The 282366-nt window shown below is 38.1% G+C and overlaps 10 protein-coding genes across 24 annotated transcripts; 5 read left to right on the top strand and 5 right to left on the bottom strand.

The window, feature by feature from the left end:
- Nucleotides 1-7267: 7267 nt before the first annotated feature.
- slc14a2 (solute carrier family 14 member 2) lies at nt 7268-27655 on the bottom strand. Of its 5 annotated transcripts, XM_081365164.1 has the most exons (13): nt 27553-27655; nt 27281-27344; nt 22938-23010; nt 20602-20969; nt 12351-12410; nt 12035-12203; nt 11432-11621; nt 11207-11335; nt 9324-9516; nt 8562-8709; nt 8325-8459; nt 8176-8225; nt 7268-8095 (listed from the first exon to the last, which is right to left on the bottom strand). In XM_081365164.1, exons 4-13 carry the CDS (start codon nt 20611-20613, stop codon nt 7730-7732), a joined length of 1452 nt encoding a protein of 483 aa, XP_081221290.1. In that variant the 5' UTR covers nt 20614-20969; nt 22938-23010; nt 27281-27344; nt 27553-27655; the 3' UTR covers nt 7268-7729. The 5 variants fall into 5 exon arrangements, with proteins under 5 accessions (XP_081221290.1, XP_081221288.1, XP_081221289.1 ...); XM_081365162.1 differs by lacking the exon at nt 20602-20969 and having other exon boundaries at nt 27133-27344; XM_081365163.1 differs by lacking the exon at nt 20602-20969.
- Nucleotides 27656-37223: 9568 nt separating this feature from the next.
- Nucleotides 37224-118575, bottom strand: setbp1 (SET binding protein 1). The gene is made up of 4 exons (XM_081365440.1): nt 118004-118575; nt 92058-92691; nt 44764-48097; nt 37224-40872 (listed from the first exon to the last, which is right to left on the bottom strand). Exons 2-4 carry the CDS (start codon nt 92526-92528, stop codon nt 40364-40366), a joined length of 4314 nt encoding a protein of 1437 aa, XP_081221566.1. The 5' UTR covers nt 92529-92691; nt 118004-118575; the 3' UTR covers nt 37224-40363.
- A 6295-nt stretch (nt 118576-124870) lies between these two features.
- Nucleotides 124871-129685, top strand: cdk7 (cyclin-dependent kinase 7). Its single transcript, XM_081365420.1, has 12 exons — nt 124871-125006; nt 125152-125211; nt 125640-125673; nt 125829-125896; nt 125988-126056; nt 126260-126370; nt 127306-127424; nt 127535-127634; nt 128131-128217; nt 128851-129000; nt 129098-129242; nt 129530-129685. The coding sequence occupies exons 1-12, from the start codon at nt 124941-124943 to the stop codon at nt 129556-129558; spliced, it is 1038 nt and encodes a 345-aa protein (XP_081221546.1). The 5' UTR covers nt 124871-124940; the 3' UTR covers nt 129559-129685.
- A 7962-nt stretch (nt 129686-137647) lies between these two features.
- Nucleotides 137648-162449, top strand: serinc5 (serine incorporator 5). The gene is made up of 12 exons (XM_081366971.1): nt 137648-138014; nt 144828-144995; nt 148171-148349; nt 149330-149412; nt 150136-150229; nt 153421-153632; nt 155003-155095; nt 155244-155370; nt 158455-158524; nt 158631-158667; nt 158851-158995; nt 160260-162449. Exons 1-12 carry the CDS (start codon nt 137988-137990, stop codon nt 160402-160404), a joined length of 1380 nt encoding a protein of 459 aa, XP_081223097.1. The 5' UTR covers nt 137648-137987; the 3' UTR covers nt 160405-162449.
- A 1069-nt stretch (nt 162450-163518) lies between these two features.
- Nucleotides 163519-178246, bottom strand: thbs4a (thrombospondin 4a). Its single transcript, XM_081366970.1, has 21 exons — nt 178010-178246; nt 176430-176627; nt 176092-176339; nt 175886-175985; nt 174505-174587; nt 174076-174130; nt 173743-173909; nt 172249-172386; nt 171412-171486; nt 171134-171316; nt 170919-171023; nt 169746-169853; nt 169498-169657; nt 168601-168719; nt 166029-166081; nt 165776-165957; nt 165309-165536; nt 164451-164647; nt 164032-164204; nt 163794-163933; nt 163519-163712 (listed from the first exon to the last, which is right to left on the bottom strand). The coding sequence occupies exons 1-21, from the start codon at nt 178086-178088 to the stop codon at nt 163669-163671; spliced, it is 2835 nt and encodes a 944-aa protein (XP_081223096.1). The 5' UTR covers nt 178089-178246; the 3' UTR covers nt 163519-163668.
- A 7248-nt stretch (nt 178247-185494) lies between these two features.
- Nucleotides 185495-195909, top strand: mtx3 (metaxin 3). 2 transcript variants are annotated; one of them, XM_081365827.1, is made up of 9 exons: nt 185495-185628; nt 186204-186273; nt 186459-186535; nt 188777-188869; nt 188966-189148; nt 189447-189523; nt 191720-191892; nt 192270-192358; nt 194416-195424. In XM_081365827.1, the coding sequence occupies exons 1-9, from the start codon at nt 185542-185544 to the stop codon at nt 194506-194508; spliced, it is 942 nt and encodes a 313-aa protein (XP_081221953.1). In that variant the 5' UTR covers nt 185495-185541; the 3' UTR covers nt 194509-195424. The 2 variants fall into 2 exon arrangements, with proteins under 2 accessions (XP_081221953.1, XP_081221952.1); XM_081365826.1 differs by lacking the exon at nt 192270-192358 and having other exon boundaries at nt 194416-195909.
- Nucleotides 195910-196600: 691 nt separating this feature from the next.
- Nucleotides 196601-215901, bottom strand: cmya5 (cardiomyopathy associated 5). Its single transcript, XM_081365816.1, has 13 exons — nt 215164-215901; nt 210746-214370; nt 210111-210206; nt 208590-208823; nt 208026-208048; nt 207608-207729; nt 207395-207529; nt 204571-204717; nt 204153-204300; nt 202230-202363; nt 201859-201973; nt 201472-201648; nt 196601-197725 (listed from the first exon to the last, which is right to left on the bottom strand). The coding sequence occupies exons 1-13, from the start codon at nt 215283-215285 to the stop codon at nt 197473-197475; spliced, it is 5331 nt and encodes a 1776-aa protein (XP_081221942.1). The 5' UTR covers nt 215286-215901; the 3' UTR covers nt 196601-197472.
- A 189-nt stretch (nt 215902-216090) lies between these two features.
- tent2 (terminal nucleotidyltransferase 2) lies at nt 216091-221828 on the bottom strand. 6 transcript variants are annotated; one of them, XM_081365821.1, is made up of 16 exons: nt 221740-221828; nt 221185-221341; nt 220971-221084; nt 220583-220841; nt 220123-220237; nt 219924-220015; nt 219745-219808; nt 219581-219647; nt 218550-218626; nt 218347-218475; nt 218174-218217; nt 217943-218079; nt 217360-217451; nt 217160-217239; nt 216688-216788; nt 216092-216598 (listed from the first exon to the last, which is right to left on the bottom strand). In XM_081365821.1, exons 2-15 carry the CDS (start codon nt 221307-221309, stop codon nt 216714-216716), a joined length of 1470 nt encoding a protein of 489 aa, XP_081221947.1. In that variant the 5' UTR covers nt 221310-221341; nt 221740-221828; the 3' UTR covers nt 216092-216598; nt 216688-216713. The 6 variants fall into 6 exon arrangements, with proteins under 6 accessions (XP_081221946.1, XP_081221943.1, XP_081221944.1 ...); XM_081365819.1 differs by having other exon boundaries at nt 221167-221341; nt 221740-221827; XM_081365822.1 differs by having other exon boundaries at nt 221185-221346; nt 221740-221817.
- Nucleotides 221829-223503: 1675 nt separating this feature from the next.
- homer1b (homer scaffold protein 1b) lies at nt 223504-259929 on the top strand. Of its 3 annotated transcripts, none has more exons than XM_081365814.1 (9): nt 223504-223853; nt 233928-234084; nt 242393-242524; nt 247256-247348; nt 247729-247886; nt 256272-256428; nt 257672-257782; nt 257903-257983; nt 258689-259929. In XM_081365814.1, exons 1-9 carry the CDS (start codon nt 223849-223851, stop codon nt 258875-258877), a joined length of 1083 nt encoding a protein of 360 aa, XP_081221940.1. In that variant the 5' UTR covers nt 223504-223848; the 3' UTR covers nt 258878-259929. The 3 variants fall into 3 exon arrangements, with proteins under 3 accessions (XP_081221940.1, XP_081221941.1, XP_081221939.1); XM_081365815.1 differs by having other exon boundaries at nt 223815-223916; XM_081365813.1 differs by lacking the exon at nt 223504-223853 and having other exon boundaries at nt 233670-234084.
- A 5679-nt stretch (nt 259930-265608) lies between these two features.
- On the top strand, nt 265609-281497 carry lhfpl2b (LHFPL tetraspan subfamily member 2b). Of its 3 annotated transcripts, none has more exons than XM_081365475.1 (4): nt 265609-265721; nt 265817-265966; nt 270286-270884; nt 279941-281497. In XM_081365475.1, exons 3-4 carry the CDS (start codon nt 270476-270478, stop codon nt 280195-280197), a joined length of 666 nt encoding a protein of 221 aa, XP_081221601.1. In that variant the 5' UTR covers nt 265609-265721; nt 265817-265966; nt 270286-270475; the 3' UTR covers nt 280198-281497. The 3 variants fall into 3 exon arrangements, with proteins under 3 accessions (XP_081221601.1, XP_081221600.1, XP_081221602.1); XM_081365476.1 differs by having other exon boundaries at nt 265687-265966; nt 279941-280035; nt 280118-280665; XM_081365474.1 differs by having other exon boundaries at nt 265653-265966.
- Nucleotides 281498-282366: the final 869 nt, after the last annotated feature.

The following is a 282366-nucleotide window of genomic DNA, read 5'->3' as shown; positions in this document are numbered from 1 at the left end:
GAATCATTTATAAAGTTGGCCAGATGAGTATCTAAAATGTTTGGCATGCCATAATTAAGTGTTTGACATATTATTTACAGGAAATAAATCATCATTTGAGGTCACGAGGAACAATTTATCACTAGAGGCAGTGTTGGCATGCTTGCTTAGTTACTTGCTTAGTTTGCTTTTAATAAAGTTGCTTATAAATATGCAATTTTGGAGGCCTTGTTTCCAGAATACATTAGTGTATTGGGGCTTATTTTGGTTAGGCTATAGTGGCTTAACTAGTTCACTTTTTGTTATATGCTGGCCACAAGGTCAAATGCAACTTCATTGATGAGCCAGACTGGCTCTTTCCCCTGAAGATGACACTCCATTTGTGTTTTTTTTGTGATTTAAACATCCACTAGTAAACCACAGTTCTCTTCTGGCCTCAACTAACCTTTAACAATAATACAATGTATAATATATAGCCCTCTGTCTGTAGTGAATACCAATATGGCTGCCCGAACACTTTCGGCGGCTTCACCATCTGCTGGCAGTAAACAATTTTGGGTAACGCTTTAGATGACAGCCCGGAAAGTGCATAATTAAGACAAATTTACAGCTCAACTTTCGGTAATTATAGTGTTTCTATAAAGTACTTATATGTAAGTATAAGGGAACAATATATAACGTTGTGGGAATAAAGGGGTGACAACCTGGAGAATTAAGAAATTATTTATGCTGTAAGTATTTTAGAACTATAGGGTATTCTACTATTATGATACAGCAATCTTACATTTGGGAGAATTAGGTGAGCACATACACTGCGTACATTTTGTAATAATAGTGTACCAATACATATTGTATAGGCTTTTTAAAAATTATGTATCTGTGCATTTATACAGTAATTTTTTTTTTAACAAAAGTGCACTGGAAACTAAAACTATTGCAACTTTTGCTTACATACTGAGGAAATATACTCTTGTCGTTGTCCCATGTTACAGGGTAAGTACGATGAAAATACATTATATACACACAATCTAATATCACGGACTCTGAAATTTAAGGAAGGAAGGAAGGAGTTATGGTGACAGAATGACAGAGAGAGCAGAGATGAGGTAAGGAATTAAAGGTAAGTAGGCAGGCCTATAAGTAACACTTTATTTTGATGGTCCCTTTTGAACTTTCTGTGGACTATAAGTAACGTTGCACCTATGTGTCAACTAACTCTCATTAGAGTATTAGTAGACTCTGCTTAATTTCTGCTAACTCTTTATTTTGTTGGTCCCCCAACAGACATTACTAACCATAAGTAACTTTGCAAGTACATGTGAATTCTTCTAACCCTATCTACTACTCTACTAACACTCTAACGAGAGTTAGGGCCCTTTCACACCTACCTTGTTTGGTCCGGACTTTCGGACTTTTCAGTTTGGTCCGAATCCAAATTACAGGTGTGAAACCTCCCCCGGACCTAACAGATGAAATTTGGTCCGACGAAAAGGGGTAGTCTCGGTCCGGATCAAACTGGCGCGCGCGCACACACACACACACACATTTGTCCTGCGTCCTGCCGGCGACGATAAAATGTTCGCACAACGAGGACGTTCATTTGGCGAATTTGAACTAGCCTCAAGTAGCTGGTGCTGCAGGGAGTAATGCCGTAATAATAACAGTAGCCTATAGTGGCAACGCTATGCGTCTGTTCATTCATTCTTGTCAAAGTTACCCACCGAATTGACAACACGCTGACGTCAGAGGCACGTCCGTTTACAAACCAACCAATGTCAAGACGCAGCCCATATAGATGATGACGACAGAACGCAAGTAGCCTACGTCATGAAAAGTTATTTAGTGCGCTCGCATAATTGCAATGTGAAACCAAACCAAAACTAACCTAATGTATACAATGTACCAAAACATGAACTTTGGTTCGGACCTTGGTGCGGACTTTCAGGTGTGAAAGGGCCCTTAGTGGACATGTAGGTCTAACGTTACTTATAGTCAACAGAATGTGTTAAAGGGACTATCAAAATAAAGTGCAACCAGCCTATGTAGTTTCTTCATTCACTGTGACCTATACCTGCACTGGATGGCCAATTTCACATCTATCTTGTGTATTTTCAAAATACTTTATTTGTATTTAAATACATTTTTCCACAATTTTTTTTTTTATTATTTTAAATACATTTCCATGTATTTATGCCCATCTCTGGACACGGTCTCTGCTGACATTCAGGGCTTTGTTGTGGTCGTGTCTAGGTGCAGGTCCACCATCTGATCTGGATACAGACCAGGGGCCTCATTTATAAAGCTTGCGTACGCACAAAATGGGGCTGAAAACATGCGTACGCCAGTTCCTGCGCAAAAGGTGGGATTTATAAAGAAAAACTTGACGTGAAAATATGCGCACCTAAACGCAAACTCTGACCCATGCGTACGCACATTTTGGAGACGGAGCAGTTTGGCGACACCGATGGTGAGTTGGAGTTAAATGTCTTTTTGGTCACTTTTAGAATTTAGAATTAAAATTAAACATAATACAGAAAGATAATACAAATATAATTTCACTCACCAAGCCTGTCACTTGAAGCAAATATCCATTCCTTCTTAAATGTCCGCGCCAGCGAGCGCGTTGGGCCGTTTAGTGAAACTGACGCAGTTTAAATAAATAAAATAATGATTTAAACTATGTTTTACTTCTGATATAAACATTTAGATTAAATATGCTATTCAAATTATGGAGTTAAACACTTAAACATGAAATCATACTGAAAAGTTACAACATTTTTTTTATATTCAATCAATAGAAATATTTGTTGTGGATGCGATTGTTTTTGAACACTTTTTCTGTGGCGTGCTTTAATGTTTTAACCACAGAGATAATTGCTTATCATGATAATACCAGATTGTCTGAGAAAATAGTTTCGTGCAAATAATGCCCAAGGCCTATCTGTTTTCATTAAAAATATAAATCAATTAAAAATACAATTCGGCAAGTGGAAAAGACTTTCTCTGAAATGTATTTTACACTATTTGATTTATGTAGGCTATTCAAAAACAAGGCAAGGATAGACAACCACTTGATTTGTATTAATGTAATGTTTCTTGTACCGTTTATATCATTTGCATATGATTATTCATCATCCACGTGATAACGTTTAAGTTATCACGTGGATGAATAATCATATGCAAATGATATGTAGATGAGGATCTGCATAGTAAAACTAGGCGTTGTAAGCTCCACATATGGTTATTTCGGGTGGAGACGCATGTACGCACAATCTTCCGCTGACTGGGATTTATAAAGTGAATTCTGCGCAGGTTCTGGCGTACGCACGGTTTTATAAGTCTGAATATTTTTTTGCGTACGCCATTTTTGGCTTTTGTGCGTACGTACACTTTTAGTAACGTTCCTACGCACAGTTTTATAAATGAGGCCCCAGATCCGGCTGACTAACCTCGGGATAAGGATGAGACGGACAGACTAATATTATCGTAGATGCCATTCTTCTTACGATGTAACAAGTACATCAATGGTTCTAGAAAGCGTTCCCGTTTCTGATTGACCTAATTTATGCAGCCTAACAATCATTTAACTGATTTGAATAATATAAATTGATAGTGTTATGTGTATGCCAGGTTAAAGAGATGTGTTTTAGTGTAGATTTAATCGGCCAGAGTGTGTCTGTTTCCCGAACAAGGCTGGGAAGACTATTCCAGAGTTTGGGTGCCACCACCTGCAGTTGATTTTGATATTCTAGGTTTTATCCACTGACCAGGATGTTGAGATGGCAATAGATGTGTGGATGACTATAAGTTAAGAGCTCACTCAAGCACTGAGGTGCTAATCCATTTAGTGCTTTGTAAGTAATTAGCAAGATTTTAAAATGTGTGCGATGTTAGGGCTATAAGACTTTAAAATGGATGCGAGGGAGCCAATGCAGTGTTGACAGCAAGCGGGAAGGAAGTCGACCGGAAGTTGAAGTCGGCCGGGTGCCGCCATCTTGAGCGGAACTTCACTTGCGTTAGCAATCCCATTGACTTCCATTCATTTTGGCGTCACTTTGACAGCGAATAACTTTACATCTGAGGCGTTTGAAGACTCCATTTGTCCATTTTTTATTTCTAAAGAAACACGACAATGTATAAAATGCTCCATTACCTTGTAGCTTATGTAATGGCCCCGTAGAAGCAGTTTTTGTAAAAGTATGCTAACGACTGCGTCATAATCACGCGACTCTCTGTCGCACACTAGAGAGATTACCGTATGGACGGGAGGAGAAGCTCGCGGGCAATCGGGGAGACGTGGAGGCACAATGACATGACAATATAATTAATCAGAATACCTAGCAAAAGTTGCTCCTGCTCCAAGCTCATGGACAGCTCCTAATCACACTCTCCGTCTCTGCAAGATTCGGAAGGGAATGATTCCGATTTCTCTTGGCACAGCTACTAGAAGACAGACGGGTTGCTCACGTGGTCCGTGTAACGCTTTGCTCGGTTTGAGTCTGCGCGTCAGGAAAGGAAGTGCTAAGAAATCGCTGAAAACGGGCTTCACCTGTCTCAATTGAGTTCCAATGGGGTCGCTGTGTCCATTTCTTTTACTGTCTATGGTTGACAGAACAGGGCTATGGTCATACTTCCTGGTTCTAGTAAGAGCTGCTGCATTTTGTACCAAAAAATTTTCTTAAAATAAGTTTGGTTTTAGTTAGTTATTTGATGTTATAAAAACAGGGATGTGTCGTCATGATTGATTTTGGGGAGGAGATTGGAGCTTTAACTTTAATTTCTACATTTCGCGGGGTCTTGATACTGCGGTTCCACTTCACGCTCACTACTGCGCAGACTCAGGTCCCGAATCAGCGTAAGATGTCAGCGCTATATTGGGACATTGGTGCCTCCACTTTTTTACAATGGAAGAGAGTGAGGGTGCATCGCCAATCTTTTTTTACAGTCTATGGGTCTAACATACATGTTGTTGATTTTGTTAATTTAAGTTTAATAGACAATTTTTTTCATCTTCTATTGCAAAGAATAAATGTAATTGTTGAATGAAAAAGTGCCCTAGTGGCCAGTACAAAATGTCAAATGGAATTTAACTAGATAGCATTACATAAAGCTATCTTTAGGGGAGTAGACTCATTTAAAGTAATGTAATTATCTGGTTTTAGCCAGGTTTCTGTCAAACACAGCACATCTAGGTTAAGATCTGTGATCATATAATTTACAATAAGTGCTTTTGTAGAAAGGGATCTGATATGCAGCAAACTGAGCTTTATCATTTGTTCATCTGTATTATGTCTGTTTTTTATTTGTTGAACATCAATACAATTTTTACCCTAAAATGGGTTTGGGAGTTTTTTTGAATTTATAAGTTAAGGGAACAGACACGGTCTCCATATGATGATATCTAGGTGAAAGAGTCTTTATGTTTTGTGATTTCTCAGACTTCTGTGACGTGAGGCGGCTAGCAGACGGTCGGTTTAGCCAGTCTGTCTGCTTACTAATCTGGGCCCCAGTTAGTCAAATTTCAACTCTAAGACTGTGCCATTTTACTAGCGAGAAGAGCGATACAGGTCAAGTTTGCCCTAAAAACTTTTCCAATTCTATAAACCTATTAATGCCACTTAATGTATTAATGCATATTCGCCCTTTGTAATCATAGTTTGTGTGAAAAGGAACAAAAGTTGTTGGTATTTTAATGCCTCTAGTGTTCATTTCAACTGGAAATGGCAACGTTTTGCAGAAATGGCATGGGTTAACAAAATTTCACATGACAGACCATATATAGTCACTCATCATTACTGTTTATGAAAAAGCAAATGTGATCACAGAAATTTCTAGGTTGTATCTTTATCTGATGGAATGCAGAACAGATTGTCTCATTGGCCATTATCTCATCAAAAGTGAGAACTCAAGCAAAGATAATATCAAGAACAGCCACGTTTCCTCAAGTACAGCTATTGTGCTTTAAAAAGTATAAACTACATATAGAAATATCAATTGCATACACTAATACACAATACTAATATACATTGCCATTTTTTGTTTATGTTATGCAAAAGAGAGGTTTTGGAACTGTTCCATGCAATGGCCTTTTTTTAGGGTCAAATAAGTGTGCATGTTGCATAAGAGCTTTGTATCTGAGATCTTTGGTAACTCATTCTGGAGATTTTAATCTTCAGATATGTACTGTAAAAGCTTTTTTTGATCGTGCTGCTGCTGTTGGCGCCACACAATGAATATCACATGATAGATTGTTAGTGCGGTTTGCAGGTTGGGAGTTCAGCATCAGGACATGAGCTCTAGGCTACTGTGATTGTGATTGAGACTTTGAAGGGCACTAGAAATAATAGACTAAAAATAAAAAAAGACTTGAAAGACTAAATGAATTATATATCTACCCTTTTTATCATCTGCAGCAATGCGATCAGCTTCAGACCTCACATCTCCTCTACACTAAAGTTCGGTAACACTTTATTTTAAGGTGACTTAGTTACACGTTACTATATGTTCTTACTATAGTAATAATAGTAAATTATGCATAATTACAAGTAACCAACCCAAAACCAAACCCATAACTATATAGTAAAATGTAGTTAACTACTACTCGGTACGCTACTTATTTGAGTAATGTAGCTACGTCACCTTAAAATAAAGTGTAACTTAAAGTTCTATTTATAACAACCAGGCATGCTGATTAGGGGAACATTAAGTAATGTATAATGTAAGTAATGTATAACAGAAATTATGATGATCTATAGGAAATTATTGGGATTTTTTTAAAGTATTTTTAATGTATTATGTACATTAAAACATGTTGTTTCTATTGTATTTTATGTACAATGTACACATAACTGTGTAATATAAACATATTTGTTAACTGAAATCAAAGTTCACTTATTCATTTACATTCAAGTATAAATGAAAATTTATGAATCAGTTTCCTGACATTTTTAACTTTAAATATATATTACCTAAATATCTGTTAAAACATGATCTAATAATATTTTTATTAAAGTTATTATGAAGTGTTCCATCATTTTTATTTAAATAAATCTATAATAAAGTTGGGTAAATGTCTATATTCCAAAAGAGACAGACTGAAAACTTTCATGTAAAAATATATATATTTATTAAAATGTATAAAAGTCATTTTTAAAATGAGACAAAGCTGTTACAGATTATGAAAACATTAGAATAGTGCAGGCTATCTCATAATACATTCTCATTTATCTTCGTTTCCCCCTTGATGCTTATGAACAGATACAAATTTGTTAAATCTGGAAAATAAAAAGTAAACTGTACCAGCAAATAATTTTATGCCATGACTGAAAACAAGTATGTTTCATACTTGTAATCTGCCTCCCTGCCTGGAAGCTAAAACTTTACTAGCTCATATATTAGAATCTTGACGCATTGTTGAAACATTTTGACAGCAGTACATCACAATGAAATATTTTTGCATTCTTAATTGTGTATGTCCTTCCTGTTGTTTTGACATTTCTACAAACTAGATCATGTCTTGTGTATATGAGTACATATATTTTTTTTTTAATGAATAACATGTGCTTCTGCTGAGGGAAAAGTATTTGTCACTCTTTTTTTAACCTGGCAAATGTTAAAAAAGAAAAGAAAAAGAAAAGTAAAAAGGTGCTCATTACCCTCAATGTTTAAAAATAGAACAATGTACCTTAGCTATTTCTGTGTGGCATTTTCTTTGAGCAAATAAACATCATGTGAACCATTTAAGGGAAATTTATAATTGAGTTAAATTAAGTTCAATTGCCTCTGAATTCTTATTTGTTCCACTCTGTGTGGTTTCCTCTTGCTGAACTTCTACGGTGCAAGCATCCAGAGGCTCTTGATCTTTCTTTTTCACTGCAACTATTATTTCCTCTTTCTTCAGCTGTGATTCTACATCTTTCACTTGCATCTGCTCTTGTTTTTTCCTTTGTTTGTCGATTCTCTCCTCTTTCTTCATCTTCCAGAAGTATATCAGGTTTTTCTCAGGATATGTGACTTTAGCAAGAGGCAGTTTATGAATGGTTTTTGTCTCCGTAGTGATCAAAAGGAAAGTGAGGGCAGAAAGACAGAAGGGCCAGGTGCATGCTGGGAGTCCAAACTGTTGAAATACCATATACATCCATTTAAAATCACACACATTTTTGTACAAATTTTATGTTTTGGGTTTATAATACTTACAGTGGACATCACATTTGCAATTGCCGAGCCGAGATATGCACAGAAGAATGCTACAGGAAAACAACTGTAATTTCAGTGATTTGCCCATTATTATAGGAAATTGTCGTTACATAATCAGGAAGGAAAGGGAATATCTGATATGAACCTACCACAGGCCACAGCCAGAAGATGTGTCTGCCATGTGAGAGCGTAGAACATCCCACCAATGGCAATGCAGGCCAAAACACAGTTATAACCCCACAAGCCAAAGTAGATGTTCTGGAACGGTGCAGCAAGAGCAAGACCTGAAAGTTACGTTAAAGTTACCCCTTAATCGTCAATCTTAAAATGTCTTAATGCTGATTAGATTTATTATTAAACATTCTAATACACTTGTGATCTCTTACCTGACAGCATACCAACTGCTGATCCAATAGTTGCATGCGCTAATGTTATGGGTGAGGAGATGAACAAGGCTATCATAAATATCCCACCCGTCCAAGCATTGTCACACCCATATACCTGTCCAATACCCACAGGGATTGAGCTGAAAAGCTGTAAAAAAAAAGAAAAAAAATGTGATTATATTTAATATATCATATTTTACTGCAGCAACAGCTATTTTCAACATTGATATGAATAAGAACCACTATCAATAGTTGAACACCAAATGTGCATATTAGAGTAATTGCTGAAAATCCAGCTTTGCTATCACAGAAATAAATTACATTTTAAAATATATTCAAATAGAAAACAGTTATTTTAAATTGTAATAATATTTCACAATATTACTGTTTACTGTATTTTTCATCAAATAAATTCAGCCTTTGTAAGCATAAGAGACTTCTTTCAAAAACATTTCAAAATTCTTTATTATTATGTATTACATAAGATTTGCCTTTTAGAAGATAATCCTGCCTTAGAGCTTTAAACTTGACATTAAATTTGAGCAGAAAATCTGGAATTTCCTGCTAGATTGAATTCCACAATGTCAGTTACAATGTCTCATGATTAACCTGCTTTCTTTAGTGTCATGTGATATCAATCTAGAAGATTCCTAAACAGAACTGTTGCTCGATCGCCCTTTCTTGTTTCCGGGGGAGTTATGCAACTTTGGGACAGCTTTCACTTCTTTGATTTTGGCCTCATTTCAACTTGTTAGCTCTTACCTTCGCATAATCCAGCTCAGACCATGTCATGTTATGCAAGGATGTGCGTGGCTGGATGAGAATCTGCGGGAAGTGATGATTGTAGTGGCCTGTAGCCACCATATGGAGGCACACTAGTATGTTAAAAGGAAGGGTAAAAACTGGCAGATCCCACCGGCTGTTGATGGAAGCCAAGGCACTGGACACTATGGGACTGGAGAAAACAACACTGCTAGAATTTCATAATTCAGCACGAGTCTAAACTGGTGGTTCTCAACTGTTGGGTTGTGGCCCAAATATCGGTCACTGGTTAAAAATTCGATTAATATCTTCTATTAATAAAAGGCATTGTGTATAGTTTGTAAAACCAATGCACTTTTAATAGAGAGGAAAAATGCTTCCAATGTCTTGGAGATGTGTAAGGGTGTGTGTCCAATCAGATTCATGCGTCACTTGGAAGCTATGCCGATAGATCATTTGCATGACACTTTCTGTGCCATGCCGTCATCCTCAAAATTGAAGAAAACTATGCAGAGTAAAAGAGATTTTGCTTGTGTTTGTTTACTGTTGTATGATAAATCATTTTGGTATTGTGTTGGATCACCACTAGATATCTAAAATAAAAAGCACAACTGGGTACCTTACAATACGGTTCATTAGTTAACATTAGTTAATGTATTAACTAACACAAACTAACAATGATCAATACATTTGTTACAGTATTAGTCAATCTGTTTGTTCATGTTAGTGCACAGTGCATTAACAAATACAACCTTTGATTTTAATAATGTATTAGTAAATTGAAATTAATATTAACTAAGATTAAAAAATGCTGTAGAAGTGTTGTTCATTCTTAGTTCATGTTAACTGAGTTAGTTACTGTAACTAATGTTAACTAATGAACCTTACTGTAAAGTGTTACCCAAAATTGGCTGAGAACCACTGGTCTAGACTAGCAAAAAAATATAAACAAAAATATATGATCCCCTGTGTAAAATGTCATGAATATTTATATTTGAACTAATAAACTAATATTTATATAAATACAATCAGATAAGTCGACTAAGACTTTGTTCTAACATAACCCTGTTCAGGAAATGTTAACATTTTCGAACATTCTGTTACCATGTGATAACTTCAGTACCTCAATCATATGACACACTTCGACTGATGGAACATTCCATTTGCGTGTGTCGCAGTTATCTGCTTTTGAAGGATCTAAATTCCTTGCATTTTAGGCCCTGTCCCAAATGGCACCCTAAGCACTCCCGGTCTTCCCACGTGCCTGCACATTTGTGACATAACGCCACTTTGATTGTCAGGTAGAAGTCTGTTGCGGTACCACTGCAGAAACCACTGTTGTCTGCACACTAAATGACTGAGGGTCACAGACTACCAGACATTCAAGTTATTCTGGACACAACAAAATTGTTGCAAGGAGATGCATGACAAATTAAATCAATATGTGTTCTAAAAATGTTTTGATATCCACCGACTGGATGTATTCATAGTCAGAAGCTAAAAAAATCTGTACCCATCATACAGTACATCAGGGATGTCCAATCCTGTTCCTGGAGGGCCACTTTCTTGCAGAGTTTAGCTCCAACCCTAATTAAACACACCTGAACCAGATAATCAAGGTCTTACTAGACATTCTAGAAACTTCCAGGTACTGTAGGTGTGTTGAGGCAGAGCTAAACTCTGCAGGATAGTGGCCCTCCAGGACTGAGTTTGGACACCCCTGCACTACATGATTTTTGCTAACCAAATTTCTGCAGACTGGATCTGATTGCAAATCGAGTGTGCAATATTTGTGTGGTGTATTCCAGCCTTTAGTTATTTCCTTTTTTGATACAAGTCTAAATTAGCCGTAAATGAACTGGAGAACAAAGAGATGAACTCACCATGCCATTGACATGAAGATATTGGGAAGAAGCAGCCACCAGTACCAATCTCCTGCATTTGAGAAAACCGCCATCAGAAGACCAACCAAGATGCCGTTATATCCATACAGGCCGGCTGCGATAGCTCCTCTTAGGGAGATATAAAACATTGATTATAATTTGAAACCACGCTCAAACATTTAGAGCATCAGAATGTAAATGCACTATAAGTCATCGCCTAAATACCTGTTCTGACAGAGGATGAGTGCAGAAATTGTAGCGAACAGAGTGCCAACAAAACCATTGAGTGCCCACCATCTGTTCTGAAGGATCAGTCCAGCAAAGATGACCAGTCCACTGAGAGGGTTGTTCACAAACATCACCTGAGCTGCTCCACGCAGCACCCAGTCCACAATCTGGAGCAAGATAAATTGCCCTGCACAGGGTAAACATGTGAGAGTACAAGTGGGTATAAAGAAACTCGCCATAGAGGTTTGCATAGATGGAATACAAAACTGTATTTACATTGTCCTTAAGTAATAAAATAATGACTTTTCTAGTATAACTTGCTAATAATATTTATATCTGTGTAATATGCATATTTGTAGTTAGGTATTAAAGGTCAAATTGTAAACGCATGTTTGTTTGTCTCTTGCTTAGTAATTGTGCATTGTTTTTCAGTTGGGTGTGGATCACTCATTATACAACTCCCTAAAGATCAATTTATCATTTTCTAAATTACTTTTGTGCAAACAATCTCCTACTAACTATTCACTAGCAGAATTAATGTTGTTGTTTTTCCTTCTTTCTAAATTTGGCTCCTTATTGAGATCTAGCTTACTCTTGTACCTTTCATCCATTCACCAAACGCAGCCATGTCTCCAGTAATGTAAGAGAGCCATTGGGTGAGCTTTGCTTTAAACTTCTGATGTGAAATTGGCATCTCGGGTCCCTGCGGCTGCTGTTTCTTCTCCTCTGTAGTTTCATGGAGTGGATTTGCCATGAGTGGTTGCAGCTCCTGTAAATATCAACGGATTTCATTGTTATAATAATGATGCTGATGAAAAAAAAAGGATTAGGATATTCTTTGCAGGGGTTTTTTACATTCTGGCTCGAGCATGACCGGATTTTCCTTTACAAAAGACAAAGACAGGAAACATCTCACCTTTGTGTTTTGAGCACTGGAACAATGTGAAGTAGAAGTTCTGCAGAGATGTTGGCCAGCCTTCAAATAAAGAATGAAATATTATTAATGTATTTATTATTTCATAATTCTATAGGTACCATCATACTAATTTAGAGAGAGAGAGAGAGAGAGAGAGAGAGAGAGAGAGAGAGAGAGAGAGAGAGAAGAAAGAAGAAAGAAGATCTACCTTAGTTAGTTGTGTTTCAGGCATATATGAAGCCAGTTATAGAAGCAATGAAGTCAACGCTCTGATGGTCCATAAAGCCACTACTCTGATGGTTTTATAGTGCTGGGCTGCATGCGCTGCTCCACCTCTATTCATGTAGCGCTGATGCAAATGAGTGATAGAGCCTCCTCTCATTCCTTCTAAATTCTCTCTGCGTTCCTTTAGCAGGTTACTTGAGCACAGTTCACTACTTGAGCAGTGTCACCAATTTAGCTTTGTCACTCTCTCAGTCTGATTGGCTGCTAAAAGCCATAAAAATAACACTTTATGGCTTATGAGAAATGCATTGGGTATGATTGATATAAATTGTTGATCATTGTTTTTACTATGGAGTTACTGAATAACTAAAACAAACACAAATTTGTCTCAGTATTTAATAAGCAGATCACATAGAACAAATATGGATTAACACATACTTGAGGCAAATCGCAGCTTGATAATCAGCTTAGTTGGGATAAAACAAAAGGACCTCTGTCGTTCAGGCCACTGGCTGTTATATTTATTAGCTGTTCAAAAGCATTTGTGAGACATAACTGTCAAACAGGAGATCAGCAGCTCATCTCTCTTCATGTTGGAGTTATATTACTACTACCATTCAAAAGTTTGGAGTTGGTAAGTTTTTTTATGGTTTTTAAAAGATGTCCTTTATTTTCACCAAGGCTGCATATATTTGATTAAAAAATACAGTAAAAATAGTTTTAATATATTTCAAAATGTAATTTATTCCTGTGATGGCAAAGCTGAATTGTCTCAAATGATCCTTCAGAAATCTTTCCAATATGCTGATTTGTTGTTCAAGAAACATTTCTTACTATTATTAATTAAAATGGTTGTGCTGTTTTTTTGTAGAAGCCATGAAACATTTTTTCGGATTCTTTGATCATTAAATCTCTGAAAGAATATAAATTATTTATAATTTTGATTAATTTACTGCATCCTTGCTAATAAAAAGTAATTTTCAGAAAGGATGCATTACTAAACCCAAACTTTTGTTATCTGATTAACACCTTCTCCAGCGGTCATAAATGAAATACCCAAAATAGTCTCAGATACTGTTGTAACCTCGGTTCTCTGATGGAAGGAACGAGACATTGTGTTGAGACTGACACTGCAGGGCCGCTCTTGGGAGCCCAAACACCTCTGATGAAACTCCTGCCTGTAGAAACACAAGCTCCAAACAAGGGTTGAAAGTGCAAAGACAAATCGACATGGTGGCCACACGATATGTGTCGTGGCACCATGTCCATCTCAGGACTCGAACTGAAGCCAGTGCTGAGGCGGTCTAATATGCATCATCCAAGCAGCATCACCATGGCCGAGGATGTCATATGCCCCAGGAGCCTCTAAAAATATTTCAGTGGTACCACTGTCTTTCGTTTGAAGAGGTTCAAGCAGTTCTGCATTAACTGAGTACGGTCTTGTGAAAGACGTGTTGTCATGGCAATCAAGTCCAACTCCACACCGAGAAAAGAGATGCTCTGCACAGAGGAGAGCTTGCTCATTTCCCAGTTCACCAGTCCCAACCAGGCTAAGTGCTTGAGGACCAAGCCCTGTGCACACAAAACAACTCTTGAGTGTGGGCTAGGATTAGCCACGTCGAGGTAGATGAGGATATGAATGCCCACTTCCCTCAATGCCTCTGTGACTTTCGTGAAGACGCGGGGAAACAAGGACAACCCGAAAGGTAGGACCTTTTACTGATACCCGTCCTTCTAAAGCAAACAGCAGGAACGGCCTGTGCTGATGAAGGATCGAGACGTGAAAGTATGCATCCTTCAGGTCTATCACCACGAATCAATCTTGGTGTCGGACATTTGTCAGCATGTGTCTCTGTGTGAGCATCTTGAACAGGAGTCTGTATAGAGCACGATCGCAGCTACTCGCAGATCTAGGATTGGTCTCAACCCGCCTCCTTTTTGTTGGGTACGATGAAGTAAGAGCTGTAGAACCCTTTCTTTATCTCGGCTGGAGGGACAGGCTCTATCGCGTCTTTCACTAGAAGAACTGCAATCTCTGCCCGTTCTCGCCTCTTACTGAGGTGAAAAGCAGACCGCTGTGTACCTGGCGACAGGGGGCACCTCGAGTAATTGTCCTCTAAATCATCAGGAATCAGCGGTGAGAAGAAGAAAGCAATAGCCTACACACGTGACAATGTTTATTTTAGTACACCACCACCAATACCACACTGCAAAAAGAATTGTGTAAAACCCAGTAAACCCTGAGATTATTACTCATGACAATAAAACAAAATATATGGATATGAGAATGTGTATAACTAAATTAACAATCTCTTACATTTTTTTCTAATTTCACTAAACATTTCATTAAGTTTTGTGAACATTTTTATTAAACATGGACCTTTATGTTAATTAAAAATACGTTTTATGCTTTTGTATGCTCATATTTTAAATGTAAGCAACTAATTTAGACGTGCAAACTCTGGTGAGAAGTTCGAGCTCGGCCAGATTTGGCTCGAAGTTGTTCATCTTCGGATGCGGAGCAGAGCGCGCTATTCCAAAAAAAAGCCGCGCACACCGCCAAGCGAAATGGGGTCTTGCACACCCAACGCACACGACCGCCCCCACACCGCAATGACTTCATTTTTGCCGCGCGCATCTTCACGCTCATGCGGACGCGTCGAGTATAAACCTAGCTTGGCTGTATAGGGTCTAACATACATGTTTGTCGATTTAGATGGTTTTACGAGTTTAGAAAATTCTTCCTCTCCTATAGCAATGAATAAATAGAAATTTTCCTCAAGGAAACTACAATACACTGCTTGATGCGATACTGTAGTAGACGGCTGCATAGTTATAATTTTCTCCCTGATATTATCAATCTTGTTAGTAAAGAAGTTCATAAGTCATCACTGCTGTGCTGCTTGGAAACATCTGAGGTTTATTTTCTTCTAATAGGGTTGAAAAATAAGCAGATCTGGCAGCTTTAAGGCCTCTCTGTACGCAATCGTGCTCTCTTTCCATGAAATGCGAAAAAAACTCTAGTTTTTATTTTCTTCCAGTTGCGCTCCATTTTTCTGGCTGCTCTCTTAAGGGCCTGAAAACTCTTAAATGAGAGAATGTGTAAAACTCTTAAAGTCAAACATTTCTGTCGCAATATCGAGTTCTTCTAAGCTATCTGGGATGCTGACGAGATAAAACTGATCAGGAAGATTATTTATAAAGCAATCTTTAGTGGCCGGTGTGATAGGTCTAACATATTTGTAACATGGAGTAGACTTTGCAGCCTTGGCTAAATTAATATACATAAATAGATAATAATCTGAGATGTCATCATTCTGCTGTAGAATTTCAACAGCATCAACATTGATACTATGTGATAATATTAGATCTAGAATATGATAACGACAATGAGTAGGTCTTGACACGTGTTGTCTAACTCCAATAGAGTTCAGAATGTATTTAAATGCCAATTCCAATGCATCTTTTTCATTATCTACATGTATGTTAAAATCACCAACAATCAGGACTTTATCTCCAGCCAGTACTAACTCTGATAGAAAATCAGCAAATTTTTTGATAAAGTCTGTATGGTGCCCTGGTGGCCTGTATACCGAAGCCAGCACAAATCTCAAACGTGACTTTTCATTTACACTAGATAGTGTTACATTTCAAAAGAATTATATTTAAAACAAGACTTCCCAGTAATTCTGAAGATATTACTATTCAGACAAGGCTCATGTTTATAACAGTAATCTTGGGGGGTGGACTCATTTATGTAAATGTCTGGTTGTAGCAAGGTTTCTGTCAAACACAGCACATCTAGGTTATAATCTGTAATCATTTTTTTAACAATAAGTGCTTTTGAAGTAAGGGATCGAATATTCAGCAACCCGAGCTTTATCATTTGAACATCAATTACATTTTCACATTTAAATGGGTTTAGGATTCTCAGTGGGTGCTTCACTGAGTGGAGAGAATCTGTTTAATGTTGTAATCGGAACGGAAGAGCGGTGTTTTGTCCCTTGACTACAGCATCTCACGGTCACCCAGTTGCCCTGCTGCACGAGCTCTACAGCCGGAACCGAACAATGTACAGAGTTCACTAAGCTAGTCGCATCCAAAGCAGTATCTAAAGCCCTTGCATTCTTACTATCCTCGATTAAAGTTTGGACACGTGTCTCTAGTTCTGAAATCTTCTCCGTCAGCCTGACTGTCTCCCTCCATGTATCACATGTATATCCTTCATTGCTGACAGAGAATGCTGTGACATATAGTGCAAGTGACAATAACAGGAGAAGACATTACGGTTGACGGGTAATCTATCGGTAAGCACACTCTGGTGACCAATTTCTCAGGGGGGCGAGGAGATTATGTCCTTCATCTGTGCCGCTGTGGGATCTAGCTCTAGTTTTGAGGGCTCTCTCTCTACCGCCGTTCGAGCCCCTGGATCAGTGCAGCCTTCGCTTTCATTGCATTTGGATATGCAAATATGGATAGGGTCGAGCTGATGTCTCATTGGTCTAGTTCCGCCTATCAGATGCGAGCACTATTGGCTGACTGTCTGTCCCTTCCGTGGCTGGTGTAGCTTGACCTCGTTTCTCCAGGCTTATCTTCACTACTTTCACGGTGGGATTTAATACAGTTCCCGCAGTGTTGCTACGCAATGTAGAGTTACAGCTCTCAAAAGGAAACGTCTCCGGTTACTATCGTAACCTCGGTTCCCTGAGAGGCGGGGGAGAGACATTGCGTTAGTCGCCATGTTCAGAGTTTGATCAGCTGTGCAAGCGTTCAGTCGTGATTCTAACCCCGGTTTTCCACCAACTGCGGAACGGCTGCGGTGTCGGCTCCGTGCTCCGTCGTCCTTCAGTACCCACCAGGTCTGGATTTGTTGCGGAACGGCTGCGGCCATGACTGACAGCTGAAGTCACGAGGACCCACGAGATCTCGCAAATTGACGTATGACCGTGCGATATAAGTGCTCTCCGGCATCCGGCAAAAATAGAAGCTCTGCGTATCTGCTCCGGAGGGCTGTTCAGATTATGTTTTAACAATGTCATAGATAAGATTTTTATGTTTAGGAGAACATTCTGAGAGCAAAGATAAAACTTTTTGAGAATGTTAAGGTAGACAACTTACTTAAGCTGGACTATGATGCTATTTTCTTCTAGATCTTCTGTACAGCCGAAACAAACTTTGTTGCATTATTTTCCTGTTATCACTGTAAAGCTGCTTTGAAACAATCTGTATTGTAAAAAGCGCTATATAAATGTAGGTGACAACTTGACTTGACAATGTTCTAACAATGTTATCACTAAACATATAGAATGTTTTAGAGAATGCTATCCTATCTTTTAAGAGAACATTCTGTGAACAAAAATAAAACTTCCTGCTAAAAACTTTAAAAGAATGCATGGGGAGATAATGTTCTAACAATGTTATCACTAGAATGTTTTTAAGAGAATGTTCTCCTATCTTTTAGAAGAACATTCTAGGAACAAAAGTAAAACTTCATGCTAAAATGTTTATGAGAACGTTAGTGAATAATGTTCTAACAATGTTATCACTAAACCTATAGAAAATTTTAGAGAATGTTATCCTACCTTTCAGGAGAACATTCTGGGAACAACAATAAAACTTCCCACTGAAAACATTACTATAATACTGCAGGGAAATGTTCTTAGATATTTTTGGAGCAAAAAAAATCTAGCTGGGTTGCATACTCTTTCTGTGTGAGTTTGTGTGTTTTGGAGGAGGCGTGGCTTTGGAGACACTCTGAAGGGAGGGTGGGATCTTATGCTTTCAAAGCTAGCTTGCTATTGCTAGCCTCTCTGAAATTGCCTACCCTATCCCTTTAAATACTACAAGTGTCTCAGGAACTTGCAATCAATAGTGGACTGTTCTCTATTCTCTGATATCTGTGGAATGTGAAAACATTAAGTCAAACAATAGACAGGTTTTTTTTTTAATGGCCCAATAGGTTTAATACCAATCCCAGTTGTTAGCCTATGTTTAAAATGAGAGATAGCTTAGCTTCATGTAGTATTAATTCTCATGACAAACATCTTCTTTCCTACTAGCAATTGTATTATATTATTTTCCATTCAATTGGATCCAACAGTTAACTTCAAAGTTGATCAACAAGCCAAGATATTTTTTAACCATATTATATAAGATATTTTAGCACAGATTAAGTGTGTTTATATTATATTGTATGCCAAGTCTATTTATACTGCAAAAAAATAGAATTTATGATATTGGATACACTTGAGCAAAACATAGTGTATTGCTTTTCTGAATAATTTAATTTTAATGTTTCTTTGCCTGCATGAAAAATAGCAAAAGGTATGTTGTATGTTGCATGCTGGGACGAGCATGGGATGCTGGTTGCTGGTCCCGCATGAGAAGCAGGAGTGCTGCTGGTGGTTGAGCAGCTCATCTTTGCTTGTGAATGGCATGACTTTTCTGCTCCACCAACTATCAGCACTACTGGAATGCATGCTGGTTTATTCTGGGGTTTTCAGCAGTCTTATATTTAAAACCATTATATAGGGTGAATGGTAGCTGAATCATCTTTATCATGAGTAAAAATCACTACAGAGTAAAAATCAGCATTAGGTTAAAGTGATATTTTATTCAAGAGGTGTCCCCACTGTCACAGTACAGGTGATTGACAGAAACACCTGCAAAATTGTTATTTGGGGATGTGTTATATTTTCTATTTAGTGTAGTAGATCTTTAGCTTTTGAAAAATGTACCTATTTATTCTGTGCTCTCTGATAACCATTTACATTAAACAACACTTTAGACCATTATTTAAAACAAAATGAAGAATCGTACACAGGCCACTTCCTTTTGGGTGGCTTCATAACTATACATGCAGTAAAGATATGATAATGTTATGTCATTGTCTGTTAATGGTGTTTATGTAAGAACTAAAAATGACAATCATAAATGCCTTTGATGGACAACTATCACACGCTAAACAATTCTACTCATGCACTCATGTGACTCATGAATGCTGTCATTTAACTTGGTGATTAAACTGACTAAATTTAGCTTGACTGAACTGACATGTTTTATATATATAGTATAAACTGTTCAGCCACCACAACATTAAAAGCACTGAGAGGTTAAGTGAATAACATATAGGCTATTGTTATTTGTTATATTGTGACAATTAGTCTACCTGTCATTAAGGGCTGTTACTGTATATATGTGGTAGCAAGACAACAGTCAGTTCTAGATTTTCATGTTTTGGAAGCAGTAAAAATTGAAAAGTGAAAAATCTAAATGACTTTGACAAGGGCCAAATAGTGATGGCTAGATGACTGGGTCAGAGCATCTCCAAAACAGTAAGTCTTGTGGGGTGTACCCGGTATGCAGTGGTACCAAGAGGTGCAAGGAAGGACATCCAGTGCTCTGGGCAATGTCTGCTGGGAAACCTAGATTTGTACCACCTAAAGATTGGTGCAGACCATGTTACCCATTCATGGTAATGGTGTTCCATGATGGCAGTGGCCTCTTTCAGCAGGACATATTGCATTCTGCCACAGTGCAAAACATTTTCACGAATGGTTTGAGGAACATTGTCAAGGAACATTGAGAAACAAGTTCAAGGTGTTGCCTTTGCTTCAAAATCCCCCACATATCAATCCAATTGAGTATCTATGGGATGTGCTGGAACAACAAATCTGATCCATGGAAACCCCACCTTGCAACTTGCAGGGCTTAAAGAATCTGCGGCTAATGTCTTTGTGCCAGACACCACAGGTCACTTTCAGAACCTTGCGCATCACAACTGTTTTGGCCGAACAAGGGGGACCACAATATTAGGCAGGTGCTTTTAATGTTGTGGATGAAAAAATTAAATAAAATAGAAGAAGAGGGCCATATCTTATGAAAGCAGGCCTAGAATGATTTTTATTTTATTTTTTACTTTTTTTTTAATCTTTCGATTTTTTTTTTTTTTTTTTTTGGTTTCCTGTTATTAGGACTGCACAGTGGTGATGGTATACAAATAAATGGCCACAAACAAATTACTCACATGATGAGACATCCTCAAGTGCCCTTGGCAATGTTCTTTCTCTCTGGTATCACAACTGTAATAAAAAACAATTCACTGCAATTACCGTTGATTCTTGTACCTGTGGGAATGAGGACTGCCAGTAGGCTATCCTATTTAAAAAGCAGTCTGTACACTGACTAGGTTTGCACATCAGTTTTAAGTGCCAAATATTTGGTTGAATTAATGATAAAGTTGCGTTCATTTCCTCTTTAAAACAAGATGCACAGCTCCACCTCCAGGCAGGACAGATGATGACCAATGCAATCCCATTGAACACAAGAGGGCAGAAGAGTTCCACTTTTTTAAATGCTGTCATCATGCTCGTGGAGTAAGTTGTGTTTTCATGTCTAAAGCAGAAGAACACAAAATGTTGTTTAAGAAAAGAACACTCATTTTATTACAATACTATTTGGAAGGAAATTAAGAAAGATTGCACTTTGCTTTAACTTTCTACACTGACGGTTAATGCATTTCTTAAATTTAAACCAAGAGTATTAAAATTAATTATAGACTGTCCTGATTACAACTATCTATTCAGTGAGTTACAAATTAACTGACCTGTAGTGCCAAATCAAGAAATATAAGACCATTCATCTCTCCATCTGTGTATTATTTTAATCCAACTAACGTCAATTGAACTTGAAACATCATGACACTCAATAACAGGAATGCAAGTTTTCTTTTTGTAAGAGAGGGTTTGGCAGGCAATGTGATGAGATTTCCATATGGAAGACCAGCTTTAAGAGCAAATGCAATATTGTCCAAACAATTTTGCAAACAATGGAAGATTGTGGTTAATTCATAATAAACTTAACTTACTCGTCATTTACATTTATCATGCGCTGGACTTCAACCAATCAAATCTTTCTCATGTCTGACTTATGCTGAAAATCAATTAATTGAAGAAAATGCCTGAATCCAGATTTGTGTGTGTGTGTGTGTGTGTGTGTGCGCTCAAACCCATTACAGTTAACTGAATTGAAAACACATGTGGGGTAAACTGCTCTGTCTAATTTCGAGGCAATTTAAGTATCACAAAATGAGGAAAACATTTGCTTCTTCCTAGTAATATAGTCTATAATACTAAAGAGAATTTTGCCAACTGTCTTAAAATAACCAATAATTATTTTTGAGTAGGAAATGAGGTTATAAATTCTGCAGCTTTTTTGTCATGTCTGCAAAATGGAGCTGCACATCAAAATGTGAATTCCTCGAGTGTGAGTGCCAGCGCTACATTGCAGACAGTCAGACCACGTGCCCAAACAATTACGTATTGCCCGAAAGTAGTAGCCTAGTTGAGCTGCAGGCCTACCAGAGAATGAATAATCCTGACTGGCTTTATTTGCACGTGCGTCACACTGAAATTACAAGTGACAACGGTTCCATCTTTATGGTTTCTTGAAGGTACTACACAACCGGTGCAGTGCAGGCGAGTATGAACTCACGAGAAGATAAAAATGAAACAGACCTGAGGGAGAAATTCTGACGGAGCATGATGTTCTCATTTTGTTTTATTATAAAAGAACCTGGTCGAATATTCCTTGTAAAAAACAAGTGAGAGTCATGTAAAGTGATTCCTGAACTATAAAACGCTTTTATCAAAAGTCTAGAGCTAAATCATCTAGATTTAGTGATAGGATAGTGAGACTAAAGTTCTTTCAGGTCAGGTCCCGAAGACTACATAAACCACAGGTGACAGTTCACAAATCCCTGTAATTCATGCTATGGTCCTTCATACTATCACTGAAGGATCTGTCAAGTCATCGGTCAATGTCAAGCGAGAGTGCAGCGACATCTACGCTCTCCCGCCTACAGCACTGTCCCTACATTCCATATACAATAGGTTGGCTATATATGGCCAACTACCTTACTCACACTATACAGACAGCCAAAGGAGCAGAAGTGGTTTCCAGATGTTGACACAGACAGACAGTAATTGGAGTTTGTGATGGCTTCCAGCTGCCATGGAACACAGCCAGTGAATTCTCCAAAGGGAGTGAATGTTCTGTGCCATAACTCACACAGCAAGGTTTACAATAATAATAATAATAACATACTTTGCCATCTTGTGCGGAAAAAATTACATAGTGATTGCAATATTTTATTTTATTTATTTTTTTTAAAACAAAAGCTCAGGTGAGATGCTCAGACAAGAGCTGATAGTACTGACCAGAACAACACCTTTATCAATAATACTTTTCCAGTCAAATTTAGAACAGCACTAAAAATGTTGCTCCATCGGCATGTGATCTTGCAAATTACGTTTTATTTTACACTTGTGAATTTGGCATGCACTTTTATTTAAAGCAACTTACATTGCATTTTTTCAGTTCCATTGAAGTCGAAGCCACGACCTTGGCGCTGCTAGTGTCATCCTCTACAGAAATGCTTATACAGGAATGCAAACATATATTACCGGTTGATCTTTTACAATATTTTTCACATTTAACATAATATATAACATGCAATCACACATTTATACAAGTAAATGCTGAAATGCTTCTCCAGATGCTAGGCTATATTCAAATAATTCATGTCATATATTTTGCCTATTAGTCCAGTATTTGAAGGATTTTCTCTCCAGTGGTTTCTAAAAAGCATCTAGCATGACGCCTCTAAAAACACATCTGCTGTTTACTTGTCAAAGTCACTATAAGAGACAGTGACCATTTGTTTAAGATCCCCCAATGGTTGCAGTGCCGAGAATTCTCTTCTCAACATCTACTGATAAACAAAAGACAACCACAAGGCATGAAAGTTGTATAGAGTTTATGGCAATGGGCATGTTTAATGCTGTTCATCTGCAATATTTTGCCATAACTCTAAGACTGATGGGCTACACAATACTTTGTTCTTAAAGACATCCAAGGGTCACCGTAATTTTGCCAAGTAAGACATGTTCCTGGATCAACATATTTTGTTGATCCTGGAATAACATTCCTGTCCCAAAATGTAGTCCTTTCCCTATCCCTACCCCTAAACCTAACCACATAATGTTTCCCTAAAATCAGAGGGAAGTGATAGGTGAATAACACTGATGTTGAAGCACCTCACCCTGGTTCTAAGCCTGGTTTTAAACTTGACATAAACTTTAAACTTGTCCGTCAAATCTGATTGGTTGATTGGAAAGTTGTTCCAGGATCAACAAAGATGTTGATCCAGAAACATGCGGTACTTGGTGAAATCACGTTCACCAGTTACTGACCTGTCTGTAAGATCTGATGGGTTTCAAACATCACCTGGCCTGCTGCAATTTATGATGCTGTAATCAGATTCTGATTTTGCACAGTTAGACATGTTCCTGTGTCAACATATTTTGTTGATCCTGGAACAACATATATCTGAAATATCTCAATCCCTAAACCTAACACTACTCATAACATTATCTCTAAATTCAGAGGGAGATGATAGGTGAATAACACTGATGTAGAAGCAGCACTGTAAAAAAATATTGTTGGTTTAACTTAAAAAAGTAAGTTACCTGGTTGCCTTAAAATGTTGAGTTGATTGAAAATAAAAATTGTAGTTAATGCAATGAAGGAGATTGATTTAACCAATAGAAACTCAAAATAGTATGTAATCTGAACCACATTAATTATCTAAATTGATTTGACAAAAGATAAAAAGTTGTGATAATGAAAATATTTTTTTTTACCGTGCAGCTTACCCTGGTTGTAGTGCAGTGCATTACATAAAAATAAATGCTTCACATTCTTAAAATGTAACAAAAGAAGCATAACTAAATTTGAAATAAAGGGCAAATAAAATGCCTCACAGCATAAAGTCTAACCAGATGTGTTATATTTTGTCATATTTAGTAATTTGACTCAATGTAACATGTAAACCTGAAATGAATAAACACTTACAGTGCCTCTACACCTTCTAATCTGGCCTACTTTACTTTGCACTGAACATAGTGCCTTCACGATTACCGCGGTGCCTCTGATTAATCACAAAACCCTGCGTTGTATCCTCACACATGGCAGTTTGAGGGGCAAATGGTTGAAAACCCTTAACATTGACACAGACCAGATGTTGGCAACATCCCCAGTTTGACTCTAAATGAAATGGCGGCAAAAAGCCAACAACCTGAGCTGCTTTCACTATGAAATTATATGTTTACAATAATGTGCTATTGCTGGGGCACAGGAGTGCAGTTTCTCAAGGAGCGGGAAAATGAAACCAGCTGTGAATAGTCAGGAACAGTTTGGGTATGGATAAAAAAAAAAAAAATCTGACGGGTAGACAGAAGACTCTTTTCATTAATGTGTCAAGTTTTAGATCTTTAGGGTTTTCAGGTTACATATTTTATTCGTTTGTTTGATTCAGCCCTTATTATTTTCCTTATGCACTTTCATGCAGCATTAACGTTACTTAATAAAAAATTTGCAAAAACCGGGGTGAATTTGGCCAGTTATTGGAGTATTAAAAAACGGTTGTAAAATTTGGATATAAAGTTGTAAAATTTGCTATAACTTTACACATTAAAGGTTAGTAAGGATTTTTTCACACTAAAATGATTGGTTATACTTTATTTCGATAGTCCAATTTAGACATTCTAACAACATGTCAATTAAAGCAACACCAAAGACTCTTTTGTAGCCTGCCTTAAAATAATGTTTCCAAAATTGTTTCAGTGGTTCATCAACTCGTAACAGGGTGAACGGCACTTCTGCATTCCCTTTGCGACCCTCTATCGGTTATAACCACACTTTGCAAGTTTGCCAGATCGGGTAGCGGATCTGTAGTTTGAATGAGACATAAGAAACTACAAATTTGACTTGCTTTACGGCAAGCGTTACTATAGCCGATAGGTGGAGCCTATATAAAAAATTGCCGTTTCTGATACTTTCATAAAATCATGCAACATACTCTGCCTTGTCTGTGGACATCGTTATTTCCAAAGCCGGTGCTGGATAAACAAATATCGTGCGAGCGACGGTAGGCTAAATTATTTACGACAGCGGTAATGGACAATTCCACTTCCAACCTGTAGGGGGATCGAAGAGGAGAAGTGCTTTGGTGTTGCTTTAACTCTCATTAATTTGCAACTACATGTCAACTAACTCTCACTAGAGTAATAGTAGACTATGGAAGCTTGTTTCCGCCACAAAATGAAACATTTTAAAAGATAATTGCGACTTTTTATCTCACAATTGCGAGTTTACATCTCGCAATTCTGACTTTATTTCTCAGAATTGCGAGATATAAAGTCAGAATTGCGTGAAATAAAGTCGCAATTGCGTGTTATAAAGTCAGAATTGCGAGATATAAAGTCAGAATTGCGTGAAATAAAGTCACAATTGCGTGTTATAAAGTCAGAATTGCGAGATATAAAGTCAGAATTCTGACTTTTTTTCTCGCAATTGCGACTTTATAATCACGCAATTCTGACATATTTTCTCAGAATTGTGAGATATAAACTCACAATTGTGAGATATAAAGTCCAATTCTAAGGGAAAAAAGACAGATTTTTTTTTTTTACCTCAGAATAGTTTATATCTCACAATTCTGACTTTATAACATGCAATTGCGACTTTATATCATGCAATTCTGACTTTATATCTCCCAATTGCGACTTCATTTCTCAGAATTGCGACTTTATATCTCGCAATTGCAACTTTATTTCTCAGAATTGCGACTTTATATCTCGCAATTGCGACTTTATTTCTCAGAATTGCGACTTTATTTCTCAGAATTGTGACTTTATTTCTCACAATTCTGACTTCATATCTCGCAATTCTGAGAAAAATAGTCACAATTCTGACTTGATATATCGCAATTGTGAGAAAAAAAGTCAGAATTGTGAGATAAAAAGTCGCAATTATTATTATTTATTTATTATTCAGTGGCGGAAACAAGCTTCCATAGTAGACAGTTAGGTTAGGTTTAGGGTTAGCAGAATAAGTTGACGTACTTGTTTCTTATGTCTGGACCATCAAAATAAAGTGTTAGCAGATATTAAGCAGATAGTCTACTAATACTCTAATGACTGGTAGTTGACATGTAGTTGCAAAGTTACGTATAGTTAGTAGAATGTCTAAAGTGGACTATCGAAAAAAAGTGATACCTAATCATCTTAACGTGTATTTATTTGTGGCTATACTAAAATGGCAAGTATTACAGTTCACTTAGGTATTGGACTCATTCATTTCCATTACAGGTGCCTCGCTGTAACCCATATTTTTGTTTTTCTTACAAAACGATGGAAAGGTTCAATTATATTTTTGTGGTAATCAACATTATTCCACAAATTCTGCCGATTGAGCTTAACTTGTAATGGTCCCAGGATATTCCTTTAATAGTGTTTCTGGTACCAAGTAAAAAAGAAAAGAAAAAAAAGTACATGGAAAAAACCTAGAGGGTTATATAATGTATTTGCTCAAAGAGCACTTGAATCCAAAACAATAAAGAGAAGAAGAAAACACTGCCCTGAAGTGAAGAGAACAAAATAAAATCAACACTCATCACTGTGATGGAACCTAAGCAACATAAACAGTAACATATTACCTTCTTCCATTTCTGACTTCAGTGGCGTTACATAATGTCACAGTCATCCACCGTTTCAGATTCAATTAATTCTCCAGAGCGACTAAGGGTCAGTTTGCCTCTAGCAATCGGGTGTTAAGTGCCTTGCTCAGTGCTAGTGAACTCTCACCAGCTCTGCCGTGGTATCAGCCACTTCTTCCTAGCATCGATCCCACATCTTTAGTGCTTGAATCCTGTATATTGACACATGGTTATTATCATTTGATATGTGAGATCATATGGAGTGGCCACTGCATAGTCATCCTAAAAACAAGTGAGTCCCATGCAAACGTATGAAAAGCTTGGAGAGTGAAGTGTTTCCAAAACAAAACAGACACGGACACTAACATAACAGTGTAGTTCTAATGTTTTAAGAGCTGTGCCGTAGGAAAAATGTCTCACCTCGGCGTCTGAGGACCTAACCTTTCAGATCCTCTCTGTATGTTTGGAAAGAGAGCGCCGGAGAAGGAGACTTGCGTGCTTTGCTCCGAGCCTTGAGTTAGCCTCACTAATTACTGCGAATAAAAGCGCCTTTTTACTAAACAGTAACCTGAGTGCTCTGCTGGGAGAGTTTTCCTGTAAGTAGCTCTCAGGAAGAGCAATCAAAGACTTGGAGAAACAAGGGGGGGGGGGGGGAGTTACAAGAAAGTAAATCTCAAGTTCAAGTCACTGCGTCTTGCAGGAAAAATAGCACAAGGAAAAGAGTGAAAGTATGATTGATGGTTCCTTACATAAGCAGAGTGCAAAAGGGATGAGGGATTTCTGAACAGTTTTAAAGGAGGAATATTTGAAAATCCTCACGCTTTTATATTTATAACTCAAATCACCTGGGGGCCACTTAGGTTTTCCATTAGGGAACCAGAGGAACACTTGTTACACATACAAATGGTTTTACAAATCAGATTTAACAATACTCAGTTATCAGCACAGTTACATGTAGTGCATTCAAACATTTTTTTTTAAATATTAATATAAAATTATACTATTATGACATACTGAATTTTAAGCTAACTGTAAAAAATGATGGTAATTTTAACGGTAAAAGACTGTAAAAATGCTACAGTGAAAAACTGTTAATTGGTTAGCAGAAAGTTTCCGTACTATATACGGTAAATAACTGTGATAGATCGGTATCATCAGAACGGTACATTTAATGTAATTTTACTGTAACATAGTAAATTAGTAATAGTAATTTACAGTGAAAAAACATAAATTGACATTCCCACAATTCCCTGTGACACTTCACATTTGATGTATTTTTGTTGAAATAACTATGTATGTTTCTTCATAGTTTTCTTCGTTTTTTCTAATCAGTTATGTACATTAGGGGTTTATGTTACATTTAATGTTGTTAAATTAATGTTTATTGCATTTTTAAAATTTCACGTGTTACACTGATAACCACCGTGTTAGTGATAATGTTTGTGTGAATGACACTGTGCAGCTTCAATATATATTAGTATTAACTTTCTTGTGGAAGAACTGCTTGTGTTGAGCTTTGATTGATCATGTGACTCTCATCACTGCTGTGATTGGTGGTTATCAGTGTACAAAACAGATATTAATACTTCAATAGGACGGTAAAGTAACATTATATCATATTACTGAAAGCCAATGTTAAATATACAGTTTTTTTCCGTAAAAACAACGGGAAGAAATTAAGAAAATAATAAGCTTGAATTTCTGCTTTTATATATATATATTTTTTGAGTATATATATATATATATATATATATATATATATATATACTCAAAACAATTGGCCCCACTCACCTCGATTGTTTTATTTTTATTATTATTAAAGATAGAAAATTATGGGGTACCAAAATGATAGGATATTACTTTAAAAATAGCTGGGCATTAAATTGCATAAAGAAAATAATAAGGAATGAAACAAACAAACAAATAAAAAATGTAACCTCAAACCCTAATAATAAATTATTTAATATCCCAAATGGTATATTTTTACATACTAATATTTTATAATTGTATGTTATTAATTAACAAACTAAAAATACTAATAAACTGATAATATACAGTTACCAAACTATAGGACTAACATTAAATGTGGGTCAGACAGTGTAAACTTTTTATCATTACATTATTTTTGGTTACATTACTTTATTTTACAGTGTCCTTGTGTTACATGTACTCACCATAGTAATAACAGTAAATTATGCATAATTACTGTACATGCAACTAACCCTCAACCAAATCCTAATCCTAACCCTAACAATGACACCTTAAAATAAAGTGTAACCTTATTGTTTTATTAAAACAATGACTAGATTTAAGTATAAAATATTATGGCGGGCCTTATGAAACTATGTGTTGGGTCTAATTTGGTAGTTTGAGACTCAATCTGATAAGATTTACGCTATCAAACACACCTAATCTCATGTCTTTCATGAACATGAGCCTTTTGATTTCATCCATCTTCGCACATTACCTGTGGTATGAAACGGTCTTCATTGAAATTTTAAGCATTCATCCCCATAAATCAAGATTTCTCATTCAGGGGATAGAAAGACAGTATCATATTCTGACTCTGCTCTGACATGTAAATCAAAAATCCTGAGTGAGGGGGCTGCTGACGGGTTCTGGGGCGAATGTGTTTTAAAACCCTCGTCACGTAGTCCTCAAAACACTAACAGCTTCATTCGCTATCCAAATTGCTGCAAGTCAGGCTGTCACCGTAGCAACTGCAGCTGCTACCCTGCCAGTTGCCAATCATAAAAAATAGCATCCTTTGCGTCCTGCGACATATATGCACATTGTGAAGCGTAACCCAAATAGTAAGTGGTGCTTTGAGGAATAATAGTAGATGGGAGGGAGTCAAGAGGGAGGGGTGGCTACATTCAAGCTGAGGTAATTACAGGCAGATGGAGAGGAAGTGATTTGCTATAGAATATTTCTTCTTTCTTCAGGGATTTTCAATCGGTTTGATGCAATATGTGAATGCAGGAAGACCTTTTCTGTCCAAAGTCTCGAATCTAAAGAAATGCATGCATTTCAAACTAGTAAAAAAAATGGGTCACATGGCAATGGGTCACATTTAACAGTTTTGACCATCTGCAGTGAAGAAGGATTATATACAAAGCCACAATTTACTTTAATTACACCATTATTTACAGATACTTACTGACTGTTTATTGCATACATTATATGTTGTAAACATGCGTATCTTAAGGAAATACGGTATATTTTGCAAATTGAAATTGTTTAAACCTTGAAATGCCAAAATGTTATAATATTACAAAATGCAAAAGGCGCTTCAAAATACTGTACATTTTCAACCCTAAATTAATTTAATGTAAATGCAAAATGTAAATATATATTGCCCAATACAATGCAATTAATAATTAGGGAATCCAAATAACAAAAATGTATATAGCAATATACTTTTGGACATTAGAATATATTTACATGTGAAAATATTCCAATATGGGATTAATCATCTTTGAAATCAAGGTGAAAATGAATTATTTTCAAAAACACTCGCTATGTTTTATTATGCAAGAAGATCAGTTGGAACAAATCCTGAAGTCTAATTCCTAATAGCATATTAGGCTAGCTGACATTTTGCAGCATGTCAATGTCAAGATGTTGACAGCAAGCACATCCAGTGAAGTACAGTTAGGGGACAAGACGATGACATTGGCTTGTTTATTTTCTCTTTTTATAGGTATGTCAAGCCCTAACTCACATAATTAGGGGTAACATGGCTGCGCTGTGAGCGACGCATAGCAGTAGTGCCACAGATGAGTCACGCCAACATGATTCACACAAACAACTCGTTATCATCTGCACCCCATTACCTCTAATAGCCAGACCCCTGTCATCTGTTTTCGATTTCAAAGCACAATTATGACTTTTCAACAGAATTTACAGTCTCAAAATTTCCGCACTGCACATAATATTGACGAAATGTTGCGGCGTTGTAGACGTACGCATTCACCAGCCTGACTTGAGACATTTTATTCTAGCCAAGTGGAGCCCTGTAATATTTGGGCAGTTCACCCAGCTGCCATGGCAACAGGAATTTTTTACAGAGGCACAGGCCTATGGTTAGATGCTTTTCACTTTGCCTTCACCAACCAACGGCTGGGATTTGGGCCAATCCGTTTATCTCTACTATGCAGAGTTGTAATAATGCAGTGAGAGGGAATGAGGTGTAGAGCTTGATGAGCAGGGATTCCCTCTCCTAAACTGAACACTGACACCAATTACATGTATAGAAGACAACCTTGTTAGATTTGAAAGGTAAAAAGAACAAACATTAAGGGAAAATAGATTTTGTGAAGTGAAAACAACAACCACCATTTCGAAATCAATGCAGTTACACTACAGTTCAAAAGTTTGGGGTTATTAATATTTTTTTATGTTTTTAAAACAAGGGCTATTCACACATCTTACTTCACGTTTCATATTGCTCATCATTTACCCGGGGTTAACAATTAATCGTGGGTAATTATAAGATGGCATTTAAGCAAGTCAAGTCGAGTCCTGCAAAGGATCAAGTCAAGTCAAGTCACAGTAACGAGTAGAGTTTGGCCTCAACTTTATTTTTCCCTCAGAAATTATGAACTTTCTTAATTATACATTTATACCATAATATTAATAGTAATAATAATATCATTTATTATCGTTCGTATTTATAATTATTAAAATTCTGAATTATTGTTATAATAATTCTAAGAAAATGTTGACGATAAAACAGTTGAAGATAAATTCACAATTGTAATGCATTAATTATACTGGTTTTATAGTAAACTTTGCTTATATATATTTATATATATTTTTTAATGAAATATCACCTACAGGGACAAGTGACAGATATTAACTTTCCAATTACGGGCCAACATCTGACCCTTTAAATTTATACCTAATATCTAACCTTCTAATGTATATGTAATCTTAAGGGTGAATGCATTTAAACTGCAATTATTTTTAAAACTTTAAAACTAAAATTGTTTTTAACAATTAAAACTATAAGTTTTAAATATAGAATTCTGAATCTTGAAATATTAGGTGGGAGGTGTGTGTGGGGGGGGGGGGGGGGGGCACTAAACAGCCTAGTGGCATTAAAACAGCCACTAGGTGGCGGCAAATCACTGTCTTGATGAATGAGTCATTGAAGCATTCATTCAACTGATTCATACAAAATGTTGAGTTATGCATATACCTACTGTTTCAAGAAGGAGGGAAAAGAGGTACAACACATGAATATCGCGCTCTTGCGCCATTTGCTGAAGAAAACGTTTATTCGTGCCTGAAAGGCCAATGACGCATGACAACGTGGGCAGCGTTACTTGCCTACAGCATTTAAATGCAGTCACATGCATCATCCCCTTTGTACAGTCCAGCTCTAAACCAAGCCTCCGACTGCACAGGGCTCAGAGGTGTTGTACCTCGTTTCCCTCCTTCTGGGAACAATAGTTATACAGTATGCATAACTCATAAGCCCAACTGGCAGCCTCACGAAAGTCTTTAACCATGCGCATTACGTTTCCATTCCCCTCGTAGAGTGTGCACACCCCTGCAGGCAGAACCAACTCCGTTTATGCTATAGACATAGATTTCGACAATCCAATGCGAAAGATGTCGCTTAGATAGCAGCTTCCCACTGGAGTTTCCACTTCTCGAGTAGGAGAACATGATTAAAAGCTGGTCAGACGAGTGCATAGCCTGCGTACAACTCGCACAGGGCACAAATCAAGTCTCCTGTCTTTTCAGGAGATTTTACAGGGTGCACTTCCGACATGACTCCCGACATGACGTATAGACATGACTTGTATACGATGCGACGGTAGCCACATTACAACGGTGCCAGTACACTCACCACACACCAGCTATAGTTGGAGAGGAGAGAGAGCACTTGAAAACAAAACCCACTAGATAAAGCACACGCACCAAATGCTTCTTTACACAAACGTGGCCAAAGGAGTATACTTTGAAAGGCTCGCACTCTCGACTGTGGGCGAGACGGAGAGGAACGTGGAAAATGAAGTATACCCGGGCCTTTAAGGAACCGAAAGGCAAGCATGTGCTTGCTTTGGCGCAGCACAATTAATGCCTTCACGACATTAAATTGGACACGGAATTAATTTCCAGAGTGGAATGGGAGTGACTTTCCTTTAAAAAAGAAAAAGAAATCAGTATCCCCTCAATCAGGCATTGATACAGCGAAAAAGACCTTTGTCCGCACCAAGCGCTATGTATTGTAGTTATAATCAGATTCTCCCTCTCTACGGGTAGGCCCCTAGAGACCAAAGTTGCAGAGGTGCAGAATCTGCCTCCTGCCTGGGACATCAGGTCCCTACATAGGGAAAGACGCCATGGAGTCCTTAACAACAACATCATGTTGCTTGAGTACCATGTCTTCGCTGGCCAGCAAGACGCCACCAAAATCAGAGACAGAGCCTTCTGCGTACAGCGAGTACAGAGTCCTGAGCGATACATGTGACAGGGCATCCACCCCCTGCGGGGCGCTCCTGTCCATAATCAAGAAAAGAGCAGGCGCCGTGTGTTTTCTGCAGACGCAAAAAGGTCCATATCAGCCCTGCCGAAACCGATCCCAGCTCTGCGCCACTATTCAAGGGTGCACACGCTTACAGAGTTCCTCGTCCGTGTTGTGATGCATTTGTCGTCACTTACTACACATCGTAACCCTGCCCAGGGGGATTCCTTCGGGCAACAGATTCAGGTTTCACAGGAGATCAGGGCCTGAACGCACAATGGCACTTTCGACGCATGCTTAAATGTCGTGTGGCTTACAGCATGCTACCGAACGCTGAGCGCAGAGCGCCGGAACCCACGCACAAAGGTGACCCAGCCATACTACCGCTATTGAGGCAATGAGCCCAGCAGTCTCAATACTGTAAGAATAAAACATGTGCGCCTCCCCAGTCGAAACTGAGCCAGACAGCTGTGAAAATCCTCTGCCCTCTGTTCGGCTCTGAATCCATCTCCAGACCGAGATATAACATCCGCTGACTCCGGGCCAGCGAGCCTCTTTTGAGATTAATCAGGAATCCCTGAGTTCATAAATTTAAAACAAGTACATGTGTTTGTAACTGCTTGTTCCCTGCTGTCTGCACCCAGGAGCAGTTCGCCTGAGCAGACCCCTGCATCCTTTTGCAAACATTGCTGTATATTGCACATCACTGCTTTTCCTCCTCTGTCGGCACACTGCCTGACTGTGAGGTTAGCAGTTCTAATGCATTTCGATTGTTTTGACAAATCAACAACTTTATGCCTTGTATGCTGAAGACTGACAACATACTTAAACTTACTTGCACCCGCTATCTTGCAGGGTCACTTCTACCAAATCTGGATAGATCGACAGGCGAGTTCTCACCACTGTTTTTACAGGAGTCAAAAAGTATTCCTCGCTCAAATCCAGCGAGACAGAATCATCACCCCTGACAGTCAAAGTTTAGCTCAGACTCAGAGCAGCCAGAGGAACCTTGTCTTGAACAATACACCAACATTCCTCGGCCACCAAACGATCGTCCCAACTCTCCGTAGCCTCCAAAAATGGCGATTGCCGCTTCTGGATTAGCACCCGAAGACAGGAGCGGACCACTGCCCCGCCGAACACACACACTACACGACGCTTGAGTGCGGAACGATGGAGCTGCCGAGAGTGCACACATGCATCGGCGTTGAAGAGATCCAGCCTAAGGTGGACAATTCCAATTCCAGTGCTTGTGAGCACTATCCAGGTATCAAAGCTAAATATGTGCTAAAAACTTTCCCTTAGTTTTCGAAAAGAATCACTAAAGTGCGCTAACGTGAGTCGCTTATATTCTTCCTGCGAAAATGTGACATGATGGTGTTCTAGCAACACGGTGAAGAGCTGAAGAACTAGGGGAATGACGCATACGACTGCATTTAAATGCGGATTTATTGTAGCGAAGTTGTACAAGTTAATTACAAAACATGCCATTAATCATTAAGAATCATTTTATTCTATTGACAGCATTAAGCTACAATTGAAAACAATTTTGTATAAAGAGGCATGCTGTTTTGACCATTATTCTCCCTAGATTGTCAATTTAACAGGTATTGAACAGGTTAGCTTACATGGCTTTGCTTTTTTGAAGTGGTGAATGAAGTTCAAGGTTGTGATGGTCAATTATTATGCATATGGCAAATCTCCTTTTATAAATATGGTCAATTTCAAAGCGTTTATATCCAAAAGGAACGATCTTGGGAGATTTACTTTTAGGGATGCACGATATATCGGCCACCATATCGGTATCAGCCGATATATGTTTATAATGTTATCGTTATCTGATAAGAAAATTTGGCGGATAAATTAAAGTGGATTATTAAATAATGGATTATTTCAATTAATAATAAAAAATTCAATAATGGATTATTTCATCTGAGACACTTCAGATCACCATGATGGTTTTGAATTGCTTGAAATATTATTGGAATCACTTTAAAAACGTACAGTGCAATAGACTGCATAAAATTATGCGCGATCACCACATTATATTTTTTCTGTGCTTGCGCAGCGTCATGCAATCGCCCTGACTCTGACTCAGTCCTTTAATTTGGAACTTGAGTCAGGCATCTAGAAAAGCAAACTGGTTACTTGGAAAAGGCATAAGAATACAGACAAAGCAACATAATACATTTGATGTCATACCTGCAATTAGGGAGGGAAATAAAAAGCTTACCCCTGACAAAGAAATTAAAAGGGTATTTGATCAGTTTTATTCCAAATTATATAGGCTACATCAGAATCTAGTTTTAGTTAGAATGAGCTGAAATGCTTATTATAGTACCCATTTTATCCAAGAGTAAAATAAACTTATTGGTTGCACTAATAACTCAAGAATCAGAGCTGATATTGTCTATTGGAAATCTGGAAAATCACCTGGCTCTTATGGTTTTTCAGAAATATTTAGTTCAGAATTTTTTTGGAGGTATCACTTCACATTGGACAAAGAAACAATGTTTTTGTAGAGTTTTACAAATTATACGTCCTCCTCAGAAGGAATCTCATTTTTAATCAAAGGTGTATAAGGATATAGAACAGGAACTGTGAGAATCTGAGACTGATTTGGCAAAGAGATCTTAATAGTGACACATGTAATAGAGTTCGGTCACACAATTTGAGGTATATGAGGGAAGCAAGAGGTAAACCGATCCAGTATAAGGTTTTAGATCAGTATTACTATACACCAGTAAAGCTTTATTTTTTTTTTACAATAAGAAATGCTGGAAGTGTAAACAAGAATCTGACACATTCTTGTCCATGCTCTGGGAATTAACAAAGGATTGTTCCTTCTGGGAAATGATGTTGAAATATCTTTGTGAGAGATCTCCTACATTCACCAAGGGTGTGTGTCTTAAGAAATAAAAGAATCTTCAGGTTAATAACAGGACTTCTTCCTGGTTTACTGTAGGTTACTGTAAGCCTCATCAGCATGACAGACACTTAGATTATGGAAAGATATACAATATCCTACAATGTAATTTGAATCAAGGATTGAGAGTGCCTCATATTAGGAAAAATATTAGCAGGACTAAATGTATAAATCACACAAATTTCACTCAAAAATATGCAGTAAAATATATTAAAATGTAATAGTAAAGCTGAATTTTTAGCATCATTACTCCAGTCTTCAGTGTCACATGATCCTTCAGAAATCATTCTAACATGATGATTTGCTGCTCAAGAAACATTTCTTATTATTATCAGTGTTGAAAACAGTTGTGCTGGTTAATATTTTTGTGAAAACAGTGATTTTTTTTTTCAGGATTCTTTAATGGATAGAAGGTTAAAAAGAACAGCATTTAATTGAAATATATATATTTGTAACAATGTAAAAGTCTTTACTGTCACTTTTGATCAATGTATTGCATCCTTGTTGAATACAAGTATTATTTTGTTAACTGCACCAAACTTTTGAATGGTTTTGAACTTTTTACATTAGTGTACATTCTGTTTGAAGGTGCAAAATATTCCTTAATAAATACAAACGGTCATGGCTGGAATGTCAAGAACTATGCAAAAAAAAAAAAAAAAAAAAAAAAGGGCAAAGAATCGGAAGTGAGCTCTCGATAAATTCATTTATTTAATTTTTTTGCACAATGAATGACATGAACAAGATCAACTGTATTTTAAGTGCTCAATACTGCTCGCCGGAGATGGCTGCACAAAATGAGCTTTACAGTAAGAAAAAGAAATAAAAAAATAAAACTACAAGATCATGAACGGCAAAACATGACCAAACACATGCAAGCTTATATGTATGTACATATGTACAGGGTAGTACTTGTATTTATAAACATGTCTGTATACACAGTTACACAAAACATGAATGTGTATACATACATTCTATGTACAATGCATATGTTCGTGTATATCAGTATTTATTCTTCTCTATATACGTCCATTATTTGCTGTTTTTAATATCCATACAATGTACAAAATGCTTTATGAATTTAAAATCCATTACAAAAAACATATCAAACAATGTATAAGACCATCTTCTTGACTTTTGCAAAATTGATATGCATACAATGAAATAGAGCATGCAGAGAGAGAAATCAAATGATCAAAATGGTCATAACACCATATGTATGAATTCAAATTTAGACAGCGATAAGAGCTTCTGTTGTGTCCTCGTTAGGAATATTACTTTCGATTAACACTTCATTTGTATTATAACTTCATTAATAGCAATACAAACTAAAAATACAATAGTACATTTGAGTGGATGACATTCTCTCGGCGACCTCAGAAACATTTACTCGACACAAAGTCGCTATTGACGCTTAGGGAGCAGGAACATAAAAAAATACACTTCACTTCACAAGGCACCAATTATCAGCTGGTGGAGAAAATATATCTGGCATTTTAAAACCGAAGCCGAGCATATTTGAGCTGCCAGGCCTTGTTACCAAAGCCACGTTTGATTAACCTATTATAATCATCTATAATGTTTCAGAAAACTGCTACGGTGTACATTTTGTTTTAAAACATAGCTTTCGGTGCTTAAAGCACTAATAAATGGTCAACATTTTTGGCAATGTTCGCAGGTGTTCAGCGGAACCAGCGCAAATGGACACATCCTACAAAAGGTCCAGTACAACTGGCTGAGGCAAATAGCTGCCGGCATATATTACTTCTTTGAGCTTTAATGCACTGCAAGTTCTCACGAGGACAGAATGGTTCATAACACCGCCAACTACGTGTCCTGCTTTGGACAACTGTGAGTGCAACATATTGACATGATTCTTAGGCATGATTCACGCAGCTATACAGCAACCTACAGAAGGTAGACTATTTACAGGGGACAATTTGTAGAATTTAATTTTTGATTAAGGCTGCACTGCTTAGAGGCTGATTTTCCTCCTCTAGACAATGACTAGAATTGCAAAAGAAATGATAGTCAGTTTTAGCACTATTCTTTTGAGCGGTTGAGATTTCAAATTTTTCAGTAAGACCACTTCATTAAACAGAAAGCTTACAAAAGATTAAATGCTAAAAGTTATGTCAGTGGATTCACAGCAATAACCTGATGCATAGTAAATAAGCATGTATTCATTTAAAAAACCCTGCGTGGGTTTGGTTATAGAGATATTTTGAGTTTCTTTAGGTGAACTAGATGTGCTGCCTGGTCACTGAACTGTATATATGTATATAAATGTATGTATATAGACAGAATGAAGCCTATTATTCTGTAGCAAGACCTGCGAAAATGATCACATCGAAATGAACACATTACAACCAGGGCAGCAAACTCTATTATGTACATTCTAGACTGATATCTTGCCATTAATTGTTCCCAGTACCTGAACATGTTATGGATTTATAGACAAACATAAGGCACATATGTAAAAACTAAGAAATCAATAACAAATGGAAAGCTATTCAAATTAGGACCACATTCAAATCTATTCTGTCGCTTACTACATTATCAGTGTAATTTGTTTCTAAAATTTGATTCATTTGTGATGTCCTGTGTTCAAGACGATCACCTGTATAGTCTTCAGTGTACATTCCGTTATGTATTTTTCCAATCCAAATGACAGACTAATCGAAAAATGAGCACACCACCACACCATTCAGAGGAACATACAAAAAAAACGCAGCTAAACTGAAACCAATCTATCCTATGATGCACGACTACACTGAAACTTTGGTCATGGAGATATCTAATACTGACAGGTATATAGACATACTATTGTTTAGTTAACAAGAGCAGGCACATTCTCAAAGAGTCTCTGGAGAAGGCCATTCGAATAAGAACTTGTTTTCCAGTCAGATCATGAAAATATCACCCAGGTGCTCACTATTATTTAAAGCGAAAACCCAACGCTGACACTAAAACTTCAGCCCACTCAAAGTTGTTCTACAAAACAGAAAGAAAAGAAATAAGTGCTTTGTTGGTTTTAAATGCAACCGTAGCATTTTTCCATCGAGCCTGTTGTGAACTACTGGGATGTGTTTTGATGTCCTGTGTCGTCAACAAGCCTTCGATCTGCAGTGATTCCACTTCGTTAAGATTACACGACTAAATAGGTTTCTCCATTTGAACAAGCTTTCTACTTCTATTTGGTTAAAAACGGAACAAAAACATTTCAAACTTTATATGGTTTTTGATTTGATATGCTGACAGTATAGGTAGATCTAAAATACTTTGAATTTGAAATGTTAGTAGAATATGATGCTATGTACAGTGAAAACGATAGCCATCAAAACATCACTGAAAAGGGTTTCATCCGAAAGTATTGCCATTAGTTCATGCCTGAAACACACCTGAGCGCAGGCAAGCGTATGTAAGCGTGTGTTAGCGGTGAGTTACCAGTGAAATCAACCTCTGCCAGAAGATCTGAGCTTTGTGCTTGAGCGAAATAAAAAACAAGAAAGGAAAAAGTGCACAGTACTGTCATTTAAGTTCATTTACATGTGCTGGTAGATTATGGCTAAAGCCATATTTTCAACATCCTCATGGTTATGGGCTTTGGGAGAGTAAAAGTTCAGTTTGTCTCCTTGAGACCAATAATAAAGTATGAGACAGAATTGTACATACTGAAAGCGGAGCTCTTTAGACCACAACCATGATCCAAATTCTCAGCGAATGCCCATTAAAATGTGTCAGTAGAATTCAGATCAAAACAAACCGAAGAAACGATACAAAGACCCAAGCACAAGGCTAACTCACAGTGCACTGTCATAACCTCGCTAATGAGAGGTGAGAGTAGCTGCTTCTTTCCTGTACCCTCTTCCTCTGCGGTTTGGACGCTCCATTTGGAGCTCCGGCTGAACTTTGTGCCAGTGCTTGCCTCCCTGCATGGATTGCGGGTTGGTTTGGGATCTGGCCATGTGTACCACTGACTCGATGGCGTCTGTGATGGAGTCATGATTGGAGAACTCAAGCTGAGCAGGCACCAGACCGGTGTGAAGGTTCCTCTTCCCAGGAAGGTCCACACACTTTTCAAGAACTGGCATCTGACCCAGCAATCCCTCCTCGAGAGAGAGCGGCTGCTTCCTTGGCCTCCCTCGGCGTCTCTTCACCATGTTGTTCCCTGTCTTGGCCTGCCTCTGAAGTCTCTTGACTTTTAGAATCTTGTTGACGTGATCCAGGTTTTTCTTGGTGGTGAGGATCTTGGAGAAGGCACACATTTTTCGCATGTCGCACTGGATATCTTCCACTTCGTTGCCCTTGTACCTCCTCTTGTATGAACTGTGGTCTGGAGATGAAAGGACAAGAAACAAAGCAAATCAATGAAAAGGACAAGCAACAGCTTATTCACAACCAGTTCCAAAAGTATCAGAATTAAATGACGTTTGTTAATGGTTCTCGCTTCTGGAACGAGTGCTAAAATACTATGGCCGAGTTTCCTGCACTACCTTAAGCCTGTTTTATACTTCTGCGTCGAACTGCCGCCGTAGCTACGTCGTAGGCTGTGTGTAGCGCGCGTACCCTACGGCGTACCCTGACGTGCACCTCTCCAAAAATGTAACAACGCGTCAATTCTACGCGGACACAAGCGCGGTGATTGGTCTGCCAGAACCCCTCCCTCGGGGTTTCACATGCTCCCTAGGTGCGCGTCAACGCTGACAACGACACGGAAGTATAAATTAAAACCAACACGTTGCCTACGGCGTATAGGCTCCGGCGTAGGTCTAACGCAGAAGTATAATGAGGCCTTAACTCAGTTGCACAGCAACAACGCTTCTGAATCAACTAAACAATATACAGCACAACCAGTTTGATTTTAATTAGTGTAGCAGCGATTGGTTTTTCATTTGACAATGTGTAGTTAAACCTACACCATGTTTTGGCAGTATTTTTTAATATAAGATACCACTTTTTTTTCTTTTTTTTTTGTATTTGATTTAATATAAAGTTAAGGCCAATTATGGGTTTGCATTTACACCTCCTGTCTTTTAAAAAAGACATTATAAATGCCATTGAAAGACCTTTTGCAAGAATGGTTTTAAAATAATTTATTATTGAAATTATCTCATCATTTGGCAATAGAATTGCATTTATTTAATCTAAATACTTAGTCCCTAAAAGTAATAAAATAATCATTAATGGAACTATCAAGGAACTGGAATCAATAAGAGGAATCAGAACTGGAATCATTACATTCTTCACGGTTCCCATCCCTAGCTATGAGACACTGATTGTGAAAAATGTGCTAGGCCAGTCTGGTAAACATTTGGCCAGTCATTTGTTATAATATAATTGAATTGCACATCATCTCGCTAGCTGAAGCAGTGATATTTATAAAGTAAACTTAAGACCCCCTGAGTGAGTCATGACGTATGCAGTCAGACTGAGAAAGATAAACTTTCTTCTGTGCTTAATGATGTGACAATCCAATGTGTCAACATTCTAATTTGTATTAGCTGGTGTATAAATATTCCTGCATATACAGATCTGATAGCAATTGATACAGCCAAGCTTGTTGAGTCATGCAGTTTATCATTATCAGCTGTCAGTCTAACAGACTGAAGCGTTAATAAGCGAACACGTGAAAAATGCCCCATGAGAGGAGAGGACTGTGAAGCAACAGCTCACTTAACACTTGACATGTGGATAACTGCATCCATGCACATAACAAGGAAACATCAGGAACCTCCTACTTATCAGACAATCAGTGAATATAGCCAGTGTTCACATTCACAATGAATAGATATGTCTGTAAATGTGAGTAATAAACTAAGAGGCCTCAGATACATTTGTGATTAATTTACTGCCTCTACACTTCACGTTGGAGCTTTGGAAGGAAGCCCAGACCAGAGGAAATGCTGGGTTTCTGGCAGCCTTGTTTGAAATGAGTTCAGACAGCCTAAAGCTGCCTAAAATGTGTGTTCCACATCTAAGATCTCTCCTGCACTCTTTTCATATCTCTGGAGAGGTCTCTTTTTCTCTTTTCTTGTTGATTGCCACTCCATCTGGTAGGTTTCCATGAAAACAAACAAGAGCTGTAATTCTGGAAGATGTTCGAGATCAGGGCGCTCTATGCCTATGCATTTCCAGGTTTCTCTTAAGACTCACTTAAGAGTGCACCTGTGCAAACCCAAAAACGGGATACACTCCTTCTTAATTCTCCTTCTCCTTCTTGGAATCTTCTCATTATAGCATTAAAATGCAATGTTAAATCAAATGGCAACCACACTTTCTAAACAATCAACAGGGCTATTTTGGATGCGAGTTAGAACAAAACAAAACTGGAAAAAAATGTGCATGGGTCACTAGCCAGCTGTGCATGGGCTCCTTCAGCCCATTTGGTTTCAATAAAGTAAAATGTGTGCCTGACTAAACATGAGCCCTTCCTTCTCTGGCCTCAGTTTATCACTGGGAAACTTGCAGAGTCTTCCCAAGTGCCAACAAATCATTGGACAGAGACATTCATTTTCAAAGGGAGTGTCACAACTCATTTATTCCCTGAAATCTCTACCTGCATCCTGTGCACAATGTTTTCATTAGTGGCAGCAATTTATGGACTTGCCTCGCCGCTGTCCCCACAGCTCCGCTCTACACGGTAGTGGAGGCCTACTTCCTGTTGCCATGGCAACCGAATTCCACAGTTCAAAGGTAAATGATTTCAAAAAATACAGTGGTGCAAGATCACATTTTTGCCCCTGCAAATCCTCTAGTCGATTGTCAAGGCAAGCTCATTTAACTCATTTAATACACAAAATCCTTGTTAAGCAAATGTGGGTGTAGACCTGCTTGAAAACTCATCATGCACTGGCATCAGTAAGGGTTTTAATAGGGGTTTTCTTGCTTGCAGTGTAAAGAAAGATGAAACTAAACCAGTACGATCAAATGGAAATCCTTGGTGTAATTCCTGTGCTAGCAAATTAGTGGCAGTAGGTTTTACGTTAAAGAGGGTTTAGAGAGCTGAAAGATCTGTACATTGAGAGCTCCATCAGAATTTCAATCCATACCATATGTGCTCACTGATGTATGATAAATTACCTTCAAGAGCCTGTGAAAGGGTGATATTTCTAATGGATACATTTATTTAACCCTGTATATAATCTTATTCTTTGTGAGATAGATAGATAGATAGATAGATAGATAGATAGATAGATAGATAGATAGATAGATAGATAGATAGATAGATAGATAGATAGATAGATAGATAGATAGATAGATAGATAGATAGATAGATAGATAGATAGATTTAATTGGGACATAGTAAAGTTAGGCAACACGATATATTCCTTATACGTTTAAAATATGGAAGAACATCTCCAAACTAGACACTCCCATCACAATGATTAATAGCCTTATTATCAAAGAGGTGCTGTCGTCATGCCATGATTCCATAGCAAATATAACTAATTAATCGTAAATGAGATGTGACCTTAAATGCAAATTTGAGCATATTTAAAGCCTCATTTTGCTGCTTTTATTGCATGATAGCCATAATGCCACTGGCAAAAAATGTGACTGCCATAAAAAGGCAATTCTGTCAAAACATGCTTATCGTAATCTGCGCTTTGAAATCAACACAGATGTACACTTAGGTGGGATGTATGTCATATTTCTCTGTTTAAGTACAACAAACTAGCTCTTTGAAGCATCGAGTAAATTCATGGAGGTGGGTGGTAGCAGGCAGAATGTGAGTCATCCTCATAGTTCCCCTAGGGGAGTGAAAATGTAATCTAACTGTGCCTTGGGCTTGCAATTCCCCTTCAGTGGAGTAGACTGGATTCATTAAACCTCTGGCTTCTCTCCAGCTCTTTTAACAAGAGGCAAGGTTTTTTATTGCATGTCTGTAGAATATAAATCAAAACGTGTGAATAATATATCTCTAAGAAAAAAACATTGGCAGGCAGGGGCGAAAAGGGAGGAAAGAGAAATTTGTGAATTATAGTTGTCTCCATCCATGCATTACACTTTGCTTGCCAGATGTACTGAGAATAGAATACAAAGTGTTCAGAAAGCACATTTGTTTCTCTAGATTTTGTACTTAATAGCAGAACATGATTTGACTTGTATTCAACTAATCACAAGCAAAATAATATTCATTTATAAAAATAAATAAGTGAATCAATATTTTGTATGGATCTTGCATTTGTCTGAATGCATTTCATAGAGACAGATATATTTTTACCTGCTACAGCTGTGTTGGACTGGTACATCTGCTCGACACTCTCTTCTCTACCTCCTTGGAAAGACGCCATGCTTCCTCCTCTGTATGCAGCAAAGTTCTCCAAGCTATGCCTCCTGATGTGAACGCTAGAATCATCATCCTCTAAGTGCTGCCCCTTGAAGGAGTCCAGCGTCTGGTCCTGGCTGGCTCGCAGGCGCTCATGTGGTTGTCTAGTGCAGATGTTAAGGAAGTTGTTTAGTGTCTCTCCTCGAGTGCGTTTACAATGCTGAGAGTCAGATAAGGATAATGATGAGAGCGTGTCTACTTCAAAGTAGTTCCTGGAAGCTTTTGGCGAAGCATCTGTGCTTTGCTTGCCTCTTTGCTTGTCCTTCAGTTTGGACAGAGAGTTATTCTCGAGTCTCTCATTCAAGAGGCTGAGAAAGGCTGGACTCTGGGTTCCACTGAAGAGCCCCCCGAGATCCTCCCTCTGTGGGATGTACTGATCCTCTTTATGTTTGTACTTGTGCTTGTGCTTGCGTTTGTGGAGACAGACACTTCCCAAACAGCTGCTCGAAGGGTGATGGGAGTCGCTCATTCTAGATGAAGGCATCTCATGTGGCATATTCTTTGCTCGATGTCTGCTAGGAGCAGTGAGACTGGAGGACGCACCAGGGTGGAACTTTGGTGGAGGAACTGGTGGCCTCATGAGAGGAGAGGCTGAAGGTCCAAGTGCATGAGATAAGTAAAAGGGAGAAGGGTACTGACCATAATAGCCCATGTTTATCATACTTGTGGCAAGAGGCATGGATGTGTAAGGCATCGCGTAGGGTGCATAGTAATTGCCACCAGGCACTGGGCAGCCAAACCCTTGAATAAAAGGCATCTTTGATATTGGCTCGTTTGACTTGGCTGGCCGACCACGCCTCCTCTTTGACTTATCAGAGCTCCTGCGAAGATAGTGCACAGGGTCGTAAGGATAGTATGGCATAGGATAATAGTGGTCAAAGTTGAGACGGAAGATGCTGGGATAGGAATTCTCATGGTAGAATTTGTAGCTGCGGTGAGAGATTCGGAAGACCTGGAATTTGCTAACCAGCTCCTCGAGGTCAGCCATAAACTGCAGGTCGTCCTGGCTCTGGAGGGCCTTGCGTTTCCTCCTATGCTTCTGCTTCTTCAGGCTCTCTTGAGCGAAGAAATTTTCCACAGCGACCGCAGTGACACGCTTCTGGTAGTGCCCCCTCACTGCTTTGCTCTTTGCCTCTATAACAGCTGCCTCAGTGGCATCAAAACTGCAAAGATCAAATGAGTATCTCCGACGGGATGCCGGGCCTTTCTCGGTCTGGTCAGATGTACTGTTGTTGTCGGTGCCAATTCCACTATCACTAGGGATTGTCTCTTCACTGTGGGACTCGCTAACTGGAGACAGGGTGACTTCTTTGATGGAAGCCACTTCAGACAGGTGGGATGGTGAGTTGGCCATTAGTCTTGGGGGAGACAGCTTCCAGTTACTACTGAGCAAGCCCTTATGCGTTTTCGTGGGCAATGCACTGATAGGCTGTAGATTTGGCATTGTCTTCAGGTCATGCTGGCTGGTATCTGTGGTGGCAGGGTGAGCTGTCCCACCTGCTGCAGAGTGAGAAGAGAGGGGCTGCATGACCCTGGGAGAAGGCATTCCGGTTGTGGATGATGTATTAGAAGGCACTAGAGGGTTCTCGAAGGGACTTGAAATAGGCAACGAGTGCTTATCACTGGCTTTGTGCTCATTTTGCTGGGCTTGAAGATCAATTCTGGGCTTCCTACCCCGTTTTTTGCCTATGTAAATAGTCCCACGCTTGCTGACATTGATTTGCTTGCCAAAACGGGCCTCGATTGTCGATGCCACGGTCGTCATGGCATTTGAAACCGGAACATTGGACTTCAAGGCAAGATTGCCAGGATTAGAAGTGGACAAAAGTTCATTCAAAATGCTCTGCATCTTGACCAGTTTCATTTTCTTAGTTGCCCTCTTTTTAAGGACACCTTCTTGACCTGATTTCTTGAGTTTTAACTGTTGTGCAGGAGGGGATTTGTTGAAGGCCAACTGCACTAATTTTGACATATTATGCTTCCTCCTCCTTTTTGAAGTGCTGGATGAATTTTGAGTGATAGGGCTAACTGGGCTTGTTGCGGTTCCTTCGTGAATTGTCTCCACAGTAAGTAACGGCTGTTTCTTGGGCCGTCCACGTTTCTTTTTCACTGGAGTAATGACTGTCAAACTGTTTGTGTTTGTGTAGAGTGGGCTGGATGGGGTAATAGGGAAGGCAGAGGGTGGGTCTTCAATGGACAGAGATTGATTCACGTCTTTATGAGGAGAGGAGTTCTGGGACTTTAAATAAGACCACCTGTCCTTGACCTTTGATAGCCTACCCTCTGTTTGCTTGTCGGCATCAATCATTGATCTTGGTCTCCCAGCTGGTGTTTTCCTCTGTCTATTCTGAAACATCTCAACATCATCAGTCATTGTCCCAGCACTGTCTTCCTCACTCTCTCGTAAATTCACACCGAATTGGTTTGGTGTAATGAAATCTATTTTCTTTGTCATTTTAGGTTTTGTGCTCCCTTGGTCTGTTTTATCAGTCTTCTCAACTTGCTGTGTGATTTGTGAATCAGATAAGTTATCTTCAACTAGTTTTCTATTTCTTCGCTTTTTACTCATAGATTCATCTGCGTGAAGGGTGCCACAGCTTGATGTTGTCTTACTCTCATCTGTCCTACTGCTTGACTTCTCAGGCTCCTCAGTCTCAAATTCATTTTTATCAGTTTTGTATGGTTGTCTTTCCTTAGTACTTCCTTGGTTTTCAGTATCTCTGTCCATCTTTTTGACCCACTGAAGGCCTAAATTATGCGTGGTTGGGGCCTTCATTGGGTCTTTCCTACCATATTTACGTTTGATGTTCCCAAAAACCTGCTCAGTGACTATCTGCAAGCCTCTGTCTTTGCTAAAAGAGAAAAGACTTGAGTCAGCTGGAGTACTCAATGTATCAACTGGAGATGATGCTAGTGTGTCAGTGCTTTGGGAAGACATGGCAGATGCAAAGAGACCTCCAGATGAACTGCCTGTGCCCTTTTTAACTTGCGTTTTCGAGAATGATGTGTTGGGTTCTGACAAAGGGTTCTTGTTAGTGCATGCTGATTCTCTTTTTGATTCTGGTTCTGTCCTGTGTTGCTCTTGGTACACTACATCTCCAACAGTATCCAACGGCTTTGTCCAGTCAAGGTGGTGAATGTCGTTGCTTTTAGACTCATGCTTTGGTTTTGTGCTCTCCATCATCACGTTGTCAGTTTTATTCACAAGTTTATAAGGCCTCTCATAGGTCTGAAATTGAAAAACAAAAGGAAGAATTTAGAAAACAGACAAACGTTATGTCAAGATAATATTATTAAACACATGCTTTTCATTCTCTTACACAAGGTAGATTAACAGAGAAACATTCACACCTCATATAAAAAAAAACTAAAAAAAAAAAAACTAACTAGGAACCTACATGTTGTTACTGATAACAACTACTGTTTTGCTGCCAAGTTCTCAGCTTGTGGGCCACACCTACTGAAAGCATATAATACTGTGTACAATTGTGCAAGCCTTTGAGACTTGTGGTTTGGTCTGTTAGAAATAACGTATTGCAAGATCAGCACTTGATACTAGGATATGTTCTGTAAAGCCATCCTGTTTTCAAAGCCAACAGCTACAGGCGGTAATGAAGTTTAACCACAGTTTTGTTTTTCAGCAGGTCAACTTCCATTTCAGTGCTCTGCAGCTGAGGCTAAGACAGTCTATGCTGCGGTTTCAGATTAGTTTACATCTGGGGTCCCAGTGTTTTCAACAGGCTCACAACAGGAAAGACACCAAAAAGACTAAATGCAAAATGTAACTTCAGAAAATACAAATTGTACCTACTAGAGGTACTGCATAAAATAAATGAAGAAAAAATAACAACAAAAGAACCAATTGAGAATCATTGTACAAAGAGTCTTTAATTGTTTAAAGCTTAAAGAGCTTTAAAGAAAGTGGTAGGAATAAGTTATGTTACTTTGGCACTGACAAGTCTGATTACATCAGTAAAAGAAGATTTAGTCTCCTGGAGTCTGGTTTGTTTGGGTCACAGAATTTCTGACATAAACCAAAGAAATGCATGGAAAGACAAATGTGGTAAAAGAGTTTAGAAAAGCATAAGTAAGTTCCCTTGGAAGATGACATCCTGGAGTTATGAAAGGCCTGTCTTAAAACAACAGTGAAAGTGAGCTGAACTGAGCTGAACTATGAAGAAACCAAAGAAAAAGCACTTTGTAAAAGTTCACAAACTGCATCTCTTATTTGACGCAAAATCTTAGTCACTTTAAGTATAACCGACTAATGACTACAATTTTTTTTACTAATTAGCTAGATTTTTTCATTTTCTGAAGAAAATGTGAGGGTACCTGCCTCTGAAAAACTCGCTACCACGGTGCAAGGTTTTGTGGGTCGTTTTCTAAGCCGTTTCTAAAGGTGTTCTGATGTACTACTAATTGTTTAGGTTAGTTAGTGCCAACCCATTGAGTCTGGCGATGGGAGCTACAACCTGGCTTGCACCATTTCCCAATCCAGTTTCTCTCTCTTTACCCCCTCATTTTCCCGTTCTCCACTCTTTTATGAATAGTTGTTCCAAAAATGACCAAAATAAAACCCAAATCTTTAAAAGTACAGATAGATAAGGAGGAGGGAGAACAGCAGTTTGGTTGTCCTTTAAATTTATTTCCCTTAAAACCAATCCGAGAACAACAGGAGCTACCTTTGACAGGTTAAATGACCACAGACAATTATGGAGTCCACTGGCAAACTTTATAATGGTAACCAGCCAACCTTTCACACTATTTGGAAGAGCTTTTTTTTGTTCCTCCTCTAATCAGCCAAGAGTAATGCATCACTTAACTCCTAACCAGCTCCTGAAAGAGCCCAGGCAGAAAAGACTTTTATCTGCCGTGCACAGCCCTCACCTAAAATATCCTAGGATGCTTCTGACTTGCATGTGTGCGTGTGTGTTTCAGGAGTCATCCCTCAGCCTAATCCTCTCCAATATCATTCAATCAGTAGTTTTTAATTAGAGGGAAGCAGACATTAATGAGGGATCACTCCTCTGCCAGCCTTGTCCTTTTTATTTCCCCCATCTGTGAGAAACTGCATCACCTTTCAGATTCCTAATCCTGTAATCCTATGAGGAATTTGCGGTCTCCCCCGGCCCACAGGATACAGTCTCCGCTGCTGCATGCCAAGTCTCCTGGCCGCCCTTTAATTTGCCTAAATGGCATTATAAAAAAAAAAAAAAAAAAGAAAAACAATATCTAAGGGATATGGTGTAACCTCACCATTGAGGATGCCACTGCTATTCTAAATACTCACTGGGAATCTCAATATCTGTCATCTTTATCGTTTGCCTGTCATATTCCATTTCTTTCACCAGAATAAAACACTCACAGTTTGTATTCTGACATGAATATGACACGTAAATAGAGTTCCCTTTCAAATAACAAGTGTCAAACCCACAATTCAAGTGAATTAAAATTCAGAAAAAGAAAATAATGAAACTGGCGATGGTGTTCAGCAGTCATACGTTACAAATATGCCATTGCTCAGTGTAAATACACCATACCATATTGTGTCAATGTGTTGACAAGTGAGTCCCTCACCAGATAATAAAAATCTCTGCAGTCATAAATGACTTATGAGCCCTCTAATGAGCACTTCCTATCTGTTGTAAACAGAGCAGCAGTTCTGGCAGGGCCACTGGGCAGTCTGGCGCAGTAGGCACCAAATCCTGGCGGACACCATTGCACTCAAAGCCCAGAACTGCAGGAGACGAGTCAGTCTCAGACCAGATAAACAGACAGGGAGAAGGCAGCCGAGATTACAGAGTCTCTTGCATAATAATAAGCTAGGTTTGGCATCCTCGTGGAGCCCTCGATACCCCCTTTTTCCCTCTTCCATTTCTTGCTTGCTCTTGTTGTTCTCTTCATTTTTTCCCCCTCCATCACCGCCATGGTAATTGGCCAGCCAAAACCTCATTGGCCTCTTATGTGTTTGGTAACCATGGGATACTGTGAGTCAGAGCCACTGAAAATAGACAGAAATGCAGCGAGCCAAACATGCAACTTTGCCCGACTGATACCCGGCCAAACTTGCTCTACCCTCCACTAAATCCTGCCTGTCCTGATGCAAGAGCTCACTGTTTGCCTTTCAGACTGACAGATGAGCAGTCCACAAGTCTGATGCTGGATCAACACAGCTTGGCGTGACTCTGGAAGTTTGGACACATCCAAACTTTGACAAACGATGCAATAACAGCTTGTAGAAGCAGCACTGCTACACAAATTGCAACCGGCACACCACAAATGCAATATTGTGAAGGGGTCATTTCTTTCGTTCATGTCATCCCTGCAATCCCACAAGCTTTTATAGTTCGATTAACATGACAGCAGGTCAGCTTTGTTTTCTGACCAAACAGCAGTGTGCTAGCCACAGGGCTAATTGGTCAAATTACAGCCTTTGTAACACGGTCTCAGTAACACTTTCTGAATTGGTTAGTGAAAGCCAGCGCGGAGTTGTTAGACATCCCTCATGCCATGGTGGCCATGGGTAATGTGACACCCGATTGATGACAACATAAACCTGGATAGAGTGTCAATCACCTGATCTGGAAAATCTAGCTCTAGTTACAGGACTTGAGGCATCTTTAAATCCATCCTGGGACAGTCAAAATGCCCACTAGTTTGACACAGTGGATTACAACGTACAAAGGTCTAATATAGAGTAAATGCTGTGAGGAAACTTCTGATGATGCTACATTTTGAAATTATGCCATGTATTTGACTGAAGTACATGCATGTCACAAATCTAAAAGCTTTAATGATGTTATCAAGAGTGTTTTAAGTGCCTCATAAAAGCTTTGTAATTGTAATAGCAATTTTAATTAAGTCTCATGATGTATCAATAGACATAATTCAATATATAATCAATTATATATCAATATCAATAAAATTTTGACATAATGCACTTAATACAAGCAGCCTGTATAGGTTTACAGTGGTTTTTCCCTCATTGTCTCCATATGGGCACATAATGTAGTAGTGAAGTATAATTTGCTGTTTCTTAGGCTTGAATGTGTTAAAGATCACCAAGTAACATGTGAAATTTTAGTGCTTAGGCTAAGCATAAAATTAATATCAATGCAAAATGACCTTTAATATGCAACCTATTCTACTTTCAATGATACATTTCTGAATTAAATAGGATATTGCTGTGGTGTCCAAACCTGCTCCTGGAGGGCCACTGTCCTGCAGAGTTTAACTCCAACCCTTATTAAACACACATGAAACCAGCTAATCAAGGTCTTCAGACTTACTAGAAACAAAGCCACCTGAAGGCAAGCCTGCAACCTTAGCCGGAAAAAGCGTAATGCTAGCTAACGCTGCGGTAAGCAGGGAAGGAGACAAGAGGCCTTTTTTAAAAAAAATGAATGGATGTCAATGGAGGAGAGGCTTCACTATGCTGAATAAACCGCTTTTGTGAGGAAATCGCTTATTTAATTAATCATCATCCTGTCCGCTGATCTTCAACATATTTACTCTTTAACATTCATTTTAAATGTATCTAGAGTTTAATCCGAAAAAATGCAGTTTTATAAGAGAAGTCACGGACAATTGTGCAACAGGTATGATTCAGTTTATGGCACTTCTCATTCGTTTCTATAGTATCCGCAAACAGTGATTGACTGTCCCACAACTCTGAACGAAATTCAATGACGTCAAGGCTGTAATGTGATTGGTTATCAAGGCACACGTGGTCCAAGTTAGCGGTGAGGCTTTTTCCAATGGTAAGGATCCTCGTATCTCTCAATAATAAGACCATCTCTGCTAGAAACTTCCAGACAAGTGTGTTGGTGTGTGTGCTTGGTTATTAAATGAGAAAAAAAAGGTGATTTCCATCATTACATACTAGAGTTTGCTAAAAATAAATGGCCAAACAGCTATTTGGCTATTGGCATAATCCTTTAGACCACACTATCTGTGACATCATGAGAAAAGAGTACTTTTATAAGTGATAATGTTTTTGAAAACAAATTGCAAAAGACACACATTTTTCATGAATCATTCACAAAACAACCAGGAACATGCATTAAGAAAATAAATAGGGTAAATTATGATTTCATGTTGACTTAACATTTCACATAACATTTAAAAAACAAGAAAACTTAAGGATCTACTTCTTTAAAAAAAAAAAAAAGAATCTTAATATTGCACCCTCAATGAATGTCTAGTTAGGGAATGGTTTACGTTTAACTTTTGGTTTACGCCACCATCACTCTTTGGTAATCCTCAGAATTAGCATGAAAATGAGCTGTTTGACAAGAGAAACAATTAGCAGCCATTTCAATTTCGCACTCTCTCAGTCTAAAACTTTTAATGATGAATTAGATTGATTGGTGGAGAGAGGCAAACACAAACGAGCCCTTCTCTCTCTCATTGGCTACACTGCTGTACTCTCTCATCTCTTAATTTGGCTTTTAATACTATTAGCCTCCGTAATCATGGCAATTGGCTTTAAAGTTCCAGTCACGCTGTGTGTTTGTTGATGTGGGGAATAATTAATTATGAGCAGTCCCACCAGGCCCTCTGAACTCATCCGCCCTGACTGATTAACAGACCGTAGGCAGCAACGGCAGAGCGTTCAATCTGCCGCTAACATATAAGAGATAAAACTGCCACCATCTTCGGAGATATGATAAAAAAAGGTATCCCGACCACCCTCCTCCCCGAGCGTGTCTATTGGTTGCCACAATATCAACTATTGTTTTTTTTTTTTTTTGACTCGTCACAATATGAGCAAGTTCCTCTATCTTCAGAGAAGACCCATCTGGATGATGAAGAATGAAGAGGAAAAGATGGGCTCATTCTGAGACCCATTATAAAACGTCAACGGATACGTTATGCCGCGGCTTTAACAATGCATCTGGCACAAACTAAATAGACTGCCCAGTTTGTAGCAGAGATGCAGCATGAATACGTGAATTGATACTGAAACATTTGTGGCGGTTCAGAGGCTGAATAGAATATAATAGGACGTACTAGCATTTTGATGCCATCCTGCCATGTGCCAGACGCCAACAACTGAAGAAGCTCAGATTCAAGGAACATCTGTGTCGTTTAATGGTTGCTTTCGAAGCCAATCCGCTATGAACTTCAGCTCAAGTGATAATAAGAAATCCATTGAGTGCTACTTTACTGGTTTATGGACATTTTGTGGAGAGGAGCAGAGTCACAATGACATAGATAGACTGACAATAAACAGACATTTACCAATGGATTTATTAAGTAGCAGAGTGTGCCAGCTCTTAAGGTCTAGTTGCTTTATTGCTAGACACCTTCCATCACCTGCAAGAAATGTGCAGATTCACTAGTCCTGCATGAATGCTATAAAGAAACTGCTAATTTAAATCTAAATATTTACAGAGAGAAAGGGGGTTTTAGTCCCTTCTTAAAAAAATGAAGCAACATGGCGAGCAAGACATCAGTAAAATGAAGTATCCTCCACCTGCACTAATGAGAACAGTCAGCAGGGGTCATTAGCAGGAATCATATAGCTCCGTGACTAATGTCTTTCCACAGCTGCGTTCAGTCTGCAACTCGACTCTATGGTTTATGACTAACCTCCATATGTGGCATAAATGAGGTTTGTTTACTGCTAAAGTTTAAGAAATATGCTTTACAATACCAAGGCAAATGAATTAATCTAAGCTTTAATGCTTGACATTTTATATATATATATATAATACACATTTTATACAAGTATTCTAACTTTTTAGACTTGCTTTAGCGTGATGCATTTACTGCAAATCTGCAAAGATTTTTTATCCTTTCCAGTAGAAATGGGAGTGGTGCTTGTCTGTACAAAACACTATCATGATGCTAGTGTCATGATGCAGGTGAGGCAAAGACAAGGAAAAGTGGATCTTGCCTCGGAAAGAATTTTATTGCAAACAAAAACATAAACCGTAACACACAACCGTGAAAATCAACGTATTATGCATTATGCCAGGCAGTTGCCAGGGTGTTTTGGGTAGCTGATAACGTATGAGACATTTTTCACCAGTTTTATTGTCCGATACTGTAAGTGAAAATCACATTATCGCTTACGAAAGTACACTACCATTCCAAAGGTTGGGATCGGTAAGATTTGGTCATTTTTATGAAAGACGTCTCTTGTGATCATCAATGCAGCATTTATTTGTTCAAAAATAAGTAATATCATGAAATATAATTACAATTTAAAATAACTATTTTCTATTTTAATATATTTTAAAATCAGAGCTGAATTTTCAGCAGTCGTTACTCAAGTCTTTATGCATTACTCAGTCAATCATTCACATATGCTGATTTGATGCTTAAGAAACATTTCTTATCAATGCTGAAAGCAGTTGTGCTGCTAAACATTTTTGTGGAAACTGTGACAGATTGTTTGATCAAAACAGAAAAGATCTTGAAAAAGATATCTGTAAAATTATAAATGTTTTTACTGTCACTTTTGATCAATTTAATGCATCCTTCCCGAATAAAAGTATTAATTTATTTTAATAACAATCATTTTAAAATATCTTACATCTTAGTGGTCCTTATCTTTTGAAATAGCACACATCTCAACCAAGTACACGATTTAAGGCATCATTCCCATTCGTAGCACAAACAGTGCAAGACTAATTATGCTCTGAAGTTTAATACTTCGGGTGAAGGGTTTTGAAAACCTCCTAAACCAAAGTATGAGCTGTAGTAATTGCACTGTGACCTTACATTTTGATGTATTTCAGCATCATGCAGTTGACACAATTTGTGGCATATAGCCAGGGGTCATTATGTCGTCACCCAGTGCTTTCAGAAAATCAATCAGTCTCAGACTGTTTACAATAGATCACCTCACTAAATCCCCTTATCCAGATGAAGAATTCCATTTGGCATTTCTCGTGTTTGTAGAATGCACCACAGGAATGAGAGAGCGGTGCGGCGGTAGAGGTCTGGGGGAGACTGAGGGGCAAAGGCCTGATGAAAACCATACCTTGCTCACGTCCATTATCAACAATGAAAAGCCAAGTCTTTTACTGTAAGTGGCCGTTTTCTGCTGGTTTGGAGTTAGCTTTTAATCTGGGAAGGTGAAAGGTTCTTGATCAGTATATAGATGGACGTCCTCTGCTTACCTGCCATATCAGATACAGCCAGACTAAACACCATTAATGAGACAGACAGTAAATCACCAACTTCAGCCATGCAGAAAGTCATGTATCACAACGCAAGAAAACTTCTAGGACTTCACACACTGAATTATCTTTTTCTCACAGTATTGCATCAATTAGGGCTGGGCGATATGGCCAAAAAAAAAATCACGATAATTTTTTTTATATCAGTCGATATCGATAATTATCACGATAAAAGTCAAATCTTTATTTCTTTCAAGTTTAAAGGCAGATTTTTGCTCCTAAGTGAAAGTTGTAGAAACCAGAGCGTTAATTGTGGTTTTAAACTACTCTTTATTGTCAGAACATATCATGACAAACACTTGCCAAACTGGTGAACATTTCACAAATCTGAGGTAGAACATTCAAACATTTATCATTTTTCCTTAACAAAATAAATATCTTTATTGGACAATTCATTTCTTAGTTTCTGCATGTGCTAATTTGTATTTGGTAAAATGTAATATTCTGACTGTTTGAGTTTTATTAAACTTAACCATTGGTCATCCAGTATCGTGCACTTAGATCATGATAACCTCACTCATGGCATAATGTAACTTTATGGTTTCTATGGTATTTGTATGAAAAACATTAGCCTAAATACATTATTAAATACTGTAATTATATTCCATCAGTCCTTTAATACATCGTCTACATTAATAATATAATACAATTCAATATGTATATCCCACATTTCATGGTGCAGTTAATATTACTAGGCTAATGTACAGTAAATTCATGGTAAATGATGGGAATTTGTAGACGGGAAAGCCTTCTGACTGTATCGTTGCGCAGTGTTTCTCCTGTTTGTCAGCGCTGTTTCATCTGCCTTTAAACTGGTTTAAATCACTGAGACATTGTGTTCCTCACTGAATTCAAGCGCTTCTCACTGGATCTCGTGACCGAGACCGATCAGAGTAAACGCATCGGCTCTAGTGAGCTCGCGCTGCGCTGCTGTTTGGACTTTGAGCCGAGCGGATAAATGGTCCGTGTGGCGCGCGGTTCAAATGAGTTTCGTTCTGCTTTTGGCGCATAAACATTTTCGAACATTTATCGACCTCTTGATATCGTTTTATCGAGAAAAATTATAAAGCGATAATTATCGTTATCGTTTTATCGCCCAGCCCTAGCATCAATACTTTAATTTTTTTTAAAACAATATTTTTCTGGTCATTATACATGATATGCATTGCTATATATTGCATTTTGCCAAATGTATTACAACAACATGCACTGTATCAGGAAGCATATGCCGATACTAGGGACGCCCCGGAATTCTGGCCAATGCTGACAAGCCAAGTTTATTGTTATGGTTAGTTTAATATGAAAATTGCATCTAAATAGGCCTACGTTAAAACTACAAATTAAACTACAAATACTACAAATTTAATCAACCATTTTAAAGGCTACAAGTGAATTTCAACATTATAATATACATGAAATTGGATATTCATTTTGAGATTTACTTAAAATTACATTTAATTGTGGAATTGGTAGTATTTTTAAAGAGTAACTAAGTTAGTATTAGATGATGGCAAAGGTCATCTAAATGCAAAAATACAGGAAATGACCAGCATATTTAAATATCCAATATCGATAGATCCCAATAAATGAAAAAAAAAAAAAATATTTTAAACAAAAAAATTATAAAAATGTATATATATTAATACAAATTAATAACCGATATGGTAATGATATGTTGTGCATATATGGTCAATACCAAAGTCCTTTTCAAGGAAAGTCAGTTCACTCGTCGGTGGCCATATTTACAACTCCTACAAACAAAACGACCCAACTCCTATCTACTTGAATGGGGAAATATTGAACTGTCAAAAACTGCTTCCCAAACTCACATTTAAATAACATATTTCGAATCAGCAATGTAACCTGACATGAACTCCCCTATAAATGTTGTTTTCACATCCTTAAATAGCAAAAAAATGTTGTAAAGTTGGTAAAGCCAATGGGCATGTACAGTCCCAAGAGCGAACTCAGGACACAGACCGTTTCTATGGCAACCGAAGCTTCTAAAAGCAGTTGCAGGGATGACTGCAATTCATAGTTTTCAGTCACGTGACCAGTGCAGAGACCTGGAGGGCAAAACATCCACAGAACCGCTGCAAATGCCTGTCAATTTTCTCTGTTTCAAGCCACAAATATTTCGATCATCTCTCAGAAGAAGAAAAACAAATATATGTGAAAAACTGCAGGTTCTGGGATCTATCACTATACTAAGATATTAAAAGATCAAATTCAGCATAAGCCTTATTGATGATGCATACTATGTGCAGGCAATAAGATGAGTCCAGAATATGAATGCAACACAAAATTTGCTTATTAAGAGCTTTCCTCATGGGAAATGCTTAACATGAAACGTATGCACTATGCATTCATATTCTGGGTTATTTTGCTTAAGTGTACATAGTGTGTTTTATTAATAAGGTTTATACAGAATTTTGTCCTCCAATATCACTGTCTTAAGGCATTAAGCCACATTAAGCAGTTTCTTTGGAATTATTTTTTATGGGAAAATGCTTAACATATTTCAGCACACTGCATTTATATTCTGAACTCAGCTTGCCTGAAAGTAGTATGCATCATCAATAAGGCATATACTGACTTTGATCTTTTAACATCAGTCTTAGAACATTAATACTTAGTACAAAACTAGTAAAAATAATTAGTGGGTAAATAACTAGTAAAAATAACTGCAACGTCTCAAAGTTTATCATTTGCACGTGTTTTTAAGAAGATTCACTTAAACTTAAAGCGCAAATGCAAGAAGACGTGAAAGAACTCAATTTGGTACTCTTGCGGTGTGTGAGAAGTTTTGTGCGCACATCCAGAACGTGCGACCATAAAGCCACGTCTCAGACAGCACACGAATGCTGAATTGGGTCGTCTTTCATGTCATCTTGCGCTCGAACGGACAAATTCACACAAAATGATGTCAAAACGCTTAGAGGGTACACTACTTTACTTTCCCTCAGTTACACAAAGCTTAAGCCTAGTCCCAGACTAAAATGCGTTTGAGCTGTTTTATCTGAAAGTAACTTACATTGACAAATCTTAAAATATGTCAGTACCATTGTTTTGTCTCAAGATTTACACCAGTAATGTATTTTTCTAAAGCACGTTTTAAAAAAAGCTACTAATCTAAGCACTGTCTGAGAAACCGGGACAAAGTTGATTATGTCTTAATTAAATCTTAACAGTTGAAAAATAAAATGCATGTGTAACAGATCCTTGCATTCGATCTTCGCCTACGTGTTTGTCGATACCACCCCCTTGAATTAAATCTTCGTAATAGATAAAACCTTTATAAAAGAACATTATACAAGCCGCATTTATGTCTGATATATTTTGTGATTTTAGAAACTGAACTTTGGGTTACAGACTAAGCTCCAATAAAGAACAAGATGCCTCCAAAAACTAATAATAAACTACCAACTCTCGAGAATAAAAGCACCCTTGACATCTCTTGCGTCTCTCTCTCTCTCTCACACACACACACACACACACACACACACACACACACACACACACATACACATACACACACACAGAGACTAGTTCTTTGCAGCCCTTTATTTGGCAAAACGCCTGGTGGCTTGAGTGTTTCATTTTTTCCTGTGTATAGGTCTGGGCAGATGTCCAGAAAGGCCTCGGCACAAAGAGGCCGAAAGAGGGAGAGAGGAGAGGGAGATATACTAAGGAAAAAGGACAGAGCAGAGACATGAACAGAGAGACGAAGCCCCCCCCCCCACCCCCAACTATCCTTTTCTTTCATAACTATTCCCTCCAAAAACTGCGAGTGATTGATATGATCCTCACATGCCTCCCTTGGCTTTGAAACAACTACACCCTCCTTTCTGCCCCAGTAAACCCCTGCCCTGCCCTCGTACCCCCTCCGCTATCACCCGTTTTCGGCGGTGGACCACCCTACCCTGTGGGAACAACGCTGGGGAAGAGATGTCCCCCTCCCATTCTCCTGAGCGGACCCCCTCGGGTTCCATTGAGAGCGGAGCAGCCCGCTCTGATCTGGCCTGCTTTGTGTGACAGGCTGACAGGTCCAGAGCAAACAAACAAAATGAATACTAACACCCCTTTGTGTTCGCTTCCCAACGAGCGGCACTTAAGGATGGGGGGTGGTGGTGGTAAGTGCAGCCTCAGGAGAGATGACAAGGGGGGGGGAAGAAACTCTGGACCCTGATACCAAATAGACAAAAATGCCCCCCTGCCACTGCTAGAATAAAGAGCTCCATTTAGCAGGCCCGTGGGCCACGGCGTCTCAAGGTGCGTCTGGCCTGATACATGTCACAGGTTGGACAGCGGTGGGCTAATATTGGGCCAGTAAGCCTGAAAGTCTGTTCCCTCCGCACATTCACAGCCCCTCCATTCATGACCTCTCGAGTGGCGCGCTCTCATTCAAGTGCTGGGAACAAGAGTAAGACATTGCACGGCTCAGAACTTCAGCTGTGTGATAAGATTATTTTGAAACTCATCTTGACAACTTCAGTTGCTCCTCAAGCACAGTCATCTCTAAATATTGCAAGAAAGGCAGAACTACAGCGAAACTGGTTGGTCGTCTGTCAGTACACAACATTTGAGCCACTGTAGTTGCCTAAAATACAAACACTTCATGGAACAAGACACATTTGCACTACACATCAAATCCCCTTTCGAAAACACCCACATGATTGGTGGAAGAAATGCATATAATGAAACGTTACATTTCTTTTGTGTGTGAAATTACCTCAATTTTCTGGCAATAATGCGGGTAATAATACGTTCGGCTGCTGCTGGCTCATTTCACCTGGGTCTTCAATGGTTTTGCATTTAAATGACTCAAGCAGATGTTCTGAGACAAGTCCTCACTGCCAAGACCATGACAGACAAATAGGCCCAATAAAATCAATGATTTTTGTAGAAAAATAAGATGAAGGCTTGGATTAATAGTGGATTTGTGCTTTGAGCTCAAGCAAGCTAAAAAATCTAGCAAAAATTATTCAGTGCAAGGTTATATTCATACATTTATATTTTTTATATACACACACACTGCCATGGTACCAACAAATTAATTGATTTAGCAGGGTACATTCATCAATTGGATCAAGGAATGATCTGGTAAAGAAATATCCTGAAATGCAATTAAAATGCTTCAAATATGAAGAATGGAGGTCAACTTAAAAAGTTTCACACAAACAAGCAGTGAATGATATACATTTCTTAAAAGTCATTTAACCAAAACCCAAAAAGCCCCGCAGGCAAAAAGGGCCAGGCAGCCATTTTAAGAAAAGGAAATGATCCAAGGTCTGTGTGATTCTGGGTTATTTCAGTTTGTGGAAGTGCTTCAGGCACCAAAATGTCAGGATGAAAAAAAAAAAAAAAAACGCACAGACTTGATGGAATGTGTTCTTCACCACAAGCCAAGCACTGTGTAATTAACACAACGTGATTGCAGAAGTATCATAGAGAGCAATTTAAAGCTACCTTCTTTTTTTTTTATGTACTGCCCCTGTGGGATCGCTCCAGTGAGACAATAATAAGAACATCAGTTTCTGGAGGTGAGATTCTTTTCAATCAAAAATGGTACTTTACAGAATCTAGTTTGAAGAAATCCAGTTATAGACTCGTGTTTTGGCACGGTTTTGATAAGCAAAAAAAAAAACAAAAAAAAAAAAAAATCCCACGGCACACCACTGAGCACTAAAATAACAAAATTGCACAAACATGCATTGCTTCAAATGGCATATTAAAACCGGATATTATATTAAAAGTAGTACTCAGATTCAATGTGAAACTTGAGCTTAAATCAGGTAGGAACACAATAAGGTCATATAGGTTGCTATATGATGTTGTTTGTGATGATAAAACAACAAATTTACATATCGTCTCAGTCGGGCGGAAACCTCGTATTTTCTCAAATAAACACTGTGTCAAAGTTTGTATTGTGGCTTTATATATGGTCAGACACTTGCACGTGTCTTTATAATATTAACATTTTATGAAAATCAATATCAAATGTAGTTGTTGACCAGCGAATGACATAGATATGCGTTTTGTCCGTCATTAGAACAGCTGCATCTGAGGCAGTAAGTGCATCGCATTACGTTTTCATCAACTTACAGGTTATAAAGTTTATTGTATCTAAATGGGCGCTCAGTTTTTCTTGTTGTTGAATACATTTGGCCAAAATCTCATTATATAAAAGATAAAGCACTATGCACAGGATATTTAAAACAGTATACAATCTAGCTACAACTAGATGGCAAATACCAGACTCTTTGCTCTTCAAATACAAAAAAACATTAGCCCATATAAACAATGTTTCTTGAGTAAAGAAAACGCTGTACTTAATCAAACATAACTTCTTTATTTATCTTTGCATTGCAAACAATCAGCGATCTATCTCCAAAGTGCGTGCACTGTGCAGCACTTCATTCTACATAGAGGAGTTACTGAGGTTTCGCCGACAGTTTGAGGAGCCAATGGAGTTACGCGGTGTAGTCACAAGCTCTTTTTGACACTTTTCATTGGTTAATTATTTGTAAAACCCACATACAGGCGTAAATTGATAATTGCACAGAGGTTGGGAAACACTGTTCTAGAGGGTTGCGTCTGATCACATGATGATTTTTTCCCCCCTGAATTTTTGCATTGTATTCAAGAGCTACAAAATTAATACACTCGCAAGACCTCACGTTCTCATAAACAGTCTTGCTTTACGGGATCAAATGACTTTTGCTTAGATTGATTAAATGTTCGACACCTGTTCTAAAAATAAAATGTCCTATAAATGTTTATGCAATCCACACCTGCTCCTTACTGGGTTTAAATTTGGCATGTACAATTGATAAAGACTAGTATGACTATGTCACACATTTCATTGGGCATCTATGACAAATCCAGACAGACACATTCCTAAGAGTAATGCTTTCAAAACTGTAGTTTGAAGAAAAAAAAAAAACACTTGGCAGTATTACTCCAGCCCAAACAGGGAGAATGGAGGAAACTGGGGCATAATAGTTTAAACCAATAAAAAGGATTGCTTAGTTTCAATCCTTAAGTTACTGAACAATGGCTGCTTTGTGACAGTGAGCACTTGGCTCCCAGGCAGCTGTTTTTCCACTAGATATCGATCTAACCCAAAAAAAGAAAACCAAAAAAAGCACCTGTGCACTGGAATACAGGACAAGAGGAAAAAATGCTAAGCAAATCGGAGCTTAAATCTGCCTCCACAAAGCACATCTATGCAGGTACAAATGATCTGAAGGGAAGGTATAACACAGTGATAAAATCAATGTCCTCAACTTCTCAAAAGCGCATTAATGTAAGAGCAGATCGATGCTAAAGCTGCACAGTCATAGTTTAAGTGCCTTCAAATGATGACCCACAGGCCAACTGCTCATCACATTTCATAATCATGTTTCCATAGAATGAATGAATGTTAGCTGACAAACAGAGGAAATAACCTTGAAAAAGCAGTAATGACAGATGACACTACACTAGACTTGACAAGATAATGCTTTTTAGACTCATGTAGCTAAACATTTAACTGAACAACAGCAAAGTCTGATCCACTTTAAGAGCTCTAGACTAAAAAAATTACTAGGGAGCCATTGACTCCTAAAATTAAATATTTAGAAGCCTAAAGACTTTTTAGTTGCCAAATTACAAATCTGCTCAATAAAAATAGTTGATTGAGTTCTTCTTCAGTTCACTGAGTGCACAGCTTACTTATAGCAATTCACTGCAATCTGTTTGTCCATCATGTAAAGCAACCAGTCACAGTTTGTTTTGTTTTTACATGCTGTTTAGGGGGTGGGGTTATGTGAAATAGTCGATACCATAACAATAGACAATAATAGAAAACACTCAAATGACTGCACAATGTCTCGCATAGTCAGACCTTCAGATTGATGGCAGTAGGTCTGGACTCCATAGCAGCTTTCATTGGCCAAGGACCACCCCGTCTAAAGCAACCAATCACAGTTTGTTTTGTTCAGGGGAATGTTTAGGGGTGTGAAAATGTGGCCGATATGAGGATATTATAGTATATTGGCAAAGTCTCGCAAAGTATCGCAATGTTGATTATAACAGTCAGTTACCAGATGATCAGACAATATTGGGAAAAATTACAAATATATTTCACATAGCCCCATAGTTACCATACACACATTTATTAACCCTCTGAGGTCGACAAACGCGCCGGCGCGTTTTGCTGGATTTTCTCCACATTGTAGCACTATAAACTTAAATTTCTCCGTCATTTATGGTCATACAGAAAAAATAAATATAAAAAAAGAATCTGTGGTATTTCTACTTTTGTATGTGTCCACTTCCAATCAAATCAAAACATTGTGCTTTTGTAAAATAAAGAAAATAAACAGTGTGTGCGTTCTGCCTCTCCGTCGCGGTGAACTTTTTTTTCTTGAGCACGTCTATAAACTGAAACAAAACTCAGCGAATACTTGTCACACATTTATGAGCCATACACCTTTATAAACATTTAAGTGTGTACTTTTAAATGATCGGATTCAAAACGAAAACAAATATTCTCTGTTTAAGTAATTTGTATAAAACCAACAAGATTTCCAGCTTCTCAAGCGCTTCCTAATTATTTTTAATTCGGCCACGCCCACTCGCGCAAAAGAGATTCACATGCAAATCTCCACATGGAACGCGATCGCCCTCATTACCTCAACAACAAAACACTTCACTTCACTTTTCGTCGAGTTTGAAAGACGTGCCTGAGCTTACATTGGATTTACATCAGAAGAAGAAGAACGATATTTGAAGACAAGAAAGATAAGGTAAGTAATTCTTACATATTAGTTTGCTATTGTTGCATAAATTTCACATTGCAGTTGAACTGTTGCTAGATATATGGTGAATATTATAATATTTAGACCCGTGTTTACTGTTACTGTGTTTGTGGATATCTGCTCAAACGTAGATAGGCTATGTATATGGTAGGCCTAACCATAATGTTTTATATTTGATCGCAATCGCGTTTTAATGTATCATATTTTTGATCGCGATCGCGTTTTAATGTATCATATTTTTGATCGTGATCGCGTTTGAATGTATCATATTTTGGAAAAGCAAAACGCTCCAAACGGCTTCATGTTTTTACTATTATCTCATTTCATATCATCATAACGAATGGAAACATTTGAAGTAACATGATAATCAATATATTTTTCTCTAGCTTAGTTGTTACTGAAATCTTTTTGAAAATATATATAGGCTGCTATATTGTTATTATTTTATGCAGCACTGCGCATAGCCTATACCTACAAGGCACAACAAACCTGGTGTTCATTATATGTTGTTGGAAACATTTGTGTGAGTGTGTGTGTGTATTCTGTGAATTTTAAAAAGCAATTTTAACAAGAAAAATCTAAAATGTATTCCCAAAATCGTGCAGGCCTTTCTCTTGATATCAGTATGTTCTTTTTTTTTTTTTTTCAGGGCCCAGATGCCACTGAGTCCTGCTGACTTAAACATTCACAGTACATGTCTCTGTACATGAACATGGTAAAGTGAAAATCAAACACCTTAGAAAATGAAAGGTATGTACAATGTTTTTAGGAATGGCACAAAGGTCTCTTTCTTCAATAAGTGCTTTTTTGTTGTGTATCTTTGGATTATGTTGTGTTGTAAATAAATCCAAACAATTTTAAAAGCCATTCTTTTTTAAATCTCCTCATTCTTTGTGCAAGGTTGGTCAGAATGATGGGCCCTGATAAGCTCCTAATAGGGCCATTAGGGAGGTTCTTTGTCTTTCTCAGGTGTGGAAAGCTTTCATATTAATGAGGTGATCCGCCCCTTCGCATATTGCTTTCTAACACAAAACACGTCGTAAAATTTTTAAATCAATATATTGTCTTCTCTGAATGAGCAGTCAGGGTGATTCTCACATAGTTTTAGAGCAAATATTCTAGGCTACGTGATACAATTTTCAAAAGTCTTGTGAAGAAATAATCAGTATGGGTTTCATGACCTTATTTCAGTGAGAATTTATTTTTGTATTTTCACAAACCACGCATAAATGTCATTATCTCAAAACTACAAACTTTTACATACATGCTGCTGATATATTATTGTAGCAGAGTTTGTGCTGAATACAGTGTAATTAGACTTTAGCCATGAAAATGTCACAAGTAACAGAAATAACCACAAATGTCAGAGCATGTCAGAACACCTCCAGGGCCCAGAAAACAGCTCAGACCTCAGAGGGTTAACATGCAACAGCATGAATTCAATATTTTCTAATTCGTTGTTAGCAGGATTGGGAATAGAAAATTGATTCCAATTCTGAAATCGGATTCTTAAGGTCAGGAATCGAATACTTTTTATAAAATAAAAAATTTGAATTTGAATGTGATTTTTAAACCATTCTTTAAGCGCAAGAAGACACGAAAAAGAACACTTCTGTACTTGCGTGCTGTTTTCAGTGCTGCACACACATCAAAAGCGTGCACAGAGAGCTGCCTCTCATATAGTGCATGGACAAATACACACATAATTATGTCAAAATATCCGCCTAACAAAGTGATATTCCAGTATTTATTTTGGTCTGCAGTATAATAAAAGTTAAACAGAAATAAATAAATAAAATGTTAGCAGCCTATGTAAATGCACCTGTTTCTGAATATTAATTTAAAGTGTACATAATGAATAATAAAAAAAAACAATCACAAACATGACCATTGTAATTAAAATTATTTTACAATTTAGTTATATTGCAAATGGTAGAAGAAATTGTGGTGCTTTCAATGTTTCATGCACGCATTCAGAGTTTCCAATGTTGGCAGCTCCGTTACAGCATTTTGGGAGAGTTATACTTTGTAGAAAAAATAAATAATTCAATAAAATACACAAATATAATTTTTAATTACTTCTGTTTCTAAATAAATAAAGAAGTATTTTTTTTATTTCGTAATAAGCAGCCTAAGGAGACCTTGGAACTCAACCAGAAATAAAAAAATAACCTTAACGCTTTTGCTCATGCAGAATGAACCACCAATTCATTTTTAATCCCTGATTTTAGACAACAAATATAAAACAAGTTTAAAAACAGAGCTGCACATTATAATTAAGGAAATTAAATTTATCATGAAATGTGTCTACTGGGGCGATAACAGCCAAAAGAAAGAGAGACACTGGACATAATAAAAAAAAAAATGTTGTCTCGGGCGAGGGCGGGGCTCGGGTAGACAATATAAACGTACATCGCAATATTTTTAAAGGCAATTATCGATAAAATATTTTCTTACATTTTGTTTTTTTTGCCCAGCCCTACCCTACAATAACAGACGGTGTGTAAAACTCTTGGACGTATTTTAAAGGATCTATGCCGCAAGTTAAGCGCTCATTGTCACAGTTGTAAACACGGTGGCTTTCTTCTTCCATTAGGGGGTTTGGCGTCACATCGGGTTTGTTTCAAGGCAGACCGTTAAAGAACGTGACACACACGTCTCCCAGAAATCCTTTAGAATTCAACCAATCAGGTGACGATTTCGAAACTCCTGAAGTGTTTCTAATTTTTAGTGCCATATACCTCAGCCAATGGTCTGTGGGTGTGACGTCTGAGGCTGAGACTAGTCCACAACTAGCTGTACAGAAAAACTAGTGCAAATAGGTGTAGACTTTAAAGGATAAGTTTGCCTATTTTCAACCAGCTTTGTATTGTTACAACATATATAGTATATGTAAATGAACAATGTGTTAACTGCACCCAGACATTCCCATTTATTTGTCAGCTAAAGTCTGCCAAATGATGCAAAATGTGTTTGACAGCTCTTTTTGTAAAAGCTACAAATCGGCCCACAGACAGATGGATCAACAGAGGGACAGCACCAAAATCAAAACTGAATTAGGCTAGTTTTCTCTAGCCATTTTGCACCATTTTCTGAATTTTTTCACCTTTAAATAAAACCTGGTTGTCTGTGCAGTATAAAGCCCAGTTTGAAAGCAGTGAATTATTCCTTTAATTGGAATCTCATAAAAGTACCAATTATTTCCAAAAAATAACACACAGAACTGCTGCAGGACATCTCATTTACTTGCTACTAATTGCCTGAAACAAAACTCAAAAGAATATCTTTCAAAGATGTGATGCCACTAACCTGGTAAACTAAGCACATCCATCCAGAGATAAGCTCTTTCTTAGCAGCATTCATAATGTTATCCTGGTATTTTAGTTACCTTAAATAGCTTCATTCCCAGGCCAACTGATTTAAAAACCCCGGAAGTTTTGCAACACCAACCAATCAGATATGAACTGGCACTTTTAGCAAACTCTTGCCAGTTTTGTATGCAACAAGGATTAGACAGTCAGTGAACGGACAGTAGGCGGTCTGTGGGTGTGCCGTCTGAGGCTGAGACTATTTTAGGCTGAACATTTGTTTAATGAGCAGGATCTTCACTTGTTTGCTGTCACTTGGATCCGAGAAAGGAATGTAGCAAATAACTCAATCCTCTTTTCAACCTAGAAACGTGTGAATTCAATTATTCAAAATAAAAAAGCATACTAGTTAAAACCCTATCAAATTCAAGCAAGTGCACTTTACGTGTTAAAGTAACTATTCGAATTCTGAAATTAAAAGTGTCTTAAAATGTGAAACTGTGTTACTTTGCACAAAGATGACCAATTTTTGCCACGCACACCATACACTAAAATTTCAGTTACTATGGTGACATCCATTCCCTTCCCAGATCCTCAAAAGATCAGCAGAACATGCTGTCGGTTTACTGTACTTTCACCTGAACACACATCAATTACGAGCCACCTTCTTCCCAGTACGCACCCACACGCACGCCTCCCCCACCACCCCAATGCATTGAGCGTGTGGGTGAAAGGTCATGGTAAAGTAGCATTCCACAGAGAGTGAGACACAGCCCTGTGAAAAGAGGAGAGGGGGGAAAGGGGTTTAGTGTCCCTAATCCCACAAGAGACTGGAGGATTTGCAAGGACACCCAAACCATTCCCGGTGAAAAGCTACGGTTAGCAGCTCGCCCACAGCTCCCACGGTGTGTGTGGTCAAACATTACCATCCACTGGGATAATATCATCTTCACACTGGTCATAAGTCCATGGGCATGTTAAACGACATGATTTGATTTGGAAACCGCAGCAAGGCTCATCAGCATGAGATACTTTGATTGCCCTGAGTCTAGGTTCACAGGCATGGCTGTAGTTTCTCATGAGCGGAGCGCGGCCTGTGGAATAAAGAGGCTCTTTCATTGCTCTGGGCTGTTTGAGAGGGCCACTGCATTGGTTTGCTCTCCCTGTTTTATCTTCACAATTAGACTGACACTGAATACTCTGAAGGGTCACTCCTGGTGTCACACTAACAAAATACCCAACACAAACAACATTCTCTTCATTTGTCCACCATGCTTTTGGCCCTTCTCAGGCCTCCACAGTAATTGTTCATCTTTGAGGACAAATCCTGCATATTAAGTACTTCAATGAGAGTATTCATTTCCCCCCCCCTGACCAAAGGAAGGGTTACACCATCTGAGAGACAGAGGCTGCATTTATAGGCCAGTTCAAAATGTCTCATGTTTTGGTGACATATTGCTGTCACTATACATTATATTTGTCTGGCATAATAAGTAACAACAACAGTTGATATCGCACTGAGGGGACAGCATGTCAGTAACAATTAGGGATGTGCAAAAGTAAATTTTCTCTTAATCAACTAGTAAGTGGGTTGGCTGAACGATTAAAGACTAATCGGTCGTAAGGGTCATGTCAGATCAGACATGTTACTTTGCGCATTCACACAAGACACATTTTGTCGAAATGGAAAAGGTGTCGCAACACATTCCTAAATAGACTAACGGATTCATACAATCTTAAAAACACTATGGAAGTAAGGGGCAACAGACAACGATATCCTCCTCCATGTGTAAACCAACATGTGAAAAATAAGTAAGACTGAATCCAAATATGTACAACCAACAATGTAAATGATTTTGAAGAAATGATCAGGTTAATTGTCCAAAATATTGCACAGAATTATAATACAGTCCAGAAACGTAATAATAATAATTAATAACATGGTACATGTCATTCAGTACCATGGTTTCAAAGTACTACCATCAGACACCATAGCTGTACAATAGTAGAATTACAGTACATTTTCATGCAGGTAACAATAAAATGTAAAAAAGAATTTGTTCTTTATATAATCCACATATCCCAGTCTGAGATGACCCTGTCTGGCTGGCACAATCAATTACTAAATTTCATGGGTCTGTCAAGCTGGGAGAGGGTAAGAGAGGAAGCGAAATGAAGAGTTGCTTTGTGATAAGGTATCTGGGTCCGCTAACATGTCAGCGGCAGGGACAGGGAGCATCTCCAGCAGACAGCTGATGGGTCTGATCGCATTTCACTGACAAACTCAATTGCACGTCGAGTGAGATCTAATGAAAGTCAATATGCCACATGGCCCCCGTGGCTATACTGTCCACTCGCCAAGACCCAATATCACTCATTTATTCAGTACATTTCCAACCGTACCCCCATGCAGTTTTAAGTTCCCTGGTGAAAACTAACTCCCATAAAAGATGTGACAGCGCTTTACAGTATTCATTTAGTAAGCACTAATTGAGAGACAATACAAAACACCATTTAATGAACGCGATAATCACATGCTAGCATGACTGAAGCACATTCCAGTTGACAACAGCATGATAACACAAAAACCTGATCAGTGACAATGCAGAATTGAAGGGAATGTTCTCCCTCTAAAATGACAAATCTGTCATCATTTGCTCACCCTCTAGTCGTACCAAACTCGTTCATCTTCAAAACACAAATGGATATACTTCTAAGTATACTACTATGAGGTTTCTGTACATCCATTGAAAGTCTATTCCATCAAAACTTTTCCATCAAAAAAGGTTCATAAAGACATTGTAAACGCAATCCATTTGGACTCTTATTCTTATTCAAACCTTCAGAAGAGACATGACTGCTTTATATAATGAAAATATTTCATTTAGGCTTATATTCACATATAAAGAATGATCAACACACATACATAAAGCTCAAACATGCTTGCTTGACAAACAAGAACCAATGAGTTTTGTTCTTCTTGCCTACGTACACAAGGGGTGCTCTAACCATTTTAACCCCCTGAGGTCGGCTATCGCGCCGGCGCGATATGTTCGTTTTTTTCCGTATGAGTGCAAAAAAAATAATAAAAAAAAATATTAATTTTTATCTTATATGCTTGTGTTATACATCAATCGATCCTGTTTAGTGTGTATTTTTTTTTGTGTATGCTCATAATAAAAACAAAGTGTTGTGCTCTTCGCCAAATAAAGAAAAATAAACATGATGCGAGTTCTGCCTACTCTCCGTCAGTGAAGTCAATTCTGAAACGCGTCCGAAAATGAACCATAACTCAGCGAATACTCAGTCAAACAGGCATACAGTCACACAGGCATGAAGCTTGAATTCTCTTCTTTTAAATGAAGTAATTTATTAATTTATAAAAAACAAATATTCACAGTTTATGTAATATGTATGCAAAGAGAGAGATGTCAGTCGTTCTCATCTCAGCTAATTAAGTTTTAATGTGCTCCGCCCACGGAGAGCGCGCGCTATTCAAACGCAAATGTGAGGCGATCCAAACAAACCTGTGAAACGCCCACATCAGCTGGATAACACACACCACGAGTTCACTTTCAGACTTATGTACTTTACGATGCTGTGAGGAATACTACTATCTTGATAATAATCCTGCAAAAATTTACCTCAGAAGTTCTGGAAGTTTCATTTCAAGGAGCAAACGGATCCCGCTGAGGAATTAGGTCAGTTCTGTTTGCTTTGTTCTAATCGGAATGAATGAACGCAAAGATGCGTGCTGTTGTGGAGCTACTACAGCTGGCAAAAATACTGTTTAAATATGAATCGCGTTTCTGTGTATGAATGAATGAACGAACGAACGCACAGATGCGTGCTGTTGTGGAGCTACTACAGCTGGCAAAAATACTGTTTAAATATTGATCGCGTTTCTGTGTATGAATGAATGAACGAACGAACGCACAGATGCGTGCTGTTGTGGAGCTACTACAGCTGGCAAAAATACTGTTTTAATATGAATTGCGCTTCTATGAATGAATGAACGCACAGATGCGCGCTGTTGTGGAGCTACTACAGCTGGCAAAATACTGCTACTGTTTTAATATGAATCGCGAATACAAAGAAAGATTACACTGGAAATATTGTTACAATTTTAAATGTTGTTGTAATTGTATAACCTTAAAAAATAAATAAATAAATAAATAAATAATAATAATTATATATAATTATATATATATATATATATATATATATATATATATATATATATATATAATTATATATATATATAAGGATAGATGTAAACAAAATCTTAAAAGGTCATTATAAGCCTTCTCTTTAAATAATTTTATTATGCTTTATTAGTGACACATTTGGGAAGAGAATATATTCCAAATCTGAAAATACAGTATGAGAACAATTAACTGCACAATTACTAGAAATGTTTACCTTGGATATTGTACAATTTGCAAGCAAAATTTGTGGAAAAAAACAACAAACCAGTTATATATTGTCCTTGTATTCTTGTGGCTCAGTCACACACCTGAATGAAAGGCTCATTACGTATGCAGCCTCATTATGCGGGCCCCATTGACTCCAGGTGTGAATCACGCCCACCCGCATATGGCCTTTCCAAACAAAAAGTGTTTTACAAGATTTAAATCAATGTATTGTGTTATGTGAATGATTAGGCAGGATGATTTTCACATCATTTTGAAGAAAAAATTCTAGGCAACGTCATCCATTAGTCAAAAGTCTTATTTACATATATTTAGAATGTGTTTTATGGCCTTATTTCAGAAACTTTAGTTTTTTGTTTTTGAGAAAACCATGCATAAACATTATTCTATCAAAAATACAAACATGTACATGCAAGTTGTTCACATATTATGGTAGCCCTGTTTGTGCTAAATAGAGAGAATTTACACCTTTGCCATTAATATGTTTATAAGCAACTGAAAAAAGCACAAATGTCAGGGCATGTCAGAACATCTCAAGGACCCCAAAAACCCCTCAGACCCCAGAGGGTTAAAGGTCTACAAAAAAAAACAGGTAAATTAAATTAATAACTAGGTACTAAAAGTAAACTATTAAAATGTAACCTCAACTGTCAGAAGATAATCTTTGTTTCTTGCGTAGGAAGTTAACATTTGCATTGTTTAAGTACAAACAGAACAAAAAGAGCACAGACAGTTAACTGCTACATTCTTGCTCACCAGACGTGAGGTTTCCCAAACCTTCATAATCCTAACCAACATACACACGAGAGGCTCTCTGAAATCACCAGGCTCACTTTATTGACCAAATCAAAGGCTCTCACAGGAGAACCTGTGGTTACCAAAGGCAGCTGCCCTGCAGGCATCAGCACAGGCAGGAAACACACTTTCACAGCATACAGGCCTCAGCTTCTTACAGGGGACCCAATTAACAAACCGCTGTTACACAGAAGAGACACCCACACATGCTCTTCTGCAAATGTTTGCTATCATATTCCCTCATTTCTTCAGGGCAGTAATGGCTTATAATGTTAGCAAATATGGTGTCATTTGTGTCATTTGGATTTGCTTGGCAAACAAAGCAGCTAAAGTACATGTACATGTAGTACAATGTAAATACATGTAATCATGCAACTGTGGAGCATGGCGTCAGCAACGACAAAGTCTATATAATACCTTATTCAAAAAGCACTTGCTTGGCTAGGGTCAAACGAATGGATTTAAATGTAAGTGTAAATGTAAATAAATAAACCTGCACATAGGTTTTATACTAACACTGAAGCTTATAAACAAAAGCTGGGAATTATTATTGCTGCACTGGCAGGACAGCCAGCTATTAGCGCACTGAGGGTCACATTCATGAGATGCCCCAGAATACTGACACAGTTTTTTTTTTTTTTCTCAGATCTATCTTGAGAGTCAGTGTGCTGAGCTTTGAGGTCAGACCTTGCCACTCACAGAGAACTGATGCAGTGAGAAGCAAACAAATCCACTGCAGGGAGTTAAAAGGGCCCTCCAAACACCAGGGGACACTATAGACATCTGTATCGATACACGGCCAACAACAGTAATCGTAAGTCATTCATTTTCAGTGCGAGAGAGTGATTTGAGGTGACGAGCAGCAGAGACCACTGGTGGTACAATAATGCTGAGCAACACGTGAGCAGCATTAAATGAGGCAAATACCAATGAAGTCAGTGAAACTCATGTGATCTGCCACCTAATAAAGTTGGACAGCGCAGCTGATCTCACATTATTAATTAGTAGTCGATTTTAGCATCAATTCCAGTCAAATTTCACAGTTCTCATTTCAGGTACCATTACTTAAAGGGTCATGAAACCCTAAACCAATTTTTCTGAGATTTTAACAGAGGTAGGTGTGTTGAACACCATAGAAGACAATGTTATAATCTGTAAAATTTAATAATAGGATATAAATGGTTAAATTTGAGTTTGTATCGGCTATTTTCGTCTTCCGGGTTTGAAATCTTCATCGAGTCCACGTCACAGGATGTGACGTTTTTCTGTACGGATCGTCCGGTGAGGACTCATCGTTCTCTCATAATTATTAATGAGGCTGAGCCTTCATATCCAATGAGAAGACACTTCACTGAATTAATCATGATACCACGTGGATCTTTCCAAAGACAGACATGTCAAACTGTGATATCGCGTAGTAGATGAGAGAGGCAATGATGGGACGCGCGTTTGTTTTCATGGTGCAAAAGTTCCAGTGCATCTTTCCCCGCGATGCTGCCAGGGCTGGACTCTAACTGCGGGCGGTTGGTTGGCCATCAACCACGGGCACATCTAAACTATGTGTGTGTAGCAACCATTCAACTGGAGAATGGTGGACTTCAGCCTTGTACACCAATGCAGGTTTCGTCTTGCTAGTGATGCGGTCCCGAGGACTTTTCTATCGCTTCAGAGGTGTGTGTGTGTGTGTGTGTGTGTGTGTGTGTGTGTGTGTGTGTGTGTGTGTGTGTGTGTGTGTGTGTGTGTGTGTGTGTGTGTGTGTGTGTGTGTGTGTGTGTGTGTGTCTAAATGTAACCCTGACAGTTTTTACTTGCCTTTTGTTAAATAATCACTCGTTATTAAAATGTAGATATTTTGATAATACATCAACGCATGCTTAGTTTGTGCAAATTTATGTCACATTCATTGTCCATCTTTAGTGGGTTTAGGGGGCGCGTAGTCTAGGCTATTTACGGAACGTTTTTTTTTTTTTTTTTTAAGCGGAAAATTTATTATTTTCAAATATATGCATTTATAGTGTTAGTGTATATAAACAAATATATATTTTATAATGGCCGATATGCATGTACATGTATATGTTTTAAATAGAATGATTACTGTAGTAGGCTAATATGTGTAGCAGGGCATTCAGTTACTTTTTAAGGTCAAAAATAAGGTGTCAGTGTATTTCATTAGACTTTAACTTTGCCAGCTATAAAAAATCTAGCATTTTCTCACGTTTTACCACTGACAGTGACGGTCGATATGCATTGGCCACTGGCTTTGACCACTCCCTTCTTCTCACAGCCACCACGCCCATTTAAGTTGCATTTTTCAAAAAGATTATGAGCTAGACTTGAGCTGAAAGAGGGGGGTTTCATGACCCTTTAAATGCCACAAAAAAGTGAAATGCAAATATTAACTAATTAAATTAAAACAATGGCATGTAGCCAAGAGTATTTCTCAATTAAGTCAATTAACATCTTAAGTAGGGGTGGGCTATATATTGGTATACACGATTAACTGGTAGAAATTAGTCAACCAGTAGAGATTTGGCTTGAATGGTTAAATATAAATACCTACGTATGCGTCAAAGTGACCATGTATTTGCAAGTAAACACAGTAATTTATGTTTTAAGTGAACGTAAACAGTTGAGAAAGAAACGGTCTTAAAGTGGTCTTAAAGTGACCAAAGTGACTCAAAGCATCCAAATTTACCTGCTGTCATTATTATTGTCCGGGTTTTTCCTGCATTGAAATTTTTTGGGCGGCCGCCAAAGTGAATTTTTGTCGCGCCAAAGACTTATTTGATCAGTTATTGTGACTTATGAGTGATGTAGATGACTGCGGCACTTGTGGCAGGGCGATGTCTGATTAATATTAACAATGAAACAGATAGCAGCAGGTCTAAATGGACAGATCTATTTTCTATCTGTTAACATCCACTTAAGATATTTCGGACCGTGTTTACAACATACTCATGCAACTGCGAGCCTTGAAAAGCAGCCGTCTGTTTTGAGTAAAAAAGAAATTCAGTATGGCCAGTACTATTGATACTGTAGGAAAACTGGTATCAAACTATTAACATTAAATTAAATTGACTTAAATATACAGAAGTAGCATACTTTTGAAATTCATCTTAACATAGCAGTCAAGTTGAAGCGGCAACTATAGCAACCAAGAGTAACTTTGCGAACTCCTGCAATCGGACTGTTGTCAGTCTGGATGCCCCTTAATGTGGAGGATGATGAGGTCCGGTTGGACTGTTTTCTCATCCAGGTGGTGTGGGTCACTTCCTGTTATTTTGAGAGCCCAATGGGCTGATATGGGATAATGGGCTACTTCATAACAAACTCAGGCAAAGTTCCCTCAGAGCAAAGTCCAATGTGGGAAGCCTTATAAGCTGGCTGACATCAGGAGATTACAGGGTTCAAGACGGGATCAGGATCAATGAAGAGGGACTTAAATCTCGAGTAACACAAAAGTGTGCACAGAGCACTCAAGTGTGGTGGCTTTAGGAGGATGGAGTGCCCTTTTACACAGTGCTTTTCTCTCACTGGTTCAAACTCAGGGGCAGGGAGGGTGTACTCATACTACTAATGGTAGTAATACCACATAAACAGGCAACATGGTCAACGTGGATCTTTGTATAGTCTAGATTCACAATCGCACCTGCACGCCACAGCTCTCAGGAGGGTTCGATTGGAGGGTTTGTGAGTTAATTTCCCTTTATACGACAGGATACAGCTAGTTTAATTTGTTAATTTAAAACCTGGAGACCATATCCACTGTTGCCTCACCGACTGAACACAAACCCCATTGAGACAGCGTGAAAAGCGGTGATCTGTGTGAAATAAATCCACTCCTCCTGAAAACACCAATAACATTACAGTCTGTAACCCTGTGCCCTCCCACATTCCTTGGGCACTTCTCTGGTCCCGAAACTGTAATTTGACATCTGGGCAATATTAACGGAAACTGCGGCTAAACAGGGTTTTTTGTTCCACGGAGCAGTGATAATAAACAGTGCTGATCTAGAGTAGGCTACTTTTAACCCTCATGCTCTATTAGTAAAGGAACAGTACGGGATATAACAGTGTGAGCACTTTGATGTTCTTCACTTTACTTTTTATTCCTTTAAAAGAATAGTTTGGTCAAACATGAAAATTATTCACAAAAAAAAGAAAAAAAAAAAAAAAAAAAAAAATCCCAAACTCATTTGGCTTTCTTCTGTGGAAAAGGACAAATTTGACACTGCTCTTTTCCATAGAATGAATGTTCTAATCTCCAAAAAGAAAAATAGTACTAAAGTACAAAAAAAAAAGTGCTGTAGTGTTCTGAAGCCATATGATAGCTTTGTGTTGGGAACAGGCTGTTCCTATACTCCAACATCTTTAGCTCTCAAATCTCATTCATACATCCGCATATTCAAACTCGATTTGACAGTTTGTTGGCATCAATGATTCCAAAACCCCCTTTTGGTCAAGTTTGATAGTTATATGTCGCTATATGTTTTCACAGCATGAAAAAGAGTAATTAGAATATTGTGTCTCTAACATCTCCTTTTGTGTTCTACAGAAGAAATAGCCATACGGGTTTGGAATAAACTGAGGGTGAATAAATGATGACAGTTTTTGGGCAAAGTATTCATTCATAACCATAACTAGTTAATTTTAGTCATTTAAAAACTTGCCAATAAAACAAACTATTAAACAGAATTATATGTATTTGTGGCCACTTAAGAACAGCAATTGGAAAGCAACTAAAATCGCGGTCCAACTCTACCATCAACAAGAAACGTTGCTTTCAGCTACTGGCCGCCAATCAGTTGCAAATTATGCTAATCAATTAACTAACAAACAACTTATCCTAAAACATTCATTTAAGGTAAACTGCTGACATGCAGCTCAGAGGTCCTGTCTGCTCCCTTCCAATCATGATAAATAGACTTCAATTTGCAACCAAGTCTAGAGGCCAAAAAAAAGAAAGCAAAAAAGATTTCACCTGATTTACAAGGCTTGAGAATGAACAAATGACACAGGGTGTGATTGTAGCTCTGAATGATCAACAGCAGTGGTCCTCAAATGGATCCAAATTTCATATTTGACGTCAAGTGGTGATTTAACAGTATCAAAATTATTTATATCACGAAAACAAAATTTTGATGGGTCCATGCTCTCAGCAACACATTCAATACACAAAACATAATGATCAGCACTAACCACATTTATCCTCAATACAAAATAACCGTATTTAAGGTAGACTAGGTCATATTTTCACAATAATAATTAATTTTCAAGTGTGTTCATGTCACACAACCTGACCATGCTAGTTAGTTAAGATTTTATAATTTGCATTTAGCATAAAGAATTTAAACCTTTCCAAATGTGAAGCAACCTAAATGACTACATTACCAACTTCGTAACATTAAAGTTGAGAAACAGGATGATACTGCAGTGTAAGGTGACGCTTGCTTACGTTTTAAGGAGAACATATGTATACAGTCCACCCACAGCACTGGCATTTGCACAACAGAGGGATTGTGAGCGTGCCATGAGATGCCTTGAAACGGAGTACCACATACAGACATGGGGGTAAATGATATTCTTTGTATGTAAGCTAGGCATAGCGCTCGTAACAGAAATATTCATGGATTAGATGTGGCTAGCAACAGTCTGTTTATAGAAACCACCAACCAAAATGTAAAGGTCTCACCAGGGGGGAGATTCCAGTTGTCTAAACCCTGACCTGCGTCTGTCTGTCAGAGTCAACCCAGCTTTACTAGTATGAATGCAAAGGGTTTCAGTATTTCTAAAGCATTTGACTACTTACACCAGGGGTTCCCAGACTTTTTTTATCAGTCGAAAACCCCTTAGATGTCAAACATTTAGCCTACTTGAAGTAATAGCAATGCTATAAACTTCTGTCCACATAATTGTTGGAAATTATCCAAATGTGAATTTAAATAAAGTGATCCTAGCACACATTGCATTCCCAAATTGCATGTTAATCTCAGCGCTTCCAGAGATGAAGATGTTTTGCAGAGATGATGATGTTTTACAGAGATGTTTACATCAAAACGATGCATCAGCATTACAGTGTACACTTGATGCAATTATTCCCAGGTCTGATGTGTCAATTAAAAGATCATTCTCCCACCAGTAGGGCTGTCACTTTACGTTCGAAAATCGATTGCACAATCGGTTGGACCAACCAACGCAAGTTTCGAAAACGAAAATAGGGAATCGATTTTAACGGTCTTTTCTCGGAGCGCGTCCAGCTCGTCACGATACGCCCACAGCGAACGCGCGTCACACAGCAACTGCAGGCTCTGACAAACACGCATAACAGCAAATTATCCTTCTGCATAATGCGTCTCTTTTTACTACAAAACTGTGAATTCTGCCGGTATGCAGACAGTCTCATGCATTCAGATACAAATTCGGGCTACGCGTCTACAATCGCCTACGTAGGCGAAATTTGTTTGACATTTCTAATCGTAAACACAGCCATGTTGAAGACTGAGGTAATGTTTTTCATTTATGCTATAGCAGTCCACTCTGCTTATTGTTTTTCGAGAATGTTGCACTCCTGTTTGTCATTGTGTACGAAACTTCACGCCAATAAATCATCAGAAATATTGCAGACTTGTGCGCGTCTCAAGCGCCCTCTTTACGTTCGTCCTGATGCCTGTTCGTTGTCCGTGGATTTGCCCATATTTTGCGTTTAAAATGGAAACGTCTTTAGACATGGAAAATCGATTTTACAATCGATTCATTGAACACTTGGGTCTCAAAAATCGAACAGGATTTTTTCACAAAAGTGACAGCCCTACCCACCAGCTGTTTTGAAAGTGGTTTGTAATGCCTGATTCAAAGTTGAATCTTGTTCAAGCTAATCAAAATAGCCTAACACCTGAAACCATTGTTAAGTACTAAAACACACAACACAATCACTCTGGGCTCCAAGTGGACTCAACTCAGTCTATTTAGACTTTTATAGATGTAGAATTTAGCTGAAATATATTGAGCAAGTAAAAGTTCAGTTTGGTGCTTGTCCAAATTGGTGTAGCTTAGTTAGCTAAATGGGCCCCAATTTTCATTTCCGCACAAGGCTGCTGACTGATTCATGCTGTCAAATAATTTGCACCAGGCTGAAATTGGTCTTTTTCTCTCCCCCTCACACACACTCAACCCATCCCCCAGAGCGGCCCACCTTCCCAACAGTTCACCCCAGGTTAAAAGAGCGCTATCTACTCAAAGTCTTGTCAAAGACACAGATTTCATTACCAAAACTGCACTCCTAATACATGAATGTCATTTGCCTGAACAGCAGTCCTGATGCTGATAGCTTTATTAAAGACCGGTAGCGATGTCCACTGCCCTCGGGTCTGGGATGAACACATGCAATGGCAGAGTGCCTGAGCTGGCTGAGGAGGAGGAGGGTTAGCTTGAACAGACACAGAGGGGCAGCTGGTCTTTCAGCTGCAGTAAATCATATAGACTCAGCCCAAACCCAACCCCCACACCTCTCCAAAGAAAAAAAGAAAAATACCCCAGTCCTTCCAACCCAGTGGGCCAAAAAAACAAAGACAGGGACCACTAGCAAGCAGCTGGTAAGAAGAGTAATCTCAAATAGTTTCACCTGGGATCAAACCGCCACAGTGAGATGTCATAAACTTAGCAAAATAAAAATACTAAAGGTGCTGTTTCATGCAAAATTTCGGCAAAATTTCACGAAAAAGGGTCAACTGATTAATGATTACGGTCCATAGTGTAGCGATGTATGAAGCACAACTCAGACAGAAGTCACTTTCAAACCAAGAAGCTTTCTGTTGGTCAACATGGCAAGTTCGCATAACCAACTGAACCTGATGCAAAATTTGTGTGTGAAATTCTTTCGCCCTCACGCAGAATTCCCGAACGAGTGGATTCCTATTGAAATGACTGGATTTTACATGCAAAAATTCACTGAACAACAGGTAAATGTGACCACATCCTTAACTCACATCAAATGTTATCAAATGACTGGGTCATTTCTCATAAAATATGAATAGAACTGCAGTAGAAGTGATCTTAAGCCATTGTGAAAAATTGCTGTCATAATGGCTAGGGTGTTCTGAGTGGTTGCTAGGGCATTGCTATGTGATTGCTGGGGTCTTGTGGGCAGTTGCTTACTGACCCAAGTAAAAATATCTGACCTCTAAGTCTCTATGATATTCTAGTCTCTAGATATGACTTAAAGGGATAGTTCACCCCAAAATTTTGCCATTACTTACCTTGCCTCAAGTTGTTCCAAATCTGTATGAGTTTCTTTCTTATGTTGAACACAAAAGAAGATATTTTAAAGAATGTGGTTAACCATAGAGTTGATGGACCCCATTGACATTTTTGGGTGAACTATTCCTTTAAGTCCCTCCTTCATTATAAGTCTGCAGGATTTTTTGGTCCGTTTTATTGTATGGCTGTGGAATTGTTTCCATACAAGTATGTTTAATACTAGGATTGATCATGTTCATGTTTAAGCAATAAAAACATTAATGTAAAATTAACACAAATTAACACTTTGTGCAGGGTGAAAATAAGGATTTTACGTACCAACAAAGTAATGTATGCTTAACATATAACCTACATACAGACCATATTTTAGCAAATTCTGGTCACACAGGACTCGTTCTTGCATTCAACAGATGGATGAAGCACAACAGAACAAAAACGGCATAGTAGAAATGTGTTGTTCAAGGTGTGAAACACCAAGAAAATGGCAAGGCATGATGCAATGGCTAAAGATGTCCATCTAACGTGTACAAAAGCAACACAAATGCTGAAAAATAGTGCAAGAATAGCCTACATTCTGTGTGAAAACAGACTGACAAACTCCACTGCAAAATGGATTGCTGTAAACTGCAGCAACCAGCTTATGTTCAATGACATGGAAATAAAACAAACAATATTTTGACTTCTAAAAGGCAGAGTAATTCAGAGTAAGTCTTTTAATTATTTTCGTTAGGGGGCTTTTCTTAGCAGATCTTGAAATATGCAATTAATTGTCACTAATTTGATTTAATGATCGACAGATCACATAATTAATTTCAATATATTTTTAATCAATTGACAGCCCTTATACTTAGGATTATGGTTTTTGAAAAGTACTTGCAATAGCAGTAGTTATTTTTGCTTTAACAAGTACCAGTAAAAACCGATGATACAAAATGATAAAAATATCAACAACTGCATCCCACTCATATTCATACACCGATTAGACAGTCCCTGAAAAGAACAATAGTAGCTAGAGTACTAAATAAAGGAAGTAAAACCACATTCAGGGACTTTTTTTCTTGTTCTGACAGTCTCCTACACACAAAGGTCAATTTTATTTGACTGTTCAACTGCCCACAATTTCCTCCCTGGTCACCATCGACACCCCCTCAATGACAAACAGCTTGTTATAAATACCTCACATCAAGAGGCTGAGGGAGTCACCTATCGACTTCAGCGAGAGATGCTGAATTAATTTTCCGGTGAATACACTGGATCGGCTCCTAATGATTACAGTCCCGTATTAAAGGATGACTCCACGGGCGCTGGGTAATGAAGCTTTCGGAGCAGGGCTTGTGTGACAGAAAGATAAGAGAGTGGCCAATGCCATTAGTACATAAAAACCAGCAGCCAACAGGAGGGCTAGGGTTTGGACACTCTTAAAAGGGGCTTCCTTATCACACCTCACAGATACTTAAATGGATTTAAACCTGAATTCAGCTCCTGCCGATGGCGAGATAGACGAACGCAGCTGAAAGGTGATGCTGGCAGTAAACCAAGGAAAAATAAACACCACGTCAGTTTATGTGAGTCTGTATTTCTTTTGATGTGATTACTGTTGACTCTACTTCACTGGCAACTATGGATGGGACACACAGGCCAAAAGAAAATATGATGCATATGTCAGTTGGATCCGTCCGTGGCAGTAGATCACTTGGGTGAGCTATGCATTTGGGAATAAAGGCCGGACTTTTGGCGGGTGGACAAGCGCTAGCTTGTATACACAGAGTTGATGGGCTGTAACGCTGAGTGATGAGCCCTTATGTGTGTGTGTGTGTGGACCAAGCGTGCTGCACAAGTCCTGAAAAGTGTCTCGATCGCCCTCCCTTTGGCTGGTCCCAGTATAGGTCATAAACCCCGCCTCTAACGAACGCGATAGAAACTAAACAATCAAATTACACTTCAAATGAATTTTTTCCAAAGATGTTTTCTGTCATTTTAGGTAGCCTAGTTTTTTTAACGCTGATGTAAATGTAAGTGTTCGTTTTTTAAAATAAGTTTGGTCTTAGTTATTTGATGCTATAAAAACGGGAATGTGACATCATGATTGGCAGCTTCTCTAAACGAAGTAGTCACCGAGGCACCAACAGACTTTTTTGGGGATTTTCGGGAGGAGATTGGAGCTTCAGCTTTAATTTCTACATGTCCATAACTGTTTATTTCACACTGACATAATGAGTTGTTCAGCAGTAAACTGTAGGCTACTAACGGTTTCTGCGAGAGTGAGGGCGGGACTTTGATATCGCGGCTTTACTTCCTGCTCACTACTGCGCAGACTCGGGTCCCGCTTTCACTACTGCACAGAAGCAGGTCCCAAATCTGCGCAAGATGTCAGAGCCACATTAGGACTTTGGCAGCTTCAGCTTTCACCAATAGAAGAGAGTGAAGGGGCGTCATCCATCTTTTTTTTTTTACAGTCAATGGTGTGGACGTTGAGGTACTGAAGTGATACATATTGAACAGAGTGAGAGGAACTCAAACAGAGGGTTTAACCCAGAGTTTAATATAGGCACACACACACACACACCCTTGAGCCTGATAAGGCTATTACTGGATCTCCAGACACTATAATTGTCCACACAAAAGTCAAACTGATTACTGAACGTACACACACTACAGGTCAAAATTTTGGAATAATTACAATATTTCTTTTTATGTTTTTGAAATAGGTCTATTATTCTAACCAAGACTGCATTTATTCAAACAAAAATACAGTAAAAACATTAATATTGTGAAATATTAGTACAATTATTTAAAATAATGGTTTTCAGCATCATAAATCCAGTTTTCAGTGTCACATGATCCTTCAGAAATCTTTCTAATATGCTGATTTGGTGCTCAAGTGATTTGGTCATCATGTTTTCCACAAAATTACCAAGCAGCATAAATGTTTTCAACATTAATAATAATAAAAAACATTATTAGTAATTAAGCCCCAATAATAACGGATACAAAAAATTGAGCAGCAAATCAGCATATCAGAATGATTTCTGAAGAATCACGTGCAATGAAGACTGGAGTAATGATGCTGAAAATTCAGCTTTGCCATCACATAAATAAATGACATTTAAAAATAAATATAGAATTTTTTTCAATTGTAATAATATTTAACAACATAACTGTTTTACTGCCTTGGACACAAGCCTTGGACACAAGACTACTTTTTAAAAAAATCGTAATCATTCCAAACTTCTGACCAGTAGTGTATATTTCGCGAATGGGCCATGCTGAAAAAATAATGAGAATATTGTGACCGTGTCAATGGACTATTATCCAAAAGACTGTAGCACCTAATGAAGGCCCAAACACAGATGTGAACGCTGAAAAAATAATCACGGCTGATTGAGCGAAATCAGTGAAATAATTTGATGTACAACAGTGTTGTCTGAGGCTGACTGCAGGTTCTCTGAAAAATATTTTGCTGCGCACAAAGGCTTAGTGGCGAAGTCAAGTCCTTCCCTTAATTACCTGCTATTGTATCACACGTCTCCAGCCCATCCCCCGCCACAGTAGGGTCCCATTTTAACCAGGCTCCCCATATGCCCCGGCTCACTTGTTGGCCTTTCCTCTTTGCCACCATCTGGCATATTAGTTCAGCCAAAATGAAAAAAAGAAAGAGCCAGACACAATGAGACAGAGAGCTAGCCCATCTGCTCCCTGCCAGACTCCCCAATCATTACTACACAAAAGCTGCATTTACCCTGCTACACAATCCACCGTTTTTAAACCTCTTATCCCCTCCGCTATCGTTGCTCCAAGAGGAAGTCATCCCTCAACCTGATTATGGATGCGTTTTTTTTTTTTTTTTCAAGCAAATGCAAACCAAATATGAACAATCAGGGGGACAATACAAGGTAGAGGCGCGAAGGAAGCGTTCGGCCCCACAAGTTCGTCTTGACAGGGAAAACGATCCTCTCGGCCCCCTTGTCAAGTCAAGGCTCGAGTGGCTCGCTCTCTCCCCTGACGAACACGCACCAATGAGCATGCCCACTCCGGCGGAAATGGCTGACAATCAAAGTGTTGTCGTCAAACATGGAGCAGTGACGGGGCAAAGATCGCTGCCGTCTGGCCCTCAGAGAGCGCACGCTCACGCATTGATCCACCTTCTATCGGGCTTGTCATCACAATGAACTCACTACTGTGTTAAACCACAGGGGTGATACTGGATACAAATATATTATAGACTTAAAGTCAACTGCGCTTCAGTGGACAACCGAACATCTACTACCACACAAAGTGCATGCTATATAAAATGTATTTAAGTTCCAGAAGTAACAATCTCCATTAAGAAATAGATTTTTATCAAAAATGTATAGACCTATCATGAGCTCAGAGCTTAGCAGGTGATGATATTTGCTTCTGTAGAAGCCAAAGGTCAGTGTGATATCAACTTCACCTTTAAAATATTCCGTGTAACTGCCAAATTCCCTGCGAAGAACTACATTATCCCCAATCCTAAAATGGGCAGCACCTTGAATCCACCAATCAGTGAAGTCACTGTTACCATAGAAACGAGAACCACACCAAACTTGCTACAATCATAAACAATTATTGTAATAGATAGATAGATATAATAGTTTAAATTATATTTGATTACACATTTTAATGTTAGTATAATTATTAATTCAAGGTTTAGAACTCTTTATTGAGGCCTTTTTTGAAATCCCAGTGAAGAAAATGAACAGGAAAAATGCAAAATACAAAAAAGCAGGCGATCACTACAATCATCCAGAAACATTTGTACTAGCCTTTTAAATTTGTTCAGAGTATTTGAACAGAAAATGTGAATTCAAACTAAATGTTTTTCTTCACAGTTTGGTAAAAAGGAAAAATAAATAATAGGTGCCATTTGCGAAACCAATGGGTTAAGTCTTAATGGAGATGCCAAACACAACGTGTCCTGACCTCTGCATATTCAGACCGCCTAATTGCACATCCAGACTCTGTGCTTTTACAATGCCAGCGAGAAGGCTGCGATCTATTTCTGGCTGTGTGGTCACACTATTGTGTGGGTGCAGAAAAATTCTGCTGCATTAAACTAATTTTCCAGCACCGCAGCCCACGACAACACTTAAAGTGCAAAACAGGTCATCAAGTGGAGTGAGTGGAAGAGGACGTCTAATCCATGTGAGGAGCTCGAGTTAATTCATCAGAGTGCCGGTTTGTCTAAACTGCCATTGCCCTGGCGTTCTGATTACACTAGCAGGGGGGGAAAGGTTGTTGCTACGAATGGAAGACGCAGCGAGCAGCTGTCGCGGTCCGAGTGGGCTGATGTAAGCCCTATTCTCAGCGAGTCCGTGGCGGTTTCAATTACGCACTAACCCCTGACCCCACGCTGCTTGTAACCGAGAGATGAGAAGAGGTGCTGGGCATGACGCCTATAAGCTCCAAACGGCAAGGACAGAATGGGCTTTGGTGGCTCTAAATGAGGAGTTTGTGGCACTGTCCCTTCTCGAATTGAATGGGATTCCATCTGTAGTGTGTGTTTGGGGGATGGGCGGTCACTTTTCTTTGCCTTTTTGGAGCGGTTTTCTATAGACACGGCTACACTTTAGACGGTGGAGTGAGGCCACCTCTTCTGTTCTTCCTTCTGCCCCTTTTGACCCTCTGTCTGTGGTCAATGTGGAGATTGCCAGAAAGAGACAGCTGCACTCCAGGCTTCCCGCCTCAGTTCGCTGTTGCTCTTTGAGCCTTTCTTGGTTTTCCATTGATTTCTCCATCAACCTCTCAGCTGTGTGTATCTGCCGCTTTAGAAAATTTCATCTCTGTGGGGTGGACGGAGGCTAAGTTTCCCAGCCCGAAAATAAGAGAAATTCGAGACCCCTTGGCTTTGGCTTTGTGGCAACAATGTCCTTCCTCTCCAGGCGAAGAGAAATCCCTGGGGAAATCAGATAACATGCAGCCACATACAAAATTCAAGGCCAATAATCAAACCATCAATTGTTGGGATCAAGTCAAATGCGTTTGGCAGACGTGGATGGGCTTTTAAATGCACATCACACGAAACAGCAGGAGCTGGTCTTCCATTACAGTACAAATAATTCATACCCTGAGAGATTACTGTAAAGATTAAAAGATATGAGTGCGTTTCAACGCCAGAGATTCCACACGAAACACAATCAATTTGAGCCTGCGGTGCGTTTGCTGAAAGATGCTGATGCTGGCAGTTCCTTCTCTGATTCAGTAAGCACAGATTTTTTTTCTCCCTAATTATGGTCAAATTACAGACTCTGGCTGTGGGATCACCAGCCTCTCCTCCCATTCTCTCCCACAATCCTTCATTCTTCTGCGAAGACGGGGAAAATGCGACATATCTGTTTTAAAAACTTGATGCAGCACGCTGTGGTGAGCTGGAAGTGTTTACTAAAAGGAGCCATTTTAGAGGCTCACATTTTCATGAACTCACACAATTTGGCAGAAACCTCTGTAGCTCTCCCTAAAACAAGTAGCAGGATCATGGTACACTGATGGTATCAAACATCTGATAAATACCATGGACCTGAATCATTTACTTAGGATAGCCAATGTCACACTGGCAACATGCTATGTTTGGCACCATTTTCTGAATGTATGCACTACAACTATACTCGTACTCCACAGACAGACTTATCGGCCAACGCAATGCTGTTTTTAGAGCATCTCGCTCCATGATTATTGAGTTCTTGTTGTATTAAATGCTTAGATCATCCAAAAATGAAAATTCAGTCAGTCATGGACTTTCAATGGAGAGACAGAAATCTCTCAGGTTTTGTTAAAATATTTTCATTTGTGGCTCAAAGATGAATGAAAGTCTTGTGGGTTTGGAGCAACATGAGAGAAATACATTTTTTTGGGTGAACTAACCCATCTTCTGTATTATAAACTCAAAACCAGCCTAATTACACGGGTCTACCTTGTGGCCTAGGGAGTCACAACTAGTTGATTTTGAAAACAGTAGTTTAGCACATTCCTAGTATTTACATGGTACTCTAAGAGACTTCAAAGAATAGCTGTGTACTACTGTTCCATGAAGCATGCTGAAAAAAAACATGAAATTACCATGGTACCATGTCGAAAAATCATTCTACTCATATAATTCTCTTATCCCAAATCTAAAACAGTCTCAAATATTCAAAAAAGGCCCTTTACACTAAAGATATCTGGATTACACATAAGTCAATGAACTCGCTGAGTCTAAATGCCACAAAAGGTTAATGACTAGCTGTTACGTTACTCTATGGCACACGCTGGACACACTTCATTTGACAAGTAGCCAAAAAGCCGAAAGCCCAGAAAATGCAATTGTATTATCTAAGCCCAGCACAAATGTGATTTTTCTTTTTTAAAGAGAAGAGCACAGACTTCAAATACCATGTGGATTGTTCAATGAAAAGGACATGTCAAAAGCAATGTTCACAAAATTGAGAATATGAGCTGTAAAGATGTAATTGGCATGATAAAATGTCTAAGTTGTTAGTTATTATAGTAGCTTGCTTAACCCTCTGGAGTCTGAGCGGTTTTCTGGGCCCTTGAGATGTTCTGACATGCTCTTACATTTGTGCTTTTTTCAGTTGCTTACAAACATATTAATGGCAAAGGTGTAAATTCACTCTATAAAGCACAAACAGGGCTACCATAATATGTGAGCCACGTGTATGTACATGTTTTAATTTTTGAGAGAATAATGTTTATGCGTGGATATTGAAAAAACTAAAAACTAAAATTTCTGAAATAAGGCCACAAAACACATAGTAAATATGTGTCAATAAGACTTTTGACCAATGGATGTCGTCGCCTATAGTTTTTTCTTCAAAATTATGTGAAAATAGTCTTGCTTTATCGTTCAAATAAAAACATACATTGATTTAAATTGATGTAAAACAGGTTTTGCTTGGAAAGCCAATATGCGAGGGGGCGTGAACGAGGAGTGGTTTACACCTGAATTACCACCCACTCTGCATAATGATGAGCCATTCACACAGGTGTGAAACTGGCTGAGCCACAATGCTTGGACAAAAGATATTTAGAAGAAGACTTATATTGACCATTTAAGATTTTGCTTACATCTATCTTGTACATATGTTGTGCTATTTTATTAAAAAGGTTACAATTACAACAATAATTACAATTTCAACAATATTTCAAGTGTACTCTTTCTTTGTAAAAAAAGAGAAAGATTATAGGCCTACATTTTATCTATGTATTCATTACTTTGAATATAGCCAACATTGGAACAGCTAACATCTTAGTTGATGACTTTATTTTTGACAAAAATATTAGGCTATTTTATATATAGAAATTGCTAAACAAAAGCTTATTTGACGAGGCAGTATATTCTACAGTAAAAACTGTACCCAAATCTACTAAACAAAATGTTGTCTTTCATATTTCGCCTGACTGTAAAGTTGTTTTCATGAAATATTAGGGCATATAAATGTTAATTTGCAGTTTACGTTGCTTATACAAATAGCCAACATTTTATTTCAACATATTTCAGTCGATTTTTACTCATCTCAGTATAGCAATACAGTTTGCTAAAACATCATCATTCGTTGACGATAGGCTTATTTACTTTAAATCCAGGAAAGTTGTTAATGAAAAAAATTATTAAAATTAAGATACAATTGATACAAAACGAAATTCGTTTTAAAGAAAGGATTTGTACTTTCTGTTTTGAGGTCTCTGTGAAAGTTTGAAAGTCTTTTAGTGTTTTTTTTTTTAGAGCTCGCGTCCATAATGGAGAAAAAACAGAGCGCATGCCGTTCATTCGTCAATAAACAGAAACCCGAGAAGGAAAAACTTACTAGTATTCCTCAGCTCGTATTCCTCGTATTCCTCATTATTCCTCACAGCGCTGCAAGACGGTGTAAGCAAGTAATGTTCTGAATAAACTTGTGTTTTGGTTTTCTCGAGCTGATGGGGGCGTTCACAGGATTGCGCGGATTACCTCAGCCATTTGCGTTTGAATAGCGCACGCTCTCCGTGGGCGGAGTCACATTACATTTGAATTAGCTCTAATTAGGTCGACTGGAATCGCTCTCTTTTAATACAGATTTCACAAGATGAGAATATTTGTTTTTTATATAAATTACTTCATTTAAAAGAAGAGATTTCAAGCTTCATAAAGACATATATCACTTGTATGTGTGAGAAGTATTCACTGAGTTATGGTTCATTTTCGGACGCGTTTCAGAATGGACTACACGGACAGAGAGAAGGCAGAACTCGCTTCGTGTTAATTTTTCTTTATTTGTCGAAAAGCACAACACTATGTTTTTATTGTGAGTATACACAAAAATAATACACATTTAACAGAATCGATTGATGTATGGAACTCCTATGGAAAATCAAAGTCAACAGAGTATTCATGAGTTTCTTTTACACTGATAAAAAAAAAGCGAGCTGGTATCGCCGGCGATACCGTCGACCTCAGGGGGTTAAGAATCTTAGTCAGATGCCATAGTTAATTTGACACAAACAAGGATGGGAGAGACGGAAAGAGAAGTAAAATTTATACAAAGGGATATGTAACGCAAAACATTTGCAAATTTACACAAGAATTTCAACTAACGAATGATTTATACAGAAATTAGTTTTTCTAATGCTTCATGAATGAGGCCCAATATGTCGTACTGTCATAGGTTGCATCTATTTTTAATAATGCATTCTTAACGAATATTTATTTTTTGGTCCACCAGAAATGTGTGGAAAGAACGGAAGCCTGTTTCTGCCATGGAATTAAAAGGTAGGCTAATTGCTGCTTTTTATCATACAATTCTGAGAAAAAAAGAATTGTGAGTATTCTTTGTCAGAATTGCGAGCTTATATTTTGCTATTTACACTTGGGATGCACCGATATGAACATTTTGGCTGATACTGATAATTCTTAAATGGATACATTTCGATAAATCGAAATCCAATTTGTTTTAAATAATTATTGAGAGCCAGATTACAAATACAAAAGTCTCACCATTAAAACCCATGTCCCAAGCACATAATTATAATGTTCTCATAATTTTATATATATATATATATATATATATATATATATATATATATATATATATATATATATATATATATATATATATATATATATATATATATATATATATATATATATATATATATATATATATATATATATATATATATATATATATATATATATATTTCTTCACAGGCTTCCATAGGAAAGACATATTTTTTATGTTTTATCAGCTGAACATGGCTCAGTTACACTGCAGTCAAATTCAATACTGCATCTAATCTGACCACGGTCCATACTAGCTATTGCTGTAATACCATATCACATCAGCACAGCAAAGTGATCACATGACACAAGAAAACAACAGCATTTCTAAAGAGTGACGGTTACACTAACCCTTTTTCTGGGTGGTCCTTTATCTTCCTCTTTCCCTCCCTTGCCACTCTTGGCTTGCTTGGCGGTCTTCTGCTCTCCTGGCTGCTTGATGGTGATGCGGATCTCAGGAGGACAGATGTAGTTCTCCAGGTTCTTTGGAGGCTTCTTGGCCCGCTTGGTCGTTTGGATCTTCAACTTCAAGCTGCCTTCGGAGAAACTGGCCTCCTTGATGGAGAATTCCTGCTCCTCCAGCCCATCTCCCTGCCCCCACCTCTCACTGTCCGCATTGGAAGTGACATCCATGTCCTTCCCCAGACCGAGGTCTTCGTCCTCTTCATGGTCCTGTTGCTCTCCAGGTAATGGGAGGCTCTTCATTGGACTGGCGAGGAGACCCACCTCACTGAGGTCTGCTCTGTTTATGGTGGTAACAGTGGAGAAGAACTCCTCGTTTCCTTTGGGCCGGGCCGTCCGATTAAGGTCTCTTTGCTCCATTGATAATCTCAAAGCTTGGTCCAAGAATCAAGAAACAGGGACCCAAAAGGACAGTTGGGCACCGGTCCGGGTGATTGAGTTCAATCAGTGAGGGATGGCTTTTGGCTCTACTGCTCCCGGAATCTTATAAATCTTGATAAGGTGGAGTTTTTCCCAGGTGAAACTGAAAGTAGAGTCAAAAAAGAGCAAATTATTAGTTGATTAAAACTATAAACATTCATATATGAGACATGCTAAATCCTATTAAACAGGTAAAAAGTCTGTATAAAATCATTTACACATCACATTCTCACTAACGTGTCGTACCATGGCTAAATCCCTTTTTTTTTTTTTTTCAGGGTTAATCAGTTTCTGCTGTTCTAACAAGTACCAAGATGTATTGTTAGCACTTTAGGTTTCTATTTCTGTTACATAGTGTAGCCCGCTCCAGACAAATCTCATAAGTCCAATTAGGCAAACATAGATGTGTATTAATAAATACCAAAAAACCTTTTAATTATTTTTAATTAGAGATGCATGATTTATCTAAATTTGGCTGATATATTAAAGCCGATAAATAATGGATTATTTCCTTCAGCTGAGACACTTCAGATGCTCACTGGTCGCCATGATGGTTTTAAATTGCTTAAAATATAATTTAAATCACTTCAAAAAGGTAAATACAGTTAAGTGCAACATGTGAACCTCAAGTGTCATATAGGCTACATAAAATTCTGATAACATTATGATTGTGTGCTTGGGACATGGCTTTTAATGGTGAGAATAGATTTTTTTAATCAGGCTCTCAAAAATTAAAGAAAAATCTGGATTTAGATTTATAGGCCAATATATCGGGTATCGGCTTTTAAATATAAAGAATTATCGGTAACAACCAAAATTTTCATATCGGTGCATCCCTAATCTGAACCATATAAGATATTGGATGATATTAAAGATTTTGTTTTATTGATCCTCTTTAATTTTAACCATGTTTTTACATGACTTTTGACATCATCTAACGCTCACTTAATCTTGAAAAACACATCGGCCCAGTTCCACAGACAGGGCTTTGATTAAGCCAGGATTAAGCTTAGTTCAATTAGGGCATTTAAGTAGCTTTTATAAACGTGCCTTAGAAAAAACATTACTGGTGTGCATCTTGAGACAAAACAATGACAATGGCATATTTTAAGATATGTCAGAGCAAGTTGCCCTAAGTTAAAACTGCTTAAACATGCATTTTAGTCTGGGACTAGTCTTAAGCCTTGTCTGTGAAACCAGGGGTTCATTTCATTCAAAAATCTTTTTCTTAATCTGTAGCAAAACTGAAAAAGAATATCCATTTTTAATATTTCACATTATAATGCTAAGATGCCAAAATTTTTATTTAAACCACTGATTTTAATTTTAACTGAAATGTTTTGATTTGACATTTATTTAGACACATTAGTAGGCTATATCATTCTGAAATCAGCCATTTATTTGCCATTACATGAAAATAATTGACAGTTTATTGATCAAATTTAAATATAAATTTTAAACACTTAAGTATGTCAGGGCTGGTATGAAGTGATGAAATACTTCCTCAGTACTGTAATTCCTATTTAAGTGGGCAAGGTGAATTACTGAACAAGACAAATCTGTCTTTGATAAACCACCAATTAATCAGGATCGGGGTTTAAGTACACAGTCTTCAACCCGAAACGGTTGTACTGCTGGCTCCAGGCAAACTCCCTGACACCATAATTACATTGCTGACCAGCTCATTTGCTTTAGTGGTCAGTTGAGTAAGCCTAGTCACGGTGTGAAAGTCAACAAATGAGGCCTCTGGCCCAGTGATAAACACTTTCCAGACATCAAACAAACCACAAACTGAGGGACCACAGACCTGGAAAAGCCCAATTAGGGTTGAATATAACACCTCCACAGCACACATCAAATTGGGCATTGAATGAATTTAGCATAATTTTGGGGGGGATACCGGCTTTCAACATATACAATTATTTCAGTCCAAACAAACCACGATTAACTAATTAAATGACACAATCTGTTGATTGCACAATTAGATCTAAAAATAACTCTAAAATGCATTCTGATTGGCTTAGACTGATGACATACGGATGTTATGTCATACCTATGTCAAGGCCCAGAGACACACACAGTTAAGCCTGACAAAACAAAGTTGACAATAGCCAGGAATGGTGGACCATGGCAAATGTAAAACTAATCCTTGAAATAAGCAGTTTCTATTTTGGAGAGGAGATCAACACAAACTCTCCATTCCCCAAGCATCAGCCGCATGATGTCAGTATTGATGTATATAGACAAAGGGTTCGGAGCATCGAGCTCAGTCTCTCATCTGCTCTTGGCTTGTTGTCAGATAGAGCTCAGTGTCATTTACCCTTTCAACTGCCAGACAGGTGACAGATGAGAGGCTACTGAAAACAACGCCAGCTATCGCAAGACAGCCTGGATCCACGCTAGACTAAACAGCTCAATCTATCCATCATATCATGACAGTCAAAATAGCATGTTTCTCATTCCAGCCCGTGCCGACTCAAACACAGCCATTCAATGAAATCCTCAATGAAACCCAGTTGTTTATCTTACTTGTCTATACCTCTGAGTAGTGTCCCGATGCATCTTGGGTGTTCTAGCTATTTGGCGAACCAACTAAAAAATGTGACGCCAATTCATAACGGCCACGTACACACTGCAACTAAAAACAGTTGTCACTCCTCTTTAAGGCCTTAATACTGTTCTGTACGAACATGGTTCAGTATGGAAGCTGACTTAAAGTAAAAATATATAAAAAGGTAATTGCGATTATTTTGACTCATGATTTCTTACAATTGTGACTTTATACAGTATTTTACAGTTGGGACTTTATGTCTTGGAATTGTAAAGAATTGCAACTTTATTTCTTACAATTTTGTATATCTCACGATTAGGGATGCACCGAATTTTCAGCTACCGAAAATATTCGGCCAAAATAGCTATTTTTAGCTTTGGGCCGAAGCAGTTTTGGAGGGTCAGGGCCCGGCTGAAATCAGCGACCGAAACAGATGTTTAATTAACGCTTCTCAGATGGCACGTTTTGACTGTGTTCAACGTATATTTCATGCACACAATGTGGATAAGCTACAACAGATAAACATGTCAGCCATGTGGATACTAGCTCTGGATTGACAATATTAATTTCTTGATTTTAATCAGTAATGATATGGTCTCTTAAATCTAAAATATTTTAGTCTGTGCTGTTTTCTGTTGATGCGCAGCGTGAACAAAATTTCACTAAACATTTGTAGCTCGCCTGCCATCCAATAATTGCAAACTTTGTGCTTTGTTACTATTAATATGAAGCAACGTTTTGAATTTCAAAATCCTTCCTCACATTGCTTGTCTTCTGATTGGACATTTCTCTGAACCCACCGCGAGTGCCAAAGAGAAAACCAGCGCATGCAAAACAGGCTATCTTCATCTAAAATGAAATTATTTTGTTTTTCGCTCCAGATATACCCTTATCAAAATAATATGTTAATTTTAAAATGTAGCATTAACATTACAAAACATTAAATGTGCAAAAAAAGGTAAACAACTAGTATTTTTCAAGTCGACTAGCAGTATCGTTTAATCGACTAGTCTCGCACATCCCTATTCTTTACTATAAGTGACAAAACACCCTAGCAACCACCTAGGAACCCGTCAGAACAGCCAAGCAATCGCCTAGCAACTATCCAAAACAAATATCCATCAACCTACAGTACAACCACTCAAAACATGTTTGTCTCAAGTCACTAGCACTACTTTTGTCAAAAAGATCTACATAATACGGATTAAACTGTTGGCATTCACTTCCGCGAGTAAATACGGTTGTTCACATAGTCAGTCAATAATCAAGGCTGGAGATTTCTTGACTCAGTGTGATTCCTGGTTGTGTAAGTCTAATCCATACACTCACAAAAATAATGACTCTTACACAATACTAATCCCCAACACCCAGTTTATGTAACAGAGAGCCCTGTCTGTTATAGTGGGTACGCTAACTGCACACTAATTGTGTAAGAAAACAGTCGGCTCATAAACAGGTTTATTATTATCACAAATACGCCCCGGGCAGACCGTGGGTAACTACAACGCATAAAGCAGTTCTGTGTCAGCAGCACTGCCTGTGGCAGACTCAAAGGGGGGCATATATTCAGACGCTCATACTCAAGGGGCTTTGCATACTGATCTGCCCTCTTTTCTGATGCATCTCAATTAAGATGATCAGAGCATCAGGGGGCAATTATCTGAACGAATTCATCTAGCTCAGCTCAACAAAATCAGCTCAACTGGGTTATGACTATAAATCAATCAAATGTGTTTCAATAGTTGCTGAAAATTACAAAAATAAACTGTAATCAGGGTTTAACCCCCTGAGGTCGACAATCACGCCGGCGTGATCTGCTCGTTTTTTTTTATATCAGTGTAAAATACTCTGTTGATTTTGATTTTACATACTTGTATTGTACAACATTCAAAACTGTTAAATGTCTTCTTTTATTTGTGTACACTCATAATAAAAATAAAATGTTGTGTTTTTCGCAAAACAAAGAAAATAAACATGATGCGCGTTCTGCCGTCTCTCTCAATTTGAAACTCATTCTGAAACGCGACAGAAAATGACCTGTAACTCAGCGAATGTTTGTCACACAGACTTGAAACGCATGTCTATACAACGCTTGGAATCTCTATTTTTAAAGTATGTAAATAATATAAAAAACAAATATTCTATTTTTAAGTAATCCATACGAAAGCAGCGGCATGTACAGTTTCTCAAACGCGTCCTCATTAAATTTAATTTGAACACGCCTACGAGCGCACGAGCGATTGACATGCAAATGATCCATGCGGAGAAACGCAGACCTGTAAACGCCCTCATCACCTCAAAACAAAGAAGCAGAGACTTCGTAACTTACTCCTTACTGTGTTTTAAAGACGCGCCTGAGCTTACATTGGATTTAGGCTACCTCAGAAGAAGAAGAACGCAATTTAAAGACAAGAAAGATTTAAGGTAAGAAATTTTTACATATTAGTTTGTTATTGTTGCATAAATGTCACATTGCAGTTGAACTGTTGCTAGATATATGGGGAATATTATAATATTTAGACCCGTGTTTACTGTTAGGCCTACTGTGTTTGTGGATATCTGGTCAAACGTAGATATGTATGTATGGTAACCATAATGTTTTATATTTGAGCGCGATCGCGTTTGAATGTATCAGATTTTTCAGCGCGATCGCGTTTGAATGTATCATTTGAAAATTTGAAAAGCAAAACGCACCAAACGGCTTCATGTTTTTACTATTACAGTATCTCATTTCATATCATCATAACGAATGGAAACATTTGAAGTAACATGATAATCAATATATTTTTCTCTAGCTTGGTTGTTACTGAAATATTTTGGAAGATTTATACTGCTATCTATTGTTATTATTATTTTACCCAGCACTGCGCATAGCTTATGCCTACAAGGCACAACAAACCTTGTGTTCATTATATTATATATTGTTGGAAACATTTGTGTGTGTGTGTGTGTGTGTGTGTGTGTGTGTGTGTGTGTGTGTGTGTGTGTGTGTGTGTGTGTGTGTGTGTGTGTGTGTTTTGTGAACTTTAAAAAGCAATTTTAACCAGAAAAATCTAATATTTATTTCCAAAATCGTGCAGGCCTTTCTCTTGATATCAGTATGTTCACTTTTTTTTTCAGGGCCCAGATGCCACTGAGGACTTCAACATTTACATGAGTCTCTGGAACATGAACATGGTAAAGTGAAAATCAAACACCTTGGAAATTAAAGGTATGTAGTATGTACAATGTTTTTAGGAATGGCACAAAGGTCTGTCTTTGAAGTGTTTTTTTTTTGGCATTTGTTGTGTATCTTTGGGTTATGTTGTGTTGTAAATAAATCCAAACAATTTAAAAGCAATTCTTTTTTAAATCTCCTCATTTACAGTTTTGTGCAAGGTTGCTCAGAATGACAGGGCTATTAGGAGCTATATTAGGATAGCTCCTAATAGGGCCGTTGGGGAGAGTCTTTGTCTTTCTCAGGTGAGAAAAACTTACATATTAATGAGGTGATCACACCTTCCGCATAAGGCTTTCTAACACAAAACACGTCGTAAAAATTTTAAATCAATATATTGTCTTCTCTGAATGAGCCGTCAGGGTGATTTTCACATAGTTTTGCAGCAAATATTCTAGGCTACGTCATACAATTTTCAAAAGTCTTGTGAAGAAATAATCAGTAGGGGTTTCATGGCCTTATTTCAGTGAGAATTTTTTTTTGTATTTTCACAAACCACGCATAAATGTCATTATCTCAAAACTACAAACTTTTACATACATGCTGTTGATATATTATTGTAGCAGAGTTTGTGCTGAATACAGTGTAATTAGACTTTAGCCATGAAAATGTCACAAGTAACAGAAATAACCAGAAATGTCAGAGCATGTCAGAACACCTCCAGGGCCCAGAAAACAGCTCAGACCTCAGAGGGTTAACAACCTAGGGGCTGGTTGAAAGGACTGCCACTCGCCCTGTCAGGTCAGTTCAGTGGTATCACTAAATCGTACTATACAACATTTGTATGCCTTAGAAACTGGTTTTGTGTGAAGGATTGAACATTTCTGTAGCAAATGTAACAATTTAAATTCAGTCTTCAAGGTAAAGTTATGTAGCTAGACTTGTGATAGTCCTGGTAATCCTGGTAATTTTGATTCAAATAAATGTTATTCTTTTTCAACAAAAGGCCATTTTCAACTACCTTTATGGAGCTGTGTATATAATTTCATTAAAGCTGTATGTGATATACAGTGTATATATATATATATATATATATATATATATATATATATATATATATGTATATATATATATATATATATATATGTATATATATATATATATATATATATATATATATATATATATATATATATATATATATATATATATATATAAGAAATTGCTTATTTTTATTTTAATATATATTTTATTTTAAATTTGTGTTCAAATAAAAATGTGCCAGTGAAGATGTTGGCAGGGCAAGCAAAATAAAACCTTACTCTTGATCCCTGATATTAATATGACAATATTGTTCACAAGTGAGATGTAACAGTATGTTCTGGGCTTCTTTAAAAGCCTGTGCTCGAAGGACTTTTTTTGAACGGACACAATCTGTAGTCGGGTGTCAAGACTGTGTGCGGTGGTGAGAGGATTCCTTTCTGTCCCCGTCCCTTTTAAGGCCATGAACAGAGAGCAGGCCTGAGGTAGACTCCCAAATAGCCTTGCCAAACAACCATGTGCTCACACTTTGTTGAGGTCTGGTGGTAAACAGAGGAAACTCTAAGTAGCTTTATCATCATCTTTTTGATCAGATACCAAAGGGATCCAGTTACAATTAAAACTCCTTTGAGATAATAAACATACTTTAATTCTCAATTGTTTACAATAATTGTTCTATTAGTTTCCTGCAGCCAATCGGTCTTCATTCTTATCCTATATCCATTGAGTATTTGTGTCCATTAAATGATCACTAATGGCTTGTTTCCACAGAGCGGTATGGCACAGTAGAGTACAGAACGGTACGCATTTATTTCCATTTCAATAGTCAGAAGTTGTGAACGGTACCAAAATACCGAACCGTCACTTTTTCGGTACCCTTCCGTTGGGGTACCTAGCACAGTAGTCCGGCACCTAAAGGGTGGAGCTAGACTCACTGCAGAGCGTTGATTGGTTAACAGAGAATCGTCACTTGCACGTGCTACAAGGGGAATGTCAACACAAGAGGTGCCATTTTTTAATATGAAACACAATGTTTTTTTTTGCAGCCACGGCCGAGAAGCAAGAACAAGATCTGCTCTATGACCTCCATTGTTGTTTACTGTGTCGCTTTCTTCTTCGTACGAGAATGGCGTTGATTGCTAGTTTCCAGCATACACCACGTCTATCAAATCAGGGTACTGGCGGTGGAAACGCAAGCCGGATCAGGGTTTACCATGCCAAATCGTACTGGGGTGCGTTTCCCGAAAGCATCGTTAGCCAACTATGGTCGCAAATTCCGTCGTTATCAGCATAGTTCAACGATTTGGTGTTTCCCGAAACCATCGTTCCAACGAACGTTCGCAAACAGCATCGCAAACTTGTGTGGTTGGAACGACAGCTCTCTAGCTGTCGTTAGAAGCATAGTTTCTAGTTCACATGAGATGTAGACTGAATAAATCCTTATCTTTAGCAAAATAAGCAAGCTGACATTCAGTACAACCCGTGTTATTTATTTAGAATACATACAAATGTAATTTACCTCTTTTAGTTTGTCAAGAGATTTAATGCACCGTTTTTGAAGACTGCGCATGTGCGCACGTGCTCTACTATGTAAGAGGGCGATTCCACAGTATCTGTCCACAAGGGGTGTAATGAACAATATAGATTGAATAATACCCAGTTGTTGTCATTTTTTTATTTTTAGTTCACTATTTTGTTAAAGATAGATGTAAGAAATAATAAAGTTACTTTTATCCCACTAGGCCTTGGCATTATCGTGTAATGAGACTTTATTTTATTTCCGTCCCCATAAATTGCGGATGTCACGGTGGGACATTCAGTGCATCTGGATTTTTCCTAAGTCATTTCTTTCATTTCCTTTAATAAAATCCTGAATTTTGGCGCAAAACATTTATTTTGGTGTGTCTTCTACAAAATACTACTACTAACACTGAAAGTAGAATTCCCTTAATCCACCACGATGCAATGGAAACATTTAGCCTACTAACGTTCGTTACACTTTCTGTCCAAGCAGTTACGCACGTTAAAATATGATTCTAAAGGAAGCGGAGATGTAATTTTTCCATGTAATTCTATCAGTAGCATAACGATAAAACCATCTTGTGTGGGTTAAATTCTCATATGCGTTGCTACATGATAAATTGTTAATAAATCGGGATAAAACAGGGGCCGAGATTTTCTGTCCAAAAATCATAACGCTCGAACATTTTATTCTGACACTGAATTTCCATCTATAATGTCTCAACGGTTCTCATCAAAGAAATAAGATTGTCTAGGTCACGGTCACTCTGCGTGTGAGAAAGTGTTAACAGGATTTCACAGATTTCGCCGAATGTGGGTAAGTTTGTGGATTCTGTCCAAAAGGTTACGAACGTTAAAATGATACGAACGTGGTAAACTTTGGTTAAGTAAACATTAAATAGGATCATTGTGGTGAGAAAGGATAACAGAGTGTGCAAGTCGGATGATTGCGAGTGGTTTCGGACCGAAAGCGTCGTTCATCGTGAAAGAGCATGCATGAATGGTGGTTTTATACATTTTGACAGATTCTGCACATCTTGTTCGTAACTTAGACGGAAATTTTCAGTCTGTCCAACTTCCAACGTTGTTTTCTGCGTATTTTTGACTCAATAAGCTGTTCATGAAAGTCAACATCGTCAATGACATTTTTCTGTTTTTTTTGTTTTGTTTTTTTGATGATTTTTTTTTTCTGTCCAATGTTCGTAAGAATATAGCTTAGGCTGACGAAGTTAACACGTTAATAGTGCGTTAACACAATCTGTATGATCTTTAAATTTGATAGTATGATGACAGGTTATTTTAATGTGTTATGAACTTGTTCTATTCTTGTTCTATTCTATGCCAGTTTTCATGAAATGGTATTATTTTGTGTTACAAAGGCAATCTTGCAGGATTGATTAATTTTTTCCGTCCACGTTACACACGTTATAACTTAGCACACTTGTAGGAGTTCCTTTGTCTTCTACATTTGGCAAATAAATTAGAAAAATATACCTGTGGTATTTGTTAGTAATTTTGCTGGCTTTCAGTTTATGAACATACCAGACTCAAAAATGCACCTTTAAGTTTATAGAACAGATAATATTAGATGGCCACCCTGCCTGCATGGAAGTCCTATTACCAGTTTTGTGAACCATACACAACGCATGACTCATAACTATACCAAATTAGGAGCAAAGTAAAACATGAACTGGGATTCAACCAGATTTTATTAAACTGAATTAGATTAAGTACACTTTCTGCTTGAACTTACATTGTTTTTCCGTCCATGTTACATACGTTAAATTTGACATCAACTCAACTTTGATCAAAGTTTACTAGTTTACCATTGCCAGATTTATCCTGCCTTTCACACAGCTGTACCCCAGGTTTTCTCAGGATGTTAACCTGAGGACAATGGCTTTCTCCATGAAGATTGATTTTTGCAGGCTGTTGTCCTTGCAGTTAGCCCTAAACTGTGGAATCGCCCAAGAACGAGCCAAATATTGAGTCTGGTAATAAAGCAAAATAACTGAGAAAAATTATACATGCCTTCAGAATGTCTTCAGATGCCATGTCTGTAACTTATATGACAAAATCTAGCGTTAATTCGATCTCAAACAGATTAATTAAAATAAGTTATTAGTCCACCACGTGCGAGACGTCATAAACCAACGTGGTTGAACGATACTTTGCGACATACGGTTTCGGGAAACAGTCGTGACTAGCTAGTTGATTTCTCCAACGATGCATCATACTATGGTAGTTAAGCAGCGAGCTATATAGTTGTACGGGAAACGCACCCCTGTCCTGTACTGTCCTGTCTTACTCGGTGGAAAGGACCCAATAGAGGCCTTCAGTTTGTGTTTTTTTATGCTCTAATCATTGGGGAGTCAGTATTAGGGCTGTGCGATAGCGCTAAGTTACATAAGCAACTAATTTATATTTTTCGTTAAAACATTTAATATATAAAACATGCCATGCTGAGACTTTTCCGGATGATGGCCTAAATTATTTGTTGAATTAGTTTTGAATCTTTTCACTGAAATAAACAGTTTGCAAAGGAACAGATTCAAACTGACTGTGTTTTTGTTACTAATCAAAGCAAAGAAGGATAATGATCAATAATGAACAATTCCATCATGCATATCTTTCTCTTTTAAGACATTTTAATCAAAATTAGAAAACGACAGACTTCTCACTGGTGACAAATGCCGTACTTCGCCAATCATTTACGCCATTAAAGTCCCAAAAGCTTGCGTTCATTTTCAATGCCCACATCTCAAAATCCAATCAACAACCAATAGATAATGTCCACACAGGTGCTTTTTGTCTACAATCCATTACACGCAGATGTATCACAATAAGGAAGAAAAGATCTAGCACTACTTTTGTTTAATTGCAACTTTAAGGAACCAATAAAACGCACATTAATCACTGCAATATTTACAATGTTGCTTAATTTTATGCAAAGCAAAATGATTGAAAATAAATATGGTAAATAATGGATATAATCCAATTCCAGCCTAATTGTTCTTGCCAAGAAACACAGTGAAGGACAGAAGTACAGTCCGTTCAATGCAGTTTCTATTGACGATTTTTTTTTGGAAAGACATATTTTTTGTGTTTTGTCAGCTTGAACGAGCGAACACCCATGCACACAGCAGCACACCATATTGAACTGACTGTACTTCTCCCTCACAGTCTGATTTTCGTTTGTGTTAAATCAAATAAGGCGTCTACTCTGGCTAACATCAATAGACCCCTCAGAAGTGGCACAGTTCTACAAACGAAGGGAAACTTCACAATCCCGGCCATATTTGTTCAAGGCAGACATCAATTGTCATGACACGGCTGAATTACACACTCTATGTGCCGTAGCTTCGGGCGGCTACACAAATATATTCTACATCAATGGTGGGACGTAAATAAACACTCACTGGTAGCTTGTGAGGTTGCCAGGATTTAAACAGAATTAAACCAAATGTGTCTGCTGTCTAAAAAAGCATGCTTTCTTTTCCAGCGCCTTGACCAGACACAGTCACACAGTGAAAGGCTGACCATGATGTTAATTTCAAGGCCAGTTAAGAAATCTAGTTTCTTGAATGGCTGGGCTGCCACAACAGACAACACTAATGGGACAAGGTGCTAAAGTGACATGAGGGGCACGGTTGAAAAGATTTTACAATCCAATGACCTCAAAAAGAACCAATACAAGTAGGCCAGCAAATTACATCACAATTGCCTTGTATAATCAAAAAAAATCTTTCATTCTTTGTTGTTAGTTACTACACAGAGTACTGTTTTTATTGGCGGCAGACTGTGGGCAAACCGTGACTCAACTGGTCGTCGCCTAACAATCCTTCATCAGCATCTGCTTCCGTTCACCATTCCCACCAGTTTGCACTTTTCTAATGTAAATCTATGAGGATCTGTGGATTGTAGTTGTGGATTCAATTTTATGGAAATTATCCAAAAATATACAATGTGAATATAATTTAAAGAACTTTTTGTTACTTAATTTACATATGTACTGAGGTCATAGTACACTACACTGTACAAAAAAAGTCTTTAATTTAACTGCTTTATTTGTCAGATTTTTCATGTATTTTGAAATTATCTGTACAATTACAGAAATATGCTGTAAATACGCATGCCCAGTGTAATATAGTGTTGTCAAAAATATCGATATTTTGATATGTAGGCTATTGATACTAAAATATCCAACATGGTTCCAATATTCCTTTTCTGCAGTATCGATACAAGCTGCACGTTGTCAGGCCATCCTTAAAAATATTCTTGTTTGCCGTAACCCGACCGACCCTGTCAATTTAGTACCGACCCAATTATTTATTTATTTCCCCTTTTAGTCCGACCGACTTGCCGGTTGTAAACTTGCCGACCAATTTTTTTTTAACTCTTCAAACAACTAATACAAATGCAATAAAATAATATTAGTTATTAAGTATTGTGAATATAAATTGCTTAGACATACATACAAACATAAGCTACGTTCTTTCTTTTAAATAAAAACTCGTGGCGCGTCATTATGTTTACACCAGGTTTACGCATGTCACACTACGGCCTGCAGGCTAAGATCGCTCCGTTTCATTCACTGTCAATGGTTCGCGCTTGGTAATGATGGCTGCGGCTTTACTCTAAAGATTATTTCATTTTTATATGTTGTTGAATATGGTTTATTAAAAAATAAACATGTGAAAGCGTGTTATATAGGCTACATGTCATGTTTTAGTCAGATATGACGACGCTACTGCAACACGCATCGCCGCAGATGAGAAGCTAAGCATCAACGTGCTATCGCAAATCAAAGTGAAAGTAAGTCGCAGACGCTTAACACACGATCATCTTTATTAAATGTAAAGAAACGAAATGATCTTACCAGGGCTGTTTCCGCTTTCTCTTATTGCTGTAATTTTAGCAATTGACCAATAAAATAATAACTGTTGCTTTCGGTGCACTGCATTAAATCTGCATATAGCGGGAATTGAAGATCGGTTATATCCGCAAAAAAACAACAACACACATCTATGTAACCAGGTGTAAATAATTGAATCGTTTTGATCAATCAGATTGCAATCCGATCTGAGAAAACGCAAAGTGGCCTGGTGTAAACAGCCCCTAGACATCGGTGAAAAATGTTCTCTCAAGACCCCCCCGACCCCGATTTTTTTTTTTATTATTAAAAAAATATACTTTTTTATATTATTTTTTATATATATAAAAAAATAAAGACCTACCTACCGACCCTTTTTTTCTTTTTTTTTGCTGTTACTGCAAACCAAAATATTTTTAAGGATGGCCTCACTCACTCTTCTCTCTGACGGCGAATTTACAGTTTGACACACCCGTCTCAGTCGTCTCATTCGCTCCGGTTGAATAGTGCTTGTATTGTGCATAATTTGACTAATTCCTGCAGGTTTCGCAAAAGCACGTGCACCACTGATCAATGTAAGTGGTAAGCACATAAAGCCGTCTCTCAAACAGCTCGCGAGTAAATAATAAAGGTATTTTTTCGTGTCAAAAAACGGTCACACAACATTACGTCTAAAAATGCCCATCTTGGCAAGTATTTAGGTGAAAAAAGTTAAATTTAAATTTAAAATAGTGAAAATTAAATAGTGAAATAAAATTCCTATCTTGATTTGCATTGTTCACTCTCCTGACTTATCTAAAGAAAAAATAAGATCACGGATGTTTTTGATCATGCGGATTTGTTCACAGTGAAGTTTAGCCGATGCTAACGTACTTGCAGTGCGTGTGTGTATGTGTTAGTGATGAGTGGATCGCGGCTATATACGCAGGTTCGACAGACCAAATAATAAAATATACTATAATATTATAATATAATGCGTTGATTTTATTAAAGACACGGAACTCTCATGTCACTGTAAAATGCAACGAAGGTGAAACAAATCAAGGAAAACATATGCATATAGCATCTCCTAGTGGACAGTATGTAAAACAAATGAAAAAAAAACTACATGAGGTATTGCTTAATAACTTAACAGTTTTACTTAAAAATATACACAATAGAGATGCGCGGTTGGCGGTTACAGCCGCGGACTCCGCGGATAATCCGCAGATCGGGCGGATGACGTGACGGAAAATTATATTTTAATTAAATTCGGACGGGTGGCGGGCCGTTGAACCAATCAAATGAAACATATATGTATACACCAATCAGCGGATGGCGGGCGGGTGCGGTTTTGAAAATTGGTCAAAAACGTTGGTGCGGATGGATGGCGGACGGATGATGAGTTTTGTGATGCGGTTGCGGATGAAATAATAGCCCATCCGCGCAGCTCTAATACACAAGCTTAACAGAAATTATTCTGATAAGAATTTTCCAACATAATTATTGGAAATATAAACGTGTCTAAAGTTTTTCTAATTTTCAGAATTTACTGAATTAAAAACTAAACAAAAGGAAGGAAAGTCAAGTACCTACGTGGGAGTTTTATTGAAGTAGTCTAACGGCACAAATCAAGAGTTGGGTATGTGATGTGTAACGGCTGTGAAGCGCTTTATGTATGTGATAATAACTTAATAAAGCCTATATCCAGCCTTTGCTTGGGCTGAATGCATTTCATTTCTTGTGTTTGGGTTCGGGAAGTTACAGTGACGGAAACAGTGTAAAGTCTGTTTAGGCTATTAAGGAAATGAAATTTTGCACTTAAATACATGTTCATTTAAAAGCAGCCTACTTAAGTGTAACATGTTACCATATCATCATGCTTAACAGTTAACTCTGAGAATTTGAATAATTGTAATGTGACGATCGGGTGCGCAGTGGAGAAAACTGCAAAAGTCACTAACACTTTTATTCGGGCAAGTTAAATTTATTTCGGATAACCAAAATCTAAAGAGTGCCTGCCCGAAGGGCTACCAGCGATTTTGAAATTTAATTAATTTAATTCATGTTCTGTCTTGGTAGGAAGGTGTAAGGTGCAATGGTAGTTACTAGTCAGTTTAATCACCATTCTAAATGAATGCACTGCCTTCATTAAAGTGCACACACACAGAAACAGGAGCACAGACACTGACAGGGTTCAATACACTTTTCTTTGGAGAAGAATGTTTCTCTCTCTCTCTGTGGATAAGTTGTTGTGAGCTGCTGATATCAAGGGCAAGGTGAAAGGGGGAGAGTTGCACCATTCAAAAGATAATAAAATATTTAATATTTGCTGGAATTGATGTTCTTTGGGTTCAGTTTGCCACAAAAAGTCACAGATCCCTTCTCTTGTGTATACTGTATGTTAAAAAGGAAGTTCTTCTTTGGCAGCAATAGTACTTTCTTATCTGTTAATAGCCACTTCACCCTCCTCAGTGTTGCTGTTGGGTTGATGTTTGCCTCCTACAACTGCCTGAACATCTCATACCCAGCAGGCCAAAAGCAACGCTGGAGATTTTGCAGAGGTAAGAAATCAGTTATCAATTTCATACATCAAATCAGTTATGAACACTCTCTATGGCTACGTCTTAGGGGTTCTCGGTAAAAAAAAAGAAAAGAAATCGAACTGTACCGGCATGCACTTGCACTACGGTTCATCTCAAAATCTGATGACGCATCTATAATATGGTTTGTTAAAAATAACAGCGCGTAAAACAGACAGTTCTGCTAATGTATGTTTCTGTCGATGGATGCACATGCTGGCTCCCCGATAATACATTACAACAGCAATGATGATCAAAAGAACGTGAACAAAACGGTCACTTTTTGTAAACTTTGTTCAATGCAAAAGCCATGTGCTCGAACATGACCATTGATTTACGCCGTCATCACTCGGATGTGGATAACGCACGTGCAAGCGCATGCGAAACCTGAACAGCACACGTGTGTTTAAACTAAAATCATTTAAGCCTTGCCAATTTAAACATTCAAGAGCAAGACGCGAAAGAGAACTCGGGTGCACTGTGAGAAGATTTGTGAGTGTGAGTGTGAGTGTGTGTGTGTGTGTGTGTGTGTGTGTGTGTGTGTGTGTGTGTGTGTGTGTGTGTGTGTGTGTGTGTACACATATCAAACAGCACGTAAATATTGAGTTCTTTTTAAAGTCTTGCGCTTGAATGGAAAAATTCACTAAGATACATGCCCATCTTGATGAGTATCCTAGTAGAAATATTCTGTTATGCCATGAGTGAACTTATACAGTCAGTAACAGTCGAGAAAGACAACGCATATGTAACAGTGTCAGTATTTTGGATCCGTGCATTAGCTACTGTATATCTCAAAGTGACAACAGCCTAATATACCTGCTGTCTGTGTCGTTAACATTAATCAAATGTTAACAAAAGACATGGAAATCCTTCAATGCTCTTTACTGAATAGCTTTTGTAACTAATAAGGATTAATCTTTAATTTATACAGTCAAATATGCAATGTTATTGTATATTTGATTACTTTATTAAATTTCTGTACCTGAAAACTAATAGCCTATAGTATTAGTATCCAGTATTCCACAGCACATACCGAACCGAACCGTACCGAAACCATGAACCTAAAACCATGATACGAACCAAACCGTGAGCAATTTGAACCGTTACACCCCTACTACATCTACACAAATCTAAACACATTTGAAAACGCTGTTTTTGTTTTTAAAATGCTCTCCGTCAACACTCGCGTTTTCAAACGTTTTCCAGAAGTTTCTCATCCACAAGATGCTGAAATCATTTTACGGCGCAACCATAAAATGTAATAAAAGCGCACAGAGATGATACTGAGAAACCAGACATAAGAAATTTGTCTCGTTATTCTTCTTGCACAATCATTTTATTAGCAACATATCTCACCACTTATTGATGCGTTCAGGTGAAACTCAATCGCCATTCATTGTATGGTCTAACACACAATCGCCCTCATTTTGCTCCAGGACAGCCATAATGAGCACATTTTCTGTCATCTTTACAGGAATGTAATTAAGATTGTACAAAGTAACGTGTATCTTTAGTAGGGTTGCAAAGGGGCGGAAAATTTCCGGTAAATTTCCGGAAAGTTTCCGGTAAATTTCCATGGGAAGTTAAGCTGGGGAATTTTGGAAATATTCATTACCACGGCAACCGCTTGCGCGTCCACTCTGAAAGTAACTGTACACATAAGAGACGGATAGATACATTATTTAAGGTTATTTCTATTCGTTAGAATATTGATATATGAACTTGTTGTCAAGTAAGCCCCGTTGCGAGCATGTGCGTCTCTCTAAACTTTCAGTGTGCTGCACTGCTCTAGTTGACTTCTGCACCTTCCCCCCCAAAAATATCACGTTAATTTTGAAAACGTAATTCCTTTTGTGGATCCTCTTGGTCTTTCTTCATGTTTCTTTGACAAATATCAGTGTCTCAGTCTCACGAAAGCTGCACATGAGTTAACAACGCCTACTTATTTACATGTTGCGGTATACACGGAATAAAAAAATCTGTTACGGCTCACATTTTCTTCCGCGGTAACAATATATACCGTCATACCGCCCAGCCCTACTTAAGTGGTAAATAAAGTTATGCTAGCTTATTTAGCATCTAACTTTTCAGCTTGCTATCTACTAGATGAATACATTTGTATGTGATATTTGCAATTTAAACATTTAATAAATATATTTCCCCATAATATCATCAAAACTTACTTCACTTTGTTTAGTCCACAGGCTCAAATGTGTGCCTTCAATAGTCTTGTGCTTTGGGCTTCTGTACATGTGATGGAGGCATGCACAGTGCCAGTAGGGGGTGTGGTCTCAATAGCCATGCAGTAAGCAGTGTGCTATCATGTGCATGTGATTGAGGAATGGCATGGATATTCAAGTGTATTTGAATGGCATCTGTTTGTTTTAGTCAAGATTATGCTAAAATATACTTTCCTCAACTATATTTAAGTTTCCTATGAAGAGCCAACCTTCAACTTTGAAAAATCCCAGTTTATTCTTGTTTATTCCCATAAATTCCTGTTAATTCCCTTAAATTCCCATTAATTCCCATGGAAAGTTTCCATCTTTGAAAATTCCCAGAATTTTGCAACCCTAATCTTTAGTAACACTGTGAAAGTTAATAGCACATAGCAGGCACATACTGGTATTTACAAAGCTCAATTTTCTCAGGACAAAAGAAAAAAGAAAAAGATGTGTTTTCAAATGCATCCAGATTAGTTTAGACGTAGCCTCTCTCTCACACACACAACATCCCCTCACTCACAAACTCCCTTATCTCTCTTGCAAACTCCCACCACAAACATGCTCTGTGCAAAATCCCACTATTCTGTTACTTTTATAGCTAGTAGCCTATATTACACAAGGTATATGTGAGTAGAGTCTACATATCATCACTGAAGTTGTTTGTTTTTCATTCAACAGATGCCTTTTCAAGATAAACCCAAGGGATCGAAAGTAGCGAAGAACACCTTTGGAGCTGGTTGGAGCTAAACTCTGCAGGACAGTGGCTCTCCAGGAGCAGTTTGACACGTGCTTTGTACTGACCACCAGCTACTTTCTTGAACACCTGCCTTAAAGTGTATAGTAATCCTGAAGACCGCCCTCATGGCAAAAGACTCCAGACTTGACTCAGACTCTGGTGATAAAGACTTCAGACTTGACTCGGACTCCAGCTTAAATACTTCAAACTTGACCCTGACTTTAGATGAAAGACATGAGTGAACATCTCTGCTTTAAACAACCAACAAGGACTTTAAATGTTTTGTAACCAAGTGCACAGAGTTGTAACCACGCACCTCACACCAACTGCAGCTCCGATGGATCTGCAGATGAACAAATCATTTATCCGTCTCTTGTGAGTAAACTAAACCTGTCGTGATTATACAGTTCAGTCACAGTGTGGTTCTCACATTATATGACGTGGTAGACATTTGTCCAGTTCGGTTCTGTTGATTCAACGCGGGTTTGTCGGGAATGCGGTTGTGAGTCCTGAAAATGTGCAGGTGTCAAACTATGAAGGCAACCGTATTAAGCAGAGATGCCATACTAGCCATAGCCAATAGCATGTGCTCTAGTGGTTTTTGTTTTGTGTGAAACATCACTGGTGATTAGGGATGAATGTAAACAGTGCGATGCATTCCATGCAAATTGAAGTATTTTCGTAATCGTTCCGCCCTTACTCATAACCAAAACTGCGGACTATGAATGGATGGGGTAAAAACATTCTTCAAAAGGGAGTCAATCTCCCTCCATTCACTTGCATAGAAATTCTTGTCAATGTAACTCATGAACTTTCATTCATTTTCTAAACACAAATGAAATCAGTTTTAATATTCTCTCATCCTTTTTGTCCCTCCATTGAAAGTCCAAACAAACAAAAGTTCCACACATTAAAATGTTTATAAAGACAAAGCAGTTTAATCCAAGTCTTCTGAAGAGACATAACCTCTTTATATGATGAACAGATTTCATTTAGGATTTTATTTATATGTAAACATTGATCAATGCACATAAATAGAGCACATACAATATGATAAACAAAAGCTTGACCATACATGATTGATGTACAAGAAAAAAAAAATCTCATTCTGCATGTTTCAGCTTCTGTTCATTATATCTGACGTTCTTTATGTGCATTGATCAGTGGTTAAATGTGAATTGAAAACTAAAAATGTGAATAAATGATCATCATATAAAGCAATTCAGAAGGCCACTTGATTACTAAACCACTTGATTCAAGTGAAACCTTTATGATCTCTATATGAACTTTTTGAAGAGACAAAGTTTTGATGGAATGGACTTTCAACTGAGGGTCAGAAACCTCTCAGATTTCAATAAATGTTTCCTTTTCGAAGATGAACATAATGTCATACATTTGTAACAACATGAGGGTAAGTAAATGATTCTCATTTTTGTGTGAAAAAACAGCAGATAAAAATCCTTAGCAATGTCGCACTTCATTCCAGCCCTCATTAGAATAATATCCATTTATTTCATGAGCATATTTGACTGAAAATCACACGTTAATGTCCTGTTTATTCCCATGGAATGCTATATAACGGCCTGTTCACACCAAGGACGATAACTATAAAGATATCGTTCTAAAAATCATTCTCAATATTAAAGAATGGCTATAATGATAATGGCACAGAGAAACGATATCGCTGGAAACGCTTTCAGAACGATTTTTATCCAGCTGATGAATGATAAAAACATTGACAGCCAATCAGAATCCATCCTGCTGTAACAAGCTCGAGCATTTAAAGCGGCAGACAATCTCAAATCATAAATATCCACCATGTTGAATATTTCCGATCATCCTGTTGTGGAGGGGGGACCCCAAAGACAAACACGCACGCACTCTGTAGATTGTCACATGAAACGAAACAATACCCAATCAGAAAGCAAGCTGACAGAAGATCGAAGCATAACACGACTTTATCCAAACCTTTTTTTTTTTTTTTTTTCGTGAATTTTCTTGAAAAGCATTCCAAGCCAGCACTACCACCATTTCTTCTTGCCTGTCGTCCGCCATGTTTGTTTACTCGCGTTTGGCCGTGAGAGATTTTGCGAGATGTTCACAGACGGGACTCTGTTAGCGTGTGGTGTGCATTCCTGGTCACGTTGCAGCACTTCACACAATAGTGGAACAAAACTGTTAAATCTATTATTTTTTTATCATCATGTTTGTGTGGTCTCACATTTTGAAAATCTGATAAGATCTTTTAGTGTGGGCCAGCCTTTCAGAAACAGCTAAATTTAGGGTTTACCTCAGTGTGGTTCAAATCACAACTGGCATAGGTATGAAACATATTCAAATAATAGTCTCCATTTCTATAGATAAGGTTTACTGTTTTTTTGTCAAATTTAAGGATTGAGCAGATTTCAAAATGGACAGATAGCCTAACTTAACATTGTGTATATCTATCTGTAAAATTCTTGCTGCTATTGCACTTGCTGATATTGCACTTCTGGTTAGACCTAAACTGCATTTCGTTGCCTTGTACCTGTACTTGTGTAATGACAATAAAGTTGAATCAAATCTAATCTAATCTAATCTAATCTAATCGATAAGGTTTACTGTTTTTTGTCAAATTAAAGGATTGAGCACATTTCAAAACGGACAGATTAACATTCGGAATTAAACTGCTGACAATTGGCTAATTCTCTGTCATCACAATCCCTGGTGCCAACCATCCAGAGTAACTGAAACATCTGAACACCATCCTTCTCCAGAAGAGTTTCCAAATGTGCAGCCAATCCCACTTGAATTCGCAGAAAACCAGCCGCCCTCGTCTTGTTTTCTGCGATGACAAAAGCAAATGGATTTCTGCCAAAACGTCAATTTTAAACTGAGGAGAGATCAGAATTTCGACCGCAGTGAAAACAAAGTGGCTGTAGTAAAAAAAAAAAAAAAGCAAAAAATGAAACGGCCCTCCTCCCCCTGTAGCTCACTGCCAAAAGGTGTTCTTGTTCTGATATTTGGTTTGGAACGGCTGCCAAAAATTAGATATGTCCTTGGATATCTCCCTCTTTCCTTTGTCTCCTGTCAGGACTTGGCTGTCCTCCAATGCAACTAGCCATAGCCAGGAACAGAGGGAGCTCCATTCACACACATAAACATCACTTTGGATTTATCCTTTGCTCAAATACTGTGGTTCTTTTGTGTAATCGTATACTCTGTATACAGATACAATAGGTTTTCTGGAATCTTTTTGTAGGCAAGCGCTCCATAAGTAGATGTGTTTGTGTTTTGATAAATGGATCGGTCTCCTCATTTGACCTGGGTTTTTCCATTGGCTTTCTATGAAACGATGAAGACTTTCAGAACAGTTTCTCTTCCATTTTGAAACAACTAGGCTATACAGTGAATATACTCATAGCCAGAACTACTGCACTCAAATCAACATTTTGTATTGTACCAAAACTCCACAACTCTGCACAACCTCCATTTCTGATTCTGACCACAGACCTTCAATTCAGTTCAACCATTTCATAAGGCCTCAGCGAGGATAAAGGTTTAACCAAAGCTTCTGACCAAACTCTGACGCAACCAAAGCACTGATTTAGGCTAAATGCCATCTTCCTCTTCAGAAGTTCAATATTCGAGCATAAATATTGAAAGCATGCATTTGAAAATTAAATGAAAATTCAGTCATCATTAACTTGTTTTAAACCTGTATGACTTTCTGCTAGAGGTCGACCGATAGTGGATTTTACCGATAACGATAGCTAGGTTGGGCCATACTTGCCGATAACCGATTAATCAACCGATAGTTTTTAAAATTGATACTGGATAAAAACAAATTGCACCTTGATCATTCATGTTACTTTGATAGTGCATTAGGCCTAACTATGGTTAACAAATAAAAAACTTAATTTAAAAACGTATTAGTACATTTTAATTAACAAACAATGAACAATCCTTATACAGCAGTTATTAACCTTAGTTAATGTTACATATGTAATTTTATTGTAAGTGTTATGATTTCATGTTAAACCCAAACAGTCATGCTTAAAGATGGCCAACTTTAAATATCTAAAACGCCAGAGAACTGAAATGACAAAAATATTACATGTATAGTCTCATACTTTTGCTTCTATTTTATAAACACTTGATGATTATCTAATCAAAATAACAAAATATGTATTAAAGTGATGATGAAAAAATAACCGAAATCTAATGCTTTTCTGATTTGTTTATATGTTTCTGTCGGCTGTATGAACATGAGTTTGCTATCTTACGTCTCTAGCTTTAAATATGCAACTTCTCTGCATATTTAATGCATAAAAGTGACCATCTGGATATAAACTAATGCAAATAGATGGTGACAATTGTGACATTAAACATTCGGGTCGGACTTACGTTTATTTTTGTCAGTGTTTTAACCGCTTGAGGTAATGTTAGGGTCCTCTCAGCCTCGAAGGCAAACAAACATACTGTTGTGCTGTTCTTTCTCTACTAATGCAGCATTTAGTCAACAAATTAATCACTTTATAATGATATGACAAAATGTACTGTATATACAGACCTTTTAGCTGTCGGTGGTTTAAACGCGCATCTGATATCAGCGCTCTCCACGCAGCGTGTGCTCTCAGTGCAGTGCAGCACGCAGCATTACGTGTCGAAATAAACACGAGGCATCAGCGATAGTTTGTATTACACCTCTAGAGGCCGCTCTTGTACTGCATGATGCCAGCAGACCCTTCTCAGCTCTCTCTTACTGTTTAATGAATGACAGCGCGCGCTTCTCAGCCGCTCCAGCAACGGACGCAACCAGGAAAAACTATCGGTATGTATTTTTGCCGATAACGATAGTTCCACCAATCAACAATCGGTGGCGATTAATCGGCAAAACCGATGAATCGGTCGACCTCTACTTTCTGCTGTGGTAAATAAAATGATGCAGTTTGAAGAATGCTGGTAACTTCTCAGTTTTGGCTACCAATGACTTCCATTGTACTGAAAAAAATATATTGAGACATCCTTTGTAAATGTAGGCAGAATTTTAATTTTAGGGCGAACTATCCCTTTAAGGTGTGATATTCAAAACATATCATTTGTCTTGCATCCTCAAATGGTATAGGTCTCATGTGAGTGACAGGTTTATGGAGGTGATGGACTATTTTCCCGCCGTCATGCTGGTCGGTGCACATGTCATCAGAGGAAGAATAGATGTCGTAGAGAGAGGAAGATAAGTCATTCTGATTAAAGGTTACAAGAGCAAAAAAACAACAATGATGATGTGCACTGATAACTAATTTATAATAAACACTGCAATATTCCACATAAAAATAAGATTTGTCCATTTTTATTTCGTGGTGACTTTAATTTCCCCTAGAGAACATTCTGGCTCTATCTAAAATCGCATACTTCCCGACTAAATAGTAGGCGAAAAACAGTAGGCTATGTGACAAAAGAAGTATGTCTGAATTCACAGTACTCATAAACGAGAAGGCAAAAAGTACCCGGATGCCATACTTCTTCTGGCGAGATGCTTAAGTATGCTTACGATGCACACTTTACTATTCCATGAGGCCATGGGGAAAGGATTCATGAATAGAGGTGAAGCGATTGGAAGGTCACATGATGATGACAACATGGTGAATGTAGTACGTCTGGATTACATTCTACACGCATACTTTTTAAGTGGTCGTTAAGTTATTCAGAATAAGTACCACCTACTAAAGATAGTATGCGATTTTGGACACAGCCCATGTTTCAAGTCAAAGATGCTGAGAAAACCCACCAAATCACCTTGCCATAGCTCCTCCCCTTTCTGCAATTAGGCAAGGATTTCAGCCAATCAAATGAGAGGCAAGATACTAATCAAAGCTCAGATAGGCTAAGTATGAAGAACATTAATACAGCAATCCCTTAAATTCAGGTTCTGAATAATATCTGATCTTGGTAAATGTCAGCAAAGGTTAATTTGCCCATGCAACCTCATGACAGATCAGATAGGAAACCAAACACTTAGATCAACAGTTTCATCATTGCTACCCATTACACTCAAAACGCTGATGTGTCTCAAAACCTAGTAGTGAGACTCCTACTTGACAGCATCTTGTGGCAGCACATGACGTTCAAATGCCCACAAACGCTGTCTGGTTAGGCAGCTCGCAAGGTTTTGAGACACATGCACGTATTTAATGAGTAAGAACACAAGTGACATGGAAAGCAAGCCTACACGGTGGCTTATAGTGGAAATTACTATAGGCGCTTGACAGTGCAAACACACGCCTACTCTCTATCAGCGGGAAACTGATGCATGGCCACGACGATTACAGTAAATTACGCTGAATAATGTCTCTTCGTTTGAATATATACCAATATATGTATAGATCAAAATCACACAGCAATGGGTATTTCTCCCTCTGTCGCAAATGCTGCTGTCCTTCAGGGTGAGTTAGATAAACATTCACCTTCTGTAACTTACTCTGTTACCCAACAATGATTTCCACAAGAACTGATGAATGTGTTGGTTACTGAGGTCAAATTAAACCAATATACTAGAGTATGCCATGTAAAGGCAGACAAGCGATAGTCCACTTTTTTCTTCAGGTTAAAATGGAGCTCTGCAGTTTTTAAGTGCGTTACCTAATTCAAAACAACCCCATCGTTTTTCAGTTCAATTATCCACACAAACGTAAATAAATGGGATTTTAATTAAAAAATACATACACACGTTGAAGTGTGGTGGTTTAAGGAGGGAAGAGGTAAACTCACCCATTTCTGAAGCTGCTGCTGCTGCTGAAGTCTACGAGAGTAAATCCATACACTAGATTATGACAAGCACTTTACAATCCCTCAAACTCAAGCAAACGGCTTTTTATCGCTTTAAAATGGCGTCAGTCGCAATCTCGGGTGAGATTTGTTTTTGAAAACAGAAAAACACACATGAAGAGTGTTGCATTCGCGGTCGATCAGTGGAGTGCGTCTGCAGATTCAGATGAAGTGTGGATTGAAGCGGGAATATGGTGTACAGTCACAGTCACAGCGCTGCATTGCTTCCCTCTCAAATCATCAGACTCGGGGGTGGATCGAGCCTTCCCACTGCGGAGAAAACAAATCTGCTCTTACGATCCTTAATAATTTCCAAAGTCCTGCTTTAGATGACACGCCGGACCCGAGCGGTCGTGCAGGGCAAATATCCAGAAATATGCAGACTCTGGCGTTTCCGTTTCTGGACGTGTTTGATCGGAGTTAAGCGAGTGTGATGTGAGTCTTGTTAGACTCCCGCAGTAGTTTTTGATAATGATCGGTGTGCTCAGCTCTCAGCAAATGCTCTGACTTGCCCTGCTGACTGCTCTACGGCGCCCTCTACTTGTAGCGCAAAGTATCTGTTTATTTATTTATTTGTTTGCCTGGCTGTAGCACAACATATTTATTTGTTTTTAATCATTTGGTTATTTGTAGCACAAACGTTTATGAATTAATGATTAATTATTATCAATTAATTATTGATTAATTTTCTGTTTGCTTGTAGCTCAAAATATGTATATACTAATTTATTTGTATTTATCTATATGCTTGTAGCACAAAATGTGGATTGATTTATTTGATCTGTTTGCGTTTAGTCCAAAATATTTATTTATTTATGTTTGCTTGTAACACCAAATATTTATTTATTTGTATTTATTTATTTATTTATTTATTTATTTATTTATTTATTTGTATTGTAAAAGTTTTTTTAATGAATTAATTAATTATTTCTTTCTGTTTGCCTGTATCTTAAAATATGTATTTTTTTGTTTGCTTGTACCATAAAACGATTAATTATTTATTTATTTATTTATTTATTTACATTTTTTTGAATTATGCCTGCTTGTAGCTCAAAATATGGATTTATTTATTTGTATCTGTTTGCTTATAGTGTAAAATATTTATTTATTTATTTATTTATTTATTTATTTATGTTTGCTTGTAGCGCAAAATGTTTATTTATTTTTATTTATTTATTTGTAGTGTAAAACAATTAATTGTATTTCTGTTTCCTTCTATCTTAAAAAAATGTATAATTTTATCTGTTTGCTTGTACCATAAAACTTTATTTATTTATTTATTTATTTATTTATTTACCTACTTACTTACTTACTTACTTACTTACTTACTTAAAGTGTAATAAGTCCTTATTTTTATGTCAATTCTTCTTCTCAGGTATTATATATATTTAGCTACTATCATATAAATCTTCATTTGTCCTTGACATTTTCATTGTTGGTTTCTTTATGTTTAAGCAAACACTAATTGATTTTCAACATCCATCCATTTAGTAGCCTATAACTTGTTCATCTTTATAATCAGTGAGCAAATTCATTATATATCATGCAATCCAAATTGTTATAGATTTAGCAGCTCACATACACCCTTTTTATTTTATTCTTTTCTCTCAAAACGACTATATTTGGCAGACCAAAATATTCGTTCACTTCACACAGCTTGCCAACTTGCATATAAAAGTAAAAAGCAGCAAATACTAAGGCTATATTTGATTTAAAGAAAGCATTTTTAGTTGTGAAGTGAACTGTCATCACTCATCCCCCACATTATTCACCTCTTTTGGCCTTTAGACAGGATGGGTGTTTACATCTGAGCTGTGTATTGATTGAGAGAGAATGTAATGACTCTCTGAGACCTCTTCAATATAGAGGTCAGCATCTGCTCCCTTGACGGCCAATCAATGTCTCGACTGTGTTAGTAAATAGTTCTCATTGGTCAACCTTGAAAATCAATGAAGCTGTCGATTATTCAAAGAGATTCAATTCAAGGTTGCCATGGATACCACATGTAAAGAGTTTAGAGGTTTGTGTGATGTGCATATGGACTACTCTGTTTTTCGGCTTTATGCCGAACGTCACATGAACAAGCAGGAAAACAGGTCTCATTGCATCCGCTTATCGGAGAAAGGGTTAAAGGGTTTGTTCACCCCAAAATCGGTTTCATAGTTAAAAATTGGACAAAATCACCCTCTCAGATTGTATTTACCACTGGGAAGCTCTGTGATTATTTTGATACCCAAGTTCCCGAGTTGGGCTTACCCTTAACTTTAAATATGGCGAAGGGGAGAACGATTGCTGCTGTGACTGGTAGCCTATTTATTAGGTTTTTCCACAACAGCTACATCGACTTGTCGTTAAAGCAGTGCATTTACATGTAATCATTTGAAGCGTATTATGTTTTACACAGCGAAAATGACCGCCTGTATTTGACCGAAATTCCAGAATCTTCAGCAAGCTGACTAGCCTATTGCGTGGTGAATATTTATGGTTGTCAATGAATGGGGTGCTAAATATAATTTTGCCTTTAATAGGATTTTCCCAATAAATAAGCAAGAATAAACCTGGTGTCCTCCATATTCCTGTTGTTTCCAACACAAAGCACTTAATGCAACAGTGGGAAGTATGACATTTCCGATAGCATGCGAAGCACCCTCATGTCTTTTAAAGTCAAGTCACCTTTATTTATATAGCCTTTATTTTTATCAAAGCAGCTTCACAGTGATAACATGAAAATAACACAACAAAGTTTGTTTCTAGAAGAAAATTGCATCACCATCCACCTTAAGTAAGGCAGATCAGTAATATTGTTGAATATTAAATGTCCTCAACTAAGCAAGCCAAAAGCCAAGGCAACAGTGGCAAGGAACCAAAACTCCATCAGGTGACAGAATGGAGATAAAAGCCTTGGGAGAAACCAGGCTCTGTCAGGCCAGTTCTCCTCTGGCCAACGAGCAAACAGTGTATGATTATGATTCAGGCAGCATTACAGGCCAGAAGTCAGATTGGATCAGAACATTCCGAATATTATCCAGTTTCATCTGGTTGGAAGTCGGAGTCACGCCAGTATGGAGACGAGTTCGCTGAGGATCAGTGCCGATGGCTGTCGTGTCGATGAGGCCTTCACAGGGCTGATGAGGCTGGCACTACAGGGATGCGTCGTGGATGGGTCCAGGACTCCAGGCGCAGGTCCACCATCTGGTCTGGATACGGCCCGGATCCGGCTGACTTCAGTAAACCTCGGAATGAACAGAAAGACTAACATTAGCGTAGATGCAATTCTTCCTATGATGTAACGAGTACATCAGGTGTTATAGGAAGTGTTCCCAGTTCCGGCTGACCCAATCTATGCAGCCTAATAATCATTTAACTGATTTGAATAATAGAAATTTATATTGTTCTATATGAATGCCAGGTAAAAGAGATGCGTTTTTAAGTTTGAACTGACAGAGTGTGTCTGCTTCCCGGACAATGTTAGAAAGACTGTTCCAAAGTTGCTAAATAGGAAAAGGATCTACCGTCACTCCGCCAGCAGTCGATTTTGATAGGTATTATCAACTGGCCAGAATTTTGAGATCGCAGTAGACGTGAAGGACTATAATTCTTTAAGAGCTCGCTCAAGTAGCTAAACCATTTAGTGCTTTGTAAGTGATCAGCAATATTTTAAAATTTATACAATGTTTAATAGGGAGCCAATGCAGTGTTGACAGAATGGGGCTAATATGGTCATACTTCCTGGTTCTGGTAAGAACTCGAGCTGCTGCGTTTTGAACTAGCTGTAGTTTGTTTATTAAGCGTGCAGGGCAACCACCCAGTAAAGCATTACAATAATCTAGCCTTGAGGTCAGGAACGCATGAACTAACTGTTCCGCATTTTTCATTGAAAGCATAGGTCGTAATTTAGATATATTTTCAAGATGGAAGAATGCGGTTTTACAGATGTTAGAAATGGCTTTCAAATGAAAGATTGGTATCAAAGAGCTATCGAAGATGAAGCTTCGTTCGTTCATCTTCAGAACACAAATGAAGATCTTTTTGATGAAATCTGAGAGCTTTCTGTCCCTTCGTTGACAGCCATGCAACTACCACTTTCAAGCCCCATAAAGGTAGAATAATTCATTAAAAGTAATAATTAATAATTAAAGTAACCGACTGCAGTGGTTTAACCTCAATTTTATGAAGCGCTCTCGTCGCATGCGTTGTGAATGTGATGCTCTCGTGAACGCGCGTTTCATTTAATTTAATCAGAAAGATCTTCATTTGTGCTCCGAAGTTGAACGAAAGTCTTATATATATATATAATTCATGTTCGTCATCTATGGACTTTTAGCTAAGGAGCGACCTGTTTTACAGAATATGGCATTCTTTTGCATATAACCCCCATTATGAATAATGAAAATTAGCCTATATTGTGACCAAGATATTGCCGGTCTCAGGCCTGAATCATAATGAATAGGCCTACTGCATGTAGTAGACCATTTCTTGTCTTAAAGACACAAAGACCGCATGTTAGTCCTCAGATCTGTGAAGAGAGCAGTAGGTGAGAGGTTTTCATTTGCAGTTTGTTTCTCACACTAATATGTGGTTTTATTGTTAGTTCTTCCGCATGCACTTGAGCAGACATGTCGCATAGTCTCAAGAAGCAATACAGCTTTTGGTTGCAGAACATGTCCAGGATTGTGTCTTTATGCTGCTAAAGTCTTGTAGTAGCTTGTAAATAGATATTTTAAAGATTGAAACCTCTATAAGACTGTGAGCAAGTTGCCATGCAGCTTATTTTATGCTTTTGAGAAATGTATATTTTTAACCTTATTAAGATGAGTTTTGACATTATAAGCAAATGTCTTGGAACAACTTGGACATAAAACAGTTTGCATAATTTCATTTTCAGTAGTGACTTGTTAACTATATGGTTAAAGGTTTCACAAACTAGATTTGGATTGTAAAAAAATAACTACAGATGGCAATATCAGCCCATGACAAAACCTTTTTAATGGCTTTAATTTGCAGTTTCACTATTATCTAACCTTGCTCACCTATTCTTCACATTGTAGTTTCTCATCATTAAATCTAGAAGATTTGAAATGAACAATCATACGCTCCGCAGAGAAGACGATGACTTAAACTTGTGGTGACAATGGACCTATATGTGTTATATCCGGTATTCATTGCTGCTTTCAATAAATGCGTGCACATACATATTCGTTTCCAATGACTTTTTTTGTTTGGTTCCAGATATTTTGCTTTATAATCAAAGCACATAAAGAAAACAAATGTGCTGCATCACTCATTTCAAATGAGGCCAGTCTGATGCAGCTGATACAAAATGAGTCTCTGATGTTTCTCAAGCAAATGAATGACTAGTTCAACATCATTTAACTATTAGATTTTATTCTCACCTATCAAAAAAACTCAGTACTTCACTGTACTGGATGCTATATTTTCATTGTAAAACAATCAGAAGTCATTCTGTAATTTGAGGACATTGGGTTTAGCTGCAGTTAAGAAAATTTATCTGATGGGGTTAGTGCACACAACCACAAATGTGTTTATCAAAGTCAAAGGAAGTGGGCGTCTTCATAAGAACAGCTTGCGCTAACCACTTCCTGTTGAGATGGGAAACTTCTGATGGAGACAGAAGGCGTAAAGTAAACAAGTCAAACAAAAAGGTATTGAGGGGATATGTTTTAGAAGAACAATTGTGTAATAATTACACTAGACAGTCTGTTAAACTGCTCTACCTAAACGCACTGGAATGATCAATATATTAAAATTCTTTGTGAAGATCCATATTGATTGTATTAATTAAAGGCTTTCACTGCTGGACTGGTTGAATATTCACTGTGAGCTAAAATCGAAATAGGCTTTGTTGTGCCTGTTGCTGACAGTGTTGAATTCTGTGTTTGTATCTGAATAGAATAGGCTAATACAAATAGAATACTGAATTAATTAGAAGAATTATAAGACCACTGAAGGCAGACCACTTCTACAAATGTACAAAAATGGAAGAACATATCCTCATTGGAATCAGCCGTTCAGACATGTAAAATTATGTGTTAAAAAATTCCCTATACATATCCTATATTGCGAGAGAAAGAAAAAAATAGCCTAATGCAAAGAAACAGGAGAAAATAATATTTCACTCGATATTCACACATAACGGGACATTATTTAGATTAGATTATGAATTATTTAAATTCTATACTAATCTATTAATATGTAGTTTCTAGTAAATAGGCCTAGGCATGTAGTGTAAATGAAAAGAGACGCTCGAGCGTGTTTTTGCTTTGACAACAGCGCCCTCTGCAGGAATGTGTCTGTTAATGTCGTAATGCGCAACATCGATTTGCGTTTAAATTATGAAAGCAACCATTTAAAATTAAATGTGTCATTAAGGCAAGCAAGGAAATTGGATTTATAATTAAGGATTTGCTTTTGAAACAATTCGTCAATAGACTCTCGCTGATAATATTTTCTAACAGAGGTCTTTATATCAGTGATTCTCTGTGAGGGTCGGCGCCCTTGATAAACTGCAAAATGGCAAAAGGGTCTTCTGTACAAACTTGAAATTAAAATACTGCCTAAAATCATTGTCCGTTTATTATATATTCTGTAATATTAGTCACAACATTTTAACCATATAAAAACGATTTTATTTGTTTTTTTATTTAATAACTAAATTATCAAAATGAATATTATGTTATTAAAATATGATGAACAAACCATGCAGCAAAAAAAATATATTGGCTATTAAACACATCCAAGCTGTTTAACATTTTAAATGTCCGTTTCCACTTGTGGGACTTTTATTTGACCCGGAAGTGTAAGGTGCTCTTTAATAGAGGACGAAGTTTGCTTTCACAAAGAACAGTTTTGCGGTTGATATCATGTCATTAGATGTAAAGTCTAGATCGAAGCGCTATGAAAAGCTGGACTTTCTGGGTGAAGGACAGGTAAACGACATAACTTTGATATTTCTGAGCTGTTGTTCGGTCGAATAGAACAGGACAGTCTGCATCTGCAGCAGCTGCATATTAATCTTCAGTTTTATCAACGTGTCCTGCAGCTCACAGATAATGTTGTACCATTATTTTGCAGTTTGCAACTGTGTACAAGGCAAGAGACAAAACCACAAACACCATTGTTGCTATTAAAAAGGTAAGACACTTCCCATTATTGCGGCAAAACCATCACTTTTGATCATATTTCGCTTGTTATTTTGCATTGGGTATTTGAATATTTTATTATAGATTGTGTTGGTAACACTTAACACTAAAGTTTCATGTGTTAACACTAGTTAACATAAACTAATAATAAACAATGCTGTATTTATAATCTTAATTAATGTTAACTGTAACATTTACTAATACATGAATGTTAATGCACTGTGAACTAACATGAACACAATGAACAATTATATTTTTATTAACAAAAAATAATAAATGTTTTAAAAAAGTGCTGCTCATTGTTAGATGGCAATTAACTAATGTTAACAAATGAGACCTTATTGTACAGAGTTTCCATTTTGTTTTGTTTTTATCATTCTTCAGTACCATCATGTCAAACAATGAACTTCTTTTTTACAGATAAAAGTGGGACACAGAACCGAGGCGAAAGATGGTGCGCTTTGGATCAATCTTAATCTTTAATATATATATATATATATATATATATATATATATATATATATATATATATATATATATACACACACACACACACACACACACACACCAGTTTAATTTGAGTCTTACATATTTTCTTCTGTTCTCCAGGCATCAACAGAACAGCTCTTCGAGAGATTAAGTTGTTGCAAGAGCTCAGTCATCCCAACATTATTGGTGTAAGTCATATCTATATGCATATAAATCTGTGATGTGCTGCTGTTAATTATGGCATAATACTGACATCAATGAACCCGTTTTTGCTTTCAGCTCCTGGATGCTTTTGGACACAAATCCAATATCAGTCTTGTCTTTGACTTCATGGAGACAGATCTCGAGGTGACGGCAGAGGAATGCACTTGGACTAATATTGTTCATTTCAGTAGTTTTAACAACAAACTTATCACAGAGCAAAACCATTCAGAATAAAAGTCAATGTCAACAAAATAACAAGCATTATGTTTTTCAGCGCTATCATTTGTTTGATCAGTGCTATTACAATGAATAATATAAATACATTGTTGTATTATGGTCTGTTTCAGGTGATCATAAAGGACACCAGTCTCGTGTTGACGCCAGCCAATATAAAGGCATACATTCTAATGACATTACAAGGTTTGGAATACATGCATGATCATTGGATCCTGCACAGGGTGAGGCGCTGAGAAATCTGCTCTGGTTTTAATTATGAACACTAGCGTTCAAAAGTTTGGGGTCTTTAAGATTTTTATTTATGTCTTTTTTTTTATAGAAAGAAATTCATACTTTTGTTAGGCAAAGATGCATTAAATTGATCAAAAGTGACACTGAAAACATTTATAAATTGATGTTGCAAAAGATTTATATTTCAAATAAATGCTGTTCTTTTAAACCTTTTGCTCGTAAACAAATCCTGGGGAAAAAAACTAAGCAGCACAACTGTTTACATAATTGATAATAATAAGAAATGTTTATTGAACAGCAAATCAGCATATTAGAATGATTTCTGAAGGATCATGTGACACTGAAGACTGGAGTAATGATGCTGAAAATTTCAGCTTTGTAATCACAGGAATAAACAAAATTTAATAATATATTCAAATAGAATTTTTTAAATAGACACAAAAAAACAGTTATTCTAAATTTTTTTTAGCAAATAAATGTCGCCTTGTTTCTAAAGGAAACTTGTTTCTACCACAGAATAAAATAAATAAAAAAGTTTTTTTGCGATCTTTCTCACACAAATTTGACTTTTGAGTTTACATCTCACAATTCTGACTTTTCTGACTACATAAACTCACTATTGTGAGAAATAAAATCGCAATCGCAAGTTACGAAGTCTGATTCTGAGAAGAAAGTTAGCTCACAATTGACATTTTCTCGCAATTTTTACATTATTTCTCAGAATTGCAAGTTCATATTTGGCAATACGGATTTTATATCTCACAGTTGTGACAAACAAAAGCCTTTTTTTTATCAGTGGTGGAAACTTTTCAAAAACATAAGAAAAACTTAACAACCCCAAACTTTTGAATGGTAGTGTTGAACTACCAAAACTAAAGTTCCTGTATAAAACTGGTGCCTTCAGTCATCATAATTTTTTTTTCAGGATTTGAAACCCAATAATTTGCTACTGGATGAGAATGGAGTCCTAAAGCTTGCGGATTTTGGCTTAGCCAAAGCATTTGGAAGCCCGAACAGAGTGTATACACATCAAGTTGTTACAAGGTTTGTAGAAATCTCTGATAATTCTGACATGTTAACATTTACTATATTACTTGGATCTTCTTTATTATGCTATTGTTAGATTTTTTTTCATGTTGTGTGGTACTTCTCAGATGGTATCGTGCCCCAGAGCTGCTCTTCGGTGCCAGGATGTACGGTGTGGGTGTGGACATGTGGGCAGTTGGCTGCATTCTTGCTGAGCTTTTACTCAGGGTGAGGATCTTTGTACAGTGTTTGTAAAGCCATTTGGCTCTTTTGAAAACCAATCAGACCATTAACATGTATTTTAAAGTCAGCATGAAATGGAAGTTGCGATAGTTCTTCTCTATTTTGACGTTACATCCGAGTAAAACGGCTTCTTAAAGAAGAAAAAATTTGGGGCGGGACTTGATTTTGTCCATCGGGAATTGATTGGATTGTTGTGGTTTGCTATTGCTGTGATGTCATGTGAGTGACAGGTTGTCCTGTCCTCGCACCAGTAAACACATCATCAGAGAACAGAAGAGATGTTGCTGCATGAGGGAGGGGAAGTTATTATGGTTAAAGATTACGAGGAACCAAATGAAAAATTATGAACATGAAATTTAAAAAAAACATAATAATGTGCAGGGATAGATCATTCATAATACTGCAATATACCATAAAAAACCAAGAATTGGTCATTTTGATTTAATGGTGACTTTAAGAATGATTTGTTCTTGTATTTTAGTTGCCATTTTTGGCTGGAGATTCAGACTTGGACCAGCTGACGAAGATATTCGAAGCTTTGGGAACACCAACAGAGGACACATGGCCTGTGAGTTGTAATGAGAGCGTTTTACTTCAGCTTCATTTCCATGTGAAAGCAAAGCATCAAGGCCTGTTCACACCTATAACGATAACTATTTTAGCATCCACACCATCTCACTCATGTTTATTTTAAGGTGCAGTTATGTTGTCAATGCTCAAGCTCTTTAAAGCAAGACAGATTCTGATTGGCTGTCAATGTTTTATCATTCATCAGGTGAAAAAAATCTGATTTTTTGTTATCATTATAGTTGTGGTCTGGACTCTGCTGTCCTTTTAAATTTAGAATGATTTTTAAAAATATACCTTGATTATTTTATGCACTTGCATGTACTTACAGTGTAGTTACCTAAGAAAGTACTGGTTAATATAAGGTAACTACTATACGGTTAGGTTTAGGGGTAGGTTCAGGGTAAGTACCTAGTTATTGTAATAACTATAAGTACATAATATGTACATGGGGAACAGGACTGTAAAATAAGGTGCTACCTATATCTTTATCGTTCTTGGTGTGACTGGGCATTTACTTGAGATACTATAAAAGGACACATCATTAATGTTTCATATGTCCAATCTTTGAGACTTTGAGAAATCTGTGTGTCTAAATGAGTTAGAATCATTGATTTGCCGGTTGTTGTTTCAGGGGATGTCCAGTCTCCCAGACTATGTGTCATTTAAACTATTTCCTGGCACGCCACTGGAGCACATTTTCAGCGCAGCTGGCGATGACCTTCTGGAGCTCCTGAAGGGGTTATTCACCTTTAACCCCTGCACACGCACTACAGCTTCACAGGTGCCAATAACCGGGTTGCAGTTTGATCAACTTAATCTTAATGCTTAGAGCTAATCTACCTTTCGAGAGAGTGAACGAATGTATACTTTCGTTTCAGGCTTTGAAGTTGAGGTATTTCAGCAATAGGCCAGGACCAACCCCGGGACCGCAGCTTCCCAGACCAAACTCCTCAACAGAAGTCCTGAAAGAAAAAGAAAACCTGATGATTGGAATCAAGAGAAAACGTGACAGTATTGAACAGGGTGAAAAAAACATGCACAAACACTTGATAAATGCATCTGATAGCGTGTTGGTTTCTTTAATGGAAATATCCGTGTTGTTTATATCAGACAGTGTTCCAAGGGAAATTCTTATTTGTTCAGAATAATCAATTCCAGTGCTGCTTAACATATAAAGATCAACAGATAAATGGAAATTGTTGCTCTGTTTAGATTACACTGAGATATAATGGATAAGGATCATGTATAATGAAAATGGTGTCCCACATGGTAATGAATGTTTTTTTTTTTTTTTCTATTCCATTTTTTAGGTACCCTTAAAAAGAAACTGGTGTTCTGAGTGATTTGGATGCTGTTTTCTTCCACCGGTCCTGCATGAATGGAAAGGAACGTATTTATGTGTCAATCAGTTTTTCAGTTATTTTTTTATGTACTATAAATATTAAATTATAGAAAAATGTAGTTTTGCCGGTTGTCTGTTTTAATTAGTTATGCACATCACCCCCATTTGTCACTAAGTATATTCAGTAATCATTTTAGCATTTACAAAAAGCATATACAATACATTTTCATTTTTTAGTAATAATTATTTTAAAAAATACAATAGTTTTATAATAAAAATTAAAACTAATTTTAATAAGCTATGCTTTTAAGGATTTAATGTCTAGTTAATGGTTTACAGATTGGTCTGTCCAGTGTTCTTTGAGGCAGTTTGGCTTGTTTTGAAACCGCATCAGTAGTCCTGAGTGAGGTGCTGTTGTGTCACAGACCTGCCTGGATCTTCTCTCTGCTCTGGAGAACTGGCTACACTTCACCAACACATTTCTATAACCAAACACCATTTAAATCCCATTAGTATTACATTAAATAATATATATATATATATATATATATATATATATATATATATATATATATATATATATATCTATATCAACCTACATGTAGTTTATTGAAACCAATCACTTACTGTTGAAAATAGATGTTGTCTGCAACTTGCATACTTTACATACGGAGTCAAACACAGTTAGGAGAGGCATTGTTTTGCTGTCACTGCCAGCCAACTGGAAAACGATTGTATGAGCAAATCCAAACCCTTATGAAAATTAACCATGGGTTTTATTGTGGTAAAAGTGTAGTAACCATGTTTTTTTTTTTTTTTTGGGCAGATTGATTATTTGTATAACGTTTCGGTTACTCGCGTAACCTCTGTTCTCTCTAGAAGAGGGAACGAGTATTGCGTAGTTGCTTACGCTACGGGGAAAGCCTTTCTTTCTCGAGATACTGAAGCCAAAAATTATCCTTAATTTTTATAATCTTGTCAACGCAGTGCGGCAGCCTGCAGACCTAGGGCAAGCTAACTAGCGTGCCCATTGGCTGCCCTGCGGCAACTGCAGCAGCCTACCGCTGAGCCCTTGGCGTGACGTCACGACCAATGAGCGCGCTTGGCGCGCTTAATGCGTCACAGCCCGCGAAAAAGGGGTGTGGCTTAGCGTATATAAACAGGGCTCGGAGGCTGCTTCTCTGGTTTCTGTCGCATGAAGCGAAATGAGCTCGTGGCGCGAGCACGGCGGGCTACGCAATACTCGTTCCCTCTTCTAGAGAGAACAGAGGTTACGTGAGTAACCGAAACGTTCTCTTACGAGAGGTTCTCTCGTATTGCGTAGTTGCTTACGCTACGGGAACGCCCTTGTCAACGCCGTGCGCGCCCAGCATCCACTGAATGAGTCCCAGGGAGAGCCCGGGGAACGTGATAGCGGAGAGCCGGGCAGCCCGAAGAGGGCTAGCGCCGTACATAAGCACACACTAGGGGGTTAGGAGCGGCACGGCCGGTCCTAACTGACAATTCCCTGCATAGTGCAGCTCAACCAGTAGAGCTAAATCACACAACGTAGCCCGCGCACAGATAGTGGGCTGGCATACGCGAGACTTAGACTGATAAGACTTTCGCCTGCAAGGCGGGAACATCCAGGTTGTAAAACCTAACAAACGTGGAGGGGGAGGCCCAGCCTGCCGCTGCACAAATGTCATGAATGGGAATCCCGCTGGACCATGCCCACGACGAGGCCATGCCTCTAGTGGAATGAGCTCGAACGCCCAATGGGCACTGCAGGTCTTTAGACGCATAAGCAGCAGCAATAGCGTCCACTATCCATCTGGACAGGCTGTGTTTCAAGGCGGCGAGACCCTTGGTGCGCCCACCAAACGAAACAAAGAGCTGATCCGAGCGCCTGAAAGCGGCGGACCGTGAAATGTTTCTCAACGCCCTGACCGGGCAGAGGAGATTACTATCGGCCTCGCTGGCGTGCGTCGGCAGGGCTGAGAGGGAAATGACCTGTGCTCTGAAGGGAGTGCCCAAAATTTTTGGAACGTACCCATGCCTCGGTCTGAGAATGACTTTGGAGTCATTAGGTCCGAACTCGAGGCACGCGGCGTTAACAGATAACGCGTGAAGGTCTCCCACTCGTTTGACTGACGACAGAGCTATCAGAAAAACGGTTTTGAGCGTGAGGTATTTCATATCCACAGTTTCCAAGGGTTCGAAGGGATGCGCTCTCAGGGCCTCCAAGACCAGAGAGAGATCCCACATAGCAACCGAGGGGGGTCGCGGGGGGTTCATCCTCCTGGCTCCCCTAAGGAAGCGGATGACGAGCTCGTTCCTTCCTAATGCGCGGCCCTGCTCAGAAACCGAGAGCGCTGAAATGGCCGCAACATAGACTTTGAGCGTGGAGGGGGACCTGCCCGCGTCCAGTAGCTCTTGAAGGAAACACAGTACTCGCGATACCCCACATGTCTGTGGATCGAGCCCCTTAGCAGTGCACCATGTGTTAAACACTGACCATTTCGACATGTAGAGCCGCCTCGTAGAGGGGGCTCTAGATTGTATGATCGTGTTCATGACCCCGTCTGGCAGATTAGCGTGTAATCGTTGAGGCTCCACGCATGCAGAGACCAGCGCTCTGGATGGGGATGCCATATCGATCTGCGTGCTTGAGAGAGAAGGTCTCTCCTCACCGGTATCGGCCAGGGGGCTGAGTCTGCCAGCTGTATTAGATCCGGGAACCAAGCTTGGTTCTCCCAGCATGGGGCTATGAGGAGCACTGAGTGGCGCGCTTCCCTGATTCTCTCGATGACCTGAGGCAGCAGAGAGACCGGGGGAAAAGTGTACAACGGGCCGCTGGGCCAGATCTGGGCCAGCGCGTCCTCGTTCTTCGAGAAGAACTCTGGGCAGTGAGCGTTGTCTTTTGACGCAAAAAGGTCGACTTTCGCTTTGCCGAACCGTCGCCACAGTGACTGGACTGTTTGGGGGTGTAGAGACCACTCCCCAGGGGGAACGTTGTCCCTGGACAGTCTGTCGGGGCCCTCGTTCAGGTGGCCAGGCACATGCGCGGCTCTCAGCGAGCGCAGAGAATGCTGAGCCCACACGAGGAGGCGTTCCGCCAGGGTGCAGAGCATCTTTGATCTGACACCGCCCTGGTGATTCACGTAGGCCACTACCGATGTATTGTCCGTGCGGACTAGAACATGGTGACCGTGGAGGAATGGGAGGAAGTGTTTGAGCGCTTTCTCGACCGCGAGCATCTCTAGACAGTTTATGTGTAGGAGATTCTCCTGGTCTGACCAGCGGCCATAGACCGGTCTGCCTTCGAAGAGCGCTCCCCAACCTAGGTTGGAAGCGTCTGTCGAGACAACTTTCCGGTGTGAAATCACTCCCATAGTCACTCCTGTGTGATACCATTCGGCTGCCAGCCAGGGCTGCAGGGCTGAAATGCATCCCTGATTCACTCTGACTCGCAAGCCGCCGGCCGCCCAGGCTCGGTGGGGCACGCGCATTTTCAGCCAGCGTTGGAGCGGGCGCATGCGCAGTAAACCCAGCTGGAGCACTGCTGCAGCTGAGGCCATATGCCCCAGGATACGCTGGAATGTCCTCAGCGGAACCCGGCTGCCTATTTGGAGGGATGCGGCGAGGAGGCGGATGCGGCGCGCGCGCTGCTCCGACAGTCTGGCCGTCATAGCCACCGAGTCCAGTTCTATTCCAAGAAAGGAAATTGACTGACGGGGTGATAGCGAGCTCTTGGTCCAGTTGACTGAGAGACCCAGCTCCTCCAGATGGCTGAGAAGCGCTGTTCTGTGAGACACAAGTTCCGTCTCTGACTGCGCTAGAATAAGCCAATCGTCCAGATAATTCAGTATTCGCATTCCCTGTTTCCTCAGGGGAGCGAGGGCCGTGTCCATGCATTTCGTAAATGTACGGGGTGCCAAAGACAGGCCGAACGGCAGGACTGTGTACTGATATACTCGACCCTCGAAGGCGAATCTCAAGAATGGCCTGTGACGGGGAGTTATCTGGATCTGAAAGTATGCGTCTTTTAGATCGAGAGAGATAAACCAGTCTCCTGGGCGAATCTGCGCGAGGATTTTTCTGGTTGTGATCATTTTGAACGGCCGTCTCATGAGGGCTTTGTTCAGATGTCTCAGATCTAAAATAGGTCTGAACGCTCCGTCCTTCTTGGGCACGAGGAAGTAGCGGCTGTAAAAGCCCGACTCGCTCAAAGAAGGATGAACCTGTTCTATAGCCCCTTTGCGCAGCAGCTTCGCTATTTCTGCTTGAAGCAAGTGCGCAGCTTCTGAACTCACTCTCGTCTCCGTCTGTGCTGTATAGCGCGGAGGGCGACGAGCGAATTGAAGCGAATAGCCGTGTTTTATAGTTTTCAGCACCCATTCTGACGCGCCCTGAATCGCTTCCCATGCTTCCGCATGCATAGCTAGGGGTCGAATGGTCTCTGGGCTCAGATCGCCGCGCTGCGCGGGATGGGGAGCCTGTATCAGAGAGAAAGGCGCGCGCCGCTGGTGCTCGAACACGGGGGCTGGTAAACAGTATTGGCCGACTGTACAGCGTTCAGTAGCTCGGTCCCATCGGATGGAGCGTGATTTGCTGTCAAACATCTCAGGCGCGAGAGAGGCGTGGGGATTATAATGTCTACAAGTGAGTGCGCGTGCTCGTGAGCGGGCGCAGGGTTTACACTTATGACACGGCCAGTGTTTGGGAGCTTTAGAGGGTCCGTGACCCAAGGTAACTGGCTGGCAGAGCGAGCAGCGGGTAGGTGTGAGCACAAGGTTGTGGGCACATTTCCTACATTTAATACTCGAGCGGCTTGCGACCGCTTCATGAGAGAGCGCTCTGTACGCGTTACCATGGGGACCCTGTTTGTGTGAAGCAGTGAGCACATGGGAGTGGGCACATTTTCTACACTTATAACACCCTCGGCTTGAGCCGCTGTTGCCCGGGGTAACCGAGTGGCAGAGCGAGTTACAGGTAGATGTGAGCACAGAGTTGTGGGCACATTTACTACACTTATTACTCGAGCGGCGTGTGACCGCTTTATGAGAGAGCGCTCTGAACGCGTTACCATGGGGACCGTGTTTGTGTGAAGCAGTGAGCACGTGGGAGTGGGCACATTTTCTACACTTACAACACCTTCGGCCGGAGCCGGAAAGCCCGAATTTACACTCTTTCTGAGATTTATTTGGGCCGCCGTAAAAACGGCGTTTGTGTGCAGGCGAGCGAGTGGTATTACTGGCTCGTTGGCTGCGGTGTAAGCTGCTGCAGTAGCCTGCACTGAGGGGACTGACAGAGCTGGGCGTTTTGATGGCGGTCCGGCCGCAGCGGGACTCAGCCATCTCTTCCTCCCTGCGGGTGCTAGGAGGACTTCGCGGGCTCAGACTTCAGCGTTATCTTGGGACGCGGACCCCGGGGGGGCGGCGGTCTGTGACGGCTGGTCGAGCGCGACCTAGGGCGGCCGCCCTGGCGTCGCTGCGAAGTGGTTGGTGGCCGAGACGAGCGCTGTGTGGAGCTGCGCGCAGGAGGCTGAGCTTGAGAGCGGCCTGCGGCTGGGCTCGAGCGGCGAGGCAGGAAGAGATTCATAGCCTGCGACGCCTTCTGCACTTCAGAGAAGCGGTCCACAATCCCGCTGACCGCAGGGCCGAAGAGGCCGGTGGGCGAGAGCGGGGCGTTGAGGAAAACAGCGCGTTCTGACTCACTCATATCCGCCAGCGTCAACCATAAGTGTCTGTCGATGACGGTGAGCGCGGCCATAGATCTGCCGATGGCTTGTGCAGCGGTCTTGGTAGCACGGAGCGAAAGGTCCGTCGCGCTGCGCAGATCTGTTAAGGCTGTATGATCCGAGCCCTTCTCGTCCAATTCGCGGAGGAGGTCGGCTTGCAGGATCTGAAGAACAGCCATCGAGTGCAGGGCAGAAGCAGCTTGGCCAGAGGCGGCGAATGCGCGGCCGGCGAGAGCTGATGTGGTCCTGCAGGCTTTAGACGGCAGGGCAGACTTTGAGCGCCATCTAGCAGACGGCGGGCAAAGGTGCGTTGCCACCGCTTCCTCAACGGAAGGGATGCCGGTATAGCCTTTCTCAGCGGCCCCGTCCACCTGGGAGAGAGCCGAGGAGACAGACGAGCGGAGTCTAGCGGAGAAGGGCGCGTTCCACGACTTCGATAGCTCCTGGTGGAGCTCAGGCAGGAAGGGTGCTGACCTAGAGGCTGGCGCTTGGCGGCGGCTAGGCAGAAAACACCCGTCGAGTCGGTTAGGCGCGGGCTCCTTGGGTGGGGACCAGTCCAATCCCAGTCGGACGACCGCTTTGGTGAGGAGGCGGATAAGCTCCGCGTCGACACTGGAGCGGGACCTGCCAGACTCAGGAGTCGAGGAGGCGGAGCGGTGAGAGCCCGACCACTCCTCGCTGTCCGAAGCAAGCAGAGAGCAGCTGTCAGCGGCGTCATCTGCTTCATCCCCTGAGGCGACGGCAGTGCGGGCAGTAGCCGGCCGCTGCGCGTCGGTGAAGGGCGGGGGAGAAGGAGAAAGCGAGGCTCGCGGGAGGGGCTCCGGCGAGCGCTCAGCTATAACCACCGGCTCGGGAGGCCTTTGAGAGCGGCGTTTCTTCTTACGCGGCCCTGAAGAGGCAGCCGGGGAAGGTGGAGGATCGTCAAACATGGCGAGTCGAGCCCGCAGGGTCGACATCGGCAAGTCCTCACACTGTTCGCAGCCACCCGAGGAGAGGGCGCGGGCTGCGTGGTCGAAGCCCAGGCAGAGAGCGCAAACCACGTGGCGGTCTCCATCGCTGAGCGGGGCTCTGCACGAGCCACAGGATGAGCGAGGCATTTGCAACAACGCCTCGCGCTCTTTTAGATGCAAAAGTGTGCGAACACACAAACACATACAACACAGAGCAGTAAAGGATATGATCGCCGGATAGCGAAGCAGGCAGGGAAAGCTGAAGGCGGCGAAGGCGGCCGGCGTCCTCAGGCTGAGATCCTCGGCGTGCTGGTCGCTTGTTTCGACGGCGGCTTCCTCAGAGAGCAGCGATGCGAAGAGCTTCGCTGAAAAGACAGAAATCAGAGAAGCAGCCTCCGAGCCCTGTTTATATACGCTAAGCCACACCCCTTTTTCGCGGGCTGTGACGCATTAAGCGCGCCAAGCGCGCTCATTGGTCGTGACGTCACGCCAAGGGCTCAGCGGTAGGCTGCTGCAGTTGCCGCAGGGCAGCCAATGGGCACGCTAGTTAGCTTGCCCTAGGTCTGCAGGCTGCCGCACTGCGTTGACAAGATTATAAAAATTAAGGATAATTTTTGGCTTCAGTATCTCGAGAAAGAAAGGCTTTCCCCGTAGCGTAAGCAACTACGCAATACGAGAGAACCTCTCGTAAGAGAACCACAGTTTTACAACAAATTCAATGGTTAAACTATAGTTAGTGTTGCAAAACCATGGTTAATTTGTGGTTACCATGGTTTATGCTAACCATGTTTTTCTTTTTTTGGTTTTATTTGTAGTAAAACCATGGTTAATTTTCGTAAACTCCCACCCATCAACCGCACAGCAAAAATATGTTGAGAGATTTGTCACCATGGGTGTTAAAATGATCACTTTCCGGGTGAACATACAGGTCCATCTTTGCTAGTGTTAAAACAACACTGATGAAAGTGTTTCGTCAACAATATCAGAACACACGAAAAGGCCAACTCTGTACTCTGCTCCAGAGCATTACCCACTTTCTATGTCAAATTTCAGTTTGAGAATCAAAGCAAAGATGTTCAGAAATCTCTTCAGAATTATCCAAACACAGAAGTTTATGTACCTTCACTGGTCCTGATTCCAGATAATTGTAATTCATACATTCCCAGTGATAGGCCACAGCAAATTGGTGTTTTTTTGCCAAAGACACAGTATATTCAACATGTAACCAATACAAGTAAACCCACATTTTTTAAATGATCTAAAACAACGATATCCAAATTAGAATAGCAGATACATAGTTTCAACGTGTTCCTGTTCCCTAGAAAAAAATATGGTCCGGTCGGGCTACAATATCGGCTTTAAATACATGTTTTTCATTGTCATTGTGTTCAAGGGAAATGCGAAACCTCACATTATGACGATAGCGGAAGTGATATACAGTGAGGACAATATTTGATTTGGATGCAATATCAATACTAAATTGGTTTAAACAACAAAGCACCAATGTAACCAAACACGCATCTGTGATTTCGGATTAATCTCGGTCATCATCTCGCAGACTTCCGCACTGGTCTCGGACAGCTCATGCTCGCACACACGCCACACAGTCTATTGTGAGCAGCGGCGCGCGTGCATTCAGGACTGATCGCGGGAGCGCGAGAGCACAGCAGACACGAACGACGGTCGCGTATCTCACGAGCAAAACATTTGAACTGGATTAGTGTGGGTAAAGGAGGATTTGCCTCGCTGTCAGCATGTGTACCGCGTGTTGTGTGTCTCAGGTGAGTGATGAATTTACTGTACATCATGTAGAAACATCACCGTCGTGACTCGTGAACCGCGCGGAACACTCGGTTTCGCCTATTTCAATTATTTTCTATAGCATTTGATGCTGATGTAACGTTACACATATGCTTTAGAAAAAGTTTAATAATAAAAGTTCCGTTCTTTTAAAATGTTTGATTGTTGTATTTGTTAATAAGTATGTCAGTTTCAAATAGGCTACACAAGCAGCTTTTTAGTGTCATCCTTGTTTGTTCTGTGTATCAGTTAACGGTCATGTGTTCTCGGTAGCAAATTTGCATTGCATACTTTTTGCATGGATATAAAACATATTTTCATAAACTCCTTATTTTAGAACCAATTATTTCTTTATTTCAAACCCGACTGTGAAGATGCTGTTGATGGGAAAATGCTTAAACCAGCCTAAGACGCTTTGATGGTCTCCCAGCCTGGTCGAACTGGTCTGTTGCCTGGTTTTAGATGGTTTTGTGTCATTTTTCAGCTAAACGCCAGTTTGGCTTGTCTGAAAGACCAGCACAACCCACATAAAACTAGCAAACCATCTTAGGCTGATTTAAGTTTTATCAGCAGGGTGATGGTTTCCTCTGACTTTATAAGATAGTATGTTTCCATCAACTGCGGTGTCAGTGTTATCCAACCAGAAATGTATCATGACTTTTTCTAACGGTCTGGAAATTATGCCATCACTATGATTGGTCATGTTTCATGCTCCTTTTGTCCTCATTTAACATTCTGGTCAGAACAAATATGTCCCTGACTCCCTGTCTGTCCTTGTTTTCAAACGAGCCACATTTGTAAATGAAATTTGATCAAATGAACCTAAATAAAACAGATGGTATTGGAGGACACTCCACCAGGAAGCCCTTCAGGTCTAGATATGGAAAATGAGCGATACTGATAATGTAATTGTCTACTTCACATTCTCAGTGTACTAATTTCTCTGAGGCTCTTGTAGCCCCTTTGTACGGTGGTGGCGTCCGCGGGTGGTCTTTTCATTTCCTGGTTGGATCCATGTGGCTGCTTGTTTGCATAAGATTAGCAGTAAAAAGAGAGAGCTTGCAGTCAGTGTTCAGCATCAATAGTGTTGTCTCATTAGTGCTAAGCTTGTCAGGAGCCAGTGGCCCCACAAATGTGTGGAGTCGGGGGGGGATTGGCATCGCGTAGTCTCAGTGTTTGTTAACTAATTGCTATCATTAGATAACCCGCTTAGTTTAACTGTTGATCCAACTTTGACACTAATGTATTCCCTCTTTATGGCAACGACAACAGCAGCGTTTATTAACATTTGTAGATTCCGTATTCAAATGAGCATTAAACAACCTCACAAGACAACACCAAATTCAATGCATTCAGTTAAATGGTTGAAATCATGATACTGTCAATATATCAAAGCAATTAAAGTGGCATAACACACACACAGGTTGGACAGTATAATTTAGCTGTGTTGTCCATAACTTAAAGCGATAGTTCACGCAATAATGTCATTATTTACTCATCCTCATGTTGTTCCAAACGTGTATGACTGACTTTGTTCGGAACCCATAAAAATCCATTTTGAAGAGTGCGTTTTTTTTTCTACTGTTTTTGTCAATACAATGAAAGTGAATGGGGTCCAAAACATAATTGGGGCCTACTGACTTTTTCACTGTAATAAACAAAAAAGAAAGCCAGTCATACATATTTGGAACAACATTAGAATGAGTAGGCCTAACTTATGACAAAAAGCAAATTTTTGGGTGAACTGTCAGTTAATACTGTAATTCTCATAAGATCAGGAGAGCATTGCTTCATTTCTGTTCATTTCATTGTGTTGTGAGTTTTTGGTCAACTTGTACTTCCACTGTACACTATTTACTTGTCAGTTTCATGGTACCTTTTCAAAATTATTTTACACTTCTTTTGTTGGTAGCACTAACGAATAACTAGTGTCCACACCAACGTACAATAACATTATGATAAAACCACACAAAGTGAGATTACTACTGTCTATTACCTGGTGTTTTAATCCGTTGCTTTTGTCCACTTTCAACCACTTCTGTCCTGATTTCATTGAGGGGAGGGCCTATGCTTTTTTAGACCTTTCGATTATGGACAAAATAAGCTTAAGCTTGGTCTTATTAAGCTTAGACAAAGGAGACTTAGACAAAGGAGACAAAATAAGCTTGTACAATTTACATATGAACACGACCGCAGAAAACAGAACAATACGAAGAGCAGCAGCTTACGTTTCTGCTCTGACAGCCGCAAGACCACGCCGAAATGTGTGTTAGAAATCAGGAATGGTGAGAGAACATTGTGCTTGGTATGTTTTTCATATTCAAACCAAACTTGGGTCTTCAGCCGACAAAGATTAAATCCCGTCCGGCTAGCGCTCTTCCCATAATGTTTACACAGTCGGTCAGGCGGAGAGAAAGCAATCGTTTGTGGCGATTCGAACGCATTTGACCACATGAGCGTTTACACGGTGAAAGCAGTCCGGTCGAATGTCTTTTCGACTATCTCTTGAAGTGGTTGAAAGTGGACAGAGATGGATTATTTTTCTAAAAATATTGGTTTGTGTTCAGCTTTGTAAATCTGGGAGGGAATAAGAGAATTTTTGGGTGAAGTATCTTTGAGACATCTAGCAACAGTTTGAAGAAATCTGATGTCAAGATGTGAAGCAGAATATCATGACGTTTTGTGGCATTTTGTTGTGTTCAAGCGTTTGAAAAGGTTTTTGTCTTTCGAATTTGTCTTTTTGTCTTGTCCTGCTGGGAAATGTTGTGTAAATCTAACTGATTTCTCCTTCAGATGCCTGGGTTTGAGTCATGGATGACTGTCCTATGAATCAGTCGTAATGATGCATTCTTTATAAAAAAGCTGATTTTATTGCCCAGTAATATTGTGCTGTGTAAACATTCATGGCTTTAGACAGTACTGGTGCAGCTTTGCACTGGAAGGGTCATTATCTCGTTTTCTGTTTGTAATTAATTGAGTGGCACACTGTTCTTGATCAGGCCTTGACATAACTTTGTAAGATCTGATTTGTCTGAACTCCCACATGAACTTGTAAGATCTGATTAGTCTGAACTCCCACATGAAAACTTTGTAAGATCTGATTTGTCTGAACTCCCTCATGAGAAGTCCAATGACTGTGTAGCGTCTCCAGTGCGCTTTTGGTCTTTGCTGATGAAAAGCCATGAAATAACACCAATCACATGAACCATCACCATAATAGGCCAAAACAAAATGTGCATTATACTATAGGAACAATTTATGTGGATTTCCACACGTTCCTCAAATCTCAGTTAGTGATCTTTTTTCTTCTTCTAGTGAACTGAAAGGTGCCATTTGTGGCAGGACTGTGTTGACTTTTTGGGTAGCAGTGAGACATTCTCACCCTTCCATACTGCCTTTATGCATCTCTATCGCTCTCCCTCCATTACCATCTTAGAGGGTGTTTACTCTTGTCCCATGAGCCTTTGGGTTACTCTGTATTTGCAATTGAAAAAGCTGTCAAGCAATCGGCATCCATCCATCAACGTTGTGCCATGTGATTCTAGTTGGGAAGGTTTGACTCTTCAGTGTTACTATGGGTACTCTTCACACGGGAAAAAAGAGCACTTTTTTGTGTACACTTCAAACAGTGAAGTAATACATTTTTGCCTCAGCTGTACAATTGCCTGGCTAACAGACCCACAAAGCAGCTATTCATGACATGGAGACTATAGATTAATTGTCCTCTGAGTTTCGACATGATAGTACTTGAGCTCAGTGAAATAATGTGTCTTAATGTTCTTGGCCATTTGCAACATCCACCAAAGATCACTTTAAACTGTGTTCGATTATTTGTTTGGCTGACAAGTAACGGTATAATTATACACTCAAAGGTTTGAAACAATTCACGATACTATCGCAATACTTTAAGACAAAAAAAATTAATAATAATGATTAATAAATTTAATTTCCTATTAAAAGTTAGCAAAAAAAACTCTGTTTGATAAAAAAAAATTCTAAATTACATTAGGTAATGGGTAATTACATCTGCTTTTTTTTTGCCTGTGCTTTAATATGGAGATTCTGTACTCTTTCAGAATATGCATAACAGCGCTCCCTACTGTATAACAGCGAAAACATGGATTGCCGGAATGGCGGATAGAGTTAAAAAAATTCTAATCAATTGGAATTTTTCCAAACGGGGACATGGTTCTTCTGTGCTCATCATTTTATTTGACAACAGGGATTCCTGACACATTTTATAAGCTCTTCACGAATTCTCAGGCTACTCACGTACAACGAGCACATTTAGCCCAGCACACAGCATAGTTTTGGATGTTCAGTAAGTTCCGTCTCAAAATAGGCAACACATCACACAAGCTGACATCATTCCCACGCAGTATACTTCTTTTTTATCTTTTTCTTCAGGAGCTCTCGGCAGCCACCCCTATGTATCCCTATGCCTTTAGGTTTGGTGATAATAATGCCAATCTGAACACTAAGAGGACCAGGACTAAATTACTAAAGGACTAAATGTTGTTTTTTTTTTTTTTTTTGTTGGTCCAGACCAAATGAACCAAGCCAACCGAACTACAAGTGTGAACACACCCTTTTTTCACATTTTTTCAAAATGGGAAATTCTGTGTGAGATAATTCCATTTTTCTGCAATTTGATCCATGTTTTCCACACCTTGGAAATTATAGGGCCCTAATCTAGCCAGTGCTTGAGTTAGCTTTTTTCCCACAAATCATACTACTGTCTTTGTAGACTCCAAACTCATTGCACATGTTTGACTGCGAGGAAGTAAAAGTAACTGTTTTTAGCAGCCAGCAGTTCTCTAATAGATTTACATCTTTATTTTATGGTCAGCTTTTCTGCAGGGTGTAAACACAGCGGGACTACAAACAAACCTAGAATCTGTTTGCTACAACACAACGTTCTTCCAACTTTTGGATGCGGTTTCATAAAGGTCCTCCACACACTTCTGTGGAGCTTGAGAAATTCGCAGCTCGAATTGTTAGGAAAACAATGTCCATAGGTTATTGTCCTTACCAGTAGTCTGTCACCTTTCACCCAGACCCCTGCTGGTTGCGGGAGAGGGTAAGAGAAGGGCTCTTTGTAGGGGGTTGAGAACTGTCTCCGGGGCAGGAGATGTGGGGGATGGTTTGTTTGCGAGAGGATGTAGAGTGCTGTCCCACCACTCGACCGGTGTTGACCAATGAGTGGGACTCCGCGGTGCTGTGGAGAAATGGGTCTGTCATTGGTCGGGGTCGTACGTGCTGACCACCTACTGTCTGGAGAGGGGGATGTGTCTGATTTTTGGAGATAGTGTGCCTGCCTTTGCTGTGATTCCTTCCTACTGTCTGTGTCGTCACATAGTTAACATGATGTGCCGTTTACTGTCAAATAAGTAAATAAATTAAATTAGTGTGTGTTTTTGGATAACACCAAATAAAATATGAATGATTTCTTTTATATTGACAAATCATGCAATAAAACATTTTTAATAAAAAAACCTCACTTATGGGTTGATGATTTTGTACTTTATAAAATAAGTAACATCAAATAATATTATAATTATTATTAAAATAACCATAGGAGAATAGAAACAGAATAAGTCATATACATGGTATGATCTAGAAACCTAAATAAAAATACCTATATTACATTTACATTATATTATATTTAGGGATGCACGATATATCGGCCACCATATCGGTATCGGCTGATATAGGCCTATGTTCATTTTTAATATTCTCATTATCGGCCCGATTAGAAAATTTGGCTGATATATTAAAGCCGATAAATAATGGATTATTTACTTTAGCTGAGACACTTCAGATGCGCACTGGTTGCCATGATGGTTTTTAATTGCTTGAAGTATGATTGAAATCACTTTTTTAAAATACAGTTAAGTGCAACATGTGAACCGCAAGTCTTTTAAATAGGTTACATAAAATTATATGAGAACATTTTGGTACATGGCTTTTAATGGTGAGATAAGTGTAATTTAAGTGTAATTAGTGTTTTTGTAATCAGGCTCTCAAAAATAAAAATTTAGATTTATCTGACAATATATCGGTTATCGGCTTTCAAATATAAAGAATTATCGGTATCGGCCAAAATGTTTATATCGGTGCATCCCTAATTATATTAAAGTTATTATTTTAAACATTATAATATAAATAATTTGTGAAATGATGGTAATGTTGTGAAAAGCACCAAATGATTGAAGCTATTTTAGTAATATTATATATATATACTTTAAGACCTTTTTTTAATACATTTTATGCATTTATAACATAAACATAAAAAGCATGTCATATTATCCTCTATCCTCTCTTTCTCTGCTTGCATGATCTTGTCTGCAAACTGTAAATGAAGAGATTAAGCGATTTCCAGGGACGTTTGTTGATACTGCATCCTCTCACTCTGATCTCAGAGCCTCATGTTATGTCTGTATCTTGCGTCATGTGATTTAAGCTGCTTCATAGTAACAACAGCCCAGCTCTACTATTCCTTACAGCCAATAGGAATGAGGCATCCGTGCTGCTAAAGGGGAAACCGGCCAATAAGATGTTCAGAGTCCCTTCCAATGCTTTTCCTCAGTTTAACATTACATTGGTTCTTTATCTTAAAAAGATTGTTTTGTCTTTGTCATTGGTTTACAGTAACACTGCCTTTTTTATACTTTTAAATGTGCAAATGTGCTTTAAAATCCATTGTTTAATTGTAAATCATTGTAATGGTTTGTGAAGGGTTGTTATTAAGCACCTGCATGTGTCCCGCTCACTCTTCTGATGTTTTTCTGCAGCTGGCCTGCTGCTGTGGATCGGCCGCCTGCTCCCTGTGCTGCGGCTGCTGTCCCAAGATCAAACAGTCCACCTCGACACGCTTCATGTACGCCCTCTTCTTCATGCTGGTCACGGTGACCTGTGTCATCATGATGTCCCCCACTGTGGAGACGGCAATGCGAGAACATGTGAGTCTTTGTTCGGAGCTTCTAAGTTTGCATTTTTTAGTATCAGGTTCCCTCATATATAAAGACCATTAAATCTGGTCTCAGGTCAGCAGCAGTGGGTGGCAAGTCATACAGTATAAACCTACTGGTTTGGTGTACTTCATTCATATTTTGTGGGCTGTTTCGGGGGTAAAATCTGCAGAATAGTGTAAAATGGGTTTAAATGTGTAAATCTGAGGTGAGAGTGCTGCGCTCTTGTTGGTAACTAACTAAAATAATTGTCAAGTTACTTAAAAACCACAACATTAAAAAGTGAACACACAATAGGGCCAGGGATGTTTCTAACTTGTTTCTAATCTGCGGTATTTTCAGTGGAGGTGTGTGGCCGTAGAGTCCGTGTGGGTTTGACATGTAATTTTCTTGCTCAAACGATGCAATGAGTTTTATTACTGAAATTATATCAGTTTGCGGTTCGAATTTAATGGCATAAACATGTCTTGTTGTAGAAACATCTGAGTGGAGTCAGATTCAAAAGCAAATTACTTCTATGTTGTGTTATGTTTATATACTGTATACTAAATAATAGTTTAACATTAAAGTACATTACGAATATGGAAACATTTGGATTTGTGCCGAATGAGGGAGGTATAGGCTACGTTAGCCCAACATCGGTTTCTGTTTCACTTTAAATTAATTTGTGTTTGCTTGACGTTTATATAGCTACTTTTTTTTAGTTTTTCATCCATGTTCTGTTCTGAATACTGTTAAATTTATAGGATTTGTTGTGGAGGGGAACTAAAATAGCCTATAGCTATGTTTATAGTTTTATTTAACGGTATTTTACATTATTTGCAAATGATTCCCAGACTTATATGCGACTTATCTGTTTTTTCTTCTCTCAAAAACACAATTTTATTTGTGTGGTGTATTTTTAACCTTGCAGCAAACATTTTAACATATCTTTAAAAATGACTTTTTAAACCGTTTAACTGATAGTATTAATCGGTTAAAATTCTTAGTGTCGGTTAACCAGTTAATTATGAGCATCCCTAATTTTATTTCAGTAACAGAATTTCAAATTTTAGTTTTACTTATTGGTAATAACACTGCTGTTATGAGCCTTTAAAAAAAAATTTCTTTCACACCATTGTGGATTTACTGGTTTGAATCAGTCTGAATTCATAAGAACAGATACTGAATCAACAGCTGACTCTGACCTACTCAACTCAGATGATCTTTTTCACTGATATCTGTCTTAAAATGAGGAAGTAAAACTGTGGTTTGTGAAACTTAGAGCAGTGTCATTGCTGTTCTATAAAGATGCCAATTAAATAACAATAAAAAAACACAAAGTAAATCTGGATTCAGACTTTTGTGTTAGACTTCTAACCACTAGGACACCATCATAGCTGTTTCTGAAGTCTATTTCTTTTTTCTATTTCTTCTATTTCGATTTTCTTGCTAGATAAATAAATGCTTACTTTACTAATAGAAGAACATTATGTCCTCTACTACCTGGGTAGATCTTTTTAAAACCTTAGGGGACATTTACAGCATTTGTAGGGACAACAGATATGCACATTTATTCATTAATTCAGTAAAGAAAAGGTCAATAGAGGGATCAAGGGTTTATTTGCAGGCAGGCCCATGCAATTCAAACAAACACAAAGGAGAGCTACATGACTCTTCTGCTTCAAAGCATGAAAGGAATGTAAGACTGAGTATCAGTGCTCCATCATAACATCTAACAAACACAGCTTAACTCTTTCTGCATTTTGATTATTCTGTAACTATCCAAAAAAAGGTAACTGAAAGCTGTTGAAATGCACTTAAAGGCTGAGTGTGTAACATGAGCTCAAGCTCTCTTTTTGTTCTCAGCACCACAATGAGTGCTTACTGAGTAAATGCCATGAGTATAAAAAACCCAGACACTAAAAAAGACCAGTGCAGTTATAAAAAACGCTGCCTCTCAGTGAGGCACAAAAGAACGGCCACTGAGGTGCCAAGACACAAAAAGATTTACAGCTGTTGAAGATTTTTCACAAATAGTAGTTTCAAATTTAAGAGCACATAAAATCCCCCCCTGGTGGTCTTTCGTGGTTACAACACACGGACAGAGCAAATGGGATAGGAGATGGTGCATTGCTGACTGAGGAACACCTTAACAACCTTATATTATATGATGGTCCATGTTATAATAATAGCAGTGCAATCCAGCATTATAACAGGTCTACAAACTGTAGACTGTTGGGAACCTAAATATATTTTAGGAATTGACCAGTGCCTGTAGTTTGTGCCTGTAGTTTGTGCCAGCTTTCTCTTCAAAACCACAAAAGAGAAGCATAAATACTGGTTCGAATTTGACTGACGTCTTAGCTGGTCTCTGAGAAGTTAATACACTTACAGAAAAAAAAAAAAACATGGTAATTCCATGTTTTTGGACATGTACAATAGCAATACTATAGTTTTAAGTACTTTGGAGTATGAATTTGAATATTATATCAGTAAGATTTTTAAAAATGTTTAGAAAGTCTCTAATTCTCACCAATGCTGCATTTATTTAATTAAAAATAAAAACATTAATATTGTGAAACATATATAATTAAAGTGAATCCAAACTGAAAAAAGAAAAGAAAAGAAAAAAGAATATATATATATATATATATATATGCGTGTGTGTGTGTGTGTGTGTGTATATATATGTATAAGTATGTATGTATGTATGTGTGTGTTATATATTTTTAAATATATATTTTAAAATGTAATTTATTCTTGTGATGGTAAAGCTGAAACTGTGATAACTGTTTTCAGAATTCTTTGAATAGAAAGTTTGGAAGAACAGCATTTATTTGAAATAGAAATATTTTGTACCATTATAAATGTTTTACTATCACTTTTGATCCATTTAATGCATCCTTGCTTAAAAAAAAACATTTGAACAGAAATATTTTTTCTTTGTTTGTCTTGTTATTAAAAAAAAAATTCTAGTATTAAAAACATAATCAGTCTTTGATTGAAAACATTATTTCTTTTAGTATTTAGGGTGTGTATATAAGTTGATCTTTCGACTTCCAGTGTGTATGGGTGTGTACACAGATCGGATTCTGTTTAACTTTAGCCTTGCCCTGAGGCGACTGCATCTATTCTGTTGCTCAAAATGTAATTTTATCCCTGTATTGTTTTGTGCTTTTCTCAGATTCCTTTCTACACAGAAATGTGTCATCGGCTCAATGCGGGGGAGAACTGCAGTACCCTAGTGGGCTATTCGGCCGTATATAAAGTCTGTTTCGGCATGGCTTGCTTTTTCTTCTTCTTCTCTATGTTCACCATTCGTGTGCGAACCAGCACAGGATGCCGGGCAGCTGTTCACAATGGGTAAGCGGTCCACCCAGACACTTTTGAAGTGGTATTTACACTGGAAACAGTGCTTGTTCCTCCTCTGCTTTGCTCCGTGGCCCCTCTCGGCCCAGGTTCACGGGAGCTATAGGGACCACCGTGTGTATTGTTTGGCCTTCTGCCTCCATCTGTACTCTACTCCTATTGCTCCATTATTCCCCCACAACCAAAGCCCTGAATAGAGGTATTAATCTAAAACTCTGTCCAGAGGAAATGGCGCTCAGAGACGAGCTTTACCCCTATGAATGGGATGGTTTGGCCCCACATGAGAGCACTTCATGTTGCAATAATCAGATCTTTGTGTTGTATGCAAATGCAGGGTGAGGAAGTATATGGCTGAACTCAGTGTTTTAACCAGCTCCATTCTGCTCTGCACATTCATGCAAGCCTTTAGAAAAAACAGGCACAAATCCCTTAATAAAAACCTCATTTAGATCTTCCTGAAACCACCCTATGATGACATACTAACAAGGGTAAACAGGAAATCTTATACTAGATGGAAAGATTCAAAATCCCAGAAAGACACTGTAGGAAAAGTATCATTTTCAAGACATATAATTAGTGTCTATGTACACTACTGTTCAAACATTAACATTTTGTTTTAAAGAGGTCTCTTATGCCCAGTAAGGCTGCATTTATTTGGTCAAAAATACAGTAACAGTCATATTGCGAAATATTATTATGGATAAAATAACAGTCTTCTATTTTAATGCATTTTAAAATGTAATTTATTTCTGTGATGGTAAAGCTGAATTTTTACCAATTATTTTGGATTATAGATATTATTTTCTAGATCATTTTAATTATTTATTTCAAGCTTTAGTACAAGTATTTTATTTTTTAGACATGTTTTCTGAATAATATCACACTTAATATTGTTTTCAAACCTTATAAATATTTTCCCTTCATTCAGCATATTATGTCTTAAGCCTGTAACAGTTTCTCCTGTTTCTTTGTAGGTTCTGGTTCTTTAAGTTTGTGGCTTTGCTGGCCTGCTGTGCTGGCGGATTCTTTCTCCCAAATCAAGACACGTTTCTAGAAGGTTTAGTCTGATCTGTTTTCATATACACATTCTTTTTTTATAACATGTGCTGCTATTGTTTCCGTGCACACCCTAAAGAGGCTTGTTAGATTTTATTGGAACATTTTATTGAAGGAATTTTAGAGGATGTGACACAAGAACATCTTGAGTTTAAACCCTATTATGCAAATCATATTAAGAGAACAGATGTTATCATTTTAGTGATATCCTTGAATTAGCACACTTTATTTAATGGACGTATATCTCAAATCCTTTAATAAACATACTGAGACAGTAACATATTATTGTAATCAGATGGTACAGATGATAATACCATGGCACTGAATGATTTTCATAAATTTACTTTGTACCTTTAAAAACAACCCTTTAAAATATTGCATTATATTATAAACTATTACCTTAAATTGCTTGTTACTTTTTTTTTATTGCATAACATGTTATCTCAAAGGTCAGTGTGAAAGAGAAGATAATGTATGCTTTTACTGTTTATTAGCTCAAGTCCAAACGATTATCGCTGTTTGGTGTCTCGTTAAATGATTCGTGCTTCCTGATGTGTTTTTAGTACCTGGCGTTTAGCAGAAAGCATTGTTTGTTTTGTCATACAGTATCAGCCAGAGGGAAAGACCTTTGACTCATCTCTCTCTCTCTCTCTCTCTCTCTCTCTCTCTCTCTCTCTCTCTCTCTCTCTCTCTCTCTCTCTCTCTCTCTCTCTCTCTCTCTCAGTCTGGCGTTATGTGGGGGCCGCTGGAGGTTTTCTCTTCCTCATCATCCAGTTGATGCTTCTCGTCCAGTTTGCCCACAGATGGAATCAAAACTGGTGAGCCGACGTTTAGAAGGTCCAAATAACTCTGTTTTTCCTTTCTTTTGCTCTTTTCATTCACCAAGTGGAAAACTTATTAGGCTCCAGTACTTTCCATCATCGTATCCAACTGTTTCTTTTGGTATGTAATTTGAATCCCTGCAACTGGAAATCATTAGGTCTGGGAATGGAGACTATAGTGTAATCTGATGGCGTTATTTCCACTGTCAGATAGGTTGCATAGTTGCCAGTCAGGGTGGTCCTAACATTGTGCTGCTATAGCAAATGGGGACCTTTTAACACCAGGTTGAAAGATTTGGGGAAAGTTTTACTCTACTTGCTTCTTATTTTAGTCACTGGCACTGTGGAGGACAAAGTACAAATCACATGGATGGTTGGGGCATTTGGTGTGCTGATTCACTCCCACAACTTCCAGTTTCAACAACAAGCAGAGCAGGTTTCATACCAGTAACAGTTAAAGCATTGCTTAGAGTTCTCATTCCAAGAACCAGAGCGTTTTGTTTCAGTGGAAGTTTTCAAGACATGAAAACATTTCAACTTTGAGACAGTCACGTTTTTTTTTTTAAAGCAGAGCTCTCTGGGTGTGTTCATAAATAATGTGTGTTGTGGCGGTAGAGTATGGCCTTGTGTTTTGCTGTTGACATTATAGGGAGGAGAAAGAGAATAAGTAGGTCCTTGGCTGCTCTCCAGTCTGTGACAGGAAACCCATGGTAGAGCTCAATGTGCATCATAGTTTCCTCTCTGCTCAACAAATCGAAGCCTCAGCACAAAAGGGCAGAAACACTCCCAGACTGTCACAGGGAATTTTGTAATACGTCAAATATGTCCCAAGAAGTAACTTTAATTTGACAAAACCACCCTTTGGGGACATTTATGATTCAAATGTAGATAAAAATGATAATTTATATATATATATATATATATATATATATATATATATATACTGTATATATAATAGTATTAAAACAATTATTCTGAAAACAAAAAAAGTCTTTAAAGTTAGATTTAGTCGGGTTTATATATATATATATATATACTGTATGTATTATACATATGATTTCTGAAGGATCGGGTGACACTGAAGACATGGCTGTAATTTGGAAGTAATGGCTGATATTTTTTTTATATATATATTAAAGTATATTAAAATAGAAAACTATTATTTTAAATTGTAATAATATATCACAATATTAGTTTTTTTCTGTATTTTTGATCAAATAAATGCAGCCTTGATGAGCATAGGAGACTTATTTCAAAAACATTAAAAAACGTTTGACCCTATCTTTCATATGATTTCATATATGAATTGTATTTCTTATTTTGTATAACATAAGAAGTGTGCACTAAAACTTCCCCTATTTTTTTCATAATTTCTACATACTGTATTTGTTTCTTCATATATATACACATTTGAAGAAACGTTTCTTCATATAATATGATAAGATAGGGTCTATCACATTATCAGGATTCTTTAATGAACAGAACGTTTAAAAGAACAGTATCTTTAAATATATACTATTTAAAAGAACTGTATTTTTATGAAATATGCAATATAATAAATGTCTTTACTGTCACTTTTGATCATTTTCATATTTCTTTCATTTATTTACACAAATCTTACTGACCCCAAACAGTAGTGTATACTTTTTGTAATAAAATAATATTTTACCACCATTATTTTAATTTTAGGTTGTGAAAATTCAGAAAAGCTGTCTTTTAAGCTGTCATTTAGTCTGCAGAAATTATGTAATACAATCTTTATATGTGAATATATGTAAGAGACAGATGCAGTATTTCCTCATGGAGATGTTGAAATGAAGCAGACGCTGGAGGGCTGCCCAGCAGATGGAAGTCACTGCTGTCAACACTTCTTATGTGAATTACTGAAACATTCCCTCACCCCACACCTTCACGTATCTTCACTGCTCACTCAATCATAGTTATCATGCACGGATATGGTACATTTATGATAAAAGCATTCTACCGCTGAGAATAACTTGTCATTTAACAGTGTCTCTTTATCCAAAGTGACTTAAAGTTGATGAATTTCAGTAAAAGTCTCTTTGGGCAATCTTGGTTTACCAGCTGAAGGAACACAACAGTTAACAGGCCATTAGTGAGAAGAACATCATGATCTCTAGTTGCTCACTGGTCCACCTTAGACTCAGCCTCAGATGGCACACCCACGAACCACCTGGTTAAGTGGACAAATTCTCTTTGTTGAAGATATTTAGTAGCAATATACAGTAAGATTTTAGTAATTAATACTTTTATTCAGCAAGGATATAATAAATTGATCAAAATTGACAGTAAAGACATTAAGTACAATGTATAAAAGTCATAAAATCAAATTCAAATGTCATGTGACACTGAAGACTGGAGTAATGCCTACCCCTACCTGGATTTGAGATCTAGATCTGAAGGAATGTCTACAGTGAAGAGCTTTTGTCTCATGAAAGGAATTAACGTTGGACATTATGGAAACGACCCAGCTGCATCTGTGTTCTTTAATTTGCGCGTCGTCGTCGTCAGTAGATCACGCGCAGAATTATCTACTCTTATCTACTCTTCATATAACAGACATTATGCAATTCTAACACACTTGTCTAATGTTAACATGTTTAGAGACTTTTAAGATTTATAATGTTGTTTATTTTAATGTTTATTACCTCCTTGTACCTCCATTTTAAGTACTTTTTTGTTTCATATGTTACACGTACTTATTGTAGTAATAGTACATTATGCATAATTATTACATGCAACTAACCCTAAACCAAACCCTATTCTTAACCCAAACCTTATAGTAAGTAAATGTTGTTAATTAGTATTACTCAGTACTTAAATATATAATTACACTGAAACAGAGACACCTTAAAAAGTGGGTTACACTTTATTTGGTAACACTTTATTTTACCGTGTCATTGTTACATACTGTATGTTACATGTAGTTACTATAGTAATAACTATAAATTATGCATAATTACATGCAACTAACCCTCAACCAAAACCTAATCCTACCCTATCCCTATATTAAGTACATGTAGTTACTTAATATTACTCAGTACTTAAATATATAATTACACTGTAACAATGACACCTTAAAATACCTTTATTATATTATATATAATATTATATATTTTGAACCTTTGAGCATTCCTTTGAACCGTCTCTAATGTGTCCCTCCACAGGAGCTCAGGAGCCAAATATAATAAAATGTGGTATGCAGCACTGGCTTTTGTCACACTGGTGCTGTTCTCCATGGCAGTGGGAGCCATGGTGTTCATGATCAGGTTCTACACGCACCCAGAGGCCTGCTTCCTCAACAGGCTCTTCCTGGGAATCAACTGTGGCCTGTGCTTCATCGTGTCCCTGCTGGCCATCTCGCCCTGCATTCAGACCTGTGAGTTTACCAAGATGCTTGGGCTTCAGTGACCTACTTTTTGTACTAAAAAGCAGATGTTTGTTTGATGTCAGGCAAACAAGTTTATTCATAGTGCCTGGAGCTTTTCCCATGTGTGTGCAAGCCGGAGAGTTTTATACAATCAGTTATCATGGATTCTCACTAAACAGACCAACGTTAAAGAAGGTGAAACTGAGTAAGCAAGTAATTTAAAGATGCACTTTGTAACTTTTGGCCCTCTCGCAACTTTGTTTTGGTTGTGCTTTGGCTCTGCGTGACTGCGGATGAATATGGTTATCTTGCTTTAAGTAAAATGTTGTTTAAGGTTGGTATTTTTTTATTGCATTTGTGACATTTTATCAGTTACCACAGATTGTGGATGAAGTTTGCAGAGCTTAGCTCCATGTTAAGACATTACATGCTCAAACAGGGTCGGTAAGCTATTCTTTCACATCAGTCATTAAAAAACATGTGATGCTTAATAAGTGTAATGGTTAACATTTGTAACCATTCATAATCTAAACATTTATTCATGGTGTTGCCTGCTAAACTTGTGATTGTATTATTATAAAAGCATTTGCTGTTTGTTTTTACAAACTGAGCCAAGTCTAAATGAATATCTTTGGTAACAAATACAAATACCATCCTAAGTAGAGAAATTCTGGCTGAAACTGACAAGCTTATATTTATTCATTTATTTTATGCTATGGCCAATAACCAATAAATGGCCATTATTAAAAGTATATCATACTTTGTCTAAATTAAAAATGAAACTTAAAACTAAAATCAACCGTTTTAAATGCTAAAAGTGATTATGGACATCACATCATTATAATGTACAGTATGAAAATGGAGAGGATATTGTATATTCATATATTGTGATTTGTTAAAGATTACATTAACACTGAGCAAAGGTGAACTAAATGTTAAAATAGAGGAAATAAGCATGACTAATTAAATATACTCTATCAGTATATCTTGTGGATTCAAAATTTAAAACCAAAGTAATAGTTTTGTTCAGCAATGATGTATTTCCACAAAAACATGAAGCAGCACAAATTTTTTCAACATTGATAATAATAATAAATGTTTCTGTATGCAGTATATAGCTTTGTCATTACAGGAATAAATAAATATATTAAAATAGAAAAGTTATTTTCAATTTGAATAATATTTACTGTTTTTACAGTATTTTTGATCAAATAAATGCAGCCTTGGTGAACATAATCTTCTTTCAAACACATTATAAAATCTTACCAACCCCAAAACCATGATGTGTGAATAAGCATAAACACTCAAACAGACAGTACAAATCTGTATGTGCTGCTATTTACCAATAAATCTGATGTTTTGCTCGGTTCTCCACACAGTCCAGCCCACCTCAGGCCTGTTGCAGCCCGCGATCATCACCGTCTACGTCATGTACCTCACCTTCTCAGCGCTCGCCAGCAAACCCATCGAAAGTGAGTAAAAATACTCTCGCTTTCACACTCAAACACAGTCTCTCACTCTGTCCTGGGTGTGTCTCTCAGTGGTCTGTGGTGTGGACAGTACACAGAGGTTGCAGTAATGTATCTTATTAAAATCAGTCCTGTGCTCTGTCTCTTTCAGCGGTGGTGGAAGACGGAAACAATGTCACCGTCTGCGTTCTTCCCTTTAAATCGGGACTGAAGAGCGACGCCAACATAGTGACGGGCATCGGAACGGTCATACTGTTCGGCTGCATACTGTATTCTTGGTATGAGCAATGACTATTTTGTTTTCTCAGCCTCATCTTAAAGGAATAATTCACTAAAAAATGTGAAACAAAAATAGAGATCTATCCAAGATCTATACCGCTATTGGTGATAACTGTATAAATATTGATACCGTTTTAATAATACACATCTGATCCTAAAATCCTAAAATTTTCTATATAAATGAAGCGCCTGACCGAACCCTTCCTTTAAGGTTCTATATAACCTTTTCTTCTATGTTCTGAAAATCTGATATTGTGATGGCCCTAATCTAAACTGCATTCTAAAAAACACACCATAAAAGTATTATAAAAGATATTATAGTGCATATGACTCATACACTATTAGTATTTTGTAAGGGGTTTTACAGTCAAAGACTCAGAACTAGATATGATTGAATGAAGACCTGGTGTCAGAATTATAATAAATTAAAGAAAAGTTTTACTGAAGATAGTTTGCAGTTTCATCAGCAGAAGTCGGCTTCAAGACTCACACGTCCGTAGGCCGGCCCTGCTTACAGTTACAAAGATCACAGCAGTTCTACCCCTCACCAAGGTCTAAGCTACGTCCTTGCTTCAGGTTGAATGATTCTCATTGGCTAAGAAATAGATAAACATAGTAATTTTCCACACATATACAGATAGACTGAAGCATATCTCCATCGATTATCTAGCTGACACTCGGACCATGAAGTTAGCCACGCCGTGACCTTCCAGTTCTCAGATTTGGGTTGCTGGCCGCCAGCATGTCCAGAACAACAACTCAGTCAATCTCCAATAATGCGAGTGGTTCCTTAAAGGGTTACTTCAGGATTTAGCATTAAGCTTTGTATTAGTAGAAAACCTGTAGTATTTTCGAATGACCATGCTTTCCACCCTCATATCAAATCCTCCGATGACGCAAAAATCGTCATTTTGCGTCATCGGAGGATTTTTTGGCCAGAGGCGAGAGACTACAGCCAGTAGATGGCGTTGTTCCGCATGTTTTCAACCCGTCCATAGGAGGAGGGATCTCACTCACAGAATGCACAGTGTCAGCCGTCTTTCTTTAGAAGCTAAGCTAGCAGGCTCATGTTCTGTGGAGAAAGCTGAGTAGTAGGGGTTACCATCCTCTTTTTCCCAGACATGTCCGGCCGTCGAGATCGTCCAAAATGTCCGGGATTCAGCTTTTGTTTTCTGCAGTCGCCATTCATTGTTTACATGCACACCTCTTGTTTCAATTTAACTGAATTCGTTCCGATATGTGAATCTGAATGTAGTGTTAACATGAACGCTAAACAATTGATCGGCTGATGTGCGTTTTAACATTGCTAAGAAAATTCCCGCTCGTCCGTGAGAGATGCGAGACGGCGCGTCTCAGTAATGACGCCACCGGCCTCGCGCCGTTCTCCCGCGGCCGTCAGCCTCGTCCTGCTCGCCACAGTAAACATGATGAATGGCGACTGTAGAACGCAAAAGCCGAATCCCGAACATTTTGGGCGATCTCGAAAATCCTGGACAAACTCGTCACAGAGACTCATTAGCAGCTAGTCTTGTTGTTTTCAACTGCGCTCTCTTACCGGTAGGCGTGGCTTGGGAGTGGCCTCCTAGGGCAGCGAAGCAAGTGCATTCTGGGAGTTGTTGTCTTTCATCCACATGAGCCAAAAATACATTTTCTGGCTTTTCTCAGTCTAGAAAGCTCCAAATTCAAAAATAATTTCACATTTCTACTACATAAATGACCTATTTTAAATACACATTCATCTTTCCAGAGGTGAAGTAGGCCTATCCCTTTAACATGTAACCAAGAAGACTAACACACACACTGACACACAGCTTTTCCAAGGTTGGATTTGGCCAAGCTTTAACTATAAACAGGAGAGTCGCCTCAAAACATTAAGATAATGCGTTCTTTCTCTCAAGCTGGAAAGTAAGGTTTTAACTGAGAAAGGTTCCCTTAAACTATAGACTTCAATGTCCCCTGTGACTTAGTCGTCAGGGTACCCTAGAAAAACAGATGTGTGTATTGACACACGTTGAAGACCTTTCTTAACAAAACAAAACATCTTTCCATATTTCATTTCTGGAAGCCGGGCTAAATGAGCAAGCACTGTTACTGCATTCAGATCAAATACAGACATTAGAGAATACATGAAAAGAACATTTCAGTAATCTCACTGGTAACTTCTATAACAAAGTCAAATCTCACAAGCCTAGAGAAGTCATTCAACTCATGTGACATTTAGAGGAAAAATCTTGATGAATACCTTGATTATAATCACTTATTACATATACAATGAAGCAGCAGTTTATTTCAAAATCCACACCCTTCAATTCCAACACTTGATGTAATTTCCAATGAATCTCCCCCCTTGAGCGTAATTTAAAAAAAAATAATAATAATCAAACCAAACCTTGTGTTCCACTGAAGAAAATATAATATAATACATATATTATAATACAATTATATATAATATTTATATAATACAATTATATAATACAATTTGGAAAGACGTAAAGATGCATAGACGACATTGTGTTGCATGTATGTAACTGTCCCTTTATATATGCTCAGATGTTTTTAGTCTGTATGCAAATCCCCATAACATGTCATTTAAATGGGTGATCCCAAAAACTAACCCAGGAGGAATAGAAACACGTAATTATCTGGCTATGACAAGATGTTCATTTAGATTTAAAAGCAGGTAGTCTGGTAGGAAGGGAGTGAAGATTAGAGGCTCTCAAACTGTCAAGACGTGAACGCACATGTGTTTCTCATTAACTGCAGACATGTCTGCTGAAACTCTCTCTTTAGCTCCACCAAAGCCATATTTACACACGTATGTGATTCACAGGGATACGTGTTAGTTATCAGCCCAGTGATTCATTGTGGTGTCTCCAGTCAAAATGCTTTTGCCATATTTCCAGTTTTTGTGAGGCAAACAAAGCTTTGAAGCAGAAAAATTTACTTATATTTTCGCCTGGTTCTGTCTTGACGAGTTGTAGTCTTGGGAATGTTCTGCTTTTACATTTGACGGTTTTAAAAGAACACTGCCCCCATGTGTCTGATGCCATTTGAGTTGACATAAAAATACTCTTTCCCTCCAGTTTGATCTCCACCACCAAGAGGAGTTCAGCAGCCTTGCAAGTGTACAGGAACGACATGCCTGAAAATGAGGTGAGCGTTTGCTCACATTTGTTTCACTCTGCTGTGTTTCATACATTACATCAAACTAAATCATCAATCATGCCATCTCTTCTTTTTTTTTCATTTTTTTTTTCAGAGAGCCCGCTGCTGCTTCTGCTGTGTTGATGATACAGGCAAGATGCTTATTTCAACCAACACCTCTTTTAGTATTTACGAGATCACTTGAAGATTTAGGAATAACCCATTTTCAATTTTAATTTGGATGCTTTACACAGTAAAAAAGGGTAGATGGAGCCTCTAGGTGGTGAAGAAGAATTACTACAGGTTTCTTAAAACTGGTATTTTATCTTTTCCAGAAGATTATGATGATGAAAAGACCGCAGGGGGGCAGAGTGTGAAGTATGATGAGAAAGATGGTACAGTCTACAGCTACTGGTACTTCCATTTTGTTTTCTTTCTCGGCTCCCTCTACGTCATGATGACTGTAACCAACTGGTTTCAGTAAGTATATACAAATGTTTTTTTTTTCTCTCTTTTTTTTTATTTTGTATCCCTTAATGTCATTTAGCCTATTTTGAGTTATTTTAATAAGGAAGGTTTCTATTCCTCAAAGAAAGGGTGAATAATTAGAAAGTGAATTATGTTCATTGGGTTCAATTATTGTCTACATGCGCTGCCGTTCAAAAGTTTGGTATCGGTAAGTTTTTAAAAGAAGTCTCTTATGCTCACCAAGGTTGCATTTATTTGATAAAAAATACAAAACAAACAGTAATATTATAATTTAAAATAACTTGTATTAATATTTGATTATAATTATTAAAATGTAATTTATTCCTGTGATGCAAAGTTGATTTTTTTCAAAGCATAATTTCTCCAGTCTTCAGTGTCACATGATCCTTCAGAAATCATTCTAATATGATTATTTGCTGCTCAAGAAATATTTATTATTATTATTATCAATGTTGAAACCAGTTTTTTTTAGGATTCTTTGAATGATAGAACAGGATTTATTTGAAATAAAATATTTTGTAACATTATAAATGTCTTTACTGTCACTTTTGATAAATTTAATGCATGCTTGCTGAATAAAAGTAATCATTTCTTTTCTTTAATTTTCTTTCCAAAAAAAATAATTCTTACTGACCCCAAACTTTTGAATGGTAGTGTAGAATGTTCCAAAAGCTTTCTATTTCAGATAAATGCTGTTCTTTTGAACTTTCCTGGTAGAAAAGACTGGAGTAATGATGCTGAAAATGCAGCTTTGCCATCACAGGAATAAACCATGTTTTAAAATATATTCAAACAGTTATTTTAAAATGTAATAATATTTCACAATATCGCAGTTTTGTCCTCTATTTTTAATGAAATAAATGCATCCTTGGTGAGCAGAAGAGACTTATTTTGAAACCATTATAAATCATACTAATCCCAAACTTTTGAATGCCATTGTGTGTGTATATATATATATAAGTAGTATCTGAATCCAAACTTGAATAAGTTTGAATAAAAGTTTGAAATTGTACTAATAAAATTATTTATTTTTACATTTTACTGTAATGTAATGTTGTATTTTTACAAAATAACTGTATTTTTTTAAATGAATGTAGTCAGATGATTGTATTTATTTGAGTCGTAATTTTGTACTCCAATTTTACCATCAAATTCGTGTGACCTAATTGAAGCCCAGTATGCAGTTATGAGGAACACCAGAATGCCAGAGGTCACTGTGTATTATTAATATTAATATGATCTTCTCTCTTTGCAGTTATGACAACGCAAAGATCGAGAGGCTGCTGGAGGGGAGCTGGTCAGTGTTCTGGATCAAGATGGCATCTTGTTGGCTCTGTTTACTTATGTACATGTGGACCCTGGTGGTTCCAATGCTCTTCCCAAAGAGATTCCAAGCCTAGAAACCCTTCACACATGATCCAGTATCACCACTGTCCATTTACAGCTACTGTGTTGTGTGTGTGTGTGAGAGAGAGAGAGAGAGAGAGAGTGAGTTTTGTCTTTTTTATTTGTTTTCTTAGTTTTAGTATAGTAAAGGCGCAACGGCTGCTTTTTAAATACATTTCCATGGAGATTTGTTACAGGAATCATGTTATGGTTGCTCCCATACTGATGTAGGGCTCTCGTTTACCTCGTAACATGAAGGTATGAAAACAAAGCATTGCTCAGGCTCACACATCACCTGTAAGTGTCTTGCTTGTTACGCTTTTCTTTTGGTAGCTGAAGAATTCTATGCAAATCCAAAAACCATCTCTGATTTTCATTCAAGAGTTTGTCTGCATTTTTTAATGTAATATTTCTTAAGGTTTGTTGTGTTTCCTATAGTTGTTGTATTTCACTACGAGGGTGTTTTACTAAGGTACCAAGACTTTTCATTTGAGTAAATGTCCCTATTCATTAAATAAAAATGATGATTAGGTAGGAAACCATGGGACTACACCGTCTATCAGTTGCATGATGGTTGCACTCGTGGGAACAAACCAGCTGAGAAATGACAGTGCAAGGTTATTCCAGTAAATGCATGTAAATAGATTTACTCATATGAGAGGTCTTGTTTCTGTATTTATTAAAGCACCCTCATAGCTTCCTTTTAAGGCCGCGCCAAAACGATAATTCCAAATAAGTCTGCAACATTCCTAAAGTTTCCTATCTTTCGGTTTCATCTTCAATCTCAGGTAGTGATGAGAGCGACATATTTAGCATAGGGTATTTCCAGTGAATCGTGCCATTCTAAGTAGAGCATGTGACTGCCATTCCCAGTTAAGGTTTGTACAATGATTTGAAATGAACAGGGAAAACCAAGGCCACAATATTATGCCCCAAAAACCTAAACTGTCATACAGATATACAGTTATATGTGTGGCCCATAGCAACATTGAAACTATAAATTGTTTTTCTTACTTGCTTTCCCAATTTTGTCACAATTTAAATGGTGCTTTAGACCATGGATGTCCTGTAATATTATATCTCAGCTCATGCACTAGGCTAACAAGCATGCCATTTGTCAAAGAACACATTTATACCATATTTTATACTTCTAAAGCATTGTTACAGCTCTGTACAGCTATTGTATTTAATCTTTCAGAGGTTTTTGTTGCTTATAAGTGCATGTTTGTGTTTCTTGATTGTGGTGTTCGGTTTACATAGTTACAGGAGCTGCCCATATTAGACGCACTGTAGCATTCCTGATGCTCCCTGGTAGAAAAAAAGTGGTTGGCGTTGTCGTTGATGAAGAAAATACAATCTAGAACTGGAATTATTTGACATTTTATGGTTATTTCCTGTGTAGCAGTCGTAGTTGCCCTAAATGTTTTGACCAAACGGACAAACCAAAATCTCTTCAAGATGTCTGAGTCTTTGTTACCTTCTGAATAACTTCTCTTAAATGCCCTAAAGAAATCTGTCTGATGACGTTTTTGTAAGTTTCGAGTGAATTCGAGAAAATTATTGCCTTAAACACTACATGTTACAACTGCATCAAGCTATAAGCATACTGTTTTACGTAACCTGTGAATAATTTGGTGCTCGGTGTTTGGTTTAACCGTGTTTGTCTGGATTAAACATTATGCTTTCCTTTATTTACACATATTCTGAACATAAACGTGACATTTAATTGCAATGTGTGCTTTATGTAAATAGTCCTTTGTAAAGATGACCACTAGGTGTACTCATAGTATTGCAAACAAAAGAAATCTTGCGCTTTGTGCTGTTCTCACTAATTTCGCATGAAAACATTATTATAATCCAAAAAATATGTACAGTAAGTTTAAAACAGTTCTTTTCCTCATTTATATGCCTCGATTTGTATTATTATTATTTACTTTTTCTCATTATTTCAACACGTTTTATGAAGGGTCAAATGAGTTTATCTGTTGCAGGATCAAACCCATATTCTTTTTATTGTTTTTATTGGTATTTCCAGTTCTTTCAATAAAAAATACAAGTTAATAAAATACTGTTGTCTATCGCTTTATTTAATGTTTTTATATATGAAAACCAGATTTTTGTCATTTATTGGTGGATAAAAAAGTAACTAACTAACTAACAGTACTATATGAAAATATGACTTGTGTATATACAATTGAAGGTGTAATGTTATGTTCAAACTACCTTCATTGAGCTTAAATCAGTGTTAAATATCAGTCAGTTCCTCACACAATGACTGCAGAGGACTTAAAATAGAGCAGACCAGTTGTATGGAACATTTGCAGGATTTTTTGTTTTTTAAGTTTACATCCATGGTCACTATGAACTATTGCAGTATGGAAAATTAAATGTTTGGGATCAACTTTAAACCTGAATAAATGTCTTTCTTCTGCTGATCTCAGATATTTTGAAGAATGTTGGTAACCAAACAGTTGATGTACCCCAGTGACTTCCATAGTATTTTTTTTTTCTACCATGGAAGTCACTGGGGCACATCAACTGTCTGGTTACCGTTTCAATTCAGGTTTGAAACCATTTTTGGGTGAGTAAATGACTTTCCTTTTTAAGTGGACTATTCCTTTAAGCCTTGTCTGTGAAACCAAGGGTAAGATTTTTCAAACTTAAAATAATTTAAAACAACTAATTTATTCCTGATGGCAAAGCTAAATCATTACTCCAGTCTTAAGTGTCACATGATTCTTCAGAAATCATTCTAATATGCTGATTTGCCGCTCCAGAAACATTTATCAGTGTTGAAAAGCATTGTACTGCTTAATATTATCGTAGAAACTGATCATTTACTTTGATGAATAGAAAGTTTAGCATTTGTTTGAAATGGAAATCTTTTATAAATGTATTTAATGTCAAATTTGATCAATTGAATGCATCCTTGCTGAATAAAAGTATTCATTTCTTTAAAAAATGATTTCTTACTGACTCCAAACTTTTAAACGTTAGTGGGTTTTCTTTTTCATAAAGGTTGGAGCAACACAACAGTGAGCATATGATGACAAAATTGTCCGTTTTGGGTGAACTATCACTTATATATTACAGTTCAATGACAATCTCCAGAAAGTGCAAGCACAAATCCTGAAAATATGCATTTATTTATATTGAAGTGAGTGTTTAGTGTCGTAGCGCACAGGCTTTGCTCTTTTTGGCTGAAAAGCATTCTTGTGTAGTAAACGTGGTGTTTTACCACTTATAGTGCTCTCCTCTTTCTTCCCAGCTTAGTTTCATTACTGCTGGCCTTGTTCCTCTGTAAAGTCTTCAGGGATTGTGTCTGTTAATGCCAAAAGACATAAATTAAGATACGCTGAAAATACAACCTGTTCCTCTAGTATTGTTTGAGCACTACACTCACCGTTACAGCGATATCTCAGGTTGGACCAGATGATATTTTCCTGTGAAAAGCAGAACACACCGAGACGTCCCCCTCTCATGCTGGTGTCAATAACAACTCCAGAGTCGGCAATCAGGTCGGTACCTTCATAGAACTTAACTCTGTGCCAAAACAGAGAAAAACCAAAAACATGTTGCTTTGCTTCAGTGAATTGTTTCTCCAGTAAAGTCTGAAGTCTCCAATATTTACAGCATCTAACCTGATGTATCCCACTTGGGGTCTGTGCATCAGATTCCAGCGGTACGACACCTTGTCCTTCCAGCCCACATTACGAGGGTCTTTCCACAGCAAACGCACCTGGTCATTTGTATCTCCAGTATGCCACAGTGAATTCCTCAAGAACTCCCCAGGCCCGGTTTTAGACTTTACAGCCTAGAAATGCACAATATATTGATGAATGTCTTCAGTCGAATAATCAAATCTAATTGCGACTTACTTGAAGCGCAAAATAATGATTTGGTTTCAGATTTAACATGAGTTAAGTATTTTTGCACACTTCAGAGTTTGGCCAAAAGCACTTTTCGAGATTTGCCGAGGCCTCAGCGGAGCAGCGGTAATGGTAAAAGCACACGCTGAGCATTCAGACAGACAGTAATAGAGATGTAGAGCGCCCGGGACCTTAAGCTGAATGCCAGGCTCAGCCACAGCTCGAAATGGCACCGCCTGCCAGTATGTCTGCTCCGTCTGCTTCCACATCACCACGTAGAAGCTGGAGGAATCCTGGTAGCCAAAGATGAAGCCCGCGTAGTCGTCATCGGTCACTGTATTCACGTGGAAGGTTCCCTCAAAGTCCACTCCGCTGAATGCTGTGTATCCTGTAGTGATTGGTAAGATTGTGTCATGTTCTGACCCAGATTTTCAAAATACTAAAGTTCAACCACTTTCTTCTGTGGAACACACACAAAGATCTTTAGAAAAAAATAATCCAGTTCTGTGAGTCCATATGATGCAAGTGGATGGGACCCTCAAAGTTGATGCTTCAAAAACCACAGAAAACGAACATGACGGTAATCCATGTACGACCACAGTGGATGATTCAATGTCTTCTGATTCAATGTCTTCATATGTGCGTCCATGAATTTGCACTTAAAGTAAACGTCAGCATATTGTGACGGTCCTTGTGTGATCTTCACAATGCTTGCTAACATCAACCTTCACAATGAGCTGGCATAGTGCTTTACAATGCTGTCACCTATCAGAAGGTCACTGGGGTCACCATCGTGTTCATTTTGCATGGTTTTTGAAGTGTCAGCTTTGAGGGTCCTGTCCTCTTGCATTATCTGGACTCAGAGATGGATTATTTTTCTAAAAATCTTTGTTGAGTAAATGATGACCAGTAAGACCAGTATGAATTTCCATGCTGGTCCAGGCAGGCTCATGCTGGATTGGTGTTGGGCTATCTAGCTGGTCTTTTCACTATGGAAATGCTTGATATTATTTTCTTGTTTTTGAATGATTTGGGTCAAATAAGCTCACCAACAGCTAGTCCTGGATCACTGTTCATGGTTTGGACAATCTCCATCCCTTGATTAAGAACAACCCAGTTGGGGTCGATCTGAGCCTCTCCTTCTGGATCCAGAACCACGGTCTGATATTCCCTGAAGTCGGTCAGAGTGATCTCTGCATTCTCAGGGCAGATGTCGATCGTGTCTATCACGTGATCTTTGTCCAGGTCTCCAGCGCAGATGTCACCCACCCCATCATCTGTCAAAGTGGAAGAGCAAAAGATGATTTCTATTTTTATCAGTGGTCTTATTTTTTTTATTAAAAAAATTAGTGTAAAATTAGTGAAGCACATTATGATGCAGTGGCCCCAAACGTTATTTGGACACTTAAAAACAAATAAATGTCATTAATTAAAATAAAATAAAAGTAGACCAGAAACATTTTGCTTGAATAACTTGTGTTATGACATCCTACTAAGAAAATGTTGCTGTGCGTACTGTTTTCATCCGTCTGGTCTGGGTTTGGCACCAGTCTACAGTTATCTTTATTATCCAAGATGCCATCATTATCATCGTCATCATCGCACTCGTCCCCGAGCCCATCCTTATCGGTGTCCAGCTGTGAGCTGTTAATGACGTTGGGGCAGTTGTCTTTGGTGTTCTGATGACCATCTCCATCACTGGAACAAAGACCTCAGTTATAAACTTGTTTTATATTGACCGTCAAGGTAAAAAGTAAAGCAGACTCTACCTGTCAATGTTTGTGTCACAAGTGTCTCCTACAAGATCATCGTCAACATCAGACTGATTGAAAGAAAAGAGTAATATTAAAAATGAAATATACAACATACAGAAGAAAAAAATAAATTAAATAATGCACATTAAGGTGCGGTCACATTTACCATTAATTGGCGAAATTTCATCGGCGACATCCAGTCGGAATCCATGCATAGAAATAATTTCTGTGTGAATAGTGCTTCCTACATCTCTGCGCTTTTGACAATGGACCTTTTTTGCTAATTCGACCGGCCCACACATTTACGCAACAGCTATTTCCTTCGAATCTGCGTTGTATTGTGTTTGTCTCATTTCCATTGTCTGTTTTTATGCCAGTAATGTGTTGGTTTAACAAGAAAAATTAAGTTTGCATCAATCTTTTTGAGTTATGACAACTTGGAATAAAATTATGTTCAACCAACAAACTGCAGGAACTTCATAATTTGTAACACAAAGGCACATTTTTAAGTTGATTTCTCAAAAAAATTAAGTTGCAGCTCTGGAAACAATTAATCTTACCAATTTCAGTTAAAATCCACAGTGCTCATGGCACATGCTAAATGTACTTTATTTAGCATGTAAATTTACAGAACAAATATGAACACAGAAATTTGAGTTTAAATTACTCACAATTTTAAGTTCACGAGAGAGTTATGGAGAGACACTTGTTGTGGCTCAATCTGTCAAAAAGTCTTTCCTCTTTGATGCCCCGATCTCGCACTCCGGATTCTTTGGCACCTCAGTAGAGACGGTGGTAAAGAGATTTACGGAGGCGAGGGTGCAGTCCGCTGCCTTTAGGAGGTTTAGTCTCCTGAAGGCCAAGTCCAAACCCTTGGCTTCCTCTAAGCCCCCTGACCTGTCTTGGAGACAGAGTCAGAAGGATGGTGTGGCTGCTTGACCACAATGAAATTATGAAATCTTGTGTCAATTCATCATGTACTGGTTTAGTAGTAATAAATTTGCAAGTGGTCGCGGTAATCCTTACGACGACCCTCTTTTTAATTTGTGGTTATTGGTCTTTTTAGTAAATCTCCTTCCAGTACACTTAGCAGTGCTGGTGAGTCAAAGAGAAATGTGAACTGATTGACTCACGCTTATGAGCATCTGTCACTAAATAGGAATTGAGCAGAAAGAGCCAACCATTAGACATTAGAATGTTTCTACCATGAAACTCTCTGACTGGTTATGTCTGAGGACGTCCTGCCTCTTTGGTAGAAGTGGTGGTGACAGAGATGGAACGAATTTCCCTGGTGTCACCAGGGCCAGCTATTGGGCTCGTTTCTAGAGAAACGTTATATTAGGGTTGAGCCACAAAACGCTAGCTGTAGCGGATCTTAGGTAAAGTACCTTTTATCAAGGCAGGGTATGAGCTGCTTTCCCCCAGTTACACTGGGGTTTTTAAGTAGGGCCTAGCTCCCCTGCGGCTTCCTTGGGGTCTGGAGTCTGGGTAATGAAAATTATGGGCAGACGGAGACGAGGATATATTTCCAAAACTAGGTTTAATGGTAATCAAACACAGGAGGATCATCAGGAGGGTCATGCTCCCTTTCATGAGCTGCTGTCAAGATACACTTTAGGGTAGAGCAGGTTGAATGGAAATTATGATCGGTTTTTCACAAAAATCACTCAGTTCCGTTTGTTATTGCATATCCAAAGCATGGCGGAGTGGGTGCTGGTTCCCCATAGCGCCAACTCCATGACGCCACGTCGAAGTTCCACTTTGAAAGGGAACGTCTAGGTTACGTATGTAACCTTGGTTCCCTGAGAAGGGGGACGAGCCTTTCAACGCAGCATCCTTCAGACAAAAGAGTTGATGACGTATTTTGTAGGCGCCTTGACATCATAGACTGCCGTCAGCCAATAAAATTGGTTTGTTTGGTACAAGTGTTCAGACACCGTTGAAGCTGAGGGCATTCCTCATATCGTCAACTCTATGGCGCTGTGTCTCGTTCCGGGTTACATACGTAATCTAGAACTTTTTCTCCCTTTTATTTCAGTTTTAGTTATTTTAGTGCATTAAGTTAAACTAAATTAAAAAGAGACATTTTGCCTGGGAAACTAGCTGAATTTTTTTTTTTTCATTTAACGTTTATTGAATTTTTTTTAACGTTTATTCAAGTATTTTTTTAAATGAACTATTATGAGCCTGGTATGAAAAATGGATAAGTATTAATTTTGAGATGAACAGTTGATCAAGTGCCTAAAATAAAGATAGGCAAGCGTTCTTCAAGAAACAGTTCTTTTTAAAAATAAATACTTGCCATAGTCTAGTGCTATCCTTTTAAATTAGGTTTTAAGTTAGAATTATACAAAAAGTAATATGAAATATAAAAATAGGGGAAAACTTGCATCCTCAAATATCCAATAATTAAAATACACAGAATAGAATAGAATAGAATAGAATAGAATAGAATAGAATAAAATAGAATAGAATAGAATAGAATAGAATAGAATAGAATAGAATAGAATAGAATAGAATAGAATAGAATAGAATAGAATAGAATAGAATAGAATAAGGGACAGGTAGTAATAATGTTGTTTGGTACCTGGTTGGGGTTTGGCATTTCAGGGCAGCTGTCACATGCATCACCAACGCCATCATGATCTTTGTCCTTCTGATCTGGGTTTGGAACCCGCTGACAGTTATCCAAGATGTTCTTCAAGCCTATCAGAAGTACAGACAGTACAAGGATGCATTCAGTAGTTCATCAACAGATGAGTAAGAGCCAGGGTATAAAATAAAGTATCATAAAGGTAAACAGAGACGTTCTGTCGAAAATATCATTGAATGGAGCAAACTCCATCAGGAGAAATGTATTGCGGTGTTATAGAGTTGGGTACAGTGATGTCTTTGTGTCCGATTTGTTGGGTTATGTCACAGGGTGGCAGTGTTTCAGAAGGACTTCTGTGGAATTGTTTCCACGCGTCAGCAGCTCTTGGCTCGGCTCAGGTTCTTGGTGGAAATGTGGTTGCTTAAAGGAGACATGACCAAGCTATAAAGAATCAAGTCAAGTGTCTGGATTTCTGCCTTGATGAGCAGACCGTAAATGTCAAGAGCTGCCTGGGCTTGATTTTACACTTTTCAGACTGGAACAAATAATTGTTCATTTGAAACAATATTTTCAGTGTGGTGCCTTATAGACGCTGTTTATACAGCTACATGTCACTTCAGTTTTACATGACCCGAGCAAGCAAAAGATCTCAGAATTTGAGCTTTAAAAGCACAGAAGCTTCTGTTTCTCCTCATAAAATTGATCTAAGCACAGGAAAATCCAGATAAAAAACAGGCCCAAAGGGTGAAAAGGATATTCAAAACATAACACCCCATTTCTGCAACAACAAAAAGTCCTCGGCCAAATAACAGCCGGATGGCACATGGAAAAATGTGAGCAAAAAGTATGGAAAAGTTGATCTTTGACAAAATATAAGCTGAATTAAATTACCATCCCCATCTATGTCATCATCACAGGCATCTCCCAGTCCGTCCTTGTCTGTGTCCCGCTGGTCCTGGTTTTCCACGTTTTTGCAATTATCACAAGCGTCACCATGAAGATCTTTATCGCTGTTCTTCTGGTCTATGTTAGGTACCAACCAGCAGTTGTCCTGAAGGAATACATTCATGCAGGGACTGATGGGAGCTTTTCAGTTCAAGAAAAGAATTGGTTATAATGAAATGATGTGTTATCTGTACCTGATCATTAACGATGCCATCACTATCTGCATCCTCATCACAGGCGTCTCCCTTCCCATCTCTGTCTGCATCTTCTTGGCCCGAATTTGGAACAAACATGCAGTTATCCTGAAAATGAAAATTAAGATAAACTGGTAAACACTTTACTACGGAAGAGGATTAGGGCCGAGCAATAATAAAAAAATAAAAACATCTCGAGATTAAAGTCATTATAATGCGAAATTAAACTCGTTAAATTTCGAGAAAAAAAGTAGAAATACAATCTTGAGAATAAACTCATTAAATATCGAGAATAAAGTCGTGTTTCGAGAAAGAACTCGTTAAATTTCGAGAAAAAAATCAAAATACAATCTTGAGAATAAACTCATTAAATTTCGAGAATAAAGTCGTTGTGTTTCAAGAAAAAACTCGTTAAATTTCGAGAAAAAACTCAAAATACAATCTTGAGAATAAACTCATTAAATTTCGAGAATAAAGTCGTTGTTTTTCGAGAAAAAAATCTTAAAATTTAATGAGTTTATTCTCAAGATTGTATTTCGAGTTTTTTTTCTTGAAATTTAACGAGTTTTTTCTCGAAACACAACAACTTTATTCTCGATATTTAATGAGTTTATTCTCAAGATTGTATTTCGACTTTTTTTTTTCCGCGAAATTTAACAAGTTTAATTTCGCATTATAATGACTTTAATCTCGAGATGGTTTTATTTTTTTATTATTGCTTGGCCCTAATCCTCTTCCGTACTTTACAATAAGGTTAATTAATTAATACAATAAATTTCAGCATTTCTTAAGCTTGGTTAATGTTAATTGAATGATGCAAAATTGTAATAATTTCAAGTTGCACAAACGTTATTAAATGTTATTCAATTTCATTGAAAAGTTTGGGATCAGTATGATTTTTTGACAGAAATTACGATTTTTTCAACTCTGAATTCAGTCAAAACATTTAAATGCATAAATGCAGTTTTGGTGAGAATAAGATATTTTTTTCAAAAACAACAACAAATCTTACTGATGCCAAACTTTTGTATGGTAGTATATATTTGTAGATCTGGATTGATAATTGTGAAACGTTGTCAGTTAATGATATCTAAAGCATTAACTAATGCTAGCAAACTGAACATTATTGTAAATTTCTAACAGAAATAACATGAATATGAGTATGAATATCACCTTCTTGCAGGTTCCATCTCTGCATTGAAGTTTGTTATCTGGATAGGCGTCAATATCTGTGTCTTTTCCACAGACATAGCCGTTTCCTGCCCAGGCAACTTTGCACTAAAAGCAACAAGATTTTGAAGCATGTCAAATGGATCAAAAGCATGGAAATTACAACTGCTTAAGCATGATAGTAAATAAAACATCTGTCTGAATGCTTGATGTCTCACCACACAGCTGATGCTCCCATCTCTCTCCACAACACACTCTGCGTTGATGTCACATGGATTTGGCTGGCCGTTCCCACACAGCCTGTCAGATACAGGAGGGCCAGTGCCCGGGCCAGTGCTTTTGCAGCCAGTTTTCTGGTCACCCGTGAATCCGGTCTTGCAGTTCCCACAGTGAAACGCACCCTACAAGAAAGCAAAATGCTCACATTTATCTATATTTAAAGTGCTTTCCACAGGTCACATTAGTATAATGGGTGATAGTTAGGCTATTATCTTACCACTGTGTTATGGCAGTATGAATTGGGTGTGCAGCCACCGTTGTCCACCTGGCACTCATCAATATCATTACAGATCTGATAAAAAAGGATAAATCTGCTGTTAATCACTGTATTGCACTAACATCACTACTTTTTTTTATTAGAAATTATAAAAAAATTTCTCTATGAGTGTCACTGCAATACTTTTGTTTGTACATGTAATTGGAGTAACATGTAAATATGGTTTATAATACAGTAATCATTCAGTATCATGACATACTGTATATCACAGAATTAAAATCCTTATATATGGGGGAACTTTTAAATATCTTATTACAAAAATAAAGGAGATCTACACATACATTTGGGGTCGATACGATTTTTTTAAGTTTTGAAAGAAGTCTCTTATGCTCACAATGTGCATTTATTTGATCAAAAACACAGTAAAACAGTAATACTGTGAAATATTATCATAATTTAAAATAACAATTTTAAAATGTAATTTATTCCTGTGATGGCAAAGCTCATTTTTCAGCATCATTACTTCAGTCTTCAGTGTCACATGATCCGTCAGAAATCAGTATAATATGCTGCTCAATGTTGAAAATTTTTTTTTTTAAGGATTTAATGATGAATAGAAATAGAATAGAATAGAAGATTTTTTTTTTTGTCTTTACTGTCAATTTACATAAATTTAATGCATCATCCCTGCTGTATAACAGTATTAATTAACTTAAATTAAAAATCTTTCTGACCCCAAACGTTTGAATGGTAGTGTACATATTCTATACACATATACATTTGCACATAGTGGTAAATAAAAATGAAATGAAGCTTTGCATTGTTCCAAATACGCACTTGTTTGTTTGCCTGAGCGTAGTCAACGCCCACACCCTGGATCTCTGGGCCAGAGAAACCTCGTGGACACATCTCGCATCTGAACCCTGGCGCAGTGTTAATACACCGTACACCAGAGAAACATTGGTTGAACTGGCACTACAATTGAACAGTATATAAGGTTAGCTTGATTTATGGTGTTCAACAAAAAATGCTCAGTACATAGTATAATGACGTTTAAGTCACACGGTTGCACAGCGATCTGTGAAAAGTTCTATAAAACAACAGGAAAATTACCTTAGAACCTACATAACAGTTTAAACAATAATTAATCTAATAAAACCCCTATTGAAACCCTGATGAAATGTTAATAAATCATTATGTGTTCCTGACTGAGTTTTATTGTTCATCAGTTAAGTAGAAAACCTTGTCAGATGTGTTGAACAGTCTGAGCTAGTAGATATACTTATACAGGAAATGATGTGTGGATAGATGAACAATATAGACAGCAACACTTGATTCAAGAAAGTCATAAATAATAGTATATGTATAAAAACAAACAAGTTGAGGTTTTGTTTAGACTAATGTTTGGGTACCAATAACATTAAAGGTCCCGTTCTACGTGATCCCATGTTTCAAACTGTAGTTAGTGTGTAATGTTGTTGTTATGAGTATAAATAATATCTGTAAAATTGTAAAGCTCAAAGTTCAATGCCAAGCGAGATATTTTATTTAACAGAAGTTGACTACATCGAACGGCCCGTTTGGACTACATCCCTCTACTTCCTTCTTTAATGACGTCAGTAGAACAGTTTTTTGACTAACCTCCGCCCACAGGAATGCTCCCTCAACTCTACCGAAATTCGTTTATGTACTTGCGCACTTCTAATAACTTACTGTGTTTACTCAGCTCTTATGGTGATTTTCTGAAGTAAAACTGACGCTTCATCTTTTGTGTGATGTACAATAAACTTTATTAAACTCATCAGTATATGTTTGATCATCATTCAGACAGCAGACTTGTAGGCTATTAATAAATAATGGATACATACAAGCAGATGACAAATACGTTATAATAACCGTAATTAAACTACTAAACTATACCTGTTCCATCTCTATACAGCACTCTGACTCTGTAGGCATTATTGTCCGACTCGAACTGAACACCGTTTCTGAGAGTTTATTATATTATGAGAGAGTTATATGATATTATCATCATTCCGTGAGATGAAATTGTCCTGAGAGACTGAGCTCGAGCTCATGAAGCTCCGCCCCCTGTGTCGTCCAGCAGCAGCTTATTTGCATTTAAAGGGCACACACTAAAACAGCGCGTTTTTCTGAGCCCCAAAAAATGACAATTTAAACATGCTGTAAAAAATGATCTGTTGGGTATTTTGAGCTGAAACTTCACATACACACTCTGGGGACATCAGAGACTTATTTTACATCTTGTGAAAAGGGGCATAATACGGGCCCTTTAAAAAAAAAAAAAAAAGTCTGAATCTTAAATCTAACCTCATCTATATCATCACATTGGACTCCATCTCCAGTGTAGCCCTCAGGACAGGGTGCACAGCTCACACCTTCAGCTGTTTCGATACACATGGCTGGCGTAAAACAGACCCCTGGTCCACACATGGACCATGGTTTATTTTGTAGGTGACCAACTGTGTGTTCTGTTCCTAAAGCATTTGAATATTAACACAACACTTGAGTTCACCTGTCTGACTACTTCAACATCTTCATTAAAAGCTTCTACTAATTGACTCGTACTTGACTGAGCACAGACATGATTTTTAAAGTTTTCTCATTATAACGATTTCATATCTTCATAGAAAAAAATCTTACCACTGCATGGAACACACTCCAAGATAGTCTTTCTCAGGTCAGCAGTTTCTTTGGTCTGTTATGAAAACACATGCTCATTATTCTCCTGAAGAAACTATAGGGATAGTTCACCCAAAAATGAAAAGTCTGTCGTCATTTATTTACCCTCATTACGTTGAGTGACTTTTGTAGAACATTTTTAATAGTTTTTCTGGTCACTAATGCTGTGAATGAGGAGTTCTGTTGACAGGATCAACTAAGTCAGTGAAAAAATCAGACTCGAAAAAGCAATTCGTTCATGAATCCGACACGTCAATATTTCTCCCATAGAGAAAAAAAAAAAGTCAAACGGGTTTGAACGACATGACAGTAATTACATTATTAGAGAATTTTTCTTTTTGGGTGAACTCTCCCTTTAAGGAACTATTTTCCCACACAATTTAAAGTTACCTGCTGATCCACCTTCTGTTTCAACTCTTGGATCATTCGCATGAGCTCAAACATTGGGCCAGCTTCCATCTTTGAGGTTGTTCCTGCAGAAATGTAACATAATGTGATATTTTCTGTACTAGAAGCAAATAATCAATTATTAAAGGGTTGGTTCACCCAAAAATGAAAGTTCTGCCATTAATTACTCACACAGTCACACTCATATCATTCCAATATTCAGAACAAAAATGAAGATTTTTTGATAAAATTTGAGAGCTTTCTGTGCCTCCTTTTGACAGCCTGTACTACTGGTGCGTTCAAGTCATCTCGTATAGATCGTAATTACGAGTTGAACGCACTTGAACACCACCGCAATGTCGTAAATACCAGTGGGGAGCTTGGGATTTTCTTTAAGCCCCGATCTGTACGAGTTGGGGGCGTGTCAGTGAGAAACATGGCGGAATCAATGGATGCAACGTCTGTAGTTGACGGTAAATTTTAATTGAGAGAAAAGTGATAGTAAAATAAATATCACAATACTTACAGGTATTTAGCAGCGACATTGTAAGGCTTTTTCATTTATAACAAAGTAAGCTTTCTGCACAAAATATGATATCATTGTAATATAACAATTATATAATAAATAGGCCTATATAATGATGCAGTTTACATTGGCTTCATAAGTTAATTAAAAACATAAAAGAAAAACACACCTGATGCGCATTCTTTGTTCTTCATTTTCTATAAGCAGGAGTTAACAAACCTTGCTGTATTTTCGTGTAATCCATTAAAAGAAGGTACACCGCCATCTTGCTCCGACGAAACTGACTTGAACGCACCTCACGTCGTAAACACGACTTCCCACCTCGTACAAACTTCCCAGGAGGACTTGAACGCACCAAGCCCCAGAAAGGTAGTAAAGAAGACATTATTAAAGTAATCCATGTGGCTCCAGTGGTTTAACTTCTATTTTATGAAAACAAAATACAAAATATTCATCTCTAATGCGCGTTCACGCAAAACAACGTGTTGCTCTCGTGAACATGAGCGCATGTGTGTTGTGTCGACGCGCAAGTCTGCTCTGCTCTCGCGTTGGAGATTTAATATTTTGTATGAATAAACTGGTAAATTATGTTTTTTGCACAAAGCACTTGTGTCGCTTCATCAAATTGAGATAAACCCACTTGGGTCTCATGGATTACTTTTATGATGCCTTTACTACGTGTTTAGATGCTGTCAATGGAGGGAATGAAAGCTCTCAGATTTCATTAAAAAGATGAACGAAAGTCTTAAGGGTTTGTTTGAGTAATTAATGACATAATTTTCACTTTTGGGAAAACTAACCCTTTAACAAAACTATAGCTGTATAAGACTACTAGCCTAGTACAACTAGTAGTTGCACCTAGTAGTTGCAGTGTTTCTTTCTCTTCACTGCAGTCCTGAAGTTCCACGACATTCTCAATAGACTCATCGAGCACGAGTCTGAGGTCCGACAGCTTATCCTGTGACACAGGTAGCCTACATGTTTATTCATAGATTATACTTGCTGTATGCATATATAAACTCATCATAACAATTCTATTATTTGTTCAATCTTTTTGGTTTTACCTGGCTTGAGGTTAGCAGGGTCTTCAGTGTGACTCGTTTTGGGCCCTGTGGCAGTGATTTAAAGGCCAGCGGCACGTCCTGCACTCTCTCCACCAGTCTGCAGTCCACATAGAGAGCCGTGGTGGGGGTGCCCTGCTGCAGCCCACTGAAGTGGAGCAGTATGTGGTGGTGTTGTCCATCTGTCAGTGGCACTTTACCGAAATTTGTTGTCCCAACCTTTCCGTTGCTTTTCAGATATTTCAAAATGACTGTCAACAGAAAGAGTGTTAAGTGTACATGTCAAGTATTTATTGAGCCTTTGAACACAAAGCACATTGGTGAGCTCTGATCAGACAAACCTTTGTTGAGTTTCCCCTGAACAGTGAAATCAAAATAATCTGTATTATCTGCAGCATTGAAGATGCGGAAGACACGTGTTGGAGCTTTGTTCTGCAGCTGCAGGCTCGCAAGGATAAAAACGTTGTCCATATTCTTTGCCCTTATTCCTCCTTGCAGAAGGTCAGGTAAGCAATCCGGTGACGCCAGAAGATCATAAACTGCAAAATTTGCATTTTTGTCACATTTTGCATTTGGTCCTGATGCTTTTTTATTCATTTGTGTACACTCGTATTCATATTCAATTCATATGGTTCCAAGAGGAACCTTTAACATCCATTGAACCAAGGGTTCTTCTTAGGAAAAGGTTCTTCAGATTATTTAAAGTTAAAAATAATAATAGTAATAAAGTTCCCTGAAATGCACAGCATTATTCAAAGTGTTGTTGACGTAATTTCCACTGAATCAGGAAGACAGGGAGGGACATATCGATAAGCTCCCTCCCTTTTTTAAAGTAGCCAATAGCGTTTCATTTATATCACAGCCCGGCCAGAGCCGTTGAGCTCGGTAAAGCTGCAATTTCCTCCTAATCTGAAACCAATTCTCCTCCATGTTTTCTGGTATGCGCCGACTCTCGCACGTGATCCGCTCTGTGCTATCGTGTCTCTGGACCGGACCCTATCCCCTATAGTTCACCATGTAGAAAACAGCAAAATGTGACCAATTTTAGCTGCAGCTTCAATGTATATTTATAGTGTAGGGGGCAGGTCGCTTTAGAGAGCATTTGATTGGGCAGAAAATATAACGAGAAGCTGAAGTGCAGAGATGTCATCAAAATCATTGATCCATATTGGTGGAATATGTATGTTTTGAATGCTTGTATCTTCTAAATGTGAATTGTGTCATTGTTTTGGAGCACACTACCTTATAGATAATAGTAAGGCTAACATATTCATACTAAAAGCCAAAGAACTTCAATTTTGATTTCATGGGGACTTTAAATGTTTTTCACATAAAAAAAAATGGTTTTAAGAGCGTCATAAATGTCATTGCACTTTTTTTTTGTATTTTCTCTGTGCAGGAAAGCTCAGGAAAGTATCCAATGAGGTCATTGGTAGATTTGATCTGTGTGTGAATGGTCATTTTATATAGTGTTCAGATCTTAAGATTTGTTAATCACACTGCATGCTGGGGGAATTCCAGACAATTTATGACATTTATGGAGTGAATGATTTATAGAGTGAATGAACACTTTCTACTTTCTACTACAACATCACATTTAATTCAATGACGAATCACTTGACGATTCTTTGATGCAAAAATAAAAATGGCTAGAATCTTAAAGAAATTCTGTTTAACTTGCACTGTAAAAAAAAGATGCTGCCTTAAAATTTTTAAGTATAGCCTAATCAACTTGGATGTTTAAGTCATTTAAACTAAAATTACATTAAACTGACTTAAAATTAGCTGAATCTTGCATTAGTTGAAAACTGCTTATTTTGATGAGTTAAAGCAAAGTAAAAACATATGTTGTCATAACTTATTGATCATATAATTTTTTTTACAGTGTACAAACGGTTACATATAAGGTTTAAGGACTTACCAATTCCTTGAGTTTTCACTGTATCAAGGAGTTGTAAAATTAACTGTAAACTGAATATGATTCTTGTCCAAATACCCATTGTGGATTTATTTTGTCACAAATCCAGTTAAAGTGTTCCACCCTTATTCCTGGAAAAGTCGTTTCTGCTCTGACCCCTAATTCAGGCTTGACCAGTAGCCGTCAAAACAGAAATGTCTGTTCCCTGCAGATCAACAAGAACCAGACTGGTGCTCAAGTGATTTTTTTTCAGATGTCTCTCTCTATATAAGGTGTGACCAAGCACCTCCTCCAGAACGCTTCTGTGCTTTTACCGGAATGTAGCCATATTGCTGTAAGGATGTCAGATCAAAACCTTTCCAAAAAGCTCTTTGTTAATAATAGTAAATAATGGGAGGATATGCTTTGGTTTTTGGCCAGTCCGTGTGTACAGATGGTTAAAGGAAGTTTGTTCTTGATTTTACATTTATTATTTTCATTTTAAAAGTGGCAACTGAGGATGTTTACACAGAAATAATCATGGCATACTTTAAAGTTCACCCATATTTCATCCAAAAATTAAGATTCTGTCATCATTTTCTCACCCTCAAGTTGTACCAAACATGTATGAATTTCCTTCTTCTGCTGAACACAAAAGAAAATATTTTGAAGAATATGGATTAACAAACAGTTGGGCCCAGTGACTTCCATTGTATTTTTTTTTTTCATACTATGGAAGTCAAAGGGGAATTCAACTGTTTGGTAATCCATATTCTTCAAAATATCATGTTTTGAACAACTTGAGGGTGAGTAAATGATGAAGGAATTTCCATTTTAGGTGAACTATCCCTTTAACAATCCGATTGCTTTTAACCAAACAATCTGTCCTGCCAAAAAAAAAAAAAAAAAAAAACATTTACAGGAATAATCTGGCCTGACATCCCTGCTGAGTCTTGCCAGTTTGAGTGTTACGGCAGATGAGTTGTGGAAAATCAATTAAAGCTTTAGCTTCATATGTATGAAAGAGTTTACCACATTAACTCTACAATTCCCTGTATAGGCTATTTTATTCTGCAGCCTCTCAAAATAAATCTGTAAGCACAAGTATTAATTCATTTTTGTAAAAGTAGAAAAGAAAAAACAAGCTCACACCAGTGGTCAAGCTGGTGTTTGGAACATGGCAGCTGGTTTGTTGCTGGTAGCTAGTTAACTTTTAGCCCAAAATCTTAACCAAGGTGATATAGCTCTAAGCAAATTCACCCAAAAATGTCAAGATTTACTCACCCCGAGACATCCAAGGTGTGTATGGCTTTCTTCTTTCAGACAAACACAGAGTTATATTTGAAAATATCATTGCTCTTCCAAGCTTTATACTGTTAGTGAATGGGGGGGGGGGGGGGGGGGGCGAGATTTTGAAGGCCAAAAAAATGCATCCATCCATCATGAAAAATAATCCATACGGCTCCAGGGGGTTAATAAATGCCTTCTGAAGCGATGGGTTTTTGTAAGAAAAATATCCATATTTAAAACTTTATTAGCTATAATAACTAGCTTCTGGCAGACGGCCGTACACAGCGATTTACGGCGAAAGAGTAACTCTTGAGCCGACCTATTAGCCGAGGCCGAGCCAGCGTAATGACGAACGTGGAAAGCTCAGAGGAAATAGCTAAACAAAACACCAGTCGCGAATTAGCAATTTTCAAGAGAAATGTCGGAGGATTTCTAAATAATAGAAGAGGAGCTTCAGTTTGTTGCACAGCCCTATTTGTTTAAACCGCAAGAGGCGTCTTAGCTTACGATACTCCTACATCCTACGTCATACATGTGTAGGCTACTCTTGTGGCGCAAGTAAATTTGCGTAGTATGCGGACGGTCGTCTGGCGGAAGCTAGTTATTTTAGATTATAAAGTTATACATATGGGTATTTTTCTTACAAAAACCCATGGCTTCGCTTCCGAAGGCCTTTATTAACCCACTGGAGCCGTGTGAAGTAATTATTTATTTATTTTTTTTTCTATTTTTTTCCAGCTATTCACTCCCATTATAAAGCTTGGAAGAGCCAGGACATTTTTTAATATAACTCTGATTGTATTCATCTGAAAGAAGAATGTAATGTACACCTAGGAGGACTTGAGGGTGAGTAAATCATGGGCTAATTTACATTATTGGGTGAACTAACCCTTTAATGCAATGCTAATCAACATAGCTTGTATCATAGAATTTAATTCTCACTCTGTGTTAAGAAGCAACATGAAACCACAGAAGTAATTTCAAACACGACTGACATGTATTGTGATTTTGGAGCAAAACATGATATTAAACTCATAAATTGTAGTGTTTGATGGTATGCTAAGCAAACATTGTTTTATTACTAATTTTGAAAAGTAAGTCCAGGTAAGATCATTTGAACGTTTTCATTTGAATCATTTCATAATCAGGCGCGTCGTTAGACATGGCCCCGATGTTTTTTTTATAGCCCCGGATCTCAAAAAAATTAATTTATTGATAATTATTATTATTTTTTAATAATTTTGTATTTATTTAAAAAAAATGACCAGGTCTTTTAATCTATCCTTCGGAATCAATCATGTATTAAAGACGATTAAAATGTGTTCAAGCAGATCAAAGTTACTATGGTTACTCTCACACAGAGACGCATGAGCGATTTAGCTATCCAAGTTCATCTCCAGGATTTGCACGCAACAGCAAACAATCTCACAGCAATTAAAAATAAAATAAAAAATAACGCAGTCAGCACCGCCGCACAGTCTTCTGTCAGACCAGATGTTGTCAGGCTATATGTCAGTAAAACTCAGAAAAACTAACCTACTGTCGTGTCAGCCGTTTGCTCGCGGCGCGCACTCTTCAATCACGCGCAAATGCGGCGCGCCCTGTATCACGCAAAATAAACTTTTTTTCTTTATTTTTTTTTAAGCAAAATAAACTACTAGCATGTAACGTCGTGTTCTGTCGTCAATTTTTGAAATAACCAAAAGGGAGATTATATGGAGCGAAATATGTGCCATAATTTAACAAACAAATCCAGCATTTTGCAAACAAACTCAATCTACTTTGCAAAGGAAAACTCGACTCGCAAACAAACTCAATCTACTTCGCAAAGGAAAACTCGACTCGCAAACAAACTCGATCCGCTTTGCAAAGGAAATCTCGACTCGCAAACAAACAGAAAGAAATGTGCAAGCACAAAGGTCACAAATGCGTGCAGGCAGATTTTCTCACAAATGCGTCCAGGCAGATTTTCTCACAAATGCGTCCTGGCAGATTTTCTCACAAATGCGTCCAGGCAGATTTTCTCACAAATGCAGTTGAGTAACTTCCTCCTCTAAAACAGTAGATGGCGCTAAACTATAGGCTAATTTAGCGCTAGTCTCCCAGGAGAAGCTCTGATTTGAAACTTGCCTTTGCCTACAGCTGAGGAATGTGGATTTCTGTCTAGATGCAATAAACGTTTGGCAAGAGAAAACCTCAAAAAGGTTGATTATAGATCAAATAAGACAGAAACACACCCGTTCACCGGTCATTTTCCTCAGCTGTAGGCAAAGGCAAGTTTCAAATCAGAGCTTCTCCTGGGAGACTAGCGCTAAATTAGCCTATAGTTTAGCGCATCTACTGATTTAGAGGAGGAAGTTACTCAACTGCATTTGTGAGAAAATCTGCCTGGACGCATTTGTGAGAAAATCTGCCAGGACGCATTTGTGAGAAAATCTGCCTGGACGCATTTGTGAGAAAATCTGCCTGCACGCATTTGTGACCTTTGTTCTTGCACATTGCTTTCTGTTTGTTTGCGAGTCGAGATTTCCTTTGCAAAGCGGACTGAGTTTGTTTGCGAGTCGAGTTTTCCTTTGCGAAGTAGATTGAGTTTGTTTGCAAAATGCTGGATTTGTTTGTTAAATTATGGCACATATTTCGCTCCATAAGATTAAAGCTGCGTCAAAACTCTATTTCGGGGCTTTTGTATTCCTGTAGGCTACATAAATGTTACACATTTTGGCGTAGCCCTACTCATTTTTTATTATTAATATTATAATATTTTATCAATATTGCAAAGTCATCAAAACTGACTAAATATTTTGTGACCAGAAATGTAAAAAATAGGGCTACATCTAGCCTAAATGATCGTTCATGACATTCTTTTAACTATAAGCAACCCAATTTGTCTAGATCTGTATTATTTCATTTGTATAATGAGCTTAAATATTGCTGCGCAGTCGTGTGATTTAGGCTGCTTGATTAACATTATTACAATGTATTCCTATTTAACTCTGATATGTAGCCTATATATAAGATCCTCGAATGTGTTCGAATATTTCACCAGCATCAGCCTTTTCACAGTTTGTATCACTCCGCTTGTCTGTGTTTGCGCAACTTGCATCATTAAGCCAGTAGGTGGTGACAAGTGTCTTTATGAGTGAACAATTGAAATTTAATTTAACTGATTTAATAGTGCCAAAAACATTGATTAACTCAAGAAAGAAACAAGTTGGTGAAACCAAACTTTAATGCTAAAAAGTTTACATCTATGCAAAATAATCCTTGAAAGATTTCTCATTTAAGGTCATTCCTGTTTGGAATATGTGATTGTGTATTGTCAACTATAAGCAGAAACATTCTGCATTTCCATTTTCTAGTGTGGATCATTCATTTCAACATTTATCCTCATTCTCATAATTAAGAATCTGTTATCTTGCCCGGTTGCCCCCGAACCCCCCTAACTACCTCACATTTTAATGTGTGTGTCTGTGTGGTAATATGGGCTGGTGTGGCAACAGTGCCACTGCCAGGACTGAATTTTTTAACCAGTCTGCCCCCTGCATATAGGCCTAAAATATACATTATTCTCTGTATCGAATCATGTTATCTTATTACCCGCCCCAGCCCCTGATGTTTCAGGCTCAGCCCCTGATGTTTTTAAAACCTAGAAACGCCCCTGTTCATAATTGAAAGCAAAGAAGGTTAAGTGATGGGTCCGATAAAAAAAGAGAGATTTACCACAGTATGAATAAAAAAGTGCCAATAAAAAAATAAAAAAAAATTAAGTGGGGTATGGTTAACATGTTAAATTAAATTCTCTCTTTTTTTTTCGTTCTACCAAAAATGTGCTAGGAGCACTGATCTATATAATGATCCATGCACTTTTCTAGCAAGACAGGTTTTAGATATTTTTCCCAGCAGGTTCGGGGCGTCACCACTTTTGAATAAGAAACAGTATCAATCAAGACTATAAAACTCATCAAAAAACGCGCGCACACTCAAACCACCTGACTGCACAGTGGGCGTGGTCAACCTGTCACTTCAATCCAGGGTGACCAATAGAAAAGGGCCTTCCACCCTGGTTGGTAGAGACCGCCCACTGATACACAGCTTCATTCGCAAGCAAAACTTTTCAACTTGCAAGCAAAACTTTTCAACTTGCAAGTAAAAGATTTAGACCCGCAAAAATGACAGCAGAAAAGAGAGCACAAATTGCGCGTTTGTGATGAAAAGTGTTCGAAATGCACAAAGAAAAATAAAGGTTTTCAAAGATTTACATGCACTGCAAATAATTATGTTTTCAACTTCTTTATTTTTGAGCCTTAAGAAGACTTTTTTGCAGTCTTTTATTTTTTTTAATTACAAAATAATTAGTTTTACTCTCAAAAACTAACAAAAACTCTCAAATCACAGTATGTTTGATTGAATAAAAAAGACACAAAGGACACCCCATACCACTGATCTATATAGAATGACATTATATAGATCAGTGCCCCATACCCATTTTAGGAGTTGCCATAATTAATATCATAATATGAGCATAGCTCACTTACATTCACTGAAATATTGAAATGTTAGCAATACTGATTCAAAACACTAGCGCCAATGATTGAATGTCAAAGCGCGGTTTGAACGCCCCGCCCCCCCAGCCAAACTGGAAGTTTTGATTGGTTGTGCACCCGAGTCAGACGCTTCTGTTATTGGCTGAAGCGCATCAGACCTGTCTGTGATTGGCTGAAGCGCAGGCAGTAGTTTGAAGTTCAAAAGCTTCAAAAATCTAATTTCTCGTTCTCTTTTTTTTAATGGAATATTACAGTATTTATTATAAATTATTTATCTATTCACATTTTATATAAAAAAAACAATTAAAAATAATGTGCCCTGATTGATATTAAAGGGGGGGGTGAAATGCTCATTTTCACTCAATCTCCTGTTAATCTTGAGTACCTATAGAGTAATATTGCATCCTTCATATCTCCAAAAAGTCTTGTTTTAATTGAAAGATAGGCTGTACCGAGTCTTTCCGGAAAAAAACGTGCGGCTGGGGGCAGGCCGTGTGGGCGAAGCTTAGCTGTGCTTACCCGCCGAGCTAACAACACACAGAGACATTTGTTCCACAGTTTTACTCACCGTTCCAACACACGACCGCGAACCTTTATCATTGTGACTGCTCGATCCTTAAGCATTAGACGATCTGCAAATCCGTCGATCTGGGCTTTGTTTATAAAACAATCATCGTCGAAATGCAGGGAACAACAGTCTTACACAACTCCGTTTATGCTCAGGAAAACAAACTCCATCCACGGGTTCCTTAACGCTGGGTTCTTTGGGAATCTGTGCAGGGTTGTCTTGCCCTGGCAACCAAAAACACACTTCTTTGGTGACATTGACTTCCCAAAAGCCGGGCAGGGCGCTTTGATGGCGAACTGCTTTCACTCTCTTGCTCTAGTCTACGAGTGCGCGCGCGCCCGCGATCTTACCGGAGAAGTGCCCTTAGGACCCATATAAGGAAATTCCGCTCTATCTTACGTAAGACAGAGCCATACTCGAAAAAAACTTTCCGAAACTTGTGACAAACCGGAAGGAGCATTTTTGGAACAAAAATACTCCTTCAAACGTACAACTTAGTTTTTGAAACTTTGTCCATGTTTAGCATGGGAATCCAACTCTTTACCAGTGTAAAAAACTCAGTATGCATGAAATAGCATTTCACCCCCCCTTTAACCAAAATGACTTCCTATCTCACCTGCCATGACATCTCTGATGACGAGTTTACACTCACATGAGATCACAGCAATAGCAAACCACAACAATCCACTCAAGTCCTATCCTACATTTCTATGTTCAAGAAGCCAACTTCCATTTCATGCTGACTTAAAAAAAAAAAAAAAAAACTTAAAAAAAATACTCTCGACTATTCAGTAGTTTTGTGATTCATGTAACTATGCAAAAATATATTCAACCTTTACAAAATTACATTTTGATTTTAAGGGTGCAAAATAAAAATATTCTGTTCACAAGAAATATTTACCTAGATTTTTTTTTCGTTTCACATATTTCTCATGTATGAGACTTTTTCTCTATTTATTTATTAAGATTTATCAATACATTTTTGTTGTAAAAAACAAAAAATAAAATAATATTTGTTTATTGTTTGTTTGTAAGGAAGTCAGTCAGCCCAACTTTTTCGGTTTCCACGATCCATAAATGTATTTCCTCAAACATTTGCAGGGTGAAACTGTCACCTAGCACCCTGGGATGCTGTTCATACTGCACACACAAACATGGCGGAACCCATGGAGCTGCAGCTGCTCTGCTGGGGAGGCGACTGGGATCTGCCGTCAGTGCACACAGACTCCCTCGTCGTGCTGGTAACTACACGGGTTATGTTAACGCTTGTTTTAAATACATATTCACTATGCAATATTTAATCAAGAATGCCGTTGCCTTTTTGGAGAAACCTGTCCTAGGGTCCGGATAGCTTTATCCAGCACTGTCAAGTCACTTTGATAAATGAAATTGTCGCTAAATTAATACGCCAGTTCAGTTGTAAACTGATGCATCCGTTACAGAAAGAATCTCGACTGAATTGCATGCACTGGTTTGAGTGGTTGATGATAGTAAGCTAATATGTGTCGCACAGCTCCGGTTTTTATTTCTTGAAGGTCAGAGGAATAATGCTGATAGGATCTGAAGGGTATGGGATCTTTTTACTCGCTTTTCACTTAGAATAGAGATGATACAGTGCTTGTGTTTTGTGCTGGAGTAGGCCTACAGCTTTTCTTGTTTGTTTTTGCAGCTGCTTAAATCCTGCGTTCTGATAACACTTTGCAAAAATGCATAATAAAAGTCCTAGTTCCACTATATAGCGCTAACGACGATTATCAATATTTAAACGTAAGTCAGTCATCTATTCATCTGACATGTTTTTAATGTTCTTTTATAGGCTTATGCAAAGTTTGCTGGCGCAAAGCTTGCTGTAAAGTCTGTTGACTGGACGTGGAGGACTATTACAGGTCAGATAAAGGATTTTTTTTTGTGGTCAGAGCATGTTTAATGTAGGGAAAGTCTGGAATGTAGCCACGCGCATCCATAGTTTTCCAAATGTAATCTTGTGAATGCCAAACATTGCTGAAGTGCGTAAAGGGGTGAGCAGCTTTTTCTAATGTTAAGCTGCAGCTGTACATTTGTCTTTCCACAGCATCTGTGCCACAACTATATTATGAGGGATCCACAGTCACAGAACCAACACAAATTCTAAACTTCCTACGAAAACAGGTAGAAATTAATATTTGTTTACAGATTTGCTTCTTTTTGTGTAATGGGTCATTCCAGAATTGGAGGACATTTAGGCATCCATAATTTTGAAAAATTGGCCCTTTATTTTACTATTTTTTATTATGTATTTCATAAAAACAGGCAATATACCATTAAATAATTTGATTCGTCCAGCTCAGGTATCAAAGGCACACTTTTTATAGTACTTTTTTTTTTTTTTTTTTTTGGTGCTGGATGCAACCCTGTTACCAATACTCAGGAACCCGAAAAAAGTATATTTATTGATTTTTTTAAATATAATTTCCTGCCATTAGGTATAGAAAGTCACAATCACTCTATATAAATATTTAATTTTAGATATCACTTGATTTAAATTGATTTAAATTCATTTCAGTAACTTTTGAGTTCCATCTTTGCCAAATTTTTTACTTTTGACATGTTTTATTTGACTGATTTCAGCATATATTTTCAAGTATTTGCTAAAATGCATAATGCATATAATCCTTCAAACTACGGTAATGACAATAGCTCAAGCCCCTGTGAGCTAAAAAAGGTAATTTATTATTATTTTAATAAAAATTATACGGTAACAGGGTTGAAATTTAAGTAACAGGGTTGCGAAAAGTTACAGGGTAATACATTAATAACATGAAATGTATGCTAAATTATAATCAAAATTATATTAATTATTTAGCTTAATGTAATGGGTGTTATATTTGTTAATATTTCACTCAAATTCTCTCCTTTTGTTATTATCATTTGTTATATTTCTTTCATTATTTTGTATTCTGGAATTATTCTTTTAAAATTTCATTAATTTATTCTTCTAATATTGATTTTTATTAATTAAGATGCTAAATATTTAGTTTGTAAATTAAATGAAGACCGATCACATGAATAGATTGTCCCTTATGAGTGGACTGAAGGAGATTCAACCCTGTTACTCTAATTATGGTAACAGGGTTGTGAGTAACAGGGTTGCAAATTAATGCTAATGTTAGCTTTTTCTCATGAATAGAAACTTGCTCTTTAGCTAGCTCTAACTGTTGTCTTTAGGACAAACTTACTTATGTAAAAAAGAAGAAGAAAACCTTCAAATTAATTTGTCTTATTCTGATAATAAGTGTAACAGGGTTGCATTTGTTAGAGTGACACATTCAATCAAGGCTAAAAATTGTATAATAACATGAAAAATCAAAGAGAGAATATACCTTTGTTCTACCCATTCTGGTGGCAAACTGCTTAGTGATGTTATTTCCTGTGTATCATGTCACTCACTGTTTTTTTTCTTCTTCTTCTGCCAGTCTAAATATTTCGGTAACAGGGTTGCACGATGTTGGGGACATAACTTTATTGCAACATTTCTATTATTTAAAATATTTATATCAATTAAAAAAAATGCTTTAACAATTAAAAGAGGCATATATAAACAAAATCATGCAAAAAAAGGGATATTTAAAATGTATTTTAACAGTTATATTTAACATTCAATTTGGTCATCTAGAAGGTGGGACAAGAGAAAAATGGCATTTAAGTGGGTACTATAGACTTTTTTTATTTTCATTAATATTTAAGAAAAAAAAATCTTCAAGTCTATATATATTTAGTTTCAGGACAAGTGTTTTTTACACAGTGACTCATTTTTTTGTATATTATACATAGATTATTTGAAATTTCATAGGTGGGACATGAAATGTCCTCCAATTCTGGAATGACCCTAATATAAGCGGGGATATTTACAGTTCGTCAGTCATTGTCGCAGAAGAACTCTTCTGAATCCAGGACCCCGACGCGAAATTTATTTTGACAAGCTGACTGTACTTTATTACACAGCTTTACCTAATACATTCATGAACATAAAATATTTATTTCAATGTATTGATATGTGATTAGCTACAGTTTATTGTCTATATTTGGGCATTCAAAAATATTTGACCACAGAATTTCACAACTAACTAATCGGAATTGAGTTTTCCTGAGAGCCAACTTTGTTTGTAAAGATATATTGGAATATACATGCAAGTGTAAATTATAAAAAGTATCAGCATATCCCCCTCCCCCCACCCAGATAACAATTAACAAAAACAGGAAAACAAATGCATGGTATATTTGTGACACCATTCAAAATCTTTTAATAAAGGTATAAATACAGCAGTAAGGTATAATTATAATGAAGGTCAGCAGTAAAAAAGAAATAATAATAAATAAAGAGTCAATAAAAATTTCACGTAATCCACACAGAGTTTCAATGCCGACTATGAGTTGACAGCTAAGCAAGGGGCAGATACAATGGCTTACATCGCACTACTGGAGGAAAAGCTGCTGCCAGCACTGGTATTATATCTGCAATTCACATACTGATTTAAAATTCCTGATCCTCATAATGATGATTGTATGAATTAAGTGTTGATTTGTGTTTTTAATTTGAAGCTGCACACATTCTGGGTGGACGCAGAGAACTATGCTAACCTGACCCGGCCCTGGTTTACGTCACATTCCCCGTTCCCCCTCAACTTCTTTGTACCGGGTCGACAGGCCAGTTTGGCTTTGTCTCGCATCTTACTGACCAAAGCAGAGTCGCCGTTGCTGAACATCACAGAGGTGGAGGGAAAGGTATGTGAAAACAGATCCATAATTATGTACGATCATAATTCTTACCTCAGTTACTGAGTCTCATGCATAGCATTGGATTCATCTATCCCTTTTCAATTTCATGGTGAAATGGAAATGTCTGTGGTTGCGCTGTGAGATGGAAAACAGTTTCTCTCTCAGCCCTCATGAGTAAATCTGTGGATTGTAGAAACCAGAGGATCATGAAATATGTCACACAATGAATGTGCTATTTTAGTTATTCCATCCCTCATAATAATGAATATAAAAATTGTATGGTTAGTAATAGATTTTCTTTTAGATCTACAGTGAAGCCAAAGAGTGCCTGAATTTGCTCTCCCACAGACTTGGGAACTTCCGCTTCTTCTTTGGAGACACGTGAGTTTTTCATTTCTTTTACCCTATAATATTTATCAGCTCTTTAAAGGGATAGTTCACCCAAAAATGAAAATTTTCATCATTTACTTGCCTTTCTTTCTTACTGTATGACTTTCATGGAACACAAAAGAAGATATTTTTAGAAATGTCTTAAGGCCCTGATTTACTCACATCTAAGTTGTTTTTCAGTCTTTGCTTAGAGGTAAAAAAAAGAAGCTCAAAATACCTGAGCAGCGTTGTTCTGTTAGTGAACATCCCGACGCTGCTTAGAGCGGCGTTTAGATGAATATATGCTAAAATGTGCTCCATGCTTTTCTCTTTACAACAAAATAAACATATAAACGCTACATTAGCAATGTAGATATGTTTGCAAGTGCCTGCAATTTGGTCAGTAATGTCACGTTTATTTATATAGCACTTTATACAATAGATTGCTTTAAAGCAAGCAGCTTTGCAGTATTAAAGGCGTCCTGTTATGCCTTTTATGGAGTCTTGATTTTGTTTTTTGGCTGTACTAGAATATGCTTTCATGCTTGAATGTAAAAAAAAATATATATATTTTTCACACATTTTACATTATTACAGCACTTCTCTCCCCAGTCTGACGCGAACACGTCGTTTATTTCCCGTTTCGATTAAGCCCCTCCTTCCGAAATATGAAATGTGCTGTGATTGGTTTGCTGGCCCAATGTGTTGTGATTGGGTCACCGTGATTTTGCCAAGTAAGACATGTTCCTAGATCAACATACTTTCTTTGTTTGTTTAGTCTTTACCCTCCCTATCCCTACCCCTAAACCTAACCCTACCCATAACTTTTCCCTAAAATCAGAGGGAAATGGTGTATAACATTGATGTTGAAGCACCTCACCCTGGTTCTAAGCCTAAACTTGACATAAACTGTAAACTTGTCCCTCAAATCTGAATGGTTGATTGGAAAGTTGTTCCAGGATCAACAAAGATGTTGATCCAGGAACATTTGGTACTTGGTGAAATCACGTTCACCTTGTGATTGACGTGTTCGGGAAATGTCATGCCCCTTCATAACCGCAAGCACTACGCAGATGTAAATATTAAGTATGATGTCAGTTTTAAACCAATTCAAGCTTGATTCAGACTTAAGAATGATAACAAACAAAACCATGATTAATTTTCCTAAGGGGCGGAGACCAGTCTTACAAAAGCAAGAACTTACAAAAGCTAAAGTAAACACAATATCAGTATTAATGTTGGCTATCAGGCAAGTGGAGCCAAACCGCTTTGCCCTTTGTTTACAGCATTTAACTTATAATTGGAACTGTTAGTAGAAAACGCAACTATAAATAATAAGACATACTTACAAGTTGTGATCCACAAGCAACAGATTGTCCTGACAAAGTGTAAACTGATCTGTTTCAGGAGAAGCTTTTGTGCGTAGCCTGCTTTATACTCTCTTAATTTCTGGAAGCTGTCCTCCGTAAAATGTGCAGCACACAGACAAATGTTGGGGTTATAATGTTCAGGAACAGTGTTTAAAAGAAATTTTAACCTCTCTTAAGTTCGTCAGCCTTAGGAAGGTCAAACTAATGAGTTTTGGAAACAAGATGGAGAAAACAGGATCTCTTTGACATGGCGACAACACTGTCTTCTCTAACGCAGCTCAACCAGGCCTTGTCCCCCTTTTTTGCGTATTCCGTGGGCTGAGATTATTTAAATGAGGAACATTGTGACTTAATAAGATCCGGAAAAAACGCGTTGTAGTCAAAACGAGTCGTTCGTTGTAGTTTTTGGAAAGTGGATTCTGTTAAATAAAATATCTCCCTTTGGAGTGAACAGCAACATTACACACTAACTAAAGTTGAAAAAGTGAAATGGCATAATAAGACCCTTTAAACATGAAAAACAGTGTCAGTTTTGCTTTCAGTTACAATAAGAATTCAGTTTCTACTATAAAGCAGCTCTCAATTCATATTTTAACTTCAATTCCACTCAAAGTATATTGGGGCCTTTAGTGTTATGGTGTTGGAAGTCAATGACCTACAAAACAGTTGTTGTAAATTGAAATAATATTTCACAATATAACTGTTTTTACTGTATTTTTGATTTTGAAAACTTAAAAATCCTACTGACCCCAAACTTTTGTACTGTAGTGTGTAACTTAGTTAAATGTAATCATCTTTGCATGTCAGCCTGAAGTTCACCATGTTTTCTATTTGCTAGGCCTACAAGCCTGGACGCCTTTGTATTTGGCCACATTGCCCCTCTTATTAAAGCCCCTCTGCCCAGTGGGCAGCTTCAGAAGCACCTGAACCAACTTGATAACCTCTGCCAGTTCTGCAACACCATCCTTAAAAACTACTTTACCGATGCCACCACTGAGAAGAGAATGGACTGTAAGTAGTCACAGCCCCTATAGTACTATATTAATAACACAAAAAAATAGTATTGGTCCTGCTCTGCTCTCTTCTTTTTATTTGTTTATCTCAACTTCCATTTGTTTGCTGTTGAATCAAATAGAATTAAATCATTTAACCAGACATTCATGATTCATCACCTGTCCATTGCTTTCAACCCGAGACATTTGGCTCAAAGCAGATGCTGAAAGACAGTTTAATAACAGCATGGTCACTTATTTTAAGTGATTTGCTATGTCTCTTTGGCTGCACTCTGATTCTACTAATCTTTCTCCCATATGCGTAAAAACATCTGCTTTTCTCCAGAATCAGTGTCCTTTCGTCTTTTCCTTTCTTTATCTCTGCCCTCTCGCTAGGTTCACCAACGGCTACCCATGATCCTGTCGATGCAAACCTCCAGAAACTGACACAACTTGTTAACAAAGAGTCCAACCTTATTGAAAAGGTCTTGGCTAGATCTGCTCATTCACTTCTGAATTTAATGTCATTAGAAATTCCAGTACATGGTCAAAAGTATGTGGATGCCCCAACAGTTTTTCCGCTATGTATTGAAACATGCATGTTGGTATTTTCTCCTATTTGGAATTTATATACAAGAGCATAAGTGATGTCAGACACAAATATTGAGGGATGTGGTCTGGCTCTTAGTTTATGTCCCAGTTCATCCTAAAGTGTTCATTAGGGTTCAGGGCTAGTCCAGGCCAGTTAAAGCCGTCCAACTAGAACTGTTTATTCACTTGCTCTTTACACAGGGGCATTTCATGCTGAAACAGAAAAGTCATTCAGCATTCTGCTGAAAATGTTTGTCATAAGATATGGAATGTGTATGATGTGTAAAAACATATTCACAATTATGACAGGAAAAGACTGTAATAGATCTAATTGGAAATTTTATGTAAATTTACAGTAAAATAGTTCAATATTTCTTATAATTTACATTGAAAAAACATAAATTGGCATTCCCAGAATTCTCTGTGACAGCTCACATGATGATTTTTCATTGAAATAACTATTTCTAGTTTCTAGATTAATTATAACTAGTTTCTTTTTAGTTTTTTCTTATCAGTTATGTATAAATCATTAGGGTTTTGTTACATCTTATGACCCCATGATGGTGTTTTGTATTTGTATTTGAGCTTGTAGAAAAGTTACCTGTGATGAACATTGATTCATCATATGTCTTTCTCTTTACCACTTTATAAATAAAGGTAAAAAAACAAAAAGATTTTAGTAATTTGGTATATTAAAGGGATAGTTGAATAGTTGATAGAACAATTCTATCATCATTTACTAATCTTCAAGATGTTCCAAACCAGTATTAATTTCTTTCTTCTACTACACACAAAAGAAGATATGTTGAAGAATTTGGTTAACCAAATAGTTGATGGGTCCCATTGACTTCCATAGTATTCTTCAAAATATCTTCTTTGGAGCAGGTTTGGAAACACGTGAGTAAATGATGACAGAATTTTCATTTTGGGGTGAACTAACATTGTTTTAGCTAAGGAAATATAATTTTTTTAGTCTTTGTTTAATCTGTAAAACGTCTCCGGTTACGCATTTATGGTTCCCTGAGAAGGGGAACGAGACACTGCGTCCTCCAGGACACTATAGGGAATGCCTCAAACGTGACCGGTATCTGAAGCATGTTTAAACGCGACAATGTCATATGCCGACGACAATCCATGACGTCAACCGTCTATGCAACCGTGTACATAAAAGGTCACCTGTATTAGACAAAACCAAATGTTTGTCTGAAGGAGACGTAGACAGGCAGGCCTGATGCATGCCAATGAGACGCAGTGTCTCGTTCCCCTTCTCAGGGAACCATGGTTACATGCGTAACCTGAGACATTCCCTCGAATGGGAGCTCGCACTGCATCCTCTCTAGGACACCATGGGGAACAAATGCCCAAATGCTGAGGGAATGACTGCCTATAATTGGCTGTGACAAGCACAAACGAGGTCTCAACGTACTTGGATGTCAGAGTCAGATTCCCATACTCAGGTCAGCCACAGAACTGTCAGTGACACTATTCCCTACGGCCACCACCCAAGGTCTATATAAGGTTTATATTCAAGCTCACACCGTTAGTGACATCACGGACTGTTGTCGGCCAATGACATTGTCGCGTTTAAACGCGTGCTTCAGACACACACACTGGAGGCGTTCCCCACAGTGTCATATAGAGGACGCAGTGCGAGTTCCCATTTGAATGGGAACTTAAAATGTTAATACCGTATTTTTACAGTAAAGTTCTGCCAAACACAGCTAATGTTTGTTTACCGTAAATTTCACCGTTTTTTTTTTTTTTTTTGTGTGTATGGCTTTATTCGTAATTTGATTAACCTGCTAGTGATGTCGCTGAGATACAAACAAGAGGGTGTCCGCATACTTTTGGTCATGTAATGAATCTCATAACCTATAAACATCTTCTCACACATCTTTTGGAATTGACACTTGTCCTGTGAGTCTTATCATTATATGTCTTTATGTCACAGATGGATGACAATCTTCGCAGCAGCCCGCAGCACAGACCGCACAGACATGAGGTCAAACCCTCGGCCATGGCCAGCGAGAGGAGCTCAACCTGAAAACCCCATCTAAGCACTGACTTTACCATTATTTATTTTTTTCCCATGGAAATTGAAATAATTTCCAAATCATATTTAAAATCTTACACACTGATGGGGTCATAATAAATGAATGCTAGTTTTTCATAATGAAGTTGCTGAAATGTTGGTTAACTTGGTTTGAGCGTCGGATTTTGTAATACAACACCATAAAGGGCTTGTTAAATGGGCAGTCGTCATCTCATGTATATAAGAATCATTAGCACATGTGGCAACTTAATAAATTATAAAAAGGGAAATGTTGACACTTGACATCTTGCGAGTTGCGATACAAATTTGAATGTTTAAAGGAGATGTAGCTTTTAGTTCAGTTGCATTGCTCTTGCTCCTGGCTGTCTTTGGCTTTCTCTTCAAATAATAATTGTATAGGGAACTTTGAATGCACAAGCTTGCTTTCTAAATGCAAAGGCTTTATGTATAAGTTTTATGGTGTTTTATTTTTTCAATCCTGCCCAAACACAATTACAGGTATATTATACTTTAGTGCATATGGCAGGTGAAATATAATGCATGTATTGGCATTGTGCCTCATCACAGCATAACTTTCTCTTATTTGAACTGATCTTTCCATTTCTCTCATTTGATTATGTAACCTTCACATTCTTGACTTTTGATGCAAAGGGATCTTGAAACTGATTGTGTGTACTGTGTATACATTTATTGTTCTTCAAATTCCTCGGGAGGTTTTGTACATGCAAGAAATGCCTTTAAAGTCCAGTGCTGTGTCATGCCATCTCACGTGACTTTATTTTTGATGTAATCATTATTCATTGTCTGTCAAGAAATTGTATATTTCGAAATGTACAGCAATGTTCAAATATATGTATATATAAGTGCAAGAAATTCTTTGAAATAGACAAGTTAACATGTTTATCTTATTATGCTGATACATTTGTATAGTGGAAAGTACATCCTGACGTAACTTAGGAACTCATTTATGCTCTTTGAATGAACAATACTGACATATTGCGCAACTTTCCGTTCATTCATCATTTAAATAGAGAGACAGCTGTAGGGCTGCTGTTTGGATGTCACATGGAAGCTATTACAACTCACCACTCCCCAAATATTCACATTCCCTCAACAAAATGGAAAGGTCAGGAGATTTGCTGTCCCTTTTCCCCTCAGTCTTTACCAAATTAAAGAAATTAAAATTTCATCAATGACATGCAGCTGGAGATGAGAGGGGTTACATATATATTTATGGGGTCAGTATGATTTTTTTATACTTTTATTTATACATCTTTACAATCAAATAAATGCTGTTCTTTAGAATTTTATTTTCATCAAAAAAATCCTGAAAAAAAAAACATCACACTTTCCCAATAAAATTATCAGCACAACTGTTTTCAACACTGATACTAATAAGAAATGTTTCTTGAGCAGCAAATCAGCATTTTAGAATGATTTCTGAAGGATCATGTGACATTGAAGACTGGAGTAATGATGCTTTGCCATTTTAATATATTAAAATAGAAAACGGTTATGTTAAATTGTAATAATATTTCACAATATTATGGATTTTGCAGTCATTTTGATAAAATAAGTTCAACATAAGAGAAATTTCAAAAACAAAAAAAATCTTACAGACACCAAACTTTTGAACGATATACAGTATATATAATTCATATATAATCTTAATTCATCTATGATCTTAATTCTTTGTTTATTAAAAGATTTCTAATGGTTAAACTTTTAAATCAATCCAGTCATTCTCAGAAATACAAATAAATACACAAGTAGACTAATTTATAGTAGGGCTGTCAAAAGATTAATCGCGATTAATCGCATCCAAAATAAAAGTTTGTGTTTAAATAATATGTGTGTGTACTGTGTATAATTAAATTTGTATCTAGAAATACACACACATGCATGTATATATTTAAGAAAAATGTGTTATTTATATATAAAAAAATATATATTTATATATAATATAAATTATATATAAATATATACAGTATATGTATGCAAATATTTATTAAATATCTACATGCATGTGTGTGTATTTATATATACAAAATAATTATACACAGTACACACACATATATTATTTAAACACAAACCTTTATTTTGGATGCGATTAATCGCGATTAATCTTTTGACAGCCCTAATTTATAGCACTACTAACTTATTCAACAACACTGAAATTGAAAATTTTTAAAGAATAATTTACAAAACAAAGTGCAATCCCTACAGTATGCAGCCATTAAAGATAACAAATATGGTTAAAATTTATTTTCTCTTATGCAAGTGTTGATTTTGACTTCATAGCGGAGCTTTCAGAGTGAAAAATGACAATAAATAAATAAAAAAATACACCCATGATACTCACATTATCCATTGTAAGTGAAAACTAAAATCAGTCTATTCACTTTACTGCACTTTTACCTTTGGTTAGTTTTTGAGTACGTGAAATCCAGCAACAATTTTAAATAGAAACTGAAGGGAAATAACCTTTTTCCTACCAAATCATGAAAATAAACTAAGCCACAGAAATATATGAGGGAGGATTCAGCTATGAAAGTCTATTATTAGCTTTGCCAAAATCTGTTTCTCTGTAGCTTCCAAAAATAAATACACTGACACTGAATATAAATGTCTGCACATCAAGTGATCCGGGGTGCATCATATATGACAAGCAACAAAACTGGTCGCATGCACTTTCTGTTTAATATATACAAAAACAACGCAACAGCTCCACAAAACTAGTTTCTGGAGGGATTTAAAAGCACAGCTTCAAAAATAGTCCTTCCTTTCACAAAACGTAACATTTCTCATAATCTCTTCAGTCACACCATATCAATAAACTGAGCAACTTTTCACGTGACAGCACAATATGGTTTCATTTCCTATTAAGAAAGATTCACTTGATTCATTTACTGTCGCACAACCAAACCCAGAGCACTGAGACTTGAGTCATGTAAACTAGCAGTGCTTAACAAACTCCGGCACCTCCATGGTCATTTTCAGCTCTAGCTTCCCCGGCTGCTCAAGGACAAACACAGGGTGGCAGGGCTCTGTGAAAGTGTGCTGAAAAGTGCCCAAGAGCTGCCCGTTCTGAGCATTGAAGAAGAGGAGCCGACCCCGGCTGTAGTCCAACAGAGTGCCGATCCGCGCAGGCATGTCCACAACAAAGATGTCAGACTCCACACGGTCATGAAGTAGTTCAAATCTGCAGCTGGAGAGAACACGGGTTAATACAACACATTCAATAAATCAAATAATGACCTTTCTATTCATCAAAGAATCCTGAACATTTTTTTGTTGCATCATGGATCAAATCAGCATACAGTATTAGAATGATTTCTAAAGGATCATATGACAGTGAAGACTGCCATCACAGAAATAAATGACAGTAACACAACACAACATTACAGTTTTTACTGTATTTTTGATCAAATAAATGCAGCCTTGAGAACAACTTCTCTCAAAAACATAAAAAAATCTATTTTGAATGGTAGTGGATATGCAATGTGATCTTTGATTCCATCCATTTTTTTTTTTTTTTGTCATCCATTCATTCCAGAACCAAAATGTCTGATAATAGGGACACTACTGATATTCAACTGGTCATGTGATCTCACCAGTTACGTAGAATAAAATAGCTTTTTTTCTAGGCCACGGAAATGGCTGCAGTCTTTATCTCAGATGTACAGGTACGTCACTTTTATATGAACCTTTGGGGAAAATGACTTATTTTACCTTTAAAGTTCAACACTTTACCGTGTTGTCAATAAAAACAATTCTGATTTGATTGAAATAGCTGGGATTTGACAGGACCCTCTAACATCATACACAATATACAGTAACTTCATAGTAGTGGACCTGGGATTTTTAGAAGTAGGCCTACACACAGAGCCGGATTAACGCAAAGGCAAACTAGGCACGTGCCTAGGGCCCGATTGGCGGGATGGGGCCCAGACAGAGGGACAAAATAAATAAATAAATAAAAATAAATAAATGTTCAAATGTCCTATCTACAATTTATTTCAAAATTTATTAAATAACTAAAAATAGTGACGATGTTTATCTAAACCATAGACTGTTACATTATATCACATTAACGCGAGGCGCCAGCCAGTTAAGTCCGAGGGGACGTCAGCGGCGGTCAGGGGCGGTCAACGAACGCATCCATCAGGTGCTGCGAGTGCGAAGCAAAAGCCTAAATAGGCACGCAAAGAAGCACATTTCGTAATGCAGGTCATCGATTTTGGAGTGATTGCAATGTATTTTAAATATAAACTTGTGGGCTACTGTAGATCAGCGTCATTTCTGGAAAAATAATTCATCGCTTTGTTAGTCTACGAGTTTAAAAGAGCGCGAGCGTCATTAACGTGCCCAGACGCGACGCTTTGAATTTGCGCGTACAATGAATAACATCGCGTTGGGAGCTGACTAATAAAAAAGCTACAAAAGTAAAAGACAAGACGTTTGTATTCAAAGTTAAAAAACCAACACACTGCAACATTTTTAAATGTTTCAAATAAAAGATCTCATATCTATGGGTCTATCTTCTATATTCTGCTGATGATTAGATAATACCCTGACATCATAGCCTATACGAATATTAGTTTAGAATTTTTTTTCTGCTCAGTAGCGATCGTATCTTTCTCTTCCACTTGATTTGTGTATAGCATATTTAAGGTAGCAATGCAATACATAATATCATATTACTGATATTAATAATATGACAATATCTGCAGTCAATATTGATTAAATGGGAGGGAAACATCCTGCCCATAACGTAGCTATGAAAACATTTATAAAAGCACGTTCATGTTCATCTACTGAAGTGCTATTCTGGAACTGTGAATAAACTGAATAAAACAGCAAAATAACAAGAAGAACAATAACATCTTCATTAAACAAAAAAGAGATTACCTTAGATAAAGTTTGATGTAGTAGGCTACCAGTAAAAAGTCTGGACCCATTACTATTTTTAATGTTTCTGAAAGAAGTTTCCTATTATGCTCTTCAAGCCTGCATTTATTGGATCAAAAATACAGAAAAACAGGAATATTCAGCAAGGATGTGTTAAATATATAAAAGTGATAGTGAAGACTTTTTTAAAACAACTTTTTAATAATCAAAAAATCCTGAAAAAAGTATCACATGTTATAAAATAAATATTAAGCACCATTTCTAACATTTGATAATAAATCAGAATATTATAAAGTTTTCTGAAGGATCACGTGACACTAAATTCAGCTTTGCATCACAGAAATATATTTTAAAGTATAGTAAAATAGAAAACCATTATTTTAAATTGTAATAATATTTCACTATATTATTTTTCTGTATTTTTGATCAAATAAATCCAGGCTTGATGAGCATAAGAGACTTCTTTCAAAAACATTAAAAATAGTCATTTGTCCAAACTTGTGTACTGTGTAAGTAAAAATATACTGCTTTTAAAATTAAATGTTGTATAAATAAAAAGGTTAGGAATCATATTTGTTTCAAGTGTTTTTTATTGGGGGTGGGGGGCCTCCAACATGAATTTTGCCTAGGGCCTCCAAATGTCTAGAACCGGCCCTGCCTACACAAGACTTTTTTTCAAATGCGTATTTAATGGAAGACTAGGAGAACTTTTTTAATGAGAGAACAGATTTAATTTAATTATTTGAAGGCTCAAGTTAATTTACCTCTCTGATTGCCAAAAAGCCTTAATTACAGTGTTTCCACAGTTTGGAATGCAGCTCCAAATGTCCTACCAGCTTATATAAGATACTTAAAGGAACACTCTGACTTTTTGGGACTTTAGCTTATTCACAGTATCCCCCAGAGATAGATAAGTCCATACCTTTTTCATTTCTGTGCGTTCTGTAAGTGTTATTTGACGCACCCACCGCTAGCCTAGCTTAGCACAAAGACTGAATGTAAATGGATAATGGTAGCATACTAATCCCAATAAGTGACAAAATAATGCAAACATTTTCCTATTTACATGTTGTGATCTGTATAGTCACAGCGTGTACAAATAACAAGGCTATATGAGACAGAGACCATTTTTAATCGTATAAATACTGGGAACTATATTCTCACTAGGCGTAGGAGCACAGCTAACGTTACTTGGGCGGAGTGATTAGCGCAGCACACGAGACGCCCTGTGGTGAGGAGCAGAGAGTTCGCTCAGAGTTGGAGTAATAGAGTCAGCAATTACTAGATAGTAAATTTATAGTTTACAATCATGGGTGTTCGCTGTATCTTACAGCTTCCAAAGTTTGTAACTCCTCGTCTGTGTATTCTGGCTCAAAACTATATGGTTCTGGATCTTGGTTTGATACACAGTAAAATTCCTCTGACAATTCCTCAAAGTCAGCCATTATCATGAGTCACGTTCGCTACTAGCTAGTTAGTCACGTTTGTTTTGTTTACGGAACCATCAACAGGGCGTCTCGTGTGCTGCACTAATCACTCCGCCCAAGTAGCTGTGCTCCTACGCCTAGTGAGAATATAGTTCCCAGTATTTATACGATTAAAAATGGTCTCTGTCTCATATAGCCTTGTTATTTGTACACGCTGTGACTATAAAGATCACAACATGTAAATAGGAAAATGTTTGCATTATTTTGTCACTTATTGGGATTAGTATGCTACCTTATCCATTTACATCCAGTCTTTGTGCTAAGCTAGGCTAGCGGTGGGTGCGTCAAATAACACTTACAGAACGCACAGAAATGAAAAAGGTATGTATGGACTTATCTAACTCTGGGGGATACTGTGAATAAGCTAAAGTCCCAAAAAGTCAGAGTGTTCCTTTAAGGTATTTAAATATTTAATAAACTAGTTTATTTAAACTAAAAATAATTTTCTAAAAAAAAAAAAAATTCCGCTGAAAAGACTTTTAAATGTTACTGTTCAAAATGACCTTTGTATCTAATCCTTTTTAGAATAATGAAACACATCACATGAATGGTATACCTTATAGATGTAGGTACACAGTGCAGACACCAGGAGGCCCTGTTCTCCCCCAGTGTGCTGGTTAGTGATACAGTTTGATATGCGACACCGATGCGGTAGGCTTTGCACCTTGACACCTCTGTCTCCCAGTAGTAATATCCAAGAGAAGGCAAAAGCTCACCCATAACAGCTGGACATCTAGGAACAAGTACCAAAAAAAAGAAAAGAGAACATGCATTTGCTGCACAGTTTGTGAAACAGTGTGTGGTGGATCACAAATCTGAAACCAAAACATGAACAGCATATGTTGTGCAATTTGACAATAAATGGTTGTTTGTTCTGCATAAAACTATGTATCTACAGTGGTAGATTTTGTAATGGTGATAACTATTGCACTGAGGTACTTACTCTATGATTGAGGACATTTTACCGTAGGTGTCTTGTGGGTATTCTACCGAGTTCCTGTCCTCTGAAACCTCCAGCGCTGAGTTGGCCGTTTCACTGAGTAACCGGAACCTCGTACCTTAACAAATAACGACATTCACCAAAAAAACACCACAAATAAAATGCAAGAATTTTGTTACAATTGTGATGGTGTCCAACTAACTAAAGGTGTTTGTCTAAAGGTATTTGCGAATCCATTTGACCAATTTTAAAAATTGGGAAATCTTTCACCCTCACACAAAATTTGCATGGATTCCTATTGCAATGGCTGGATTTCGCCAATGAAAACTCGCAACTTAAGATGATGAAGATGATGTAATAGCGGTGAATCTGACCTCTGGTTGAGATAAGGGCCGCCTCGCTCTGCTCACTGGCTCCTCCGGCATTCACTGATTTGATGTAGAAGAGGTAATTTTCATTGGGCTGAAGGAGGACCCTCTGCTCATAGCCTTTTATCCCTGATATGGATCTGTGTATGGAGAGACTGTTTTCAATAAGTGCAGTTTTACCCTCTGTAATGCTCTGATGTGCACCCTTGAGGAATCATGGGAAACTGTGTTCAATGGATCCAGTGAACAAGCTCTTAGTGAAATATGCTACATTAAATATTAACATTAAATGCTACTGATGGCAATTAATGAGTATATTTAATACCATAGAGAAGACTTTTGGTGTAAAAAAAATGTAAAATATACATTTCACCAATAAAGTCAGAATAAACTGGAAATTGTGACCAATTTTTCTTCACTAATGTGCCGAAACATCTGAAAGAAATGGCTGCTCGTTAATGTTTTTGATTAAATAGGTCCTATTAAGTTTTTTTACATTTTCAACTTTATTTACTGTTTATTGCTGTCTGAGCATAAAAACAGTCTGCAAAGTTACAAAGTCTACTCCAAGGGAGTTATTTTCTACATCAGTAAGCACTGTTTCTGAAACGCCTCGATTGTAGTCTTGAGTTTTCTTCCAAAAACATACACATCACAGTATCCCTCTTTTAAATAATTCCCGCCCAAAGCATATGCAAAAAAAGTGGGCGAGGCCTGTTGAAACTCATGGACTGAATCCGAAATCGCCCATATACCCTCAAATAAGGCGTTATTTGAGGGGACAGTCATTTGTAGTGGTGTCCGAAAGCATAGTGAACGTTATTGAGTGCACTTATTCAATCCCACATTGCACCGCAATAAGGAGTGTACAACCGATGTTAGCTCAACGGCTGTCCGAATTCGCTCACTCCTTTTCATTCCCTCCTTCAAGTTAAAGAACAAATCAAGTGAAAAATGAACCTGGGGTTAATTAACACATGGTTACCGAGTCGATCGTTCCCTGCGATGCGTTTTCATGAAAATCGAATGTAAAGAGTTTAATCTTTAAAAACAGATTAGCTCATAACAGTAGTATATTGGGCACAGAGTAAGTAAAAATAAATCGCTAGTTAATACCACTAACAAGGCTCAAAATAGCCTCACACTAACACGGTAACATAACGAGCCACGAACGCCGTGCTACGTTAGATTTAACAAACGTAATTCCTATCGACCAGCTATCCTATCGACGGCGTTCGTGGCTCGATTAGTCGAGACTGTTTTCCAAGATGGATCCTGCATGTCAACGCGTAATGTACTGTCTTTAAAAAGTATCTTCTTATTAAACTGTCTGTACACTTACAAAGTTCTCAATGCTTCGGTTTGTATGTAAGGACCCTCATTATGTTACCGTGTTAGTGTGAGGCTATTTTGAGCCTTGTTAGTGGTATTAACTAGCGATTTATTTTTACTTACTCTGTGCCCAATATACTACTGTTATGAGCTAATCTGTTTTTAAAGATTAAACTCTTTACATTCGATTTTCATGAAAACGCATCGCAGGGAACGATCGACTCGGTAACGATGTGTTAATTAACCCCAGGTTCATTTTTCACTTGATTTGTCCTTTAACAGTATTAGTGGGCTAATGTAGGTAATAGTGAATAAGGGTTTAGGGGCGATTTCGGATTTAGACAGTCATGGTTATGATAAAGGGCGTAAAAAATTTCCAAAACCTGCTCAAAGTGGTTGACCAATCACAACACACTGGTCCCGCCGACCAATCAGAGCACATTGCGCTTTTTGTAAGGTGGGATAATAAAATAAAATGAAATAAATCTTTTTTTTTTTATCATTTCATGGGAACTTAAAACAAAACATAAAAAAAGGATGGTTTTCTCTTGACCCCTAGTGCTGTTTCTGCTTGTACAGAGGGCTGGTTAACTGTACCTGAGTCCCTCTCTCTCGCATGCATACTGGCGGCAATACTCCAGTGTGAAGCAGTCTACAGCACTGGGCTGAACGGAGCTCCAACGCAGCGTGGCCGTGTCCCACAGCACTGTGCACTGTTCTGTCTGGATCACCGGGACGGAGGGGGCTAGAGAGAACACGGTGAGCTGAGTTACTTTTCAGACACTGACTAACAGATAATCCCAAGTTTATTTAGCTAAATGTGAATATGTGAACCATATTTAATCTGGATTGAAAACACATACACTGTGGAATTCGCATTCCATGTCAGTGATCTTGTAAAGAGGCTCTACATGGTCATCTCATTATGTATAGATATATTATGACACACAACATGATCTCTTGCTCTCACAAACATCATGCGAGTCAGAGGGGATTTGCACAGAGAGTAACTAACCGGTTCTGAAGGGCAGTCTCTCACTCGGCATGCTGCAGCCTGTGTAGTTCACCGCCATCACCCACACTTTATAACACTTATCCGGTTCCAGCTCTTCTAGATTACAGTAGCTCTCCTTCACAGTCACCCTGTACTCCTCTGAGATAGCTGCAGATTCAATTACATTTAACATACTTTATCTGAAGCATGTGGCTCATCTGAGCATCCCTTTGACATACTTTTACATACTAATAAGTGTTTGTAGTACTGTCAGATTGAAAACAAAAAAAGTGTGAATGTTAAAGGGATAGTTTGTGAACTATATTTCGAACAATGTTTCAACTGATTTTATCCATAAAATGAAAGTCAGTGCGGTCCAAAACAACATTAGACCAACTGACTTTTTCAAAATATCTTCTTTTATGTTCCACAGAAGAAAGTAAGTAATATAGATTTGGCGACATGATGGTGAGTAAATGATTTTAACAGTTTAAGCATTTAACCCACAATTGCAAGGATGTTTGATACTGATAATAGTAACCTAGTAATAGTAACTGACAAAGTAAAAATATTAAGAATATATGCCATTCTATAATATACACAGCGCTGGGTAGATTACTTACAAACTGTAATCCATTACTGAATACAAATTACATGATGAAAACTGCAGTTAGTAACATAATCTATTACATTACACATTTTCGGTAATATAATCTGATTACTTCCTAACCCTAACTCATTTATTACATTGATTTTGAATATAATTATCTTGTAACATATTGATATAATAATGCAAGGAGCAAAAGAAAAATGTATTCCACTTTTAGTTAGCAACAATGTGAAGAGCATTAAAAATACGTCAGGTTTTCATAAATTATTGAAAAGCTAATAATGAATTCAATCTTGAAAATGTTAAGTTAAAATAAAAATTAAAAATAAAACACTTACTAAAAAATATTGTACTTGTTTATTACGGTGGCCCAGTAGTGCACAACACAACGAAATGTAAAAAGCAAACATAAGTTCACAACACAACGAAATAAAGCCACAACACAACGGAAACAAGCCACAACACAACGGAAAATCCACAACACACCGAAATAAAGCCACAACACAACGGAAACAAGCCACAACACAACGAAAAATCCACAACACAACGAAATAAAGCCACAACACAACGGAAATAAGCCACAACACAACGGAAAATCTACAACACAACGAAATAAAGCCACAACACAACGGAAATGCTCCCGACCACTTGAGGGCTCTCGGAGCCCAGTAAAGTTAGTTTTCCAAGTCATTGTTCTATAGAGTCAGCAGTCTTAATATATAAATACCACGATAAGTTTTAACAGTGTATATCAACATTACTTCAAAATAACCTACATGAATTATAGCTGCGTATTTGATTTATACTCGAGAATGCTTGGACGCGCTACCACAGCGCATGATCGTCAGGGAACGTCTGGCAATTCCACCAAGTGGTTAAAACGTATAATTTATTATAATATAATTTGATAAATAAAAATAAAAACCATTTGGTGAAATTGGAAGGAATTGGCACAATTCCACATATAATAAGTCAGTCTGGTCACTAGGAACATGATAAAAGAAAAAAAAAACTTTTACAGAAATTTCCTAAAAAAAAAAAAATGTTAATTACTGTAAATACATGAAGGGTATTGGAAAAAAGTCATTATTAAGTCATTATAAAAGTCTTATTAAGTCAGTCTACTATCAAATACAATCAAGCTTTGGATTTTGAACATGTCTGTTTTTGAATGTTAAAAGTAATTTTAATTAAAACAAATTATACGTTTTAACAACTTGGAGGAATTGGCAGACGCTCCCTCAGGGATAATGCGCCGTGGTAGCGCGTCAAAGCATTCTAGAGTATAAATATGCAGCTATAATGCACGTAGGTGATTTTGAATTAATAAATGTCGATAAACAATGGTTAGCTACATACTGTTAAAACTAATCGTGGTGTTGATATATTTTTATAGACTGCTGACTCTCTAATGAACAATGGCTTGGAAAACTAACTTTACTGGGCTCCGAGAGCCCTCTAGTGGTCGGGAGCATTTCCGTTGTGTTGTGGCTTTATTTCGTTGTGTTGTAGATTTTCCGTTGTGTTGTGGCTTTATTTCGTTGTGTTGTGGATTTTCCGTTGTGTTGTGGCTTGTTTCCGTTGTGTTGTGGCTTAATTTCGTTGTGTTGTGAACTTATGTTTGCTTTTTACATTTCGTTGTGTTGTGCACTACTGGGCCACCGTAGTTTATGCTGTGTAGCCTCTCAATTGTCCATGTAATTATACCTCATTTTTTTAGAATGAGAATTAGGAGGAATCATTTAATTATGATTCGTAAATGTAATCAACAAAAAGTAACTGTGGTCTGATTACATGTATTTTAAAATGTAATATAATCTTATTACAAACATTTAATTTTAGGAATCAGATTATGTAATCCAGATTACATATAATCAGTTACTACTTAGCACTGACTATATATAACATTCAAATCAAAAGTTTGGGGTCAGTAAGATTTTTTTTTTTTTAAGAAATGAATACTTTCATTCAGCATGAATGCATTAAATTGATTCTAAGTGACAGTAAAAACATTTATGTTACTAATTTATTTTTATTTAAGATAATACTATTTTTTTATATAGATATTCATCACAGAATCTTGAAAATGGCTGCTGAAAATTCAACTTTACCATCACAGGAAAACACATTAGAGACTTCTTTAAAAAAATCTTACCAACCCCAAACGTTTGAACTGTAGTGTATTATCTGTTTTCGGTATGGATGTTAAAACCCTGCTCTCCCCTCTAGTCTTACCTCCTTGTGGCTCTTCCATGCAGTAGACTTGGAAGCAGTCAATAATGTCATCCTCATTGACTCTCCAATACACAGTGACAGAAGTGCTGGTTGCAGAATTGGCCTCTTGAGGCTGGAGATGTGGGTTTTGAGGCACTACAAAATGAGAGATAATTCAAGTCAGCAAAACGTGAAGGGAGTTTATCTGCAATGGAAATCTTAGCTGAGGCGCACCTGGAATGGCTTGTCTGTTTTTCCTCTCATTGCCTGATTTGCCCTTGGCATAGTCCTCAAAAACCAGCAGCCCTCGTGGACCAAGTTCAAGTGACATGGTGGATTCCAAAGCTGTATTCAACCTAATTAAAAAAATAAATGGAAGGGTCACTGGAAGAAAATCCAGCTTATCACAATATTTTCATCATGTGTAAAAACCCCATGCGGTAAATTATTTGATTTCTATTCATTTAAAGGCTACAAAAACTTGATTTAAACATTGTTTTGAACACACCAAACTCAACAAGGCAACTAAAACAAGCTTCATCGAGCTTCTATTCGTATTAATTTAATATGCAGATCATTTTTGAAGTATTGTAATTAGCATTTGATGTTAGGAAAGCCACTGGATGCAACATAAATTCAAGCCTTCAGTTACCTCATATTGATATCTTTTGATGACTGAAAAGGGGTGAAAAAATAGCTTGATTAGACTAAAATATCCATTCTAGATAGTTCATCTCTCTTAACAAATCTTAGCTAAGCACTTTAAAAATGCTTCCCAAAGCAACTATGGCCTTGGACAAAATCAATACATTAATACTAATCTTCATGCGTGACCTACTTTAAAGGAGAAGTTCACTTTTAAAATTAAAATTCTGTCATCATATAATCACCCTCATGTTGTTTCAAACCTGTATGAATTTCTTTCTTCTGCTGAACAGAAAGGAAGATATTTAGAAGAATGTCAGTAACCAGGCAGTTTTTGGGTCCCATTGACTTCAATAGTAGGAAAAAAAATATACTATGGAAGTCAATGGGACCCAAAAACTGCCTGGTTACTGATATTTTTCTAAATATCTTCCTTTCTGTTCAGCAGAAGAAAGAAATTCATACAGGTTTGAAACAACAAGAGGGTGAGTAAATGATGACAGAATTTTCATTTTAAAAGTGAACTTCTCCTTTAAGCGAGTAACTAACACACAAATGAGGAAAGCCTCACAGAGAGAAACTTGAGTGGGTCCGTCTCTTCCTCCTCCTTAGCCGTCATCTCCATAGTCTCCTTGGCCTTGTCGATATTCTCCTGGAACGACACAATCTGGTCGTACAGCTGCTCCAGTTTGACCTTTTTCTCCTCCTCCATGGCCTGAGACATCTCATTATACTGATCCATCACCAGCTTCACCACCTCCTCATTGTGCTCCTTTATGATCTTCTCACAATCATTAAAGTTCTCCTGCGGGAACAGCACAATAAAGCTACACATTAGTTCTCAGTAACCTTTCTCACTTTAATAGCATCCCCAAGCTGACAGTGCACTAACGTAAGCACTACAAAACTCTCACTCCAGATTTTTGGGAGAGCAATATTCACCTTCATGATGCTAAGATTCTGTGGGTGGTTGCCAGGACATTGCTACTCATTTTCTAGGGCAGTCACAACCATTTTGAACTGATGTGTATGATCTTTTGGTCTCTAGAAGTGACTTTTTTCCTTTTTCTTTTTTTTTTTAAAGGTATTTTTTGATGTAATGCTTATTCATGCAAAATTGATGCAATGCATATTTTTGAGTTAGGAACAATGCGTTTAATTTGTTAAATAACGTGTTATGTGTTAAAATTCATTTTTGGATCTTTTTTTACTCAGGTGGTACAACCAAATATTTGTAAAAAAAAACAAACAAAAAAAAACATTATATATATATATATATATATATAATCTTAAGTAACCCAGAGTGTCTACAGTGCCTAACTCATTACTATTTTGTGGTTGTTTTTATTCACATTAATTTATAATTATTTCATTCTAGTGGCCAGGTATTTAGTATCTTTAGCATCCACTTTTACTTATAACATTTACTTTTAAAGACAGAAAAATAATCATAAAAGTATACCGGTAAATGCATTAAATACTATTCACAATCTAGTTTTCAGCCATTTGTTCACTTTGACCTATTAGTTGGTTTAAATCAAGAATTTACATGGTTGTACCACCTGATGAAGTTAAGTTATGTCACCTGACAACATTAATAATGACAGGGATAAAATATTTTTACATTTCAATTACATCTAAAAAATTAAATACAAATACAAGTGTTTTAGTCATCAGTCTCTATTGAAGTAAAAGTAGTAAATTGATCAAAATCTGAATAAATCACATCATCACATTCGGAACATGGGAACTGGAATAGGCTACAGTGCAATTTATTGGTTAGATACACTGTAATCGATGTAATCGACCTGACATTTGGGGGTTTAAGATACCAAAACATAAATAATAATATTTTATAATGTACTAAAAATGAATGCAAACTAAATTGATTTTATAGAATAAAGTGATATATGTCATGAATTTATCACATTATTTATAAGGAAATAATGCACTTTGACACAAAAATATGCATGTCATGTCATTGACCCAAATATAAGTCTATGGGATTGTCTTTATAGCCAACAGAGCTAAAACAACATTCGGTACAGGATATGTTCCGTATGTGTAAATTAATGCATACTAATGCAAATACCTCCACTGTGTTGTATGCCAGTTCAAGCTCAGATACAAAGTCTTCAATATTCTCTGATCTTCCTTGTAAAACTGATATCAGTTCACTCAGCTGATTCTGAAAAGAAATCACATAGAAAGTTACATTAGACAGACAACATTAAATATTTTGAGGTGCAGAACACAATGCAAATTACACAAAATAATTAAGATTTATATTGAACGGTTGAGCACAAACTCCTATTTCTTTCCTACTTGCAAATATCAAATCACATTGGTGCAGTCCTGGAATAAACTACATCATGGAAACAGCTGACTACTTTCAGCATTGCTATGAGTCAGTCGGTTCTGACTCATCTGCTATGAATGCTGTCAAAGGCCAATAAAGTAAACAATCTCTCATTGTCTCAACCTGATTTATACTCAAATATTCTTGTGAAGTCAACAAATATGGTTTTAAATGAAATGGTTTTTACAACTGATTATGTGTTTTTTGTCATTTGGTTATATTAGACACTGGATGAGTCCTTCTGTAAACACATTGGCAATCGGTGACAAGCTCTCCAAACAGGCCAGCAGTGAAAGATCAGATGTCAAGCTGATGTCAGGAAATCATGTCTTAGCACACTCTTTCAAAGCACAGGGAGCTTAACTTACCTTAACACTGTCATAGGCCTCATCCAAAGAGGCCATCTCATGGTTTTGATGCTCAGCCTCACTCAGCAGTACTGGACAACGGCAAACAAGGCAGAACGCATCCATTGGTTGAATTTCAAGTTCCTCTTGATGTTCATATTCCGCCATTTGTGCAATATCCAAATCCTCAACAAATTCAAAGCCTTTTTCCAGAGTTTGATCTGACAGTCGAACTTGTTCACAGTGCCCATCCTCAGCTAGAGCTTGTTCAGACTGTCTTGCCTCTTGTTCGGTGACCATCTCATAACCAAGTTCCTCTGCAATTTCCTGCTGCACATCTGGGTCGCAGCTCAAGGTCGACAGGTCCTCTTGAGGTGTAAAACTTCGCAATTGTGAGAAGACACCTTTATCCCTACTTAGGCTTCCTCCTCTATGTATATCTTCATACATTTTGTCACTATCCTCTGGCTCTAAAGGTGAGACTCTCATTGCTGAGGGGTCATCTTCATCAACTGGAGGAGGTGAAATGGGCTCTGGTAGGTCTGTTATATCTTCAATTTGTGTTTTCTTTTTTGTTGATGTTAGAGGTAACATCTTATTCTCAATATCTGTCCGACTAATGGCTGATTCTTTGACTGGGATCTCTCTGGTTAATATGGTCACGTCATTTATTTCACTATATTCTTCTACCTGTTCCTCCTTTGTTGGTACAACAGCTGACAGTCTTACTTTCGATAGGTCCTCTACATTGTCTGTTACTTTTATCTCTTCCGTGCTTTCTCGAGCAAATGCCTCCATGTCATTAGCTAACAATATGCTATATTCTTGCCTTGAATTAATCATTTGATTCATCTCTGTTGTCACTCTTTTCTCAGAAGGTATCTCGTCCTGAACGGGCTCATTTGTGGTGTCAACTTTCTCATTTGCTTCCTCTGTAACATCCACCTTGATTTCCTCAACTTTTTCATGTTTTTCTGTAACCACAGGTTCTTCAATCCTTGGTATGTCAACAAGTTCTTTTTGCTTTTCCAGCCTTTGCTCAAGCAATGGTGCCTCATTTGTAGGCCTATCTGTACCTGTGCCCTCTTTGCCTTTCTTGTTTGTTGCTATGAATTCATTGTGTAATTCTGGATACATTTTCTCCTCGCTTGTAATCTCAGGTTTAGTCTGAAGCTCAATGTTTACTGTATCTGTTCCACTTGGATGTGACTTCTCTAATGAGCTTTGAATAGAAGTAAATTTAGACTCTGGCTTTATTTCAATTTCTGTTAACACATCTGTTGTACCAATATGAGCCTCAACCTCTTGCGCTGCACCAATTTTGTCAATTACTTGCTCTTGTTTTTCCTTCTTGGGAATTATACCTTCACTCACTTTATTCTCAATCACAGCAAGTATTTCTCCATTTTCATGGACTTGAGAGTCATTTTCTAAAGATTTTGCAGTAAGTTTAACTTCAGTAGCATCTGTTGTAATTGTTTCAGTCTCTTCTAAAGGCTTGACTTCTTTCTCTACTTTTGAAGGTTCTACAGTTTTTGGAGGTTCTGTTTTATCTAACAGAGGTTCTTTGAGAATGACAGCCCTCTGAGAAATTATTTCTGGTTCTTCTCTTTTTAATATTTCAGTATTGAGTTTATCGACCCCTGAGGTAAGATTTTGCTCTAAAATTTTGCCTTGTGTCTTGGTTTTATTATTCTCAACTTCATAATTTTTAGTAATAGTAATTGTTTCCTGAATGTCAGCAATGGCATCAGCTACTTCATGACGTCTATCCACACTGCCCTCAGAAACACCAATTTTTTCAACAGCAAGTGGTATATCGGACTGAATTTTCTCAGAGCTCTTTGTTACAGACATAATTTTAAATTCATCTTTAGTTTTAATAACATCTTCATGCGCTAACCCCCCAGGCACTTGAATATGAGCAGTCAGACTTATTTGTTCCTGTCCACTGCGATCTACTTCACTGGTGGTTTTGCATTCTGGCTCAAGGACTTGATCCATTTGAGGTTGTGTGTCACTGAGGTCACCTTTAGTTGTGATACTGTCCTTGATAATGACAGTGACATCACATTGCTTTTCATTTTCCCTACTATGCTTCGCAACCAGGTCGTCTGATGTGACCGTTCCTGTAATGATAATTTCCACCTCTGGTTGGATTTCTGGAGCACAGTGTCCATCTGAACAACACCCTGTGGACTCACACTGTGCTTCACCTTCAATTTTATCTTGCACACATGGTTGATCGACAGTTACTTCATCATTTTCTTCTTGTGCTCTATCTAAACATCCAGTGAGTTCAAATTTACTTTGTGACCATGCTAATTTCCCCCCATCTTCCTTCTCTTTGGCCTCAGGTACATTAGCAACCACTGGTGTTTCATCCTTCAGTATGAATTTCTCCAAATATCCATCTGCATCATCAGAATCAGAGTATCTCCTTTTGAAAGACCGTTCTGAAACAACACTCTCCGTATCTGAGAAGTCGTCTTCTTTCTTCCTGTCTCCTACTGTGTCCTCATAAAGGTCTGAGTAATGGAAGGACATTGCTCGTGGTTCCTCAAGAAGGACAAGATCTATGATCTTTGGTGGTCCGGTAGGGAGGAATACAGGTGTGAGGATGCATTCCTGACTCCCAAATAAGACTGATCCACTCTCTTTAAGAGATTTAGAGCTCTCTTTTGCTGTACTTCCAACTCTGCCCTCACACTCTTGGGGAGGCTCTGCATTCAAATTATTTCCATAAAACACTTCGTCAAGATGCTCATCTGCAATTTCAACATCACTGATGAATACAAAGGAATCATCATCAACAGCTTCATCTACTTTTGGTTCCTCGAGTTTCTCTTGAGGTTCCTCCGGCTGGACAGTCACTTCTGGTTCAAGTTTTTCCATCAGTGTAGTGCCATCACTAGGTGCCTGCTCATCTAACAGTGTGAATTTTTCAAGGTAGTCCATATGAGTTTCATCCTTTTTGAGCTGTTTGTCAGCAAAGATCTGGGATGAATCCTTCAAGCTTTCATTTTGCTTTATTTCCTCAATGTCTATCTTCATAGGAAAACTGTTTGTAGCTACAGGTTCATGCTTATGTTTGGATTTTATCTTTGGGGTATCATCCAAGTAGGCTAAATTCTCCACCAGTTCAGTGCTATCTTCCTCATCTACTGTAGAAAGCTTTGATGGTACAACAATATTGAGTATTTCAAAACCATCTGATATCAAACTAAAAAGATCTTGATCCTTGCTTCCAGCAGACATACTATCCTCATTGCTTTCAGACCTGATATTCGGCACTGACACCTCAATCATTGCCGGTCTTTCCTCACCTACCCGACTTTTTGGCAGTCTGGAGCTTGGCTTTTTAAACCTGTCACCCAGCTTGCCTCTGCTGCTTGTTTTTTTCCTCTTTATTCTGTCTTCATCCATTATGATCACAATGTTCCCCTGTGTTCCAGAACCTTCCATGCTGTATTGTTCAGATGGAGAGCTTCCTTCTGAAGCCCATGGAGTTGAGCATCTACTGGAAGCCGTCTCCCATACTATCCCACTGTCCTCGCTCTGTACCGTCACCATAGAGAAGGATGGGTCAACCATCAGACACTGGAGTTTAGGCTTCACTGATGGATCCTGCATAACTTCCTTTAAACTAAACAAAAAGATTTAGAAACAGGTATGGTTCAACAAAGCAATGTAGTATAGAATACTGCAGTCTATGGCAGATATTGTAACTTTGTATGTTTAGTGCTTAACTAATAATGTTTGGAAGTTAAAGGGATAGTTCACCCAAATATGAAAATTCAGTCATCATTTACTCACCCTCAAGTTGTTCTAAAACATGAAAAGATATTTTGAAGATTGTCAGTAACTAAAACAGTTTATGGGCCTCATTGACTTCCATAGTATTTTTTCCCCATACTATGGAAGTCAATGGGGCCCATCAACTGTTTGGTTAGGCCTACCCATATTCTTCAAAATATTTCTTTTGTGTTCAGCAGTAGACAGAAATTTATACAGGTTTAGAACAACTTGAGGGTGAGTAAATGATGACAAAATAGTTTTTGGGGGGTAAACTATATCCCTTAAAAGCATCAGTTATGTTTGAAGTTAAAAACAATTAGTAGAAGGTAACATGCAGGAGATAACTGCTTATTACAGACTTGAGAGTGGATTTATCAACACCAATCAAAAACTGAACATAGTTGCAAACTTTTTTGTGGCTACTTAAATGGTTTGCGAATATATTGTATATTTACAAAAATAAATAAACGTATTTAATACATATGCAAAAAGAGTATTTGTGTGTAACTTTTTGTTCAAACCTTTTGGGTGTTAATCACCCAAATTAGGTGGTGACAGGGAAAGAACATTCATATAAATACCTAGGAGAAAACATCATTAATCCCAAATTTTATAACTATAAAGCGCCCGTGGCAAACTACCTTTTATGAAGTTCCTCAATCTCATCTTCGTCGTCGATTTTGATTATTCCTGGCCCCACGTCCTGCAATTCCCCCATCTCTGGCTCTGCCCCCTCACATTTCCCTTTCACAGCACGATCCATTTTGATAATCGAAATATGTTGGTGTTATTTTAAAATAATAAACGGTCTTAACTAGTACAGCTTCGTGTTGGTATCATGTCTCGTTGGGTGCAGTTCGTCTTACTCAGCGGCTGCTGTAAATAGATTACAAATATTCATGTAAGTTACTCAAGGCTGCGCACTTGGAAAACAGTCGCCGTTGTCCCCGTTCTTTGAAGCCCGAGTTAAGGATATTGTCCAATATATTTCATTTCCTTTGTCAACTTCTAAGCAGTAGCACATCGTTGACCATGTCCAGAACAGTAAAGCTTGCATGAAACTACAGTGGCGGTGTCCCCTGTAATATGACACGCAGAGAACACCGCCATGTCCATGAGGGACAGGAGTGGAGGACTCAGGCCACCGTAGTGTCAGTTTCCTTTGGCTGTGCTAATTTTACTCTCTAACCCCCCAAGCAGCCATTTCAACGTTCTTTAACTCATATCATGCTATGAATCGAGAATAATAACCCATTAATGGATGCTGCACTACATTCAAAACATAAATCACATTTACTTGCCGTTGAAAGTGTTACTGAAAGCTTCTGAACTGCTCCACGCAGAAACCTATCCAGTTCAAAAGTACTCAGTTGACCAATACAATTCTCTGAACATATTGAATATGTATTCTGATTTGGTCATAAAAAGAATTTACCTTAAAATAGGAAACGTAGAGGTTTTACCAGTTCTACATAAAATCGCTTTCTCATTTCTCTATCTGAATTTAACAATAGCACAAAAAAAGAGAGAGAAATAGAAGAACACTAAATTAGAGACAAAAGGCAAAATACAATTCCATAGTGACATTTTAATTACTTAAATAAACATTTAAAAGACTGTACATATACAACTATACAAACATGACAGAACATAAAAAGAAAACCCAACACTGTAAATGTTCAGGTAAAAGTAGTCATTTGCCAGGAACATTTTTTCTTTCTTTTTTTCAACAATTTGGGGTTTTTGAGGAAAACAAAGATCAGAAAGACAGAAAAGTTGTGCATAAAGCAAGATTAGACTTTTTCTGCTTTAATTTATTTCAGTGAGCTGAAAAATGATTATACTGGCTAATAAACCAAAAATTGCTCACAAAATAAATGTTTTGCAACAATACATTTATTTAATGAATATAAACTGTATTCCATATGGGAAAAAGATATTGCTCAGTCTCTGACGTTACATAACATGTACATCTCAAACATAGACACTGATGCTCAGGGTCGACCTGATTATATCCCCGTCAGCTTATTGGATTTGGCTCAACACGTTCCAAAAGGTCCAGTATATCCAAAAGCCCTTGTAAAAGAGTAAAGCATTTCTTCTCACAATGTCAGGATGGTATTTGGGGACTCCAGGTTTAATCCATTCTGTATGTTCATTCTTACTTATCTGGGGGCAGCCTAAAGTCTGACTATCTTTTTGGTCTTGTGTTTTTGATGGGCAGGATGCTGTTGAGATCTTTTCTCAGCTGCAGAACCTGGTAGGACTGTAAATGACCAATTAAAGAGCTTACATTACCAAACATGAACTCAGTGCTGTTGCAAAAGGTTTGTTCACATTTGTTTTTGCAAATGTAACAACACATTCCAGTTCATTATTTCCCCATTCCTCAAGACATTTTTTGCTTTCTTAAAACAGAACATGCATTATGGAGCATAAATGCATATACTGCATATACTTTCAGATTTCACTCTTTGAGAAACCTTTATAGAAATATGGCATAATACATGAAATTTTATACCGTATAACACTGACATGCTTATATTTGCGACTTTACCAAATTTAGTTTATCATATGTATTAAAAATGTATTATATTTTAATATTAAACATATATTTATATTTTAACACTGGCTTACCTCTGTAAATTCTGCTTTAATGGCATCAAACTTAATTTTCTCATGAACGGCTCTGGCTGTGTTTGTACGATCAAATGGCTCTGAAACAAAGTATAAATATTCATGTTCTAAGGGATAAAGAAACGTTAATAACAGTAAACCACTGTCATACTTGCATATTCTTTCAGTGCATGATGTACAAAGATTCTGTGAATGTGTACCTTCTACACAGACAAACTTATCCCTCCATTCTCGGCAGCGGTTCTTGGGGAAAGTTTTTGCCTCACGCACAGAGATCACACACTTATCCCATCTGTGGAAACATCACAATGAACCGTAAAGACATGCTTGTCAATGTCAATGCATTCAGACTTGTTTATTCAAAGAAGCACATGCACATATCAAGTGTTATGAACATTAGAGCAGGCCATCTGGACCAGGGAAAGGCAGAAGTTCACCTGCTGTTGTCAATCTAGCAAAGTGACATGAAACAGGAGCCTTGCAGGTGGCTTAGATTTAGGTTAGCTTTTGTTAGCAGCATTGGCCCCGGTCTATAACAGGTGAATCTAACCTGCTATGTAAACTAGAAAAGAAATATTACGCATTTGATTGACACTTATTATGCAATTGCACTAAAAATTCAAAGACGACAAAATGAATCAGGTGGGATACAAAATGCGTGAACTAAAACTAATTTCCACATGCATTTAATAGCTTACTAGTGAAGGATATTTTTAGAATGTTTTCTTGTTTTGCCCTAAATATAGGTTTGACTTGTGCTATGAAATCAATAATGTTACTTACTTGAAGACAGTGGCATAGTACTTCAGAAAACCCAAGAGCAAGTCTCCCAGTGACGACTGGTTTTTAGACACAAAGGCTGGAATATTGCTTGGTCCATTTGGCACAAGATGAATGTCCATCTTAGGGTTGAAGCATTCCTGCAAGAAGTGGTTTCAGCAAGAATTTAAAAAGCAGGAAAAAAAAATTATGCATAATTCATTCATTCATTCATTTATTAGATAATTTGCTCACTGGATAATCCCTTTGGAGGCATGGAATGACAGGTTCCGGAAGGGCTATATGAGGTAGAAACATTTAGAACAGAACAAAAGCATAACATAAGAAAGCTTCTAAGTTTGCAGATTTGGTGCTCATAATAATAGTTTTGTGCATTAGATCTTAACAATCCCCAAAAAAAGACTTACTCTGAAGGTAGTGCAGGATCATAAGAACCAGTGTGTAGCTGCTCAGCGTTCCTCGGCTGGCATCATTGATGCAGTGGTGATTGGCCCATTTCTTTATTACAAGGATGATAGGACGGACACGTTTTTCGACTGAAATAAATACAAAACCAGAAACAATTAAAAATGTTCACAAAGATCTCAATTAGGCACAATTCTGAACTTACCATAGGCATACGTCCGCAGTAAGAAGGTGTTTCTGATACCAACAGTGTTGTTGAAGTTCAAGTCAAACTCCACACCACTGGTATGCAAAAGAATTCCAGAAAAACTGTGGTTAGCTGTTGTATTGAACTTTTGTTTTCAGTTAACATTGTCTTATATAATGACTTCCCAGCAAACAACCAAACCTGTTTGTCTGCTACATTTGTCTTTGTCATTCTTTGTATGTAGTACACTACTGTTCAAAGTAAGACTTTTTAAATGTTCCTCTTATGCTCAACAAGGCTGCATTTATTTGTTCAAAAATACAATAGAACAGTAAAACGGTTAACTATTATTACACTGTACAATAACCGTTTTCAATTTAATTATATTTAAAAAATGTATTCAGTAGCACATGATTTATGGAAGCTGGTTTCCACCACAGAATAAAAAATGTAAAAAAAAAAATTGCGACTTTTTATCTCACAATCGCATGATATAAAGTCGTAATTGCGAGTTATAAAGTCAGAATTGCGAGATATAAACTCGCAATTGCGGAAAAAAAAAGAGTCAGAATTACAAGTTTATTTCTCGCAATTGTGAGTTTATATCTCGCAATTCTGACTTAATGACTCGCAATTCTGAGAAATAAAGTCAGAGTTGCGAGATGTAAACTCGCAAATCTGAGATAAAAAGTCACAATTATCTTTTAAAATGTTTTATTCTGTGGCGGAAACAAGCTTCCATACATGTCCATCAGAAATCATTCTAATATGCTGATTTGGTGCTCAAGAAACATTTCTTATTATTATTATCAATGTGCTTAATATGCTTAGTTTTTTGTTGTTAGTGGTGGTATTGTCAGTATTCTTTGATGAATACAAAGTTTAAAGGAACAGCATTTATTTGAAATAAAAATCTTTTGTAAATATAAAAGTTTTTACTGTCACTTTTTATCCATTTAATATGATCCTTGCTAAATGAAAGTATACATTTCTTTAAAAACTATTGTTTAAACAGTAATGTATACAACACAAAAGTTTAAAGGACTTACCTGACTCTGTCCCTGAACTTTAGAATGGGCACTTTGGCTCTGATGAGCTGAGGCCTCTCAATGTAAGCTGTGAAACAGCAATCATGCCATATTAGTGAACGTAACAAAGCCATTGTGAATAGAATGTGAAACTAATGTAGACAAATTCATGGCAAAACACTTACACAGCTGGTAAAACAATTTCCTCACAAGACTAAGAACATATACCGCATCTGTTCTGTTGTTTCCCTACGGAGGAGCATGTAGAGAGTTAAATCTAAGACAGTAAAGCCCGAACAATTAGTATAGAAACCATTTGGACAGAATAAAAACACAAAGCATTCGTCCTCTAGAATACACTTACACTTCCTTCTTGAAAGACAAGACAAAGATCAGCATCACTGGTGCGACTACCAAAGCCATTTAGAGATGACCCGCCCAAGAAGACTCGTGCACCTATACCAAAAGTAGAGAAAAGTAGCTCAATTTCATGAAGAACGCACATGACGCTATGACTAGAGAAGATCCCAATCATAATTTCTGCAAAAATGAGTGTAATGTACCTGGGAAGATTGTCTGGATGTCCCTCTGCAGCACTGCTCGACAATTTTCCTTCTTCTCCAGATCATCACTCTGTTGCTCACAAGCATGAAACAGGTCGAGAATCTGCTGACTTAGCTGTGGGCGAAGAACAATAAATATAATATTGTACAAATAAATGTACTTCTCTATTCTACACTTTGCCTCAAATAAAGGTAATATGACTAGACTCTTAAAAAGGTTCCAAAAGAGGGTTTTGGATGCCATTGAAGACCCATTCTGGGTTTCCAAAAGAACCTTTCAGTCAACAGTCCTTATTTTCTTAGTGTAGAGAACATTTTAATAATCTAAAGAACTCTTTTCACTATAAATAACTTTTTGTGCAATGGAAAGGTTCTTCATGGAAGCATTAATGCCAATAAAGACCTTTAGTTTTAAGTGTGTAAGTCAGTCAGAATTTATGGCTTTCATCTGCATATTCACCTTATCATTGACTGACGATGGGTTTAAGGTGCTCTGATGGGAACCCTCTCTCAAAGACGGCACACAGCCTGCTGGTTTAGAGGTGGGAGATGAGTATGCGGGGACACTGATATAAGAATTACACACGTCTCTGCCCGTCACTGGTCCAGCCACCGGTTGGGAGGCAAAGTTGGCATTTCTGGCAGGCTGGTTGCTAGGACCCGGAGAACTGAAGCGCTGTTTCTTCAGGTCATTCTCACTGTGATTGTGTCTCCTTCTCCTGGCACAGTAAAAGACATGCTGCTTAAGGCAGAGAATTTAAAACGTCCCATTGATTGAAATAAAGATTAGCAACAAGAATTTCCAGTGGTTTGTGGTCACGTGTTCAAAATGCCACAGTGCTGCTCACTTTCTGTTGCTTCCTGTTACTCTATTTGGACTGCAATGGACATCCGGCAGCTCCACTGGTGTCCGTTGGTAAGTTGGAATCAAACGAGGAACATTCATTGGTGGACCACTGAAGCTAAGGTGATAGACAATGAATTAATCAAATGAATTCACAGAATATCTGAAGAATTTCAAACACACAACCAATGTCACTTAACTGATGAATATTCACTAACTTTGTTACATTCAGATGGCCTTCAGCTCTCCGTTGCTGAGACACAGTGTGAGGTAGAATGTGCTGGAATAAATGTTCAGAGACTAGCCCATCTTTATGGGAGAAGACATAAGCTCTAGGGAACATCCTCCTCCTCAGCCAGAGCAAAAATCTACTGCCTGCACTTTCACAAACAATATCACAACAAATAAACAGATGTCTGACAACAGTGTGAAAACAGATTGTTATTCTAACCATTTTATCTGTGGTTTTAATTGTTACAATGTCCATTGTAAAGTTAACGACACTCAAGCAAATGACAGTGGAAAATCACTGCATTTACAGTGGTTCGTGATCAAATTTTAATTGAGATATTTTCGTGGTGTCCCAAAACGATCACTAAAGTAAGTAACAAAAATTAATTAATTATAGCATACAGCCGATTAACGTTAGCCGGCGAGCGCTAGACATTATAGCAATTTGCTAGCTTTGCTTGCTAACTGTTTAAGACCAACAGTAAAATGTTTCTAATAACTGTATACGATTCTTCTATGTAATAATAACTGAATAAACTCACCAGTGTGGAAGGCAGGTTTAGTAAGAGAGAGAAGAACAAGCGTGTATAAAAATATCAAAACACCCTATCCTCTGTTTCCGGGTCAACGCGAGCCTGTGTTTTCAAAATAAAAGTCCCGTGCGACAACCACTGATCTGTAGATCAGTGGCTACGACACATGGGGTGGTAGGAAAAACATGTTTTTAATTCTACACTAAAATATAATTAATTAAATCGTTTATGTTTAAATATATATATATATATATATGTGCTCTTCCGTGAAGTTAATCTGTAAGTGAACACTGATGGCTAATTGTCATTGGTTTCCTTGGAAATTTCGTATGGATTATTTATTTATTTTTCCAATTTATGAGTAAATATGGGCCTGTGGTACACGTTACTTGAACATTACTTCTACAGCATAAATTTCAAAGCTCATATCTCAAAGTTCAACATTTTAAATAGAATTTATTTTCTTTCTTATTATTGTTGTAGGCTATATTTTTTATACTTGCTAACTACTTTCTTTATAACAACTACACTACAGCAGTTGCTCAGTTTGAAAAGCATATAAACTCATATCTTTGTTGTCGTTGTGACAAATATTTGTACACTCGCATTGCCATTTTCCCAAAGCTGTAGCATTGGCGGTTTTCACTGTGTTCTATGTTCACAGTGTTTTACGCTTCACTGTGCTCTTTGTTCACTGCATTCCACTTTTAACTGTATTCTTTGTTCACTGTGTTCCAGACTATGCAAGTGGAAATGAAAGTGGAGTGGATTTGCCTGGGGTAAAGAGGGTTTTCTGAAAGTTGGGGCATTTTCCTCTGCTAGGATCATTCTCAAACTGGTTGGGTTTCTTGATGAAAGCTTGATGGTTGCTTCTTCTTTCAGAACAAATTTCATTGGCAGAGAAGAAATATATAAAGCTAACATCCACATTTTTTGTCTGAAACACAGATATTACCTCTTGCTTTTTGAACTGTTTAAAAGCAACATTACAATGCTGTTGATCTGTGATCAGCCTTCGGCCTGCTGCCTATGGCTGTGATAATTCTGTGCAACAGCTCATTTGCTAGTTTTGTTATTGACAAGAAGTGAGGAAGACAGAGAGAAAAAGACAAATGTCCAGAATCAAGAACACCAAATAAAAGGTATAAAATCCCTGGTTACACTCGGAGGAAACAAGAAATAGCGTTTAAAGGGGGTTACTCTTCATTTCTCATTATATGTTTTGATAATTTTAAAGGGATAGTTCCCTCAAAATTAAAACACTGTCATCATTTACTCACTTTCATGTTGTTCCAAACCTTTATGAATTTATCTTTTCTGTTGAACACAAAAGAAGATATTTTAAAGAACGTTGGTAACCACAGTATTTTGTTCCCTACAAAGTCAGTGGGTGCTGTCAATATTCTTCAAAATATCTTCTTTTGTGTTCAACGGAAGAAAGTTCATACAGGTTTGGAACAAACATGAGGGCGAGTAAATTGATAACAGAATTTTCAATTTTGAGTAAACTATGCCTTTAAGAGATTTTCAGAGTTAAACGAATATTGAAAACCAGTAATTAGGATTCAATTTTATTTACATTTCAATACAATTATGACAAGGAAATAGGCTAATCAATGTGAATTATGATGATTGGCACAAAATCCTACGATGAAAAAGTGGCAAGTGTTTTTTAATGGGAGAAGAGCGTGCCAGGGGGCGTTGTTGTGGAATATTGTGTGGTATGTGTTATGACCATCGACTGACAGCAGATTCATCTTTAGAGCCACACACACACACACGCCCACTGAGAGAGAGGCAGCGGCTCTTTATTCACCCCAGCGCCACCGTTACCTCGCGCTCTTCAAAAACACATATTCTAACCGCAGAGATGCGAGGTGAGCCCGTCGTATTGCAAACTAGCTAAAATTGGGCAGTATTGGTGGGCTATTCGCCGTGGGATTCGTTTAGTGCATCTGACAGCCTACATACAGAGCGCGTAATGAGAGACGCAGAATGCCGCTGCTCATAATGTGACTGACCGCGCGCACCGCATCCAAAGCCTCTACATTCAGCCTGAAGAAGAAACTCGGTGATCAACAAAACGCATCTCGTCTCAGGAGGGAAAAAAACATCAACATGGGGTAAGTTGCTTGTAAATAGCACAAATCGCATCTCGTCTCGGCAGGGAAAAACATCAACATGGGGTAAGTTGCATGTACATAGCAAAACGTATACTGGAGGAATTGGCAGCGCAGAGCCTGACGGTTTTATCACCGGTCTTATGAGGACAGGGCAGAATGTAAGGGCAGTTATTCATGTTCAAGAACGCCTTAAGTGTCCTTAATATTGTGCATTAAAATGTATTATAATGCTGAATATATTTATGTGCATTATGTGTCAAAATATGTTGTGATACAGTTTTTCTAGAACATACCCACACTATTATGTGAGTGTGTACACTCATTTATTTGGAAACACTTTTAATTAATCGTTTATTCTTCATTCACTGGGTCGACAATTTTTGACCACTGAGACCACAGTCTGTTGGTTAGCCGTGTGTAGGCTATTATTATTTTTTTGGCAAATGATAACAAGCATGTAGGCTACTCTGAATGAGAATGAACATTAGCTAATTTCTTATACTGATGTGCTGCAGTGCCAAAGGCCTTTAATCTCGTCATGCTTATGTAATCTACATTTCAGCAGAGCACCGCTGCATGGCACAGCCTCATCAATACAATTTTGAAGCCAATATTGGCAATGACATCTGATATATATGTACATGCTAGTGGAATTTCCAAAGCTCAGCTGGAAATATAGATTTGAAATAAAGGTGACCCTATACATGGCTATTCAATCTTAAAGGGTCTTCTGCTTACAGTTTGTTCTGGTCTCTATGACCTAAAATCTTCCCCGCCGCATGTAGATATTATTTAGAATCTCAAAATTGTTCCCTGGGTAGTCTTTGGTCAACGTCTGGAAGTGATCATCTTGTTATTACATAAAGATGGATCTTCTTGTGGTTGCAAAGCATTTTCCATCTAATAATTATTTTTTTTTTTTTTTACTTGAATTGCTTTAAGTCCCCTCTTCTTCATTCTTAATTAAATTATAACCGTTGAAAGATTCAATGGCTGTTCTGGGAGTATATTACTCTGGAGAAAACCATTCCCACTTCCTACTCAATTCAGTGGCTCACAATTCAATTTATTACATGCTATAAAGTGTTTGGTTGTTATGCAGTTTGCTAACATTACTGAACAGCCGTTGTTAAGACAGTAGTGGGAGTGATAGGCCTGCTGAACGAATGCAAAAAAATTCTCATAAGCAGTGCATTGTTGCAAAATTAAAAGTGATCCAATTAGCTTATTTTGCTTATTAGGACAGATGATTTGAATGGTATGATTGCACCTTTTCAAAGTCAAGCTTGATCACGCTACCAGGTTATGTAACTAACAAAATAGCTTATTATCCGTATGTACATGCCATTACAGATCACTCAAGTTTGAAGTGTGGCAGAAGTTTGGTGTTCTTTATTGTTGCTCTATTATTTGGTCAGAAAGACAGATGTTGAAAATGAAAAAGACTGCTTGCTCTGAATTGTGGTGGGTTGTTGAAGGTGGGTGGTGTGAGATCAACAGCGTTGATGTTAATACAGAACTGTCTGCTTTTGATTCCTTATATAATGGACCACATCATTTACATTCAAAATCGGACAGTCTTGGCTTCAAGATACTGTGAATCCAATGGATGATACGACCAATCTGTTCAAAATAGTTTAATAATTGCTTGTAACATTCACATTTTCTCAGATTGCTCTGAGGGTTTGTGTGTTCATAAACATTTAGGTATAAAATCAAGTTTTCATTTTCCTTTTCTAAATTCAGGCTGTTCCCCCATCCTGTTTTCTGTGTGGGTGGTTGACATTCAAGCATGAATTGATGAAACGTGAAATGGAAAAATCTTAGCAAACAAGATATGAAAATCATAACGTTTATTCTGTTTGGCTACTAAGGAAGATACTGGAATAGTTTTTCACATTTTCTTTCATATAGTGTGACAGATACACTGCTCAAATATATAAAAAGCCTTTTTTTTTATACAAGACACAACACATTTTCATTTCATTACAGCATGGAAATGATAAAGCTATTATTAAGTACATTATTTAATGACTGCATTTCACATTTTGTTTTAGCAACACTGAATGCTATTACAATTTAAACCATTTTGATTTTACTTTGATATCTGTTTTTTCTTTCTAATATACACCAAATACGTTTGCCACACCATAATTATAACAATATGAGAACATGTATTATAGAAAATGGAACCCAAACACGTACATAGGCAAATACATTTTAACCATAATCAGAAATAAAATAGCTGTAATAATGTAGCAATATGTTCCAGTCTATTTAAAGTTTCATTCATTAATTCATTACTTCATAAGTTTGAGTGAGAACAGAGAAAAGTATGTGTGGGTTATATACACAAACAAATTCGGATGGAAATGTCCCAATAAGCTCGGCTAATGGATTGCATTCACAATATAAACATTTTAAGTTACTACATTTTAAATGGTTATGACCCATATGGAAGCATGTGATGTCATGTGAAGCACCCATGTATGGTGAATGCAACTGCATTTTAATAGAATTTAAATGCTAATTATGCAACAAGCCTTTGATGCTCTTCAGAGATCTTCCGCCTCCACGGTGCAGCGTAAGCACTTCTCCGTACTCCGCATTTCTCTCTCTCCTTCGCCTCACTTAAGCTATCCCTGCTCCTCTTCCTTCCTTTTCCTTCTCAATTTCTCTCATTCTTGCACATCAGCCCAGCAGCAGCTGATTAGAAGCACGCTAATGTAATTGAATATGGTGATTAATTATCCTGGGAATAGGAGCAACAAACCGTCTGTGTTTGTTATATTTCCCCCTTTCCCCCATTATACTTCCCGCTTCTGATCCTACGTTTTAATAAGATGGATGAAATATTAGAGTAAATTGGGATTGAATGGGATTTTTTTTTCTGGGATTTGAAGGGTGTTATCTGTGGAATTGGGTCAGAGGAGTGTAGGGTATGGGAATGCTATGGAAAAGCTCCATCTGCGGATGACTGAGCATACAGTAGTGGAGACATATGCCCTTTGACATTGATTTGAGGCCAGTTGCTTTTAAAGTAGTATGTTGGGGAAGGGTCAATGAGCAGGCTATACTGTAGTGGGCTTCCCTCTGTGTTTGGATTTGGATTTTGAAGCAAAGCATTTCTCATCCCTGAAACTTGAAGGGCATTAGTGAACTTCCCATGTAATCCTCCTAGTCGTATATGATCTATGTATCCAGAGATAAAGCTGAGATTGTCAGTAATTTTGAGCCTGGTGCAATTGTTAGTTGTCCCTATAAGGATCTTTTGAATATTGGTAAGTTTGTCCAATAACACTTTACACTGAGGTTCTGTACTTTAATATTGTTAACCCTTTGATTGGAGCGTTCAGTGCATCACGTGATCAACTGCTAATTTCAAATGTGCTTTTGAGCTTTGGCTGGCGCTGGCTGCGGTGTGTCACATGACAAGCATGATGCGTCGCCATGAAAATAATAAGGAGATACGTTCTAAAAATAATGGTCGCCTTAAAAAACTCATGGGTCAGCTAGAATATTTTAAACTTGCAGTAGCTAACATGAAATCACCATGAACCACAGCACTTAAATATTGGTCTATGTTAATTTCTTCTTATTGTCTGTATGAATTATAAATTATACATTAACAATAGTTCATGAATGTACATGAATCAACAATGAGTTGATTTCATTGTTTCCAAGATTCAACCTTTTTTTTTTTTTTAGTCAGGATGAAATAAAATTCAACCTATTTTATAGGTTATATTATTGTGAGCAACTCATCTGTGCATGTGCTTCATTTAAGAAAATGTTAAATCAAAATGTTATAACTGGACCTTCCGGTGAAAACAACAGACTTCTCTCTGGTGACATGACATATGTAGGACTTCTCCAATCATTTAGCTCATGTTTATCTGCCTCCGCTCTTGACTGCAACGCCCACATCTCAAAATCCAATCAACAACCAAATGTATAGAACCAAGTAGGGGAAAGTGGGGTGAGTTGTGCCAGTTTTTACTCAAAGTGACTTTAAAGTGAGTCCATGGCAGTAATGCCTTCAACTTAAGGGTGTACATATATTTCAGGATGTGGTGCATCCCTGAGAACAATAACTTTGGATCTGAAATAAATTGTTTCAGAAATATAGCTCTTGGGAAAAAAGTGGTCTCATGGCACAACTTGCCCCTGGTGCGGGGGAAGTTGTGCCTTTGGGGGAATACATTGGGGGTAAATTGTGCCAGTGATTTCTGAAGTAAAATAGAACACTTTAATGTTATGAACCATACTGCTATATGAAAGCAAGATAAATTCAATACAAAATTACTCATTTAAGGGTTATTTAGATATTGTCACCCTGGAATACCATAGCATGCGTTTTTCCTACTATGGTCAATTGCATAGGGATTTTGTATTGAACATAACTCTGGATCACAGTGTCATAGAGACAAGGGGGCGGGCTCATTTTACTCAGACGACCAATCAGTCTCTCAGGATCATTGTGAAGCTATCAAGCTACGCCCTAGCAACCATTTAGAGCACCATAGCAACACAATATATGATATTTGTGAATCATTTCAGGCAAAAAGGCTTTGGCAATAGATGCCTGTTGACAGAACGCTGTCTGTCAATTATGTAACATATAAGAATAAAGTGACTAGGCTAATTTCTAAACATCCTATTGTGACATAGGCCACTTAAAAACGGAATAAAACTTCTCTTTAATAACATAGTGCAAACTCAAAACTGAAATCAGTGTTAGCTAAATTAAACAAATAGCAGGCAGGCCTGAGTCAAACAATGATGAGGCATCTCCTCACTTCTCAAGATTATCCCCTGTAAGTATGTAGGTCTCTAGGTGGTCTGGATCTGGCACAACTTACCCCATGCCCTTTGGCACAAATCACCCCAGACCCACAAGTTTGAAAAACTAGCATGATCCAGCAGTTAAGAGCTAACATCATGCTAACTGTATAGACTCATTGTGTAGACTACTAAAGCACTAAAACATGTGTGAAATGTTTTCAAACTTGTCTATAATTGTTCAGACACTACAATCAAAAAACCTTAATCATAGAAATTTTACTTTGAAAGGGAATAAACAGTTTTTTGCACTAAAATGTGCATTTTTCTTTTTTGAAAATCCATTACACACGAATGTAAGTCACAACAGAAGAAAAGACCTGTCGTTAACATAAAATATGACAAGAAAAAAAATATTAGACCTCTATCTGTCACGTTTAAATCATGAAACATAAACGAGGACTCAAATGCAGATGAAACAAAGGTAAGATTTTAATTAACAAACCAAACAAAAGTACAAAGAATAAACAAAACTCCCACGTGGGGGAAAACACTAGAACAAATACTAAACAGGTTTAAACACTAGGAAGAAAACACAAGAACATAAGACAACGTAACAGCACAAGACTACTGACACAAGGAGACTAAATAGGGGAACAAACAAGGAGGGTAACGAACACAACAGGTGGGACAAATTAACCAATAACTAGATAACAAGATGGGAGGGGCTAGACAATGGACACGAGCACATGGCTCAAAACAACAAAACACCCAAGTGCAAAACAAGACAGGACAAGCTTGTGACATAACCCCCTCCTAAAGGAGCGGCTACCAGACGCTCCACTAGGACAGGAGGGACGGACCAAGGCGGGACGGAGGGACGGACCAAGGCGGGACGGGAGGGACAGACCAGGGCGGGACTGGAGGGACAGACCAGGGCGAGACTGGAGGGACAGACCAGGGCGAGACTGGAGGGACAGACCAGGGCGGGACTGGAGGGACAGACCAGGGCGGGACTGGAGGGACAGACCAGGGCGGGACTGGAGGGACAGACCAGGGCGGGACTGGAGGGACAGACCAGGGCAGAGACAGTCCAACGGGCGGCCAGGGCGGAGACGACAGTCCAACGGGCGGCCAGGACGGCGGCGACCCCTCGGGCGGTGTAACTGGCACCAACGGCTCAGGCTCTGGAACTGGCACCAACGGCTCCGGCTCTGGAACTGGCACCAACGGCTCCGGCTCTGGAACTGGCACCAACGGCTCCGGCTCTGGAACTGGCACCAACGGCTCCGGCTCTGGAACTGGCACCAACGGCTCCGGCTCTGGAACTGGCACCAACGGCTCCGGCTCTGGAACTGGCACCAACGGCTCCGGCTCTGGAACTGGCACCAACGGCTCCGGCTCTGGAACTGGCACCAACGGCTCCGGCTCTGGAACTGGCACCAACGGCTCCGGCTCTGGAACTGGCACCAACGGCTCCGGCTCTGGAACTGGCACCAACGGCTCCGGCTCTGGAACTGGCACCAACGGCTCAGGCACTGGAACTGGCACCAACGGCTCAGGCACTGGAACTGGCACCAACGGCTCCGGCTCTGGAACTGGCACCAACGGCTCAGGCACTGGAACTGGCACCAACGGCTCAGGCACTGGAACTGGCACCAACGGCTCCGGCACTGGAACTGGCACCAACGGCTCCGGCACTGGAACTGGCACCAACGGCTCCGGCACTGGAACTGGAACTGGCACCAACGGCTCCGGCACTGGAACTGGAACTGGCACCAACGGCTCCGGCTCAGGGACAGACACGGGCACCAACGGCTCCGGCTCAGGGACAGACACGGGCACCAACGGCTCCGGCTCAGGGACAGACACGGGCTCCGGCTCAGGGACAGACACGGGCTCCGGCTCAGGGACAGACACGGGCTCCGGCTCAGGGACAGACACGGGCTCCGGCTCAGGGACAGACACGGGCTCCGGCTCAGGGACAGACACGGGCTCCGGCTCAGGGACAGACACGGGCTCCGGCTCAGGGACAGACACGGGCTCCGGCTCAGGGACAGACACGGGCTCCGGCTCAGGGACAGACACGGGCTCCGGCTCAGGGACAGACACGGGCTCCGGCTCAGGGACAGACACGGGCTCCGGCTCAGGGACAGACACGGGCTCCGGCTCAGGGACAGACACGGGCTCCGGCTCAGGGACAGACACGGGCTCCGGCTCAGGGACAGACACGGGCTCCGGCTCAGGGACAGACACGGGCTCCGGCTCAGGGACAGACACGGGCTCCGGCTCAGGGACAGACACGGGCTCCGGCTCGGGAACAGACACCGCCGGCTCGGGAACAGACACCGCCGACTCAGGGACTGGAACAGACACCACCGGCTCAGAAACAGACACCACCGGCTCAAGTGTGTGCGTAGCCCACACACACCACATGGCTGTGGCCATAATGGCCAGTGTCGCGGTCACTGAAGGCTCAGGAACAGACGCCACCGGCCCAGAAACATACACCACCGGCTCAGGAACAGACACCACCGGCTCAGGGACTGGAACAGACACCACCGACTCTGGAACAGACACCACCGGCTCAGGCACAGGCACCGGCTGTACGGCCATCTTGTCCAGGGACACCGGCTCAGCAGGCATGACGTGAACAGTTTCTGGCTGGGCAGACACGACGAGAACAGTCTCCGGCTGGGCAGATGTGACGTGAACCGTCTCTGACTGGGCAGACGTGACGCGAACCGTCTCTGACTGGGCAGACGTGACGTGAACAGTCTCTGACTGGGCAGACGTGACGTGAACAGTCTCTAGCTGGGCAGACGTGACGTGAACAGTCTCTAGCTGGGCAGACGTGACGTGAACAGTCTCTGGCTGAGCAGGCGTGACGTGAACAGTCTCTGGCTGGGCAGACGTGACGTGAACAATCTCTGGCTGGGCAGGCGTGATATGAACCTTCCCGGGAACCTCCAGGATCTTAAACAGCATCGAAAAATAATCCAACAACGTTTCAGCGGGCGTTCTGTCAGGGGACACAGACTCAGTGGCAGCCATCTTACCCGGTGACACAGACTCGGCAGACGTGACGTGAACAGTCTCTGACTGGGCAAACGCGATGTGAATGGTCTCTGGCTGGATGTGAACAGTTGCAGAGGAAGCCTTTCTTCTCCTCCTGCGTTTTGGAGTCCCCAAACTCTGGACCACCGGCACTGAGGTCACTGGGACCATCGGCGCTGGAACCACCGGCATTGGAACCATCGGCACTGGAACCACGGGAACAGGCGAAGAAAGACGTTTGGGGCTGAACCTCGCCGGTCCATGGTCAGAGAATGACCAAACTGGAGAATGCTGTCGGTGCTCACCTCTAGTATCTCCTCCCCTACGTCCTCCACGAGTTCCCCTAAATTTGACCAGCCGGGTTCCTCTAAAAGTCTCTCTGTCCCATGTGGTAGGAGAAAGCCCGCGAGAATCCATACTGCTGAGTCCTCAAATGGCTGTTACGTTCTGTCACGTTTAAATCATGAAACATAAACGAGGACTCAAATGCAGATGAAACAAAGGTAAGATTTTAATTAACAAACCAAACAAAAGTACAAAGAATAAACAAAACTCCCACGTGGGGGAAAACACTAGAACAAATACTAAACAGGTTTAAACACTAGGAAGAAAACACAAGAACATAAGACAACGTAACAGCACAAGACTACTGACACAAGGAGACTAAATAGGGGAACAAACAAGGAGGGTAACGAACACAACAGGTGGGACAAATTAACCAATAACTAGATAACAAGATGGGAGGGGCTAGACAATGGACACGAGCACATGGCTCAAAACAACAAAACACCCAAGTGCAAAACAAGACAGGACAAGCTTGTGACACTATCTCTATGGTTAAAACATAAAACTCTATGCAAGTTACTTGCGCTGTTTTACTTTGCTACTGCTTGAAATGAATCTGAAATCTACCACTAAACCAAATCATCACTGTAAACTTTCCATAGTAAATGAGGGTATGGCAAGAACATTTTGAACACTGATTTTTTTTTTTTTTTTTTTTATGTACTCTCTCAATAATGAAAATGTATTAATGTTTACCTTAATGTTCTGTAGTGCAACTGATATTAATAAATGCTGTACATTTTTTTAGTTTATTATACTTCATTAATTTAACCTTACTGAGAAGTTTTGCCATGTGAATGCTAATTGCTGATGAATTGCTGATGACATGTATGTATCACTTTGAATGAGGATAAATCTGTAATTGTGTTAAGAAGAATGAGAGAGTTCAGAGTGAGACAGCTCATCTGACTCGGGCTCTAGGTTTATTTTGTTCGCTTTAGCAATGATTGCCTATTATTCTAGTGTGATTATTCCTTCCTGCTTGTGGTCCACATGCTTTTCTGTTTTTTGTTGCCCAAAGTGAAGATAACATTCACAAAACTGACCTTCGTTTTTCTCTGTGCATGGCCTCCAAGGTGATTAATTGCTTAAAGGGATAGTCCACCCAAAAATGAAAATTGTCATCATTTACTGTCCCTCATTTTGTTCCAAACCTGCACTTGTTTCTTCTGTGAAACATAAAAGAAGATATTTTGAGAAATGTCTCAGTGTTGTTTTTGTTCATACAATGAAAGTCAGTGGCGTCCAGTGTTGTTTTCGACCCCATTGACTTTCATTGCATGGACAAAATCTTTTGAGAAACCTTGTTTGAAATGGTGATGATGAACTATCTTTTTGCAGAGTTTATTCTTTTGTGTCATTATCGGAACCTTAAAATGTAGCATTGAAAAACTTGACTGGGGTGTTTATGAAACCACCCATAGTCTTAGACTAAAAGAAGTAATGCACAGAATTAGTTTATCTATTAATTACGTTACCTTTGTCTATGTGTGATTATCAAATGAAGCTAGGGTGTCTAGGAAAAGAGCCCCGATACTTCCAACTTCCAACAGCAAAGATCAAGTCAGTAGGGGTGGGACTGCACAGATTACTGCGACCCTGACTATATTTAGTGTCCGTCCCACACTGCCCCAGCCAAACAGCTGGCATTTCCATATCAGCAGGGCGTTGAATGGTCGCCTTGCACTGTTAGCAGGGCACCAATGTGTCTGATTGCTTAGGCAAGACCCAGGTTTCTACCTGGGTTCAAGCAGTGGTGATCAGCAGCAAGATGGAGGCTGAAGAAATGGTGATCCGTCTACCGGGACGTTCCAGCGCGCCTGGCGGAATCGGAGAGACAACGGTGCTCAGGCACAAAGAGGTTCACCACTTTTTTTTCCTACCTTTCAGGGAACAGCCCATCTACAGCACCCGGGCACACGTCTTCCAGATAGACCCCAGCACTAAGAAGAACTGGATGCCCACCAGCAAACATGCGGTCACTGTATCTTACTTCTATGACAGTACCAGGAACGTGTACAGGATCATCAGCTTGGATGGATCAAAGGTAACGTGGTGTGTTTTTTTGTCTTTTAACTGATGTGGATTCATGTTCGTTGGTATACTGTAGAGAAGCATCCATTGTGAATGTAGGGAAACAGGTCCTATAATATTATGTTCTTCTCGTTATGGTGGAGATTAAAGGATTTTCTTTGGTTCAGGAAAAGCATCTGATAATGTCATCCAAATCTCAAAAATATAATGTGTGTTTGATGCATTCAGTTGAATTAGCAGCAGATTTGAGTGTGCAGAGGACCGACCTATAGAGATTCCTATCAAACATATTCTCTGGGATAGAAGTGGATTATTTCACTCTCCCCGTGGAGAGCAGCATGCACTTGAATTGGTCACTGCTGTGCAACCTTACACAGTGGATGTAATGGCCCAATATTTCAGGAAACATCAATAGACAGTGGTAGCGACTCTACATCCGCTGGAGTTAGTCCATCCATCTTACCGTTGGCTATTACTTTAAGGCTTTTATAGTTTCACCCATTTATTTTAATGCAGATGGTGTAATTGTCCACGATACTTCGCATCAGACCCATGCAGACCATGTGTCTCCACCATCCTCCTGAAATCTCACTGTAGAAAGCAGTCATGTGGTTTTGTATGTCAAATCACAAACCCTTGGACCCAATTAGCCTATAAATCAAAAGTATGTAAAAAACATTATATGAACATTGTATGGAGTGTTTCATGTGCAGTCATAACCCTATCCTGACGGTTCCTCGACTTGAGCAGAGGAGGATTTTAAAATAGCTCCCGCAGTATGTCTGAATGTGCTTGTGAGTTGGGATGCTCAGCCCTCCCCTTAGCTTTTGGTTTCAGAGACCGAAATAACATGTGAGCCAATGCACTTTGCACTGTGACTGTTGACACCAACACAAGCGCACACTGTTTGTTCAGCAGTTAATCCTGTTTGATCCATGTTGAGTTTTGTGTAGACCTTAAACATACCATAGGGTCAACGACAATTTTTTTGTGCAGATCTATTTTTTCAAAAATGTTAATTATGTATTAAATGTCTTTAGTACAATGACTTGAATACACATCTTCTATGACGAGCATAATTCTTATGTTTTGGGGCACGGAAAGTAAAAACATAATGTCTCAATAAAGTAATGAAATTGAGAGGACCCCTGTAAACCATTATGACTGTGTCAAGGTCAGGTAGTCCTAAAACTTTAAAAATTATATGACAATCGAGTTGTGAACTCCCAATCATGTGGTGGGACTCCCAAATATGTAACGATATTTATGAATTAATAATTCGTAGTTAATTTACTTTATTTAAATAAATTAATGGTAACACTTTACAATAAGGTTTCATTAGTTAACTACATTAGTTAACATGAACTGGAAATGAACTGCCCTTCTTCAGCATTTAATCTTTGTTAATGTTAATTTCAACATTTATTGATACATTATTAAAAATAAAAGTTTTATTTGTTACCATTAGTTAATGCACTGTGAAGTAACATGAACAAACAATGAACGGCTGTATTTTTACTGACTAACGTTGAAAAAGATGAACAAAAACATCAATAAATGTATTGCTCATGGTTAGTTCATGTTAGTTAATACAGTAATGTTAATAAATTAAACCTTATTGTAAAGTGTTACCAAATTAATTAGTAAAAATATTTTTTACCTTAAATATATTTTAAAACTTTTTGAAAATTATTATTAAGATGTCTATATAAATTCAATGTGTAAGGAAAATGTGTTATTGCTTTTTACTTGATGGTTAAACCACATGACATTAATTATTTTTATAAGTTTATTTGTCATTTGCCATCTCAGAAACCTTTTAAATATACAACTAATAGTCTTAGCTTGATTTAGGTAACTATCAACACTAGCAAAAAAAAAGTACCATGGTAATTCCAGGATATTGTTTTAATTACTTTGGAGTATCTTCTAAATACCAAGTACATAAAAATGCTTACCATTTAGTACCTGATATGATCTCTGTCCCATGGCACCGCCGCCGTACCTTTTTTGTTAGGAAATTAGGTGGTTGTATTACAAAATACGGGGATCCACAGTTGCATTATGTATTTAAATGTTACTGTACTTTATGAGACTGGGACAGGGAATGGGGTCAACACAGCAGCTGTAATTAGAGTCTGATCTTAAGTCCATTCTGAGCCCTTCAGGGAATTTAAGTCATGCTCACAGTGGCTAAAGGTATTAGCAGAATGCTACATTGATTGAAGAGCTCATGTTAAGCCTGACATAATATTTAAGTTCTGACCATGCCTGTGTTTTCACCCTCCACCCCTGCAATTTATTCTGGCTTTCTTCATCTGATTGTGGACCTGTCATTCTGAATGACAGAGACTTGTCACTTAAGCCTGGTCTTTATCTGAACCACCGTTGACCTATAATAGGCAATAGCAGAGCGAGCAGGAAGGTCTCTATTCGCTGAGTGCTATTCACATTATCTTGGATATAACTTCACTTGACGGTATCTGATCAAATGCAGTTTCCTTTTAGATTGGACTCTTCTTTGAGCCCTTTCCTCCTTACATTTTTGCCAATTTATTAAAGTCACCAACCATGGCGTGAGGGCGGGACAACCTGTCACTCGCATGAGATCACAGCAATAGCAAACAATAACGATCCAATCAATTCCAGATTGACTAAATTCAGTCCTGCTCTACATTTTTTCTTGTTTGAGAAAATTTGGCTGCCATTACATAGCTCAGTCATTTTCAAAATAGTAACGCTTTTCCAGTTGCATTTTTTTTTTTTCTGTAGTAGTGTAGTATGATGTATTTCATACTACATCACTGTGTTCAAATCCATCAGGTTAATTTTTTTAGAGAATGGATTTGTTTGAATGTTTCATATAAATGAACAGGTTAAAAAATGATTGACTGATTAATACAAGCAGGTCCCTGTGCAACATTATTGTTTCATCATGGCAGCATATGTGTGACTCTTTAGCAGCCTAAATTTATTTATGTAAATTAGTGTGTAAAAGTGGGAGGTATATGTTTAAAATTGCATTTAAATTTAGTATGAAATTTAGGCCTGGTTTCACAGACAGGGCTTAGATTAAGCCATGACTAGGCCTAAGTTAAATTAGGACATTTAAGTTGCTTTTATAAACGTGCCTCAAGAAAACATAAAATAAAATTTATAAAACTTATTTTAGGAATTGTCAGAGCAAGATGCTTTCAGATAAGACAGCTCAAACATGCATTTTAGTCTGAGACTAGTTTAAGCCTTGTCTGTGAAACTGGGCATTAGTCTACTTTTTGAATGTAGCGTACAGTGTAACTACAGCTTAACTAAAAATATTAGTTTTTTTAAAAACTCCTATATAGGGCTTTTCATACTTGAAATAGTTAACCCTGGGTCATTCTAAACCCCTGGTAAATAGATTCCTGGGTTATCTTGCTTCACGTTTCATATTACATCTCATTGCTTTTACACAATTTACCTGTGGTTAACAAGTAATCCTTGCTATTCTTAAGCTGACATTTCCCACTGTATATTCCTAAACCCCAGGTTCGCATTTTTTATTTGAATATTTGTGGTGCGCCAGTGTCATTAATTGGACGAACGCAGCACGCAACCTGTTTACATAAAGCTCTAGCAATGCGCATACTTATATTATATATTGTCGACTGTCAATCAAGTTTAGACTTTTGAGACTATAAAGGTAAGAATTAAACTCTTCTCGTTTTCCAGCACCATTTGTCATTTTTTCCCTCAAATGCTGAAACATAACCTGTTTGTGTTTATACAACACGTGTTGTTCAAAGCACGTGAATATGAGGCACATGATTGGTTGGTTTGGAATAACGATAACCCAAGGTTAAGCGCCGTGTGAAAAGCACTTATAAGTATCTTGTTGCTTCGGATGTGACATTAAATGATCAGAAAAGAGCAAATGCCATGTGCCGGAAACAAAATTGCGTTGCTAACAGCTAGGCTATTATTGCGAGTGACATCCTGCTCTCTTTTAACCCCTGACAGATTGCAAAAGTGGCATGAAACGGACAGCTTCTTCCAACAACAACGTTAGCCTCAGCGCTGTTCTTCGCTGCTGTCCACCCACTGCACAGCTTTCAGCTGTTCACATGCAATTACAATCCTGAAGTGAGTGATTATACAGCAGGCTGCGTGGACTCTGATTAGGGCTCTCGTCGAGCCAATCCGTCTGCATCTGAAAATAAAGACAAATACCAGCTCCAGCGTACTTAGCGTTCTGCTAGCTGAGCAGCTCGTACACAAGAGCTCAAACTGTGAAGTTCCTTTGCTGGTCTTCCACACATACGCATGCTTATGCTCATCACTTCATTAGGTTCAACCCACTTAATGTGTACATTAGGCACAGCGCAAACATCAGTCACGCTGATGGAGATTAGCAAACACTAGCATGGATTTGTTAGAAAACCTTCAGTCTAGTTGCTAAATATCTTAATTATTTGAATATTATATTTTGACATTTTCTGAAGAAAATAATGAGCTGCTTACCCATGCAAAACTTGCTGCTATAGGGTGGTGTGTCTGGTCGCTTCCCATTGTGGTGTTCTGAAAGTAGGCTATGCTAAAAGCTCAGTTTCACCACTTATTAGAGGTGTTGGTAACACTTTACAATAAGGCCTCATTTGTTAGTTAATGTATTAACTAACATGAACTAACCATGATAAATACATTTGTTACAGTATTTATTAATCTATGTTAATAAAAAATACAGTCGTTCATTGTTAGTTCAAGTTAGTTCATAGTCCATTACTGTTAACAAATACAACTTTTGATTTTAATAATGTAAATGTTGAAATTAACAGTAACTAAGATTAATAAATGCTGTAGACGTATTGTTCGTCCTTAGTTCATGCTAACTAAAGTAATTAACTAATGCTAACTAATGAAACCTTTTGGTGTCTGCATAAAGCGCAATTTCAAAATATTACTCTTCAAAAGTTTGGGGTTGGGAAGATATTCTTAATGTTTTTGAAAGGAGTATCTTATGCTCATGACTGCATTTATACGGTATTCAATAATACCGTAAGTACAATAATACTGTTAAATACTATTACAATTTATAATAACAGTTTTCTATTTGAATATATTTTCAATTCCAGTCACTTCAGTGTCACATGATCCTTCAGAAATCATTCTAACATGCTGATTTGCTGCTCAAGAATCATTTCACCACCCAGACTTTTTTTCTCCCCAAATTGTGATCATTTAAATCTAGTCCTAATTGACAGCTCTAAATGTTACTTGGAGAAATTGAGCCATTTCGAAAATCTTTTTGACCACAGTTTTATAGTTAATAAACATTTGAGTATTTGGCTGAAAGGATGCTTTTCAGACTGCTGAGAACTAAAATTAACTATGGGCATGTGGACTATCTCTTTTCTGCTCTATTCCTGTGATTCCTATTACTATGGTAACAGCAACTTCATGATAGGTGGATCTCTCTTCAGGATTATGTGAAGCAATTCACCAGATATTCATTGCTTAAAATTTATTTCTGGTTTCCACAAAGGCATATGTACTGTATATGCAATTGAAAATGAATAGGATTTTTACTTTCAGAACCCTACTGTTGTGCTCTGTAGGTCAACCTTAAATATCCGTGGAAATGCTGAATACTGGAAGTATAGAACAGAGGGAACAGCACTCATCCTTCCAATGATTGTATAACATGTGTGTAACACACACATACACATACACACACACACACAGGAAGCTGACAGTGGTAGCCCACTGTCGATTTTCTCGCTTGAAATTACACGTTTGTATGTGGCCAATTGGCCTTGTTCTGGAAGTGTGTGGGAGTATGAGAGCGCTCGAGGCCTTTTATCCACACAGCCTTCGTGGATTGCTATGCCTTGTGCATCCATCCATTTCATGTTTTACATTCCCCATCTTGAAGAACTATATGAGGTTTATGCTTAAAACAAGTTAAAAAAAATCTGCCATTGGAACTCCATGATATGAAATCTTTGTAATTTCATTGGTAAATACATTTTTTTGTAGAAATCTGGTACCTATTAAGAATGTGATTTCTGTGAGAGGATTTTGATGGCTTTCTAAATCTCTGGATGCTCGAATTATGATTGTGAGATCCACAGAATCTGTGCAACATTCACAGTGCATCTCTCTCCTCTCTCTCTCTCTCTCTCTCCTTCTCGCTCTTTCCTCCCTCCTTATTTGCTCTCGGTTTCACACCCACACAAACACATTCACTGGCAGTGACTGTCGTCATTTCATCAATTACATTTCACAGGCTTATAACGCAGGAAACATCCTGAGATGTACTGAAGGCAAGTGTTTGTGAGCATCCATTTCTGACCATCTCATTTAGACATTTTTAATATTTTTTTAAGATAGACCCCTGATTCAACAGCATATGAGCTGTTTACTTACTCCATAACTGATCACTGATTAACTTTAAACTCCATCCTTGTGCCTTGGCATTAAATCCACACGGATTGTTGTATTATATTATACAACAGTTTATTCTTTTTCTGATTGGCTGAGAGCCTTTTCCAGCCATGGAATATTCTACTAGTATCACCACGGGAATTGTTTCACTGTTTGTATCACTCCACTTGCAACATTTCTCACAGAGAGTGTCACGGCGGACGGGCAAACCACCATCATTTTACAAATACTTCTGTTGTTGTGTCATGGAATGTAGTTTTAAGAGTTTATTAGGTGAGAATATAGTTATTTAGACCTCAAATATGCGACTTATAAATAAACATATCGCATATTTGACAATTTGTTTCGACGTCTTCGGAGATGCGAGCTCCAGACGTTAGCGGCCATTCAGTGTTCACATGAGAACAGCTTTGGGCCCTATCATACGCCAGACGCCAGGCAAATGTGTTTTTGCTAGTTTCAGCCTGACGCAGTTATCATTTTCAAGTCCTGCGCCACGTTGTTAAAATAGCAAATGCATTTGTGCGCCCATGGGCATTCTGGTCTGAAAACGAGGTGTGTTCAGGTGCATTGTTGTCGTGTTGCAATTTTGAGGCAACTGAAATAGACTGGGTTGACCCGCCTATAGGCGCATATTACTAACACGCATTTTAAATAAAAATGAATAATTAAGAGAATATTTAAAGAGCGTGTTAGTAATATGCCCCTATACACTTTGCCCCGTAGATGACATCCTGCTCGTGCGGATGTGTGTTTCCTGGCTAGAGAAGCGTTCAATTATTCCACTTGCAAATTCCGCCATGCAAATAGCGAATCCGCCATGGCGCGGGCGCAACTGGCTTTTTAAGAGAATGGGAGATGAGACTCTGATCACGTTACGCCCAAAACACAGCCATTACTCTTTAAGAGAATAGAGACAACCCTTTTAGACCACGCGCCGGGCGCACCGACCATTTTTCGTCGTTAAACTAGCAAAAATCTGTCAATCTGTCAACTTGAGATTTGGATTCACGGCGGAAGGAAGTAGTTCTGCACAAAAGTTGTTGTTTTTTCTTATTTATTTAAACACTTGCACCGTCAAACTGTTGTGTAAACGCAATATCAAACTCATAGCCATGGCCGAATCACAGCCATGCTAATATATTTCATGCTGAAATCAAATGGCTGCTCGTGTGGTATTGCTTATATATTATTAGGTAATCATGTTTTTTTTCTAATAAATGAATTAAATTAAATTCTACTATTACTCAGTTTTTTTTTTTTTTGTAACAAAATTGAAATTCTTTCTTTAGGAAATTTTTATTTCAGTTATTTTAATATTGTTTATATACTGTTGTATTTATTAATTTTGAAATAGCTTTTTTTTTCAATTTAAATTAATTTTCTTATGTACTTTTGTCATCTCTATTAATTTTTTTTAAGATTTCTATTTAGCTTTTTTTTTCAGTTTTAATCATTTTAGTACTCCAACTTAAACTTGAGTCAGTTTTTTTAAGTTTTAAGCTTTTCATATATTATATTTAGTTTATATATTACTTCAGTTTTATTTCAATGAACAAAAATGATTTTTAATATTTTAGTTTTAGTTATAGTTAACAACAATTACAACTCTAGAAATATCAAAGGCCATATTTTAACTTACTAACTCCAAGGCCACATCTCCGAAAACATATCTGTACGAGCATGATGATACACTAATGGATCACACTCTTTCACACACAATTTTATGCTGGCTGTTAACCTAATATTTCAATCAGCTCATGTTATGGACCCTATTTCTGCCTATTTTTTGCTCTCTCAAAGGGCCTTCATCTTAAACGCTTCAAGGCCGGATTGAAAACATGCACTCGTGTTTTCACATTCTTTTCTGAGGAGTTGTTTTCTTTTTCATCTCACAGGCAATAATAAACAGCACTATCACCCCGAACATGACCTTTACAAAGACGTCTCAGAAGTTTGGGCAGTGGGCAGACAGCCGTGCCAACACAGTTTATGGGCTGGGTTTCTCCTCTGAGCATCATCTGGCCAAGGTGGGTGGAATTCTTTCTCTCTCCTATCTCTCATTTTCTTCCCCGTGTCTCTGGAGGTCTTGCTCTCCCTTTCTTTCGTTCTCTTCCACCCCCTGTGTTCCTGAGCTGGGGAACACCTACACACTGTGCCCTAATGAGGAGCTGTACAGTCATCTGTGCGTGGGAGGCTTCTTCTGTGCAGTGCTTTCCTCTCTTTTGCTCCCTCTATCTCTCGCTCCTCTGCATTATGATGATGCACTGTCAGGAGCTCACCACCTCGTCTAGTCTTCCTCTTCTCTCTTTCTTTTTCATTCCCTCTCACTCTCCTCTTTACTTTGCTTTTACATATGCTGTATTTACTTCATACAAAGTGAATTATAGCAGTATTTTCACTATTAATTATTTATCATTTTGAAAATGTTATGTTCTTTTACTCACTCTCATGTAGTTCCTGATCTTTTTCACTTTATTCTGTGGAACACACACACACAAATGGACCATAACAGTATCATAAAATAGCACTTTACAAAAATGTGCACTTGTTACATTAACACGTTATTTCTACTTCATTCGATTTAAAATATATATATGTGACCCTGGATCACAAAACCAGTCACATGGGTACATTTTCTGAAATTGGGATGTATACATATAAATAAATAAGATTTCCATTGATGTATGGTTTGTTAGGATATGACAATATTTGGCCGAGATACAACTATTTGAATATCTGGAATCTGAGGGTGCGAAACATTGAGAAAATCGTCTTTAAAGTTGTCCAGTTATGTTCGCGATTGTGGTGTATCCACTTAGAAAAATGAATGTTTTATATATTTACGGTTGGAAATTTACAAAATATCTTCATGAAACATGATCTTTACTTAGTATCCTGCTGATTTTTGGCATAAAAGAAAAAACGATAATTTTGACCCATTGTTGACTATTGCCACAAATAAACCCTTGCGACTTGTGACTGGTTTTGTGATCCAGGGTCACATATATAAATAAAAATGACTTCTTTGGGAATTATATGTAACTTAAGTCAGGTTGATTCGTCGTATTATATAATATTTTGTGTAATACAATAATATAATGCAATAATGATTTTTTGCACAATTTAATTTCCATTATGTTCCACAGAATAAAATCACAGAGTTTTGATATGACATGAAGGTGAGTAAATTATTAACACCTTACAGTAAGGTTCCATTTGTTAACATTAGTTAACATGGTCTTATTGGACTAACAATGAAAAATACTTTTAAAGTATTTATGAATCTTTCTTAAAGTTAATTTCAACATTTACCAATACATTAGTAAAATCAAACGTTGTATCTGTTCATATTATTTAGAGGACTTGAGCTGACATGAACTAACAATGAACAGTTGTATTTGTATTAACCAACATTAACAAAAAATAATAAATACTCTAACAAATGAATTGCTCATTGTTAGTTAATTTTAGTTATTGCATTAACTAACGTTAACCCGTGTTCAGGGTAACTCATTACAAGTAATGTGCATTACGTAATCGGATTACTTTGGTCAAGTAACTAGTAACGCATTACTTTAATTAACAACAACATATTTGAGTTACTTTTTCAAATAAGTAACAGAAGTTACTTTATTTCCCCATATATTGACAGACACATTTTTGTCTCCATGTTGAGAGAAATCGTAAACGTGATGGTTATTGTAGTTCTAGACTAAATGTGAACACGCATTTACTCATCTCACTTGCACAAAAACAGATTAAGTATTCCTTAAAAGGAATAAAAACAGTGAATTGCAAACTTAAATATTAAGCAATTCTGCAGTATTTAAATATGCCAGGAGCTATTATATTCCATAAACTAATTTGTTAAAATAATTCACATAAGGTCCCAAAAATATGCTTATTTTTGTTTGTTTTCCAGAAAGACTTCAGATAATAGGTGGATTAAGGTAAAGTGGGATCAAAGTGGTATAGATGGGCAAGCCATGTAACACCAGAATAAAAGCTAATAATGGCTTTATACAAACAAAAGAATAATGACAAAAAATAATGCAGATTAGGTCTCAATCACGGCAGAGTTGTGAAAGGTTTGTCGAGTGAGAACAATAGAAACATGAATGGGACAGTTCTCCTCGCCAGACATTAGACAATAGACTGCAAATGGGTGATTACAGGGCAAAAAAATATTTTATTAGCATTTTATCAGCCTTCTTTAAGAACTCACATGACACGGTCTTATAAAATGTTTCCTACAATTCATAGTTTTAGAGATAACATCCTCAGATTTGAAATGAAGCATGAGCAGACTTGTGGCTTCAGCATCATTGTGTTTCTACAACAGTTTCTACAACACAGACACATCATATTTTTATACATTTAATGTTTATTTATTTATTTTATGTTTGAGCTTATATATCTCCATAGACTGTTATTAATGAGTAATGAACTCTTAATAAAGTTCGTTGAGTCTAAGTCTTGAACTGTAAACTCTCAAGTGTTGGCTTTCTAAATATATGTTGGCTATGTGTCTATTCAGAATGACTTATGAGCAGCAACCTTTTTATTTTGGGTATGCCATTTATGCCCCACTTGCTAAAATGCGGGGTGTGGGGTAAGGATGTTAAACATCATATTTGTGTTTAATTTTTGTTGTTGTTTTTATTGCTGAAGTAAGAATGTTGAACTTTTCTTCTTCTGCGTCCTGTTTTTCTGCAAATCAGAATTGATTTGAGTTGCACCCTCAGGTGTGAATCTGCATTTCCTTTAGCTTGAGGCTTATTCATTTCACTTCTGGTGTGAAAGTCCTTTACATTTGCCAAAAATATAACTTTTTTTGTTATTACAAAAATTAACAAGCTTGCCCAGTCCAGGTGAGAAAATATAACTCAAAAGTATTGTAACATTACTTTCCATAAAAAATAACTATGTAACAGAATTAGTTAAATTTTAGGGACGCAATATTACAAAGCATTACTTTTAAATTTCCCCAACATTGGCGTTAACTAATGGAACCTTATTGTAAAGTGTTACCATAGATTTTTTTTTTATCTTTGGATGAACTCTCTTTAATTACAAATGCCTCAAACTTTAAAATACTACAAACTTTCTGTCTAAGGTATATTCACTCTAAATCTGATTTTTAAACATTGTTAATGGAAAACCACCATAGCCCCTGACCTAAAAGTGTACATAAATCTTCCTGCTGGATATTCAGAGGAAACTGCTTCAGTCCTTCCAGAGCCCAGGAAGCTTTAATGGGAGCAGTCTATATTGGGAACTGTGACCATTGCTCCTTTTTTTTTTTTTTTAGAAGAGATACCACATATCCACTCTAAAATAGTCAATCCATTTAAACACATAAACATGATCTTCTTATTTCTGTCTCTGTAATCAACATTAAAAGAACAGCATTGATAGTCAAATTGCATTTTGTATGCAAGTCTCCAGCTTGGTGTGCTGGTGTCCCCATCAGGATTTTTTTTTTTTAGCTAGCTTCACCAGGAATACTTTTTTGGTCAAACGATTTACCCAGAAAGATCATGCTGGTTGATATGCTTCATCAGCTGGACCAGTCCAGCACCAAACCCAGCAAACAGGGAACGTTCTCAAAACTTTTGCTAACGTTGTGGCAACTGGCAAAGGTTCTCTCAAAGTTATGAACAAACATTCTTTCAGTAACAATCTTCATCTTTAAAGGGGTGGTTGAATATGATTTCACTTTTTTTCACTCACATAATTTCTAACTTTAATTAGTGTGTAATGTTGCTGTTTGAGCATAAAAAACATCTGCAAAGTTACAACGCTCAAAGTTCAAAGCAAAGGGAGATATTTGCTTTTAAAGAAATCGCTTTTTAAGGACCACAACAAACGGCTGGTAGAGACTACACAACATTCCTCCCGGGTTAGTGACATCACTAACCCTATAATTTACATAAACCCGCCCCTGGGAACGCGATTTATAGATTATCAAGACAGAATATGCTAATCAATATGCTAATAAATGACTAGAAGATAACTACACATAAGCTACATAAATTCACCAACTAACCATTCAGAAATGTTGTCTACATGTAGTCACTTCTTCTTGAGTCTGTCCATCTTTCTGACTTTGGTTTGAACATAAAGGCTAAAAGTTTTTGAAATTTTCAGTGCGTGTCTGTGTGAGGTAAAAGGACAAAAGCTCTTGAAGCTCCGCCCTCTGTGACGGGAGCAGAAGCTCATTTGCATTTAGACACAAAACGGTGAAAAAAAAGAGACAGACACAAAACGGTGCGTTTTTGCTCACCCTCAAAAAGTGACAACTTTAACATGCTATATAAAAATATCTGTGGGGTATTTTGAGCTAAAACTTCAAATAAACACTCTGGGGACATCAGAGACTTATTTTACATCTTGTGAAAAGGTCATTATACCACCAGAAAGTTAGCACAAAATTATTATTTATGCTTTTACCTCAAACGTTTAGTTTAGGCTACTAATGTTTTATTTTTTTTTTAAATGTTAGGCTACTACTTATTTCAGAATATTCAGAGAACATTCAAATTTAACGTTCCCATAATGTTTGCAAAAGAATAAAACAGAATGTTCCCTTAATGTTCGCATAACCAAGAAAAAAAAAAGTTTATGAAGCATTTAAAAATCAGATGTTTTGAAGATTAAGAGAATATTCATAATTAACATTTGTAACTTAATGGGAATGTTAGCAAACTGAATGTGAATCCCATGTATAAAGGCTTGAACCTGTTTTCTCTTATTAGTTTGCAGAAAAATTTTCAGAGTACAAGGAAGCAGCTAGGATGGCCAAGGAGAAGTCTCTAGAAAAGATGGAGCTGGCAAGTTCGCCCTCTCAGGTATGCCCTGTAAAGTCTGGACTCTGAACTGTTGTTTTAGTGTATAGTGTTTACATGGAATGAAGTTTGCTTGGAAAACTTGTTATTCAAAATAGGAGAATATAGTCTAATATATCATTTTTTTTTGCAATCAGCATATATTCCATTTATGATTTATTCTTATCAGTACAGTCTAACCAGTGCAGAACAATGATGTTCACAAAGACTGGTCACAGCATTTCAGTCTCCAAGGGAAATCTATTGTCTCTAAGAAAAATGTAGTTTTCCTAAATCCCCTGTTCTAATTAGCAGCTTAACAATTATATATGTAAAAGAAGATTATGTATTAACTATGTGAGGGTGCAACAAATTAATAACCCATGATTAATCGCTTTTCACAGGAATCGCCTGCCGACATTCATTCCCCCCTGACTCCACCCGTCACTGCGGACCTCTGTCGAATCAACGGCACTGGTGACGACGTCACTCTGTCTGACGTGTCACCGAATTCTATGCTCCAACCAGACCTTTCCCCGACCACGCCGACCCTTGCACACAGGTAACTGGGGCTTAATATAAAATCTCTTTCAGAATCCTAGTACAACAAGAGGTAACACGTTATCATGATAGTCCACTTTAGACATTCTACTAACTATAAGTAACTTTGCAACTACATGTCAACTAACTCTCATTATGCCAACTTATTCTACTAAAGGCCCTGACATAAGGCCCTTCGTTATTCGCTTAGGGGTAAAAAGAAATTTGTGACTATAGTGGTATACTGTAAGTGAACATCCGACTCCACCCACACTGCTGAGAGCAGCGTTTAGATGAAATGTTAATATGTGCTGCTCGCTTTACTCTCAATACTAAAATATACTCACGAGTCACAACAAAAATGACAGTGGTAAGAAACCAGCAATTAAGAAAGCATCTGATCATGTGGATATGTTTGTATGACTTCTGCACTAGATCTATAATAGTATTAAACATGAAAAAACAGTAACAGTCTCGCTTTCGATTAGAATTACAACTTCGTCCGACAGTGACGGACGGAACAGAAGAAATGATCCCGGATAAGATTTCCATGGCAAAGAAGGCGGAGCCTCAGAGCCACACCTACCTTTTATGTAATTGCCATGGACTAAAGGTAGTTCAAAGGTGTTTGCCAGCCAGAGCAAACTTTTCCATTTTGGCAGTCTTTTTTAAACTCATTTTCTACTATAAAGCAGCTCTCCAATGTGTTCATGTTTTTACTCACGGACGTCCGACAGTGACGGACGGAACAGAAGAAATGAACCCGGATAAGATTTCCATGTCAAAAGGGGCGGGGCCTCAGAGCCACACCTACTTATTGCATAATCGCCATGGACCAATGGTAGTTCGAAGGTGTTTACCAGCCGTAGCAAACTTTTCCACTTTGGCAAGCTGTATCGAACTCTTGATACGAACTTCAAATGAACTTAGTTTTGGCCTCATTTTGTTCAAAATGACGTCACACCAGTTTATTCGATTTCTCTTGAAGTATTTCGGGCCCTGAACCCTTACCTAACAGTCGAGTTAGTAATAACTAGTTATAACTTAAAGGTGGTATCAGTGATTTCAGGCCCAAAAATATTTTTATCACATTCATCTAATCTTTCCTAAAGATCCGCTAGCTGCCCGCCCCATAAGCATGCCGTCAAAAAAACGCGTCTCTGTAGGCAGCCTAGGCTCTGAGATCTGCACACAAAAACAAATGGTTTCACCAACCACTCAAAACCAAAACAAATAGTGTTCCAACCAATCACAGACAGGGGGTGGGTGTTGTGAGGTTTTGAGCCAGCTTTTTTTTCAGCTCTGACTTCACGTGCAGCCGTGCACGAGCACAAAACCTCACAACACCCTCCCCCTGTCGGTGATTGGTTGGAACAATCACTTGGTTTTGAGTGTTTGGCTAAACCATTTGTTTTTGTGTGCAGATCTCAGAGCCTAGGCTGCCTACAGAGACGCGTTTTTTGACGGCATGCTTATGGGGCGGGCAGCTAGCAGATCGTTAGGAAAGATGAATGTGATAAAAATATTTTTGTGCCTGAAATCACTGATACCACCTTTAACTAATGAGAGTTAGTTGACCAGTATTGCAAATTAATGAAAGTTAGCTGACATGTAGTTGCAAAGTTACTTGTAGTTAGAATGTCTAAAGTGGACTATTGAAAAAAAGAAAAGAAAACCGACAAGATTTTTGGTTATTTTGTCACAGTTATTTCTTTAATTTCTGCTTTTTTAATTTTTTGCATGCATTGCTCATTTCAGCTCGTTTTTACATTTAGATTTGCATCCATCTTAAAGTTACTCAAAACACTCACTTAAAGTTAATCTTTGAAAACACAACAATATTAAATCTAATCTATTGCAAACCTCAAAATTAATATACATTTTTCTACTATAAATTATAATGTTGTGGTGTCTAAATTCACTTGTAGCACTGCTTGATTTTAGTTTTAGTTTTTCATTTATTTTGACAAAATGATATTGAATTTTAATATCAGCTGTTTATACACTCTCAGAAAAAAAGGTACAAAAGCTGTCACTGTGGCGGTACCTTTTCAAAAGGTAAACTTTTATACCTAAAGAGTGCATATTAGTCCCTCAGAGGTACATATTGGTACCAAAAGTGTACATATTGGTTCCAAAAGTGTACATATTAGTACCTAAATTGTACATTTTAGAACCTTTTTGAAGGGCACTGTCCCAGTGACAGCTTTTGTACCTTTTTTTCTGAGAGTGTAGGTTATCAGTCATAACTAAAGCAAACTAAATAATGTATTGGCTTATTAGCCAGAATTTTAATATTAACACATCCCTAGTTTATTTGTTGCCTACAATTTTTAAGTAAAAGTTGTGTTAAAGTTAGCAATAACGGTCATAGGTTCATTGCACTTTTCCTGAGCACTCTTCAGCAAATTATTTTCAGTATGAGCATTCAGACAATTGTTCATATGAGTATGTACTTTTTTTAGTCTGACTGCAAAGGCAACATTTTGAGCTCATTTCACCAGCTCTCTAGATGCTTGAATTTTAATTGGTAGAGCAATCCAGTGCTTCAGGTTCAAAAATAGCATCGTACCATTTCTTACATAATCTCAGGTTAATGTTTCACTCTCACCTGCCACTTGAAAAATACTAACCGATTACTGGACGCAAATACACAGTGGACCAAACCGCATTTAACACCCACACTGTAGTTCTCTTCCAGCTATATGGTTTTATAATTGTCATGAATTTTAGAAGCATCAATAACTTTCTTTTTTTCTCTAGAATAATATGTCCAAACAAGTCAGAATTATATAATACAGTGGCACGTTTTCAACCCGGAGCAAATGTGACTTATGAAGATGGAGGCGGTGTCATCTGTTGCAAAATGTGTCAGAAAACCCACTGTTAAATCAACACAACCTTTTTGTTTACAATGTGACCTCAAATAGGATTGTGTTTTGTCCATGTGAATTCATATATTATGAACAAATTCATATGGTCTTTTTTTGTCTTTTTTTTTTCAGACACGTGCTTAAAACTTGCCGGGTCTGCTCCTACTGATAGCATCATTTCACAGCTGTTTGACATGACTACAATGTTTTATAATGAATGCACTTTTATGCAACAATGACTGTAGATGCAACTAATTCAATCTGAAGTTCTGTTATTATTTTTAGACAGATATGCATATTTGGTCCCACCTTATATTACGTGTCTTTAACTAATATGTACTAACATTAAAATGAATCATTTGATACAATGCACTTACTGTTCATACATGTTTTTACATTGTACTTGTATTTTAAAAAATACCTGCATGTAAATACATCTATAATTACACTGTTGACCCTTGCCTTACACCTTAACCACCCCATTAACATACCCATACCTCCAATCCTGTCCCTAAACTTACCCGTATCCCACCACAATGGCAGCAAAATCATTTTGCAATACAACACAATAAGTACATTGTACCTGACAATATTTTTTGTGTTTAATTTAAATGCATAGTAAAGACACCTAATGTAAAGTTTGACCGCATACTTATGTCAGCTGAACTCTCGTGATGTTGTTTTATTAGTCATGTTTTAAAATCCTTTGTAGAGAAATCATTTTTGGAAATGTCTCCCCAATTTTTTGGGGAGAATCTTTTTGTGACTTTGTTTTATGGTCTTTTGTTTTGTTTTGTTTTTGCATCAAGTTGTGTTTCTAAGGTTGATATCTGTAAATCTGACATCACATTTAATACATTTATTAAATGTCATTCCACTTCAATTTCTCAGTTTGCTGAAGTTTTCCGACTTGAATTTTAACAATGCATTTACCGTAAAAATGTTTGACACGAGTAAGTGATCTTAGTAAAGCAAATTGTCCTTTTAGTTTTGCCAAGACTGATTCACACCACTTTGATATTATAATTATGTAATTCATATTAATAATCAGCAATTCATTCTTCAGTGAGGCTGATTTTGAAGTAAATTATGCTATTAGTTCCCTTAAAGATGACCTGACTTCAAAATACTGTTCCTGCACTTGATGAAGGTGTAAAACGTGTATATGAATGTGGTGAATCTGACCCAATGGGTCATAGATTAGCCTGTCGAGTGTATTTGTTCTGCTTTGGCTGTTAATACGTGGTGAGTGAATTGAAGGCATTTCTTCAAACACTAATTCTCTCACCCACAGTCTTGTGCAGCACATTAAAGTGAGTGTTGAGGGGCTGGTTGGGCAGTTGTCGTGAATCACATTTACAGTGGGGCTTAATATGATACGCACACCAAAATGTGCAGTACACCAATCAATACTCTTTAAACTTCATTACGACCTGCTCTTCATGTGGCATAAAGAAAACAGTCCATTTTATTGGTGGCTTAAATGGTATACATTTAACAGAGGTGCATTGTGGCTCCATTGAAATGATTTGCATGTTGATTACTGGGCTGTTGGTGGAATGATCAGATGGAGATTGTTTATTGATTCACATTCAGTAGGCTTGAAGGACAGTCACGCTGACATTATGCTGTTCTTTGTAGTTATGTAATGTGGACAGCCATATGCTTCTGTGCACCTGCATATATATAATGGCCCTTTAAAAATAATACCACTTGGTTTGATATTTCATATCTAATGCAGTGCTATTCATTTGTTAGCCTATAGTGTAAGTGTCCAACTTTTTATATATGAATAAGAGGCTTAAAGACTTTTTTAGAGAAAAATAATTTATTACATGAAAACAGTATACATCATAAAAATGCATCATGAATAGACTGAGAATGAAATAACATGCAAATAACATAACTGTTTGTTTCCAATAAGTCCATAAAAAACAGCACAAATTGCACAAATTTTCCATCAAGTTCAAATACTCCTTTTTTTATTTGGCTTAAAAATGACTATTATTAAATCTAAAAGTCAGTGTTTAATTATCGATTTAATTAAAGTGCCTTTTAGGCTCTAATCAAATCCCATTCAGTCAAAACTGAATGAGCATTTAACTATACTATACTGTAATATACAACATATGTTGACTTACCAGGCTGAAGTCCCTGTTTCTCTTAGCTTGAAGCTGCAAGACTTCACTCTGATCTTCTCTCCTCTCTTTCTCCTGTAGAGGAACATTTCTTCTCCTTGTGTGCGGCGCTTTATAGCCATGTGTGTCTCCAGCCTGTTGTGTCACAGCTTCAGTAGGAGTCGGAGCGTGTGGGTTGAGGTGTTGTCTGTCAGAGCGGGGGTCGATCACGTCAGCCACAGCAGAGGTGGTGGCACTGGGGGAGATGAAAGGGAATTGGCGGCGCTCCGTATAGCGTAGGCGTCAGCGCTGAGGACTCTGTGCTGGTTCTCTGCACGTGTCCTGAGCGACGTGGTTGAGTGGTTAAGCTGCGGTGGTGGAGTGCGTGGAGGGAGGCAGAGGAGGTGGGATGTGTTAAACAGGATGACAGCGGATGGGATTCCTCATAGTCTTTTGGAGATGTGGGTTGGTTATGTATTTGTTGGCACTGTGACACCCATTTCAGCATTTGAAGTTTTTTTTTTTGTCAGTACATGAGGACCAGAGCACATTGCAAATTTATGCTTGATTTCTTTGTCACTACATGAGGAACACAGATGGACTGATGAGAAATGGTGGAATATATAACCGAAGAGTTAGCCTCCTCCTTTTGTCTTTACACTTTTGAGATCTCTTTTAGAAGCCATTCTGCTTTGATCTATTTCAGCTTGTCACTTTCCATCAATCTTTTTATTATAATATTTATGCAAATGACATTGAATCTGGATCACAGAGTTTTTAATAACCCTTGTTAATTGCTCTTGAACTGCGTCCAAGTCTTGGTAAAACACAGAATGGTCGAATTAAAAACCCTTGTATCCAACTTTAATTACAGTCACGTTTAAAATGACATTCTTCCTACGTCCTCTTAACAGTCCTCATGCTCTAGACCAGGGGTGTCAAATTCAGTTCCTGGAAGGGTCACTATATGCATTTGATCTTTCGTCCTTCATCATCAACCATCGAAGTTCAATTCCAAGGGCCCTATCACACACCAGGCGCGATGCAAGTGTTTTTTGCTAGTTTCAGCCCGACGCAATTATCATTTTATCAAAGTGTGCCACGTTGTTTAAATAGCAACTGCATTTGCAACCATTTGTTCGTCCATGGGCGTGCTGGTCTGAAAAGGAGGTGTGTTCAGGCGCATTGTTGGCACGTTGCTATTTTGCTATTTTTAATGTGCTCCTATAGGCAGGTGAACAACTTGCATACACTCTGCTTATTACACACACAGGAACGTGCTGCTGCGCACACAAACATGCTAAATATTGAAAATAAAAGGATTACAATGTAAAAGATTATTATTGTTTACATAAAGAAATGGTGTCTGGAATCCCGTAGATGGTCTGCTTGCGCGCTTTAACCTCGTGAACGAGCTGATCCGTTTCCTCTCTGGAGACGCATTCAGTTTTTCAGCTTTCAAATTCTGCAGTGTAAATAGTGAATCCACCATGGCGTGAGCGCAACTGGCTTTTGGGAATGGGAGATGAAACTCTGATTGGTTTATTGCACGTTATGCCCGAAACACACCCATTATTCATTAAGAGAATAGAGACAACCCTTTTAGACCATGCGCTGGGCGCACCGACAAATTTTCCCCTCGTTAAACTAGCAAAAGTGGATTCGGACACAACATAAGTGCACTTATGCCTTATACTTACGCCGTGTGCTTTAGACCATGCACTTAGATTGTTAAAATAGGGCCCCAATACTCAAGAACGCAAGTACAGAGGACGCATGAAAGTGCCTTGATGTGTTCTTGGACACAAGTCCGTTCTTTGTGTTCTTGAAATTGAGAAACGAAAGTTTAGCTCCAACACCAATTAAACACACCTGAACCAGAAAATCAGGGTATCACTAGGCATACTAGAAACTTCCAGGCAGGTGTGTTGAGGCAAGTTTTATCTAATCTCTGCGGGACAGTGACCCTCTAGGATTGAGTTTTGACACCCCTGGTCAAAGAATCATTAAGAATGGGAAGAAGTCTCATATTCTCACCAAGGCTGCCTTTATTTGATCAAAAATACAGTAAAAACAGAAATATTGTGAAATATTATCACAATTAAATGTATATTTTTTCTATTTAAATGTATTAAATGTCAAAGCTGAATTTTCAGCATCATTATTCCAGTCTTCAGTGTCACATGATCCTTCAGAAATCATTCTAATATGCTGATTTGCTGCTCAAGAAACATTTCTTCTTCTTATTATCAATAATTGTGCTGTGTAATATTTTTGCAGAAACCGTGATACATTTTTTCAAGATTCCTTGATGAATAGAATGTTCAAAAGAACAGTTTAGTATTATTATAAATGTCTTTACTGTCCTTTTTGATCAATTTAATGCACTCTTGATGAATAAAAGTATTCCTAACTGACCCCAAACTTTTGAGCGGTAGTGTCAGATATTTAGGGCCAGATTTACTAAACAGGACAGATTAGCGTGAGAGCACAATTCCAAAAAAGCACAAATGGAAGTGGAAAGTTCTGCTCGCAATCTAATGATGACGTGTAAATTAAAGAACACAATGCAGCCGCATAATTTCCATAATGACCAAAGCAATCTACTAAGAGCAGTGCAAATCAGCGTCTGGTTTAAGACATGCTTTTTCTGGACGGTAAATAATGGCGCTAATACCAGGAAATTGACTAGCGCAAACCTTAGTTAATCACTTTGCGTGATTCATTTAAATACTCTCCTCCCATAAATGATCAGTCTGAAAGGGAAACTCCTAAAAATGCATATGGAATAAGGTCAGCTGGCAAAATAACCCTGTCCACGCCTTTTCAACGCTAATTTAAATCCTGTCAGTAGTTTTTTAACGCCAATAGAGGGTTTGCGCTGGCGCAAGCTGTTGGTAAATATGGGCCCTAATATGAAATTTGACTGCATTACTGTTTCATTCTGCTCTTTAAAAACTGGTCATAAATTAAATTGATCACAGTTATTTTATTTTATTGACAGCTCTAGTTTTTAAAAGTCAAATACCTTTGTTTATTTTAAACAGTTATACATCTCTTTAGTCTAATAGTTGGTGGAAAAAAGGAACACTGTCAGTTTAATACAAAGCAAGTATTCTCGACATAATATTTTAATAATTTGTGTTGCTTCAGTACAGTGACAATATAAAAGCCAATTATTTTATTTGAGAAGAAAGTATTTATATCTGTATATTAATTTTATACATGGACGATATATACCCTATAGCTGCCTTTATATTTTAGAAAGTGACTCCCACACAGGGGGATCTAAAGATTCTTGGCATGAAAAAACCCTGGCCTATAGATTGAATCCTAAGTCTAAGAATGGACATTAAAAGTCAAGGATATATAATATGCAAGGTTGATTTTAACGTTGTTTTTCATTTTTGTCCACAGCCCGACTACCAACAAACACTGGGAAGCAGAGCTTGCAACACTAAAAAGCAACAATGCCAAGCTCACAGCTGCTCTACTGGAGTCCACAGCCAACGTCAAACAATGGAAACAGCAGCTAGCAGCTTATCAGGAGGAGGCCGAAAGGCTACACAAACGGGTGAGGAGGGGAGAGTTGACCTTGTAACCCAATATCATGAACATACGACAACCTTGGGTTCAATATATTTAGTGTTGTCTTGAACTAAGCCAGGGAGGGGCAACATCAGTCATGGAGAGCCACTGTCCTGCAGAGTTTTTAGCTCCAACCCTAATCAAACATATCTGAACAAGCTAATCAATGTCTTCAGGATTACTCATGGTTGGAGCTAAACTCTGCGTTACAGTGGCTCTCCAGGACTTATGTTAACTAAGCTAAAACTGTTGGTAAATTTCCTAGTGTTTCTAATGTCTTTGACAAAGTTGTGAATGTGAACTCCTCTTCAGTTTAGGTCTTTGTAACCTTAAAGGTCCCGTTCTTCGTGATCCCATGTTTCAGACTTTAGTTAGTGTGTAATGTTGTTGTTAGAGTATAAATAATATCTGTAAAATTATAAAGCTCAAATTTCAATGCCAAGCGAGATATTTTATTTAACAGAAGTTGACTACATCGAACGGCCCGTTTGGACTACATCCCTCTACTTCCTTCTTTAATGACGTCATTAAAACCGTTTTTTGACTAACCTCCGCCCACAGGAATGCTCCCTCAACTCTACCGAAATTCGTTTATGTACTTGCGCACTTCTAATCACTGTGTTTACTCAGTTTTACTTCAGAAAATCACCGTAAGAGCTGACGCTTCATCTTTTGTGTGATGTACAATAAACTTTATTAAACTCATCAGTATATGTTTGATCATCATTCGGACCTGGTCCGAAACAGCAGACTTGTAGGCTATAAATAAATAATGGAAACATACAAGCAGATGACAAATACGTTATAATAACCGTAATTAAACTACTAAACTATACCTGTTCCATCTCTATACAGCACTCTGACTCTGTAGGCATTATTGTCCGACTCGAAATGAACACCGTTACTGAGAGTTTCTGATATTATCATCATTCCGTGAGATGAAATTGTCCTGAGAGACTGAGCTCGAGCTCATGAAGCTCCGCCCCCTGTGTCGTCCAGCAGCAGCTTATTTGCATTTAAAGGGCACACACTAAAACAGCGCGTTTTTCTGAGCCCCAAAAAATGACAATTTAAACATGCTGTAAAAAATGATCTGTTGGGTATTTTGAGCTAAAACTTCACATACACACTCTGGGGACATCAGAGACTTATTTTACATCTTGTGAAAAGGGGCATAATACGGGACCTTTAAACTAAATTTGTGAACTGTTTTTTTTTTTGGTCTGCAGGTTTCTGAATTGGAAAGTCAGAGTAGTCAAACCAATGTGATCAAATCCCAGAAAACGGAGCTGAACCAAACAATAGAGGAGCTGGAGTGTACACTGAAGGCAAAAGAAGAGGTACTGTTTGTTATGTTGTATGGTCAATGATATCACTAACATCCTTCTTTCATTATCATTTTTTTGGCTTTGCCAGATGCTTAAGCCATTTAAAACTTCTTTCTTACTTGTTTTTCATAGGAAATGGTGCGATTGAAAGAAGAAATAGAAAATGCAAAGCAGCTTCAAACTCAGAAAGATGAACTCACTAAAAAATTAGAGGTAAGAACAGACATCATCCCACCTCTCTCGGAAGGTCCGGGAGTCTCCCACATATTGATAGCGGCTCCCTGACGCCCCCAATTTATATACAATATCCCGGAAATCGAGTGAGCGAGAGAGAAAGCATGTTTCCACCTAGTGTTACGTTCCGTTTTCGGTGAACCGATCACAAGTGGTCAGCCAAGACGCATTACCGTTACACCTGGTAATCTCATGCGTTTCAAATGCATCTTCTGTGACCACTTGCATTCGGATTTTTATCCTTTTTTCGTCACACTCAAATATACCACTTTCACTTTCACCACACAAATTCTATTGAATGATCAAATAGTAGCCTATAATACAATTTGTTTTATATTATTTTTGTGCCATCTACCGAAAATGAGTTTTTGCTGGGTGGAATGTCTGTAAGAACAGTGAAACAGTCATTGAAATATTACAGTATGTATAACATATATTGATCAGTCATTATAATCTTTTTATAGAAAATGATACTTTTATTCAGTAAGGACACATTAAATTGATCAAAAGTGACTGTAAAGACATTTATAGTGCTACAAAAGATTTGTGTGTGTTTGCACGATCAATATAATAAACATATATTGTTATTGCAGCAAAGGGAGGGGGACTCTCTATTAGTGATTATGGTTTTGAAATTAAATATTCAACAAGGTGTTATTGTGAACGCATACTTGTGTGTTGCAGGACACAGATTTGCGGAACAAGGAGCTTGAGGAACAGTTGGTTGATCTGGAGCAGCGTCTGGAGTCAAGTCAAGTAGATCAAGAGAACCTCCGCAAGAACCTCAAAACTCTGCTGGAGATTCTGGATGGAAAGATCTTCGAGCTGACAGAGCTGAGAGACAACCTAGCTAAGCTCATAGAGGACAGCTAGACTCCTCAACCTCTAGCCTCAAAACTTGATTTTAATGCCACTTTCCTCCTTTTATGAAATACACAGCATCCGATTCAGGCCGAGAGAGTCTGGCGTACTTTCGAGCGACGCCTCGACCGTCGGTCTCTCCTTCACTCACTTACACGGAATGATTAACCATTGGTTGCACTTGATTTTGTATTTTTGAGGTGGGTTCGTTCTCTTCAGTGCCACTGCTACCTACCAAGTTTTATTGTCAACAATACTCCTGTACTTTTATTGATGTTTCCTTGAATTCCCAATCCCAAAATCCCAAATTAGGCAGCCTGCGAAAAACACATGGCTGCATATAGGCTCCTACTCTTTAAAGGTGCTGGTTTCGTGTGCCTGGCTGTTTGGCGTTAATGGACGTTTCTTATGCTGCTGAGGACACTACACAATTACACTGACTGGATCTTCAGTCGTATTTTAAGACTGGATATTCAGAGCCATATGTTGTAGCCAAATGTTGTTGGCTTGCCTCTTCCCCTTCATGGAAACTGCCTCAATGTTAGGTCAGTCAAAGTTTCAGGATACTCAACCGCTGACCTAAAAAGCTCTTGACATTTAGCAGACTCTGAGACGTAGATGTGGCATATGCTTTAGGCCTGTAATATACACTGAGCAATAGTAGTGTGAGCGTTTGTATGCCAGATTAGTGCGAGCCACCTCAGTGCGTCCGTCAGGTACTCAAACAGTGGAAAAGACGAATTTATGGCCCGCTATAGTTAAACTCCGGATTTCTCCAATGACCAGTGTAATGCTTTCGGATCGTACTGGTCTTATAATAACCCGTATCTATACATTTTTCAGGATTTTCTTGAAGACGAGGATCTTCCTTTGTTTGTTGACTTACCAAATGCAATTATGTACTCAATTCCTTACAATTTTCAATAACAATATTATTGTAATATTTAAAAAGTCCATCCTGCTGATGGGTATTATGATACATAGATCACTGTCAGTATGATTGTATTTATATGTGGGAAAGTTCTGTTTTCAATTTCCCAATGTTAATAAAGACTATTTAAAGATATCTGACTGCATTGTTCTTTAGAAACAAAGCGAGAAAATGATAGTGTGACACACCAAGGTTGTATAACATTCAGACCCCCAATCTGTGAGAGAAACAACAACTTTCTCTCACAGAGTGCAGAATTCTGGCTTAGTACTGTAAGTTACAGTATGCAATATGATTCATAGCAGACCTCTTTTGTCAAAGGACCCGCGATAATATCCTGGTTTTACCCCTGCCGCCTGTGTAAAGTACACTAGCAACAGCTGAGGAACAGAAAAAAAGAGGGAAAGAAATAACCTTTAATTCAGTGGTTCCTACTTCCCAACCTTTTTGACACCAAAGACCCCCATTGTCTAAAACAACATCCGAAGGCCCCATGACTTTTCTAGTGATTTACTGGATAAGTATTAAGAATGAGGATTTTTTTTCTTTTTCTTTGCATAACTGGAAAAAAATTATATTGAACAAAAATGCCCATGGAGTTGTGAGATTGTACTTTTCCAGGTTTTAGAAATCACACTATTAAAATTAGGCTTTCCTTTGATGGTTAACTAGACATTCTTTTGACTATAAGCAAATTTGCACCTACATGTCAACTAAATGTTATTAGAGTATTAGTAGACTGCTAACATTTTGTTGGTCCCCCAACAGACATTCTACTGACTATAAATAACTTTGCAACTTACATGTCAAATTATTCAACTACCCCGGACCCTAACACCTAACCACAACCTAACAGTCTACTAATACTCAGTTGGCATGTAGTTGACAAGTTACTTAGTTAGTAGGAGGTGAACCATCAAATCAAAGTATATTTTTACAGTATATTAGCTTATAGCTTATTTTAATGCTTGTTTGGTCTTATTTTAGATCTGCTCCCCTGGTCGAGAACCATTTCTTTAATCCTAAACTTGAACCTTTTACACTAGGTTTGAAGGTTAACTTCCCAAAAGAAGCCATTTCATTCCCTTTTTAGAATGTTCACGTCTAGTAAACACGTCTAGAATATCCGTGTGCAGGTCAGTAACACATTAGAGTGGTGCAAGTCTTCAGTTGTGGTAGAGGGACACCTTGTGGTTGGAAGCAGAACTAGAATATAATTTGTGTCATTTAGAATCAGAATGAGCTTTATTCGCAAAGTGTGCGCAAACACACCCTAAGTGTGGTTTTCGGGAGCTCTGGGTACACATACATACATACATACATACATACATACATAACACAAGAAGATAGAAAGAACATTTAAATAAGTAAGATTAAGAAAAGTAAGAATAAAAAATAAAATAAAAAACGATAAAGTAATAGGTTATACATCTAGGTCAGAACACATATGTACAAATGTGTGCATTATGTAATATGTATTCACATGCAAGTATGTATTCACTGTCCAACACTCAGGTGGCAAAAATGCCATAAGGTAGGCTACTGAATTATGAATGATAAAAACAGGTAATTGTGTTCTAGGTATTTAAGGTGGAGATAGCATGGAGAAAGAAACTGTTTTAGTTGTAGGCCTGTGCTCCAGAGGCAGTGCTGTTCTAATGATAATGGCTAAAGTATAAAGGCAAGGTAAGGCAAGTTTATTTATAGCACATTTCATACTATGGCAATTCAAAGTGCTTTACGGGAAGGAATTAAAATAATCATAAAGTAAAAGCAAGGACAATTAAAACAGTTCTAAAAGAAATTTAAAGAAATATGTGATACATTTATAAAGTGTATACTGAAGCAGAGGAACATCGTCTTGATCATGCCGACAGCTGGATCCAGGTGCGAAACCCTGTGGAGAAGCAGATCAGAGTAGCAAGGAAAATGTTAAAATTAAGAGGTCAGTAAACTGAATACATAGGCTATAGTTATTTAACTAGGCCTTATTTCTCCAACATAAAAATAAACCCTCCATCATCAGTCACTCTTGTCTGCTTTCCAATAAGCCCGTTTGTTCCAAATGTTCTTTTTATGAAGAAAATGTAACATTTAATGAAAAATATTCTAGAAAAATGCTTAGCAAAAAATAAAAATATCATTCTCTTTAGGGTGGGAGCAGTAAAAATCTGAACTTATAAGGTTTCATTTGTTAACATTAGTTAGGCTAACTATATTAATTAAAATGAACTAACTGAACAATAATTCTACAGCATTTATTAGTTTTAGTTCATGCTAATTTCAACATTTACTTATACATTTTTAAAATTCTCATGTTGTATTTGTTAACATTAGTTAATTCACTGTGAACTAACATGAACAAACAATGAAGCATTTTATTTTAATTAACTAACATCCACAAAGATTACATGGCTCAAAAAAATGGCTCACTGTTAGTTCATGTTAATTAATTCATAAATTAATATTAACAAATGACCCAAAAATGTGTTGTTGGGCCCTGCATAATATGTCATTCTATAATTAAGTGTAGCCTACACCTTTATTGATGATAATTGTACTTTTTCCTGACAATTGTCTTCAGAAATATCACATTTTAAACATTAAGAGAATGCATAGGCCTACTATAATCTCACATTATATTTTATCAATATTTTATGCACCTTGTTTGCTTGAAATTGTGTGAAATGTCCGTTAAATTAAAACATTTTTCGATGCCCGCTCTCTGAAGTCAGGATACTCGGTCAGTTTATATTACGCTGTAGCCACATTGGACCAGCGGTTTGGAAAATGGATGGATGGATGATTCAGCTTCTGATGAGAAGCGGGAATTCATTCGGCACGACCCTTACAGTGCATTATGGGTATTCTATGGCAAATATCTTCTTTTTTTCTGTATTTTATCTCCAATGACCTATTGTCAAGGACAAAGAGTATATTAATTGCCCCCCAACTATGTTGGGTTATGGTTTGCAATATTTTTATCATTTTATTTCAAATAAATATAATTTTTTTAGGTTAATCTGATCAAGAAAATAACATTTGATTGGCCAGACAAAGGCCTGCCATTTAAGTTATGATGCAAAATGGGGAAATGGCCAACTGTGTTACCTGTCTATGTTATTTGCGTCAACTACTGTCATTGTTTTGACAGATTTTTTACATTGTTAAATATCTAGATATTGCTTTTAATATTAGTTTGGATCCACATGAACTTGCGTTTTGCACAACATTCTTAAAATCATCAAAATGATCTTTAATCTTTGGATTTATGGTAAAAAATGATTTTCCTTAGTGACTATGTTGAGAATTTTACACATCTGCAAAAAGAGAAAGAAAGAAATATTGCAGTCCCTTAAAAATGTATTACTTAATCAGTGTGTGTAATGGCATACAGTTTGTCTGTAACATAGTTGACAAACCCACCAGGGAAAACATGTTTTTTTCGTGTTTAATGATTAACATGAGTTTAATGATTAAGCTTTGTAAGCGGATACGTTACACTGATAAACTATGTAACTGAAACCAATGGCTGTTTTATTTATTTAAAGCATTTTGTTTTTACACATTTTTACGCTGATGTGAAATGTACCCTAAATTATAGAATGACTCACATAATGGCTTTTGTATAAATGTTTTGTATTGGATATGGATTTGTTCCTCTTAAATAGGCTATTGGGATTGGAATGCATTGCTTTCCAGTAGAGCTGTTGTAGGTATTGACAATATGTCTAACCAGTTCAATTTGAGGACACTGATGAGCCCTTTGGCCCGTCCTAGCCTCAGTTTCCCTGAAGATTAAACTGCTCCAGTCTGCTTCACCTCAATCTAGATGTCTTTTAAAACGTTACAGTCAGGGAAAGTCACAGTTAGTTTCTAAGAACAAACCAGGATGGATACACAGAAACACGTTTGTGTTTGTAGAGTGAAACTTCATTTACATTACCATTTATTTGCTAAAAATAAAAATTTGTACTTAAATCATGCAAATCATGCTATTTAAGTTTTCATTTTAAACATACATTTTTGACAAATTGAGCAATTAAATTCATTAAAAAAGGTTGGGAAAATGGGATGTACAAAGTATTTCATCCCCTTTGCTTCATCTCACGTGCAAGTCAATACAGCATTTCTCAACATGATTACATCCAAAAACTTGAGTGGGAAAAGACAGACACGAATTCTGCAGGGCAGATTAGGTAAGGATGAGACACAGTGAAGTGTTGGGCAGAGTTATTTTTTTCTTGATCTTGGACTAAGCTTATTTTTTAGTTCAAAATAAAAATGCTAAAATATGTTATGGATAAAAATGAGTAATAGTGACAGAATAAAGTGACAGTCAGCAAATGCAGCACATGACATAATAGTAGGGCATTTGCTTTACTAAATAATTCAGCTGTACACTGTATTAAAGCATCAGTTAGTCTGGACTTTGTTCGAGAACAGTGTTGTCATGCCTTTTTTTTTTACACACTTTATACACAGTATTATATCCCACACTCGTCACCTTGACTCACTTACAGTAAAAGACACAATAGAGCTCTCTAGAGTTGACACAGAAGTACTACAACATGCTTTTGTTAATTCATACTTCAATAGGCCCATTGTCCTTTTATGGAATCTTATTAATAAAATGGCCTCAAAATATTAATATTTAAATATTACAGATTGATAACATTTTGTATAATTGTATAACTGCAGCTGGACGTTTAAAAAAAATTAGACTTTATTATGTCACAAGGGTTGATTTGTATTAAAAATAATAAATAAAGGTTTTTCTTTCTTTTTGTTATATGAAGATACTTAATTTATTTTCAAAAGCCCTTTGTCTATGTTATTGCCTCACCATATTGACCTAGACACAGACTTTCAATCTTAAACTATTAAAATCCCTTATAAAAAAAAATTAAAATTGTATTTGTGTATTTTTTATTAAATGTTTTTATCATTTTTAATGTTTTATTTTATTTTTTATTATTTATTTTAAAATATATTACTACTATTATGAACTCAACAAAGACTGTAATACATAAACGTTTTCAGTAGGCCTATTTATTGTGTGAAAATTATTTAAATTATGTCTGTCCCACAGTTGCAGCAACATATAGCACCACAACAATCATTTTAATCTGTAATTGCATTTGTAAAGTAAGGGAACCAAGCAGTTTTCTCCATGATTATTATTTTTTCCTTCAAAAGTAAGCCTTGTTTAGTAAGAAACACTGACGATCTTGAGATGAAATATGAAATATTTGTGAACAGAACAAAGAAAAAATCTAAGTATATAATTTTTTTATGTATCATTTTCATGTAGGCTGTAATTTTGTGGAAAAAATGTGAAAAGACTATTTAATTGTGAATTTAAAAGGATGTTGGCCATTCCAAAATATTTTTAAAACATAATTTCCTCCAAAGAATGCTATTGAATCCAATATTTGAGATAAGTGGCGAGATGCTATATGATGGTCTGGTATAGAAATGTTCATGACAAAAAATGTTTCAGAATAAGTTTGTCATAGACTGATGAGTTCTCAGGTGATGAAATATATAGGTTGGAATATATATAGGTTGCAATGTTGGATATTGTGGACAAATTAAACAAAATTTGTGAGAGTGTAAAAGGTGTTTTAAAAGAGTCAGGGCCAAAAGCATCCAGCTGTAAAAATGTGTCTTGCCACCACACCATAAATCCACGGTGTCTCTTAAAATATCTCGAACTGATATAGTTAATCAGATTCTCCAGACAAATTTAAACATCTTCAGCAAAGAAACCGACAAGCATCATAAAAAGGGAGAGCTCGCCTATGTCAGTGAGCTGTGCTCTCATCTCTACCTATAGGCGCATAGGCGCATTCCGAGCAATAAAAACTTCCCCAGGGGCTGCAGTAAAGGAGGCGGTGTAGAAACAATGAGAAAGTAGCTGAAGTGAGCAAGAACTGACATTAATTTGAGACTAACACCGAACTTGGATCCGTGAACTTTAAACAATGGAATATTGTATGATTTTCCATGTATTCCAGTCTCCAGAGGTTTGATTGTGAAGCTGCATGTTTCTGCTGTGGCTCTTCCCTTCTGGCTCGTGTCGTGTAGCGTCAGAACAGAAGAGATCCGCCAACATCAGGAAGTTAAAGACTAATCAGCGAACTGACCGTTAATTCACCAATGTTAAGGTAAGGGGAATACAAACATTTTATGTTTGTCTTTCGGATTGCGTTTTATTGTTCTCAATTCAATTGTGTCGCATCTGGGTTTTGACATCGTCGAAAATCACGCCGAACAAAAGAGATCATTTACTTTTAGCTGTAGTGGTGGGATGGTACAACTTTACTAACGCATTCAGAGAAACAGAACAAGCGAAGAGAGGTGTGAGCGAGAGGAATTTACTGCCTCTCATAGTCTCTTAAATATCAAAACTGCTTTCTGAATTTGTGCTTTTAGGCAAACTTTGGTTAACCGTGACTGTGTTCAATGTTTGGAGGTATGAGAAGATCTTCTCGACAATAACACGAGACGCCGGTAGACTTTTTAAGATTTGAGATTAAATTAAGTTATTATCAAAGTTGGCTTGAGATCGGCTTCTAACCAAACAGTACAATAAAACAAATATGGTTTTCTGAACATGACACTTTGGTAATAGGCCTACCATGTTTTATATGTAGCCTACCATAGCACATCATGATTTGGGGATAAATATTTCACCAACCAAAAAGTAGCCTACCATGGGATTATTGTGGTTTTTGGATATGGTGACATGACAATACTATTATGTTTTTGGACATGTACCATTTGTTGATGTACCATACCAATGTATATGCACCATTATGTACCGGATTCACTGTATTATGGGAGTTCTACAATAAAAGTACGAGAATCTGCCAACAAAAACACCATATTGATAAAGTAGAGGATAGCCAGTAACTAAATAGGCCTAGGTTGAATAGGGTGAAGGTTTTTGAGGATGAATACAGTGAAGGATTCTTGTCAGCTTTCAAACTGTTTTGAAGGCAGCATTTGGTCAAATAGCCATTTGAAACTCCATTGAGCCATTGAAAGTCTGTCACCGTTTCTAGGGACTTGGTTCCATCTTCATTCAGAGGTAGAGAACCTCTTCATCCCTTTTCAGGACCATGTTAATTTCCCAGCAGGAGAGCCTTTGTGTCCACATCTCACAGCAACAGGCTCTGACATTCTTCAGGCCCCTTAAGAATCCATGGCACTTTCCTATTTGGTTTGCTGTCTCCTTTTTTGGGGAAATCATGCGGTGTGATTAAATTAAGCTTGAGCTCATTCTTTGTTTTTCTTAGATCTGAAACATTCTGGCCATTCAGGTAAACACTTGGGTAGCTCACAATTCAGCTTGATAATCAAGCAATTATTCTTGAAGACTGAATACACAAGTCTATTGCAACAAAAAAGCTGTATACAGAAGACATACGTGTATACGTATTTGGAGATTCCCTGGGACAACAAGCTTTGACATGGTGTTGTGATTGCCTACCATTTCAATTTTAACTGATAAAACAGTGCTTGATGCGAAGTGAAAAGACTCTAACCTGACAAAATCATTCATTTATTAAATGCATATATCACCTGCCTTCACAGTACTGTAATTGAAGGCTTTAAGGAAACCCTTACCTGTCATCATGTACTCAGCCTCAGTTTACTTAGGAGTTTTTAAGTCTGAAATGTCATGCCTTTCTTGTGTTTAGATTAGGATTTCATTGAGAAGTAGAGTTTGTTCTTTCACATTCTTTATTTTACCATCTTACACGCCTGTGCAAACAGGCATTTGCTACTTACACAATCTTGTGGTATCACAGTAAGGACTTGTCATAACACAGACTAGGTGAAAGTTTCATATAGCTTGCAGCAATGTCCTGTGATAGTCTCAAATGACTGTGAAATGACTCAAACACTTAGTGAATTGATGGCTAATTCATATGTAAATATACTATCTCATTTAATAAAAAAATGTGCGATTTTTAGAGAAAGTAGAAGAATGTTCACCCCCTTAACAAAATTGACCCTTCTTGTTTTTTTATGGATTATTGATGTATTTAATATAAATTATTTATCCGTGTACATCTTTATACTTGATTTAAATTTCCCCTCCCTCTTATAACAACATCTCTTTTCTTCTCTGATGATGTGTTTATTTGTGTGAGGGCAGGACAACCTGTAACTCACATGAGATTACAACAATAGCAAACCACATTTTTCCAATCAATTCCCGATAGGGCTGAGTGAAATGGCAAAAAAAAAAAAAACAATATATATATCAGTCAATATCAATATTATCATGATAAATGTTAAATCTTTATTTCTTTCTAGTTTAAAGGCAGATTTTTTGCTCCTTAGTGAAAGTTGTAGAAGCCAGACTTTGTGGTTTTCTCATCAAAACACAATAAACACTTGCCAAACATTTGAACAATTGATATTACATATTTTTGTCTTTGGACAATAGCAGTAGCTTAAGTTGGGATGCAGATGTAAATTTATGTTCATAAAAAAAACCTGTAAAAATTGTAACAATCTTTATTGGGTAATTCTAATATTCTGACTTTTTGAGACATTTAGCCTAGTATAAAACAAATGCACAGAAACTGTGGATTGAAAAGCCCACTATGTTTTCCGCGTCAGTATTGTTGATAGTGTCAGCGCTGTTTCCTCTGGCTTTATAGTTTAAATCACGAGGCATTTGATTTGTGGTTTGAATGGGACAACTCTGCACTGAACTCAAACGCTTTTCACTGGATCTCTCTGTGATGTTTAGTGGTCACATGACTCATTCGCTCTAAGTTCGCGCAACAGAAATGGCAGCGCTTATCAGTTAGGCAAATTGTATTGGCACCAGTGCGACAGTCTGCAACAGGCATACACATACACGGTGCATAAACATTGTATCGAACATTTATCAAATTTTATTATAATTTTGTCAAGGAACATTATATCGCAATAATTAGTTATCGTTTTATCATCCAGCCCTAATTCCCGATGGATAAAATCAAGTCCTGCCCTACATTTTATTATGCCCTACTTATTCAAGAAGCTGTTTACTCAAATATACATCACAATAAGGAAGAATCTTCCTTTTAGGGCTGGGCGATCTTCCCAGAATTTCATATCACAATCTTAAAACAAACAATACAATCTATGATCTGAATCACGATCTTCCCAAATTTGGGATGTACTATCAAGAATATCCAGACTGGAACAAGCCTATGGACACAATTTAAAACACAGTATTGCATTAAACAATCAGTTGTCAAAATAGTTATTAAATTCGGAGTTAAACTTTAAAACACTGCATAGTCTTCACTGTTTAAATTAAATATACATTGATTCTTATTAAAAACTACTAAAGTTATTCAGTCAAGGGCAGCGAGTGATTTTGTCTTTGTCTTTTGACACAGATTGACAAAGATATCAGCTGGTATTTGGATTAGGCTTTAAGTCAGAATGCATGGATCTAATATAGTGACACACATCTGATTTCTTTCCCCAACTATTTATTCACTTAAGACATAACCGACTGTCTTTATGTAAATACTTGCCAAGATGGACATATTTTTGTGTATATCTGACCATTTAGGTGTGCGCCTGAAATCCCAAGTATACTTTGCTCGTCCGTGTTCAGCTCCATCTCGCAACGCGCACACAGAGAGTGGGGATCAGTCTCTTTCGCAGTTTGATGTGCTTTTAATAACTCTTTTTAATATAAAGTATGTCCCACTGTAGACTTCATTTTATGACAGTCACGTTATCTTGATTATCACGTTTTCATAATCAGTGGAAGCCAAAATCAAAACCAAAACTAAAATTTGATTCGTCGCACTTCCCTACTGCTGTTGAATTGTTTTTCTAATGCCCACTCTAATGCCCACACTTTGCCCACAATTTGGCCAGTCAGCACAGTCATCTCTAGTAGGCAGTCATTGCTGTATTTTAACATTATTACGAGGACATTAAAGATCATGATCTCTACTATTCGCTTAGAAGAAGATCATGGACGTCTTCAAGATTGATCATGATATAGAATCATCAGATCGCCCACCCCTACTTCCATTTCATGCTGACTTAATGCAGCGTTTCTCAGAAATTGCTTACTGCATTTTTAAATACTGTGTTGTTTATGGCTCCAACATGTCTTCCACCTCAGTTTCAGTCCTCACAGTTTCACTCCTAAACTTCTCCCTTGCAGTAGGGTGAAAAAAACACACCCATGATGTTAGGTTGAAAATTTGACCTAACCCAGCTGGGTAAAAACAACCCAGTGCTGGGTTGCCAAAATGGCCCAATTTATAGTTTTTAATCATTTTTTAGAGTGTGCTGTGTGCAAGATTTTACAGAGAGAGCTTTATGTATTCAAAACCACATTTCCTTGTTTCTGTTCCAGAGGTCAGTGTGCTGATTCAGAGCTCTTGAGCAATGTAGATTTATGGTCTTGATTATAACTTTCTAAACAAATGTTCCTTATTTCTCTTCATAGATTTGTTAATTCTGTGTCAGTACATGGATACTTTCCAGATGGTTCCAAGTTCTCAGGAGTTGCAGTTTGAAGAGAAATGGGGCTGATTTAGCTGTGATGATAACACCCATGGCCCTTCACTGACGTGCTGCTTGACCTCAACAGAGAAGAAAGCGTTTCCTCTCAAGTGCCGGCATCAAGGTTCTGCAGAATGTGTCACGTTATAGTCACATGCCGCTCTATGTTATGGACCTTGATGAGCATTGTGGTGGCATTTGCCGAGCTGGTGGCATTTATGAGCGCTGAATGGCTCGTGGGAAATCCAGATGGTTCTGAATTCAACTTCACCATCACCGCTTCTCAACGCAGCGACCAGCGCACCCTGGGTATATATAACCGCTGCATCAAGATGGCACAGCAGAAGGTGGTCCAGTGTGGGCCCTACGCCACAGACTTTATGGAAATAGCCAGTGGCTTCTGGCAGGCAACTGTTATATTTCTAGTCATCGGAATCTTTCTCCTGTCTGTTGTGGGCATCCTTTCGGTTTTCAGCATGTGCTTCCAGAGTATCTTGAAGAAGAGCATATTCAACGTGTGTGGCCTGCTTCAGGGAATAGCAGGTAAGATGGGAAAGTATACAGAAGCACTGCTTTCCTAGATTCTTTGCAGTCTTTTGTGGTGGCCATCTTTAGCTTAAAACCACAATCAATTAAACAGAAAATTAGGGAGTGTGTTTAAGTGAGACACTCAAGTTACCCCACAGAATGCTCTGAACTCACAGATTCAAGGGTTTGACATTCCTCTGGTGACCTCAAAGACCATGCTATTTAATTATGAGCTTCAGGACTCTCATCATCCTATTACAGAAAAGACAGTCTAAATATTACGGCATTGGAAATGTTACTTCAGTGTCTCTCTGGTGTCTCCAATGTTTATAAAACCTTGTCAAGCTTGTCCTATTTCTGATTTAAAACAGAACTTGATCTCCAGCATACAGAGGCACAATGTTTGAAAATCTCAAACATTTTAAACATAAGTGTGTCTTTCTTACTTGCAACCAAATAAATGTATAAAAGCCTTAAGAAAAATATATACATTCTTCTTTTAGTTTAAAAAATAAGAAAATGGTAGTTGATTATATTCTTAAAGGTATAGTTCACCCAAAAATGAAAATTCTGTCATTACTCAACCTTATGTCATTCCAAACCTGTCAGACTTTCATTCATCTTCAGAACACAAATGAAGATCTTTTTGATGAAATCTGAGAGCTTTCTGTCCCTCCGTTGACAACTATGCAACTACCATTTTGACACTTCAAAAAGTTCATGAACAGATCGTAAAACTAATCCATATAAATTGAACGGTTTAGTCCAAATTTTCTGATTAGACTCGATCGCTTTATATGATGAACAGATTTAATTTAGGATTTATTCCCATTTAAACATTCATCAGCGAACATAAACAGAAGCTCAACCGAACCTGCTTGATGTTCGAGAACAAACCTCACTGGTTCTTGCGGAAGCTCAAACGTGCTGCGTAACACGAGAATGAACCTCATTGGTTCTCGCACATCAAACGAACATCCTTGAGCTTCGGTTTACCACAACTGATGTGATGTGTGAGTTGATGAATTTTTAAATGTAAATAAAAGCCTAAATTAAAGCTGTTCATCATACAAAGCAATTAAATCGATAGAAAATTTGGACTAAACCACCAACCACTACTTGATTAGTGTGGCAAGTAGGAAGAGGTCGAGAGCTGTGATTGCTAATGAACGTCACACATGTTTCATATCTATCACGGAGGAGATCCAGAAGCATAAAAAGAGGGGTGACGACAGTGAAGGATGAGAGAGGACCAGGCCTGGTCTATTTTACATTGTTTTGTTTATGTGTGCGGCAGTCTATTTATTTTATAATTAAAGTATCGTCTTAAATGTTCGCCAGTTCCCGCCTCCTTCTTCCCTAATCAACATACATTTGCTACAATAAATTTTACGATCTCTTTGAACTTTTTGAAGTGTCAAAGTGGTAGTTGCGTAGCTGTCTATGAAGGGACAGAAAGCTCTCAGATTTCATCAAAAAGATCTTTATTTGTGTTCCGAAGATGAACGAAAATCTTACGGGTTTGGAACGACATGAGGGTTAGTAATTAATGACAGAATTTTCCTTTTTGGTTGAACTAACCTTTTAAAGTCGCAATGAAACAGAACTAGCGACAGATCTTTGCTTCTGTATTTTGATGTACAAGGGGGTGTAATGGATTATCAAAATAGAAAACAGGTTGGGGACTTGATTCTTTCCTTTGGCTGTTTATCAGATTTTGAGATGTGGGATTTGCTTGCTAAAATAAATCCGCTCTTACAGCAAGTTGTGGATGGATGAGTTTAAGCCGACTAAATAATTGGAGAATTCCGGCATTTGTCACTAGAGAAAAATCTGATGACATTCTCATTCTGATTAAAAAATATGAGATAAATAAAATAAAAATGAAACATGCATGAATGAATCGTTCACAATCTATTGCATGGATTTAGAAAAAAAAGATTGAAATAATTTTCATTTCATGCCGGCTTGAATGCTTTGTGAATACAGCCCTAGGAATCCAACCTCCTTTTGTTACCATTTCTCAAACCAGCTCAAAGGAACAGAGCTGTAATGTTTATTGTGGCAGGGCACTCTGAGTCACAATACCAACAGATCAGTCTTGATAATGCACCTTACTTGCAGTCATGTCTGGAAACACTAGAACAATAAAGTATTGTGGTACAATAAAAATATTGTGGTTCATTTTATAGAAGACCAAGACCAACAACAGGCACAAGCAAATTACATAGCTCTTGTATAATTTAATTGAAAGATTTACGACACGGTGATTGAGTAATTTGGGAATAGTGAGTGCGTGACTTCAGCATGACTTCAGAGACAGGATCTCACTTGCCTATTTAGAGTAAGAACACGGAATAAAATAGAGGGATCACAGTGACTGGCTCTGTTTGGTATGAAGATTAGATCAGCTAGAGTTCTTGCCTTGACTTTTAAACAGTACTTACAATTAAATCACAGAATTTAAGGCAAATATCTATTTAAAGCATAATCGCATAGCTCATTAGAGGCACAAAATGACATTGAATTGAAATCGTGACTCATGGCTCACCCTTAGTTATTACAGGGAAAACGTTCATGTTGTAAAGATATTCTGATGATGTTATCACACAGTTCAAAAGGGCTACAGGGTTGTTGTCAGGATAAACAAGGCTATATCTCAGTTTCTAGTTTTGTATGAGCATGTCTCTGAGGAAAGTTTAAACTTTAAAGAGAAAAATGAGGGTAGCATTCAGTTCTCTTACGAGAGGTTCTCTCGTATTGCGTAAGTTGCTTACGCTGCGGGAAAGTCTTCTTTCTCAAGATACTGAAGCCAAAAAATTATCCTTAATTTTTAATAATCTTGTCAACGCAGTGCGGCAGCATGCAGACCTAGGGCAGGCTAACTAGCGTGCCCATTGGCTGCCCTGCGGCAACTGCAGCAGCCTATCGCTGAGCCCTTGGCGTGACGTCACGTCCAATGAGCGCGCTTGGCGCGCTTCATGCGTCACAGCCCGCGAAAAGGGGTGTGGCTTAGCGTATTTAAGCGAGGCTCCGAGGCTGCTTCACTGATTTCTGTCTCTTCAGCGACGCTCTCCGCATCGCTGGACTCTGAGGAAGCCGCCGCCGTTGAAACAAGCGTCCAGCACGCCGAGGATATCAGCCTGAGGAAGCCGGCCGTCTTCGCCGCCTTCAGCCTTCCCTGCCTGCTCCACTATCCGGCGAATTATATCCTTTTCTGCTCTGTGTTGTGTGTGTTTGTGTGTTCGCCTACCGCGACACACTGCATCTAAAAGAGCGCGAGGCGTTTGTTGCAAAATGCCTCGCAATTCCTGTGGCTCGTCCAGAGCCCCGCTCAGCGACAGGGACCGCCATGTGATCTGCGATCTCTGCCTGGGTCGTGACCGCGCAGCCCTCGCCCTTACTTCGGGCGGCTGCGAACTCTGCGAAGAACTGCTGATGTCGACCCTGCGGGCTCGACTCGCCACGTTCGACGCTTCCGCGTTGTCTCTCCGTCCACGGATGCAGCAGCTGAGCGCTCGCCGGAACCCCTCCCGCGAGCATCGCTATCTCCTTCTCCCCCCCACCTCCCGACGTGCAGCGGCCGGCTTTCGCCCGCACTGCCGTTGCTTCAGGGAATGAAGCAGACAGCGCTGCTATCATAGACAGCTGCTTACCCCCCTCTGTCAAGCCGCGCAAACGGCGCCGCTCACAAGGGATGTCAGAAACGGACGGTCTCGGGCTATAGCTTCCTTTACGTTACAAGAAGGCTACCCCCCCCCCGTCACTGGCTAAAGGAGAGAAGAGTGTTTAGCCCCACCCAGGTCGGACTAACCTCGAAGGACGCTCGTACCCAAGAAGGACGGAGCGCTAAGACCTATTTTAGATCTGAGACATTTGAACAAAGCCCTCATGAGACGGCCGTTCAAAATGATCACAACCAGACAAATCCTCGTGCAGATTCGCCCAGGAGACTGGTTTATCTCTCTCGATCTGTAGGACGCGTACTTTCAGATCCAGATAACTCCCCGTCACAGGCCATTCTTGAGATTCGCCTTCGACGGTCGAGTATATCAATACACAGTCCTGCCGTTCGGCCTGTCTTTAGCACCCCGTACGTTTACGAAGTGCATGGACACGGCTCTCGCTCCCCTGAGAAGACAGGGAATGCGGATACTGAACTATCTGGACGATTGGCTTATTCTAGCGCAGTCAGAGACAGAGCTTGTGTCTCACAGAACAGCGCTTCTCAGCCATCTGGAAGGTCTGGGTCTCTCGGTCAACTGGACCAAGAGCTCGTTATCGCCCCGTCAGTCAATTTCCTTTCTTGGAATAGAACTGGACTCGGTGGCTATGACGGCCGGATTATCGGAGCAGCGTGCGCGCCGCATCCGTCACCTCGCCGCATCTCTCCAAGTAGGCAGCCAGGTTCCGCTGAGGACATTCCAGCGTATCCTGGGGCATATGGCCTCAGCTGCAGCGGTGCTCCAGCTGGGCTTATTGCGCATGCGCCCGCTTCAACGCTGGCTGAAAGCGCGCGTGCCCCACCAAGCCTGGGCGGCCGCGGCTCGCGAGTCAGAATGAATCAGGGCTGCATTTCAGCCCTGCAGCCCTGGCTGGCAGCCGAATGGTATCACACAGGAGTGACTATGGGAGTGATCTCACACCGGAAAGTTGTCTCGACAGACGCTTCCAACCAAGGTTGGGGAGCGCTCTTCGAAGGCAGACCGGTCTATGGCCGCTGGTCAGACCAGGAGAATCTCCTACACATAAACTGTCTAGAGATGCTCGCGGTCGAGAAAGCGCTCAAGCACTTCCTCCCATTCCTCCTAGGTCACCATGTTCTAGTCCGCACGGACAATACATCGGTAGTGGCCAATGTGAATCGCCAGGGCGGTGTCAGATCAAAGACGCTCTGCACCCTGGCGGAACGCCTCCTCGTGTGGGCTCAGCACTCTCTGCGCTCGCTGAGAGCCGCGCATGTGCCTGGCCACCTGAACGAGGGTCCCGACAGACTGTCCAGGGACAACGTTCCCCCTGGGGAGTGGTCTCTACACCCCCAAACAGTCCAGTCACTGTGGCACCGTTTCGGCAAAGCGAAAGTCGACCTTTTTGCGTCAAAAGACAATGCTCACTGCCCAGAGTTCTTTACGAAGAACGAGGACGCGCTGGCCCAGACCTGGCCCAGCGGCCCGCTATATGCTTTTCCCCCGGTCTCTCTGTTGCCTCAGGTCATCAGGAGAGTCAGGGAAGCGCGCCACAGTGCTCCTCATAGCCCCGTACTGGGAGAACCAAGCTTGGTTCCCGGAATTAATACAGCTGGCAGACACAGTCCCCTGGCCGATACCGGCGAGGAGAGACCTTCTCTCTCAAGCCCGCGGCTCGATCTGGCATCCCCATCCAGAGCGCTGGTCTCTGCATGCATGGAGTCTCAACGGTTACCCGTTGATCTGCCAAGAGGGGTTATGAACACGATCATACAATCTAGAGCCCCCTCTACGAGGTGGCTCTACACGTCTAAATGGTCTGTGTTTAGCAAATGGTGCACTGCCAGGGGGCTCAATCCACAGGCATGTGGGGTATCGCACGTATTCCTTCAAGAGCTGCTGGACGCGGGCAGGTCCCCCTCCACGCTCAAAGTTTATGTTGCGGCCATCTCAGCTTTCACTGACTCAGAGCTGGGCCGCGCATTAGGAAAGAACGTGTTTGTCACCCGCTTCCTTAGAGGAGCCAGGAGGATGAACCCCCCGCGACCCCCCTCGGTTCCTATGTGGGATCTTTCACTGGTCTTGGAGGCCCTGAAAACGCATCCCTTTGAACCCTTGGAAACTGTGGATATGAAATACCTCACGCTCAAAACCGTTTTTCTGATAGCTCTGTCTTCAGTCAAACGTGTGGGAGACCTTCACGTGTTATCTATTAACCCTCTGGGGTCTAAGGTGTTTTTGGGGTCCTTGAGATGTTCTGACATGCCCTGACATTTTTGCTTTTTTCAGTTGCTTATAAACATGTTAATGGCAAAAAAAAAATTACACACTATTTAGCACAAACAGGGCTACCATGAAATGTGAGCAACAAGAATGTACATGTCTGCATTTTTGAGAGAATAATGTTTATGCATGGTTATTGAAAAAACTAAAAACTAAAGTTTCTGAAATTAGGCCATAAAACACGTTCTAAATATGTGCCAATAAGACTTTTGTCTAAAAGATGTCATCGCCTAGTGTTTTTTCTTCAAAATAAAGTGAAAATCACCCTGCCTTATCATTCACATAACACAATACATTGATTTGAATTTTGCAAAGCACTTTCTGTTTGGAAAGGCCATATGCGGAGTGGGCGTCAAACACGTAGACTACAATGGTCTGAATAAACTTGTTTTCTCGAGCTGATATGGGGGCGTTCACGGGTTTGCTTGGATTGCCTCAGTAGTTTGCGTTTGAATAGCACACGCTCTCCGTGGGCGGAGTCACATTACCTTTGAATTAGCTCTAATGAGCTCGACTGGGATCGCTCTCTTTTAATACAGATTTCACAAGATGAGAATATTTGTTTTTTATATAAATTACCTCATTTAAAAGCATAGAATTCAAGCTTCATGTCTGTGTATCTGTATGTCTGTTTGACTGAGTATTCGCTGAGTTACAGTTCATTTTCGGACGCGTTTCAGATTGGTCTTCACTGAGAGAGAGAAGGCAGAACTCGCATCACGTTTATTTTTCTTTATTTGGCAAAAAGCACAACACTTTGTTTTTATTGTGCGTATACACAAAAATAATACACATTTAACAGAATCGATTGATGTATGAAACTTGCTTGTAATTTCAAAGTCCACAGAGCAAAATTTATTTCTTTTGAACTGAACTGAAAAAAAGCGAGCTGGTATCGCCGGCGATACCGTCGACCCCAGGGGGTTAACGCCGCGTGCCTCGAGTTCGGACCTAACGACTCTAAAGTTATTCTCAAACCGAGGCATGGTTATGTCCCCAAAATATTGGGCACTCCCTTCAGAGCGCAGGTCATTTCCCTCTCAGCCCTGCCAACTTCCGGCAGCGAGGCCGATGGTAATCTCCTCTGCCCGGTCAGGACGCTGAGAAACTACATCACACGCTCCGCCGCTTTCAGGTGCTCGGAGCAGCTTTTTGTTTCATTTGGAGGGCGCACCAAGGGTCTCGCCTCCTCGAAACACAGCCTGTCCAGATGGATAGTGGACGCTATCGCAGCTGCTTATGCGTCTAAAGACCTGCAGTGCCCACTGGGCATTCAAGCTCACTCCACCAGAGGCATGACCTCGTCGTGGGCGTAAGTGGCCTTGCAGGCGAAAGTTTTTTCAGTCTAAGTCTCGCGTAGATCGGCCCACTATCAGTGCGCGGGCTACGTTGGTTGATTTAGCTCTACTGGTTGAGCTGCATTATGCAGGGAATTGTCAGTTCGGACCGCTGTGCTGCTCCGTGCTCCCTAGTATGTGCTTGTGTACTGCGCTAGCCTTCTATTGGCCGCCCGGCTCCCTGCTATCACGTTCCCCGGGCTCTCCCTGGGACTCATTCAGTGGATGCTGGGCGCGCACGGCGTTGACAAGGGAGTTCCCGCAGCGTAAGCTACTTACGCAATACGAGAGAACCTCTCGTAAGAGAACGTATCGGTTACCTAACGTAACCTCTGTTCTCTCTAGAAGAGGGAGCGAGTATTGCGTAACCCGCCGTGCTCGCGCCACGAGCTCACTCGCTTCAGCGACAGAAACCAGTGAAGCAGCCTCTGAGCCTCGCTTATATACGCTAAGCCACACCCCTTTTCGCGGGCTGTGACGCATGAAGCGCGCCAAGCGCGCTCATTGGACGTGACGTCACGCCAAGGGCTCAGCGATAGGCTGCTGCAGTTGCCGCAGGGCAGCCAATGGGCACGCTAGTTAGCCTGCCCTAGGTCTGCATGCTGCCGCACTGCGTTGACAAGATTATTAAAAATTAAGGAAAAATTTTTGTCTTCAGTATCTCGAGAAAGAAGACTTTCCCGCAGCGTAAGCTACTTACGCAATACTCGTTCCCACTTCTAGAGAGAACAGAGGTTACGTTAGGTAACCGATACGTTTTCAGTCCTTATATAATATAAATATGTGTCACAGTTTCGGTGCGTTTCGGTATGTGCTATGTTTAGGGGAACATAGGGCTAATGTTAAATAAAAATAAAGAAAATAAGAACAAATAATCAAAAACTACAATGAATAGCACATATAAATACAATAGAGCAAAGATACAAATAAAGTAAACAGTGCTTTTCAGGTTTTTCAGGTAGGTCTAACATCATTTTACAGGTACAGAAATTGAATAAAGTAATACAATGTAATCAAATCACATATACAGTATTTGTTGAAATAATAAAGTGATATATAATTCAAGCAAGTGATCTATGAACAAACCCCTCTGTAAAAATCTGGTGAATTTTAGTGCTACCGAAGTGGAGATTAGATCAATGCATGCCTTATATGCGTTTTAATTGAAAGCAAACATACTGTATAAGTGTAATAAAATACACATGTAGTTGTGTATTTTGGTCACATGGTCTGAAAGAAGACTACCCAACCCAAAACCTAAAAATTGACCAGTGCATAGAAAAAGGGGGTTTTACTTTTGTCCACTTCTTGCCTTAATCATCATTTAAATTCTATGAGAATTGAGAAGTCCACACACCATGGACTTAACAATAATAACTGATTAATGATATTGAAATAACTTTCAGAATAATTTTTTATGAAAGATAAAAACATTGCCAGTCAGAATCAAGCTCGAGCATTTTAGGTGGCAGCCAACATACCTGCATACACACACTTACAAAACGTAATACATTTTATTATATTATAGTTGTCAATTTTGATGTAAGCGTACTGTTGAAATGAATGATTAAATCTATCTTTCTTTAAAATGTGACAACATCCTAGTATTGTATTGGCGAGAACATCACTCCTATTTTCTTTGGAAAATGTAAAAGTGTAGGTTTTTCATGACATTATTAGACATTCATGTTCTGGATGCGTTTCTATTTGTTTGTTTGAAGTGGTTGTCTTTGTAATTACAGCATTCCCGTTCTCCTCTTTGCAGGTCTGTTCCTCATTCTAGGCCTGATGCTCTATCCTGCAGGCTGGGGCTCTAAGAAGGTGGTTGACTACTGTGGCCAGGATGCTTCGCCATACAAAGTGGGCTTGTGTTCTCTGGGCTGGGCCTTCTACACAGCCATAGGAGGCACTGTTCTCACTTTTCTCTGTGCCATGTTTTCAGCCCAGGCTGAGATCGCCACCTCCAACGACAAGGTGCAGGATGAGATTGAAGAGGGACGGAGTCTCATTTGTGTGCTGTGAGCCAAAACCACTCAAATGAAAGAAACATTTGTGTTCCATGTTTACTGCTTGAAATTACTGTTGCATAAATGGGAATGTAGTTCAGACCTTCTGTCGGTCTTCTGAACAAAGACTTTACAAATGTATTTGCTTTTGCTTTCTTACTCTTATCTCATCCTATCGCTGTATCGCCATATACGAATCGCTAATTATTCCTAGGAAAAATAACTAAACTAAAACTTTTTATACTAACAAATGCATTTTTTTTAACATTGTGTTTATAAGCAAATGCATTTAATCAGTATTTTGATTGTTACTCAATTTTACATGGATTTTTTTTTAATAATGGATGGAACAATGCTGTAAGCAATTTTGTTTATGGAACGATATACTTAAAATAAGTGTAGTCTCTGAATGACATCTGAAATAACTGCCCTGTATCTGTGATCTCTTTAAACTGTAAAATAAAAATGGATTCTTTGTTTAGCCAATCAGAAGGCGATTGATGTGCTTTCTGGAATAGCATGATCCTGCAATATAGGGCCGCCGCCACCGCAATCTTTTAGCGCTTTTCCACTGTGTGGTACGACTCGGGCTCGCTTTACTTTGGCTCAGTTTGCAGTTTAGTACCGCTTGCGATTATAGACTTATCGTTATAGTTGCGCCACCACCTCGTCTACTTACCACGATACTGCCATTTCTTTTTTGAAGTTGCGCGCGAAAAATCCAATGACGCTGGAAGTGACGATTCTCTCTGACCAATCAGAGAACTGCAGTGTTTGCACGTTACATTTTAGTATAGATACCATAGACTGTAAAAAAAATATGGATATAGTGTCATAACTAATTAATACATGTGGTAACGTTCATTTGCAACACTAGATGACTAAACTGTTTATAAACATAAACAGTTGTCATGAATCAGAATTAATGTCATTCATTACTTAATAACTTGCATCTCCAACAAACAATTTGAAGCAAATCAATTAACCCGAATATATGAGTGTGTATTTGGATGTCTTATAACTTTAGCCTACTTATCATAACGTTAATAATAGAATGTTCACCACTTTACATTAGTTAGCGTATGAACAGCTTATGTTAAATATTGTAATTCCCCAGAATGTTGATTCATTACTACAGGGTCCAAAAGGTCTTAATAAATGTATTTTAGCTTTTAGCTGTGGACATCACAGTCCTCATTCTGTTCCGTTGTAGCCTAGGCTAGGCTACTGTCTATTCTTGAGTAGCCTAATTACAGGCCTATCTCCTACACATATTTTTGAGGACATGTCAATAATTAAAACAAATACTTCCAATATAGTCTGTGTTGGTAAATGTTTCGCTATTTATGAAATGCAGGCGTAACATTATATGACAATGTTTCAGACTGTTTTACATGGTTTCAGCCTACAGGTAATCACAGTCTGTCGGATTCTGGAGTGTAATAAAGTTTTAAAATGATAAATAATAAATAAATTACTTGAAATAAAATTAATAAATTAAACGATATTAGAATTTCACTCACCAAAAAAAGGGTGCCCAGACTTCTTGGATGGTCTGTTAGAATTAACCCTCTGCCAGCCACCTAATTGTGAAATAATACCGAAAAAGCACAAACACAGCAGAGATGCCAAGTTTAGTGGCTGGAATTAATTATTATTATTACAGTCAATGGAATTAGCTGACAAACGGCTAATGACAACAGTGGCAATCCACCTGTCACTCAAGTGGCCACACCCTTAATTATGCAGAAGTTTAAAGGTATAGCGGAGGATTTTTTACTTCCGGGTGGATCACCTATACTATTGGTCCTCCTAATTGTCAATCATTCTGGTGAATCAATCAAACTTTTCAAAAAGTGGAGAGGGCGGGTCTTATCTAAAATTCGGAAAGATCCTCCGCTATACCTTTAAGGCTTAATATAATTTAAACTGATGAGTTATAAAAAAATTCACTCCCCTCACAGTTGTCATGAAGGGCAGAATTAGCTGTATAGACCAACACCACTTTTTGTACCAGGCGGTAAACATTTTTTTCTGCTGTAAAGTTGGGCATTTTAACATGAGGGAGATACAGAATTGTCTCCCTTTTGGAGCCTGTCTCTAGCGGGCAGTCGATGAATTGCAGTTTAAAGGAGAACTCGGCAACTCTAGCGAACTCTAGTCACTTCTTCGCTGATTTTCCCTT

Source organism: Scardinius erythrophthalmus, assembly GCF_964197995.2.
Source record: "Scardinius erythrophthalmus genome assembly, chromosome: 5".
Taxonomy (NCBI): Eukaryota; Metazoa; Chordata; class Actinopteri; order Cypriniformes; family Leuciscidae; genus Scardinius; species Scardinius erythrophthalmus.
Note: the sequence above shows the minus strand (reverse complement) of the source record. Positions and strands in the feature narration are given on the sequence as shown.

Excerpts from the sequence above, each read along its gene's own strand:
- slc14a2 (XM_081365162.1), bottom strand. The coding sequence starts at position 27,179 with ATGACTGTGACATTATGTAACGCCACTGAAGTCAGAAATGGAAGAAG. Across the intron at positions 12,204-12,350 it reads CCAGTGCTCAAAACACAAAG|GAGCTGCAACCACTCATGGC; the intron begins GTGAGATGTTTC and ends TGATATTTACAG. Across the intron at positions 9,517-11,206 it reads ATCTTCATGTCAATGGCATG|TCCCATAGTGTCCAGTGCCT; the intron begins GTGAGTTCATCT and ends TGTTTTCTCCAG.
- setbp1 (XM_081365440.1), bottom strand. The coding sequence starts at position 92,528 with ATGGAGCAAAGAGACCTTAATCGGACGGCCCGGCCCAAAGGAAACGAG. Across the intron at positions 48,098-92,057 it reads AAGGACCACCCAGAAAAAGG|ACCTATGAGAGGCCTTATAA; the intron begins GTTAGTGTAACC and ends TTTCAATTTCAG. Across the intron at positions 40,873-44,763 it reads GTCCAACACAGCTGTAGCAG|ACCACAGTTCATACAAGAGG; the intron begins GTAAAAATATAT and ends TTTCATCTCCAG.
- cdk7 (XM_081365420.1), top strand. The coding sequence starts at position 124,941 with ATGTCATTAGATGTAAAGTCTAGATCGAAGCGCTATGAAAAGCTGGAC. Across the intron at positions 125,674-125,828 it reads CAGAACCGAGGCGAAAGATG|GCATCAACAGAACAGCTCTT; the intron begins GTGCGCTTTGGA and ends TCTGTTCTCCAG. Across the intron at positions 127,425-127,534 it reads ACACATCAAGTTGTTACAAG|ATGGTATCGTGCCCCAGAGC; the intron begins GTTTGTAGAAAT and ends GGTACTTCTCAG.
- serinc5 (XM_081366971.1), top strand. The coding sequence starts at position 137,988 with ATGTGTACCGCGTGTTGTGTGTCTCAG. Across the intron at positions 153,633-155,002 it reads CTCGCCCTGCATTCAGACCT|TCCAGCCCACCTCAGGCCTG; the intron begins GTGAGTTTACCA and ends TTCTCCACACAG. Across the intron at positions 155,096-155,243 it reads CGCCAGCAAACCCATCGAAA|CGGTGGTGGAAGACGGAAAC; the intron begins GTGAGTAAAAAT and ends TGTCTCTTTCAG.
- thbs4a (XM_081366970.1), bottom strand. The coding sequence starts at position 178,088 with ATGGGTATTTGGACAAGAATCATATTCAGTTTACAGTTAATTTTACAA. Across the intron at positions 174,131-174,504 it reads AACAGAAGGTGGATCAGCAG|ACCAAAGAAACTGCTGACCT; the intron begins GTAACTTTAAAT and ends TTTTCATAACAG. Across the intron at positions 165,537-165,775 it reads AGACCAGACGGATGAAAACA|ATGATGGGGTGGGTGACATC; the intron begins GTACGCACAGCA and ends CCACTTTGACAG.
- mtx3 (XM_081365827.1), top strand. The coding sequence starts at position 185,542 with ATGGCGGAACCCATGGAGCTGCAGCTGCTCTGCTGGGGAGGCGACTGG. Across the intron at positions 185,629-186,203 it reads CAGACTCCCTCGTCGTGCTG|GCTTATGCAAAGTTTGCTGG; the intron begins GTAACTACACGG and ends GTTCTTTTATAG. Across the intron at positions 189,149-189,446 it reads TCACAGAGGTGGAGGGAAAG|ATCTACAGTGAAGCCAAAGA; the intron begins GTATGTGAAAAC and ends ATTTTCTTTTAG.
- cmya5 (XM_081365816.1), bottom strand. The coding sequence starts at position 215,285 with ATGGATCGTGCTGTGAAAGGGAAATGTGAGGGGGCAGAGCCAGAGATG. Across the intron at positions 214,371-215,163 it reads ATTGAGGAACTTCATAAAAG|TTTAAAGGAAGTTATGCAGG; the intron begins GTAGTTTGCCAC and ends CTTTTTGTTTAG. Across the intron at positions 207,730-208,025 it reads TCAAAAGATATCAATATGAG|GTTGAATACAGCTTTGGAAT; the intron begins GTAACTGAAGGC and ends TTTTTTAATTAG.
- tent2 (XM_081365817.1), bottom strand. The coding sequence starts at position 221,309 with ATGTTCCCTAGAGCTTATGTCTTCTCCCATAAAGATGGGCTAGTCTCT. Across the intron at positions 219,648-219,744 it reads GAAATTGTTTTACCAGCTGT|CTTACATTGAGAGGCCTCAG; the intron begins GTAAGTGTTTTG and ends GCTGTTTCACAG. Across the intron at positions 218,476-218,549 it reads ACTGCGGACGTATGCCTATG|TCGAAAAACGTGTCCGTCCT; the intron begins GTAAGTTCAGAA and ends TATTTATTTCAG.
- homer1b (XM_081365813.1), top strand. The coding sequence starts at position 233,809 with ATGGAGGCTGAAGAAATGGTGATCCGTCTACCGGGACGTTCCAGCGCG. Across the intron at positions 242,525-247,255 it reads CTGAGCATCATCTGGCCAAG|TTTGCAGAAAAATTTTCAGA; the intron begins GTGGGTGGAATT and ends TTCTCTTATTAG. Across the intron at positions 257,783-257,902 it reads CACTGAAGGCAAAAGAAGAG|GAAATGGTGCGATTGAAAGA; the intron begins GTACTGTTTGTT and ends TGTTTTTCATAG.
- lhfpl2b (XM_081365475.1), top strand. The coding sequence starts at position 270,476 with ATGTGTCACGTTATAGTCACATGCCGCTCTATGTTATGGACCTTGATG. Across the intron at positions 270,885-279,940 it reads CCTGCTTCAGGGAATAGCAG|GTCTGTTCCTCATTCTAGGC; the intron begins GTAAGATGGGAA and ends TCCTCTTTGCAG.